The following is a 288358-nucleotide window of genomic DNA, read 5'->3' as shown; positions in this document are numbered from 1 at the left end:
ACCAGACGGGAGAAAAATGAAGAAAAGACCATTCATAGGTGTCATAGTCTTCTCAGGCTGCCTTAATAAAGTACCATAGACTGGATGGCTTAAACAATAGAAATTGATTTTCTCAAAATTTTGGAGGGTGGAAGTCTGAGATCAGGATGCCGGTATGGACAGGGTCTGAGCTCTCTTCCTGGTTTGCAGAGGACTGCCTTCTTATTGTGTCCTCACATGGCAGAAAGAGTGAGCTCACTGGTATTGTAAAAGGACCACTAATCCCGTCATGGGAGCCCCACCCTCATGATGTCATCTAACCTCATTACCTCTCAAAGCCTCCATCTCTGAGTACTATTGCATCAGAGGTTAGAGCTTCAACGTATAAATTTCTGTATGCATACTAAGTCACTTCAGTTGTGCCTGACTCTGTATGACCCCATGGGCTGTAGCCCACCAGACTCCTCTGTCCATGGGATTCTCCAGGCAAGAATACTGGAGTGGGTTGCCATGTGTAAATTTGTAGGGGACACAATTCAGTCCATAGACATTGGTTTTTCCTTCAGGCAAATGTCTTCCTCTCTTACCAGTGTAATGGGCATATTATGATTACAAAGGGGTAGGAAGTAAGAGCCACTGCTCTGATGTTTGTTCTTTAACATTTGTCTTTTCAGGGGTCCCTTTGGCAGTTTCATAGTCAGGTTTCAGGAGAGACCATTCTCCCATACTGAGAAAAAAGACCCTAAGGAGACTATATGCAGCATTGAGTGAGTTTTGGCAGGGGGTGGGTGGGAACCAGATGTCCCAGGTGGTATTGAGCATGTGTCTAGACACCTGGAAACCTAAGGGAGGTGACTGCTGTTCCCATCTGAAGGTCCCGTCATTAAGTGGCCTTTATATATTTTATAGCTTTCCCAATTAGCTTGTTTTAAATCTCCGAAGTTTGAACCTTGTAGGTTCAGCTGCTGAAAACAAAGATGCTATAGAGGCTGTCGCCCCATTTTTCTTTGGATGGTCTGTCTCTGTGCCCCAACCTCACTCCCACTGGTCCTCAGGAGAATCTAGTTACTAGATCTTTCTTTTGGGGACCAAGTCCCCTGGTCTCTGGTAGGACCTCACGCTGCGTGCTCTAGGGTTCCAAGTGGAGGTTCTGATGCCCAGCCCAGCCATCTCTCAGGTGCTAAGCTTGCACCACAAGTCTGAATGGGGGTGTCCAAGCCTCAGTGCTCCTAGTAGGCTGAGGACTCCTGCTGCTTGGCCTGTGACAGCTTCTGACCAGCCTGGACCTAAACTTTTCCCTTGACTGAACTCTAGTCTCAGCTTCTGATTGGTGATGCCCTCTCCCGGTTTCCTGCTTCCCTTGAACCACTGCCGACCCTTCATGGCTTCCCTGGTGACACTTCTGCACACACACCCCTGTCCCTAGCACGTGAGCAACTGTCCTGGGTCTTCCTGGGGCTTGTTCCCTCCTTGCCCTTTGAGGGTGCCCCTGACCATACCTGCCAAGTGGCTTGTCAAGAGGCTGGTGACACCTCCAGGGAGGGCAGCCTGGGGGCTGGGGGGAGGGGACTTCAGCAAAGCTGATGGGTCTGGATTGCTCTGCTGTGACCTAGAAACAGGGTTTTACAGAATTGCCCCGTACTGCGTGCTCTCTAAACCCCTGGAAGTTTGGCAGTGGGAGGATGGATTCCTGCCCAGCTTAGTAACAAAAACCAGCACTTCTCATTTTGACTGCTCAGAGTTGACAAAGTGGCACCAAAGCGACTGGATCAGGCTGGCCCATGTCAGGAGGTACTCTGGGGCAAGAACAAGGACTTCACGTCTGCTCTCTTATTTAGCTCTCACAACCACCCCTGGGGGATGTAGTTTCTCTGAAAACACAAGACTCAGAGAAGTTAGGTGCCACGGCCACACAGCACATCTGTGACAGGGTATGATTTTAAACCATAGCCACCGAGGCCAAGACTCACAAGGCACTAGGCTGGAATGAGCGCCTTCTGTTGCTCCACACACAGAGCAGCCTCAGGACGGGGTGGGGAACTGATATTTCCAAAGATATTTAGTCTTTTCTTCTTTGAAAAAGCACATCACTGTGCAAGCCTTCAAATATGACTGTGCTTCACAACTTGGTAGACAGACCTGGGTAAATGCAGAGTGTGCAGGACAAAGGGCTGCAGCGGGAGTGCCCTGGTGGCCTAATAAAGCAGCTGGGAGGTGCTGGTCTCACCCTGCCCCATGCCCGGAGCTGCCCCAAGCTCCTCTCCAGAGGGCAAGACTGCCCTGACGCTTGTCGGGGCTGTGCCTACGCACAGCTCTGGGTAAACCTTTGCCTTCACACAAGTGACCGTGTGTCCCAAGGGATACATTTATGCTAAATAGCACCTTCTGAGATCCTCCTCACTCCCGAAGGGGTGATACCCAGTTTCAGAGAATCCGGAGGAGGGCCTCCTGGCCAGGCCCTTACTGGGACAGAGTAGAAATCTCCACTCAGCCGCTACTGGACCCAACTTGCCCTCCCTCCCTCGACTGCCCCAAAGCTCTTTTCTGCAGAGGGCCCCACATCCCAAGCCCTCTGACCACTGGCAGCCACATCTAACCAGCCACCACTCCCAGCTTCCTAGTCACCCCCACACTGGGAGTCGGGCCAGGCTCGCAGGCAGCGTCTGGCCTGACGAGGTGGTGGCCGGGGGTGGTGGCTCTGGCTGATTGAAGTCCCCATTTCCCTCCTACAAAGGCAGCATAATTAATCAGGCAGTAATGAATTCAGGTACCCCCGGCTTGTCACCTCAAGAGATAGGCTCCCTGAGAGTGCCGGAATTCACAAGAGGCAGTCAGGTCACCATTATGATTTTTTAGTATTAAATGTTAAGAGGAAGATGTATCGGAATTTGACCAAAATTTTGTCTGTTTACTTTCGAGAACCCCTCGCCCATTTTCTTTCTTCCTGTTATTTATTTATAGTTTACTTTTGGCCATTCTGGGTCTTTGTTGCTGTGTGTAGGCTTTCTCTAGTTGCGGTGAGTGGGAGCTACTCTTCTTCATTGCAGTACACGGACTTCTCATTGTGGGGGCTTCTCCATGTTGTGGAGCATGGACTCTAAGCTCAAGGGCTTCAGAAGTTGTGGTGCACTGGATTCGTTGGCCCACAATATGTGGGATCTTAGTTCCCAGACCAGGGATCAAACCTGTGTCCTCAGCATTGGAAGGCAGATTCTTAACCACTGGACCATCCAGGAAGCCCCCTGTCTCATTTTCTTTCTCTCTTCCTTTGGCTCACGGGGCTGGGGTACTTGGGGTGGGTGGTCCTTTGGCTGACTCTGATCCTCCACCCTTTTTCAGTTCAAGGATGAGTGTCCCCTTGTGTCCCTGTTATTCAGCATCCTCTCATGTGAGGCCTTGGGAAAGGGGAGGTGGGTGTTCCCCTCACCGAGAACTCAGGCTCCCCAGTGCTCTGCCACCAGGGCTCTGGAGATGGACCAGGTGGGCAGAGGTGTTGGGAGGGCTGTGGGATGCTGTGGCTGGGGCCTGATTGCACTGACCTGTACTCTTCAGCTTCCAGGAGCAGCCAGCCCAGGAGCACAGTGGGGCTATCAGCAAAGCAGGGATGCTGATCCAAGTTCAAATCCCAGTCTTCCCAGGGCCACACTGGGCGGTTTGGAGAAAACTGCAGAACTTGGAGTTGGCATCCATCAACGCAGTGGGATGAAACAAAGTGGCAATCATGGGCTGCCTTGCATATGGCTCAGACACAGTGGACCCTCAGCTGGTGAGGGCTTCTGCAGGTGGGGTCCATGGAGCCCAGGCTTTGGGCTGAGGCAGGCCCAGGACTAGCCCATTAGAGGCTGCTCAGCTCCACATGGAAACCCCAGCTGGCTGTGGGGCCCGAGGTGTAGTGTGTGCCAGAGTCCCCTGACTTTAAGTGGCTTCTGGTCAGTGCCAGCGCATGTCACTACCAGCTTCAGGACCAGTGGTCCCCCAATGCCATGAGAATACTGTGAAAGCTCCCCAGAAGAGGTGCTGTTTGATCCCCTTTAAAGGAACACATCAGAGCCCTACAGGGTGGCCCAAAGCTGCTGTGTCCCCATAGAGAGTGGATGAGTAGCTTGAAATTCCCTGTGTCCCAAGCACCTGGTGTGCGCTCAATCAGGAAAGCAAGGGATAAGGCAAAAAGACAAGCTGCTCAATTTTTAAAAATGGGCAAAGAATATGAATAGGTAGTTCACAAAACAGGTGTGGAAAACGGCTCGGAAATTGATTTCAAAAAAAGAATGTTCAACCCTGCCAAACCTTAAGGGAAATGCAATTTAAATGAGGTAGTGTTTTTATATATACTGGAATATTACTCTGCCAGAAAAAAATGAATGAAATAGGGCTTCCCTGGTGGCTCAGTGGTAAAGAATCTGTCTGCCAATGCAGGAGACATGGGTTTGATCCCTAATCTGGGAAGATCAAACATGCCAAGAAGCAACCAAGCCCCATGAGCCACAGCTATTGAATCTGTGCTCTGGATTGAATCTGTGGCTCTAGGAGCCACAACTACTGAACCCGTGTGCCTCAACTACTAAAGCCCACGCACCCTAGAGCCCGCACTCAGCAACAGGAGAAGCCACTGCCATGAGAAGCCCGCGCACCACCACTACAGAAAAGCCCTCTTAGCAACGGAGATCTGGCACAGCCAGAAGTGAATAAATAGAATTATTTTTTAAATAAAATGAAGTAACGCTTTCTGCAGCAACATGGGTGGATTATCATAGTAGGTAACGTAAACTAGACAGAGAAAGACAAATATCATAATATGTGGAATCTAAAGAAATGATATGAACTTATTTACAAAACAGGAACAGCCTCACAGACTTGGAAAACAAGCTTGTGGTTACCAAAGGGGTAAGATGGGGTGGGGGAGGGAGGAATAAATGAGGAATTTGGGATTAACATACTACTATATATAAAATAGATAATCAACCAGGACCTACTGTCTAGAACAGGGAACTATACTGAATATTCTGTACTAACCTATATGAAAGAATACTGAAATCTGAATAAGAATGAATATATGTATAAATGAATCACTTTGCTGGGCACCTGAAACTAACACAACATTGTAAATCAGCTGTTGTTGTTTAGTCACTCGCTTGTGTCCGACTCTCCTTTGGCCCCAGGGACTGTAGCCCGCCAGGCTCCTCTGTCCATGGAGTTTTCCAGGCAAGAATACTGGGGTGGTTGCCATTCCCTTCTCCAGGGAATCTTCCCAACCCAGGGATCGAACCTCAGTCTCCTGCATTGCAGGCAGATCCTTTACCGCTGAGCCACCGGGGAAGTTCAAACAACTGCACTCTAACAAAAAATTAAATTTGAAAAATGAGGTAGCATTTCTCACTCATCAAATGGATAAAAAAAAATTTACAAGTCTGATAGTATCATGTACTAGTGAGAATGTCAGGATAGTGCTCTCAGATCTACCTATTGGTGCAACTGTTTTGGAGGGCCTAGTCGTGTCCTTTAGAACTAGGAATGTGTCTACCCTGGAACCCAGCAATTTCCCTTCTGCTTTACCTGCCCCCAAGAAACATGTATATGTACACAGAGAGAAATGATCACACCAGTCTTTGTAATAGTAGAAACCCAAATGCCCATCAGTATTGGAATGCCTAAATAGATTAAGGCATCTTCACAGTGTGGAGTTTTACATAGCAATTTAAAAAAATTGAGTTGAACCTATATGTATGCAAATAGATCTCTAAGATGTATTATTGAGTTAAAAAAAACATCTGCAGAACAATATATGTATTTTTCATGTAAAAAAACCCTTCATCAATAACAACAAATACTGCATAGTTTTAATGGAGTCCTAGTGTTTTGCCAAAGCACAGAACAAAAATCAGAAAGAATATGTACAGACTCAGTGGCTACCTTTTAGAAGGTTGAGGGGTAGCCATGGATTATAAGAGTTTGGCAAGGGTAGAATGGCTTGAGTTTTCTTTACAGTGCTATAGGTTTTGGGGAGACAAATGGGTTACTGTACCTTATGTAGAATATAGATTGATTTTGAAAAGAGTATGCTAGGGGAAACAGACTGCATCTAGCGACAGTTGGCAGAATACAACATGAAAAGCTGAGAGAATGGCTAAGAAGGAATGGGGGTGAGCGTACTGTGTGCAAAAGCCCTCTGGGGCTTGCCGAGGGGAGGAAAGGGAAGAGCAGAGTGAGAAAGTCAGGGAGCCTGGACACGCAGAAGGAACCCCCAGGGAGGGAAGGTGAAGAGCCAGGCTTCTGATTGCTTTGTCCTTGACTGGAGAGGGAGCATGACACAGAGATGCACTTCCTGATGCTGAAGTTTCCAGCTGTGACAGCTAAGGTTCCTCCCCACACTCCTCCCATCCTCCTTTCAAGCTGGAAATCTGTTTCTCTTGCTGGCTTAGAGAGGAACTCCTGATTAGTTTTGCAGAAGGACCCTGAATTACAACTCAGTACTCTGGAACTTCCCTGGTGGTCCAATGGTTAGGAATCTTCCTGCCAGGGCAGAGAGCATGAGTTTGATACCTGGTCTGGGAAGAGTCCACATGCCACGGAGCAGCTAAGCCCATGTGCCACAACTGCTGAGGCCTGCATGCCTACACACTGTGCTCCGCAACAGGAGAAGACCCTGCAATGAGAAACCCCCACTCGCTGCAGGTAGAGAAAGTCCATGCGCAGCAACAAAGACCCAGTGCAACCAAAACTAAATAAAATATTTTAAAAGTCATTACTCCTGGGACTTCGCTGGTGGTCCAGTGGTTATGAATGTGCCTTGCAATGCAGGGGACACAGGTTCGATCCCTGCCCAGGGAACTAAGATCCCACATGCTGTGTAGCAACTAAGCCCCCACACTGGAGCCTATGAGTCACAACTAGAGAGCCCGCATGCCTGCAGCTACTGAGCCCACCCACCACAACTAAAGAGTCCATACGCTGCAAGGAAAGATCCTGTATGATGCAAGAAGATCTCATGTGCTGCGACTAAGACTGATGCAGCCAAATAAAAGTAAATAAATTTAAAAATCAGTACTGCTGCTGACCCCTCTGAGAACATCATCCGCAGGAATGGACGCTGACCCTGGACATACCTTTGCTGTAAAGGGCCGCCCAACATGTCTAGAAACCTGCTTCTGCCCATGTCTGTGGATGGGGAAGCTGCTTCTCCTGGGTCATGCTCGGGGTCCTTAGGTTTACACTGTGGGGGTGGTGTGGGAGTCTCAATTTCAGCCAACTAGGCAACCTTCTGCCCTGGGCTCAGCATCCTGGCACAGAGCTAGGCCAGAAAAATGTGCAAAAAAGAGTAAAACTTATCTCCAAAGCTCTATAGTATGGGGGCTTTGGAGTCCAATCTGAATTCATATGCCAGCTCATTTCCACGGCTGGTATGTGTAACTTTGTGCAACCTCAGATACACCAGCAGCCTTTCTGGAAACTAAATAAATAAAATGTTATCAAGCTCTCAGCTCCATGAATGTCGCCCAGAGGTGGTTGAAAATAATGATGCTAACATACATCTCCTGTCTCTCCAAGACCTTTATCAGAACAGCAGACCTTGATGTACTGTGAATGTGGTTTCTGATGTATTGGGTTGGTCAAAAAGTTCATGCGGGTTTTTGCGTAAAATCTTACAGAAATGCCTCAATGAACTTTTTGGCCAAACCAATACTTAGAATAATTTATTCTAGTGTGATGTTCAAGAAAACTCTTCTTTTAACTCAGTAACTCTTTCCCATCCTGCATTTCTTAAAATTGGAGACTTATAGTTTCAGAAATCTTTATAAAGGAGTGAGACCTAAGAAGAGAGATCCCAGTGAACCTGGATTGGGAAGGGCCAGTAAAGAAATTGCTTCCGCCATCCAGAGGCGAGGCGTTGGGAGAAATGGCCCCCCCTCTGCCATGTTGGCTGGTCCTCGTGGGACCCCAGTCAGCTAGTGAGGCATCCATCATTCCCATCAACAAAGCCAGGACCAGGGAGAGGTGAGCGAGGCACCTGTCTGGGGGCAAAATTTAAGGCGGTGTCAAAACTGGACTTCCCAGGTTTCACTAGTGGTAAAGAACCCACCTTCCAATATAGGAGACATAGGAGACGCAGGTTCAATCCCTTGGTTGGGAAGATCCCCTGGAGGAGGAAATGACAGCTCACTCCAGTATTCTTGCCTGGAGAATCCCATGGACAGAGAGCCTGCAGGCTACAGTCCATAGGGTCACAAAGAGTCAGACACCACTGAAGCAACTTAGCATGCACAACATGCCAAAGCACTCAGTAATCAAGATAAATAATATTTTAATGCAATATATGTTTAATAAGAATTAATGCAAAAAAAAATCTGTGATGAACAAAATGTCACCACTTTACACCCTGGCTTCCAGTCTCATCTTACTGACCCCATAAGCTGCTGTCAAGCTCTTTACCTTCTTCTTGCTGGGCTGTCTCAGGCATGGCTTGGTCTGCCTAGATCTAGGGGAAGGGGGCTGGGGAGTGGACTCTGTAACTTGTCTTCTGTCAGCATGGGGAGGAGCAAGGAAACCTTTCTGGACAATTATCTTTTGAGTGTGTGTGTGTGATTTTTTTTTTTAAAGCACAACACACACTGGCTTTTTTAAAAATAAAAATTATTTGGTTGTGCTGGGTCTTAGTTGCAGCATGTGAGATCTAGTTCCCTGACCAGGGATCGAATCGTGCCCCCTGCATTGGGAATGCAGTGTCTTAGCCACTGGACCACCAGGGAAGTTCCTATATGATATTTTTTTAATATTTATTTTTTGGTGACCCTGTAGAGGAAATAGATTTAAACAAAATAAAACCTAAAAAGAAGGGATAGGAACATGTGAATTTACAGTAGAGAAAGCAGATTTGAAAACAGTTTTCAGAAAGACTTCTACTGTCTGTCATCTGATTTTTCAGAAAATAGCCAAGGATTTGCAAAAGCAATTTTTCAGTTTTAAGTGCCTTTATTTCCCCTCAACGATGCTGCTGCAGTAAATACAGGTTCAAGTGCACATCCCATTTGCCCCTCTAGAATCTGAGCATTCTGTATACCTGGCTTGAAAGCTCAGCTGGTTTGCCCTCAGACACCACCCATTTCAATCCTCGGCTCATCCCTCCATCCCTGACTGAGGGGGCTGGATGCCCAGCCAGTACGGAAACTTCCACCCAGGAAGAGACAGGACAGCTACAATGTAGAAGATGTTGGCTTGGTGAGACAATCCCTTAGTTGGTTAAACACCCTCCCAAAAGAAATGTGCTGTGTGCTAAGTCGCTCAGTCGTGTCTGACTCTTTGCAACCCCTCTGACCGTGGGATTCTCCAGGCAAGAATAGTGGAGTGGATTGCTGTGCCCTCCTCCAAGGAATCTTCCCAACCCAGGGAATGAGGTTGGGGTCAGGGGTGGGGGGGTGGTGGTGGGGGGTGGGAGTCGGGGGGAACAAACGCCTTTTTCTTTAAGTTGGAAATCATGTAACCATTTTTGTTGTGATGCAGTATTCAAATCAAACTAGATTAATAATAATGTAATCATATGCATTTATTCTGCCATTCTACATATTTAAAAAGAAACTAATTTGAGAATATTTAGAAATAAGGACTTCCCTGGTGGCTCAGTGGTAAAGAGTCTGCCTGCAATGCAAGAGATGCAGGTTTGATCCATGGGTCAGGAAGATCGCCTCGAGAAGGAAATGGAAACCCACTCCAGTATTCTTGCCTAGAGAATCCCATGGACAGGGGAGCCTGGTAGGATATAATCCACGGGGTCTCAAAAGAGTCGGACACGACTGAGCAACTAAACAAGCTGTTGGAGGCAATTATTTGTGGTGTGTGTTCTTCACTCACTGCTGAGGGGGCTGCAGTTCTATCAGGAAGGATGTCGGGGGACTCGTTTGGGGGAGCTGGAGGAAATCTAGGGAGAGGAAGACCCCACTTCTGACAGAGACAGCCATGGAGGCAGGCAATTGAGTTTTATTTTAAGTTTTCAGGCAAATACTGCTTTTGAAAAAACTGGATTCTATAATTTTTTATATTAATGATATACTTTAAATTATTACTAAAAATGCCATCCAAGGGAATGGGAAAATGGAATCCGTTTTGTCCTTCCCTTTATCTGTGGACTTCATTTTAAAATCACTTTATTTTCAGCACCTTGGTTTTGTTGTCTTTGCCAGAAAGTAACTTTTCTGTTCAACAGTATATTAATGCAGAATAGAAATAAAGATGCTTTAAAAAAAATTCTTTCAAGCACAAAAGGAGATGGTTTTCAACAGATAATTTTACATATTTACATATTTTACCTTAAGCATTTTGTAGTCTCTGCCTACTGGTGAATGGATCAGATTTTTGCACTCTTCAAAATGAACCAGTTTGGCTTCTAAGCCTTTGCGAAGGACGGAAATGAATTCTAACTTTTTTTTTCACTTCATTTTCGCATCTTCACATTTCCTTATTTCACATGGTTTAAAATAAAATGCCTCCAGCATTATTTTTCCTTTCTCAAGAGCAAAGTGAATGTGACTTTTCGGAGGGGTCACAGGATGCCCTGGAGGCCTGTGGGTGTTGTTGGACCGCTGCCTGCTTTCAGCTTGACTGAAGGGCTTGTCAGAGTTTTCATCTCCTAAGAAACGCGCCGCCGGCGATGGCCAGAAGCAGGGGAAGGCAGCAGTATGAGTCCCACGCTGGTTTCTTTCCCACTGACATCAAATCCTGAGGTTTTAAAATTAATCCCACACAAAGACAGTCCTTCATTGTGGTGCCTGTTTGAAATTAGATGAGCAATAATGACCTTTCTAAGATGTCTCGTTGTTAAGATAGCCCCCTGTTGAAACTGAAAGGCTGCTGAGGGGGCCCCCCGACCAGAATGGGTGAGATGCCTCAGCAGTCAGCCGGGTCAAGGTGACCCCCTGGCCTGGCCGGGGGTGCTGCCGGGCGGCAGGAAGTGGCCGCTAGCCCAGATGGCCAGGCTGCCTCCGGCCCCTACAACCTGGAGCCTCCGATGCTCCCCAGGTCTGAGCTCCTGACTGGCCCCCGCTGAGAACGGCTCCCTCCAGGTCAAACAGATTCCTTGAGTTCTAACCAGTATTTTTTGTTAAAGGGACCTGGAGATATAAAGGCACTCAACCTGAACATTAGCAAAGAATGCAGTCATCTTCCAAGAAGGAGCAGCACAGAATGGGGACTGGTCCTCTGCAGAACCCCTGCTGTACCCCCACTTAATCTCACTTCTCTTGCGCAGTGGCTTTTCTTCCCCACATCATGTGGCTTCCACAGTAAACCGCCTTCCCCGGGATCCGGGTGCAGCCAAGTGAGCAAGCCCGGTTCAGGCGGCTAACTGTGCCGTCCGAATCCAGGGCAGCGAGGCCGCCTCTCCGCTGGGCCCTGGGCACCCATCTACCGTCTCTGTGGTACCTACGGGCTCTTCACGCGGTGGCCACTAAGAAAACTTCTCAGGGAGAACAGGTTTGAATGGTGACATCCCCGCGCATCAACAGAAACAGAGGAGCATTTAGAGCTTATGTGGTTTGAATGTGACCTTCTTACCAGACTAGACCGGAATAACAATTTAGTTATTTTCGATAACTGCTATGCTTCTAAATAATTAGATATTGTAATCATTTCCATCAGTGACTCCGTTCGGAGCCCTGTTTCAGTTAACACAGTCATGGTGCCACTGTGGCCTGCGTGAAGGGCTCGGTCTTTGGGAATAGAAAGTGTGTGTTAAGCATCCTGTTATTTTTACTGCCCACCGAAAGCTCGGCTATGTTTTTCCCATTGTTCCTATTTGGAGAAGGCTTCTATGCTATTGAATTTTGAGATTCCTACTGTCCTCTGCAAAGGTTGCATCTCATTTGAGTTGCTTCTTTTAACCCTTGGCAGTGGTTTTGAAGAGAAGAGACATAGGGAGACAGTCTGAGTATTTTGTAAACAACCAAAGCTGATTTATCAAAAGAGCACTTCTTTTTTTTTCTAGCATCATGGTCTCTGTCAAACTTCTTTCTGTATTCCGAGTGCTGGAGAATGTGCATTCGGAAAGTTAGAACGACAGCCTCCTTCTCTGTTTTAATATATTTCACCTCTCTGAGGCAGACGGATCAGAAGCTCACAAGGAAAACCGATGCCCTTTCCCGCAGCGAAATTAACCAGAATCACGTGGAAAACAATCCAAGCCTTGTAGGGAAGGGGAGCCATTAAAATGTGCCCTGAGCGATGGGCTGCACCCAATCTCGCAGCCTGGCTCGCTCGGCGGCAGCAGACAGGAGGCTGCTCCCCGGGATGGAGGGAGCCTTGTTGTAGCGCCACAATTAAAATCAGCTCCTCTGCCAAAAAATAAAAGGGAGGAGAGAAGGAGAACATCAAAGACAGATTGAAATGTGTAGTTAGTAATAAGAGTGGTCTCCTCTTGAACCAAAGCCTGCAGCGATTCACGGCCCCCTTGTTAATGAGAAATTTTGACCTCTGGTTTGTAAGTTAAACTTGTAATCCCAGCTAATGAAGTAAATCACTTCCAACTTGAGTCTGTTGTTCCCCCGTCTGCTTTGCACACTGGGTCTGAGAGTGAAGAGCCAGGTACACACACACACACACACACACACACACACACACACACTGATAGAGGGGAAATATAATTATTCGGTGACTGCAGAGTTTCTTGCTTGTGGAGGACGTGCTCACAGTGATGCCGCAGGCATGGACTGTGGACCTATCCGTTATTTTATGGTGCCCTGTGTGTCGATAAGAGAGAGAGCCTCTTAGACTCTGGGTTGAGCAGCAGGATTGAATGACACTGCAGGGAGGTAAGCTGGGGACCCTACACACCGCATTTCTTCATTTTTTAAGCAAATGGAAATACATCTTACTCAGTTCCAGGCCAGCGACCGAGCAGACAGTCTAGTCCTCTGCATAGGGAAGAAGTCGATTGAGATTTACTGAAGAGATGTTGCTGAATGAAGGAAAGACTGGTTGGGTGGTGTGGAGCTTGGAGGGTAGAAAGCATAGCTCAGGAATGTGTGTCCAGGAAAAGCAGGGCTGAGGAGTCTGTGAGCTGCCTGACTTCCGGCTGCGCTGAGGCTCGGTGGGGAGAAGAGCCATTGTGTTCAACTGGATACAGCTGGGATGCTGAGGGGCTTTCTCCTTCGAGTGACAGATTGTAGCGAAGACAAACAGGCAAAAAAATTACCCTGTTCTAATTGCGTGAGGGCAAACATAGGTATTAGGCTGTTGTATCATCTCAAAAGGATTTCATTTAGAGAACTGTTGACATTCTGATGGAGGGCCCTATTTTTTTATTCAATTCCATGATGCATCATGTTCTATTCCTCCCAATGAGTCTAGAGTCTTTAAAAATTTCCAGATCTTAAAATGTCCCTACCTAAAAATTATCAGTGATCTTAGTTTCTGATTTGGGCAACAATATTGTTAATTTTTGGCCAGGAGACAACTCAGCCACACAGTCTGGTGCCATCCTTGGGGCATGAGCTGTCAGAGGTGAAACTTCTGGTCTTTGGGAGATGTTAGCCTCCCCCCAGAGTTCAGGCCACTACCCTCTAATCAAGGCCGACTTTACCGCTGGCAGGGGTTGGGGGGAGGTGGCAGCGCCCAGAACCTGCTGGCACCACGAATCAGGGGGAGCCCCTGAGGGGCAGGGGTGGCTCTGCCCACCTTCTCTGTAGGCAGGATCTGTGTAACAGAATCCCACAATGGAAAATGGCTCTTGTTTGGCAAATTTGGGGAGGCAGGCCAGTTTTTCATCATCTCCCATATTAGACGTCCTTGTCCCTCTCCTATCCCTTGGTATGTGTTGGCCTAAAAGGTTTCTGAAAACTTCAAGCTCTCTAGGCATAAGGAAGGAGTTGGGAGTTGGGATGTTTTTAAAGCACTGATTGCTGTTATTTCCATTGAAGGGCATTCAGACCTAGTCTCCTCTGGTTTTTCATTACACAAAGCAAAGCATTTGGGCATTTGTCCTGTTTGTATGACCCTGCAGAGAGCTCTGGGGTGAGTCCCCAGGCAGGAAAAGTCACTGACCGGGTGTCTGAAATCTGAGGACGTCTGGGGCCCGAGGCTGGGCATTTAGATCTGCTATAAACAACAGTGCGTTTTACGTCAAGTGATTTGAATAATCTCATCTTTCCTCTAAATTTGAGCATGTATAAAATATTAATTTTGTCAACAAGTGGAGAAAATGCCACAGTGAATTTGTTCTCTGATGGGGTACCTGGTATGTAGAGGAGCCAGTCGAGAAGGGGCCATGATGAACATAATCATGGTTTATTAGCTGCACGGGCTTTTCCCTTTGTTTCTTTTCATTTAATTCAAAGTGAAACAACTCAGCATGCAAAACTAAAATTAGCTGGAAAAAAAGGTGTAAGTGAATAAACAGGCAGATCCATTAGAGTCGATGGGTTATCGGATCCCTTGCCACTCCTCAGACAGCGGCCTATTAAAAGTGGTAATGTTCGCTGCTGGCAGTGCCCCTGGCAAAGAAAGAAGGCCAAGGCAGGCCTATTTCACATGCATCAGACACAGGAATTAAATAGACCAATGTTCCCTAAAAGACTGAAGTACATCTCTTTCTGACGTTCATCTCAGGCAAAAATTCATTGATCTCAGTATGTCCCTTGGCAATTATAAAATATTAAATCCAAGTCACACTTTTCTAGTTGGCTTAATTTTTTCTCTTTTCACAGCTTTCTATTTGATCAATTTTAACAAGTTAGGAATAGCATCTAATAATAAAAAGTGCAGAGTTTAAAAGTTTGTTCTTTTGACATTCTTTCCTTTCTTTATTTTGTTTTGGGTTGGCATTAACTTTGTGTTATATAAATGACTTGAATGCTGTTTTAGCAAACAGAAAAAATATGAGTGAGCCAGAAGGTTCTTTATTGAGAATGATATTCATTAGTCAGTATCCAATGATAACGGTAGCCTGATTTAAGGCTTTTTTTTTTTAAGCACATGCCCAAATAACCTTCTATTGTTTTGTGGTCATTAACGCTCCCCTCTTCCAAAATTACCATGTGGTTTTAGCTGGGAGTATCTGGTAGGGCTAGAGGTTTGACTGTGTTCCCACTGAGACTTACAAAAGATGTAAATTCCTTTCCCCATTTTTATGCATCTGTAATTTTTTAGTGTTTGATGTTTGTTAATTCAGAATATAACATAAATGCTAGCACAGACACACATGAGAAAAATGCAGAAATTTGGGAGCCCATTTTCATTAGACTATCAGTATGGGAATTATTGAAGGGAAAAACATTGCATAATAGTAGCTTTACTCTCCAATTCTCCTTGCCATAAACTATGAGAACATTCTCTCCAAATTTATAATTTATAATGTATAGAATCATTTGATGTGAAATAATAAATTCTTCTGAAATGAAATCTACTATGATCTTCCTACATTTAAGTTTTCATGTGGGGGAAGTTATTCATCAGTTGCCCACCATATACCAATTACTTTATGAAAAGCTTTATTTAAATAATTTGATTCTTACCACAAACTCATGAGGTCATGGTATTGTCTCCATTTTTCAGATAGGTGCAAGGGCCCCACAATCATGCAGCAACTTCCCTCTCGGGGCAGCCAGGCCAGTCCCTTGGGGCTTTTGACAGAAGGATCAGAAAGAAAAAGAGAGGGAGAGAAGGTGAGGCTAGAGAGTGAGAGGCCTGGGGGATAGTGTTGAGGAGTGTAGAAAAGATGGGGCCACCACAGTACTCCAGGGAGAAAGCAGGAGAGAAGAGACAGGTTCCAAAGCAGTGCTGTAATCTGTTATCTCCTTCAGACTCTTAGAGAAGTGTGAGGGTTGAACTTGGCTTATTTTGAAATTACGTTTAAGTTTGTCAATGGTGTTTCATCTGAGACTCTTCGCTGAGACTGGACCACATGGGTGATGGCTTTATAATTACTAGGGTTTTTTCAAATGGCCAATTACAAACAGTGTTTCAAAGAGAATCCAAAATAGAACCGGAGCATGAGGACAAGAGGCTCTAAGTTTGGTGGCTTCTGGGCTCCGAATAGGCTCAACCTGGGTCTCTAAAGGGGCCCTGGATGCAGAATTTTCTGCACTCTTTTTGTGGCCGCCATTGTCATTCCCCCCCTGTACCTGTTTCCCTTCCTGCCCACGCCTCCTCTCTCTCACTGTGCAAGGATGGTGTATCACATTTTTTCTCTCTGAGACAGCAAGAAGTGACCTCTCAAGGAGATGATTAGTGCCATAGGATTCAAATTGCACCACAAGCCATTTTTTATCATGGTCCAACCAACACAGGGCCCGCTGTGAGATCCCATGCCCAGGGCCAACAGTGAGTGCGGTCGTGGTGGGCTCACCCATCTCTGCATCTCCCGCAGTGGTGTCCCCTGTCTGAGTCACCAGCCCCCTTTAAGATCTGCTTCCTCCTCTGCATACAGAGACCTCTTTCTATCACTCCAGCACCTAGAACATGGCTTGACACAGAACAGGTAATCAGGAAAGATCCGCTGAGCAGAAGGATGGATGGCTGGATTGGTGGTGAATGGATGGATGAACAGACTGGAGGATGGTTGAGAGTATCTCATAAACTCATGTCAGGAACTGAATAAGCTACCCTTCCCAGGAGCATGATCATTTTTTGAAAGACCTAGTGTCAACTAAAATAATCAATAAGCAATCTATGATAGGAATAGAAAAGAGTTTTATGTGAGTCAAACTGACTATATAGTCTAGAAGCCAGCCTCTCAGATAACTCTGAGGGACTTCTCCGGAGAAGCATGGTTTTCAGCACAGCTTTATATCTCATCAGAACAAAGAACATTAAACAAGTCAGGGATACATTCCTTCAAGGTGTCCAAAAAACAGATCAGCAGCACACAGCTCGTCAGTATGACCTCGGAACCTGGGGAGGGAGTCTTATCATGGAAAGAGGACCAGCACTGGTGTCCCAGGAAGGAAGGGTTTTCATCTTTATTTTTAATATGGATATTCTTTACTTCCGGTCAATGCACCCTTTCCTTAATTCTGAAAGCAGATGTATAATGTATGTTTGATAGGCCATAAACAGGCTGTTTTAGTTAGCATACAGTGCAAGTTAATTCATATATAAGCAAGAATGACTTCCCCATACCTCAGTACGTGAAAATTTCTTTTATCACTAGGTAGGATGCTGCACACACAAAGAAATGTTACCCCAAACTGGGGTTCCCCAAATTGTGCTTCTCTAACCACGTGTTATATGACTTACCTGAGCAGACTGTTACCTGAGTCCTGGCTTACCTGAGTCCCTGGGCGCTGCTCAAGACCTACTTCATCAGAATTGTGTGTTTTGAACAGGTGTACTCCAGTGGGCTTTCCCAGGTTTTGTGAGTGGTAAAGAACCTGCCTGCCAATGCAGGAGACATAAGAGAGCGACTTCAACCCCTGGGTCGGGAAGATCCCCTGGAGGACAGCATGGCAACCCACTCCAGTATTCTTGCCTGGAGAAGCCTATGGACAGAGGAGCCTGGCGGGCTGCAGCCCATGGGGTCGCAAAGAGTGGGACGTGACTGAGTGACTTGGCATGCATCCACGTGCATTCTGGCATTTGAGCACTTCTGCTATTCTAAAGGTAAGATTTCAGCAGTCCGGGTGCTGATCTGAAAAAGGTGGAATGGAAACTCTTTCCTGGTGTCAGCAGCTAGACCCTCCTTTCTGCACCACCTACTGTTTATTAGCTGGGCCCAGGCAGCCTGAGGATCCAGCCCACCCTCCTGAACACAAGGGGTCCTGCCGGCCACAAGGCAGAGACTATGTTCCCATGATCCTCATCCCATCTCTGTCAGCAGCAGGCATCTTCCTCACTTCCTGGAATCAGGGTGGACCTCTGCAGCTTTGCCCTGCCCCCATACTGCCCACATTAAGCTCCTTGGGTCCCAGGGACCTTGTGTAGTGAGGGGTCCCAGGCCCTTTGGGTCAGTGGTTTGCTACAAGCTTGTCCAGTCAGTTCTCCTAAAGGAGGGAGCCTAGACCTTCCTTCTGGGATTCAGGGAGGAGTTCCTGAGATAGAGCCATTGTTGGGGTCAGCTAATAAAGCTGCTGCTTCTTGGCTGGAGCCTTAGTCATCTCATCTGTTAACTGGGGGTAAGAAGAACAACCTCCATGCTTGATTGCTTCAGATGTCTTGTGAAGGTGAGAAGCCTTGGCAAGTCTTAGTGTAAGCAAAAGCTGTGTGCATATGTGCCCATTTGAGCCAAGAGTCCTGAAGTGCATCTGGGGTGATTTCTTTCCTCCATGGTAGAGCTGGGGCAGGGCTGTCCTCCCTGGCTGTGAACTTCAGCATGCCTTGTGGGGTGGAGGGTGGGGTGGGAAGGACAAGGGCCCCTTGAAGGTCTGTGTGCAGTGAGACTTTACAGAGACTTGGAGGGTCTCAGCCCCTCCTCCAACCCCCTTTTCCAGATTAAATGTTTGCATCCTTGTTGTATTAGGAATTTGATCTCCTTTATGAGCATTGCACCCAAGTACCTCTAAAATGCTTCCCTGGTGGCTCAGACAATAAAGAATCCGCCTGCAATGCAGAAGACCCGGGTTCAATCCCTGGGTCTGGAAGATCCCCTGGAGAAGGGAACAGCTACCCACTCTGGTATTCTTGCCTGGAGAATTCCATGGACAGAGGAGCCTTGTTGGCTACAGTCCACAGGGTCATAAAGAGTCAGACACGATTGAGCAACGAACACTTTCACTTTTCACCTGTAAAATACAGCTGTGGCTAGTATCTATGAATTGACTGGTTTTGGTGTGCATGCATACCTCCGTGTATTGTGTGTGTGCATGTAATGTATATTCGAGACAGGCAAAACAGTTTACATATTCCCAACCCATGTTAACATGATGTTCTTTCCTGAACATAACATGTTTCTGAAAATTCCCAAATCTTTCACTCTGAAACTCAACAATATTGTTATTAACATGGTTCTGTTTAAAGAACACTTGGCTGAACTTGGTTGCCTTTTAACGACACGCTCATTTGAAAAGGTCAGGGTATTGTGTTGCCGGAGCTGTGACCTAAGCATAACCCTTTGCTGCTACCTGGGTTTCTGATCAGTGGTGTTAGCATTCGGAAACGCTCTTTCCCTTCAAGTTTCAGCAGCTAAATAAGTTGCAGCCCCTTCAGCTATACTCATAAAAATTTGCTTCCAGACAACATGGTCTGTTTATTGTGTAATAATCGAAATGGCACTAAATTGCAGTGATTGCCGAACACTTAGGAATTGTGTTAACCTCTTAAGTGCTAAGCGGTTTGCTGCCCGTCTCCCCGCTCAGATGTACAGCCCCAACGTGTTTCTCTCCCTCTGCTTCCCTCAGTCAGAACCATGGGGGAGGCCGGTGTCCTCGACCCCAAGTCCTGCCTTGGGAGCAGGCTGGAGCCTGCTGGCACCATGCTCACCAGAAGACAGTCCCGCCCGGCCGGTGGCAGAGACAGTGACCTGTCCCTCCCCAGGGTCCCTAGAGGCTGGATCAGCCAGTCTTGGCCCACAGAGTCCCACTTCTGTCCCCTGGCTTCAGCCGTGTTGTATTTCATGACAGCAGCTTTATAGCTTAGTTTGAGGATCGATTCTCCCAAGAGCAAAGAGAATAACTGGCCTTTCTGCCAGAGCCGCCACCTTTGAGAAGCAGCTCCGGTCTGGGTGAGTCCCTGGCTGCCCCGCAGGAGGCTGGATGGCCATGGCCTTGGCGTCCCTGGGCCTTGACCGCCCGCCACCAGCCCTGTCCACACTGCTCCTGCGAGCGGCGGGCCCGGGAAGGAAGAGTTAACCAGAAATGGAGCGGCGCAGCTCCGGGGCAGGCAGCCTCGCTGCAGAACCGAGCAGCGTTCGTGCAAAGGCAAGTCATTTCCCGAAACACTGCAGACACACGGCCTCGGGCAGCCTAAAACCTTTGGAGACCAAAATGGCTCGCAGGGGTTGGAAGTAATAAGGTGTTTTTCCCTTCTTTCTCCTTCACTGAAATTCTGCGAGGTTGCTCTGCCTTGCTGGGGAACAATGGTGCTGTTTTTCTGTTTTCTGTGGGTATTAAGATCCATTATGCCGTGACATTTTTAAGATTGGTTATCCTGTAGTTTGGTGTTAAATTGAAGTTGTTTGTTTTGAATTTAATTCTTTCATTTTTCAAATGGAAAAAGGCGACTCGGCGGGGCGGTGGTGCTGGCTCGCTGAAGTGTGCCCGTACTTGTTCTAGGCCAGAGATCTCTGCCGTCCCCGGACCTTGGCAGAATTAGCCCCTAAAGAACATGACCTATTTCTCTATCGGAAAGTCTAAGAATTCTGGGAGACGACTTTCAAAACTAGGAACCAGGGGTCGTTTCCATTGTATGTCGAGAAACAGGATACTAGCTGGTTTTTAGCAGAATGTTATACATCCAATCTGTTATGCCTAATGCAGCCTGCATATAATTATTACCACTCTCTGTTTACGACAGCAGCAAAATCAGCTTCCATCCACCAAATGACCCGGCAGCAGCGGGCCAGCCGCCTCTGAAATGACATCTGTTAACTCTTTGTCAAATGCCCTCTCATTGTCCCTTTCTCCCAAGCAGCGCTGTGGTTAATTATGACCTGAGCATATGACACAGCCTTTCGAGTGGAGAGAACCACTTAGGGGCAAGGAGAAATCTAGCCCCAAGAAATTCTCTTCTCTCACTCCCCTTAAAAAAAAAAAAAAAAAGCCATAGTAAATTGTTTTAAAATAAACATTCATTTATTGACCAGAATATGTTGTTGGAACATATTTTGATTGAGGCCCATGATAATAGGGTTACTATATAGCATTGTGTCAAGAGGCCCAGCCCTTCGCGGGAAAAATAATCACATCAAATTCTTGTCAAGTCCTAAGAAAGTTTCCATCAGAGGAACCTGGGCGGCCTTGATGCCTGTGAGCAGGGAGCACATTTGTGCTGCTGTCATCAACTTTGTTAATGGTAAAAGGTGGTTTCCTTCCAATTAAGATTGGTCACTGGAACTGGGAAAGACCAATCTGATAAACCCGCATTTCAGCCCAGCCGCAATAAGGAAGTCAAGGGCGTGAAAGTGTTAGCTGCTCCGTCCTATTCAGCTCTTTGTGATTCCATGGAATGTAGCCCCCACAAGGCTCCTCTGTCTTTGGAATTCTCCAGGCAAGAATACTGGAGTGGGTTGCCGTTCCCTGCTCCAGGGGATCTTCCCGACCCAGGGATCGAACCGGATCTCCTGAACAGCAGGCAAATTCTTTACTGTCTGAGCCACCAATGAGGAAGTAAAGTGCCGTTTATATCCGGCTGCCCGGAGTTCACAAGGGGCTGGTTTTTGTCCTTGGAGTCTGAGTGGGGTGGCTGGTTTCTGGTACTAGACCTGATGTTGCATCTGGGGGCCTCCTTGCCTCTAGCCCCCCAGGTGGTGAGCTCAAAGCTGCTCATCATGGACTTTCACTTTGGATCCATCCATGAGCACAGGGCTGAATGTGTGCTGATCTAGCCTCTGGGTCTGTGCTCTCTGCCGGCTTTTGGCCCTGGATTCTTGCTAAGTGTCTCCCACTGTAGTACCCCACTAGCTTCTTTGTGTGAAGATCATCAAAGGATTGGCCAGGAATTAGGCTAAGTCACCCCTACAGGGCCACAGGGCTCAAGCCTGCCCTGGACACCAGTCCTTGAGAAATCCAGAATGATCTCCCTCACCTTGCCCATCTAGGAGGGGCACCTGGGGTCCCGCCATGTTCAGGAAGTTCTCCTAGACCCTTCCCTCTTGAAGAAGGCTCCTGATAGCGGCCTCCGGGCTGCATGGCTGGACCCCTGTCTTCAGATTGAGAGGTGTAGTTGGTGGCCAGGAGATTTCAAAACTTTCCATCTGAGACCTGTGTTTGGCAGAGGGGACCCTGATGAGACAGCCTGGTCAGAGACACGAACAAGGACTGTTCTCCAATCTGTGGACAGTAAATGGAAACCCATTCCATGCTGATGTTCTCAAATACTGGTTTCATTTTCTCTGCTGCTTCTGATGGAATGCATTTGAGTATAATTCAAAAAAATTCATTAGCTGTTCAAATCCCTTCTTTCCAGCCACGTCCTCTCAGATGCCACCCACATGGGTTCTGAGGGCAACTCCTGGCCCTTCCTCGCTAAAGGGTGGGCCCAACTCTTGGAAACCACAAGTGTGAAAAGGGTCCCAGGTGTGAGCTTGTGTGAACGTTCCCGTGCTGCCTCAGACATCAGTTTCTTTATATACAGGTGTCTAAATGTGCCTTCGCTTGGAACCCAAGGCCAGACCAAGTAGACGGCAAGTTTTGGAGTAGAGGGAGGAACTCCAGAGGCGGCCGACTTGGGGAAGGAGGAGCAGCGTTTCTGCATGGATTCATTCATTCACTAAGACCCTGACACAGAAGCCACCCAAAGGGCCTAGACTGTGAGCCAAAGTCAGACGCGTAGGCTCTGTCCTCCCATGCTGTGTCTCCTGCCCCAGTCAGGAGTAAACATCTGTGTGCGAGAGGTCCTGTCTCTTCATTTGTGGCAACGGGTTCCTCCAAATAATTACATTCAAAATAAGTTCTGTGATGGGAGCAAAATTTGAAGACAGTATTGAAATGAGTGCCCTGGCGTTGTTCCCTGCTGGCTTCCTGCCAGCAAGGTGGGGCTGCAAGACCAGTTTCTGAAACCATGGCCCACAACACTCAGCCAGGTGTTGGGACAGATTTCATGTGTTACTGCTCTTTTTTTTAAAAAAATGGAAATATCATTGATTTACAATGTTGTGTTAGTTTCAGGCGTACAGCAGTGATTCAATTATACGTGTATATATTTATGTATTCTTCACTTAAAAATTAACAAATATTTACTTAATTATTTATTTTGGCTGTACTGGGCATTCTTTGCTGCACACGAACTTTCTCTAGTTGCGGTGCCGGGGGCTACTTTCAAGTCGCGGTGCACGGGCTTCTCATTTCAGTGGCTTTTTCGTTGCGGGGCATGGGCTCTAGGGCTTGAGGGCTGTAGAGCACGGGCCCAGTGTTGTGGCCCACAGGCTTACTTGCCCTGTGCTACATGGGATCTTTCTCGCCCGGGCAGCCAACTGGTGACCCCTGCTCTGCACAGTCGGTTCTTCACCACTGGACAACCAGGGAAGCCCTATAGAGTCTTTTTTAGATTCTTTCCCATTACCAGATATTGAGTGTAGTTTCCTGTGCTATAAGTTATCTATTATATATATAAATGTATAAATTTTAATCCCAAACTCCTAATTTAACCTTCCCCACTTTCACCTTTGGTAACCATAAGTTTTTATGTAAGTTCACCTGGATCACGTTTTTAGATTCTGTATATATCACATGTGTTCTTCTGCCACATCATAGAGCCCTGACCCGGGCCATCCTGCAGACAGTGTCTCCCCTGAGCAATCTGATAAATTACCTCATGTCACCCCTGCTTGACTTTTGAGACCTTGTTTCTGGGGAAGGGAGTAGAAGAAAGTGATTCGAGGTCAAACCTCTCATGCCTAGCCCCTGTGCGCGCTCTGTCCCACAGGGTACAGGCCATAGCGGCTTCCTTGCAAGCCTGCTTTCCCACAACACTCCTCTTCTACTCGCTCGGGACACAGTAGGGTGCAGACTCGCTCAGGGGGACCCTGAAAGGTGGGTCTGGGTCAGTCCCGAGGCCGCAACACTTCCCTGCCACATCCACAGCTTTGGGCCTGAGACTCAGGACCTGAAGTTTCCTTTGAGAGTCTGTCCTGGGGATGCACATGTGGATTAAATTAGAGCAATATGTTTTTCTAACAGCATCTTGGCTGAAAAGCCAAGCAGATAAATGGAAACAAACACAGCTTTATGTGAATGAAAAGGGGCTGAGGAGGCAGCCACTTCTGCCTGAAGCGCCACAGCCAGCAGGGTTGCCCTCCTGGGGTCTCCCCCTCCTCCCGCCTCCTCCTCCCGCCCTGACCCTGGAAGCACTCACCAGAGGGCTCCTCAATGCCCCTCACCCAGCCTCTGCGCTGGCCGAAGTGGCTTCCTGCCCATCTCCACACCCGCTTTGTGCCGCCCACTCTTGTCCACAGTCATCACCTATGCTGTGCTTTCTGCGCAGGTATGTGTGTGTGTGTGTGTTCGGTCACTTCAGTCATGTCCGCCTCTGTGTGACCCCACGGACTGCAGCCCGCCAGGCTCCTCCGTCCATGGAATTCTCCAGGCAAGAATACTGGAGTGGGTTACCATGCCTTCCTCCAGGGGATCTTCCCAGCCCAGGGATCGAACCCCTGTCTCCTGCATTGCAGGTAGGTTCTTTACCTACTAAGCCACCTGGGAAGCCCTCTCTGTGAAGAATTTTCCCTCAAGTCCACGTGGCACCGGTGTGAAGAGTTCGCACCCCAGAGTCACCTCAGGTAGGTAACTTACCTGTTTCATTTCGGTTTCCTCATTGTCTCCCCTGCAGAGTTTGGGGAGGACTGAGGGAAAGATTCACACGAAGCCCTTAGCGCAGCACCTGGGCCACAGCCACTGATGATTAGCTGTGATGCGTTGATCATCATCATCATTATGATTACTGTTACTACCTCCTCTCCAAACTCCACCTGGCCCCGGGGCACCATTCTGTCTCCGCCACCTCCATTGAAGGGGTTACCTCCTCCTTGTGGAGTTCCTTCTGCACCTCTGACAGACGGTTTCATGCTGGGCTGAAGGCAGGGGACCTGCAGGGCAGGGACTTTGTCAGCGTAGCAGCGCAGGCAAAGATGGTGGGTATTTGGGTAACATTTGTTGGCAGATTGGTTTGCGACTACGGGTTTTGCTGCTGGGTTGAATGAAAAGGAAGAGTGGGCCAGGCTCTCCCAAGAAGGCAGCCCGTATGCATCACTCGTGGGCCCACTTACACATCTTTCTTATGGAGTTGGTCCTGAGGCTCCTAGGGAACCAGGTGGTAACTTCCTAGCCATTGAATACTAGTCAGAAACTGGTCGGGCTTCCCTGGTGGCTCAGTGATAAAGAACCCGCTGCCAATGCAGGAGACACGGGTTCGATCCCTGGGTCAGGAAGATCCCCTAGAGAAGGAAATGTCAACCCTCTCCAGTATTCGTGCCTGGGAAATCTCATGGATGGAGGAGCCTAGCGGGCTGCAGTCCATAGGGTTGCAAAATGTCGGACATGGCTGAGCACACACACACATGTAGGAGCTGATTAGTCCCTGGGTGACTCAAGAGTTCAGGAGCAGTGTTTTGTAGTATTTGAAGCCACTCTATTTTGTAAACACTTTCAAGGCCTTTCACTAAAGGAGCCCCTTCCTGGTATGATAGAGCATTAGTGGAATCCCTCCTTCCCCTCTCTCCCCTGTGCCCACAGGCTGCTTCCCCACCAGAAATCCTTCCTCATCAGACAGCCCCACTCAGCTGACATTCCCCTCTAGTGATGGTGGTTTAGTCCCTAAGTCGTGTCCGACTCTTGTAATCCCGTGATCTGTAGCCTACCACGCTCCTCTGTCCATGGGATTCTCTAGGCAAGAATACTGGAGTGGGTTACCATTTCCTTCTCCAGGAGATCTTCCTGACTCAGGGATCAAACCGGGGTCTCCTGCATTGCAGGCAGATTCTTTACCCACTGAGCCACCAGGGAAGCCCGCATACCCCCTAGTAGACCGTAATCTTCAATAGGGAAGGGAAGGGGTTGTTTTCCAGTTTGTACACCTGCCTCCAATGCCGAGGCACCTGTAGAAGTTACAGGTGAGGCAACTGCTCTGCAAATCTTGAGTGCCTGAAATTACTACCTAGGAATGCCCAAACCTCCTCTCCTTGTGACCTTCACAGCTCTGAATCTGCACTTCTCTCCCAGACATACCACGTTCTCCTGGAACGCAGGGACTGCATCCAGCTCTTCCTTGTCATCCTCACAATGCTGAGAACATGGTAGGTGTTGCATAAATAGATGCTGTAAATGAATGAGTGGAAGGAGACAGAGAGTGTGAGATAACAGAAAATATGTTTTGGTTTCTGCCTTTGGTTCCTGTCATGAGGTTCATGAAGCCCTGGTAATTTTTTGGGTGGTAGGAGTGTCTTTGGTTCTAATGAAGTGACTCTGGGCAGGGCGGGGGGTGGGAGGCGGCGCTCCTGGATGACAACTGGCCACCAGAGAGACCAAGCCATGATTAGAAGCTTGGAATTTTCAGCACCGCCCCTGATTCTCTTGAAAAGGAAGAAAATGAAGTTAATGATAGATCATGTCTGCCTGATGAAGCCACCACAAAAATCCCAAAAGTACAGGGTTTAGAGAACTTCCAGGTTGGTGAACACATCCACATACCAGGAGGGTGAAGCACCCTAACTCTACGGACACAGAAGCTCCTGGACTTGGGACCCTCCCGGATCTTGTCCCGTGTGTCTCTATATCTGGCTGCTCATCGTATTTATCATATCCTTTTATAGCCTGGTAAATGTAAGTAACCACTTTCCTGAGTTTTGTGAGCTGCTCTAGCAAATTAATTGAGCCCAAAGAGAGGGTTGTGGGTTATTGGAGCTGAAGCTCCAATACTCTGGCCACCTGATTCAAAGAGCCGACTCACTGAAAAAGACCCCAGTGCTGGGAGAGATTGAAGGCAAAAGGAGAAGGGGGTGGCAGAGGATGAGATAGCATCTGACATGAATGGACTCAATGGATTTGAATTTGAGCAAACTCTGGGAGATAGTGAAGCCTGGAGTGCTGCAGTCCATGGGGTCACAAATTTGGACATGAATTAGCGACTGAACAACAGTAACAACAAAGAGAAGGCCGTGGGAGCTTCTGACTTATAGCTCATCCATCAGAAGCACAGGTGGCAACCCGGACTTGTAACTGGCATCTGAAGGCAGGGTGGGGGGTGGGGCAGCCTTGTGAGACTGCCCTTAACCATGGGATCTGACAATATCTTCAGGTGGATTGTGGCAGAATTGAGTTAAATGGTAGGACATCCAGCTGATGTAACAGACTTGCCTGCTGTGGGAACCCCGCCCCCCCCCCAACACAACACACACACATCTGGTAACCAGAAGCATGAGAAGTGTTCCATGTGAAAGTAAAGGAGAAAGACGCAGGAGGAAGGACCAAGTTTTCTTCTTAATAGAGAGAGATTGCTAAGACAATGACAATGAAGGTTTATTTCACTGTTAGGATATTGTCACAAGAAGCTGGTTGTGAGTGGGCTATGTGAAGCTCCTCTGGGCAGTAACCTTTACCAAGGGTGGTCCCGTAGGGAATCAATGCCCTCTCTCTTTCCAATCTTGAGCTGGAGAATCCCTGGGGGCTGAACCCCCACTAAAAGCCAGAGGCAAAGGAACCCATTAATGTGGACCACCTGGGCCAGCCCCGAGGGTGGAGAGCTGGGTAAAGAGGATGTGGAAGGGCAAAAGGAGCAGGCTTGGCTCTCCGGGGAAGGGGAAGTGGGTCTCATTTCTCAGCAGTGTTCTCCAATAGGTACAAAAAAGGGCCTTCATCTGCTTTGCCCATTCTGTTGCTTGGGCAAACAGATTCTGTTGCTTTTTATATTCCCCACAGAAGACAGACAAAGACTCAGGTAGGGTCCTGCTCAGAGACAAACCGTGGTCATCCCCACACCCCACCTCCCTACACCCCAGCCTCAGAAAGGGGGATCAGAAGTCACATGTTTAAAATCACAACCAGGCTCCATCCCCAAACTAGTTTGGGATTATCAAGGTCAGAGTGCATGGGAAGGAAAAAAAGCAGATTTCTCTTTGAGTTAAAAGTTTTCAAAATACAAGCTACTCTTCTATGCATGTCATTTTTGGAGACAAAGGGCAGTTGGAAAATTAGGAAGTAGCTTTTTATTTTTCCTTTTTCTTCTTTTTTTTTCTTATTTGATGCTAGTGTCTTAAGAATCTGAATTTATATTAAAAATGTGAAAGTGCCAAACCTCAAAGCAAGTCCGTGGAGCCAAAATAAGTGGAATGGGAGTGGAGAAGAAACACGGAGGCGAGGTTGTGATGTGGCATGGTGCAGGAGGCCCTGTGGGCCTGCTCATCTGGAATTCTGCAGCGCGGGTTGTGTGGGATCACAACGCTTTCCGGCGCTTGTTCATATCTTATTGCCACGGGTGAGACGGGAGGCCAGCAGCAGCATCCCACACATTCAAAAGACCTGCATTGCTGGTGGACGGCTTGCACCAGGTCTCTGTTGAGAAGTCCCAGTCTGAAGGAATGCTTTATCGCCCAGCAGGTCCCCCTTTTATCTCCATAAAGTGGGGATCCCCCCTCTCAGGGTCCTGCTAAGCACCTCCCTCTCTGGGACAGATTTTGTAGCTTGCTTTTCCACCATCTCTCTCCCTCTCTCTATATAAATGTATATCGTGGTGATGTGTCCAGATCTAGGTTATTCATTTTAATTACGGAATATATTCCATCATATGACTATACTACATTTTTTCATTGGAATATAATTGCTTTATAATGTGTTAGTTTCTGCTGTACAATAACATGAATCAGCCATAAATGTATGTATATACATGTATGTATGTATATACATACATACATACATACACATACATAAATAAAATGTATGTACTACATTTTATTTATCCATTGCTCAATTAATGAAAGTTTAGGATAGTCCCAGTTTGGAGCTAATAGACAATGCTGCAGGTAACACATTTTAGAATTTCCTTGTGCACCCAGCCTTGGGCACTCTGGGGAACGTAGCTAAAAGCAGAACTTGGCAGCAGATGGGTTAGTGCATCTTCAACTTGCTGAGTTCTTGCCCAATTCACCTCCAAATTCTGCTGTGAAGGTACAGTCCCACAGGGAACACAGAACTGGTCACATTTCCAACATCCGTGCCAACAGCTGATATCATCAGATGACTGTTACATTTTGCCATTCTTATTTATGTTGCCCTATTTAAGAGTAAGCTTGAATATCTTTTCACATATTTATGGACTTTCTTCTTTTCTCACCTATGATTTGCCTGATGATATTCTGACTTGTTTCTATTAGATTATTCATATTTTTCTTATTTATAACAGCTTGCGAAATACTCTGGATATAATTTTTGTTGTTGTTGTTATAGGGGTTGTAAATATCTCCTCCAAGCTTGTGGACTGTGGGTTTTCTTTTGACTGGACTGTGGCTTTTTTTGTTTATTTTGGTTTGGTTTTTAACATTGCTAGTGGTGTCTTTTGATGTGCAGAACTTTAAAATTTTAATGTGGTAAAAGTCTCTCCTTCTTTTGTGGTTTGTAATTTTTCTATTTTATTCAAAAAATCCTTCTCTAACCTCAATAACATAAAAATATTTTCCTATACTTTTTCTTAATTCAAATGGATTGAAGCATAATTTACACACAATAAAATGCACCCATTTGAAGTGTAGTACCTGCCACATTTTGACAAATATATACAACCATGTAACCCTGCCCCCCAAAGAAAATATAGAATGTTTACCCCATATGTGCCCAGACAAACTCCCTTCGTACTCTCCAACCCTAGGCAGTGACTCGTCAACTTTCTGTCACTATAAATGAGCTTAACTTTTCCAGATTTCATATCAATAAAATATATGGCACATAGATAGACTTCTGGCTTCTTTTTGTGCAGCATCATGGTTTTGACTTTCATCCATGCTGTCACATGTACATCCTTTTCATTGCTGAGTAGCATTCCATTGTGTGGATATAATGCAATTTATTTTTCCAGTAAATCTGTTATACATTTATTTCCAATAGGGCTATTATGAATAAAGCTGCTATGAACATTTGTGTGCCAATATTTGTTATGCATATACATTTTACTGTTTCTTAGGTAAATATCTAGGTGCTGAATCACTGATTCACATATAAGTATATGTTTAACATTATGAAAACTGCTAGACTGTTTGCAAACAAACTGAACCATTTTACACTTCTTAAATATGAGAGAGTTCTAGTTGCTCCACCAAAACTTGGTGTTGTCAGTCTTTTTAATTTTAACCCATTTTAGTGGGTATTTAGTGGTCTCTTATTGTGGTCTTAACTGATATTTCCCTAATGATGAATAATATTGAACATTTGTCCATATGTTTCTTGGCGTGTGAAATGTCTATTCATATCTCTTTCCCATTTTCATTTTGGGTTGTTTGTCTTATTGAATCATTTGTAGATGTTATGAAGTCCTTTGTAAGGCATGTGTTACGAACATTCACTCTCCACTTATGTCTTGAATTTTTATTTTGACAGTGTCTTTCAGAAAGCAGAAGGTTTTTTTCATTTTGATAAAATCCAGTTGGTCAGAACTGTCTTTTGTGAAAAGAAAATCTGTCTTATTCAACAAGTCTTTGCTTACCCCAAGCTCACAAAGATTTTCTCCTATGTTTCCTACTGTATATTTTATAATTTTATATTTTACATTTAGGTCTATTAATCTATTTCAAGTTAATTTTTATATATGTTGTGAGATAAGGGTTGAGCTGACTTTTTTCCCTACACATGTCCAATTGTTCTGGCACCATTTGCTGTAAAGACTGTCATTTTCCCAATCAAATAACCTTAGAACTTGTGTCCAAAATCAAGAAACTAAAAAAAAAAAAAAAAATCAAGTAACCCTTTAAGTGTGGGTCTATTTCTGGACCTCTGTTCTGATCTGTTTTTCAGAATCTATATCCAGTTATCTATATGTCTATTCTGACACCAACTGTTCTTTTTTAAAAACATTATTTATTTGTTTATTTTTGGCTGTGCTGGGTCTTTGTTGCTACACAGGCTTTTATCTAGTTGGGGCAAGTGGGGGGCTACTCTCAGTTTGGTGCTTGGGCTTCTCATTGCAGTGGCTTCTCCTGTTTGTGGTACGTGGACTCTCGGGGCGTGAGCTCAGTAGTTGTGGCTCTGGGCCTGGTTGCTCCACAGCATGTGGGATCCTCCCAGATGAGGGATTGAACCCGTGTCTCTTGCACTGGCAGTCAGATTCTTCACCACTGCGTCACCAAGGAAACCCCATGCTGTCTCGGTTACTATTAGTTTTACCAAAAGTCTTGAAGTCAGTTAGCACAAATCCTCCAAATTTTCTCTTCTTTTTTTCAAAATTGTTTTGGATGTTCTAGACCTTTACATTTCCATTATAAATTTTAGAGTAAGCTTGTCCCATTCAACCCAAACATAAAAGCCCACTGACATTTTTAATTGGGATTGTTTTGAATCTGTAGATCCACTTGGAAAGAATTGACATTTTAAACTATATTGAGTCTTAAATCAATCAATGTGGAATATTTCTCCACTTATTTAGGTCTTCTTTAATTTATCTCAAAAATGTTTTGTAGGTTTAAATATAAAAGTCTTGAAAATCTATTGTTAAATTTGTTGTTCTTTAGGCTTCCCAGTGATTCAGTGGGTAAAGAATCCACCTGCAATGCAGGAGACACAGGAGATATGGGTTCGATTCCTGGGTTGGGAAGATCCTCTGGAGAAGGGCATCGCAACCTACTCCAGTAATCTTGGCTGGAGAATCCCACAGTCAAAGCATCTCAAAGAGTCGGACACAACTGAGTGACTAAACACATAGACACACACACATACAGTCACTAAATTGTGTCTGACTCTTTGCAGCTTCATGAACTGTAGCCCACCAGGCTCCTCTGTCCATGGGACTTCCCAGGCAAGAATACTGGAGTGGGTTGCCATTTCCTTCTGCAGGGGATCTTCCTGACTCAGGGATCAAACCTGAGTCCCTTGTAATGGCAAGTGGATTCTTTACCACTGAGTCACCAGAGAAGCCCCCATTGTTAAAATTAGTCCTATATAATTTCATGGTTTTAGGTGCTATTGTAAATTTTTAAAAACTTAACTTTTCAATTGTTTGTTGCTAATATGCAAAAAAGCTGGCTCTTTAATACTGAACTGAACTCTGAGGCTTTACTAAATTCACTTATTATTTCTAGTAGGCTTTTGAACATTTCTTAGGATTTTTGTGTATGATATTATGTCATCTTTGAAGAAAAAAATTATTCCTAAACAAGATGTCTGTGTTAAAATTTTCTTACCTTATTGCATTGACTAGGATACATTCAATACATTGTTAAATAGAAGTGGGGTGAGAGTGGAAATCTTGTTATTCCTGACCTCAGAGTAAAAACTTTCAGTGTGATGTTAGGTGTAGCCCAATAAAGAGATGCCCTTTATTGGGCTCAAGATGTTCCCTTTCTAGTCCTTGTTTGCTGAGCTTTTTCTTTTTCATAAATAAATGATGAATTTTGTCAAAAGCTTCTTTTTGCATCTATTGAGATGGTCATATGAATTTTTCTCCTTTATTCCATTAATAAAATGAGTTGCATTGATTTTTGAAATGTTAAACCAATCTAACATTCCTCAGGAAAACCACATTTGGTCATCTATTGTTGGAATTAATTTGCTTGTATTTTGTTGAAGACTTATACACCAGTGTTAATGAAGTATATCAGCCTGGAGCATTCTTTTCTTGTAATATATGTGTTTGGTTTCATTCATTTCAGTTCAGTTCAATCACTCAGTCATGTCCAACTCTTCGTGGTCCCATGGACCACAGCACGCCAGGCCTCCCTGTCCATCACCAACTCCCAGAGCCTACTCAAACTCATCTCCATTGAGTCGGTGATGCCATCCAACCATCTCATCCTCTGCAGTCCTCTTCTCATTCCACCTTCAATCTTTCCCAGTATCAGGCTCTTTTCAAATGAGTCAGCTCTTCACATCAGGTGGCCAAAGTATTGGAGTTTCAGCTTCAACATCAGTCCTTCCAATGAACACCCAGGACTGATCTCCTTAGGATGGACTGGTTGGATCTCCTTGCAGTCCCAGGGACTCAAGAGTCTTCTCCAACACCGCAGTTCAAAAGCATCAATTCTTCGGTGCTCAACTTTCTTTATACTCCAACTCTCACATCCATAAATGACCGCTAGAAAAGCCATAGCTTTGACTAGACGGACCTTTGTTGGTAAAGTAATGTCTCTGCTTTTTAATATGCTGTCTAGGTTGGTCATAACTTTCCTTCCAAGGAGTAAGCGTCTTTTAATTTCATGGCTGCATTATCAGGTTAATATTGACTTCATAAAATGAGTTGGAAAGTGGTTCTTTTCTTCTGCATTTTCTGAAAAAAATTTATGTATCCTTATGAATGATTTCTTAAGTGTTTCACAGAAATCATCAGTGAAGCCACCTAGGCCCAGTAATTTTGTCCATTTTAAAAGTTGTTCTGTTGATAATCATATCAGACTACAACTCCATGGACTGAAGCACACCAGGTTTCTCTGTTCTTCACTATCTCCTAAAATCTGCTCAAATTCATGTCTACTTAGTAGGTGATGCTATCAATCAATCTCATCCTCTGCTGCCTCCTTGCCTTCAGTCTTTCCCAGTGTCAGGGTCTTTTCCAATGAGTTGGCTTTTGCATAAGATAGCCAAAGTATTGGAGCTTCAGCTTTAGCATCAGCCCTTCCAATGAATATTCAAAGTTGATTTCCTTTAGGATTGACTGGTTTGATTTCCTTGCAGTCCAAGGGACTCTCAAGAGTCTTCTCCAGCACCAGAATTCACAAGCATCAGTTCTTTAGCGCTCAGCCTTCTTTATGCTTCAGCTCTCACATAACTATTGGAAAAACCATGAACATGAAAGTCTCTCAGTCATGTCTGGCTCTTTGCGAGTCCATGGACTGGAGCCTGTCAGGCTCTTCTGTCCATGGAATTCTCCAGGCCAGAATACTGAATTGCATAGCCATTCTTTTCTCCAGGGGATCTTCCCAATTCAGGGATTGAAACCAGGCCTCCCACATTGCAGGCAGATTTTTTACCACCCGAGCCACCATGGAAGCCCAAGAATACTGGAGTGGGTAGCCTATCCCTTCTCCAGTGGATCTTCCCAACCCAGGAATGGAACCGGGGTCTTCTGAATTGCAGGCAGATTATTTACCAGCTGAGCTACCAGGGAAACCCCCATAGTTTTGACTCTATGGACCTTTGTCAGCAAAGTGACATCTCTGCTTTTTAGTATGCTATATAGATTTAGAGGACTATTTAGAATCTCTGTCTCTTACTGAGTCAGTTTTGTTTCTTTGTATCTTTCAAGGAGCTTGTCCAGTTATCTGCCTCATCAAATTTACTGACATAAAGAAGTTTGTAATATTCCTCATTATTCTTGTAATGTTTGTATATTCTTTAGTATGACTTTTCTTTTACATATGGTGTTGGTAATTATCTTCACTTTTTTTGTGATCAGTTTAACCAGAAGTTTTTAGGTCTTACTGATGTTTTAAAAACTCATGTTTTAATGTCATTGATTTTTCTCTATTGTTTTTCATCTTCAATTTGTTTATGTTTTATCTTATTTAGATTATTTCCTATATTCTGTTTTCTTTTGGTTTGATTTGGTCTTCTTTTTCTAGTTTCTTAATATGATATCATAGATCATTAACTGTAGACTTTTATTTTCTAAATACATGCATTGATAGACCTTAGTTTTCAGCTAAGCACTATTTAACTACACTCAAATCCACATTAGCTGTGTACCAATAATTTAGTTTGCTTCATGTAATTAACTAATTTCTTCTTCTGTTTTGTTCAGTTGCTAAGTTGTATGTGACTCTTTGCGACCCCATGAACAGCATGCCAGGCTTCCCTGTTCTTCACTGTCTCCCTGAGGTTGCTCAAACTCACGTCCATTGACTCAGTGATGTCATCCAACCATCTCATCCTCTGTCGTCCCCTTCTCTTGCCCTCAATCTTTCCCAGCATCAGGGACTTTTCAAATGAGTCAGCTCTTCCCATCAGGTGGCCAAAGTATTGGAGCTTCAGTTTCAGCACCAGTCCTGCCAATGAATATTCAGGGTTGATTTCCTCTACGATTGACTGGTTTTATCTCCTTGCTGTCCAAGGCTCCAATACCATAATTCAAAAGCATCAATTTTTTGACACTCAGCTTTCTTTATGGTCCAACTCTCACATCTACACATGACTACTGAAAAAGTCATAGCTTGACTATATGGACCTTTGTAGGCAAAGTGATATCTCTACTTTTGAATACGCTGTCTAGGTTTGTCATAGCTATTAAAAGGAGCAAGCGTCTTTTAATTTTGTGATTGCAGTCACCGTCTGTGTTGATTTTGGAGCCCAAGAAAGTGAAATCTGACCCTGTTTCCACATTTTCCCTGTCTGTTTGCCATGAAGTGATAGGACCAAATGCCATGATCTTCGGTTTTTAAATGTTAGTTTTCAGCCAGCTTTTTCACTCTCATCTTCATCAAGAGGCTCTTTAGTTCCTCTTCACTTTCTGCCATTAGGGTGGTGTCATCTGCATATCTGAGGTTGCTGAGATTTCTCCCAGCAATCTTGATTCCAGCTTGGGATTCATCCAGCCTAGCATTTCACATGATGTACTCAGCATATAAATTAAATAAGCAGGGTGATTTCTTCTTTACTCACTGAGTATTTAAAACTATATTATTTAATTTACAAATATTCAGGTATTTAATAAATATCTTATTGTTACTGATTTTCATTTTATTATTTCAATCCTTTTCAATTTATTGAGGCTTGTGTTATGTAACAGCCAATAGTCTGTTATGGTGACTGATTAAAGTACACTTGAAATGAATGTGTATTCTTCCCTTATTAAGTGTAGTGTTCTATAAATGTTAGTTATAGCAAGATGGTTGATAATGTTCAATTTTCTATACTGCTTGATATTGTTCTACAGATCACTGAAACCATTCATTTTAAAAAGTTTTTTCTTTCTGCTTAAGTTTATTTCTATGCTTTCAAATTCTGTCTTCATGTTTGCTGGTTTTTATCTTCTTCAGTGTCTATTCTGATATTAATCCCATCCAGTGAAATTTTCATTTTAGATGTTAATTTTTCATCTCTAGAAGTTCAATTTGGCTTTTCTCTTTATACATTCCATTAGTTGCACTATAGTCCTTTAAAATCCTTTAATTTAAAAAATAGCTGATTAAATTTTTGCCTGATAATATTATCATCTCTATTATTTCTGGTATATTGTATTGCCTCATTTTTTTGTGGTTATAGGTCACATTTTCATATACCTAATATGTTTTATTGGATGCTAGACATTGTTTAGTCACTGGATTTTGTTGTCTTCCTTTCAAGAAAGTGAACTTTTATTTTGACAACCAACCAAGTTACCTGTGGATCATTTGAAGCATTTTTTTTTTTTTTTAACATTTGTTATGTTGGGTCTAGAGTTGTCTTTCTGCTAGGCCTAGTTTGGCTCTAATACTGCACTGTGTTCCTTCTAGGGTATTTACTGAATGGCCTCTGTGTTCAATGAATTCTCTCCACTCTGCCTGTTAGAATTCTAACATCTTCCAGCTCTGCGTGAGCTCTGGGAATTTTCCCACTTATTGCTTCTTGATAACTGTTCTTTTCAGGCAGTTGCCCCTTATCCAGCCTCTTTGAGTCTCGTGTTATACATACAGTTTAATTGCAACTAAAGAATCAAGGGAATGCCTATACATATTTCTAGAGATTTTACTGTACACAGCTCCTTTTTCTCTATTATGTCCTGAAAATTCCAGTCTCCTCCACTTCTCTGAACTCGGTCTCTGTATTCTCAATTGAGTAGGAATGCCTTGCTCTGTTTGAATAATTCCTTCCCCTGTGGCACAGTCCAGAAGGTGCCTCTAAGCAGAAAGCCAAAGTGATGATCAGAGCCCATTTCATCTGTTTCCTTTTTCTCAGACGTCACAGTCCTGCACTGCCTGTTGTTTGGTGTTAGAAAATAGGTGATTTGGGGGATTCCCAAGTTGCTCAGTGGTAAAGAATCCGCCTGTTGACGTGGGTCAGGAAGATCCCTGGGTCGGGAAGATTCCCTGGAGAAGGAAATGGCAACCCACTCGAGTTTCTTGCTGGGAATTCCCATGGACAGAAGAACCTGGCAGGCTCAGTCCGTGGGATCACAAAGAGTCAGATGTGGCTTAGTGATGAAACAGCAGCAGCATATGAACTGTATCTCAATAAAACTGGATGAGGAAAAAATAGAAAAAAAGGTTGCTTTGGTGGGAGGCATGAGTCAAGTGCTCGGGCCTGTTGGGCTGGGAAGATCCAGAGGAATCGGCTGGAGAGGGAGGTGGGATGGGAGACCAGGATGGGGAATTCGTGTAACTTTATGGCTGATTCATATCAATGTATGACAAAACCCACTGAAAAATAAAAATTAAAAAAAAAAATAAATAAATAAAATTTAAAAAAAAAAAAAACAACAAAAAAAAGAAAATGGTGGATTTGTATATTTTGTCCAATTTTCTAATTGTTTGTGGTATGTGAGGACCAGATGCAGAAATTTACCTATGTTATTTCTTTTAAGTGTTTACATCTTGCTTTTCATATTTAGGATTTTATTTTCATATATACTGTGAAATGGTAGGGGGAGATGATTTTATTTTTTTCTTTGTGTAGTCAGTAGTCCCAACAATACTTACTGAGTAATTCCTTTGTCCACTCATTTTACACTTGATCTTAGCCAAAAGGCCGAGAAGTGATGTCCACTCATTTTAAAGTCACCTCTCTCATATGTCAAGCTTCTATATTTGCATTCATCACTTCATTCTATTTTGTTTCTTTGGTTCTTGCTGTATTCTTTTTCAAATTGTTTTGGTCAAGCTAGGGCCTATGTCTTCCCATATAAATTTTAGAAGAAGTTTGACTTCATCTATAAAAAATCTTGCTGAGAATTTGACAGAAGTTGCCTTAAACCTGTAGATCATTTTAGGGAGACTTCACATCTTTACTATGTTGTGTCTTCCAGTTAATGAACATAGTATGTCTCTTCAGGTATTTATGTCTTTGATTTTTTTCATCAGCATTTTGTAACTTTCATCAAATAGACCTTTTACATTTCTTATTGGATTTACACCTAAGTATTTAATTTTATTTGGTACAATTTTAAATGCTATTGCATTCTTTATTGTAGTTTAACTTGTTCATGTGAGTATATAGAAATGCAACTGATTTTTGTGTGTTGATAGTGTCTCCTGCAACTGTACTGAACTCATTTATAAGCTCTAGGATGTGTTTTTGTTTTTGCTGTTTTTCTGTAAATTTCTGGTGATTTTACTCATCAACAACATGTCATATGCAAATAAGAGAATGTTTTATTTGTTCCATCCCAATCTGTATGCTTTTAATTTCTTTCTCTGGACTTCTCTGGTGACTCAGACGGTAAAGAATCTGCTTGTGATGCACGAGACCTGGGTTCGATCCCTAGGTCAGGAAGATCCCCTGGAGAAAGGAATGGCTACCCACTCCAGTGTTCTTGCCTGGAGAATTCCATGGAGAGAGGTGGGCTTTTAATTTTTTTTTTTTTTTTTTGTATGCTTTTAATTTCTTTTTCTAGATTCTTGAGATGGGAGCGTAGATTTATTTGAGACTTTTACTTTTTTTCTAATGTAAGCATTTAATTGTATAAATTTCCTTCTCATCACTTCTTTAGCTGCATCTCACAAATTTTGATATGTTATATCTTCATTGTTTTCATTTTCACAAAGTAATATATTTTAAAAATTTCTTTTGAGGTTTCTTCTGTGATCCATGAACTGATTAAAAATGAGTTGTTTAGTTTCAAAGCATCCTGAGATTTTCTTGTTGTCTTTCTCCTGTTGATTTCTAGTTTGATTCCCTTATGGTCAGAGAACATACTTTGTATGCTTTCAGTTCTTTTACATCTGTTAAGATTTGTTTTATAACCCAGGATATGGTCTATGTTGGCTGAGCCCACGTGCTCCAGAAAAATCCCATGGGCCACAAGTAAGACCCGACACAGCCAAAATTAATTGATTAATTAATTTTTTAAAAAAGACCTACTCTCTTAGCAATTTTAAAATATATAATACAATATTATTAATTGTAGTCACAATACTTTATATTACCTCTCCCAGGACTTATTTTTTTATAACTAGAACTTTATTTCTTTTGACTGCCTTCACCCATTTTCTCCACCCCCAACTTCCTGCCTCTGGCAACAACCAGTCTATTCTCTGTATCTGTAAGTTTAGTTTGCTTTTGTTTGTTTACAGTGGTTTTGGTTTTTAGATTCCACATATAAGTGAAACAGTATTTGTCTTTCTCTGACTTATTTCACTTAGCATAGTGCCCTCAAGTTTCATCCACATGGAATATTTCATTTTTTTTTATTAGTTGGAGGCTAATTACTTTACAATATTGTAGTGGTTTTTGTCATACTTTGACATGAAGATTTCATTCTTTTTATGGTTGAATAATATCCCATTGTATAAATATGCCAAATGTTCTGTATCCATTATCCATCAATGAACACTTATGTTGTTTCCATGTCTTGGCTAGTATATGAACGTGGGTGCAGTGAACATTTTTGGGACATATTTGAGTTAGCGCTTTCATTTTATGCAGATAAATATCCAGAGGTAGAATTGTTGGTTCATATGGTAGTTCTATTTTTAGTGTTTTGAGGAGCCTCCATACTGTTTCCCATAGTGGCTGTACCACTTTACATCCATCCACCCACACACAACGGTTCCCTTTCTCCACATCCTTGTCAGTATTTATTATCTCTCATCTTTTTGATAATAGTCATTCTAACAGATATGAGGTGATATCTCATTATGGTTTTGATTTGCATTTCCCTGGTGATTAGTAATGTTAAGTACCTGTTGGCCATCTGTATGTCTTCTTTGGAAAAGCATCTGTTTAGATCCTCTGCTCATTTAAAAATTTTAAATGTATATTGAATTTGCTATATATTTTGCATGTTAACCCTTTATCAGATATATGATTTGCAAGTATTTGCTCCTGTTTTGTAGGCTGCCTTTTCGTTTTGTTGATGTTTTCTTTTGCCATGCAGAAGCTTTTTAGTTTGATATAGTCCCACTTGTTTATTTTTGCATTTGTTGCCTTTGTTTTTGGTGTCAAATCTAAAAATTCATTGCCAATTTTTAAAAAAATTAATGTTTGCATGATGTCTTTTCCATCCTTTTATTTTTAACCTCTCTCTGTTGTTATGTTTGAAGTGAGTTTTTCCTAGGCAGCATATCCTTGGGTTGTGCTTTTTTACATGCTCTGTCAATCTCTGTCTTTTAATTTGTGAATTTAGAGCATTCGTTTTTAAAGCACTTATTGATATGTTAGAGTTTAAGTCTGCCATTTTATTATTTGTTTTCTGTTTGTTGTCTCTGAGTCTCATTGCTCTGTTTTTTTCTTACCTTCCCGTGGGCTATTTGAACATTTTTAGAGCTTCGTTTTGAACTCTTTATGATATGTTTGAGTATATCGCTTTGTATAGTTTTCTAAGCATTGCTCTAGGTATTACCATATACATATATAGCATCACAGTCTATTGGTGTCAGTATTTGACCTCTTCAAGTGAAGGGTAGAAGCCATACTTCTATTTAGATCCTTTTACCATCTCCACATTTTAAACATAATGGACTTGAGTTTCTTCTCTATATACCAGTTGGTGTTATAACATTTTCTTCAACCACAAAATATGATCAAAGAGATTCATGAGGTGAAGGATAGTCTATTGTATTGACTTCTATTTTTTACCCATTCTATTGTTTTTGTTTCTTTTCTCAATGACTCAGTCTTCTACTTTTATCATTTTCTTTCTGTTTGAAGAGATTCCTGTAAGGATGGATCTGCAAGCAAAAAATTATCTTAGTTTTCCTTTATCTGAGAAAGACTTTCTTTTCTCTTATTCCTGAAAGAATAGTTTCACTGGTTAGAAGATTCATAGTTAATGTTTCTTCAGCATGTGAAAAATGCTGTGCCACTTCCTCTGACCTCCATGGTTCCAGATGAGAAATTCATTGTTATTTAAATTGATCTTTCTTTACAGGTAATGTGTTGTTCCTCTCTGACTGTTTTTATGATTTGTTTTCATCATTTTTAGTTTTCAGAGGTTTGATGAAGCTATATTTTGGTGTAGATTTCTTCTAGAATTTCTTCTCATATTTTTCAGTTCCATATTCTTTTCTCTCCTTCTTGAACTTGAATCATATGAATGTTACATCTTTTGTTATTGTCTCACAGAATTCTGAAGCTCTGTAAATTTTTAATCTGCTTTCTATTTAGATTGAGTAAATTCTATTGATCTGTCTTCAGGTTCATCATTTCTATCCTCTGTCATCTCCATTTTACTATTGAATCCATCTAGCGAGTTTTTTTCCCCAGTTGTATTTTTTAGTTTTATAATATCCATTTGGTTGTCTTTTATTACAGTTATTTTTTGCTAAGATTTTTAATTTTGAAATTGATTCCTAGAGAATTTGTGTTTGTTGAAGAATTTTTATGGCATGGCTTTAAAATTGTCAGGTGGTTCTGACATCTAATTCATCTAGTTATTGGAGTCAGTTTTCTCACTTAAGCTGTTCTTTGGAATAATGAGTGATTTTTCAGCTGTATCCTAGATACTTTTGTGTTTATGTTATGATGCTGTTGACTTCTGTATGCAGGTCAAGAAGCAACAGTTAAAACGACATGGAACACCAGACTGGTTTCAAATAGGGAAAGGAGTACATCAAGGCTGTATATTGTCACCCTGCTTGTTTAACTTAAATGCAGTGTGTGTGTACGTGTGCTTAGTTGCTTAGCTGTGTCTGACTCTTTGCAACCCCATGGACTGTAACCCACCAGGCTCCTCTATCTATGGGGATTTTCCAGGCAAGAATACTGGAGTGGGTTGCCATACCCTCCTCCAGGGGATCTTCCCAACCCAGGGATCAAACCCAGGTCTCCTGCATTGCAGGCAGATTCTTTACCATCCGAGCCAACCAGAGAAGCCCTATATGCAGAGTATATCATGTGAAATACCGGCTGGATGAAGCACAAACTGGAATCCAGATTGCTAGGAGAAATATCAATAACCTCAGACATACAGATGACACCACCCTTATGGCAGAAAGCTAAGAGGAACAAAAGATCCTCTTGATAAAAGTGAAAGGGGAGAGTGAAAAAACTGGGTTAAAACTCAGCATTCAAAAAACCAAGATAATGGCATCCTGCCCTATCACTTTATGGCAAATAGATGGGGAAACAATGGCAACAGTGACAGACTTTATTTTGGGGGACTCCAAAATCACTACAGATGGTGACTGCAGCCATGAAATTAAAAGACATTTGCACCTTGGAAGAAAAGCTATGACCAACCTAGACAGCATTTTAAAAAAGCAGAGACATTACTTTGCCAGCAAATGTCCGTCTAGTCAAAGCTATGGTTTTTCCAGTAGTCGTGTATGGATGTGAGAGTTAGACCATAAAGAAAGCCGAGTGCTGAAGAAGTGATGCTTTTGAACTATGGAGAAGACTCTTGAGAGTTCCTTGGACTGCAAGGAGATCCTAAACCAGTCAATCCTAAACCAGTCAATCCTAAAGGAAATCAGTCCTGAATATTCATTAGAAGGACTGATGCTGAAGCTGAAGCTCCAATACTTTGGCCACCTGATAGGAAGAACTGACTCACTGGAAAAGACTCTGATGCTGGGAAAGATTGAAAGCAGGAAGAGAAGGGGATGACAGACGATGAGATGATTAGATGGCATCACCGACTCGATGGACATGAGTTTGAGTAAGCTCCGGGAGTTGGTGATGGATAGGGAGGCCTGGTGTACTGCAGTCCATGGAGTTGCAAAGAGTCAGACACGACTGAGTGACTGAACTGAACTGAACTCTTGACTTATTTAAATCTGTTTTAGCATATGGGTGCTGGTACATACATCATATGTAGATGTAGATGTATACCAGAACCTACATGTATTAGTTACAGTGATGGTTTGCTTATAGAATCCTTTCAGTGTGCTTCTGGTCTTCTAGCTTCATTCTTCTAGTACTGCTGGTATTACTGCTCAGTTTCTATTGATGTCATCTGTTTGTGCCATTCCCAAGGCTGCCTGGTATTGCTGCAACATCTTCTTCAGCTGGAGGGTTAGGGATGGGGGACAAAAGCTGCTGGGCCTGGATCTTTTTATGCCTCTAGCTGTTTCTGCCCCTGCAGGTTGACCAATTCACCAACCTCTAGTCTGGTTGTTCAATTGTTGCAGGTAGACCAGATCACCTGCCAGTGCCTCCATCAGAGAGCAGGCACTGGGGCTCCCTATGTCTGTTTGGGCCTTTTCTTTGTCCTTTGCCCAGAAAGAGCAGACCTTCCTTGTCTTTAAAAAAAAAAAAAAAAAAAATTTATCAGTGGTTCTGAGTTGTAGGAATCTTTGACACCTACTCCTTGGTATATGTGAGATAAAAAAGAAAACTGGGGAAATTCACTGTGTTGTTGTTCCTCAAGTCCTGAAGCCCCTAAAAGACTTTAAGAGTCTTTTAATCGTTGTCTGTTAAATAATTTCCAAGATGTTTAGTTATCATTAGAGGGCAGTGTTTTAACACCTTTTCTTTACTCCACTGGTGAGGGAGGTCTTCCGGCCCTAGGTTTGTGGGGATGATTGAATATACAACTGCTGAGATGGGCAAATGAGATCCCCAGGTTTTTAATAGTCACATATAGTCATAGCCTGAGGGAGGACACCACGTGCCATGTAGGGTCACATGGGGGTTGCACTTGGGAACAGAGTGAACAAACAGAGGCTTTAGGAGGCAGGCCACATAGTATCAAGAAGATGGGGTGCCCCCTGATTCCCACAGGAGAATGTGGTTAACTTGTTTGAATAATCCCATGGACTGATAGAGTACTGAAACCTGATCCTCAGGATACAAAGGGACCTGGGTCCCTTTGATAAAGAGGTTATTTGGCTAAGGGATCTTATCTGTGGGAGCAGAGTGAGGAGGGAACTTGCAGTGATGCCATTTGAGGGCCTCCTGATTTTACCAGATGTCAAGACAGCACACCGTATTGAGTCTTCCTACATCAAAGCAGAAAAAAAGTATCATCTTTTGCCAGAACTGGTACTCGAGTATTATTTTTAAAATTCTTAAGAATTGAAGTTTTATCAAATTGTTGTATTCTGATCCAGGTTTGTTTTGATATTAAATCTGCTTTTCTCCAGACCTTCTATTAAAATTGTGGGCATCTTCTTGGGCCATCAGCATGAATCCTGAGCACACCGAATACAGCTTGCAATGATTTGGGAAGTGTTATTTGGATCTTCCCTTCTGGTCCAGTGATCAAGACTCTGTTCTCCCAAAGTAGAGGGCCCAGGTTCAATCCCTGGTCAGGGAACTAGAGCCCACATGCTGCAACTAGGAGTTTGCATGCTACGACTAAAGATCCCATGTGCCACAACTGACAGTCCTGTGTGCCAGCACAGCCAAATAAATAAGTAAATAAATAAATAAATAAATAAATATATATATTTTAAGTGCTATTTTAGTTATGCTTTTAATTGAAAAGTAGCATAAACATATTACAAATAGTTTGGGAAATATGGAAAAGGAAAAAACCTCTACAATCATATCGATTATCATTTTAGTGTAATTTCTACAGTCTTTTTTTCACCCAAAATTTAAAATGGTAAATATAGACTGCGTAGAGTTTGTTCGTCTGCTTTTTATGCCTGGTGTTTTATCAGAGTTCTTTTATCTCTTTTTCTTTCCTTAACAATTCAAGAAAACATTTATTAGGTGGGGCTGAACAAGGGAGGAAGTTGAGGTCATCCAAGGTACACTTGTATCCTGAGAGTTGAGCAGGACATCTGCAGAGGAGAGTGTTTCAGTGCACGATGAGGGTGTCAGAACCCATGCTGGATGAGGAGAACATCTCTGCAAGGATGTGACCTAGCACAGGTGTCAGAGCTGAAGGCATCTGAGGATTTGGGAAGAGGGCAATGACTGGACACTTGAAGCCTCTGGGAGCTGTGTTTCTCATAGTTGGAAAAGGGAGAATACTAGATTGGAATTATTGGTAAGCACTCATAATTTTCTATGTATATATAAGTATCGAAAGTGAAAGTGTTAGCCATTCAGTAGTGTCCGCCTCTTTGCAACCCCATGGCGTGTAGCCTGCCAGGCTTCTCTGTTCACGGAATTCTCCAGGCAAGAATACTGGAGTGGGTAGCCATTCCCGTCGCCAGTGGATCTTCCTGACCCAGGGATCGAACCCAGGTCTCCTGCATTGCAGGTGGATTCTTTACCGTCTGAGCCACCAGGGAAGCCCATGGAAGTATATAAATATGTAAAAAAGCATGAGATGTACACACACACTTACATTCCCTGGCATTGTCCACTGAGAATGTCTGGGAGAAATGATACCCCAGTAGCAAAGAGTATGCTTAGCCCTATATCTTGGTTTCTAAATACTAGACTCCATTGTAAAGAACTAGAGTTCCTTGCAGGAAGGGCACTCTAGGATCAGAGCAGGAAAAATACAAGATGACCTTGTTATGCCAGGAAGCAAGGAGGTATTAAAAATAATGAGGACATGTCAAAAGAATATGAAAGCATAAAGAATTTCCTACTGGACAAATTGGGGGTAATTGAAGCAACAAAGTAAATAAGGTAACAGATTATAACCCAGTGAACAGAAGTGGATGACTATGAAGTCACTGACATAAGCAGATAAACAAATAGATGGAAAATTCCACAAAGAACCCAGTATTACATAATTTCAAAGTACTATTCATTACAAAGAGGAAAGGAGTAACTTTAAGGAGGAGAAACCTGGTAGACACCACCTTAATCTGATGATCAAAGCGATCATCTTCAGTAATGGGACAAATAGAAATCATGTACAACGTGGTAGACTGCAATGAGCAAAACAAGAATACCCATCTGGGATAGTCTGGTCAAAAATGCATAACCTGAATCTTTTTTTTTTTTTAAATTAAGGTAAAATTCAAGTAACATAAACATCACCATTTTAAAGCAAATGATCTGTGAAATTTAGTTCATTCGCAATGTTATGGAACTGCCACCTCCATCTAGTTCAAAAGTATGTTCATTAGTCAAAAAAAAAAAAACAAAAACACAAAAAAACACCCTACTCATTAAGCAGTAACTACCTATTACTACCTACCCCCAGCCCCTGGAAACCACTAACCTGCTTTCTGCCTCTATGGATTTACCTATTCTAGATATTGCATATAAATTGACTCATATAATATGTGACCTTTTGTGTCTGCCTTCTTTCACCTTAGATAATACTTTTGAAATTCATCCATGTAGCATATATCAACACCTTTTCATGGCTGAATAGTATTCCATTGTATAGATATACCACCCTTTTATAAAAATTAACTTTTATTGAAGTATGGGCTTCCCTGATAGCTAAGTTGGTAAAGAATCTGCCTGTAATGCAGGAGACCCTGGTTTGATTCCTGGGTCAGGAAGATCCCTTGGAGATAGGATAGGCTATCCACTCCAGTATTCTTGGGTTTCCCTGTGGCTCAGCTGGTAAGGAATCCACCTGCAACGCAGAAGACCTGGGTTTGATCCCTGTGTTGGGAAGATCTCCTGGAGAAGGGAAAGGCTACCCACTCTAGTATTCTGGTCTGGAGAACTCCATGGCCTTTATAGTCCATGGGACTGCAAAGAGTCGACACAACTGAGCCACTTTCACTTCACTTTATTAGAGTATAGTTGATTTACAATGTTGTGTTAGTTTCTGCTTTACAGATAAGTAAATCTGTTATACATACACATACCCAATCTTTTAAGAATTCCTTTCGCATATAGATCATTACAGAATATTGAGTAGAATTCCCTGTGCTATACAGTAGGTTGTTATTAGTTATCTATTTTATATATAGTAGTATGTATAGGTTAATCCCAATCTCCCAATTTATCCTTCTCCCTTTTCCCCGTTGGTAACCATAAGGGTTTTTTTCTGTTTTGTAAATAGGTTCATTTACACCATTCTTCTTCACTTTCACTTTCACCTTCTGTTTCACACCACGTTTTTAAGATTCCACATATATATACCAGGGCTTTTCAAGTGATGGTAGTGGTAAAGAACCCACCTGCCAATGAAGGAGGTGTAAAGAGATATGGGCTCAATCCCTGGGTCAGGAAGATCCCCTGAAGGAAGACATGGCAACCCACTCCAGTATTCTTGCCTGGAGAATCCCTTGGACAGAGGAGCCTGGCAGGTTACAGTCCATAGGATCACAAAGAGTCAGACATGAGTGAAGCCCCTTAGCACTGCACACATATATACCATCTTTTGTTTGTCTATTCAACCACTGCTGACCATTTGGGTTGTTTCTACCTGTCAGCTATTGTGAATGGTGCTGTGCAAGTATTTATTTGACCATCTGTTTGTAATTCTTTTGAGGATGTACCTAAGAGTAGAATTGCTGGATCATATATTCTGCTCTTGTCATGAGAAAATATCAGTGAGCCAAAATTGAGGGACATTCTGTAAAATAACTGGCTTGTAATCAACAAAACTGTTAAGAACATGAAAGTTAGGAAAAGATAGGGGAAATTTCCCAGATGGAGGAACTAAAAACACACGGCCATGGCTGCTAAATGCAACACATGATTCTGGACTGGTTACCTTGCTATTAAGAAAGCTGTCAGAAGAGGTGGTGACCCGGTGGGTCAGAGGAGTAGATGTTGATAATGTATCAGTGTACTTGCCTGATATTTGAGACTGTTTGGTGGCTATATGAGAGAATGTCTCTGTTTGTGAAAAACACACATCAGTGTTTGGGGGTGATGGAACATCATATCAATTAGTTACTATGAAATGGCTCATCAAAAAAATAAAAATAATAATTGTTTTACGTGGTGCTTGCAACTTCTCTGTGGACTTGGGATTGTCTTCAAACAATTTAAAATATCTGATACATTTTCCTTCAAGATTGTCCATACTTGTTTCCAATTTTCTCCTGGTCTGTCTAGAATATTCTCCATTTAGATTCTTGCCTCCTCATTCCATTTGATGGGGTGAGTATTGAAGTCATTGATGAACTCCATGCTCCTGAATCCAGCAGCAAGCCCCAGGCTGGACCTCATACCTGCCTTACCCAGTGGCATCTGGCAGGTTGATCTCATCTTCCTCATTCAGCCTCCTGGTCTTCTCCCGCTTTGCCAGCTGCTCCTTCTCAGACTCCTCTGCTAATCCCTTCTTATCTCTCCTAATGTTTAGACCTTGGGTGCCAAGGCTCAGTCCTGGGGCCTCTTCCCTATCCTTTCTCCCCTTACTCCCTTGGAGACCTCATCCAGTCTTTATCTACTACCTCTCCACTGATGATCCTCCAACTTCTGCCTGCAGCTTGTCCTCCTCCCGAGTTCCCCACTTGTGTACCTGACCATCTGCCTGCTCACCATCTCCACTCATATGTCTAACAGGCATCTCAACTCAGCATGTCCGAACCTGAGCGCCCAACCTTCTGTATTTTACTCCCCCCCCTCCCCCAATAGTCTTCCTCATCTCAGTAAAATGCAACTCCATCCTTGCTTTGCTCAGGGCAAAAACTTGAAATCGCCCTAGACAGTTTAGTGTCTTTTATATCTTATATCAAACAGACAGCAAATCACCTTGACTCTTCTTTTCAAAGTGTATTCCAAAATCTTACCACCTCCACTGCTTCTACCCTGCTCCAGGCCACCTTCACCACTCCTCCAGACCGTTACTGTAGCATCTAACTGGTCTCTCTTCCTCTCCCTTTGCCCGCTTCAGTCCATGTCATTCCTCTAATGACCATTCTGCAGTGAAAGCTCATCCCAGTCTCTTAAAAGTCCAACTCCTAGTAATGGCCCACAGGCTACCTTAGATTAGGATGCTCTAGAGGCTGATGCTGAGACAAGAGCTTGAGTACAAGAGGTTCATTTGGGAGGTTCCCAGGAACAGAGAGAGAGAGAGAAATGGGAAAATGAGACAGGAAAAGGAAGGATGCCAATACAAGGTGTGTTAATAAGTGAGTTATCGCTGTTGGCACCAGAGCTCCATGCTTCTGGGGACCTCTGGGAGGCTGCCTAGGGCATGCCTCACAAGTGTTAAGGCATTTGGGTATTTATTCACCACCTCCACATTGTCTGAGAGCTACTTCCAAGGATAATAATTCCCTGACATGCCTTGCTGTATTCCTGTGGCCAGAAATGGCCCTCAGACAGAGAGCTGCAGAGGCAGCAGGATGCCAGAGGGTCTGCATGCATCAGTGGGCAGTGCTGAGGGGATACAGGTGGGGCACTGGCAGCACTTTCTTCAAAGGCCCTGCCTGATCTGACTTCTGTCCTATACCAAGTACCCCTGTGACCTCACCTCCTATCACTCCCTTACTTACTCCAGCCACACAATCTTCCTTCTGGCTGTGTCTCAAACACATCATGCATGATTTTACCTACCACAGGACCTTTGCACTTGCAGCCGCCATGCCAAAGTGCTCTTCCACCAGATATCTGCATGTCTCCCACCTTACCTTCTTTAGGGGTTTTATCTAAATATTATCAGCTCAGCAAGACTTCCTGGGAAAACAGATGGCACCCTCCAGTTAGAACAAGCTGGAGAGAGTTTAATAAAATACTATTACAAAAAGTGGACAGGGTTTGGGGAAACCAGAAATGGTGGTGAGTCACCCTGGGACGAATAAAGGCATCCATAGTTACCATCCCTAGGCTTGAAAGGGCAAGAAAAGGAAGATGTTCTTGGAGCTGGGTGGGCTGCATGAAAAGACTCCTAATAGGGGGTGAGACCTTTGGATGAGGGATGCTGACCTCAGTTGTATTCTCCCCTCCAGTCTCCTGAAGGTGTTTTTCATCAGCCATGACCAAAAGAAAGGCAGAGGGTAAGAGAACCATGCTGTTCACAGACGTTAGCCCTCCAGGAGCAGGGCGGGAATAAAGGGACAAATGGTAGATGTCCAGTACATTGGCTGAAATAGCAATACACACATAACTGCCTATCCCTTTCTCTGCTTAATATTTTCCCCTTAACTTAGCACCATCTAACCTATGATATGTTTTGCTTATTTATTTATTTATTTTTATTGTGCATCTCCCTCTACTGGAGCATAAACTACACAAGGTCAGGGATTTGCCTTCTTCTTTCACTGTTGTATGTCAGCAGCTCCTGCACCGGGCTTCCCAAGTGGTGCTGGTGGTAAAGAACCTGCCTGCAATACAGGAGACACAAGAGATGCAGATTTGGCCCCTGGATTGGGAAGATCCCCTGGAGGAGGGCATGGCAACCCACTCTAGTATTCTTGCCTGGAGAATTCCATGGACAGAGGAGGCTGGCGGGCTAGTCCATAGGGTTGCACAGAGTTGGACATGACTAAAGCAACTTAGCACACACATTCACAGCACCTACACTAGTGCTAGGCATATCGTTGAAAGAAAGTGAAAATGTTAGTCGCTCAGTCATGTCTGACTCTTTGTGACCCCATGGACTAAGCCCTGGAGGCTCCTCTGTCCATGGGATTCCCTAGGCAAGAATACTGGAGTGGGTAGTCATTCCCTTCTGCAGGGGGTTCTTCCTGATCCAGGGATCAAACCTGGGTCTCCTGCTTTGCAGTCAGATTCTTTACCATCTGAGCCACCAGGGAAGCCCATAGGCATATAGTTGGTGCTCAATAAAAAGTTTTTGATTGGTTAAGGTTGCTACTTAGCTCTGGCAGACAGAGTAATGCCCCCAAATATGTCCACATCCTAAACCTAGGAATCTGTGAATGTATTAGGTGTTGTGGCAAAGAACAAGTAAGGTTGCAAATAGAATTAAGGTTAATCAGTTGGTCTTGAAATAGTGAGATTATCCTGGATTATCTGGGTGAAAGTGAAAGTCACTCAGTTGTGTCTGGCACTTTGCTACCCCATGGACTATACCGTCCGTGGAATTCTCCAGGCCAGAATACTGGAGTGGGTAGCCATTCCCTTCTCCAGGGGATCTTTCCAACCCAGGGATTGAACCCAGGTCTCGCACATTGCAGGCAGATTCTTTACCAGCTGAGCCATAAAGGAAGCCCATATTATCTGGGTGGGCTCAATGTAATCATGAGTCCATAAGAGTCAGAGTCAGAGATATTTAAAGATATTACACTGCTGGCTTTGAAGATGGAGGGGGCCATGAGCCAAAGAATGTGGGCAGCCTCTAGAAACTGGAAAAGTCAAGGAAAACATATTCTCCTCTAGAGCCACCAGTCAGCTCCACGGACACCTTGATTTTAGCCTGGCAAACCCATGTCAAAATTCCGATCTCTAGAACTGCATCATGATAAATTTATGTTTTAAAACACTAAGTTTGTGGTAATATGTCACAGCAGCAATATGAAGCTAACACAATAGTTGCTGCTTTCAGTGGCAGGAACATGGACTCCGGGGCTGCTCCTCTGGCCCTCGATAGCTGTGGGATCTCACACCTTTCCTTTTCTCTATAAATGAGACTTGATGGGTCCTTCATCCCAGGTGTGGTTGAAGGATTTGGTGAGTTAATGCATGAAACACTCATGGCTCAGAGCCTGGCCTCCAGAAGCCCCTCTGCTTGAACCCAGGCCCTACAAGGGCCTGGCAGCCTGGAGACAATAAGTATTTACAGGATAAATACATTTCATCAAATGATGTTCTATAATAGATGTCATCTTCTCTCTGTTTTTAGGACACAGTCCCCCATTTAAACATACTTTTTATTGGAGTTTAGTTGCTTTACAAAGTTGTGTTCGTTTCTGCCATATAGCAAAGTGAATCAGCCACACATACACATATGTCGCCTCCTTTGGGGATTTCTTCCCCATTTACATGACCATAGAGCATTGAGTAGAGTGCTCTGTGCTATGTGGTAGGTTCTTATTAGTTATCTATTTTGTACATAGCATCAAGAGTGTATATATGCCAGTCCCAATCTCCCAATTCATCCCACCACCCCTCTTTCCCCCTTGGTATCCATACATTTGTTCTCTATATCTGTGTCTCTATTTCTGCTTTGTAAATAAGATCGTCTATGGCCATACTACTCTGAATGTGCCCTGTCTTGTCTGATCTCTGGACCCCTATTTTCATTTTTACTATTGTAAATAAAATTTGAGAATCTTCGTGCACAGCTTCCCCCCCCCCCCCCCGAAATTTTAGCTTTCTACTTCTTCCAAACAAGAGTTCTAGTTGGCTGCAAGGCTGGTGCTCATCCCACCAAGCGGGTGACTGCCTTCAGCGCAGAGTGGGCAGGTGGCCACCCCCTGGGGACAGTGAGCCCCCACGTGGTCAGCCCAGCTGGAGATGGCAGGTGGGGAGGGGAGAGAAGGCAGACAAGAGGCTGTGTCTGAAGGCACTTTGACAAATTCCATTCCTGGACTGGGCTGCCACTGGGCTCCTCCACTGGGGCATGGGAAGTATGGGAGGCCAAGGGACTGGAGAGCCCCGAGAGTGAGAGATGGTGCCACAGTCATCTGCACCAAGGGAGCCTCTCCATGGTGCAAGAGAAGAGTCAGGGGCCCATTCAGCAGCTCTAGGCGGTGCCGACCAGGGTGAGCGCATCGAAGCCACCCTCCCTCCTGGTCCTCGTCCAGGACTGAGCTCTGAAGGCTGCACACCCACTGCCTGTGAGGAGGTGGGAGTTCCCCCAGATGTCTGGGGTGGTGAGAGAGCCTGAGCTCTGAGAGCAGGGGACAGAGGGAGGGACGTGCCAGCCTTCTGCAATGCCAGACCACTTTCCACCTGCCACCTCTGTGCGGCTGACAATGCCCCCCCAAAACCCTCAGAACCTGCGTCTGCAACCCAGAGAGGAGGAAAGGGTTGTGAAGTGAAGCCAGCAGGAGAACAAAGGAGGCTTTGCTGCAGAGGGAGGTACCTTTAACTGAGGCCTCTAGGGCCTGGGGAAGTGACTCACAGGGCCCCCGGGAGGGACACACCCACGGGGGCTCTGTGAGCCTGAGAATGCAGCCCAGCTGCCCTCGGGCTGGGAAAGGGGGTGTCCGTCTTCTACTTTTGTTGGGTGGGGCCTCCCCCAGCGCTCCCCCTACTGCCCTCCCTCAGGATCTGGTATGCATCCAGCCTAGGGGCTTTGGGGGTGGCCCCGTGCTCATTGGACACTGCCAGGCCCGACTGTCGCCACTGCTTCGGCTTCTGCTACCTTGGCTGCAGGCATGGGCCCCTCTGCCCAAGCTTCACTCCCATTGGCCCAGCAGGAACCTGGGCTCCCCACCTCTCGCCAGGGCCACAGTGCTACCCTGACGGAGCGAGGCCATCAGTGCCACCGCAGTGTTGGTGTCTGACTCTGTCCCAGGCTCTCTGGATCCCTGCGATGAGAACTTGGACAGCCCTGGCAGCGCACTCCGGCTCCTCGGGCAGTTGCACAACCTCCACCGCCGCCCCCCGCCCCCCAATTATGCTCCTTATATTGTGTGGCAACCGGGCGAGAATTCCAGGGCCTTGTGCGTACTCGTACAAATCTGCTTGGTGCTGTTTGGCTGCGGGGAGAGGCGTGTCCCGTGAGCCCCGGGAAATGGGGGTGTGTTCGCGTCCAGGGGGGCGTGGCCCGCTTCCGGAGTGGGAGCAGCCGCCCCGCCCTGCTGGTGCAGACTGTTCGGCCCAGACCGCAGCTTCCGCGGGAGCCCTGGCCGGAGTCCAGGACACAGAGGAGGAAGCTCTGGTGACATTCTAGACATGGGCTTCGGGCAGCAAGCTTGGCTCCGAGCCGCTCAAGCCCGTGGCAGGTGGCGCACCTCCCACCCCGTCCAGCCAGCGTTGTGGGGACCCGTGTTCTCCCGGGGGCTGGGCGGGCATCCTTCCAGGCGCTTGGCTTGGGCGTCCTAGCGCTTCCCGGGCTCCGCCCCTGCTCTTTTAAGAATTTGTCGTGGTTTGTGATGGCTATGTGAGGAGGTCCTGGGAGTCAGGGCCGGGGTGACCCAGCTGTTGTCATCTTAGAGCCATGACTCTGGGTCAAGGAGGATGATTGTCCGGCTTGCTGTCAGGCCCAGAGACGGCTGTCAGGACTGGCTGTTGAGTGTAATGGAAACAAAGACGAAAATCCAAATGCAACTGACCTCCAGCCCTCTCCTTTGTGTTCCTCTTGGGGGGTGTGCTGGCTTCAGTCCCTGGATGTCTCATTAGAATTTCAAGGACGCCTCGTTCACTATGGAGGTAGCAGTTATTGGGGCTGGAGAGGTGGTTGACTCTCAAACCAAGGAATTTGGAGGTAATCTATGTTTGATGTTGTGACCAACTTGAAAACTGTCATATGGAAAGTTCTCTTCCAGATAAGCTTACAGAGCCTCTAACAATTCTTGTGGATAAATAGACGTCTTCTCTTAGCCTTGTGGGCTGTCTTGTCCTCCAGGCACCTGCAGTGACTGGTACATGCTGACCTTCAGTCAATGGCACTCATCGGGTGACCAGGAAGATAAAGATCTTTGCAGTGAGGACCTATTTGCTGACTGAAGTCCAAAGCTGCTGCAGCCACCTTAGTCCACTGTTCAAGTCAAAGTTACATGATCCCAAAATAGAACAAATACTGTCCCAGGACAACCTTCCACTGGGGGTGGGAGGGAGAGATTGGAAACACAGAGGGCTTCTTCCCTGTGAATAAACAACTACTTATAGGTAGCAGTGCCTGGATACATATCCCAGAAGTGGCTCCCACTCTCCCTGAGACTCTGAGGTTTGAAGAGCTCCCTGTGGATCACTCAGGTGCCTTGTTTTTCCAACTCTGGGGCTTGGGAGCAGAGAGCTGTCATCTGGCGTTCCCAAACAAGTTCAGCCAGGGAGCAGGGGGTACGGTTGGGGGGTTTTCCCAGGGGCTGGGCTTTCCTTGCGTTAAAAGCTCTCAGAGCGGTGCCCCTGGACTTACAGAGGACGTGTGGCAGGGACGGGGGCAGGGGCTGTGAGATCCTATTCTGACCCTTGAACCTCACTGGGGTTGGGTTCCTTCTGGGTCAATCTTCAGCTCCTGAAAGAATTTCACTGCTAGCCTGACTCCTGGCAGGAAGCTGACCCTAGCTGCCACCCATTCCTTTTTCTTTACCTCGGTCCACAAAGGGCTGCCCCGTGAGCCTCTGTCTCCAGGTGGGGCAAGGTTTCTCTCTATATGGAGTTGCCCACTTTGGGTGGAGAGAGGGTGAACAGAAAGGGGGCCAGCCAGGTCCTTATCACATCTGAGACAAGATCAGCATTATGTGGCTGTCTTAAGTTTGTGGCTGAAAACATCTGCCCACCCACCTTGAAGTCAACCGAAGTCAAACTACGGTTTGATGACCATCAGTCTGTGACATCACAGTTCTTACAACATCCCTTGTCAACCCAGATGTCAGGCTCAAGCCCAGCACTGGTACTCTCTGACCAACAGCTGGCCCTCGAGCTTGGTCTAGAACTGCCCAGTGGCTTAAGTCAAGTGCTCTGCCTCAAACTGAAGATTCTCTGGCAGCACCTGCATCTGTATGTCCCACCTTGTCATCCCCTTAGGGGAAACTCCGATCTTATGGGTCCTACAGTGTCCTCCAGGGCCAATGCGGCTGACCTCTTGTGTCTGGGGAGTCAGGAGGATAGGTAGGGCCCAGTGGGATGGGGCCATCTTAATAGACAGCATTCTCCAGAGATCACAGGACTGCCTCCTGGATGGGGAGCAGGATAGCCCCCAATTCTGTGCTCTAATTTAGGTTCAGCTAAATTGGTCTTCCCTTGGTCAGAAGCCATTTCTCACATCCTTGCTTCTCTACCCGTTTGTCAGCTGATTTGGTTTGATTTGGTTTATATATGTGTGTGCATGCCTGCTCAGTCGTGTCCAACTCTTTGCGACCCCATGGACTGCAGTCTGCCAGGCTCCTCTGTCCATGGGATTTTCCAGGCAAGAATACTGGAGTGGGTTGCCCTTTCCTCCTCCAGGGGATCTTCCCAACCCAGTGATCTAATCTGAGTCTCCTCCATTGGCAAGCGGATTCTTTACCACTGAGCCACCTGGGAAGCCCCTGGTTTACATATGCTTGCTAAGTCACTTCAGTTGTGTCCGACTCTCTGCAACCCTATGGACTATTGCCCGTCAAGCTCCTCTGTCTATGGGATTTTCCAGGCAAGAACACTGGGGTGGGTTGCCATTTCCTTCCCCCAGGGGATCTTCCCATCGAACCTGTGTCTCCTACATTGGCAGGTGGATTCTTTACCACTGGCTACCTGGGAAGCCCCTGGTTGACATATACTCATGAGCAAAATGAATACAGTGTAAAAGGGCCCAACCCTCCACAGCAACTCTTTACCTAGACCAGGAAGGCTCAGTATGTGAGATTAGGGCTACTCAAGGTCCTTATTCAGTGGTCAAGCCAAGTCCCAAGTGTGGGGGTAGTGGCTCCAGAGTAATCCATGCCAGAGTACCTTTTTGTAGCTGCCTCGGTGGATCAGAAACAAAGCGCTAGAACTGGGTGTATAGTTTATAAAATATTCTTTATTTATTCTGTGGAACACAGTCAAGTGGGAGCTTTGAAAAAAAAAAAAAAACTTAAAGATAATAGTGCTGTGACCTGGTTTTGAGCCCTGTTGATCAGGACAGTGGCCAACATCTCCTGCTGTGGCTTTGACAAATTCTCTCCTGCACAGGCAGAGAGGTCTGGTGGGAAATAGGGAAGTGTTGGCACAGTCAGCTGTCCAGTTGCTTATAATCAAGAATAATTTATGAAGAGCAGAAGTAACATTTATACTGCTGGCCTGTGATCAAGAGACTACTTACAATATAGTGTATCCATTCCAGGAAGTATACAAATGTTTTTACTTATTGTTTATGGGGATTATCTTAGAATTTTAGCATTACTTTGGGAACACAGTATTTCTCTACAAATTTAGAAATTCCCTAGATTATATAAAATCAAACTTCCTGGTTTGACTTAATTAGTAAGGAAATAATTAAGAGTAACATCCAGTAAGGTAGTTACTCATTTTATGTTTTTTTTTCTTTTTTAGCACAATGGTTTAATCAAAGATTGTTTGCTTGAAAATGTTAGGGGATCTCCATCAACGGGCAACTATGCTGGCTATCATACCAGAAAAATCCATAAACGCACACGCCACTGAGCTGTTTTCACCAGACTTCCTTTTTAATAAACACAACACTTTCTCCTCCTCTCAGATGTGAACCTCAGAAGCCAAAATGCCCATGTGCCAACTGTAGGCATGTTGCTGAGCAAAAGGCTGGCAAGTCTGTCCAGCAAATTCACTGTACGGTGGGATGGCAACAGCTTTGTGGCCTCCGAGCAGCGGCTGCGCATGCCCTCCAGGCAGGGCGAGGTTGGTGGCCCCTACCAGCAGGGGAAAAGGCCCTTGCTCAGTTAGAACAGCAGGACTTGGAGGGAAAATACAATCAGGCTCATTAAAAGTGGACGTCTTGTGAAGACGTTCCAACTCCTCCCTGTCCCTCCCCCCCAACCCCGATCTAGGGGGACCTGCAGTCCCCCCTGCTGTCGCCAGCTGCATGTCCCCAGGCTGACCTGGGCCAGGGACTGCCACCACCTCCTACCGCTCTGTGATGCTCTCAAGAGGACGTCAACCCTCAACCAACCAGAGGGAAAAATCACAAACACTGAAAACCGGGCTCAAAAGCTCCCCCGGACGCCTTTGGTCTGCCTTCCCCCAGTTTGCACCTGGTTAGGGGCTGTGAATCAGAATTCAGAAACTCTGCTGCCCAGAGGGGACAGGTACAGCCCTGAGGAAACACCCCAAAGCAATAAATAACGCCAGCTCGGGACCCTTGTCCCTGCCCCTCCCCCAACTACCACCGCCAGTTTTTCCTCCCTGGAACCCAAGGAATCTCATCGCCAAACCTCCCTGCTGGGCACAGAATGCTGGAATCTGGCTGCCCGCTTCGGCACAGGACGGAGCCTCAGTCTTTCGCTTTATAGCATCATTTATGGCATGAACTAGAAACATAATGTGTTTGCACAAACACACGACAATTGTACATTAGCATCTTTACAATATTAAAGGAGTCATATACAAGTCTACGGGCATCATACAAGGGGCGGGGCTGGCCGGGACGCCCCACCCGCCCAGTTCTCTGCAGTCTCTCCACCCCCTGGGGAAGAGTCATCTGGGGAGGGGAGGGGAAGTGTGACAAGACAGGGGGTATCCACCTTTGGGCCTGTCGTCTGGGAGGCAGCAGGTCTGCGAGGACTCCAGTGGGCAGTCCTCATTGGAATCTGGGGCCAAGAACCCAAGGTCTGACTGTCTGGGCCTTACTGGCGGACTAGTGTAACCACAGTTTAATTAAAAATTCGGTATGCAGGTGAGTGTGGGAAAATCAGAGTGGGGGACGGCTTCCTGAGCTGGGGACCCAGAGGATGCTGCTGACAGATGGGCTCCTTCACCGTGGGGCCCGTTCCTGAGGTAAGGATGCAGTGTGGCCCCGGTGCTGAGCCCGATGGGGAGTGACTTCTCTCGGAGCCCGTGTGGGCGCACACAGAAGGGAACCAAAGCCCCCGGGCATGAGTAGGTCAAGTGACACTCAAGTGTGGCCTGTGCCCCAAGTGGCAGCAAAGACAGGGTCTCGAAAGGTCCCAGAGTGGTCCCTCCCCCACGCCCGTACCACCCTCCTCCCAGTGGGCCCACCCCGTGGGGGCCGTGTTTCAGCCCTGATGGCACTGCCTTGGCTGCCCTCTGTCCCTAGAGCAGGGACCAGGGGTCTCCAAGCCCCGTTCTGCAGGAACCCAGGCAGAGGGTCCCGCAGCTCTGCCACCGCCCCCCAGGCGGACGTGCTGCCGCGTCCCACTGATCTGAGCACCAGATGAAGAAGCAGGGGTCCTTGCAGGCCACTCTGACTTGTGCACTGACAGTTACTTCCGTCTTAAATACTGTAGAAAAATAAGCCATCTCTGACGCAAGGAGACCCACTGGAGTCTGCCGCGTGGAGAAAGACGAACCGCTCCTCTGGAGTGGACCGGGGCGGCCTCTGCTGACCCCGCCTCGGCACGTGCAGAGCCTCCAGGGTGCTGTACCAGGCTGGGAGCCAAGGGGCGCAGACGACTGGCAGCGGAGTTCCCACCTCGGCATCTTTGGGTCACATCCACGGTCCTCTGGTGGGCATGCCTCTAGCATCCCACGTTCTGCTGTCATGACGCCCCGGGCCTTGGGGCTCCCCAGGCGGGCTCTGGACCCTCCGGCCCCACCCTCAGTCTCATGCCCACCGCTAAGCAGGCGTAGGCAGAACTCCCCAGCGCTGTTCCCAGGTCCCTGGGGGTGTCCCCAGGGCCAAGGGGCCTCAGGTAGACAGAGGCAGGGCCTAGTCCAGGGGCTCCTGCTTTATTCGGACAGCAGTGGGGGTGGGCTGTGGTCGCCGCTCCTCACGGCAAAGCACATACTCGCTGAACTGGGAGGAGTCCACGCCCCCCCCGCAGGACGCGGCCACGCTGAAACCCCTCTGGAAGAGCCTCTCCAGGACCTGCCGGGGAAGAAACGGGGGTCAGCAAAGCCCAGTCGCAAGAGTCTGCTGGGCAGGTGGGCACTTGCCAGGGTGAGTTATGTTCTCCTGTTAAGATCTCGCTGACAGGGGTCTGGGCACAACCACCAGCGGGGCAGCCACAGAAGGGCCAGGGCCCCTTAAGAGATGAAACCTGGATGGGTGCCATGCCGCTACCCTCGGGGGTCCACAACCTTGACTGGGCCCCTCTCTCCCAGACACATAGTCCTGGGTCCCCCTCCCTCACTGAGGCCCCAGCAACAGAGACCCCGCCCCTGGCCTCGGGGCAGCCACCTGCTTCCCTGAGCTGGGAATCCCAGATGGTTTGAGGCCTGGGGCCTGATCAGCTCAAGGGAGCTCACGATGGAGAGGAGTTCTCTCCCGTCTCTGCAGGTCTCCGTGTCCACGTGGGTCTATGCCTCTGTGAGAGGGAGGCCCATTCACTGTGTCTGACACTTGGGTCCTGCAGCTAACTAGCAAGTTCTGAAGGACAGCCTACAGTTTTCCCTACCAAGTGCACTCTGCCCCAACCAAGCCTGAAGCAGGAGTCTGCTCTTGGGTCTGGAAGAACAGGTGGAAAATAGGCCCCAACTCCATCTGGGGCTTCCAGTCTCTTGACCCATGAGGGGAAAACCAGTCTAGAAACGCTCTGGGAAGCTGTGCCATGGGTGCTGGTGGCCCCAGGTCAGCATGATGAGGAAGGGAGGGGGCTCCAAACCGCCCCCACTCTCAGCCTCTGACCTGCTGCTCCTACTGCCTGGGTTTAATTTGAATCCAAAGTCAGACTCTGGGTGTCAAATGAAGCACACTTTGTTGAAAATACTCTAGGCCATTTTTATAGAACATCCTTTTGGAAAAAAAAAAAAGCACAGATCAATTTTTTTAAGTCCATCCCCCAGGCGCCATCATTTAATTATGAGCGGGACATAAATTATGCATCGACACATTGTTGCCTTTTCTGTAAGATGGCACGGGAGGCCCGCGCCATCCCAGGGACCTGCCCCCCCCCCACTCCCCCCAATCTTCCTCTGACGCCCGCCCCAGGGCTTCGGGGAGACAGGCGGGGAAGAGGCAGCGGCGGGCCAGCCCTCACCTGCACCGAGTTGAGCCGGCAGTAGCCGTTGAGCGGGAAGCGGATGACGTGCGTGGGGTCCTGGTTCCAACCAGCGTTGACCGAGTTGCACATGACGTCCCCGGTCTCGGGGAAGACCTCCTCGATGAGGGCCTTCTCGCCGCTGAGCGCGATCCGCTCGCCCAGGTCCGGCGTGACGCGCACCACCAGGCAGTCGCAAGCCCGGCTGCGGCGCCGCTGCTCCTGCTCCTGCTGCCAGCGCTCCAGCTCGCGCACCATGGGCTGCAGCTGGTAGTAGCGCGCCTCCTCGTACAGTAGGCTGAAGTCCTGCAGGCATGCGCATACGGTGGGGTGGGTGGGGGTCCGCCCTTCTTGCTCCAGAGCTCCGCCCACCCCCGCCCGCTCAAAGTCCAGGGGAACTGTGCCCCCACCCCCACTCCCGGCACAATGTGGTCTGGGATGGCTGTCCCCACTGTACAGATGGGGAAAGTGAGGCTTCGGTGACAGGGTGCCCCGCCCAAAACGTCTGGCCTCGGTCCAAGGGCAGTGACTGGTGTGCACCTGACCCAGATCCCAGTAAGCCCTCCCATGGGGCCCCTGCCACGGGAGCTGCTTCATGGGAAGCAGAGAGAAGTTTCTAGAAAGACCTGGAGGCTTGACTAGAGGAGCCTGAGGCTGTGTGGATGGTTGGGGACCTGCTGCCTTCTCTGGGCACAGGACAGCCCCGTCCTCCCTCCCTGGAGATGCTCACTGTCCTGCAGGGAGGCGACATGGACCTGCTTGGGTTGGATTTTCAGCAGCAGCATCATCTACAAGAACTTTTCTGAGCCTCAGTTTCCTCGTCTATAAAATGGATGTTATTACGCAGCTCAAAGAGTGGGTGAAGCTTAAAGGACAGCAAGGTTGGTCCCTGCCTTCGCCAGCAGTGTGAGGAGGTATCTGGGGGGCGCCTACCTCTCACCAGCTCAACCCCAGGCTGGCAGACTCCCCCCCACCCCCCGACCTCCCCTCAAGGCCCTGACATTGGTCCCCTGCCCCATCAAACACATGTCCACCCACACCCACCCCAGCCCTGAGTAGCTGATGACCCATGACCAGACCACTCAGCTCAAGTCCCGCTGGTGAGCCTGAAGACTCCTGGGGGCAGGCAAGGACGTCCAATCCCAAAAGCTGAGCCCACACCACTGGCCCTAACTCCTTCCGCCTGCTGACTGACCCTAGCCTTCGGAGTCACCCCAAGCCTGCCATCAGTCAAGAACCTATCCTGTTGAGAACCACAAGAGTTCATCACAGCTTCATGCCAGGCTCCTATTCTCATCCACTAGAGATTTTAAATGATACCTGCAAACCAGCAACCGCCACATCCTTCCTCAAATCCCAGAATACCTCCCCCAGATGCCCCACCAGTTCTTCCACACAGGTGTGGGGTGCTTCAGCCTGTTCTACCCTGGGCCTCCACACATCCACTCAGGACTCAAGCTGCAGGTCAGGGGAACCCTCAGGAGCCCCCTGACCCCCACCACCCACACCGTGGCTTTTTCTTCTTTTTCCCAAACGTGGATCTAAATCTACCACTTTGTTCTACCTTCACTGCCTCCACCTTCCTGCTCCCTCCACATCCTTCACACAACAGATCTGAGGGTCCTGCCCCTACACACCCTCCCTCTGCATTCAGGGTAAAAGGCAGAGAGTGCGAGGACCGGACACAATCTGTAGCCTCTTCCTGCTCTTCCCCTCCCGGTTCATACAGCCCCAGGCTGCCACTATCTAGCTCCTTACCCTCGCCCCTCCTCACCCCCAAGGCCCTCACACCCTTCTGCCTCGGTTCCTCCATTATCACCCCGAGAAACACCCTTCCCTCCAAACCCACCCAGGCCAGATTCCCCGCGGTTCCCTCTCACAGTACTTCCTACTTCCCTGCCCCTGTGGAATTTAAGTGGTTTTCTGTTCAACATCTATCATCCCATAAACTATAACCACTGTGAGGACAGGACCTATGTCTGCCTTGTCAGTTGCTGGCACCCAGAAACTGAATTAAATGAAGGATAAAACAGCCCTAGGACTATTGGGTCCTCTGGGTGCCGGACGGAAGGAGGGACATTTGCTGGTTGGAGCTGGGGTAGCCCCAGCCTGGATTTCCTGCCTCTGGGATACCTGAGCCACTGAGGAGCCCAACCCTGGAGGCAGGACTCTCAGAACTAAGTCGGCTACTGCAGACAGGCTCATTCCAGGATGGGCAGGGGGGGACTTTTATTTAAAGTTCTGTTTGGTTTGGATCAGGGTGTTCCCTCTGCCAAGTGCCAATAAGGACCAGCTTTGGGAACCTCTAACTCCTGTAACTCTAGCACATGACGGTCCTTCAGCATACAACTGGGGTAAGCGCTTGCTGTCGCTGCTTAATTGTTGTTACACCCTGATAAATAAGCTAAAAATGTGAGAAAACAAAATTAGTTTAGAAAAACTGATTTAGCCCTCGGCTTCATCGTTTAAGTTTTTATGGTTGCCATGACAACCGCGGGTCCGCTTCTTAAGTCACAGCGTCCCCTGTGTAATGCCACCGCACAGGCTGTGCCGGGGAGCCGCTGGCTGCGGACTTACCTTGAAGTCATCAGGAAGCAGCAGTTTGGACGTCCGCAGGAAGCTCAGGACGTAGCGGAAAATCTCCCCATCCCGGTCGATGAAATAGTGTTGCTTCAAACTGTCCAGGACAATGGGCTCGGTGCCATTGAAGAGGCGGCTTATTCTGGGAGAGATGGAAAGTGGGATGCGGGATGGAAGGGCTGGTCTGCTGCCCTGCCCCCCACTCCTTAGAGCCCACCCTGCCGGATGGGTGAGCGGCACTACGTGAGTGATTCTGGGACTACACCAGGCCTGAAAAGGACGTGTGCACACACCAGCGGCAGCCAGCACACGCAAATGCCCCACCTACACTCACAAGCCATGGCCAGAGAGAGTCACACCCAGCTCCACACCCCTGCCCGCTGACACAGGTGACAGGCCTGGAAAACTACAAGGACACACAGACGCCTCGTCGCATGCACACGAACCCTTGCCAGACAGACCCGCCCAGAAAACCCCCACCAACCATCAGATACCCCAGCCCGCAGCCACACGCCTGGTGAACACGTGTAAACCAGCCAAGACACTCCTGGGTCACACGCCTCACCCAACCTGCATGAACAAGCATTGGACACAACACACCCAGCAACAGACACAGGGTCACACGGTCTCCTCCCTCGAAGCTCACGGACCATAGGCAGAACCAGACACATCCTGGCGAGGGAGATATCAACAACACGGGTCCACCAGAGGGACAGCTACGGACGCTCAACAAACTTACAAACGAACCACCCAAGGCTTCAGCTCAGGGAACCCTAGGGGATAACAGAGGCGGACCACAGGGACAGCACGTGTGGGTGCGGTCACAGGGCACAGACACCCACCGTCCAGTGTGTGCACACATACCAGTGTGGATGCACACAGAACACACACATGCACACAAGTGTGCACACCTGCTACAGCGTGTGCACACCAGTGAGGGGGGTACTGGGAGGGAGGCAGCTCCCAGCACCCCATCCTCTGAAGGGTGGTGGTTCTGACAGAAGCATAGGACCTGAAGGACGCTCTTGGGGAGCCCCATGCCTGGCCCCCTCCACTTCCGAGCGGAGGAACCAGGCCTCCCCACTGCCCAGGGCGGCAGGCTCTGGTCTGGCTCACGTCCCCTGCAGACCCCAAACCCCAGTGGGGAGGGTTAGAATCCCCTGAAGAGGGGTCAAGAGTTTGCCTCGGGAATAGGAGGGAGGTCGGCAGGGTCTCCCCAGGGACGCGACCTCGGCAGGCAGGCCACACACACGTCCCCAGCTGGACTCAGCACAGCCTGGGAGAAGGGTGGCCAGGCCTTCCAGCTTAGTCTGTACAAGTCGAGGCTCAGCCCCCTCACTACCTGCAGCGGCAAGGACCTCCAGGAAGGTTCCCGTCTCCCTCGGCAGCCCATCCCATCCTCCACTCCAAGTCACTGCTCTCAGGCTCTGTCCCACCGCCGCCACTGTGCGCCAGGGCAACGAGCTGGGTAGAAGCTGAGGGGTCACAGCACTCACAGCCTCTCTAGAGGCCTCCCACCAACACTGTCTGCTCTGCTGGCCTGGCACATTCATCGGCCAGGAGGGTGAGTGACTAACCCATTTTCATTCTGGGGACATGGCCCAGTAGGGCCGTATGCAAGTCAAGACTGCCTCATAGATGAGTGTGAGCGGGTCAGAACCCATGGGGAGGTGGGGAGCAGCCTGAGTCTGTGAAACCAGTGCTGTGGTCACCCAGATACAACTCATCTCAGAGTTCCGAAAGCCACAGAGCCCTCTTGACCTGCCCAGGCCTGGTGACAGCAACACTGGGGAACACTGCCCTGCTGGCAAGCTCTGTGGGCTCCCTGCCTATTCTAAGCATTAAACACCCCCAGACCTAACCTCAGCAGAGCATGGGCAGCCAGATAGCAGAATGAAGGCCACCCAGCATGCCTGGAGACAGACGGGATGGAGTGAGGCTGTCAGGCACCATGGGCAGTCATCAGTAGACTGCAGAGGGCCCCCACGTGGCACCGGCAGGAAGACGAAAAGAGCCACGCCTGCAGGTCAGCCTCCCCACGGAACTTTCTCCAGCCTTCCTGGTTGAGCTCAAGCATTCTGTGCAGCAAGCAACATTTCCAGGACCTCAGTGTTGCAAACCCCTCAGACCATCCTGGTGGTCTAGGGGACTCCCAGTCCACCACATTCCAGGGCTGCCTGGGTTCTAGGTCGTCTTAAGGGTCCTAGGCTAGAAGGCTCTCAGTCTGTCTTATCTTGGGACTGGCTGGTTCTAGGTCTTTCCATGGTTCAGCGTCTCTTCCCAGCCTAAGGCCTCTCACACCCTCAGGGTCTGAAGTTATCAAAGAGGTGTGTGGCTTGAGGGGAGGTTAGGACAGTCACCTCAAAGGCACCCACTGACACTTGTGAGGTCTTAAAGAGTCTGTTCCTACCCTGGGCCACCCTCCTAGGGAGGCTGTAAGTTTGGGATACTGACTTCAGAAGGTGTACAAGGAATAAGCTGGCCAGTTCTGACCCCAGCTGATAGGGGTCACCTTCTTATTCTTCTTTTGTTTTTTTTACGTTTTGGCTCTATTTCCTGGATGTTCCAGGGGTTTTATTACTTCCTCGGTTCCTGGATATCTTCATTGGTGGCCTCCCACAGTCAGGATGGACGCCAGCATGGGGCTCTGATGCCGGAGCTAAGTGATGTCCAGTAAGCATGGAGGCAGACTCAGGAGTCCACTCCCAGTCCCAAGCAGCTGGGCTGGGTGGGTTCCGGGCAAGGACTGATGGCCATCCTGGGCTGACCAGCACCCATGGGGGCTCCCTGCTATGCAGCCGCCCTGACCAACCAAGAACGAGAGACCAGGCCTAGGTCTGTGGGCACAGGGTCCGAAGGGGTGAAGGCACAAGCCCCCTTATCTCACAGCATTCCCCAGGGTGAGACTTGATGTCCAGAACGAACTCCCTCCCCTGGTGACCTTAACACAATCCTCTATTTCCAGGTGACTTATACCTCAGTGACTCTGGGTGAGCCATTGAGCATTCTTTCCAGAATTAGTGAAAAACTGTTTTGTTTTGTTTAAATTTTAATATTCACTCAAAGAAGGAAGAGAGAGATCTGAAGGGCCCCGGCCAATGCACAGCTGCCCAATGCACATGTCAGGCCTGGCTTGACCCACTGTCCTGACTGTCCTACAAGTCATACCACATCCATGGCCTCTAGGCCAGAGCTTCCGTCTCAGGAGCAGCTCTCCTGCGAGCCTGGCCAGGCAGAGCCATCCAGGCAGAGCAGCAGATTTATCCTGAGGTCCAGCCCCGGGGGAAGAATGCAGACCACCACTCCCTCTGGGCCATCCTGGTGGCCTGAGGGTCCCACAGGTCATGGGGCCACTGAGGCAGCCTGGCCAGGGGGCCTGCCCCAAAGCAGGATGTGGGGCGGGGTGGTGGGGTGAGGAGGAGGGCTGGGAGGGGAGGACCACCCCCGCCCGCCAAGCTCCAGGCAGCAGCCGGGAGGCAGAATGAGGAGGCTGGTCCTCCCAGGCCTGGGCCGTGATTATTCCAGAAAGGCAAGTGTCTGATTTCAAGAAACACTCTTCAGAGAGGTGGTGGGCAAGGGTTTTATGCATGTCACTCACAAATGTTGTCAGCTGATTAAGGGATGATCTATCTCAAACAACGCGTGGATGCCGCAGAAGGCAAAATTGAAATGAAATAAGCAGAATCCATCTCCCATCCTAGACAGGGCCCTGCCGGTGAGTGCCAGGCCAACACAGCTGACGTGGCCTTTTGGCTGCTGCCCCCCATGGTCCCCAGGTTCACAAGTGCCCCAGGCCTAGCCTCTGTCTGCAGAGGGAGAGAGCTCCAACCACACCTGCACCCCACACCCCAAATTCTGAACCAGACGCTGCATCGGCCTCCAGCCGTCCTGCCTCCAGGGCGCCTCCCTGGCCTCCAGTGTGCTCTGTGCAGCCACCTCCACACGCTATGAATCCTTCCTCCATAAGCAACCACACAAGCGACAAGGCGGCTAGATCAGAAAGCTTCCCAGAGACATCCCTCGGCGTCTGGGGGATTAATTAACTCCTCTTTTTATTTTAAATGTCTAAAACAGAGGTGATGCCCACAGGCGTGGCCCTCCTGCTGCCATTCCTTGGCAGTACCACCTTGCGGGACCCGGAGCAGGCGGTCCCGGGTTCAGCCAGCAGCACACAGCATCACCTCCCGGAGCTGCTCAGAGACCCATCCCACCTCTGGTCAGCCCTGCTGTTACATGCCAACGGGGAAACCTAGGAGAGAAATGCCCAACAGGCAAGAGCAGGGCAGTCAGCAGTGCCCGGAGCTTCCCACAGGCTCCGGAGTCAGGGGCACCAGGGAGCTGGTCAGAGGGTAAAGCTCCCTGGCCAGAGATTCGTCTGCTGATGGCGGTATGTGGCTCATGCTTGTCCATAGCTGTGGATATATCCCGACACCCTGGAATTCTTAGCCAGTCACTGCCACCCACCCCCTCCCAACTCCAAAGGAGCCTGCTGCTAGCCCTAAGGGTCCAGCAGTGGTCACTCAAACAAAGATGACAAATCGCAGCCGCCCCCCGCCCCTATCCTTGCACTTATGCACTATCCCAGTCATTAAGACTTGGAAAGAGGATGAACTCCTTCTCCCCCAAATGACCCCAAGAAGTACGCAGCATGGCTTACAACCAGTCTCCTGCAAAGGCCAGGCGTGAGTCGCACACAAGAGGAACCTGAAGGAACATGAGGTTCTCCAGCCAGCTGCTGGCCAGCTTCGGGTGGGGCTGGCTCTGAAAAGTGGCCTCTGCCAGTGGGTCAGGAGCTCCACCAGTGCCACCAGCTCAGGGTCACAAGTCCCTGTGCTGAGCAGCCGTGGGCAGGCGGGTCTGAGGGCAGGGGGACCCTGGGGAGCCCTGCGTGTCGGCTGGCAGCAGGATTCACCTACGGCCAACCAACCGCACGCCCCAGTGCCGAGGGGGGCTCGGCTCTTACCTGGAGTCTGGGTACTTGGTGAGTGTGGCCAGGCTGCTGGTGTACATGTGGCCGCCCACGTCGATGTGCACAGGCGCATTGGACTTCGTGAGCTGGGCTGGCAGCGGGATCCCCTGGGCGGCCAGGGGAGACACAGGCGACCGGGTAAGAGACAACCGAGACATGCTTCCTCCCTCCTGGAGATGGAAATAAGGCACACGACAAGGGTTTCTCCACGACAGAGCTAGGCACTCCCTTGATTGCCAATGTGATCACAGATCTAATCAGATCACTTCTGCTTGTGCCTGATCACATATTCGCCTGACAAATTATGGCCACCACTGTAATTAAGTGTATTTGCATCATTTTCTTCAAAGTACCAGAGGGGGAAAAAAAAAGAAAGATGCTTATTAGCAATAAGAAATCAAGAAAAAAAAATTTTTTTCAAGGTGTCAGCCTCCAGGGGCATAAAACAAACTGCAAAATTCTAATTAAAGGTCGCAGGCTTATGTGTTAGATGTGAAATATCCCCTGACAAACGAATCACCAATTTGTGAATTGGGATTCAGGGGTTTTTGCAAGTTTGTCTCAGTAACGAGACACCTCTAAATTAGTGACTTCCTCAGCACCTAAGGCGTTGAGTTTTATACATGTAGTAAATTTCACATCAAATTAAGAGCATTTTTGTTTCGAGAAAATACATAATCATACAGCCAGTCAACAGCCATCTCTTGAGCACCATGGCTGTGGCTGCGGGGAAGGGCAGCCAGTGAGCAGGTGCTCAGGAAGAGGGCATAAAGGGGGCGACCAGCCCCTGACCCAGCCCACCCTGCCAGCTCTCACCGCCGTGCCGGTGCTGCCGTGGGCGTGAAGCGAGGACCCGCTCGGCCGCTCCTTGCGGTGAGGCATCTAGGCTTCCATCGCTGCCCAGAACATCTGTGGGGAGCACCGACACGACCAAACATGACTTACTCCTCAGTGGTCATGGGTGCCGCGTCTCCCAGTCAAAGATGCTTATAATCATCCTCTCTGAACATGCTTCCAAAGACCCCATGCCCTACCACACAGACGGCAACTAGCCTGTCCCCACACCCCAAGGCAAGCCTCTGGGCCATAGGAGATTACTTATACACACAGGCACACACACACATTCACTCACACACGTGTTCTCAGGGCAGCTCCATGTCTGCTAATTCAGCTAATGACAGTACTGAAACATATGCTCACCATTATTGCCCCCAAAATGTTTCAGAACAAATCCGATTTGCTTGGTATTTTGGTTTCGAGCCACGTTACCAAGCGTGTCTCCTCTTGCTTCAGAGAGCACCCTTGGAACCACAGTTCAGAGAGGATCCCCCACCCTCCAGAGGCTGGGGAGCCCCACCACCTCTTTAAATACAGTCTCTGAAGTGTTAACATGCAGTCTGAGACTGGCTGGACCCAGAGAAGCCTCTTCCAGCAGAAGCCAGGGAAGAGCAAGAGTCACCAAGGAAGCCACCGCTCCCCGTGGGGCTCCTTAGAGAGGAAAACTTGTCTTTGTTTGCCCAGCCTGCACCTCTGCAGCTTCTCCCCAGGCCCCCAGAAAGGTCTTGTCTGTGTCTAATATATTCCAGATCCTCTCGGGTTCAAGCCCCAAGGCATTACAGAGATGGCCAGAAGGAGACAGCAGCTCAGCTAATGAACCCTCCTGCCTCTCCCCATAGTCACTCAGCGACTCTGCTCTGTGCCCCGGCCACCTGAAATAAGATTGTCCCACAGTCTCCAGAAGCTGCCTGAAGACACTCTGCAGACCCTTCGCAGGAGGGCTGCAGAAGAGAGGTTTTAAGCAGAACTTCCACTGACCTGGGGCTGGGGAAGGTGGACACGGGGAATATCATCCCCTCCCTCCCCCACTGGCTTCCCCACACCTAAAGCTCTACTTATCTCTTGCAGGTTTAACCCCATCCTCCCTCAAGGATTGACTTTGTGCCTTGAAATTCAACATCCAGTTTTCATACATAGACCAAGGTCGAATGAGAATCAAAGCCTGCACATTTCAGTCAGGTCACTCTCCTAGGATTTGTTCTGCCCTCCTGTCCCCGCAAGTTCTCTGACAGGAAACGGGGGTGGGGGTTGCCATTAGCAGACAGTGATGTTTAATTTACAGCCGTCCAGTGTCCGCTGCTTTTGGCATTCCTGAGTTCCCTCAAGTTTCAAAAAAGAAAACCAGGTCACTTATCTCAAGTTCTGAGAAACCAAAACACATCTCAGGAGTGGGTTCTCCTGCCCTGGGAGGCTCTGCTGGGGGGAGGAGTCAGAAGGAAAGCCTCACTGAGGATAAACTGTGCTGGAAGGAATCCCAATGGAAATGCTATCAAAGCGGCCGGCACAACGTTCGCCCTACTACCAGGACACTGCTCGGGAGTGACATTTAACACCAAGTACCCATCAAAAAGCTGCTCCATCCTGTTCTCGCCCGGCCTCTTCTCCATCGCAAGCACAACCTGATGTTCACGGCAAACCAGACACTCACCATTGGAAGCCCCAGGCTGTACGCCTTGACGCGAACCTCCACTGCTCCCTCCGACAAACGCATCTGTGCTGGACAAGGACCCTTTCCCCGACACCACTGCTGAGGTCAGAAGCACAAAGTGGGTGCAGGAAGAGACACAAGTTCATTCCGCCAGCACCCGCATCAAACCCACGACCCAGCCAGCCCCAGCGCGCCACGGCCCTCCCGAGGTCGGCCAAGACCGCCTGTTGCAGGGGCCTCGGCGGTGCCGGGCTCCAATGGCCCGGCCGGTTTCCAAACTGGCGGGGTATGGACCCGCTTCTCCGAGCTGAGGCGGGAGCCCCGGGTCCCACGCCCGCCCGCTGCCAAGCCCCGCCCGCCAGAGCAGAGGGAAGCGAGCAGAATGCCACGCTCATTTACACACAAAATGATTTTGTGCCCCATTGTGCTCGCAGTTGTTCAGCTCTCTGGGGGTGATTAAACTGGCTGAGCTGCGGCAGCTTGAGACGATTTCACTAAATCGCTTCTTCGTGAAGTCGCTTCTTTGCTAAGCTGTTATTTTAACCATAAAAGGTAAACAGAAGGCGCCTGCAGAACTCCCTTCAGCTCTGCGCCCAGGGCGCCAGCCCCGGGGCCAGAGAGCCGGGGGCCTGCCGAGTTGTCCAGGAGGTGGGCCAGAAGGGAGGCAGGCGGGCCACCTGGCGCGCGCCTGCCCCGCCGCGGAGCCCGCCGGCCGGTGTGAACTTCGGGGCGGCCGGAGCCGGCTGGGCCCAGGCCGGCGGCGCCGCGGGGCTGGGGTGGCCGCGGAACCCAAACCGCCTGGCAGGACCGGGAGGGTGTGCAGCAGGGGCGGGGCGGAAGACGAAGTTAAATCAAGAGGCAGACACTTAGAGACCACAGATGGGAAGCTCGCCTAATTAAGGACGTAAAAGCGCTTTTGTTCTCAAAGTTTATTGTTGCCGGGATTTAAAAAAAAAATTAATTGAAACTAATGCTGTTATTCACTCGTGCAGTTAAATTCCTCCATGCACATTTGAGACACGGAGTGAAAACTTGAAGCTTATCTTTTTGCAGTCGGGGGTGGGGGGCAACAGGAGGACGGAAACGCGCTCCAGTTACGAGGGAGGGGGGAGGCATTTGCGAGTATGAGCGGTGCCCGCGTCCAGGTCAGGGGCTACCGCCGGGCAGCCGGAATCCCGAAGCGGCGATCGCGTCTACGCGCGGCCCGCCTGGGGGCTCCAGACCCCCGCGCGCTTGGAACGACCACCAACGCGCCAGCCCCTCCCGCTCCGTCTCGGACTCGCGGGTGGGCGTCAGAGGACGCACGTCCGTCCCGTTGGAGACTTTTCCTCGCTCTGATTTGGACACCAAGCCGGGCCCAGTCAGCCCGAAGCCCCGGCTGCGTGAGCCGGGATCTGACCCCGGAAACTCGCCAGCCCTGCAGGGCGCTCGGCCCTGCACCGAGGCCCGAGTGCCGGGACCTGAGGAAACCCCCACCCCACGCCACCCCACCCCGCGCGGCAGGAAGCTCGCTGACCGCCAGCGAGGGGAGGGTCTACCCGGGGCGAGGGCCGGCCCACGTGGGCAATCCCCCCCTCCCGCGCCAGGCCTTTGTGCTGGGTGCCCCCTCGCCGTCAGCCCCCGCCGCCCTGCACCCGGACAAAGCAGCCGCCCCCGCCCAGGTCCGAATCCCGGCCGGGCGACTTTCCGGGTATCGCAATCACTTCGGGGACAGGGGTGCGCGTCGCTGAGCGGTGGCCGCCCGCGCGGTGCTTACCTCGGAGCCGGAGCGGCGGATCGGGCTCGGGCGCAGCCCCCGCCCCCCGCAGCCGCCGGTCTTGGGAGCCGGGCTCAGCCTCGCAGCCTGTGCTCGCTGCGCGGGTCGCTCCGGTCTCGTCCTGGAGTTACTTTCTCTCTCGCCCCCAACCCTCCCCCCACCCACCCCTCCCGCCCCGGCCCCCGCTTCGCGCGGCCCCTCGCGGCGCGGCGCGCCGGGGCCTCCCCTCCCCGCCCTCCCCTCGCCTCCTCCCCTTCTCGCGGCCGCCGCCGCCGCCTCCTCTTCGCGCCGCTCTCCGGCTGCCCTCCCGCCGCTCCCACCTCGTTTCCTCCCTCCTCTCTTCTCCAGCGGCCTTCTCCGATTGCTGGCGAGAAAACCAGCCCCCCACCGTAGCCCGTAGCCCGCGCCCCGTCTCGGCCGAGCCCGGACGCAAAGGGCAGCGATCCGGCTCAAAATTAACCCAGCGCGGCGAGCGCGAGCGGGAGCGCGCGGCGACTCCTGGCTCGGGGCTCGGCTGTGCCGCGGGGCAGAGGATTAGAGTCGCAATTAGCTCCGCGCGCCCGCGCCTGCCGCGCTCGGCGACAAAAATGCGCCGTTTCCCTTCCTTTAGCCGGGCGAGCACCACCCGCCTCCCCCGGAGCCCGCGCCTTCCCGCCGGGGCCTCCGCCAGGACCCTCCCGGGAGCGGTGCGCCCAGGCCCCCGCGCCCTCCGCCGCCCAGCCCCCCGCCCCCCGCCGGCCAGCCACGCGGCGCCCAGGCCTCCTCCGGGCTCGGGAGGGGGCGGGGGAGAAGCTGATTTTAATCATTGTCATTTCATCTGATGTAATATTTCCCCGGGCGCTTTCAGCTGGGCATAAATTTTCGGCTCCCAAATAAGTAACACAGGGCACGTTTCTCACATTTCTTGACTCCTCGGTTACAAAGAGGAGAGCAGCCGCCGCCGCGGCGCCCGGGGGTAGGGGCGGGACTTGGGAAGAAAGTAGGCTGCGAGTCGGCCGGGGCAGGAGAGGAGCGGGGGGCCAGGGCCACCCCTCCCCCTCCCCGGCCGTCCTCCCTGGGTCCCGGCCCCGACTGCCCCTCTACCGGGGCGCCGCGCCGCGCGTGACGTCTGCGGACGCGCGGTCGGCCACCGCCGGGGAGGGGAGCACGGGGGGCGCCCGGCCGGCCGCCCGCGGCCAGACGCGCCATTTCCTTTCCGCGCGCGGCGCGATGGAGACGTCCACCGCCAAGACTCCTCGCGGCACCGAGGCCTGCGCTCCTGGCGTCCCCTCGGTCCCCGGGTCGGCTGCCCCTTCCTCCTTCTCTCCTACCTTCTCCTCCTCCCCTTCCTCTTTCTCCTGTTTCCCTTGCGCCCCGTCCGTTCCCTCCCCCCGCCACCCCCCTCCTCCTCCTGGACCATTTCCCGGCTCCTAGGAAACGGAGCTCGGAGCCTCCGGTGCAGTGCGCCCCGCCTGCACTGCGCCCCCGTCCGGCTCTCCCGGGACGCCCGGGCCAGAGCCAGGCTCGAGCTGGAGGACCGGTGCGCTCCGGCCCGGAGCGGCGCTGGGGCCCCAACCCCGAGCTCCAGCCGGATCTGGACGCCCTCTAGCGGCCTCATTCACTGGGGGCGCTCGGGGCGTCTCGGAACCCGGGCGGGGAAGGTGGTGGGAGGAGGACCCGGCCGGGGCCTGCTTGCGTTGACCAGGGGACCTCGCGCGTGGAAAGAGCCCCTGTAACTTCTCCACGCGGGAATATGCAGAAACTTCCCTCCAAGGGAAGGTTTTATTTATTTATTTTAGAGCTCGAACTACAAGAGAAGGGGGAAATTTTCTCATTAAAGTTACATCCCTGCAGTTAGTTCAATTACTTGATATATGCAGAAGATGTTGTAAATTTATAGATTTAAATAGCTTACAAAGATGCCGCAGGCCCCATCAGTTAATTTCCTTAATTTATGGATTTTTAGCTGCTCCTAGAACAGAAAGGGGCCGTGGAAGTAGGTCAGGGATCTGTGCAGCGGCTGCAGCACGGCCCAGGGGCTGCCCACCCTGCTCCCCACGCCCTGGCGCCCCCCAGACTTTTGGCTCCCAGCTCGGGCCTGACAGTACCACTCTCAGCTCTCTACATCCGGGCCAGGCCCTGCAGGTCTGCTTTGCTGCCTGGTGACTGCCCCAGTCTCTCCAGGGCTGCTTGAGGCTAAGGAGCAGCAAAGCCCCCATCTACACCCTTCCCTACCGGCACTGAGGGATGGACCCAAATAAGAAGTGAAGCAAGTATCCAAATACTTGGATCTCCATGGTCCTCACTTCAATGCTGGCTGGGATCACAAATGGAGAAGGGCATGTGTAGATAAAACAAACCTTTTCAGCCTTTGAGTGCTTAGGGGGAAGGAGGAGGCATGAGGAAGAATGCTTCAGACTCCCTTTTCAGGAGCACCTGGGTGCAGGCTCAGTCATACCCCACTCATCGCAACCCTGTGGACTGTAGCCCGTCAGGCTCCTCTGTCCATGGGACTTTCCAGGCAAGAATACTGGAGTGGGCTGCCATTTCCTCCTCCAAGGGATGTTCCCCACCCAGGGGTCGAACCCCAGCCTCCTGTATCTCCTGCGTTGCTGGAGGATTCTTTACGGCTCAGCCATCCCAGAAGGCCCGTTGAGGAACACAGACCCTCTGAAAAACCTGCTTGTCATGGGGCTGTCCCTGTGGCTCCCATCACCCCTCACCACTCTCCCCTCACCCCCAGGTGCCTGCTAGAGCTTCTTTGTTTTGTGTTCAATATGGATGAATATATACATATAAATTAATACTTAGAAGATGGGTATAAACTAAACTGTTTTAGGAAGCCACATGGCGGTGTGATTAGTATTGGTATTCATGATTTAACATTTCTTTTCCCACTAGATGAAGTTTCTAAGATTTGCAAGGTACATGTCAAGGACGGGTGTATAAATGGATTTTTATTTATTCACAACTCCAAGACTAATTGCTTCTCTTTGCCTCAAGGCCACGAGATTGGTTTTAATATGACACTTCAAAAGTATTCATGGAACTACAGAGATAGTAAGTGTCATTGTTTAAGAGACAAATCTCACTGTGGTACTGGTGACCCTGCAAAGAGGAGGTTCCATTTCATTTTAAATTCCTCGATGTTTTTTTAAGAGTTTCACTTTATACCAACTATATTAAAAAGGCACAATTTAATCGAAATAAGAACTGACCATTTTGGAAGACCTTTCTTTCCTTAATATTGCTGGGAACTTTGTTTTCATATTCCTGAATCCTTTTATTAAAGAGCTGAACTTTATACGTGTCATTAAGAAGAGTAAGTTTGGGCCATAATTTATTCTCAAGTGTTTTAAAAGTTCCCGGCTAAATGTCAACCATCTTATACATTGAGAGACTTGGACATGGGCTGTGATAGGCATTTAATGATCTGTGGTGTATAATGTAATGGTGAGGGTTTTGTTTTTTTAATTGAAGATGTATAATTAGAACTGAAAACATACTGAAACATCTTGTGAAATGCATCTCATTTCATTTACTATAGTCCAAGAAATTGGATGTGAGTGATTGGATGAAATTGGATGTGAGTCTGATCAGAATGGAACTTGCTTTATCAGTAGATTTGACTAGCCCTTGACCCCTTATGGTTTACATATTTTAAAAAGTGGGTTCAAACCTGAGCTTGCTTTGAGGTTGCTATCCATGAGTTCACACGAAGCTGATGCAGGTCGGGCCCCGTATCTAGGTGCTGTGGATAAGACAGTCTCTGGACATTTCAAAGTGGTTTCCAGTGTAAGTTTGTATTCTGTTGCTGCTGTTTGCAGACTATGTTTTAAGATGAACACCTAAATAAGAAAACGAGGTCCCAGAGTCTGCTGAACGCAACCTTTTCAGAAAATCCGTGACCAGATAGCAGAGGAACAGACTGTATGTAACACAGCTGCTGCTGTCTGAAAGGGGTGACTCTGGGGTGGCGGGTATGGGGAGAAGCTGGAGTGTTGAGGCAAGGCTGCCTGCTTCCCCACCCCAGGCTCCCTGGGGTGAAAGCCAGACCCCCGTAGGTCTGTGCCCACCTCCAGGTTAGAATGGAGCCAGCCTGTCCCAGAGATCCCAGCCTGACATCTACTTGACCTCTGCCTCCACACCAGGAATCCCCCAGTCTTCTGTCTAGGACCCCAGTGAATCTGGAGAATAAAGGGGGTAGTGAAATGATGGGGGGGGAGTTAGTGATGCCCCCTGCAAATGGAGCTCCTGACTGTCAGCCAGTTGACCTGGTCCCTGGAGAGTTGCAGTCCAAACGTGACTGAGAGATGGGAGGTAATAAAACAAGACCACCCAGCTCTCAGGGGGTTCTGCCCAGCCCCCAACACCATGCTCTGAGGGGCTGCTGCTGCTGATGGAGCGAAAGTAGAGCCTATCTGCAGTGGTTATAGACCATCCCCTCCTTCTTGCCTTCTGCCTGCAGCCCGGGTATGCTGCTCAAAGCCAAGCACCTGCCCTCTCCAGGAGCCAGCATCAGGGTGACAGTGAGACAAGACCAGGAATCCTACAGCTTGTGGATGACCTCTGGGGAATCAAAACCCCCCGTTGATCAATATTTGGCGTCTGAACCTTCTTCCAAGAGAAGTTTCACCGTGTTTACCAGATTCTCAGAGTCTCTGTGAATTTGTGTACAAGTAACAAAACCCTCTTGGAAGAAAAGTTATGACAAACCTAGACAGCAAATTAAAAAGCAGAGACATCACTTAGCCGACAAAGGTCCATCTAGTCAAAGCTATGGTTTTTCCAGTAGTTCATGTACTGGTGTGACAATTGGACCATAAAGAAGGCTGAGTGATGAAAAATTGATGCTTTCCAACTGTGGTGCTGGAGAAGACTCTTGAGAGTCCCTTAGACTGCAAGGAGGTCAATCAGTCCTAAAGGAAATCAACCCTGAATATTCATTGGAAGGACTGATGCCGAAGCTGAAGCTCCAGTACTTTGGCCACATGATGTGAAGAGCCAACTCACTGGAAAAGACCCTGATGCTGGGAAAGATTGAGGGCAGGAGGAAAAGGGGGTGACAGAGGATGAGATGGTTGGATGGCATCACTGACTCAGTGAACATGAGTTTAAGCAAACTCTAGGAGATGGTGAAGGACAGGGAAGCATGGCATGCTGCAGTCCATGAGATTGCGAAGAGCTGGACATGACTTAGTGGCTGAACAACAAAACCCTCACAATGGTGATAAGGAAAGTAGATTTTTTTTTGTGTAATGGCCAGTGGAGGCAGAGTGGCCCTGGAGTCCATTTGGAGGCTCAGCAGAGTGTCCAAGGACCCAGGCTCCCTGCTCTGCACACTTTCCCCTGCCATCCTCCGCACACTCTCCTGTTCTTATGCCATGTCCTCCCTGGTTTCAGAATAATGTAGTTCAATAATGTAGACCCTGAGCACAGTCAGGATCTGCCTGGGGAAAGGAGGCAAGGATGGGTTTTGTGTTGGGGACCCCAAAGGTGAAGAGCTGTTGACCAGAACCCTGAACCCAGAACCCTGTAGTTCAAAGCTTCCTGCACAGAGAACAGGGAAGTGCTCCTGAAACCATTTGGTGGCGTTTCAGGGGCTCCAAAGAGCTCTAGTACGATAGTCCTTTATGTCACATCCTGGGAACTTACTGAGCTACAGTTTTATAATCAAAGGAAAAGTGGGGAGGGAGAGAAGAATTTCTTTCCCTTTGAGTAGATATCATGCCTCCATCATTAGCCCCTCCTCCAAGTTGAGCAGAGGAGTTTTCTTGTCCCTGTATGCACAAGGTAAAAAAAAGTGAAGTCACTCAGTCGTGTCCGACTCTTTGCGATCCCTTGGACTGTAGCCTACCAGGCTCCTCTGTCCAAGGAATTTTCCAGCAAGAGTACTGGAGTGGGTTGCCATTTCCTTCTCCAGGGAATCTTCCCAACCCAGGGATCGAACCCTGGTCTCCCGCATTGCAGGCAGACGCTTTACCATCTGAGTCACCAGGGAAGCCTGGTGTACAAGTTAGGTCCACAAATTATCCCTTTTCATGTGTGCAGAGAGCATGTACTAGGGATCATTAACTTACTGAGTTCACTGGGCAGGATGTGGGTCTCATGCCAACATTGTTGTATTGTTTGGGGGGCACGTCTCATGCTTCTGTTGCCTGGTTTTGTTAAGCAAGCCTGGTTGGTTTTGTGGTTAAGTAAACCTGCTCTCCTGAGTAATCATTAACTTACAGGGGTCTCCAATATTTTTTCTGCTTAAAATCCCCTAATAGGATTGACTAATCTATTAAATATTAATCACCTATTTTGTCCCTTTACCCTGTCCCTATCAATCCAGTGGCCCTCACAGCTTTCTCTGACACATCCCATTGGCCAATTTGCAAGCCAGTTCCAGGGAAAGCATGAACCAATCAGGCTTAGTCCTGGCCTGCAGGGTCCTGGGGGTGCTGCATGGGGAGGAAGGTCGACTCTGAGCACAGTCAGGATCTGCCTGGGGAAAGGAGGCAAGGATGGGTTTTGTGTTGGGGACCCCAAAGGTGAAGAGCTGTTGACCAGAACCCTGAGCTGGAAGGAAGGGACAAGTGTTAGTCTCTCAGTTGTGTCTGACTCTTTATAACCCCATGGACTGTAACCCGCCAGACTCCTTTGTCCATGGAATTCTCCAGGCAAGAATACTGGAGTTGGTAGCCTTTCCCTTGCCTAGGCATCGAACCCAGGTTGCCAACATTACAGGCAAATTCTTTTACCATCCGAGCCGCCAGGGCAGACCCACCTGGAAGGAAGGCAGAGCCCCAAAGGGCATCTGCAGAGAGGCTGCCACACAGATGATGCTCCAGATCCTTCTAGAGTCCCAGGAGACAGCTGACCTGCCAAAATATGACTGCCCCAGGCAACCAAGCCAGGCCACTGGCCCCAGGCCCTCTGCCCTCCTCACCTCTGGCTTCGTCTCAGGTCTCTTTCTCTGGAGCTACATCAGTGAAGTCACGAGGTCCTCCCAGCAACCCCTCAAGGTTTGAAGACGAAGCTGTTCCTGTCAACAGCACCTGGTGTCCATCAGGGCCCTTGACATGTGTGGCTGTCCCCGTGACACACACAGAAAAGAATTCCAGAAATACGAGGCTATTGCAGGCGCTGGGGGCTGGCGAGGCCCTCTCTAGGGTCCTGCAGGCCTCAGTCAGCATCAGGCTGGCCTGGACGCCTGGGGAACACCAAGTCCTGCCCCTAAAGGACTCTCTGTGGCGCCACACGGGCTCCAGGCGACCACCGGAGTGGCCCTGGGTCACAGGACCCCGGGGCCCTGCCCAGAAATTGACACGGGCCTCAGGGAAAAGTACAGTTGAGACAGGGACACAGCCTTTGATCAGTCAGCAACCTGCCCAGGGCTCCTTCCTCCAGCCAAAGCTCGGTACACCGACCCGTCTTCCTTGTCCCAGGCAATTCATTCTCCCGGGGCCTATTCTGTAGCAGCAGTCCCCAACCTTTTTGGCACCAGGAACTGGTTTCGTGGAAGATCATTTTACCCTGGACGGGGAGCAGGGGGGATGGTTTCAGGATGATTCAAGCATGTTCCGTTAATTGTGTACTTTAGTTCTATTATTACTACATCAGCTCTGCCTGGATCATCTAGCATCAGATCCCGAGGTTGGGGACTCCTGCTGCAGGGAGACAGTCTGTATATGGCAGGAACTTGGACTTCTGAGTGCAACTGGGTGACCTTCGGTCTCATCTCATGAAGTCCTGTAGCCGCCCCTGTAACGTGAGAACAGTAATGGTGCAGAGCTGCTGCCCTTGTTGGGAGATTTCAGCGTGACAGCTGACACAGAGAACTGGGCTCAGCCCAGTGTAAGCACCCTTGGAAGGATCGTGGTTGCTTGCTCTTCCAACTGACCTTTCAGAACGTCTGGTGGGGCTGTAGTTATACCCCCGGCTCTTACTCTGAGCGCTGTTGGCCCAACACCTACCTACAGGAGACGCACGATCCGGGGAAGGTGAGGGAGAGGGAGGCCCCTTGACTGCAAGATTTAGGGGTTAAAACCTCGTGATTGTATAATTAAGATAAGCATGTATGCATTAAAGGGGAGAATGTAAAGGTTGCCTAACATTTCAAGATAAAACTTCAGAGAAATTTCATGCTTGCTTTGGGCCATGCCCTCGGGGTAGGGATAGGAAGTGTCCTTAGGCTTCTCGGAGCTCAGGGCGCTTGGGGGTGGATGGAATCCCAGGTTGGGACCCAAGGGGCAAAGAGGAGCCCCGGAGGGCATCGAGGGTCTGCTGATAAATTCTCCCCATTTTTCAAACTGTGAAACTCTTTAGTGTCTTTTTAAAAGTATTTTTAAAATTTGAAGAAAGACTACATGATCATTGTAAAACAAAACAAAATCAGAAACCATACACATAGTGAAATGTACAAAGGAGAAACAAAAATTGGTTTCTTCTTCCCAGGGAGCAATGAGTCAGTGATCTGGTATTTGTTCAGCCAGTGGCCTTCCTCTTCTTGTTCACACAGTGCAGATACACACACACGCGCACACAGTCAAAGACACATGAGCGCGACCGTGGACATGTACAGTTGCACAGACACGTGCGCATGGAAGTGGCAGACACAAAGGGAGATGCGGCGCGCATATATGTGCACACACGCATGCACACGCGTGCACACACGCATGCACACACACAGTGTTGCACAAGTGCACAGGATCAGAGACACGTGTGCACGTGCTTCTGAGCACCTAGGCACACGTGCACACGGGTACGTGGTGTTTAAGCTGTGGCATCAAGCTCTTCATGCTAGCCTGCAGTCTGTCTTCCCCCTACTGTGCATTTCAGAATACAGAAAACCACCTCACAAATATCTACATACCCACCACCCAGACATGACAAATAGTCACAGCTCCAATATTTGCTTCGGATCCCTTTTTAAAAATCAAATGAAAAGATACAGCCCAGTTTAAACCCCTCCCTTCTTCTCCCCACCCCATAATTGCACCCGCAAAGTTGCTACATCCCTGAGCACATTTTTATACTTTTTGCAACGCATGAATGTATTCATAAACAATGATGACATTTGTGTGTGTGTTGAACTTTCCCGCGGGTGCCCCCTCTTGCACTATGTTTTGGCCACTTACCTCTTCTCACATTCCTGGTAGGCGCCCTCCCTTCTCACTCCTTTGATCTGCGGGGGCGGGGGGGGGGTGTTGGGGGACTCTGCCTCCTGCCCTGATCCCTCCCTCAGCCAGGCATCTGTGTGTTATGTGCCAGGGGTCCCCAAAGACCTTTCCTGGTGGAACTGGGTCTTTGATGCTTTTGCTGAAAACTGTGGTTTCTGGCCACTATGGTGTCAGAGGGAAGGAACGGCCCCACCTCCCACCCCATCTCCCACTCCCACCTCCGCTCCCAGCAGGCTGCTTTTGGAAGAGCTGTATGGGTGGGTGTGGTCCCCTCCTCCCCTGCTCCCTCCCTCCCTCTCCCTTCTTTCTGCCCTCTCCCTCCCCCATCCCTCATTCCCTTCCTTTCTGCCTCCTCTCCACCTTTCCCCCATCCTCCTCCTTCTTTAGTCCCCCTCCCTTCTCCTCCCTCCGTCTCTCTCTCCACCTCTAGGCGATGCAAGCCTCTGGCTGGAAAGCTGGAAGGTCACCCAAGGAAGTGCAAAAAGAAAAGGCATCTTGCTGTATCTCAAAATATTATCTCCCGACAAATTGTTACAGCTCTATTTTTGCATTTAGGTCTCTTATCCTCTTAGAATTAACTTTTGTTTGTGGTTTGAGGTCAGGATCTAAGAAAGAATTTGTTTTTCAAAATGACTAGCCAGTCTTCCTGGTGAATCAAGTAGTAAAAATTTTATGTTAGGATTTTGACTGGGACTTGGGAGAATGAAGGTCTAATTTTTACTTTCTTACAGAGGAATGTGGGATTACAGGTAAATTGTAAAAAGAAGAAAAAAATTGTTATTTTAGTAATTAGAGTTCCAAATTACGCCCCCCTCCAACACACACACCCACCACCACCACTGCCACCATACCCACCCTTACAGTCTCATATTCCTCTTCCTAGAGAACCTCAGTGTGGTACATGATAGACTAAATAATTGATACTGGTTTTTCCCTGCCTTGCAGTGGCTTTCGACGTCTCTACCCTTGCCAGGGCATCATGCTTGGCAGAATGTACTCCTCCAACCCCCCGTCCTGGGTTTCACTGAAGGGAAGTTAGCAGATGCTTCTTAGGGAGCAGAGGCTTGAAGTGTGTGGACTTGCCTCCTGATGGAGCTTCTGCCATTGCAGGAGGAAGAAAATGCCCCAGGCTGCTGCCGACCTTCCAGGCTGAGCCCCAGAATGAAACACGTGGGTGGGGCTGCACTGGAAACCACCAACTCATGAGCAATAAATGCTTATTGTTGTATGCCCCTGAAATTGTGTTTCTTTGTCACACAGCAAAAGCTGACTGATACAAACTATGTCTGTGTGTGTGTGTGTGTGTGTGTGTGTACGCACACAATCCCAATCCAATTGGAGTGGGAATGTATATATTATATATATATGTGATACCTTTCATTCTATGATTTAGAATTATGTAATATATATTTATTGTAGATATATATGCAGTATAAATAATATATAAAGTAATACATATTTATGTGTATTTGTCTGTTTATTTATTACACATCTTGGCCCACCCTTAACATTGGCAGGGTTCAGAACAAGAGGATAAGAGGAGATCTACATAGTTTATGTCTCAATACTTGAGAGTGAAGGTCACTCAGTCGTGTCTGACTCTTTGCAATCCCATGGACTATACAGTCCATGAACTATACAGTCCATGAACTTCTCCAGGCCAGAATACTGGAGTGGATACCCTTTCCCTTTTCCAGGGGAATCTTCCCAACCCAGCGATCAAATCCAGGCATCCCGCATTGCAGGATTCTTTACCAGCTGAGCCACCAGGGAAGCCCAAGAATGCTGGAGTGGGTAGCCTATCCCTTCTCCCGCGGATCTTCCTGACCCAGGAATCGAACTGGGGCTTTCTGCATTGCAGGCAGATTTTTTACCAACTGAGCTATAAAAGAAACTCACAGTTGTTACATCAAAATACATTACATCCTCCAGTCTCAACAAATACACCTTTATAGTGATCTAGAAGCTGGGATTCTGTTTGGAATTCTCAGATTTCTTGGCGTGGTATGCTGGAATGTGGGGATGGGGGGTGAAGAGAACTGGTCCAGGCCAACCCTGTCCTCTCACTGCCCCTGTCTCCACCCCCCACAGTGGGGGGCTTCATGTACACTGTATTCATACCCACCCTGCATATCCAAGCTGTCCACAAGGCCCACAGATGACTGCCACTTGCTCACCTCTCAGACCTTGGGGTGCACACATTTGTGGGTGCTGTTCACGCTCAGGACAGTGGACCTGAGGAAGAGGCCCTCTCGGGTCCTGGAGTGAGCTGAGGGCTGTTGGGGCAGGAAATTCCAGGGTTCCAGTTGCATCAGTACATACAGACCTTCTTCCCTGTTGACTATCCCATCTTTCTCTTGCACAGTTAATCTCTTCCTTTCAAAGGATGCTTTCCATTAGACTTCACACACATTCATTATCACCCATTAAGAAAAAGGGAACAAAACTGAACTGTTCCGGCATCCTCTCCCAGCCTCTTCCCTGCCTGGCTCCGCCTTCCTAGCTGATGGAATGGGAAGAGTGGTCTTCACTTCCTGTCCCCTTCTCACCTTCCAGTCCCTCCCCAGTCAATTCCAGTCACCTTCTGGCATTGATTTATTTCTTTTTATTGGAGTGTACTTGATTTACCATGCTGTGTTAATTTCAGGTGTACAACAAAGAGAATCAGTTATATGTATACATATATCCACTCTTTTGGGCTTCCCTGGTAGCTCAACTGGTAAAGAATCCACCTACAATGCCAGAGACCCCAGTTTGATTCCGGGGTTGGGAAGATCCCCTGGAGAAAGGATAGACTACCCACTCCATTATTCTTGGGCTTTCCTGATGGCTCAGATGGTAAAGAATCTGCCTGCAATGTGGGAGACCAGGGTTCCATCCCTGGGTTTGGAAAATCCCCTGGAGGAGGGCATGACTACCCACTCCTGTATTCTTGCCTAGAGAATCCCCATGGACAGAGGAGCCTGGTGGGTCATAAAGAGTCAGTCATGACTGAGAACCTAACGCTTTCACTTTTACTTTTTTTCATTATGTGTATGCCAATCCTAAATCTTCCAATTTATTCTTCTCTCCTGCTTTCCCTCTTGGTAACCATACATTTGTTTTCTACATCTGTGACTCTATTTCTGTTTTGTAAATAAGTTTATTTGTACTATTTTTTTAAGATTCCACATATAAGTGATGTCACATGATATTTGTCTTTCTCTGTCTGATTTCAATTAGTATGATCATCTCTAGGTTCATCCATGTCGCTGCAAATGGTGTTATTTCATTCTTTTTTTATTGAGTAGTATTCCACTGTATGTTTGTACCACATCTTTATCCATTCCTCTGTGGAAGGACATTTAGGTTGCTTCCATGTCTTGGCTATCGTAAACAGTGCTGCAGTGAAATTTGGGCTGCGTGTATCCTTTTGGATTCTGCTTTTCTCTGAATGTAGGCCCAGGAGTGGGATCCTTCAGGCCTTTAATCCTTTAAGGCCACCACAGAGCTCTTTGTCAGGTCTCCCAGGACCTGCATCACCTCCATTTTTCAGTCCTCATGTCACTCTATCTCTCAGCAGCCTTTGGCTTGGCCAGCCACTTCTCTCCTGCTGATCTAGGCTTTCAACAGCTCCCAGCTCTCTTCCTCTGTGAACTCTGAAGTTAGGTGAGGTCCTCAAAATGTGTGCCAAGCCTGAATCTGTCAGGGGAAAATAAGTCAGACCAAATAAGAAATAAGAATACCAAAGAATACAAAAAGAAAGAAAGAAAGAAAGAAAGAAAAAACCAAAGAAGTGGCAAAAGAAAGAGTCACTGGGGCCAGAAGCAGGACAAGAGATGGAATCCTAGGGGACCAGGGTAAATGGGGGGCAGGATCCAGGGCCTGGAGGTGATTCCTGGGTGTGGGAGGAAGGCAGCCACACTGTCTCCCCATTCCCTCTTCCACCCCAGCTCCAACCCCGGCCTTTTCTTTTCATCCCTCTCCCCCAACACAGAAGCTGTGGCTCTGGTCACAAGATCGTGTTCCTGTGTCCCCTGCATGTTCCCCATGCTTCACTCTCTCCTTTGGGGTGAACCCTATTACAATAAAATTTAAAGAAAAACAAAAACAGAAAACAAAAACTCCACACACCCCTTCATGTGTGTGCCACATGGAGCACACGACACCCCTTCCCTGCCCGGGCAGTTGTGGAGGCTGGTTTTGAGTTGGAGCTTCTATCAACCCAGTTCCCAAGTGACCTTGGTGAGCAGAGTCCCTGCTGACTCACACTGGCCCTACAAAGTGAGGGAGAAATCAAGGTTAGTCTTTTTTGGCCTTTGATTTTGTTAGGGAATGTTCGTTTCTGCAGCATAACCATCCCTGGACTGGCTGTTGCATTGACATCCACAGAGCAAATTTTGCTTGTGTTTCTTTCCCCTCTTACTCAGCCCACTGCTTTTCAGCTTTGTTTACTGGCTCATCCACCCTATCTGGCCACTTCCCAGGCCTCCTTCTCCTCTCCTCTTACACTTTCTCCCTCTCTAATCTCACTCACAGCAGTTCTGCCTGACAATGACTCAGGCGTTTATACCTCCTTCCCCCTGCAGGTCCTGTTGCCCACCTGACGCCTCCCCAGGGATGTCTCAGAGGTTCCTCAGGCTCAACATATCCTGTCTCAGACTCATCTCCCTTGAACCTGGCCTCCTCCCACTGTCCCCATCTCACCCTGCCACTTATATGTGCAAGATAGAACCTGGGAGTCATCCAGGAATTTCCTTCTCCATGACCCTCTTCTCCATTTTTTCTTTCTTTTGTAACTAGTAGACCATGTCAGCTTAAAAAAACAAATTTTTTAATGAATTTATTTTTATTTTTGGATGTGTTGGGTTTTCGATGCTGTGCTCAGGCTTTCTCTAGTTGCGGTGATCGGGCGCTACGTTCCAGCTGTGGTGCCCGGACTCCTCATTGCCTCAGCCTCTCTTCTGGAGCATGGGCACTGGGTGCGAGCTCTGTAGTTGCAGCACATGGGTTTAGTTGCCCCATGGCATGTGGAACCTTCCCAGACCAGGGACCAAACCAGTATACCCTGCATTGCAAGGCCGATTCTTAACCACTGGCCCACCAGGGAAGCCCTCTTCTCCACTTCTTATCTCCAGCCATCTCCAGGGTCTGTCAAACTACTCTTCATACCCACCTACGTTCCTTCCCTCTGCACCCCCCACCACTCTGGTCCAGCCACCTTCTCATCTCATCTGGATCTCTCATCTGGATGCTCGCAGGACCATCCTTCTGGTCTCAGAGCGTCAATCTCACCCTCACAATTTATTTTCCTCATGGTAACCAGAAGGATCTTTTCAAAAAGATCCTGCAACTAACTTTTGGCTTAAACCTTGCCAAGTTCCCCTCACACCACCTCACTCTGATGATTTCTTGCTTCCCTCTTTTACTTAGAAGGACACTGTCCCCACCCAGATAATTCAGGAAAACCTCCCCATCTCAAAATCATTAATCACACCTTCAAAGTCCCTTTGGCTTAGTAAAGGGAACATATTTAGGTTTTGGGAATTAGGACAAGGATGTCTTTGTGGGGAATGGTTGTTATTCGGCCAATCACATATGGGTAAACTCATGTTGACCTGCTGATTTTTTAAAATTAATTTTTATTGGAATATAGTCGATTTACAGTGTTGTTAATTTCTGCTCTACGGCAAAGTGGGTCAGGTATCCATTTACATATACCCTTCTTTGTCGAATTTCCTTCCCACTTAAGTCACCACCGAGCCTTGGGTAGAGTTCCCTGTGCTATAGAGCAGGTTCTCATTAGTTACCTACCTTATACATAGTATCAGTAATGTATATATGTCAATCTCAATCTCCCGGTTCATCCCACTCCCCCTTCCACCTTGGGATCCTTACATTTGTTCTTTACATCTTTACATCAAATCTTTACAGATCTTTACATCTGTGTCTTTTCCTGCTTTGCAGATAAGATCATCCATACCATTTTTCTAGATTTGCACTTATATGCATTAATATACCATATTTATTTTTCTCTTTCTAACTTAACTCACCTGTACAATAGTCTCTAGGTTCATTTATGTCTCTACAAATAGCATAATTTTGTACCTTTTTATGGCTGAGAAATGTTCCATTGTGGGGCGTCCCTGGTGGCTCAGCAGTAAAGAATCTGCCTGCAATGCAGGAGACATGGGAGACGCTGATTTGATCCTTGGGTCAGGAAATCCCCTGGAGGAGGGCCTGGCAACCCATGCCAGTATGCTTGCCTGGAGAATCCCTTGGACAGAGGAACCTGGCAGGCTACAGTCCATGGGGTCACAAAGAGTCAGACACGACTGGAGCGACTGAACACACACACACAATATTCCTTTGTATATGTGTACCACATCTTCATCCAGTCCTCTGTTGATGGACATTTGATCTATTGTATTTACTCCTGATAAAATGAATCACTGCTCCTTTCAGGATGAAAGAGATCCAATGTGGTCAACTTGGATTTCTAGTGTCTTCAAGAAAGGACACGGTGTCTAGGACTTAGCTTTGGGCTCTGTTGCCGAAAGAGTGAACATTAGCAGCAGCAGCAGCTGGAGCAGTCCTTCTGAGTGAGAGCCCATCCTCTTGACCTCTTCAGAGCTCCATCTCTGCCCCTGGTGCCAGGAGGGGAGAGGCCAGGAGCCGGTTAATGTCACTTGGCCAAGTCATTCTGTTGACTTGGTTTTGGTTGTCTAGTGCCTCCTCCTTGAAGGATGCTCTCCACTGATACAGAAAGTGTCACATTTTCTGCCAGATCCCATCCACGCAACAGCCCCAGACAGCCTAACTTCTGTCTAGTCATTCTCCTTCTCGTCCCCCAGCCACTTTTTATTTTTTTTTAATATTTGTGGTGAGGTACACTGTCTATACCAGGGCCCACAGTATGCCAGGAACTGCTTTTCAAACGATTTATAATCTTCCGTATGACATGGCTTTGTGGCAGAACCTGAAGAGTCTGCATCACAATTCTCTCCATGGGGCTTGCCAAAAACTGTACACGGTCTATTTCCCAGGGCTGACACCTCCAACACCACTTTAACTGTGCTTGTACCGGCTCTTCCATTGCTTTATCAGACTGGCAGATTTAAGGAGATACAGGAAGTGATCTGACCGTTGCATCTTAAGATCACGTGTGGACCCTCACCCTTCCATTTACTGACACCAAGAGGGACCCTCTCGTTGGTACAGCCCGAGTCTGCACTTCTTGTGTCAGAGCCTGGACCTGCTGCAAAGTCCTTTCCATCTCTGGGTTGAATCAAAGCTGGCAGCTTTTCAGGTCTCCCAGTACATGGTTTGGAGTAGTGCTACATGTGGACAGCGCCTTCAGAACCCAAGGAATCCCACCAAGCATTATGCTTCCTTCTCTGAGGTGGAAGGTGCAAGATGTCACTATTTGTCCTTCACTTAAAAAAAAATTATTTATTTGGCTGTGCTAGGTCTCAGTTGCGGCACTCGGGATCTTTGATCCTCATTGCAGCATGTGAACTCTTAGTTGTGGCATGAAGTGAAAGTGAAACCAAGTCCCTCAGTCATGTCCCACTCTTTGTGATCCCATGGACTATACAGTCCATGGAATTCTCCAGGCCAGAATACAGGCGTAGATAGCAGTTCCCTTCTCCAGGGGATCTTCCCAACCCAGGGATCCAACCCAGGTCTCCCGAATTGCAGGCAGATTCTTTACCTACTGAGCCACCAGTGAAGCCCAAGAATACTGGAGTGGGTAGATTATCCCTTCTCCAGGGGATCGTCCTGATCCAGGAATCAAACCTCCTGCATTGCAGGCGAATTCTTTACCTGCTGAGCTACCAGGGAAGCCCAGGCAAACTCTTACTTGCAGTATGTGGGATCTAGTTCCTTGACCAGGAATCGAACTCAGGCCCCCTGCATTGAGAGCACAGAGTCTTAGCCACTGGACCACCAGGGAAGTCCTATTTGTCCTTTGGTTTTGTTGCCCCAGCATGTTGCAGATCACTACAGCTCCTGAAAGCTGTACTGGTATGACAGGTCCCTGAAACTTCACTGGGCTTACCCTCTCATCCTTTGGAGTGAGTGGATCCACAACATACTAGCTACTTCTTGTTCATTCATTCTGATGAGCACGAGGTTATTGATACAGCAGATCAATGCAATCAATATTTTGCAAGGTAAGAGACCAATTCAGATCTTTGGGGCCTATAATTGGACAGGGGTCTGAAGAGTGAATATAGTTCTGGGGTGAGACGGTGAAGGTGTACTGCTAGCCATTCCAAATGAACACAAACTATTTTTTAAAGATTTATTTTGGTTGCACCAGGTCTTAGCTGTAGCATGTGGGATCTAGTTCCCTGTCCAGAGATAGAACCCGGGCCTCCTGCATTGGGAGCATGGAGTCTTAGCCTCTGGACCAGTAGAGAAGTCCCTGCAAACTGTTTGTGATCTTTTCTGTTAAGGATGGAACATAATACGTTTACCAAATCAATGGCCCAGTACTACGGACTGAGGCCGTGATAATTTGCACTGGCGAGACTATCACATTTGTCACAGCAGCTGTGATTCTGACTAGATCTTGACTGGATTTGCACTGTCATCCTCCGAGATCTGTCTTGTTTTTGCAGGGGTCAAACTGGTCAGTTCAACGGAACTGTAGTGAGGACCATTACCCTTTGATCCTTGAGCTTTTAAAAGGGAACTCCAAGCTAGCTGGAATAGCTCAGTTAGGAGAGCATTAGATTGATAAAAGGGAACTCCAATACCGGTACCACCCTCCCCCTCCCCCACTTGGGATGAGATATTGTGTGCTTTTCAAAATATTTTTTAAAGTTTTTATTTATTTGTTCTTGGCTGTGCTGGGTCCTTGTTCCTGCATGCAGGCTACTCTCTAGTTGAGGCGGGGGCGGGGTGGGGGGCTTCCCCTTGCAGTGGCTTCTCTGGCTGCAGAGCATGGGTTGTGGGGCACACGTCCTTCAGGAGTTGTGTGCAGGGGCTCAGTTGCCCCACGGCATCTGGGATCTTAGTTCCCGGACCAGGAATTGAACCCACATACCCTGCCTTGTAAGGTAGATTCTTAACCACTGGACCAGCAGGGAGGTCCTAGAGATAGTGTTGTTGTTTTTTTTTAATTTACTGTCTTGGAAGGGAAACGAAGACAGTTTCAGAGGCTTCCTCTTTGCCTACCCCACCACAAAAGCTCTCACCCTGCAGGCCAAGGAATCAAAATGGGGGTTGTGACAATTACTGCCTCTAATTACACTTTGGGGAGTGGGGAAGTGACCACTGCATGAATCTGTGGGCCCACTGGATCCACTGTAAGCCAGGCCTGGCCCAGTATTCCATCCATCACCTGGGCTGTACGGCCCCACTCTAATGGAGGGCCACCACGATACACCAGAGCTCATTGTATCCTTATGAAGTCGGACTCTGTCTTATGTCCTAGATTTATTCAGGCAGCCTCTTTCTGTGGGACACATTTGGAGGAGTACTGAGGTATGATCACTTGATACACTTGCTCCGTGTTACCGGCTCATCCCGCAGGCTCGGTGTCTCCTTTAGTCAGTGGGTCCCTGATCTGAAAATTGACCTCCAGAAACTCGATGAGGAATCCTGACATTTTTGTTTCACTGGGAGGATTGCCCTTGGCCTCCTGACTGTCCATTCTTGATTTCTTTGATTGTACAGCTCGAGTAGGACGTTTGTTGGCGGCCCATCTATTTTGCCTCCAGGGAATACCTTGTTCTCGAGGACTTGCTATAGGCCTGGTCCCCTGGGGCCACTCTGACCTGACCACTCATTATAATGATTGCATCTACCTCTCTGTGGATGGGTCAGTATCACCACCAGACCTCGATTGTTTGGGGCTCCCTTGCCCTCACTGCTGTTAGTGATCCTTGTGCCATGAGAACTGATCCCACCAGCGGCCGGGCCCACAGAGGCAAGCCGTCATCCACCGTCTCAGTGATGCTGGGCTCCTCGTAAGCATACATTCCCTCTGCAAGGGGAAGCGGAGTGTCCACCAGGCCCTCCAGACAAGTGTACTCCCCCACTGGGTTTTCCCCGCCTTAGGGCTTTAGCACATCCACTCCAGCCCACCCACTTCGCAGCCCACCCACTTTAATTCCCCCTTCTACCACCTAACACAAAAATCCTGGCTTCCTAAACATACAGGCCCTGCCATTTTCTCTTCTTCTTCTTTTAACTTTTTAAAGAATATTTATTTATTTATTTGGCTGCACTGGGTCTTAGTTGTGGCATGTGAACTCTTAATTGTGGCATGTGGGATCTAAGTTCCCTGACCAGGGACTGAACCCAGGTCCCCTGCATTGGGAGCTCGGAGTCTTAGCCACTGGCCCACCAGGGAAGTATCTTTCTGTGCTTCTAGCAGCATCTCTGCGCCACCTCCATGGTCCTTGCTAGGGAATCTCGAATCCCAGGAAAGTGCTGTCGCATCGATAAGATTTCCCATCAGTCCAGCCTTCTGTGTCTCTCCCACCATCTGACTTTGGATGCTACACCTTCAAAATCCAGTCTCACCAGTGCTCTCCTGGTTCCTGCCAGTGCCCGTGGGCCATAGTTCCTTTCCTTCCTTATCAAGTCCAGCACCGCCTTGGCCCGGTCATCATGTGACTTGACCCCCAATTACAGGTCTAGTGACCTGAAGGGGAGATAGAGGCAGATCCTGGAGGGGCTTCATAAAGTCACACAAAGCAGAGACCTCTGCATTTTTCCTCAAGGAATAGGGAAGTATTAACCCTTAATAGGGGCTTCCCAGGTGGTGCTACTGGTAAAGAACCTGCCTGCCAATGCAGGAGACATAAGAGACAAGACTTTGATCCCTGGGTCGGGAAGACCCCCTGGAGGAGGGTTTGGCAACCCACTCCAGTATTCTTGCTTGGAGAATCCCAAGGACAGAGTAGCCCAGTGGGCTACCGTCCATGGGGTTGCAAAGAGTTGGACATGACTCAAGTGATTTAGCAGCAGCAGTGGCAGCCCTTAATAGGAAAGAATGGGTTACTTCTGCAAGGCTCAAAGGGTTCAAGACAAATGAGGGATTTCAGATTTAGGGTGCATCAACTCAGACATCACATCTGAAAAGTCAAGGGGCCATCCTCTCCCCATCAGAGCATGGTCTTGACACAGAGCTAAGTTCAGTTCAGGTCAGTTGCTCAATCGTGTCCAACTCTTTGCGACCCCATGAATCACAGTGCACCAGGCCTCCCTGTCCATCACCAACTCCTGGAGTTTACTCAAACTCATGTCCATCGAGTCGATGATGCCATCCAGCCATCTCATCCTCTGTTGTCCCCTTCTCCTCCTGCTCCCATTCCCTCCCAGCATCAGGTCTTTTCCAATGAGTCAACTCTTTGCATGAGGTGGCCAAAGTACTGGAGTTTCAGCTTCAGCATCCGTCCTTCCAATGTACATCCAGGACTGATCTCCTCTAGGATGGACTGGTTGGATCTCCTTGCAGTCCAACGGACTCTCAAGAGTCTTCTCCAACACCACAGTTCAAAATCATCCATTCTTCGGCGCTCAGCTTTCTTCACAGTCCAACTCTCACATCCATACATGACCACTGGAAAAACCATAGCCTTGACTAGATGGACCTTTGTTGGCAAAGTAATGTCTCTGCTTTTTTTTTTTTTTTTTTTTTTGTCTCTGCTTTTTAATATGCTGTATAGATTGGTCATAACTTTCCTTCCAAAGAGTAAGCATCTTTTAATTTCATGGCTGCAATCACCATCTGCAGTGATTTGGGAGCCCCAAAAAATAAAGCCTGGCCCTGTTTCCACTGTTTCCCCATCTATTTCCCAGGAAGTGATGGGACCAGATGCCATGATCTTAGTTTTCTGAATGTTGAGCTTTAAGCCAGCTTTTTCACTCTCCTCTTTTACTTTCATCAAGAGGCTCTGTAGTTCTTTACTTTCTGCCATAAGGGTGGTGTCATCTGCATATCTGAGGTTATTGATATTTCTCCCAGCAATCTTGATTCCAGCTTGTGCTTCTCCCAGCCCAGAGTTTCTCATGATGTAGTCTGCATATAAGTTAAATAAGCAGGGTGAGAATATACAGCCTTGACGTACTCCTTTTCCTATTTGGAACATGTTGTTCCATGTCCAGTTCTAACTGTTGCTTCCTGACCTGAGCTAAGTTAGGTTGAATTTAATCTTCTTTGCAACCTGGTTGCTCTGAGATCCTCCTCTGTCCGCTCTCCCACCACAGGACTTGAGGACCTCCTTTCACACTTAGCTCTTAATTACTCTCAGCTTTTGGTTATTTTTTTTTTTTTTAAGTGCTAGTCAGGTTGAGCCATAGCCACCTAATTCCACTTATTTTGCTATTTCTCAGATATCCATCCAAATAGCTGCCCTCAGCATGGCATTTCACAGGTAAACTATCTCAATTCATCGAAGGTGAACGTTCTAACAATTGCATTGTCACCTTGTTGTAATCCACCTGCTACTGTTGCCAGGCAGGAGATGGGTGAATCTGCTCCCAAATCCCACCCCAGCACCTGCTTTCTCAGACTCCTCAGCCCTCGCTGCTGTAGGAGGGGTTCCCCAGCAAGTGGAACTCATTAGCACGCAAGAGGTTGAGAAAGGAGAGTTCCCAGGATCCAGAAGTTGGGCTCCGATGCTGTGTTAGTTTCCCGTTGCTGTTATAACAAATTGCCAGAAACAGAGAGGCTTAGAGTGGCGCAAGTTTATTACCTTACAGTTCCGGAGTTCAGAAGTTGAGAATGGGTCTGCAGGGCTGTGTTCCTTCTGTAAGCTGCAGGAAGGAGGTGTTTCCTTGCCTTTTCCAGTGTCTGGAGGCTTTCTGCCTTCCTTGGTTCATGGCGTCTTCCTTCCATCATTCTGACCTCGGCTTCCATTGTTTCCCCTTCCTCCCTGACTCTGACCCTTCTGCTTCCTTTAAATTCTTCTTTAATTAAAAAAAACTATTTCTTTACTTACTTATTTGACTGCAGTGGGTCTTAGTTGTGGCATGTGGGATCTTTAGTTGTGGCCTCTGAAGTCTTAGTGGCAGAATGTGGAATCTAGTTTCCAGATGAAGGATCGAACCCAGACTTCCTGCATTGGGAACTCGGAATCTTAGCCCCTGGACCACCAGGAATGCCCCTGCTGCCCTTTATAAGGGCACTTGTGATTACACTGTGCCCACCAGGATGAGCCAGGATCACCACCCCACCTCTCGATCCTTCATAATAGTGAAGAAAATTCTTTGGCCCTGTAAACTAGCATATTCACAAGTTCTGAGGGTTAAGATGTGGACATCTTTGCGGGCTGTTGTTCAGACCAGGTAGGTGGAGCTTTGAGGCTGGATGGCCCTTCAGAATTGTTGAATGAGGCCCAGAATTGTGCTGGGCCTTTCTATTTCCGTGTCGATTAGACGCTGGCTGTGCTATGACCTTAAGCAAGCACCTGTCTTTAGCCTATGTGTGTGCCTGCTAAGTCCCTTCGGTCATGTCCGACTCTTTTTGACCCCTGGGACTATAGCCCGCCAGGCTCCTCTGTCCATGGGGTTCTCCAGGCAAGAGCACTGGAGTGGGTTGCCATTTCCTCCTCCAGGGGAATCTTCCTGACTCAGGAATCAAACCCATTTCTCTTGTGTCTCCTGCAGTGGCAGGCGGGGGATCTTCACCACTAGCACCACCTGGGAAGCCCCTGTCTTTAGTCTAGACGATCCCATAAGAGCATTGTCTGCCAGCAGCGCTGCTGACACTGGAGGCTCTGCCCTCCCGAAGGGCATCTGGGTGGCTCACCATGGCACCCACCACCGTCCCTTTTCCTCCTTCTCTCATTGGCCATGCAATCTTTTACCCCTGGACACTTGCACATGCTCTTTTCCTTTCTCTCCCTCTTGTCCTGATCTGGGTGCAATCACCACTTCCTCCAGGAAGTCTTCCCTGACTTCTCTACCCAGGTCGTCTGCACTGCAGGCCTCCGGAGCTGAGGAAGCTGCACCTGCAGTGTTAATACTTCGCTAGCATCAGACTCCCCAGGTAGAGCGACCTCTGTGAGTTAAGGGTGGGGTTTGGTTTTGTTCACTACCGTGTCCCCTTCACTGAGCACCGTGTACCTCCCACAAGTGCTCAGAAGGCATTTGTTGAATAAGTGAATGAGGGGGAACTACTGCTTTCTTAATCAGGTGGATCCATCAAAGTTGGCAGCAAGAGTGGATAGCACTTGTCTGTTTCTCTACTGATGACTATTTAAGGTGTTTCCAGTGTTTTAATAGATAGTTCACATCATGCGGCAGTGAGTGACCATTTCCTGCATATTCTTGTCTTCCTGCCTGGAGCTTCTGCAGGACAGATTTCTAGAGATGGAACTGCAGGGCCCATGAGAGCATCCCTGGGACGGGGACTGGGTCCAGTCCCTCACTGGGCAGCGGGCTCCCTGGCAAGTCCTCTGCCTGAGTTTCTACCGCGGGCACAGGAGGAGCAGGGGAAGTGGAGGCATGGTGGGACAGGGATGCAGGAAACAGCCCCCAGGGGAGCAGAGGTAAGCATGCTAGAGAGTCTTGGTGGCACTCCGGGTCCCAGGCTTGGGCCCCTGCAGCCCTGCTGTGTGTGTGTGTGTGTGTGTGTGTCCGTCCCCATCGTCCTGGACCTCTCATCAGGTCCTCCTTCAACTGAAATTGCTGCCATCACATTTCTTATACTTGTTACCACAAGGTCCCAGCTGTTGTAAGCTCCAGTCATGTCACTGTTGTCTGAATATATGACTTTTATATTTTACATGCCTTCCTTGGGAACTGAGGGGTGTGCATGTTTGTGTGTGAGAGAGAGACACAAATAGAGACTCAGAGGGATCTGTGAAACCTTTTATAATTTATATTTATTTTTGGCTGTGCTGGGTCTTGGTTGTTGCACGGGCTTTTCTCTAGTTGTGACAAGCAGGGGGCTACTCTAGCTGTGGTGTGCTGGCTTCTCATTGCGGAGGCTTTCCTTGTTGCAGAGCACGGGTTCCAGGGCACGCGGGCTTCAGCAGTTGCAGCGTGAGGGCTCAGTAGTTGCTGCTCCCGGGCTCTAGGGCACCAGCTTAGTTGCTCTGTCACGTGGGGTCTTCCTGGATTGGGGATCAAACCAGTGTCTCCTGCATTGGTAGGCAGATTCCTTACCACTGAGCCACCACAGAAGCCCTGTGATAAACTTTTGTATATATCCCAGAGGCCTCTGAAAAGACGATGCATTCTCTGGGGGAGTGGTGCAAAGTGACATTTATGCTGTAAGCTTATCAGCGTTTCCTGAGGTTTGTGACAGGGGCTGGAGGCAGGCTGTTCTGGGAGTCTTTTGTGCACCTGCCCCGCTGGCTCAGACAGTGAAGAATCCACCCGCAGTGCGGGAGCCCTGGGTTCGATCCCTGTGGTGGGAAGATCCCCTTGAGGAGGACATGGCAACCCACTCCAGTATTCTTGCCTGGAGAATCCCCATGAACAGAGGAGCCTGGCGGGCTACAGTCCATGGGGTGGCAAAGAGTCGGACACGGCTGAGCGACCGCGTGCACACGTGCACGCACCCACCCTCCCCATCGTGTTCCTATAAGGGCAGCAGAAACTCTCTGACCCGACTGAGTGACTGAGGATCGATCCTCGTGGGGGATCCACAGCCCCAGTGTCATCCCACGTGCTGGGTCCTGGTTCTTAGCAGGAGCATACGGGAGCCGCCACCATGTGTCCCCAGCCTAGCATGGTGCCTGGCACATGTGACGGCTCGGGAAACCTGGAGTGGATGAGTGCCCATGGCCTCTCCCCTTGTGGATCCTTCTTTTACTTTTTTTTCTTTTTGGCCTCACTATGAGGCACGTGGGATCCTAGTTCCCTGACCAGGGATTGAACCTGAGCCCCCTGCAGTGGAAGCACAAAGTCTTAACCACTGGGCCACCAGGTAAGTTCTTTTCTTAAAAAAAAAAAAGAAAGAAAAAGAAAAACTTAATTATTATTTTATTTTTTGGCCATGCCCTGCAGAAAGTGGGATCTTAGTTCCCCAATCAGGGATCAAAATTGCAACCCCTGCATTGGAAGCTCAGAATCTTAATTACAGGGCCGCCAGGGAAGTCCCTCATGCATGTTTTTTTTTTTTAAACGCAACTTTTTTGACATAGAAAAGCTATTGCATCTCCAGGTCTCAAAGTCCTTCTGTGGCTTCCCGTTGTTTCTAGCACAAAGTCCAACCTCCTTATCACCACGAAGAGGTACTGCCCTCCCCACCCCACACACAGGAGGCAAGCGCCCTGCGGGAACTCAAGCCCACTCTGCCTGGGGATGGGGGTGGGGGTGGGAATTCCTTGGAGGGGTGGCCTTGGAGGCAGCCCTATGGGATGACACCCCTCTCAGCCCTTGGGCTCCAGAGGCCGGTCACTCCCCGCCCCAGGTCAGGGCCCTCAGCCCCACCCTGGGCCCTGCGACCTCACAGACCCCATTAGGCTGGCAACCCTGGCCGCAAACCCACAGAGAGCCTGAGCCCTGAAAAGTGATGGCGAACCTGGTCCTTGTGCCACTCATTCTCCTCTGACCCAGGCCTCCCCCAGGGTGGGTGCGGGGCTGGGGGCCAAGGGCACCTGCTTGGTGGGAGTTGCGGGTGGTGTCTCCAAGTGAAATGCAAAGTGGAGATGAATGACTCCTGAGTTGTGGGCACTGGGTGTGTGAGGCCTGGGTTGAGCCGGGCAGGGCCTGGGGGCTTGGACCCCCAGCCAGTCCCCCCACCCCTTCAAGGTGCAGGGCTGCAGGTTCTTCACCTTCACCCAGGTGCCCAGGATTTCCCAGAAACAGTTGCCTCGGCTTCATGCCTGAAACCTCAAACACAAATAATTTTCAATTTGCCTGGGAGTTTCAATCGCACAATCCAATGTTAAATAATAGATTAGATGCCTCAGGGAGAGAAACAGGATTTAAGCAGAAGAAATAAATAAAAGGAAAAGTAAAATTCAGCACATGGGCTTGGAGAATAAGAATCCAGCTTTCCTTCCTGACCTGGTCCGTCCTGCCTGGCTGGGTCATCTTTCCCGAGTTGGCCCAAACTGCCCTTCGCCCACCTGGGTCTCCCCACCAGCAGGTCCCAGCCCCACTCCCAGGCTTTGTACCCCAAAGAGAGGCCCGACTCTCAGCCCAGGTGACACCACGTGGCCCGCAGTCAGGCTGACCCACACATAGCGGTTCCAGACAGGCAGACACAGACTGTCCCAGGTGACAGCAATGACGTGATGGGGTTGGGTGCAGACACAGGTGTGGGATGAGGGTGTCCTTGGACCAAGAGGAGGCTGAAGAAGGTCTGTCTATGAGACATAACTTGCTACAAGCTCTGTGCTCCCCGCCGCCCACTCCCCTCCGCAGCCAGTTACAGTTGGTCCTTGTCATCACAAGAAATCACACCATCTCCAAGGTCACAGATTCCCAGTACCCACCTTACTTCCTCTACAGACCCTCCCACCTTCCCCCTGCCATCAGCCCTTCCTGCCCTCACAGTCCTCCTTGTCGAGCCCAGATTCCTTGGGCCACTGCATCTCTCTTCCTTCCCTTCTGTCCACCCCATGGGCCCAGCAGTAGTCTAGTTCTAACCTTTTTCTGCAGAAGCATGAGAGCACGCTGGGGGATACCAGGGCCAGAATGCCAGGGTCTGCATCTTGGAACATCCTCCTCATAGCTGTGTGAGCTTGGGCAAATTACGTAACCTGTCTGTATGTCAGTTTCCTCTTCTGTAAAAACTGGGAGGATAAATGACTATACCTACCTTTCAGGGTTGTGGTGACGATTACATAAGGCAATATATATGAAATGCTTAGAGCCGTCTCCAGTATAGCAGTAAAGCCAGAATTCTTAACATTGCTTCAGGGGCCAGGGAGGGAATGAAGCGGAATCCTGGTGGTCCAGTGGTTAAGATTCTATGCTTCCACTGCAGGGGACATGGAGTCGACATGGAGTCAATCCCTAGTTGAGGAATTAAGATCCCACAAGGAAAAAAAGATGAAGGCGTTCGACAAGAAGAGAAGTGCACGGATTCAGGATACACTTAGGGAACAGAGAGAATGATCTCCGGGGCCGATCGGGGATGGAAGGCTGATGAGAGGCCTGGGGAGGAAAGCTGGGAGAGGTGGGAGGTGCCCTGAGACAGCCGGCAGGGGTGCGGTCTGAGGTCTGAGGTCAGGGCTGGAGGTGTCGGTTTGGGAGTCCACCGGACAGCGGAGTGTGGCTGGCGAACTGGTCCAGCGAGCATGTAGATCGAGGGGTGTCTGTCGAATTCAGAACATGGGATAGTTGGAGACTCAGAAACAAGCCATTTCTGTGGGTGGGGGGACTGGCAGGCAGACCACAGTGGGTTCAAGAGCAAAAGGCTCGAGGGGGCGTGAGGTGGCGGGACAAGTTTTGCAGAGAAGGAGCAGGCAGAAATGGGACCAGGGCTGGAGGGCTTCTTTGGTTTGGGGGCAAAGGCTTCTTTGGTTTTGAAGATGGGGCCCTGCTGAAGCCTAATGAACCAGCAGAGAGAGGGTGATGTCTTTGAGGAGGAGACAAGGGGCTGGGCTCCAAGAGTGATTGGAGGGTGGACCCTGGCAGGGCAGTGGGAGGGGGGCAACTGGGCTCAATGCACTTGGAGCATCAATTTGACAGGAGATGTGAGGACATATCTACTCCTCCCCTTTCCTTTCACTGCAGTAAGAAGCACACTGTCAGTTCTGCATATCTGTGTGTGTGTGTGTGTGCGCGCGCGCGTGCACATGTGTGTGCCCATATAGGCACGTGCATGTGTGTGCGCGCCCACGTGAACATGTGTGTGTGGTGTGGCTGAGGTCGCAGAAGGCTCGGGTCACCCTCACGGACAGTGGAGGACGAATGCTTGCAGGCCGTTGGTGGCCCTGAGAGGTTTGTGATGCCGAACGTACAGAGAGCCCAGCGAGTCCTCTCCTCTTGCTGCTGAGGGGGCAGGCTGCAGGGTTGGCTGCTTTGGGGTTTACCAGGGGCAGGAGACAGAAGGAACAATGGCCAAGGTGGGTCAGGGTGTGCCCCCAGTCTAAGCTTGCCAAAGAGGGGAGTGAAGCCAGCAGGACTGAAGGCAGCACCCCAGCTGACCCCTGACCCCTCTGTCCGTGTGGACCCGTCTGCGCTCTCCAGGGCTTCCTGAAAGCTTACCGCCCCATTAGACCCATGAGGGGCGCTGGGGATGTTTGGGGTCCTCTGGAGCTGGTGGGTTTGAGACTGACCTCCACGGTCTGCCTGGAGAGAGAGCTGGGGAAGCGGGGTCCCCGTGACCCCAAGGCTGGGAGGGGCAGCGGGCAGAAGACCAACACCGTCTGCTCTGCATCTGGGGCATGCTCTGGCCCGCAAGAGCTGCACACAACCGGGGCTTTGCTGCCACCTCGTGGACTGGCCGGGGATGCGCAGGCCGCGGCTCAGGAGTGAGGATTTAGCGCCCTCTGGTGGCCAAGTGCTGCCTCTGCCTGAGAAGGCGTGCGCCCTGCCGCGCCCCCTTCCCCGCCCGCTCCCTGAACTGCACGGATGCAGAGCGGGGCGGGGCGGTGAGCGTGCACAAAAGCGGGGGCGCCCAGTCCTCTGGGTGGGGTTCCAGCACAGGTGCGGTTGCTGTGCAGCTCTGGGCGGGACTCCCGGCGCCTCAGTCTTTTCATCTATAAGGTAGAGGCGTGGTCAGGGCTGCCAGGAGGGATGTAGCAAGCAGCGCGTGGGAGTGGCCAGCATCGCACCTGCCCATCAAGAGCGCTTGACTGATGCTGGCACATCCTCTGACCCCACAGTTTGGAATTACTCACTGTGACCTCTGACCCCGGACCCTTGTTCTGTGCTCTCAAGAGCAGCCCTCCAGCCTACTCTCTCCCCACCCCACGCCCCCCCTCTTTCGGAGGCCGACCCAGAGGTGAGGGAGGGGACCGAACTTCCCACGTGGTGCCAGCTCCTGCAGACCCCTGGGCACTGTCTGCTGTCAGATCACAGCTGAGGCTCCTGTGCAAAGGGCCCTTCTGCGCAGCGTGAGAAGTCAGGGAGCAGCACCGGCGTCACCGTCAGGCCCGACCATCCGAAGGAACCAAAGCTCAGGGCTCATAGGCCCTCTCCCTCGCCTGGGCCCCTGTAGACCCTGGAGGCCGCCCTCTCCAGCAAGAGGAGCCAAGGTTGACACACACCGCCAGCTTCATCCAGGGTCATTGCATCCACCAGCATGGGGGCCCAGAGATGGGGCAGGATGATTTCAGCCCTGCTCAGCCCCAGACCGTCCACCCCAGGTCCTGGAGGCCACCCTGGTCCATTCCTGGGGCCCTGTGCTAGGTGCTTAGTCGCTCAGCGGTGTCTGACTCTGCAACCCCAGGGGCTATAGCCCACTAGGCACCTCTGTCCATGGGGATTCTCCAGGCAAGGATACTGGAGTGGGTTGCCATGCCCTCCTCCAGAGCATCTTCCCAACCCAGGGATTGAACCCAGGTCTCCTGCATTGCAGGCTGATTCTTTACTGTCTGAGCCACCAGGGGTCCTGGGGCCATGGGTCAACACTAATCATCCTGTCCCAGCTCTGGTCCCCCAGCACTGGACGAGGTGGGGGACATACCAGGAGGAAATTCCCTTGGTTAGCTATGGGTGCTCCCCAGAGAGGAGAGGGCTGAGAGGATGGTGGGAGAGAGAGGAGACCACTTCCCGCCCTCAGGTCTTTCCTGGGGCTCCCATCCCCCACCAAGGGGACTCAACCTGAGGATGAAATTGATAAGCCCTGCCTGGAAGGGGAGAGGATGCTGGACAACTGTCCCTCCATCCACTGCCTGCCCACCACTATCTGGATGGCCAGAGCCCATGGTGACAGCAGACGGGAGGGTTTTGTCACGTCTGAGAGCCAGAGGTGCCACCTGGCTTGACCTGGCATCTCATCTCCCCAGGGATTGTGGGGCTCACAGGCCTCATGGGGACCCTAGGTTTGGGGGACATCTATTCTCTTTAGCCAGCTTCCCAGGTGGCACTAGTAAAGAACCAGCTTGCCAGTGCAGGAGATAGAAGAGATGTGGGTGCAATCCTTGGGTCAGGAAGATCCCCTGGAGGAGGGCACGACAACCCACTCCAGTATTCTCTCTTGCCTGGAGAATTCCACAGACAGAGGAGACTGGGGGGCTACAGCCATGCGGTCGCGAAGAGTCAGACATGACTGAAGTGACTTAGCATGCATGCATGCTCTTTAACACTCAGAGAGCTGGGCTCGCATCTGGGGAGGTCTTAGCCACTGTCAGGACAAAGGCCTGGTAGGGGCTTCACTGTGGGCTGCCCCAGAAAGGGCCCATTTGGAGGACCAAGCCCGCAAAGGGCACTGGGGGATCAGTGGTTATTTTTCTAACTTGGTGGACCTGCATGACCCCTGGGGGACAGCCTGTGGCCCCTTCTTTTGTCCCTGACCCAAATAGCCCCCTTCAGACTATAGCCCACAAAGTGGTGAACAAAGGAGGACTGTCCACAGTAGCCGCAACCGCTCAATGCATATACAGGCTCACACACGTGTACACACACTCTCACCCCAGACACAGACGCCCCTAAGACAGATCCCTGCCACACCACTCACAAATATACACATTCACAGACTTGCATGCTACCCTCCTCCCCCAGAAACACACACACACACTTTCCTGTGTCAGCAGTTAAGTCCACTGTCTCCAAGCCCTAGGGCTAGATGAGGCTGGGCTTGGGGGCTGGAGCTGGGTTCAAGACCGCCTCAGTGGATCCAGGGTGAGGTCTCAGGGCTGGGCTTCTGGAGCTCGTGCTGGGGGCCATCAAATGGTGATCACGATCATCGCCTGGACTGTGCCCCCTGCCACTGCCGCCAGAAGGAAAGACCCTCTTTGATGACGGTTTGTGTGTGTGCGCGCATGCTCAGTCACTTGGGTCGTGTCCGACTCTTCAGTCATGTCCATGGGCTGTAGTCCTCCAGGCTCCTCTGTCCATGGGGATTCTCCAGGCAAGAATACTGGAATGAGTTTCCATGCCCTCCTCCAGGGGAGTTTCTCAACCCAGGGATGGAACCCCGGTCTCCTGCATCTCCTGCATTGGCAGGCAGGTTCTTTACCACTAGCGCACCTGGGGACATCTGCCCAACCCAGGGCTGGCTGTCTCTGTGAGGTGACACAAGGTATCTTTTCCTACTTTCCAACACACACACACACACACACACACACACGCTCACACCATGGAAGGATGGCTCCTAAGGCAATCCTGACTGTCTCCAAGCAGCAGCACTGGGTGAAGGCGCCCTGCAGGCTGCCGCAGCCTGGCTTCTGGGTCTCTTTGTTGAGCAGACCAGTGACATTGCCATGTGCATATGTACTAAGTCGCTTCAGTCGTGTCTGACTCTGTGCGACCCCATGGACTACAGCCTGTCAGGCTCCTCTGTCCATGGGATTCTCCAGGCAAGAATACTGGAGCCACATTTGCCAAATGTGTCCTTGACCAGAGACACTGTTTCTACATGGTGAATTCTGCCTCACTTTGTGGGCGCCGCAGCCCAGAGGAGGCAGTTTCTGGGTCATGGTGAGCCAGGCCCTCCCTGCCTCCTCTCACACTGACCTGGCCCTGGCCTGGGTGTGGGTCAGCCTCTCAGCCTCTTCCTGCCTTCCACACCTTCGAGTCCCCCGGACCCTGACCCCGGCCTCCTCCCTGCCCCTGTGAATTCCTTCTGTCCTATGGCCCAGGTCGCTATCAGCTGCAACCCAAGGGGAGGCCTTGTGCTACTCGGCATTCTTGGATGCCTGTGGCCTGGAGCAGGCAGGGGGCAGCCTCAACCCCCTTGTTCTACCACTTTTAAACTTTCTAGAGCCCCAAAAGAAAGATGGAGTAGCTCATGCCAGTGTGAGCCTGGCTGGGATCCAGTAGCTTGTTTCACCCTGAGGACCAACAGCATCCTGTCAGGGTTTGGGAGCTTCCCCCTTAGTACGTGGGAACAGACAGAGCAATCTCCCAGAAGGGGTCTGCAGACAGGCCACAGAAAGACCCAGGAGGGCATGCGGCAGACTGCTGGGGGACAGGCTGACAGAAAGATGAGACCAAAGTGGCAGACAGACAGACAGGGCCCTAGAAACTGCTAGGTGGTTCAGACGGTAAAGCATCTGCCAGGCAGCACTTCCCATTAAAACAAGACCCCAAAACTGCCACGGTCATGCCCACACTCAGAGCTCCAACACTTTCTCTGAGACCTTTCATGAGTCACCCTGGTTTTTGACAATTTCAGAACCATTTCTGCATGTGACAGTGTAAGTTTTTGAAGGAGGTGGTTCCTCTGCCGCTTCTCCCCTCCCTCCGCCAGTGCTGGTTCAAATAGAAGCAGGCAACCCTGGCGGCTTTGAGGGGTTTCTTTCAGGCGAATGAAGTCAGGGATCAAGGCCAGTGTTAGGGGGTCTGCAGATGACATCATTGGGCCAAAGCCCTGCTTATCCCAAGGTTCAGAAAGCCAGAGAAGGACTTCCCTGGTGGTCCAGTGGTTAATTATCAGCCGGCCAACGCAGGGAACATGGACTCAATCCACAGTCTAGGAGGATTCCACGTGCCTCAGGGCACACGTGCCCTGAACCTGTGTCCTCTAGAACCCGAGCTCCACAAAAAGAGAAGTCACTGCAATGAGAAACCCTCCTACTGCAACTAGAGAAAGCTCGTGTGCAGTACAACGACCCAACACAGCCAATAAATAAATAAATAAATAAAACAGAAAAGAAAGCCAGGGATGGCATCATTCTCACCTGGAAATGCCACACCCCCTGAGACCCATGTGCAGCGTAGTATTGATCGCAGGGGCCACCCCAAAGGACAGCTGCTCTAGAGAGCTTGTCAGTGCTCTGGCAGTCCCCAGAAAGCCCCCACAAAGTGTACTGATAGGAGGACCTCCACGGGGACAGGTCTGCCTTCTTTCAGGATGAAGTGTGCCGGTACTGAGATCTCAGGACCTCGTTGGTGGCGTCCTGGCCTTGGGAGCCTGGGTGGAGACGCAACTGTGGGCCGAGCCGGCTCTGCCGGGGCCTCTGCTTCTTTTGCGCAAGCCCTGGGCGGGGCCTGCAGGCGCCTGGCTCCCACCATCCTCCCGAGGGAGAAAGAGGCCCAGAAACCCCAGGGAAGGGTCCCTGTCCTCCAGCACCAACACATAAAGTATAGACGCCCCTGTTCTGGAAACCATGTGCTTTATTTCAAACCTCATTCCAAGGGAAACTCCCCCCTGGGTCGTAGAAAAGCTGCAAACCGTGCGGTTTGGTTCAAGGCAATGCTAAGGGAAATCCCTTACGGCTGGGGCCCTCGTCCGCTGGGCCTCAGACTTCCCTGGTCATCCCTGGTCATCCTGACTCTTGGCGGAGCTGGGTGTGGGCAGCCGGGACTCTGGAGTGTCCAGCTCACCGCCCCCACCCCCAGCATCTTCCTTATTTGAGGAGTATGGAAGGGGGTTATGGGACAAGGGCCAGGGTCTGGCCCAAGGCCGGGGCCTCTGTCCCCCCCGAAGGGCCCGCGCCACTCTCAGAGCCTCCTCAGAGCCCTGTTGCTCTGGGTACATCTCAGCTCCCAGGTGAGGACCCAGGGGGGAGTGGGATGCCCCTGCGCACCGGTGCGTGGGGGGGGGGGGGGGGGGGCTGGCCCCGCCCCTCAGTACAGGTCTGCAAAGGGCTTGGAATAGTTGAACATCAGGTAGTCCATGTAGTAGAAGTCGTAGGCGCGCTGCCGCTGCAGGGTGGAAAGCTGGGCGAAGTACTGGTGGGTGATGCGGGCTGTCGTCCGCGCCTCCTCCGAGTGCCGGTCCTTGAACCTGGGGAAGGTCAGGTTCCGCGGCGCGTGGATGAGGCTCAGGAAGAAGTTGGCATCGTCCTCCATGCTCTCAAACTTGCCCACAAAGTCATAATCGATGAGGCAGGGGCTGCAGAGCCGGCTGACATGGTCCCAGTGGATGTCCATGCCCACCGGCCGGTGCACGTCCAGCAGGTACTGCACGAACTCGGGGAAGCGCACGCCGGAGCCCGTCCGCAGGGCCTCCCGGGAGGCGTTGGCCCGGTAGCGGGCCAGGATGGCCTTGCCGAAGACGGGGTGATAGTAGCTGTTGGGGTGCTCGAACTTGTCGCGGAAGGCGGAGACCAGCCTCTCGAAGGGCTCGCGCACGAAGAGCATCTTGGTGTAGGTGCTGAGGCGGTGGAGGATGCCGTGGCGGTCGAAGGTGTCCAACCGCTTGAGGGCGCCGCCGTAGTGCACGGTGTTGTGCTGGATGTCGGCGGTGGCCGAGGCCAGCCCGGCCAGCACCATGAGCACGCGCTTCCAGTTGGAGCAGCCTGCCTTGGGCACCTCGCAATAGAGCACGCGGTGGCGGTCCTCCACGAAGATGCGGGACACGTGGCGGGGCGTCACCGCCCTGCGGCTGCTGCTCGCGCGGTACTTGGCGCACGCCTCCCGCATCACCCGCTTGCGCTCCCGCTGGGTCTCGCGCAGGCTGGCCCAGCGGCCGTCCAGGGCCCCCGGGGCCGGCCGGACCCACGTGCCGGCCGAGCTGTTGGCGCGGAGGGCCGCCGCCGCCGGCATTTTCTTGATGAGCAGCCGTCGGCGGCGCTGCCGGGGTCGCAGACGGGCCCCCACGTTTAGCTGACCTTGAGGGTCCTGGGGCGCCCGCAGGCTCAGGCCCCGCGGGGCGCGGCTGGACAAGTCTTGGGTGACCCTCTCCGTGGCTGCCTTAAAGGGACCATCCTGGGCACTGCCTGGCGGGAGGTCCTGGGGCAAGAAGGGAGGTGGTTAGCAGCGCGGACAGATCGGCTGGGCCCCAAGGCTCCCAGGGGGCCAGGCACTCGCCAAGGCCGGGGTCCCTGCCTCCTCCGTGGGCTGAGGTTTTTCTCAGATGAGGGCGAAGGGGACAGCCTGGCCCTGCAGGATGCGAGCCCATTGGTCTGAGCCCGCATACAGACCCCAGAGCCCCCTCTCCCCTCAAGGGCTGTGGGGTGTGTGTGGGATCGGGGGTGGGGAATGGGGGTGTTATTTCGGCCACTAGATGGCGCAGGTCTCCCAGGAACAACCTCCTGGCGAGGAGGCGAAGCGGGGGATGCTGGTGGCCTGAAGGAACCAGGCTCAGATTTAACGCTTCTATTAGCACAGGCGGGAGCCGCCATCCACGGGAAAGGGAAATTCATGGGTCCAAGGTCCCCGGCTTTGTTCCCAAGGCTCCTGGGAAAGGCAGGACACATTTTTCTTTCCAAGAATGGATTTAATGTGAGCTCTGAATTTCTTCCCTGGCCTCCCCAGCCCTCCCCAAGCTGCCCATGGTGAGATTTATCAAACTCTCAGAACTCACGTTGCGCAGCTGCTGTGGTCTGATGCTGAACTTTATTCCTAAAAAGCAAACAGAGAGGATAGTATTGGCAATGGAAGTACCACGTGGACTCCTGTAAGCAGTGGGACCTGCCTATAGGTTCCTGACTGTGGGTGCCTGGGCTGGAGGGCACTTGGTGTGAGCTCTGTGAAAAAACAGTTCAGGGGGCCAGGAGGCAAGACAAGGCAGGGTGCAAGTGCCCCTCCACTTCCCTGACCCGCGTGGAGAGTGGGGTGCAGCAAAGACTTGGTCCCACCAGCTCCCACATGATGTTAACTTCTGAGCATCCTACATCCTAGTGTGACCTGGAGAGTCCAGAAGGTGCCCCGCCCACATACCTGCTCAATGGAGCAGCTGGGAACCTCACAGGCTGCCCCCACCTCACACTGTCATTAAGACACACGGAAAGGCTCTTCAGGAAGATCTGTCCATCTTCTCTCTATGAATATGGCACACTTGTGTCTGTACTTGGCACACAGGTCTGGGAGTGGAACACACTCATTCCCCTTGGACTGGGGCCTCCCCACTGGCTTTGGAAAGTTTCTTCACCTCAGCATCTGCTTTGCAATTTGGGCCACTAGTTGGTCCTGGAACTCTAGGGTGAGCTGATCTCATTCTGCCCACCCTGGTTTCCTCCAAAGGGCTGAGGAGAGCACCACACAGTGACTGATTGCCCAGCAAGCCCTTGCTGGGGACTAGGGGGAGATGGAGAGATCAGCGCATCACTGGCCACACCCTGGATCATCCCCTCTGCCCCCACCAAGGAGGTGCTTTGTCTGCACTGGGGCTGGGATCACTCAGGACGAGTAAGCTCTGGAGAGGCAAATCTTTGGCCAAGAAGAGAGGATTTGGCCCATTTGAAGGGAGGTCCTGGGAGGGTGAGAGAATTTCCTTCAAGGAGGCAGTGCTATTTAGGAGCCTTGGCCTCTTTCCCCATCCCTACCAGGCGACGGAGGCATTGGGCTCTTCCTGCCCTTGTGCCATGTGAGTGGACGTGGCTCCTCTGAGGTTTTGCCACAAGCCACAGTCACAATCAGAGCCAACGATCCTTTAAACAAGCGGAGCGCTCTGACTCCCAGCTGGCACAATGGGGCACTGCGTCCACCACACCTGGCTGAGTTCTGGCTGCTGCTGAGGGGGGGGAGAGGAGGGGTTGTCCTGGAGACACTCCCCCTGCTGCTTCTGTGTAGTCTGCAGAGGTCCAGTGCCTGGAGTCCAGCTGGCTGGGGGACATCCAGGCTCTCCGTCCCTGACTCAGGGACTCTGCTGATTCCTGGTGAGGTCCAGTTTTACAGGTTCAGCCCCTGCTATGACCCTGGCCTTATACTGCTCAGTCTGAGGATGGGCCCACAATTCTTCATTCATCAGCAAGTGAGGGTGGGAGGATGTGAGGTCACCTCTGGGTTGGGAAACCTAAATTCCCTGAGCCTTCCAGGACCTTTCCCAAGACCCCAAAGAGGTGCAAGTGAAGGCACAGCTTGTCACACTGCATCTTTCTTCTGCCGCAGCACTCTTCTTTGACCTCTTTGTCCAGGGGCTGACCCTTCCCTGGGAGAAGGGTAGAGGGTCTACACCTTTCTGGGCATCCCGCAGCTTATGAGCATTGTGTGTGCATGTGTGCATGGGTCAGCTCTGAAACAGGCCTTCCATGGAGAGGGGAAAGCTCCATGTAGAACTGACTGCACCCCTCAGGAGGGTGGGGTGTGAGCAGTGGGTGTTTGACCTTTAGGCAGAAGCTTCTAGAATTAAGCCCCTCACCAGGGTCCCCCTGTCAGCCCACAGTCTCCTCCCCTTAGCTAGCCACCGCCCACCCCCGCTGCACTTTCTCATCTCTTTATGCGGCCTGTCCCCAGCATGAGCTCCCTAAGCTCATTTCCAGCTGATACGTGCGGGTTTCCTCCTGCAGCCGATGATCACAGATCCCTCCACCAGAAAGGCCCCTCTGCACACTCAGCTTTGCTCCACACTGCCGGGTTTCCTTAATTATTTTCTTCTGGTGACGGCAGCTGGCTCTGTGAAATCACCTCTCCTCCTCTGAGTCTCAGATACGGGAATTTACTCTGCTTGTCAATCCTGTCAGCTTGTCAAGGTGTGATGGTGCTTATTTATATTCCTTTTCTGGAGCAAATGAGTCATGCCAGATTTGGCCCAGAGTAGGGCTGAGGAGCCACTTACAGAAGGCATCTTGCCAGCAGGCAAAGTGAGACAAGGATGTGCTTACAGAGGTCACAGCCTCTGCAGCCGTGACCTCCCACTGGCAGCATTCCCTCTGCCTGGAGAGTGGTGGATTGTGAGACCTGACCCATTTTTACCTGTGCAGACTTCACAAGAGGGCCCTGAGCCCAAGGGCTTTCCAAGGCTGGTCAGGCCAGAGTTCTGAGCGCAGGCTGGTGATAAAGTCCTTGCTGACAGAGCCCAGGGCTGGGTGAGCCTCTTGACCTCTTGGGCACTTTTCCCCAACAAAGCCAACCTAGCCACAATTTCCCCCTTTGAATAAAAGGATTATCTTGTGGAAAACCCAATAACGGATTTTATATGGAGCTTGAGTTTGCCACAAGCTGAATGGTCATGACCCTTAAACTTATGGCAGCTTGTTTGTAAAGACTGTGAGCCCATCCCATTTGGCCACTTTGGAATAAAGAAACTTAACAATGGAATGTAACAGAAATGGCCCCAGTGGCTAGAGGCTAAGTGTCCCTACTCTCTCCATCAAGGAAGTAGCTTTATATGCACTGCTCAGATAAAGGTTGAAGCAAAGACCATCTGCAGCTCTGAGAAGTGACAGCCGGGAGATGTCTTGGGCATCTTGAGGCTTGGGGAGGGGTGGGGCGGTGCTCTGCGCATTCCCCAGAGGACTGTATTTCAGGACCCTGGACAGCTCTGGGGAGCAAGCCAGGGAAATGCCTCTACTGCACAACCAGAAAATTATTGCCACCAGGGGCCCTGGAACCCATGCCATGGGGAATCTGGAGTGGGGTTTGACCTCACTCTAAGAACACTTACCCCTGCCAAGCCTCCAAATAGGTGTACAACGTAGATAAAAGCCACGGCCCCGCCCTCTCTTCCATCCAATGTCACCAGGCTGCCTCTCATCTCCTGACCCCACCCTCACTCTGAGACAGGAACCCCCAGGGCCAGTCATGTATGTGCTTTCTTTTCAGCGTCTGAGTTTCCCATCCTCTTCCTTCAGCATAATATTAACAACTTTTAAGGGAGCCCTATCCCCGCATACAGTAAGAAATAAACCACCACTTTCTCTCTCTGGACAGAGGACGCTCGCAGAGTGGTTGAAACACATGCAGTACGATAAGAGTGAGCATCGGTGAGAATAAACAAGGCGTGAGTTATTGAGGCTGCCAACTGCGCTCCACACTGTGAGCTCTTCATTGGCTGAAGGTTTTCTTCTGAGCGTCTGGCTGAAAAAGCTTTCTGGTTACCTGCCAAGAGGAGGCAGAGGCTGATGTGACAGTGTGTGAGGCCAGTTTCCTATAATTAGGCCAGGCAGCCTGGACCTGAGGCAGAGCTGGGGAAGGGAGGTTTCGAGCATGTGGGGTGTTGGGGGGAGGGTCCCTTGCCCACCACTCTTCTCTGAATCACAAGAGGGAGACCTGCTGGGTTGCATTCAGAAGACTCAATCCTGGATGCCCAGGACCCACTGGGGGTAGGGGTTGGAAATCAGTCTTTCAGTCAGGTTGTGTAGACAGGCGACACTGATGTGGGTCCAAACAGGACCCAAGCACTTAGAAAGGGCTGCCTCATGAGCCCCAGACCCCTTAGCCCCAGGCGGGTCATTTGAGGAGAGTGATTGCTATTCTGGCTGCTCAAATTCTAGCTCTGGGCCCTGATGGGCAGTGGGGAGAGGGTCCTGCCACTCTAAAAACACTAAAACCTTGGGGAAGTCATGGCCATCCCAAAGGAGTCAGACCCACAAAGTGGAGGCAGAGATGGGAGGGAACTGGAGAGGCCACAGGGCACGAGTGGAAGTTCAAAGACCCTGCCCTGTTGGGAGTTTCAGACTTGTGGTCCTTGGATTCCCCCAGAGGTTTCTGCATTGAGCTGGGGTTCCTTGGCTACTTTCCCACAGCCTGGCTCTTCTGATGGCTGAGCCTGCATGGTGGACATCCCCATGCCCGCATGCTGCCCATCAGGCCAGAAAACTCTAGGGGTTTCAGGCTGGAGGGAGCCAGAAGGGACATTGAAGGCAAACCCCCCACTGCAGTTTGATTCCCTCATGTGTAAGACACAGCCTCTAGGCATCGGTCCCACCCGAGGTTCCCTGGCAGCTGCCTCTGGGGCATGAGTGCTGTCACCTGCTCTGCTGTTTCCACATCCCACATAGAAAGAAGTAGACACCCACCATGTGTGCCAGGAGAAAGGCCTCCCTGCCCTGGGGCAGCTGCATAGCCGGCCAGTGTGCAGGACCTCACACAAGCAGTGATGAGCTACAAGGTGTGAAACTGGGATGCTGGGAGGAGAAAAACACAGCCAGAGCACGTGTATTGCCTTCCCACTGGGGTCAGAGAAGAAACCCCGAGGGAGATGCCAGGCTCTACTCCACAGGAAATCTGGAAGGTTTCTGAATCAGGGTCCTCCAGAGAAACAACCAATAAGATATATATATATGTATATAAAATTTGTATATCATATAGCAGACTCAGCAGTTGCTGCACGCAGGTCCTAGAGCACACGGACTCGAGTAATTGCAGTGTGTGGGCTCAGGAGTTACACTGCAGGCACTTAGTCACTCCATGGCATGTGGGATCTTCCCAGGCCAGGGATCAAATCTGTATCCCCTGTATTGGCAAGCAGACCCCTGGACCACTAGGGAAGTCCACTCAAGTCCATTGATCTAAAGGTAATCACATCTAAAAAATTCCCTCCCAGTAACATCTAGACTGGTGTCTGACCAACTATCTGGGCACCATAGCCTAGTCAAGTTGACAAATAAACTTGATCCTCACAGGAGGTATATTAATTTCCTAGGGCTGCTCTAACAGAGTATCACAAGGCTAGCTGGTTTAAAAATAACAAAAATTTATTCTCTCACAGTTCTGGATGCCAGATGTCTGAAATGAAGGTGTCAGCAGGGCCCTGCTTCCTCTGAATGCTCAAGGGGAGCATCCTTCCTTGCCTTGTCTAGCTATCTGGCTGCCCCAGACGTTCCTTGGCTGTGGCAATTTACATCCAATCTCTGCCTCCATCTTTTAAAGTCTTTATTGAATTTGTTACAATATTGCTTCTGTGTTGTGGTCTTTTGACCAGGAGGCATGTTGGATCTTATCTCTCCAACCAGGGATTGAACTCACATCCTCTGCATTGGAAGGCAAAGTCTTGACCACGGTACCGCCAGGGATGGTAACTGTCTCCATCTTCACATGATTATTTTATGTACCTGTCTACTTGTCTCTTCTCCCTTGGTCATCCTGAATTTTTTGGTTGTTCAGTCATCATGTCCAACTCTGCGAGGCCTCCCTGTCCCTCAGCATCTCCCAGTTTGCCTGAGTTCATGTCCATTGAATCAGTGATGCCATCCAACCATCTCATCCTCTGTTGCCCTCTTCTCCTTTTGCCTTCAGTTTTTCCCAGCATCAGGGTCTTTTCCAACAAGTCAGCTGTTTGCATCAGGTGACCAAAGTACTGGACATTCTGAATTAGAGCCCACCCTAAGGACGTCACCTTGATGATGTCAGCAAAGACCCTATATATAATATGGTCACCTTCACAGGTGCTAGAGGTTGAGACTTCAACCTATTTGGCAGGAAGTGGGGCACAATTCAAATCCATAAAGCGGGAGGGGGGCGTGACTTCAGGGGTCTTTAAGAGCACTGGGCCAGAACAGCCTAGAGGAGGTGAGGAAACACTTTTGCTGCAGGATTGGGTGGTCCAATCAGTGACAAAGGATTGTGTTAGTTCTCTGTGTTCTTGGGACAAGGACTGTGTCAACATCTGGCACCAGGCCTGGCACACAGCAGGAGCTCAGTAAGTGCTTGTGGAAAAGCTGATGTTGCTTGAACTGAGAGCTGGCCCTGGAGTGGGGGATGGGTTTTGGGCTTCTCCAGGGTTCTGGCTGGAGTCCACCAACCCCCAGCTGGGCTTCTCCAGCTCAGCCCGGCAGCCTGGGGAGGGTCTGTGCGTCTGGCGGCAGCTGCCAGCCAAGTGGCTGGATGTAGACACGTGCTGTCCTGGCCAAGGGTCTGTCCACCCACCCAGGTTATGCAGGGTTTGGGGGTCTGGGTGGTCAGAGCAAGGACACACTCAGCTGGCTGCCTCCCACTGCCACCTGGGGGGCCCCTGGTCTGCCTCTGGGCCCCCGTGGTGGCTATTCCTCCTCTGACTTTTCATACCAGCTCAGGCTCTGCCCTTTTGAGGGGCAAGCCCTCCCAAACCCCCACTGGCCTCTGCCTGCCTACTTGCGAGCTGCTCTGTTCCTCTGGGCCGGTTGTTAATATATGCAGATTTGATGCAAAACGGAAGTTTAAACACTCTCAGCAATTAGAGGGCAGCTTGGACTCAGGGCACAGCATTCAGATGGAAGAAGCCTCACCAAAGGCCTTAAATTCTCACTTGTGTTCACTGGAACATTCAACTCATTAAAATTCTCTGCTAGGGCCTCAGCGCACAGCCCTGCCTCTTCTGCCACCCCCAGGGCCCAGAGCATGAAAATGGGGCTCCAGGAGGCAGGGGGCCCCAGACAAAGGTGCCGGCTGCTACTGAAACCTAAAGACAGATGGCTCTGGGGTCAGAGCCTGAACCTTGGGGAAAGGTAGGGGTCAGGCCAAACATGCTCCCAGACAAGACACTGGCCCTGCAGGAAGCCTCTGGGTGAGGGAGCTTCTTCAAGTTGTTCTGAGACAACCAAACTCACAGTGGGGTCCCACAGTGACCCCTGACCCTTGGCCCAGACTTGAGCAAGGGTTTCCTCTCCCTTAACCGAGAGACTGCACCCTGAGTCACAGCTTTTAACAAGGGGTCAGTATATTGGGCTTCCCTGTGGCTCAGCTGGTAGAGAATCCACCTGCGATGCGGGAGACCTGGGTTCAATCCCTGGGTTGAGAAGTTCCCCAGGAGAAGGGAAAGGCTACCCACTCCAGTATTCTGGCCTGGAGAATTCCATGGACTACAGTCCATGGGGTTGCAAGAGTTGGACATGATTGAGTGACTTTCCCTTCAGTATATTTAAAGGGCTTCCCAGGTGGCTCAGTGGTAAAGAAACCTCCTGCCAATGCAGGAGACATTGATTTGATCCCTGGAGGAGGAAATGGCAACCCACTCCAGTATTCTTGCCTGGAAAAGCCCACGGACAGAGGAGCCTGGCGGGCTGCACTCCATAGGGTCGCAGAGTCGGACATGACTGAGCATGCACACACGAGTCAGTGTATGTAAAAAGAGGGAAAAAAGAAAATGAGAACACTGCTTGTGACCTTAACCTCCCTGAGCTTTAGAGTCCTCATCTGGAAAACGGGATGAAAATACCCATCCTGGGGGGTCTGCAAATGTGAAAATGAAGTGATGCATGGTGCTGGGCACAGAGAGAGCTCAGAGGACGGAGGCCCCCAGCTCGTGTTTTCCCATCACCCAGGCACCTTGGCAGCGCCTGGGTTTCCCTGAGTCCAGATCCTGCACCAGCGCAGGGACTCTGGGACCTGCCTGCGGGGGAAGGAAGCGGAAATCTTCACGTCCTGGGCAGACGGGCACCTGACAGCTCTGACTGCTCCTTGTCTCGTTGGGTGATTCCATCCCTTTGCCCCTGTGATGAGGATCCACGATTCAGCTGAGTCGTTCCCTGCCAGCTCAGCCTTGGCTGTGAATTCCCTTGGAGCTGTCAGTGTGGCACATCGGAGCTGCCTGTCCGTCAACCAGCCAGCCCGTTAGCTGGTCTGCAAAGCCCACAGCTGTGCCGCCGCTCCACTCCCACACATCTGCGCATCACTTGACTGGGGGAAGGGGTGTCCCTGAGCATCCTCTGTGTGCCTGCCTGTTCTCAGGGGAGGGGTCCTCGGTTCCCACTCTGAGGCTCTCCTCTGTCAGAGCCTGGGGTGACTCCATCGTGTCTGGGGCGTGCGTGTGGCCCCAGCGCACATGCCACTGCACCGCCAAGTGTGCACGTTGCATAGAGCAGGACTTGGTAGGTCTTGTGCTGTGTTACACGAGTGCACCAGTGGCCTGCGCTGGGTGGGGAGGGTGTGTTCACACCCATGCACAGTTTCTCAGAGCACGTGGCACATGCTTTAGAGCAAGTCCTACTTTTTTCTTCCTTTTACGTATTCAACACCCATGGGCCTGGAAGGGTAAGCAAGAGTGAGTGAATGCTGCTGCAGATGAGAAAGAACCCAGTTCATGACACTCGCCAGCGAAGCCACAGCGGCCCCTGGCGGCCCCCGTCTCTGCCTCCCCGGTAGTATGAGACCTGGTGGCAGAACGCAGTCACACAGGCGGCCACCATCTGTCCATCTGCTCCTCACTGAGCACTCATGTGCCAGGCAGTGTCTTAGGCACCGGTGACAGTGTCTTGACTGTTAGACAGTCATGGCTCTGCCCTCATGGAGTCTAGTGAGGAGGTGAGGCGCTGGACAGCAGCTTTCCATGTGTGATGGGGCAATTTAGGATGTGGCAGGCAGCACGTGGTGGGGGATGCCAGCAATCCCAGGGCATCAGGTGAGGTCTCCCTCAGGTAGTGACAATTAATTGGCACCTGGGCTTCTTCAATGGCCCAGGGGGTAAAGAATCTGCCTGCAGTGCAGGAGACACAGGGAATGCGGGTTCGATCCCTGGGTCGGGAAGATCCCCCTGAAGTAGGAAATGGCAACCCACTCCAGTATTCTTTCCTGGAGAATTCCATGGACAGAGGAGCCTGGTGGGCTACAGTCCATGGGGTTGCAAAGAATTGGATGTGACTGAATGACTAAGTTCAAAAGTGGGTAATGAGGGCATCCCTGGCAGACTTTGGTGACCTTGCACCATGACATCAGGGTTCATGGGAGGGTGTCAAGAAATGGCAGGTCCAAAGCTGCAGAAGCCTTATGGTCCTGGCAAAGGCAAAGGTCCTTCTTTTCTCTCCTAAGGCCTGAGGGGAAGCCTAGAAGGGGTTTAAGCTGGGAGTTATCATGAATTTAAGGGTCATTCTGAGGTGAAGAGTTGAAGACAGGGCAGAAAGTCTGGTCAGCGAATGTTCCATTGTCTGGGTGGAGATGTCTGAGGCCTGGACCCAGGTGAGGATGGCAGAATGTGGAGGAAAAGGGCTCTTACCCACTGCTGGTCCAGTGGGTAAGATCTCACCCTCAAATGCAAGGGGTGCAGATTCGATTCCTGGCTGGGGAGCTAAGATCCCATATACCTCATCCAAACCCCCCCAAGCCCCCAAAAAACATAAAACAGAAGCAGCATTGTAACATTCAATAAAGATGGCCCTTTAAAAAAAATTTTAAAGAAAGTGGAGAAAGATGTGAAGACTATTTCAGGAGGAACAGTCAGCAGTGGGCGTGCTGGTTAAGGTTTAATGGCTGGCTCTGGGGGTGGTGGAGTAGGGGTGGGGAGGAGCCTAATTGGTAGCGTTTGCTGATTTCCGTGGTGTAAACACCCCTACCATGGCAGATTCCAAGCTACAGGTGTGAATGTGGAGTTGGGACCTCATGGGCTGGTACCAGCTGGCTCCCTGCATCAGCAGGACCCAGGGACTGACCGGGGGCAGAGTCAGGGATGCTGGCTTCTGACTCAAGCAGTGGGTGGATGCTGATGCCCCTTCCCCCGAAGGGAGGCAGATTCTCGCTGAGTCTGAGATGCCGATGGGTCTCCCAAGGGCAGACGTCCTGATCAGCAGGATTGCCAATGCACAGCCATTTGGGGTGCCCTGCTAAGGACCAGCGCAGCCAACCCTGAGCCCCTGGGCAGCCCTTTGTAGGAACCTGACTCCCCCAGGGGGCCTGAGGTGCCTCCCTCACCGAGTGGCCCCTGCAGGAGGTGGGGGGACCACGTCAAGGAAGCATCAGCTAGATGGATTTACAGCTGAATGAGAGGGGAAAAGGGAGGACAGGGTTAGCAGGTGTATGAGTGGGGGCGCACTTGTGGCTCTCGGGGTGTCAGTGTGGGACCAGCACTTTCCGAGGACAGAGAGCAGGGCTGAGGCAGCCAGTTACCTAAAGCCCTGGCAGCGAGCCTGGCCTGAGTCCTGCCTTTGTCCTGAGCCTGCGGGGAGCCGCGGCTTCAGCTCTGAGTGGCCGTGGCCAGGTTAAATGCATGGATGTAACGTTCTTTCTGCTTGGCTGTCAGGGCCCCTGGTGACTGCTCTCCAGCCAGCTCTGCAGGAAAGGGCCTAATTTGGTTTAAATATTGGTGAGTTTCCATCGGGGGTGACCAGAAAATAAAAATGAGGGAGTCATTCTGGAGCCCGAGGCTGCAGTAGCGCCACCGAGGGGCTGCCTGTTTGCGGGAAGAATGCCAACCACACCGACTGGCCCAGGCCTGTGACAGACGCTTCTTCACTGGAGCCAAGTCAGGTCATCAGAGGCCGCCGACGGGGCAGCCTCATTACCGCGGTGGCCCGACCGCAAGATAATGATCGGTCTGGCTCTGGCCGGCTTTCTGGATGTGACGATCCGGCCGCCGCGTCAATTACTGAGCTGGTCTGTGACTGTCAGAGCCGTCACAGCTGTTGCCTGCGATACCCTGAAAAGCCACAAAGCAAATCCTCCTAGCTGATGCTTCCTTGAAGTGTCGCCCGCCCCCAACTGCTGCAGGGGCTGCTCGGTGAGGGAGGCACCCCAGGCCTCCTGGGGAAGTCGGGTTCCTACAAAGGGCTGCCCAGGGGCTCAGGGATGGAAGCACTGGTCCTCAGCAGGGCACCCCAGATGGCCGTGCGTGGCCACTGATCATGCCCAGAGGGGTCCCTGGCCTTGATCCCAGCACCACCCAGGCCCATCCTGTCTCCAGGGCCTCCTCCAGCCCAACTGAGACCCTAAAGGGGCATTTCAGAGGTCATCCTCTGTGTCCCCGAGCAGAGTGGAATTCCTGGTGACTCACAGACGGCAAGGGCAGGCAGGGGGCCCTGGCAGTCAACCCAGGTGTCCTCTGCCTTCGGCCTGGAGAGAGGCAGTTCACAGCTAACCCAAACGCCAAGGCAGGTCCTTGGAAGTGGAGTCGGTCCAGTCAAGGATTGGGCCACCAGCAGCTCAGGAGGTCTCTGACCCGAGAATTTGGTCAGCTCTTCTTCCCCGGTGGCTCAGATGGTAAAGAATCCACTTGCAATGCAGGAGACCCAGGTTTGATCCCTGGGTTGGGAAGATCTCCTAGAGAAGGGAATGGATACCCACTCCAGTATCCTTGCCTAGAGAATCCCATGGACAGCGGAGCCTGGTGGGCTACAGCCCATGGGGTTGCAATGAGTCGGATATGACTGAGTGACTAACACTTTCACTTTTAGGGATTCCCTGGTGGCTCAGATAGTAAAGTATCTGCCTGTAATGCAGGAGACCCAGATTCGATTCCTGGGCTGGGAAGAACCCCTGGAGAATAAAATGGCAACCCACTCCAGTATCCTTGCCTAGAGAATCCCATGGACAGCGGTGCCTGGTGGGCTATAGCCCATGGGGTTGCAATGAGTCGGATATGACTGAGTGACTAACACTTGGCTCAGATAGTAAAGTATCTGCCTGTAATGCAGGAGACCCAGGTTCGATTCGTGGGCTGGGAAGAACCCCTGGAGAATAAAATGGCAACCCACTCCAGTATTCTTGCCTGGAGAATCCCATGGACAGAGGAGACTGGTGGGCTACAGTCCAAGGGGTTGCAGAGTCGGACATGACTGAGTGACTATCACTTTTCGAAGAGGTAAGGCATTAATCCTGACCTTGGCAATGCCTGGCTGTGGAGACGCCCCTTCCCTGGACACCTGGCTAAAACCTACTTCCTCTCCCTTCTGGCTGGCCAGCCCTTGGTTCCTCCCATCTCAGCACCCAGAGGTTCAACCAGCAATGGACCACACTGGGCTAACAAGGGGCTGATCACAGCAGCCCCAGGCCATCCTGGGGAGCACAGACATCTGATCCTCCTAGCATTTGGGGGATGTCACCTTAACTCTGAGAGGCGCCCTTTGTAGGTAACTCAGGTCTGTGTTTGCCTGGGTGGGGCGGGGGCTGCTGGATTCCTGGCAGGCACTGTCTGAGGTCCTTGAACATTCCCTTCAAGGCTCAGTTCTCTTAGCCTTGGCCTGCGAATCAGCAGCAAAGCCCTGGAAATTAGACCTGCCCACTTTGCAAAGAGAACACGGTTCCCCTGTAATAGCTGCTCGAAGGGTGGCGAGGGTCACTGTGAACAGAGAGCTGAAGAAGATGTTCTGAGCTGTTTCTCTGCTTCCTTTGAAGTCCAACCAGCAGCTGCTCTCGGGACGACGAGCACAGATCACAGGCACAGACTCAGCCCCTCCTGGCTGTGTGCATTTCTTTCCGAATTAAGACTCCTGTCTGGATTGCCGGGCACGTGTTTTGGGCACCACTCTGCGGTCGAGAATGTGCAATTCCACAAAACAAAAGCAGCCCAACTCAGGCCTCCGTCCTTCCACATCTGTGTGCGGCAGCGAAGAGGCCCACCCGTGTTAGCGTGTCTGCAGCCATCCTCTCTAGAATGAATGATTTCGCTGGCTGGGTGAGAACGGCTCAGCCCACTGAGGCTTTTTCTGCAGGATTAAACGTCATTCCTTCTAATGACTTGATTTATGTCTGGAGGTTTACAGCTCCAAACAAAATATTGTGATGATGGCAATAAATCACACCAGGGATGCTTACAACGGTGACGAGCATGTTTTCTGTTTGTTAGGGAGGTGATTACAGAACGAGGGGCTGCCGTGTAACAGCACATGTGGGGCAGGGAGTGCCCGGAACACACAGGGCATCAGGCAGAGGGGCGCCTGGATAGGCGGGTATCAGGCTTTGAAAGCCCAAGGCTTGTGTGGGAATCTGTGGTTGAAGTTGGCATGGATTTCGGAAGAGCTGGAAACACAGGGAGGCACCACCATGCTGGGAAATGGGGGAGGTTCATGGTTGGTGGACAGCCTGAGAATATCATCTCCAGCTTTCAGCCACTGTCTGCCCTGCTGCACCCAGACTGAGACCAAGAGCCAGCTGAGGTCGGGGCCCAGGAATCCATGCGTGCTTCTGGAGGCTACAGTGTTCCTCTGCGCACCAAGCAGCATCCGGAACACACTGGGGCCATTTTCCAGTCTGCAGCCCTGTCTTGGGTAAAAAGAGGACCTGGCTGGGCCAGGCTACGATCACTTTGCAGGGCAGGGCTCCTGGGTAGAATGAGGGCTGATTCCACTGCAGACAGGTGCCTGGCTGGCATCCCTCACTCATGATCTGCAGACAGGGGATCTCCACACACCCCCTCCCAACACACAATCTGGAGACCTGACCCTGCAGAACAGAGCTCAGAGAGACCGAAGTCAACCTCAAGGTTTAGAGAGGACCCCAGCCTGGGCTCAGGAAGAATTTCACAGCCCTGATTCCCCAGCTCCCATCCTCAGCTGAAGTCTTCTGTCAGAGACGCCATCCCCCATGCCCCTAGTGTCTGGGAATGGGGGCAGGGCAGAGGCTGGAGATGGCACACAGGAGGGGGAACACTGGGGCAGCCACAGAGCAACCTGGACCATTTCCAGCAGCCCAGCTGAAGCTCCCTTCTGGCCAGAAATCAGTGACAGCACAAGCCTTTACGTTGGTAAAATGAATCCTGTCCCTGGCGTCAAACTGGGGGAAAGGTGATAGGAGGAGGCTGGACTAGGGTCAAGTTTCGGGGAGAGGTCTGCTCATCCCTCAGGCTTCCCTGGTGGTTCAGTGATAAAGAATCCACCTGCCAATGCAAGAGATGTAGATTCTATCCCTAGGTCAGGAAGATATCCTGGAAAAGGAAACGGCAACCCACTAATGGTATTCTTGCCTGGGAAATCCCATAGACAGAGAAGCCTGGTGGGCTACAATCCATGGGGTTGCAAAAGAATCAGACATGACTTAGCAACTAAACAACAACTGCTCCTCATTGCAAGGGAACACAGCAGCTCTTCTGGTCTATGCTCTCTCTTTCCAAGCAAAGGGATTGTTCTCAGAAGAGCCCAATGGCCTACAGAGCCACATCAAAGGCTGTGTGCCACTGGAGGTCATGACAAGAGGCGACTCAGGGATGCTGAGCACTGGGGGAAAGTGATGTATGACCGGGTATTGGCTCCAGCCGCTGCTCATGGCACATTTAACTGGGAGGTGTGGGTGGGGAAATCAGGGCGGGGGGAGGCTCATGTGGTACACACAGAATGTCTTCCATGTCAGATGTGATGCAGCATAGGTGACGGACAGGAGATGGCATGTGCGTGGTGCAGAGGATAGTGGTGGGATGAGCAGAGGATGGCGTGTGGGTGGTGGTGGTGGATGGTGGGGAGATGGTTGGTGGATGGGGGACATGGATGGAGCGTGGATAGTGGGTGAATGGGTTGAGGTCCAGGGAAGGGATTTTTTTTTTAAAGAATTTATTAACTGGAGTATAGTTGATCCCCTGGAGAAGGGACTGGCTACCCACTTCAGTATTCTTGCCTGGAGAATTCCATGGACAGAGGAGCCCTATGGGCTACAATCCACTGGGTCGCAAAGAGCTGGACATGACTGAGTGACGAACACACACACAGCTGATTTACAATGTTGTCCTAGTTTCAGGTGTATAGCAAAGTGAGTCAGCTATACACTACGTGTACTTGACGTTGAACCTCCAATGCTTTGGCCACATGATGCGAAGAGACAGTTTATTGGAAAAGACCCTGATGCTGGGAAAGGTTGAAGGCAAAAGGAGAAGGGGCGGCAGAGAATGAGATGGTTGGATGGCCAGGCTGACTCAGTGGACATGAGTCTGAACAAGCTCTGGGAGATAGGGAAGGACAGGGTGTGCTGCAGTCCATGGGTCACAAGGAGTCAGACACGATTTAGCATCTGAACAACAGATACACATATCCACTTGTTTTTAGATTCTTTTCCCATACAGGTCATTACGGAGTGTTGAGCAGAGTTCCCTGTGCCGCACAGGAGGTCCTCATTACTTACCTATTGGATGTATAGCAGGGGGTACATGTCGCTCAGGGATAGGACTTGAGACAGAGGTTGGGCGAGGACTGGACAGGCGGGAAGCTGGAGAGGGGACGGAGGGATGAGGAAGCTACACAGACACATGCAGGCTCCAGCCCAGTCCCACTGGCCAACGACGCAGCCTGTGGCTGTGCCCTCCCTGTCGGCAAAACGGACAGAAAGCCCAGCCCCTGACCAGTTTTGGCTTTCCTGATGCTCAGGAGGTGGCCAGGGTACAGCGGCAGTGGCAACCCAGGACCCCCTCTGACCCCCTTGGGCCCTGAGTGTACATCCTGGATGCTTCAAAAGATGGCACGACCCTTTCCACCAAACGCTGAGAGCAATCTCCAGGATGTCGGGAGACAAAGCTCCTGTCCATCTTTGATGAAAACAAAAGCAAAAAAAAAAAAAAAAAAAGTGTTGTCTGTTTTATAAAGTGTGGCAAATTTTGATAATGAAAGCTTCAGAACATAGAAAACCGAAACCTTTCTAATTCCGGGCAAACTAAGGGATAATGGTAACGTATTTCAACTTCAGAAGCAAGAAATAACCTTTTATCACCTAATTTAACAATGTTACTGGGAAAATATGTTAAGAGAATGTGAAAATGCTATTTAAATGATAAAATATGCTGTCTTGGATGGCAAGGATTCTAATTGCCATGTTCAGAGTCCAAACACACTTCCATGCCAGCTCCGACAGACACCGCTAATGACATGGTGTCCCTAACGATGCACGGCAGAGGGGGTCAGCGTCTCTCCTGGGATCCACCAAAATCCGACAGCTGTCTGGGCTCCGCGGCGCTCATCAAGAGCCCTGCCTTGTGAAGTATGAACCGGTTTGGTATTAATATTAATCGGCCAACACATTAATATTAATCAGTTAATATATACTTCCCATGACAACAAGAGATAAAGGAATCTTATTATGTGGGGGATCAGGGAACACGGAATTTCTAAGTGGATTTCTTTGGGATGCACGGCGTGAAGGAGCCTAAGCCTCTTAGGCATGTCGTCTCCACAGAGAAAGGAACTGGGGCGCGCATGTGGAAATACATGAGCAGGAAGCACCCGGGGTGGGATGAATCCTCTCCGGGGCAGGGAGACGTCTCCTCCAGTTGGCGAGCAGGTTGGTGGGAACATGGTTGGGGGGAGGTGTGGGTGGCTCCCACATCCCTTCTTCTCCGAGGAAGAACTGTTCTTGGGGAGAGCAGCCTGCATAGCCCACGAGGAGAGAATACAGTGACAGCCCTCGACCCCCAGTCCTCCTGGTCCTGATGAAAGGGGACCGGCGTGCTTCTGGAATGACTTACCTGGGACCTGGCAGGTGCTGAGGACACAAGGGTGTCTCATGCACTTCTGCAGGGGAGGTTGTGCTGTTTTGCTTGAGGGCATGAGTCTCAGGTTACCTGTGTTGCTGGCATCCACGCTGCAGGCCCTGTCTGTGGCAGAGCCAGGGGCCAGGCCAGACCTGTCCGACTCCATGCCTTTGTTCTAATCATGAGGCAACACTGCCTGCCAGTGTCTGGGGACAGTGGGCTGGCCAAGCAGGGGCTCACAGCAGGTCTCACAGAGTCATCACTACTGACCTCACATGGATAGGATGAGTACTCACGTTGCCCACTCTGGGGTTCCTGGGAAGACCAGGCTGTTGGGTGGTGGCAGAGCCCTCTCTCACCAAGGACCACCTTCCTGCACACTCGCCTGCAGACAGCTTCCAGAGGCAAAGGCACATCTGAGCATAATTAACATTTTAAGCACTAATTATTTTCCTTGGGTGTCTAAGTCTGAGGATCCTTCAATCTCAGTTTAATTGGAGAAAAATGGTCATCAGTTATTGAACAGCAGGAGGGCGGCTCCAAGCTTCCCCAACACCGAGCCAAGCTGAGAATCATCCAAACATATGAGTCCCTGTGGGCGGGCCACAGGCGAGGGTGCGGTGGGCGGGCCTCGGGCACCCTGCCCTGCCCTCCCAGACATCTGCCAGGAAGGCTTTGGGGCCGAGTCAATCACTCGCCTTTTTGTCTTTTCCATTTTGCTCCACTTTCTGCAACAGCATCTGTTGCAAGAAAACCAACTGCAAGAGGAAATGGGATTCATTATTAAAAGGAGAGCTTATAACGTTCCCTTCACTCCCCCCTTGCACTTGATGATAATCTGAGCTCATAATGAAATCCTCAGGCCCTCCCTGGCGAGGCTGGGAGGGCTGGGGGGTCAGCAGAGGATGCCCTGGCCTGCAGCTGAGTGACACAGTGACACTGGCCCGAACAGACACTGGCTGTTCAGTCCAGTGCCCACAGCTGCCTCTCCCCTGCCCTGGGGGTGGGCACCTGGTGTCCAGGGTCTCATGGGAGAACCATGAGGTTTTCGCGTCCACACTTGTGGAAAACTGAAAGGAATGTTTTATTTTGCTTTGCCTATTTTTTCCCCCTTTGATTCTCTCTGAGCAACCAATTAAAAGACTCATTAGTTCAGGAGCCCTGACAGGGAGCTGAGAAGGTGGCCCCCAGAAGCCTGGCAGCTGGTGAATCGGGAGTGAAAGCACTCTTTTAGCAGAACCTCTGTAGACGGGATGGCCTGGCCCAAGGCTGTGTGGGAGGTGGGGGGCGGGTGTGGGACATAGTGGGGTGCTAAATCTGTGGCTTCTCGGGGGACAGGCCCCCAGGTTCAAGTAGCCCTGGGGGAAAATGCACAAGAGGAGAAAATGCACTCTAAGGAGAAAGGGTCTGACTCAGTGCATGCCCTTGCTGGGTACCAGAGCCCCGGGTGAGGGCATCTAACTGTGTGTGCAGCTGGGAGAGCTGAGTTCAGCTGTGGCCATCCGTGGTCATGTGACAGGCCCCTGACCAAGAGCACATACTCCTACCCGCCCCCCACTCCACTGGGTAACCTCCCCTAGCCACGCCCTGTGACCCCACTCAGTAACGACCCCACGCTGACACCTTCCGGCTCAGAATACCCTTCTCCAGCCCCATGGCACTCTCAGCTTCCACATCACTGGCCTCTCCTCCTTGGGAAGGGATCTGACACAGAGCAGCCTGATGCACTGATACAGGGTCTGGGTCTTTCCTGGCCTGACCCTGCTGGCCTGCCTCTGGGTGCCATGGCCCCTCAATCACGTCAGCTGCCTGGGATCACCCTTGACCCAGGCTCCGGCTTCACCGAGGCCCTCGGGCCTGCAGGACTCAGGCGATACAGCCTGTGGACAGACAAACGGCAGGAGCCGTCCGGAGATCTGAGCGCCTGATATGGCCCCTCCCCATCCGAGGTGGGGGCCTGCCGCATGTGCCCACTCTCTGCAGGGGGCCCCTGCCTCCCTTCCCTGGAGCTCTGATCCTAGAGGGGTGGGTCTCCCATCTCAGCAACTTCCCCACAGCACCCAGAGACCACTCTGGGGGCCACCCAGGGAAGACCTTGCTCTGCTCCCACACTGACCCTGCTGTTCTGGTCGTGAAGATATTTGGCGATTCCAGGTACCCTTGTAGAAGCTCTGGAGCCTTACAGAAGCCCACTAGGTTGGTGTCATTTTGACCCAACTGGACTCACAAAGAGACGGAGATGCACACACACGAAGCCACCCAAGGATGCACAGCTGGTCAGTGGCTGAGCCAGGATTTGAACCGAGTGGTCCTGGGCCCCCGGGTCAGCTCTCCTCCCCACCACTGCTTTCTCATGCAGTCGTTCCTGCCTGCAGTCAGGGTCCTGCTGAGTGCGGGACACAGGTTGCCTCGCTCCCTCTCCTCAGCACCTGGCCTCTCACCTGCACCCCACAGGGCCTCTCTCGGGGTCGACCCTGGGGCAGGGGAATTTTCCTTGCTAACCCCTCTCCAGCTTCAGCCCTGGCCTCATTCAAAACAGCGTCTGGAACATCTCTGATGCCTGCAGGCATCTGTGTGCACCTGTGGGACGTGAGCTTCCCAACCTGACGCCTTTCCTTAGACGCCCCTTGGCTCTCTGCCTGCCGTCCTGGCTGCCTCCACCTGTGCTGTGGCCCCTCTTTTCCTGCAGCACCAGCTTCCTGATGAATGAAGGTGGCCTGGCCTCGAAGGTCTGAGCTGTGAGAGTCCCCACCGAGCCAGGGAGCAGCACAGTTCACTGGCCTGCAGACTCAGTTTCTCCATCTCTATAAGGGGAAATCAGTGGCTTTGTGCGCACAGACAACTGTGTCTCCCAGAGGAAAGGGTGATGTGAACAATCTGGTGAGGGAGTGTGCAGACCGCTCCCCACCCACCCCCCAGCTGTGTTCTGATGGTAGGAGCCCCTGGGTGCCCAGGTCTGGATCACAGCCTCCATCTTCCCCTCCCCAGCGGGGAGCACTGCCCAGGCTGCAAGCAGAAGCGAACCCCTGGGAAGGAAGGCTTTGGTGAAGGGAACCTGGGCTGCTGGAGGGGACAGTGCCGTAAGCTGCTCAGAGGTGCTGGCACCGGAATGCAGTGGGCACCGTGTGACTCTGGGAGCAAGCCCTCCTGCTGGAAGCTGTGGCTCCATCTTCTGCCTTGGCAGGTTCCAGACCTGCTCCAGTATTTCATCTCCTGTCATGGAAAATGGCTTGATAATGGTTACTGCAGGGAGGGTGGCAGGAGCTCATCCATGGGAGATGAAAAGTAGAGTGCCCAAGCCTACGAAGTACCTGGGGCAAATTTAGATATGAATGCTCAGTATCACAGGCTTCCCAGGTGGTGCTAGTGGTAAAGAACCCATTTGCCAATGCAGGAGATGTAAGAGACGCAGGTTTGATCTCTGGGTTGGGAAGATCCCCTAGAGGAGGCCATGGCAACCCACTCTAGTATTCTTGCCTGGAGAATCCCCTGAACAGAGGAGCCTGGTGGGCTACAGTCCATAGTGTTGCAGAGTTGGACATGACTGAAGTGACTTAGCACGCACACTCAGTATCACACCGAGGGATGGCCCGGCTCTCACAGCCCTTCCAGGTCAAAAGAAGAACTGTTTTGGGTGAGGTGGGGGTAGATCCAGCCTCAGGCCTGAGGGCAGCCTTCCCCCTGGTTCCTGATGAGAGGTGGGCGCAGCACAGGGCAGTTCTGTCCCTTACTCATCTCCTCCTGCTGCCCATTCTGAGAGAAACGGGAATCTCCAGCCCCCGGACTACACTCAGAGCTTGTTAGGAGTGTAAAGTGTGCAACCGCACCCAGGGGGTGGCTGCAGGGGGAGTCAAGACCAGCCTTCAAGCTGCTTCTACTGGCCTCCACCAAAAAGCCATGCCCCACATGTGCAGGCGAAGACAAGTTCAAAGCTCAGAAGACGTCTTTAGAATTGCTTTTGTCGTGAAACATTTCATTTACTCAAAAGAAAATGTGTAGCATATAATGTACATGGTATAAAGAAAAAGAACACAAACATCCAGGCATTCACCACCCAGCTTAAGAAACACAGCTTTATTAAATAGCATCTCTATCACCCAGATTTCCTTGGCCCCTCTCCAACATCCCCATCCTGCCCGGCCAGGATGCCCACTACACTGAATTTTGTGTTTATCATTCCCTTGCCTTTTGGAGGTCATTTTTCTTTTGCACGTGCTTATACTCCTAAGCGACTTGTTTATTTTGCAAGGTAGCTTGGAACTGGCCATGGTGGGGGCAGTTACTCCATAGACATTGGACAATGTGACAATGCCACACATCAGGGCTTGGTTGGTTTGTTCCCTACCCCCAAAGCCCATTTACCAGTGTGTGCCTGGCTGTAGGCCACCTCCAGGAGGGAGACATCACCTTCTGGAAGAGGCTTCTGTCAGCTGAGGTCAAATCTCTGAATTAAGTGTGCAGCTGTGAGCCATTAGCAGTCCACACTCACGGTGGCAGGTGACGAGTGGGGAAAGCAGAGTTGGGCGGGACAGCCACAGCATCAACTGCAAAGAGTTATAGCAAGATCCAGATGAGATGTGACCTCACAAATCTGTCCCCCTCGTTTTTTATTCTGTGGCTCACAGTATTTACAGGCCACTCCCTGGAGTCAAGCACATGCTTACCAGAGCTCTTCCCAACCTGAAATTATTTATGACTTGGCATTCAGGGAGGAAAAGCAATTTTCTCGAAATGTCTGATGTCATGATATATAGTCCATTTGACACGCATGTGGCCCAAGCCCATTGCTCTCCGGGTCTGCCCCTCAATTACTATTACCCTGAATTAGTAAGGAAAATTAATATTGCTTGGCAGGATACTAACTCAAATAGCATCCAAACAAAATGCCTAGAGAATCTTCTAGAAAAATACATACCTTGGAAGAAATTACCAAATGCACCGGTTACTTGGCCAGACCATCGTTTCCCAGGGCTCTTTGGTTAAGTGATGCTGGAGTGAGGTCTGGGGACACACTCTTTTACTGTAAACACTAAGAACCATGTGCATACATGCTAAGTCGTGTTAATCATGTCTGACTCTGTGCAACCCCACGGACCGTAGTCCTCCAGGCTCCTCTGTCCATGGGATTCTCCAGGCAAGAATACTGGAGTGGGTTGCCATGCCCTCCTCCAGGGGATCTTCCTGACCCAGGGATCGAACCCGTGTCTCTTGTTTCCTGCATTGGCAGGTGGTTTCTTTACCACTAGCACCACCTGCATGAATGGAGAAACAAATTGTGGCATATCCATACAATGGAATTTTACTGTCTGTAAAAAGAAACAAACTACACCATGGATGACGCTCACAGATGTCACGCTGAACAAAGGAAGTCTTTCTGTGCATACTGCAGGATCTCAGATGAAATTCTACAATAGGCAAAACTAATCTCTAGTGTCAGGAAAAGATGGGTGGTTACCCGAGGGATGGGGTGGAGGGAGTTGAGTGAGCAGGCATATAAAAGAATGTTCTGGAGGTGAAGGAAATGCTGTATATCTTGATTGGGAAGATGGTATACATTTGTCGGAGCTAACTTACACAGTGTTTTCCTGTGTATAAATTATACTCCAATTAAACTGATAAAAAATTGTGTGAACACGTTTTAGAACTCTAAAGTGTCGTGTTAAAAAACACTGCTATTTCCTCTTTACAGATATCATGTTCATATCTCAGAAACCAAATGGCAATTCCTGGAAGGAAAAGGCTTTTATAAAACTGAAAAAAAGAAGTGAATTCAATGACATTAGCAGGGACTTCCCTGGTAGTCCAGCGGCTAAGACTCCACGCTCCCAAAGCACAGGGCCCAGGTTTGCTCCCACAGACTGCAACTAAAGATCCCACGTGCTACAACTAAGACCGAGGGCAGCCAAATAAACAAACAAAAGTAAGTACTCAAGTGTCTTTAAAAAAAAAATTAGCCACAGTCACTTGTCAGTGATCCTTGAGTAAGCAAACCAATTTGGAAAAAAACTGCTCTCATAAAGGAAGCCTTTAGGCACATACAAGAGGGAGGAGCCAGGAGAGTGGGGGCCGGGAATGTAAGGAGGCTGGGATCAGATAAGACTTGGGGGATGACTGGGTGCAGTGGCCACCATGGAAGCCCAGTGACACAGCTCACAGCCCAGTTACCCTCCAGAGATTGCTCTCGGCTGGGCTGCAGAAAGTCACCTCACCCAAGGTCGCATCTTCCCTGGGGCTGTCTGCATCCAGTGACTGGCTGATGCAGACTGTGAAAGTTGCAGCCCCTTGCATGAATTCCGGGCCATCCCAGCTCCAAAGCTCCATGTGGGGCTGGCTGACTACATCACAGCCTGACTTCTCCCTCTGCCCACTCTTGCTTCCCTCCCTTCCTCCACAGGTGTTGATCCAAGAGAACACCCTCCCCACATACGTCCTGCACTTCCTCAGAGTCTGCCCTGCAGGAATCTGACCGTTGGTGCCAGAGATCTCAGAAAGTAGATGCTAAGGTGAGGGGCAATGGAGTTGGTTGGCTCTTGCCTCTGTGGCAGGGTATCGACAGACTCTCACCTCTGCAGTAAGAGGACCAGTCCTAGGACCTCACAGTAGGAGGAGCAGAGCTGCGGAGAAGGTTAATTCTCAGCAATGTCAAGCACCCGATGCAGAAGGAATGGGAATGGAAGAAATGGGATGGGGATATCTAGATGGGTGAATATAAAGAGGAAAGGGACTATATTCCTGAGAGAGGTGAAGGACCCAGAAATATACATAGAACTTCATTCTGAGGGTGTTAGGCGAGGAAGCAGAACATCGGGGTGAATAAGGAGGAACACTTTATAGGGGAGCACTCTCCTGGGATACAGGACTGAGGAGGATGGCAACAACCCCAGATGCTGCTGCTAACACACTGCTGGGACGGCTCTTAGAAACACAGGGAAGGCTATGGTCCAAACAAATGAATCAGACGAGATAAAACTGCTGTGGCAGACGGTGCAGCAAGAGATCAAGAGGCTCACAAAGGTGATCATGCCGGGGTGATGAATGAAAGGCTGGAGAACTCACCACATGACTGTGCTTTGTAGGAGGACCCGGAGGGTGCTCCCCTGTCTAAAGCAATAAAGAATGCACTGGTGAGAGGGACACCAGTATCAATGAGAAGCTCAGTAGAGGCTCTCCTATGTAGGACAGGACTGAATAAAGAGCCGTCATTAGAGATCAGGAGTCCCTGTTATCAAGGGGAGATGATAGGCTTGTGAAATAATATCACAAAACCCACATGGCAGTGCTCAGCCATCGTAAACAAATTCTAATGAGCAGCAATGTCAGGGCATCAACCAAGAGGAGCTGACCTGCAGAAAGCTATGAAGGTTAATAGAACATGGCATCACAAGGGCAAGAAAGATGGGCAGCCATCAAGGGTATTGATGGACAACCAGGAGACTGAGGGTAGCTGTTTCAATAAAATGGCATGATCTCTGGACCAGTTTTCAGATCCAGAACTCAATGACTGAAGAGAGATTGAGTCCCCAAGAGGAAGAATGTTATATCATCATGGCAACTGTGCATAGCAGTCCTTCCTCAAAGTGACTGGCAACCATTTATTTGGATAAGTGCACGCAGGGATTGGGGGAAACAACACCTAAATATGTCTATATTTTTGTCTGAGTTGACATTTGTATCTAGGGACTTGGCTCTTGGGAAACTGACCTGTCACGTAGCCTTCCTGGTCGAGTGAGAGAATATAGGGACCAGGTAATAAATTTGTCAGCAAATGTCCATATATTCAAAGCCATGGTTTTTCCAGTAGTCATGCATGGATGTGAGAGTTGGACCATATAGAAGGCTGAGCAATGAAGAATTGATGCATTTAAACTGTGGTGCTGGAGAAGACTCTTGAGAGTCCCTTGGACTGCAAGGAGACTGAACCAGTCAATCTTAAAGGAAATCAACCTTGAATATTCATTGAAAAGACTGATGCTAAGGCTGAAGCTCCAGTACTTTGGCCATCTGATGGGAAGAGCCAACTCACTGGAAAAGGCCCTGATGCTGGGAAAGATTGAGGGCAAGAGGAGAAGGGGATGAAAGAGGATGAGATGGCTGGATGGCATCATTAACTCAATGGACATGAGTTTGAGAAACTCCAGGAGATAGTGAAGGACAGGGAAGCCTGGAGTGCTGCCATTCATGGGATTAAAAAAAAAAAAGTCAGACATGACTGAACAACTAAACAACAACAATAAATGGCCCATATCTGCCTCAAGTCAGGTTCACAGACTCCCCCACTCCAATGGTCATTTTCCCAACCTCTGAATTTACAACTGAAATGAACACATGTGATAGTTGGCAGAGCCCCTATGTCCTGACCCATGGGATAAGAGCTACCATAGTAAGGAATGCCTAGGAAGCCTCTGGAATTTACTGTACCCCCTGAGCCAAGATATTAAGTCAAAAGTAATATTTAATTTTCCATTTTGCCATTCCTGGGGAAATGGCAGAGATTAGTGCTAACTTTAAAGACCTAAAAGATGCAGGAGTAGTCAAATCATCAAACTGCCATGTAATTCACTAGTCTAGTCCCTACAAATGACAAATGGATACTGGAAGATGACAGTAGATTGCTGCAGACTCTCAAGCTGTAGCCCCAATTGTAACCACTGTGTCAGGTGTGGTACCTTTGCTAGATTTACGTGGTCTCAGGTACATGGTATATGACCATGGTTTGACAAATAGATTCTTTTCCATCCCTGTCAAAAAAGAGTATCAGAAACAGTTCACATTGACTTGGAATGGACAACAGTAGATGTTTAGTTTGCTCCAAAACTACTTTAACTCTCCTGTCCTCTGTCATAATATAGTCCCAATAAACTTCCTGCACATAAATCTCTGTCTCAGAGTCTGCTTTCCCAAGGAAGCAAGCATGCAAAAGCCTGAAATAGAAATACAGCTTTGCAATCAGAAGCCAAGCCCTGGTTCAGGGCCTGGCAAGGCTGAGGCCCTGGCAGAAGCCCTGAGCAGAGTTGATTCAGACAGGATCATGTCCATAGCTGCAGGGACTAGTAACGTGACTAAAGCAAAAGGCCAGATTCTTTCTGGAATCTAAGCTGCACTAAGAGGCATAGCAACTAGCAATCAGGTGATTGAAACCAGGCTGAGACCAGGCACTAAGACATACCTGAAATGGGAACCTGTGGCAGCAACTCAACCAACTGGAAGAAGGGAGGTTGTTTTCAGGACCACGGACAGCTCCCAATAGCTTCCCCCGGCGCCCCCCACCCCCGCCAAAACAAGACAAAAGAAAACAAAACTCCAGGTTTTGACCCAGGTTGTGTTCTGATCTCCCATTCCAGGAGTCCTTGGAAATGCACAGTGTGCATCAAAAGACATCACTGTGGATAACCAGGTGAAGTCCTGGCCATTAGCACGATCAAGTGAAAAAGGACTTCAACCGAGTCTCAACATCATGAACTTTTCAGAAAGCTCAGAAGCCAAGATGTACACATGATACCAGTGCTGGGGGCTGATACAAAAATAAAGCATTTATCTCTAGAAGGGTTCAATGTCCAATGGGGAAGACAGGCAGGTGAACATGTAATGGCCTTTAGGGGTCCTTGAACCTCCGGAGATGGTAAGCTGGTAAACAGTATGTTTGTGTGTGTGTGTTGTGTGGGGTGTGTGTGTGTGTGGGGGGGGTAGGTGAGAGAGACAGAGAGAACGGGAGAAGAGAGGAAAGGAGAGGAAGAGGAAAGCCCCCAAATGTTAGGATCCACTCTTCCAGTTGAAACTCCATGTTGTGCTTTAATCTCGAGAGTCTAAAAGTATGTCTTAGGCTGCCGGCCTTGGCCTGTTTCACAGTGACTCTCCCCTCCCTGGAAAGAGTGCTTCCACTAATTTTCTGAACCGACCTCATCCAGCAATGTCTCTGACCCAGACTCACTTTCAAACGGCCACACAGCCCACAGGCCACAGGGAAACCCCAAGTCTTCTTGTCTGATAGGTGCTCAGATGTTGAACTTTAGTGTGGCACTTGGTTTTCATGACACAGCTCTGCAGACATACCCACAGCCTTGGGGGTCACTGGGGCTGTCCCCTCGCCTTCAGGGGCTGGGAATTTCTGCTAAGGAACCCCTCAACCCATAGTGAGGCACTCTTGTAGGGAAGCTGCGTGAGGTCTGCTTGATGACCTGGTTTGACTTTCTCTACTTAGGACTAGCTGCACAGGTCCAGCACAGCCTCATATTTGCATTTAATTCCAGGACAAACTGTAGGCATTTATTACAAATTGATTTAGGAAATATTTTGAAGCACAGATTTCTTTTAAAAATTAGTATGGAAGGATTGATAAGGAGTGTGAGAAGGTCCCCATTCTTACTCCTGCTTCTTTCTGAGAGTTAACCTCCTCTAACTAGGCTGCACCTGACCCAAGCCTTGAGTGTGTGGCACCACTTGCCTGGATTTTAGGCTTGTCTGGTTCTCTATGTGTGTGTGTTAGTCACTCAGTCGTGTCTGATACTTTGAGACTCTAGGGACTCTAGTAGCCCTCCAGGCTCCTCTGTCCATGGGATTCCACAAGCAAGAATACTGGAGTGCATAGCCATTGCTTTCTCCAGGGGATCTTCCCAACCCAGGGATTGAACCTTCGTCTCCTGTACTGTGGGCAGATTCTTTACCATCTGAGCCACCAGGGAATGTTTATCAGCCCAAACCCCATAAGATCCCTTGATCTTCTCTTTCTGAGAGATGCCCAGAGGCTGGATGTCAGAGAAGAGAGCTGTCATTTTCAAACTATTACCTGAACATTCAGGGAGACAAATGTGTTTTGGTTAAAAAAAAAAAAAAAAAAAAAACATAATGCCTGTGAATTCTTGGGAACAGTGTTTTTGGGGCTGGTGGAATAAGCCTTGAATTCCATTTAAGACACAAGCAGACACACAATTTCACGCCCATGCATTCATAAATGTAAGTACTCCTCGAGTGTCATGCTGTGATTTGCAGCAAAAAGTAAATGAATGACTTAATTCCTATTTATTAACTAGCCCTGAGCACACAGGATAAAACAACAGTGTTATCTGGGATGAATAAGTCCAGACACTGTGTGAAGTGTCTGAGGATAATCAGAGCCTCAGGGGAGGAAGACAACTGGTCACCCAGTTCTGAGGAAGGGGAGGAAGGAAGGAGGGAAGGTTTTCTGCTTCTGTGACTTCTGGGGGAACGGGTAAAGCTGGGGTGAGGGCAACCTTTCTCTGCGTGTTATCATTCTGTCTCGTGGGAGTGGGAGAAGCGTCAGCTTGGGCTGGTAACAGCCATGGCTGAGAGTGGGTTGAGGAACAGATTAGATGTTTGGAACACCTAAAAGGAGAGTCACCTAAAAGGAGACTCCTTCTAAAATCTCTATGAACTTACATTTCACTTTCTCCCTTTCTCTCTGCAGGTGGAAATGGAAAGAGGAAGGTCAAGACATGCCCTGTGACTTTAAGCAATAAATGAATTTCTGAAGGGGGCAGGCCTGGGTAGGGAGCTGTGTCTTGAATTTGGACACAGCCCACAGCAGGGAGTTCAGCTGGAAGGGCGGGAAGGCAAGATTCTCACAGCCTTAATTAATCCTGGCAATTTCCTCTCCTCCCACTGTCCCCACCTCTGGCCTGACAAGTATGTGTGCCCTTGTTAAAGAACTTGAGCCCCATCTTTCCCGATGTCCAAGAGAACTAATATTGACATCAGAATAAAAGCACACGGGTCTGTATTGGCTTTCTGACTCATTGGGTATCCATGACTCCCTGCATCTGACAGAACTGAAGTTTTGCAGTAATATGGGAAAGTGTTTCGTAAATTCCACTCGGCTACAGCCTCCCTGGGTTGTGGCATTTTGCCAAAAACCCAGGGATGGAGACCTCAGAATGGCCACAGAGTCTTTACAAAGGTTGGCACAGGTCCTCCTGCCTCTGCAATCGCGCCATCTCCCCAATTAATTTTAATGACTCAGGGAAGGGCAGAGATCAAATGCTGCCCACATTTTCCAAACACACATTTTCAAGGCCATTTGAAGTGGCCAGTCCGTGACCCCCATCCTCTCACACTGACAGAGGGTGGCCAGGGAGGATGGGAGACAGAGTCCCCAGATCAGCCCTGGGATCTTATGAGCAGGCTGAGATTATGATATATTTATCTAGCAGAATGTTCTCTAGCTACATGTCATATCCTCATCAAGAATGGGAAAAGGGTAATTGGATTTAAATGTCAAGATGTTCCCAGTGTAGGGTGGAAGGCACATATCTATTTTCTCAGCTACGCTGTTTTTTTTTTGGTCTTATGATAATGAAAACTGCAACCACTTGTTGCTGAGGATGGCAGGAGAAAATTCTCCAGGATTCAGAACTAAATGCTGAGTCACAGCCCAGGGGCCAGGTGGGTGACTATCATATGCAGGAGTCATGCAACAGGTGGTCAGGGAGAGAGGGGAGAACCCAGCACCAGGCACAGGGACAGGGTGGGCAGAGGACAAGCTGGAGAAGACCTCGGGGGAGCTCCAGCGGAAGTAATGGCTGCAACACCCATTCTGGGAGGAGGGTGTGACAAGCCCAGACACTCCCTGAGGATGACTCCTCCTAGGAGTTCTGTTTTGTGGCCTTTTCCTTGATTTTGTGAAGCTGACAGTAAGGTCCTGACAGCAAGGGGAAGTGAACTGTCTCAGCTCTAATCCAGGCCACCCTTATCCCCGGTCACCAGGCAGTTGATTTCTCCTGCAGGGGACAGTTCTGAATATATGTCCCACTGGCTCTGCACTTGGATGGAGAAGGACAGTGACACACCACACATTCTTTCCTGTATCTTGGGGACAGGGCTGTGGGCTGTATCCTACAAGGCCACACACCTCCAACTTCTGTGATGGAGGGAGGTGGGGGAGCGGGGTAGTGTGTCCACTGGTGCCAGACCATCTCTTCAGGAACAGGAGGGGAGTCTGGCCAGGACACTTCCCCAGCCCCAGGACCTGAGACCTCTGCAGGGTCCCAGGCCCCCAAACTGCCCCCCCCCACACACACTATCTGCCAAGTAGGTGGTCGGCCGGGTTATCCTGGCAGGCACGGACTCTGCATCTAGCCTGAGCTGAGGCAGGGCTCCCTAGGTGCCTCACAGGGGTCCTCGGGGATATCGATTCAGTTGTGTCTGACTCTTTGCAACCCTATGGACTGGAGCCCACCAGGCTCCTCTGTCTGGGACTCTTCAGGCAAGAATACTGGAGTGGGTTGCCATGCCCTCCTCCAGGGGATCTTCCCGACCCAGGGATGTAGCCCCTGTGTCCTGTACTGGCAGGTGGATTCTTTACCTACTGAGTCACCCAGGAAGTGCCCTCCGGAGATGCAGTGCCTGGCTAAAGAAACAGCCAGGTGAGAGGGGAACTGGGTTAGCCCAGGGCGAGGTGGGGAGCCTTTTAATGTGCCAGCAGGAAGCACCACCCACCCCTTCTCTGGGAGGGCCCCTTGCGATCCTGCCTGCATCCAGGGTTGAGCCCTGGGTTAGACTAACGCCTCCTCCCCAGACGACATCCAGGCTCCTAGTTGACAAAGAGAGGCAGTCTCCCCAGGAGTTGGGAGTGGAGTTCTGGAGGGCTCCCGGGGGTGGCAGGCAGGACCCCAGGGCAGTACTGAGTCTGGCTGAATCAGTTCCTGGCCAGCGCTTCACTGCCGGTTCCCCCAGAAGCACCTGGACTTTGAAGTTCTCTCTAATCCTCCCTCCAGCCTCCTTTCCTGCCCTTCCGGGCCCAATTCTCAGTTCAGTAAGCAGGACTGATAGGAATACGAATGGGAGCAAGTCATTCAGCCTGAGAGCAGAGTTTGAACCGCTGCTAGGAACTTGAGGGCTTCCCTGCTGGCTCAGTGGTAAAGAATCTGCCTGCCATCGCAGAGACATGGGTTCGATCCCTGAGTCGAGAAGACCCCCTGGAGAAGGACATGGCAACCCACTGCAGTATTCTTGCTTGAACAGTCCCATGGACAGAGGAGCCTGGGGTGCTATGATCCATGGGGCCACAAAGAGGCGGACACCACTGAGTGACTAAACAACAACAATAGAACTCCGAGGCGCATGGGCTTAGGAAGAGATTCCAGAGACTGCCTCCACCCAGAGGGCCTCCAGGGCCATCTCCAGGCTGAGAGTCCATGCAGGGGAGCAAGGCTAGAGGTCCTTCCAGAAGAAGGCTGGGGCTCGGGTGTCTGTCTGGTCACCATAAGTTCTTGACTTGGTTCCTCAACAGGGAACTGTCCTCCTTGTCAGTGGTGGGATGACACCTTTGAAAAATGCCCCCGGTGGCTCAGACGGTGAAGAATCCGCCTGTAATGCAGGAGAGACCCGGGCTTGATCCCTGGGTCAGAAGATCCCCTGGAGAAGGGAATAGCTACCCACTCCAGTATTCTTGCCTGGAGAATCCCACGGACAGAGGAGCCTGGCAGGCTACAGTCCATGGGGTTGCAAAGAGTCGGACATGGCTGAGTGGCTAACACACAAGGACGTGGAGGAGATATTTGATTCCATTCACAGATGTGAGTGATCCTACTGGTGGAAGGCAGAGTCTGATTTTCTGTGGCCGATGTAGAGAGAAGTGTGTGTGTGTACGTGTGTGTGTGAGAGAGAGAGAGAAAGGGAGAAAAGACAGACTAGGGCAGACCCCCCCAGCTGTCTGTGGGCTGGGAACCAGGAGACGGGTCAGCTGGAGGTTGGCACTGCCCCCTCTCCCATCCGCGTTCTCACGCTGCCAGGGGCGTATTCGGTGTCTTTCCCCATCAATCTGTGCGTTCTCTTCTCCAACCCACTCCCGCTTACTCCACGTGTGAAGTGTCTGAAGCCTTGTCTGGAGGTGCCTCCCTCACCCCCTGCTGAGAAGCAAGGTGGCTTCTGTGGGAGGATGAGGGGGTGGGGGAGGGAACCTGAAGTTGACCCCGCCTCTCCTCTCTTCCATCTCTCCCCAGCCAGGCTGTGTCCAAGGATTGTCTTTGTTTCTGCCAATAGCTGGGATTTTTCTAACAGAAAGCCAGGTCTGACACTGCTCCCTGCCAGCAAGCACATGCCTTTGAAGGTTGCCTCCTCCCAGCCCGGGGCCACGGGCTTCTCCACCTGAAATTGACTATAGCCTCTAGCTTCTCTTGACTGAGGCACAGAGGACCCTGGGACAGAGACCCTGTTCACCCTCTGCTCAACTTGATGCAGGGAGCGGGGATGTTTGCTTTGGGGACCAACTGGGGGTGGGGGATTGATGGTCCCCACTGGGGCCTCACCCCCAACTGTCCGTGCACAATCTTTACTCTCCCGTCCCCTGGGTAGGAAAGGTACTCGGGGTAAGTCAGAGCTCCCAGAGAGGTGTGCTAGGCCTGATGGGAGGGGCAGCTCCGGGGGCAGGAAGCTGGGTCCCCACTCCCAGTGGGCTCTGGAGCTGCCTCTCCTGCCTGGCACAGGTGCCCTCCCACCTCCTCTCTGCACTGAGCTCCTGTAACGAGTGACACAGGAAGTGCATACCCCTTGGAGGTAGAAGCCTGGGATCTGGCCTGGCCAGCCACCACCTCCTCCCCTTCCTCCCCACCCAACCCGAAGGCTGCAGCACCCCAAGACATGTCATGGGGTCACACCCCAGCAGACACACCCCAATGCTGTCTGCTCATAGAGGAAGGAGCCTGAACTTGGAGAACCCAGAGACAGTCAACTGAAGTCTCTGCAGCAGGCGTGGATGTGCAGGGAGGCCCCCAGATCTGTGCTGCTAGATGTCAGGAGCGCCACACACAGGAAGCCGCCACTCTGAGGTCACATGTTCTCTGGGAGCTGAAACTAGAACCAGGACTGATCTATCAAGCATACGCCATCTCGTGCAGAGAGGGTTGAGGATGGCATACAAGATACGAGAGCATAAATTAAGAGGGACTGACAAAGGAAAAACAAGTGAGGGGCTATAAATGGATCCTGAAGCAAAGCTGAAAGTTGCATTTCACAATGACATATTCACTTGGGGAAAAGCTGTGATATCATAAAGAATATGACTGGTCTTTGTGCTCAGGTTATTAGGAGAGAGCTTATAAAAACCCTTGGAATTTCCTGAGTGGTAGGGGTCTTTGTTATGCTAACAAGGGGACTCTTGCTGGCCCTCCTGAGAGCTTCAGGATGGGAGCTGGTCACCAGAAGAAGGGTCAACTGTCTGCTTAGAGGACAGGAACTTTTCAGCCCCTGATGGAAGAGGGGTGGGGCCCTGGAGACTGAGTTTCACCCTTTGGTCAATGATTAATTGATCCTGCCTCCATTCAGAAACCTCAATAAAAACATTGGACACTGAGGATGAGGGGAACTCCTGGTTAAACACAATGATGTGCCAGGAGGGTGAGATGCCCTGACTCCACGGGGAAGGACATGGAAGCTCTGGGTCCAGGACCTTCCCGTATGTGCTCTATGAGCACCCTTTATAATGAAACTGCAACTGTAAATATCCCACTTCCCTGGGTGCCGTGAGGCGTTCTAACTAGTTATCAAACTTGAGGGGATCATAGGACCTCTGAATTTGAGCAGGGTGGGTAGCCCGGGGACCCCACTTGTGGCTGGAGCCTGCACGAAGCTCAGCTGTGTGGAGGACTGTGGCCTCCCCTTGTGAGGTCTGATGCCAACTCTTGAATGTTACAACCATACTGTAGTACCCACCCCACTCCTAGTTGCAGGAGAAACAGAACATGGGCATGAGCTTCCTAACTGCCAATGTGGAATCAGGATTCTTGTCAACCTCATCCTTAGATTAAGGGCAGTCAGGAGCTTCAGGGAGCTGTTTTCCAGACCCTCCAAAGAAAGAGACAGCATCACAGGGAACACATTCAGCTCTTGGCTGGGCTCACAGCCCAAAGCTCAGCGAGGTGGCAGACCTGGCCGGGCTCCAGGGTGTGGATGAAAGGCCCCCACAGCTGCATCCCAATCTCTGCCACGTGATCAAGGTGCTGAAACGTCTCTCCTGTTTCCCCCGAGGCTATGAGAGGCTTCAGGGGGAAACGGGGTCTGAGGCAGCCAGCAAGGAAAACAGAAAAACCTCACACCTCTCCTCTGCCCAGGGTCTTCTTGGGCAAACCAGAGAACTGGGCCACACTCGGCCACACAGGGCCCCGGGCTCCAGGGGAAGAACTTGAACTTGTCTCCAATCATTGTGTGCAGACATCCAGACACATAAAGACACATCCCATGAGCTGAAGGTCATGAGCCGAGTCCCCCTGAAACTGAGTTCCCCTGCAAGTTTAGGATTAACCTCTCTATCCAAAACTTTCTTTTTCCTGTCCTGTGCCTGTTTCCCTTAGGATTAAGGTGCAGCAAAGAAAAGGGGGATCGAAACTGAGCAAGACCCTGCAGGGCCCTCCTGGGTACAGAGGCCTTTCTGTGTCCCCTGTTTATGGTTCATAGAAAAAGGCTTCAGTCTCCACGGGCTTCCCTGAGTTTCAAAGAGCAGATTCAAGCAGTTACTATTTAGGGAAATGAGGGAAGGCAGAAACAAAGGAAGAACAGTCAAGAGACAACAGTTCAGCAACAAAACGGAGTCCTAGTTCCTCCTCAAAGGATATGTGGTTGTTCTGCAGGAGCTGAGACTCCCACCCAGGTGGAGGGTGGTGACAACGTGCTGAGGACAGTTGTGTAGACCCCAGACTGGCTGGAGCCAGAGGTTGATGATTGGGATTCCTGAAACACTACTAACCAATCAGAAGAAAGTCATTCCCCCTGCAGCCCTCACCCCAAATGTTACCTTTAAAAACCTTATGGCCTGGAGCTTCCCTGAAAGTCCAGGGTTAAGACTGGGAGCTCCCAAAGCAGGGGGCATGAATTCAATCCCTAGTCGGGGAACTAAGAACCCACATGCCACGTGTTGCAGCCCCCCAAATAAATAAACAAAAGCATGCTAAGTCACTCCAGTCCTGTCTGACTCTTTGTGACCCCCATGGACTGTAGCCCACCAGTCCCCTCTGTCCATGGAATTTCCCAGGCAAGAATACCGGATTGGGTTGAAATTTCCTCCTCCAGGGAATCTTCCCAACCTAGGGATCGAACCAGCGCCTCTTTAAGTCTCTTGCGTTGGCAGATGAGTTCTTTACCACTAGTACCACCTGGGAAGCCCAAATAAACAAATAAATAAAGTTTAAAAAAAACCCAAAAACACCTTATCATGCTCCAGCCAGCCAGGAGGATGGGTTTGAGACAAGCCTGTGTCTCATATCTCGGCTGGTGCTCACTCAATTAAGAAACACTCTGTGCGCCAAACTCTGATGGCTCGGTTTGTTTGGCTTCACTGTGTGTCAGATACACAAACCTGGGTTTGACAGCAAATGCCAGACCCTGGGAGGGGCGGCGGCAACAATGCTTTCGAATGAAGAAGAGGACAGGACAGCATAGCCCCAGGCTGAGCTTCATCCCCATATTATCTCACTTGATTCTCCTAATGACCTTGTGAGGAAGGTCTTTACTAGTGACTAGTTTTACGCTCAATTTACAAATAGGGAGACTAGTTGAAGGAAATGGCAACCCACTCCAGTATTCTTGCCTGGAGAATCCCATGGATGGAGGAGCCTGGTGGGCTACCTTAGTCCATGGGGTCGCCGCAAAGAGTCGGACACGACGGAGTGACTTCACTTTTCACTTTCAGTCTCAGAGAAGTGAAGTCTCCCTGCTTCATCCTTGCCCCATCCCAGCTGTTCCTCCACACAGCGCCAGACTGATCCTTTACAATGTGAATCAGAACATGTTATTTCCTTGTGAAAGCGTCTCAATCACATCCCACCTGTGGCCAGCCACTCCCGAGCTGGTACCCAAGGACAGCCTTGCCTGGTAACTTGCCCTGTGATCCCCTCTCCCTGCATGTGGGAGAGGAGCCCCTAATCCACAACACGCAGGAGCTAGCTAATGTGATGCATGCCGTTCTGAGGATAAATTATAGAGACACTGAGATGCCCCATCTGGTCTGCCCTGTCCTGCTTCCTTGCTCTGAAAGAAGCCAGCTCCCAGGTTGTGAGTCATCCTATGGAGACGCCCATGCAGCAAGGAACTGAAGCAGTTCTTGGGCCCGGGAGGAACGACTCCTCCCCAGAGCCATTTGGTTGAGCTTAGAAACAGATCTGAGTGAGTGAGTGAAGTCTCTCAGTCGTGTCCGACTCTTTGCGACCCCGTGGACTGTAGCCTACCAAGCTCCTTCATCCATGGAATCTTCCAGGCAAGAGTATTGCCCTCAGTCAAACCTTCAGATGAGCCTGCTGCCCTGGCTGCACCTTGACTGTGGCCCATTTCCCTCTGAGCTCCCACTGGATTTCCCTCCAAGTTCCATCGGTGACTGAGGCCTGGAGCTCTTGGGATGCCCAAAAGGCAGGGCATTCTGGTACAAAACAAGGGTGGACCCATCTCATCTGCGTCTCACTACTGCTAGACGCCAGCAGAGCAGTTCCCTGCGTTTTGTCAGCACCTGGTCAGATGCTCTTCCTGCCTGTTCCCAGCCCCTCCCACAGGACAAGACCTGGTCCACAGAGGGTGGGTTGAAAGTTGGACTAGAGCAGTCGGCACCATGGGTGTGAGCTTGCCTCCATCCTGAGGCCCACAGCTCCCTCAAGGGGTAAGCCTGCCTTAGGATGCATTCTTAGCCTGGGAAGCCCCAGCCCCTCTGGGCCCCAGCTCACAGTCTCCCAGGAGCTGGAAGGGGTGGGGCCTACCTCCCTCACTCCTCTGCTCCAGGCTTCCTCATAACTCTCTTCCCTGGGTTGTGAGTTTCTTGAGGACAGGTCGGTTCAGTTCGGTTCAGTCGCTCAGTCATGTCTGACTCTTTGTGACCCCATGGACTGCAACACATCAGGCTTCCCTGATTATCACCAACTCCTGGAGCTTGCTCAAACTCATGTCCATCGAGCTGATGATGCCATCCAACCATTTCATCATCTGTCGTCCCCTTCTTCTGCCTTCAAACTTCCCAGCATCAGGGTCTTTTCCAAAGAGTCAGTTCTTCACATCAGGTGGCCAAAGTATTGGAGCTTGAGCTTGAGCTTCAGCATCAGTCCTTCCAATGAACATTCCTGACTGATTTCCTTTAGGATGGACTGGTTTGATCTCCTTGCAGTCCAAGGCACTCTCAAGAGTCTTTTCCAACACCACAGCTCAAAAGCATCAATTGATACCTTTGAGGACAGGTGCACACCTTGATGCAGCCAGCCCCAGCAAGGCCAGAGGACAGACCTGGATGAACCAAACCCAAGTATCGGGACATGCTGGAATCTCTCACCTGAGACTGCTGAAGCCCCTGGGACACGGTTACATGAAGTCCAGTGTAAACATGCCCTTTCTTCACCTGGTACCTGGTACTACTTCTCCATACCCCCCCCCCCTTCTTTGGATCTAGCAGCTACCCTGAAGCACATCCATCATTGAGGGCTGTGCTGTGAAGTCCCGGGAAAAGCCAGGGGAAGAAGCAGATGCTACCCGGGCAGCTGAGGGGTACCACTACCCCTGGATAGGAGCCACCCCAGAGCAGCAGCTGCATACGACCAGATGGAGGACACAGACACCACCCCTCGCCCAGGCTGGAGTGGGGAGAGGATTCCGAACCAGATGGGACTGCTTATTATCCTGAATTTGTCCAAGAAACCATGGGTTGGGCAGAATATACCTGAAAGAGTAGCTAAGAAATCAGACACAAAGTGGACAGGAGTGGGTGGTCTAGAACTAAATAACTGAAATCTATTCTGGAAATAAAGTTCTGCCAGAATTTTTGTGGACTGCCACAAAGGTGGAGCTATGAACCTGCCATGCGGCTCAGGATGGCTGGAGCCCCCAGGCGCTGCTCATGGCAGGCCCACACTGGTGCCCACAGTCCTGCCCTTGACCCTCTGGGGACCACCCATCCATGACCCACCACAGGTGGTAGAGCCTGGCTAGGTTTGGGGCAGGGGGACCAGGGCAGCAGGAACCTGGAAGGGAAGCAAGAGGGAGGCACAGAGGTTTTTGCAAACAGCACTTAGAAGCTGGCCTGGAATGCAGCCACCAGTCCGCTACAGCAGGAGACGTCCCCAGGGAGCAGATTCACTTGGCACCTGGTCACAGTAATTACTGCTGAACTTTAAAACCTAACGCAGCAAAACCGCAAATATTTAACATGTGGTCCTCCTCCCGGGGGGCATGCAGGAAACAGGAGCAAATGGCCAGCTTCACAACATGAACTCAGAGTCTGCTCGCACAACCGATTAATAAAGAAGCCAGCCGAGACAAGGGACCCCCAGCAAACAGCAGCCAGTCCCCCACTCCCAGTGCTACTCCTCGGGCTGGGAGCAGGAGCCTGGCTGGCCGCAGACTCTCGGCTCCCCTGAGGGTCACATGTCACACACGTGCACAGACACTCGTGTGCATGGATGCACCTGCCCACAGGTTTGCAGCCCCCTCCCCCTGCCCTGTCCTCGGGGGTCCCAGAGCCAGCACTCCTGCGGTGATGCTGAGAGCAGCTGCGAGAGCCTCCTGGGTTAGCACGAGAATGTGGTCCAGGCCTGTCTTTCCATCCTGAGCTCTGCAGATGGAGGACCTCCAGGAGGGGATGACCACAGTGCCGGGGCTCCCTGCTGGCAGGGACCCAGGTTCAGCCTTGGAGCCAGAACACACGTGATTGTGAAGACAGCCGTGTGTCCGGCTCCATGACCTGGGCACACCTGGGGAGCCGGACACACAGCTGTTGGCTCCCGTGTGATTCCGGACAAAGCGCGGCATCCCATCAGGCGCATGTACTGGGAGGGGGGCCCTTCGGGTCGGAAGCAATGGGGGAGTGCGGCCAGGCCCGCGGGGGCTGTGGGGAGGGAGCAGCGCTAAGGCTGGGCACACGGGAAGCCCCAACATCACCTTTTCCTCTGGTTCCCTTGGCTCACAATCCTCAGCCCACGGCTCTCTTGCCCCTTGCCAGGAAAGCCCCTCCTTCGTGGCGTGGTGGTCGTGATGAAGATGCAAACCCACAGCCACCTTTGCTAAGTGTGGGGCTGGGCAGTTTGTGAGGGGCAAAGAGTTGGTGGGTCTCTCCGCTCCCAGGAAAGGGACCCAGCTCCATCCTATTTCCCACCTAGCAGGGAGGTCCAGGGCCCAAGACCTTGGGTCGCCCCTAGGCTGATGTGTCACATTTAAGTGGCCCAATGCCCAGGGTGGCCAGGCCTGTGTGGCCCGGCTCTGTCCCCTGCCCTACCCAGGGCCCCACCTTGCACTTCCAGGGCACAGCATGGCTATCTCAAGAGAGCAATGGCCCGAAGACCCTCTGCCCAGGTGCACGAAGGTCTCAGGGCAGAGCCAGGTCAATTCCAGTCCCCCGCTGACCACCCTCTTCCTGGTCCAGCGTGCCCACACCCCCATGAGTAAGGACGCTCCTGCCCCATCCTGGCTGCTCCTCTCTGGGCTAGTGGGGGCAGGCGAGAGCCCCGAGGGGCCCCATTCCAAGCATCCCAAGTGGCAAGTCCAGCTGAGCCCAGGCCCCAACCCAGTCCACCTGACCCGAGCCTCCCCAAAGGGTTGACCATGACCAGACGAGGGGACACAAGGGGACACTGGGCCCCGGGGTGAAGGGCCACTTGTGGCTGGATGCCCCAGCCTGGGTCTCCCCACCCTCCCTCCCATCTGATCCCGTCCCTGCCTTTCTAAGACCTCCCAGAGTCCAAGGTGAGGACCAGGTGGGAGGTGGGGGGTAGGGGGGAAGAAAGAGCCACAGGAGAAACCCGACCTCCCACTTGGGTGGCATTCGGAACAAAGGAGGGAGGGAAGGAGGGAGGAGTCAGCCCCCTCCTGTGCCAGGAGAGGGGAGCATTCAGAGCAGGGCATGCGCTGCCTCCAAGACCGCCCCCGGGGACCAGCGGGGAGCCCGGGCTGGCGCAGTGACCAAGGAATGTGGCTGCTGGTTTTTAATTTTCACCTTTCACAAATTTCATTACCGAAAATTTCAGGTTTGAAGGGAAGGGTTAGGACTTCAGGCTCAGCTCTCAGAATGAGGGTCTGGAGGAACCTGACAGCGGCCAGAGGATGTGTTCTGGGACGGGATGGCCCTGCGGTGCCTCTGGGACTATGGGGGGGCGGTCAGCCTGGAGCCAAAGGGAGATGCCCTTCCAAGCGCGGGACCCCCCAGCCCTGATCAAGGCTCTGTGACATGCAGAGCCACAGACCCGGAGACCCAGGTGTGACCCCTCCACCACTCAGCTCCCAATGCATCCACACAGTATGATACACTTGCACATGCACGCTCATGGCCCTTGTGACTTCTGCCCCCACCCTCAGCATGTCACATGCACAGACGGCTCCCCAGAGCGGGGACACTCCCTACCCACCCCCTCACTCTATCACCTGCTGGGTCCCTCTGCCAGGGAAGTGCCTTGGAGCAGCTCCAGCCTGGCCCCTAGCTGGGATCAGCCCAGCTGTGGCCTCTCTCTCTCTGGGCCCCCTGTAACAGCTCCAGGAGGAGGAGCTGGTGGGGATGGCCCAGGCCGCTCTCTGGCCCCCGCCCCAAAGCAGCCTCTGTGCAACCTGGTCCTTCCTGCTTTGTCATGCCTGCCTTAGACAGCAGGCCCTCAGCAGACCCTCTGCCGCCCTGAGAGCTCCAAGGAGGAGAGAGGGGGGAAGGAGACTGGCACAGGGGTGGGGGAAGGGCAGGCTGGGCCATCCCTGGCAGACAGGGCTCACCCAGCTGCACCGCAGGTCTGGGCCTGCTTCTGCACGCAGTGGGGGAGGGGCGTCCTCCAGGCTGCAGACGCACACGTTAAGGTGTCTTCAATTATTCATGGGCACTTGGAAGAGCTGCCTGCCTGCTTCTAGCAAGCTGGCGGCTTCACACAGAGAGCTGCTCGTGGCCCCTCTGTCTGGACCACAGAGGGGCCCTGGGTGATTCCACCCAGGAAAGGAGGATCACTTGGGAGGGCCAAGACCCCACAGGCTGTACCTGACTCCGCGGGGCAAGGGGGAGAGGGGCCGGCCCAGCACCTCTCCCTTCTTCTCAGAGGCTGCAAGGGGTTAGGAGCCCCACACCAGGGCGTAGATACCACTTGTGGGTCAGGGTTCATCAGGAAGGGGGCAGGCGACAGAGCAGAAGATGGCCAGGGCCTGCCCAGGGAGTCTGGGGTCGGGTTTGGGTTTCACGGGGAGGAGCCTCAGGGCCTGGGTGGGTGGTAACCAGTGGACCCTGGTCAAGGGCACGTGGCTGGAGGCCATGGTCGTGGAAAGCCTGAAACCAGAGCAGCTGCCCTCACCCAGGGCCTGCAGAGTGGCTGCCGTGAGCCCCCTCGAAGGGCTGGGGCACGGAGGGTACCCTTTAGGCTGTACCCGTTTCTGCCTGGGACAGGAGACCTGCACCAGGGAGAGCACACACCCTGCTCCTCCCACCCAACCTCCCCGTTCCCGTCCCACCGACACCCGCCGCACCCCCTCCCTACCCTCAGTCCCTGTAGTTGGGACAGAGTGATGCACATGTCAAGCGGGACCTGTGATCCAGCTGCACCAACACACTTAGTCCATCCTAGCCACAGGCATTGGCTCAGGAAGGTTCAGGTGACGACAAAGCCAGGGTGACGGTGGAGGCCTGGAGATGCCGTGGCCGCCCCTTGGGGAGAGACTGCCTGGGAGGAAAGCCCTTAAAGGGAAACGCAGGTGAAGAAGGGGGAAGCTGGGCACTTTTGACTAGGCTAGCACCTGAATACAGCCCTACCTCATGCCGTCCTTTCAACTGAGCAGTTCCCGTCAGCCCAGGACCCTTCTCCCTACAGATTCCCCTCCGCTCCCTAGCACCTGCCTCCCCCAGCAGCAAAGGGGCAATGGGTAAGCACAGAGTTCCAGCCACCACTTCTTCCAGGCACCAGCTAAGGGGGCAGTGACCGTGAGATGGCCCAGAGAAGCGCGCCCTTCAGGCACCCTCTTCCAGAGAAGGACTCAGGGGACCTCAGGGGGCCGCAGCCTCTGGCATGAACAGCAGCACCCTGAAGATGTACACAGGGCTGACATATGCACACACACTCACAGACACAGGCTTCTGTACACCAGTGCGTGCAAACACACACTCAGATATGCACGCAGACACACTCACACATACAGATACACACATTCTCAAAGATGTTCACAGTCCTACACACACCCCAAAGGCCAGGCACTTACTCTCCAGGCTGCTCACATGCACAGATCTGTTCACACACACAGGCACACGTGTGCTCATGAGCCCAGGGCATGCTCACATTCCCACCAAGCCACACGATCAGTGGGACCGCATGTTGGGAGTGGAAACGAGACCTGCGTGAGTGCCCTCAGCCTGCGGGGGAGGTGGGCAGAGTCTGACACCACCTCCTGGTCTCCAGCAGGTCTCAGAGCAGAGCCGTGGATCTGGGGAAGGGTGAACACCAGGTGAAAAATGATTAGCTGTCACTCGGCACTTGACTGATGCTGCTTGCTCTTGGCAAAGGGCTGACACGTTATTGATCCACTTAGTGTACTCATACCAGCGGCCCACAGCCCGAGCCAGGGCCAGCCAAAGAACGCGAGGAGCAGGGGAGACAAGGGCTGTGTGGGCGTGAGGGGCGGGGTGCCGGGCCAGTGGTTTACACTGGGTGGGAAATGGTTGTTTCTCTCCAGGAGCCTCATCTCGGCAGTCATGCCTCTTCAGGTTTGCATCCCAGTTGTGAATATCCAGCCCAGGTTGGAGGCGGGAAGGGGTGGACCCCCAGAGATCAGAGGGAAACTTCATGACAAGACTACAGGAACCACTGAATTTGAGGAAATATCAGCATTTGCACCTTGTTCCTAAAGAAGTTGGAAATCAAGCTTCCTCTGTTTCCTGAATTTAGTCCACGGGAAGGACTATAACTTCAGTTGATCAACTACCCTTTACTGCTCTCCCTCTGACTTCCTTCTTATAGTACATTTACTTGTCCATCCCTCCATCAGTCTGTCTGTCCATCCATCCATTTATCCACCCATCAACCTACCAACCCACCCATCCAACCAACAGTTGATATGTCCATCTGTCTATCTAGTTGCTTGTTCACCCACCCACCACCTGTCCAACTATCCATAAGTGCTTCCTTCTTTCCTTCCCTTCATCTGTCCATCTACCCATCCTTCTGTCCATTCAACAGACAGCTTATTAAGCACCTAGCTTGTGCTAAGATCAGCTCCCACTGTGGTGATGAGAGGTGAGAAGGTGGGTGGAGGTGGACTGAGGCCTGAGGTGGAGGTGACCGAGTCCACCTGGAGGTGGACTGAGGGCTGAGAACAGACCTGGGCCCCATCCTGAGGGTGCCCAGTCTCTGCAGACAGAGGACACAGTGGACAGAGGTGAGACTAGACGACCGTGAGCTGGCTCACGGCACCCTCTGCTGGTGGAAAGGCAAATGTACACCTCGAAAGCCAACATGGGCTCCAGGGACCTTGGAATTGGGCTTCAGCGTGGGTCACAGGGCTCCCAGAAAGGGTCCCAGGGGATTGCCAGTCTTCTGGTTGGGCCCTATCACCTCCCACAAGGTTTTCACTTGTATATATGTGGACTTTGGGTTCCTGTTGCTACCCACCCGCCACATCTGGGACAAATGGATTTGAGCCTGGGGATGGCCATAAGCACAGGCCGAGGACAGACAGACCATGTCTGGTCAGGCCAGCTTCCGCCACCCTGGCTTGGGCTGGGTCCAAGCTCTATTACTGCCTGTGTCCAGGCTGAGCCAGAATACAGCAACAACGGGCAGGGCCATCCGTGTTGTGGGCTCCCCCATCCCTGGCCCAGCTCTCGGGCGAGGCTGACCCTGCAGGGGGAGAGGAATCGAGGGGTGGCCTTTAGGATGGGAAGGTGGGCTCCTGCCCCTGGAAGCTCATGCACCGCACACCTCTGCCTGCCCAGCTCCCTGCCTGCTGCACCCTCACTGCTTTGGAGTGAAGGAGTCACCCAGCTCTCATCACGACGTGTGCTATAGTCACCGTGGGAGCCCCAGAAGGCTAAACGGGGGGAAGGGGCGGCCACCCTGCAGCAGGCAAACGCCAGGTGTGGCAGCAGAGCTTCAGCTGTGCACGACTCTGGCTGGTGAAGAGCAGCTGATGGGATGGAGTGTGGTGTGTGCGTGCGTGTGTACGTGTTATGTGATCTGTGATATGGTCTGTGTGCATGCACATGTGGATGTGTGTGGACCGCACAGGGCCCACGCAGCTCCTCCGTGGCTCTCCCGAGGCACGGGGAACCTTGGGTCCTTTCCCTCCTCTGCCAGGGTGGTCCTCTGCCAGGAAGGTCTGTCTGGGAGTCCTCACCGCTCAGAGAGGTAACTCCCAGCCTCTGCAGAAGACAGCCACTAAGATAGACAGCAAGGCTGCCCCACGTCCCAAATGCTACCCGTGGATTAATCAGTGCTGAAGCTCCCAAGGCAGGGAAGCTGGAGCCCAAGCGTCTCCGTGTGGCCACCCGCCCCGTCATCCAGTGGCTGACACCCTGAGTGTCCAGGGGCACTGTCACCATGGCCGGCAGCCTCCCTGGCTGGTTTGCAGGAGACAGTCATAAGCCACGTGAAGCCTGGCTTGCTGTGAATGGTTCTGGCCCCACTGCACAAGTTTCTTTATTTCTTGTAACCAAAGTAAATTGCTCCAGGGACTTTGCTGGTGGCCCAGTGGTTAAGAATCTGCCTTGCAATACAGGGGACAAGTGTTCAATCTCTGGATGGGAAACGTAAGATCTCAGATACCACAGGAAAACTAAGCCCAAGTGCCACAATTAGACAGTCCGTGCGCCACGATGAAAGATCCTGCATGAGGCCACGAAGATCCCGCATGCGGAACTAAGAACAGTCAAATAGACGATAAATAAATAATGTGAAAATAATAAAGTAAATTGCTCCAGCCCCATTCTGCTGAGGGAAGGCTCAGGCCCAGCCATTTTTGGCCCCCTCTCTTCCTTTGAGGGTTTTGAGAAGCCCCCAGGCTTAGACAGTCTGGGGTATCCAGGAAGCCCCTCTGTCTTTTGGTTCTGCTTGACCACTGCAGGTAGGTAAAGGAAAAACCCTCAGACTCTGTCCAGTCTCCCCAGATGTTCCTACAGTCCATCTCCCCAGATGTCCGTACAGATCCTGAATGCTGCAACTAAAGCGTAAATAAAGAAAAAAATTTTAACTAAAAATACAAGACACCACCCCTCCATCCCTTTTCCCGAGAACAGTTCCTCCATGAGCTCAGGCTTTCTGAAACAAACACCAGAAGTCGGGGGGTGTCTCCTGAGATATAGACACACTGCCCCCAAAGGACATACACAGACCTTGGAAGGAAAAATTCAAACCAGGACTAAACACAGAGGACTCTCACCAGGGATTATCTAGCAACTCAGCACCGCCTCTTCCTGCCTGCCCTGCAGGTCGCCTTCCCTCACAGACACAGCTCCCCACTGCCCCCACCCCACCCCAGGCCTGGGTCTCCCTGCTGGTCTGTCCTTACGCCCTGGGGACCGTCCTCACTCTGATTCAGCTTTTCCAGTCTTAGGCCCCTGCCTCCCGACCCATGCCCACTCGACAGAAGGTATTTTGCCTTCTATCAAAGAAGTGTAAACGGCTTTAAAAAAACATTTTAGCAGCTTCAGCAACAGTTTGGAAAACATGTATTATTTTGGAGGTGTCAGACGCCTGCCCTGTCTCTGGCTGTAGAGTGTCACACCTGTGACATCACCAGGGGAAGAAGGGGCTGGCAGGCAAGGCGGTTCCAGGCCGTGGGAACCGAGCCTCATGGTTCAGAGACCCCCTCATGTGGAGCAAGACCTGGAAACCTTCCTTCTCTCGAGTAGCAACAGGGATTCCAGGGTTCAAAGGGCGGCTCCGCAGTCCCACTCGCAGCCTCAGTCCTACGCCACCCCCAAACCTCAGGTGTCTGTGTTCGGGAAACCACTGACCAAAACTGCCCACCCTGGCCAGGTACCGCAGTAACCATTTGCATGAGTCATTTTACAACAGGAGGTCCTGGTAAGGAACATGGAACTAACAAGCCGCCACCAACCAGAAGAATTTGGGAAACGTCAGAAGACACCAGTGCATATGTCCTACCAACCTCCAAGAATCCTTCTCGCTGGCATCCATCTTGGCTGAGCAATGCATGTGCCACCAGGAAGGACCCTGAGTCAGAATGATTGGCCAGAAACAACCCGGAAACTAACCCCATCACCATGAAATGCAGGACGTTGAGCCACGCGGCAGAGCAGTCCTCCCGGGGCCCCTTACCCTCCTGGTCTCCGCCCCGGATGCCCCTTCCCAAGTCTCTTGCTTTGTCAACACCTGAGTCTCTTGTCTAACACTTCATTTCTGAATGTTAGACGAGAGCCCACTCTTGGGCCCTGGAAGGGGTCCCCCTTCCTGCAACAGCTGTAGCCCCTCCCCCCAATCAAACAGGGCCTGAGAGCTGAGTCTACGCTGCTTCTGGGCCTCCCCACCCCCGATCCCTGCAGGCCTGGAGGCTTCTGGGTGGACACAGTGGGTTGAACACACACATTCATCTCATCATCCTCCCAAGATTCTAGAGGAATGACAGCCAAGGAATGAAACAGATAGAGGCCCCATGGGAGCAGAGACCTGCAAGGGGACAGCAGCAGATGACAGATTCCGACACGCATTTGGAACCTGGAGGGTAGGATGGAGGGTTATAACAGATTCTTCAGGGTGACAGAGAGGCATAGTCAAGCTTATGGAAGTGCATGTGGAGGGTTGATCAGCTTCCCAGAACCTGGAGAGGCTCAGGGCTCAGGGCAGCTCAGCTGCCAGGGCTGGTGTGTGGGCTTGAAAGCCCAGGAGCCAGGCAGACTGTCCCTTAAGCACCACCTGCATCCCGACCCTATCGAGTAGGAGATGGAAAATTTCCGCCCTGATGAAACTGCAAAGGGTCTGAGGGCTCCGGATTGGGAGGGGAGCAGGGCAGCTCGGAAATAAGAGGACTGATGGGCACATACCAGGGGTCTCCCCCTCAGATTGGAGACTGCAAATCTGTTACCGGTTAAGTTGTGTCCTCCCCAAATTCATAGGTTGAAGCCCTGACCCTCAGGACTGCAGAATGTGACTGAAGATAGGGTCTTAAAAGAGGCAGTGAAGTTAACAGGAGGTCATGTGGGTGGGTTCTAATCCAATGTGATTGGTGTCCTCCATAAGAAGAAATCAGACATAAAGAAACATCCCTGATCAGGGAACTAGATCCCACACGCTGCAACTAAGAGTTTGCATGCTGCAACTAAGGGTTCACACGCCCCCACTAAAAGATTCCCTCTGCCTCAGTGAAGACCCAGCATAGCCAGGTCTTATAAATAAATAAATAATAATGTTTTTTTAAAAGACACATAGAGAAGACAGCTATCTGGAAGCCAAGGAGACAGGCCTCAGAAGAAAGCAACGCTACCAACACCTTGGTCTTGGACTTCTAGCCACCAGGACTATGACTGCACACACTTCTGCTGCTCAAGCCCCTTAGTCTGTGGTGGACCTGGCGTATAACACACACTTCCTTGGAAGACTCCAGTTAGATGGCCGACTCCTCCCCACATCTCATGAAGTAAAGCCCTGTCCCCAACCTTACATCAAATAATCAGGTGTTTGGCGACTTGCTCTCAACTATGAACTGACATCTAAGGGTCATCAAGCATTTGAGAACAGCGTCCAACATGACAGAGACCAAAAGAAGCAAACAGGTAAAGATGACCCCAGAGGAAACAGAAATAATTCACAAACTAGCCAGAAAACTGCAAATACCTTAAACATAAATCAGTAGGGAGCTGGTTAAATAAACCAATGGTACATCTTCACAATGAATATCTTAAGGCCGTTAAAAAGGGTGAAAAGAATCTTTACATGTCTATATGGAAAAAGGTCCATCATGTAGCATTGCATGAGTGCATGCTAAGTCGATCCAGTCGTGTCCAACTCTTTGGATCACTATGTACTGTAGTCCACCAGGATCCTTTGTCCATGGGGATTCTCTAGGCAAGAATACTGGAGTGGGTTGCCATGCCTTCCTCCAGGGCATCTTCCCGACCCAGAGATGGAACCCGAGTCTCTTATGTCTCTGCATTGGCAAGCAGGTTCATTACCCCTAGCAACACCTGGGAAGCCCCCATGTAGCATCAGGTGAAAGAAAACAGATTACAGTGTGAAGAATGTGATTGTGTTTATGCAAATTACATGTATATAAGCAGAGCCTGGCAGAGGGTGGTAGGCAGGCTTGCAGTGTATATGTGGTGAGAATATCTTCTAAACAGACTCACATATGTGCTGATAAAAAAAAAATCTCTATGGCTCTCTTGACCTCCAGGCTTGTCCGGAGGTCAAGACCCACAGAGGCATTCTTGTTTGATCTAGAGGGCTTGAAACTCATATACCTGCCTAAAGAGGCCAGCACGAAGCCAGGCACACAGCAGACACTCAGGACTGCTTACTGAATAAACGGATGGATGGGAGGATGGGTGGCTGGTTGGACATGATCACAGGATCTTGCAGGCAGCTAGATGACAAGCAAGGTCAGCAAATCCAGCAAAGAGGTGACGACGTCTTGGGCGCTGAGCTATCTGCCTGCTGAAGACCTGCACGCCACCAGAGCTCCTGTCACCTCCCGCCTGAGCAGACAGCGATGCCCGGAAAAGGGGTTGAAACTGTTGAGTTGCCAAGGCAACCAGAAGCATGCTGGGATGCAGAGCTGACAGTCCCAGCAAGTCTTATCTTCCATTTTCTAAATCACAGCCCTGTCGGCACTACCTTAAGGTCCGTCTCTATCAGTTCCCAAGTCAGTCCTCTGGGTCTGCCTTCCCTCCCTGCCCCCAGTTCCAGGAGAAGCTGCAAGACTGAGGCCAAAACCTCTTGAGTTCCCCAACCCTGGGAATGGGAGTCCCAGCTCTCGAAGGAGCTCAGATCATGCAGGAGACAAGTCAGGAGATGGGCCAGCCAGACGGTGAATTGGGAACGGTGGGCCACTCATAGCACACCCATGACTTGGACCAAACAGCAGTCCCAGGAGAGCCAGGAAAGGGAGGGCCAAGGGTGTAGAGTGAGCTAGTGACTTGTTTGAAGGCAGAGCTGGAGTTCTTTACTGGCGGGAGCAGAGGGGCAGCTCAGATGGCAACAGGGCAAACACGAAAACAGCAGAGCAAGCATCCCGGACAAGCCCTCTAGAGGGAAGTGGATAGGTGGGAGAAGGTGGCAGCCAGTGGCCTTGGTGCGGGGGTCAGGGGCCTGTGGAGGATGGGACTGATCGGCTCTGCAGGGAGGGTGCAGTGGGAACTTGTGTTGGAGCAAGTGCTGTGTGTCAGCAGGCGGTGCCCTCCCCCAAAGGGCAAGGCTTCTCCATAAAGCTGCAGCCAAAGTCTCAAGGCTTCAGGCAGCATGAGCAGGCCCGGTGTCAGGATCTCACACCAGGCAGGATGGGGAAGGAGGGGCTGAAGGACGGGGCAGGGGGAGAGCAAAGGGCGGGCCATATCTAGCTGGGTCAGGCCCGAGGAGGAGAGTGAGAGGACGAAAGGGCTGTCAGGATTCTGGAAGGACCCAAGCCTGGGCTCTATCATCTGATGACAAAGAGACGTTTGCCTGTGACCCCTGATGAGGCCTGGAAGCAGAGAGGTCTGTCCCTCTCTCTAAGGCTCGCTGGGCCACTGGCGTGCATGCTAAGTCATTGCAGTCGTGTCTGACTCTCTGTGACCCTATGGACTGTAGCCCGCCAGGCTCCTCTCTCCATGGGATTCTCCAGGCAAGAGTACTGGAGTGGCTTGCCATGCCCTTCTCCAGGGGATCTTCCCGAACCAGGGATTGAACCCGTCTCACATCTGCACTGGCAGGCAGCTTCTTTACCACTAGCGCCACCTGGGAAGCCCTTGCTGGGCCATTCAAGTCTTTTAAACCGGCATGTCTCAACCCCCAAGTGCATTCAAGTCACCTAGGAAACTTATCAACATGCAGATTCTAATTCAGTAGATCTGGCAGCGGGCCCAAGAGTCTGCATCTTTAGGAAGCTCCCAGCATCTTTAGGAAGCTCCCAAGCTTTGTGGATGTTGCCGGTCCACAGCCACACTTTCAGTCACATGATTCCAGTTAAGAACGCTTGCTGTCAGCCATGCAGAGTCCTGGGCCCCATCTAGACCTACAGAATCCGAATCTGCATTTTGACAGGTTGTCCAAGTGACCTGCAGTTATGTTGAGGTCTGAGAAACACTATTCTGAATCCAGTGGCTTTCAAAATTGTTTGCATAGTGGAGTTGCCTGGGGAGCTTGGAAAGCTGCTGCTGCCCGGGTCCCTTTCCCCCAGGAGATTTGGATTTGACTGGTCTTGGATGGGAAGGCTGGGGGTTGATGGGGGCAGCTTGGACATCTGATTTTTAACACTTCTGCAGAGTTTCCCAGGTAGTGCTAGTGGTAAGGAACCTTCCTGCCAATGCAGGAGACATGAGACTCGAATTTGATCCCTGGGTCAGGAAAATCGCCAGAGGAGGGCATGGCAACCCACTCCAGTGTTCTTGCCTGGAGAAGCCCATGGACAGAGGAGCCTGGCAGGCTGCAGTCCATGGAGTCGCAAAGAGTCGGACACGACTGACTGAGCACATAGCTGACTCTAACACGCAGCCCAGGCTGAGAACCTTTATTCTAAGTTGCAGCTGCCCCTTCAGGTGCCAGGTATGGAAGCTGGCATGGAGGCTGCTCTCACCCAGCCTTGCACTCCTCAGCCAGGCTCTGTCTAGAATCTACGGCTCAAAACACCTGGCAGATTCAAAACCCCAGTCCCAGCCTCTCCAGCAATAACAACTAGAAATGCTCGGGTTTTGCCTGGTAGCTACATGCCTCAAAGAATGGAGACCCTGGGAAGGGGAAGAGGGTGGGGAGGCAACTGCCTCACCAGCACAACTGCCTACACCCTGGTGGCCTTTGAGACGGTGCCCCAAAGGGCTGAGGTGGGAGCCTGCTGCTTCTTTACTTCTGCCATGGTACCTGCCAGGGGGACCAATCCCCGATCTTCTGCTTCGAGAGAAGATGCTGGAAAATGTGGCACTTTTCATAAAGCCCTGTGGACTGCGAGAAGCCACGAGTGGCAAGTGGAACCTCGTTTCAACCACCCGCTGAACTCCACTGGTTCCTGAAGTGGCAGTGAGCATGGCCCAGGCTCCAGACCCCCTGCGTGTATCAGGGATGAAGGGGTCTGTGTCAGGTGATGCTGGGCTACCTGTGGCAGGTAGGGGGAGTGAGTACCAGAAACCCCAGTGCTGGGCACAAGGCCTCCTTGTTGGATCCTGGCTGCAGTCCATGGGGTGAGGGCCACAGGGGTTGGCCAGTCTCCCTCTATATAATCCTTTCTTCCTCTTTTTAGAAATATCTGTATGTTTATTTATCTGGCTGCCCTGGGTCTTAGCTGTGGCCTGAGGGATCTCCAGTCTTTGCTGCAGTGTGTGGGACCTTCAGTTGCAGCATGTGGGATCTAGTTCCCTGGCCAGGGATTCAACCTGGGCTCTCAGCATTGGGAGCATGGAGCCTGAGCCACTGAACCGCTCAGCAAGTCCCTACATCGCTTCCGAAGGAGTCACAAATGAGGCCTGGAGGCTATGGGTTTTTACAGTACATGCCTATAAAACAGACGTGAGGATGGACAGATGGTGGAGAGAGATGGATGTACAGACAGGCAGGGTAGAAAGGCAGAGGGTAACGAACAGGAACCAAAGAAGGTCCTAGTATCCTAGCAGGGTTGGGGGGAGTTCTGAGACTAGGGCAAGGAGCCCCTTTTCCAGACCTTGGCTCAGGGCTGCCCCAACTCAGGATGAGGTTATCTCTACTCTTAGGCTCTTATGGGACAGTCTGATGCTGAAAAGTAAGACCTAAAATTAAGGCTCAATGCCATGTGCTGCCTGGTGAAACTGGGAGGGCCTCCAGTGGCCCAAGGCAACCCCGCTCCCCACTCTGTTCCTGCAGAGAAGGTCCTCTAGCCAAAAAAAAACCACCCACCTATCAAGGGGACCAGTTTCTGCTTACCCCTGGTAGCAGGTTTCCGTGTCCTGCCAGCCCGTGGAATTATCCAAACAAGCCAGCGACATCCTCCCGTGAGAACTAGGGGCCACCTCACCCTCTCGATACTACTAGCCTGCCTCCCATGGCCCCTTCTCATTCTTTCTCCCTGTGACCGGAGGCGTGTGGCACGTGGGGTCCTCCTCCCCCAGGCTGTGACTAGTCCATGGCTGTTGAGCTCATTTGTCTAGTGTTGAGGGTTCACCATCCCCATAACCATAGGCTGGGAATCCCCTTTTACTAAAGAGGTGAACAGGTGCTCAGCTCTAGGAGTGGGGCTACCCTGAGAGGGGCCAAAGCCAGGGCAGAGACTCAGAAGATATGCGTTATACTTCCAGGATGGAGCTGCATTGAAAAGTAAAGTCCAAAGTTTATTACCATCTCTATTTTGCTTTGTAACAAGATAAAGATCTCAGAACTTTCAAATCCAATTACTGGTCCCCATGCAAGCTTCCATGTCATTGCGGTTCCTAAACCTCTGCAAGATGAGTGTTTATTTTTACTATTATATTTTATTCTTTGGCTGCGCTGCGTCTTTGTTGCTGCACACAAGCTTTCTCTGGTTGCAGAAAGGGCGGGAGGCTGCTCTCTAGTTGCAATGTTCAGGCTTCTCATCGTGGTGGCTTCTCTTGTGGAGAACAGGCTCTAGGTGTTCGGGCTTCAGTAGTTGTGGCTTGTGGGCTAAAGAGTGTGGACCCAGTAATTGTGGTACATGGGCATGTGGGATCTTCCTGGACCAGGGACCGAAGGTGGCAGGCGGATTCTTAACCACTGGACCACCAGGGAAGTCCAGGTTTTTATTATCTTTTAAAGTAAATATTTATATTCAACTACATCACACACATGCTCAGTTGCTGAGTCATGTCTGACTCTCATGACCCCAGAGACTGTAGCCCCCCAGGCTCTTCTGTCCATTGGATTCTCCAGGCAAGAATACTGGAGTGAGTTGCCATTTCTTACTCCAGGGGATATTCCTGACTCAGGGATCAAACATGCATCTCCTGCATCGCAGGCAGGTTCTTTACCACTGAGCCACCAGGGAAGGATCAACAAATAGATCAGTGGAAAAGAATTAAGACACCAGAAACAAATCCTTACACTTAAAGCCAATTTATTTTGACCAAAGCAGCAAGGCAATTCAACGGGGGTAGGGAGGGGCAAGATAGCTTTCAATAAGCAGTGCTAGGACAACTGGATATCCACCTGCAAAAGATCGCTGTGTGTTAGTCGCTGAGTCTTATCTGACTCTTTGCGACCCTATGGGCTGTCAGACTCCTCTGTCCCTGGGATTTTCCAGGCAAGAATACTGGAATGGGTTGCCAGTTCCTTATCTAGGGGATCTTCCCGACTCAGGGATGGAACCCGCATCTCTTGCATCTCCCACATTGCAGGCAGGTTCTTTACCATCTGAGTCATCAGTGGGGTAAAAGACCATAACATCACGTAAAACACAAAAATTACCTCAAGATGTATCACAGACATAGACAGAAGAGCTGAAACCAGGAAACTTTAAAAGGAAAGCATAGGTGGAAAATCTTTATGATTTTAAGCTAGGCAAAGATTTCTTACATACAACGCCAAAAGAATGATCCATAAAAGAAAAAAAGAGAGAGAGAGAGAAAAGTACTTCTTCAAATTTAAAAACTTTTTGTACTTCAAAAGACACCATTAAGAAAATGAAAACACAAACCACAGATGGGAGAAATTATTTGCAAATCTAATAAGTACTTGTATCTACAAAACAAAATAACAACTCCATAAAAGACAAATAACTCAATTTAAAAGATGGGCAAAAGATCTGAATAGATATTTCACCAAAGAATATATTCAAATGACTGATAGGCACATGAGAATATGCTCAATAGCATTAGTCATTAGAGAAGGCAAATTAAACTTACAATGAGATACCCTTACACTCACTAGAATGCCTATAATGAAAAAGACAGATAATAACAAGTGTTGATGAGAATGTGGAGAAATTAGAAGCCTCATACATTATTGGCAGGAATGTAAACAGTGTAGCCATTTTGGCAACAGTTTCTTTGAAAATTCAACATAAAGCTACTAAACAATCTAGCAATTCTACTCCTGAGTATCTACCCAAGAGAAAGGAAAACATATGTTCACAGGAAGACTTGCATGTGAATGTTGATAGTGACATTATTCATAACAGATAAAAAGTATAAACATTCCAGGTGTCTATCGACTGGTGAGTGGATAAACCAAGAATCCATGGAACAGAATACTACTGAACAATAAAGAGGGATAACTACTTGATGCAGGCTACGTGATGACAAGTGATCACAAACATGATGCTAAGTGAAACAAGCCAGATGTAAAAGACTGCATATTGTATGATTACATTTATGAGCAAATCTATAAAGACAGAAAGTAGATTAGTAGTTGCCTGAGGCAACGGGGAGTGACTGCAAATGGCCTGAAAGATCTGGGGAGTGGGTGGTGGCAATGAAAATACCCTAAAATTGGATTGTGGCGATTACAGAGCTCTGTAAATTTAGTAAAAAATCACTGAAGTGTGCACTTAAAACAGGTGAATTTTACGGCATGTAAATCATACCTGAATAAAGCTGTTTTGTGCAAAAGGCTCTAGCCTCAGGCCTGGTGGCAGGTGTCCCCTTGTGCTTGCTGCTTCACTAATCCTTCTCACTTTCTGGTCCTGGGATTTCACTTTCCTTCTGGAGTTTTAAGGAAGTTGTAGGTTCTGTTTTACCCAGGGTAGGTGGGTGCATCAGCTCTGACAGCTGCACTACCGATCTTTACTTTCTTGGAATTCTGGCATTTTCTGCTCCCTGAGGAGGGCTGTGTGTTCATCTCAGGGAAGCAAAAGGAAGAAACAAAAAACTGGCTTGCGGGAGGGATGGTCCAGCCTGGGTGTGAGCTCCACCTGACTTCTGCTGTCAGATCTGGTTCCCTCATCCCCGCTCGAGGACACAGGACAGGTCAGGTGGGGATCACGCCACAACAGTGCCCTTCCTTCCTCTTTCTCTGATGAGCAGGGAGCCCCAGTGTGGTCTCAGCCTCAGACCCTAATCTGGGGCCCTAAAGTGGAAGGAAGAGGCAGATATAGACATCACAGGACTCCTGGGACCAGTCTGGTTTGGAAAGAGGTGGGTGGACACAAGGAATTCCCCATCACCCTACCTTCTGGGGCTTACCAGGTGTCTCAGTGGAAAAGAATCCCCCTACCAGGAGTTTCAAGAGACTCGAGTTTGATCCCTGGGTCGGGCAGATGCCCTGGAGTAGGAAATGGCAACCCACTCCAGCAGTCTTTCCTGGAAAATTCCACGGACTGAGAAGCCTTGTGGGCTACAGTCCATGGGGCTTTCAAAGGGTTGGACATGACTGAGCATGCGCATACCCACTACTTACTGTTGAGCTCCATGAACACAGGGACCTCACAGTCCTATTCCCTGCAGATTCCCAGCGTCTGGCCACGTTGGGACTCAATAAATATTTCTAACATAAATGAACAAAAGTGGAAAAGCACCTCCTGCAGTAAGAACTCACCTCCTTCTGACCGGTGGCCTTCCTGCCCTCACTGACTGACATCCCATCCCCGGGCAGGCACAGGCCGGCACACATTTTGCAAGCCCTGTATATTGTACGTGCCTGATGAGCAGACTCGATTGAGCCCAGAAAATCCTTTAATTACTGCCGCTACTTCTGGCTGGGTTCTGGGAAGGAACTAATTCGAGCAGCAATCACTCAACCTGAAATATTATGAATGTAATTTCATTATTTGGTCTGCTCCGGTCGCAGGCAGGGGGTTACAATAACTGGTTTGCCGAGTTCCTGCTGGAATGGTAATTAATTTCTCACCCACTTCTGTGGTGACAACCTGCAGACAACTCCTGCCCTGGTGCCCCAGTCACTTGCCCCAGCCTGGGCCCTGGTCGTGTGTGTCCCACGCTGCTTGTGGCAGGTGTGACTGTCAGTGTGCACAACGAGCAGTCAGCCCCAAACTTCCATGGGAAATGTCCCCTATGTGAGCTGCGAGCCCAAGGCACACACACATACCTCTCGGCTGTGCACATATACACTTCTGCACAGGGTCGTGAACAGAGTCAGACACGCACACCCATGCACAGAGGTCTCCGTCCTTCACCAGAAGGTCTATGAACAAACCAGAATATGTCTGCAATGCACAGGAAAGAAGTGCGCCTCACTCATCAGCATGGCAGTATCTGCAGGCACCCAGGCTGGCCCTCCAACACTGTGCGTCTCAGCTCTGAGCGGCGGTCAGTTGTCGTTCAGTTGCTAAGTCGTGTCCAACTCTTTGTGATCCCATAACTGCAGCACACTAGGCTTCCCTGTCCTTCACTACCTCCCGGAGTTTGCTCAAATTCATGTCCATTGAATCAGCGATGCCATCCAACCATCATCCTCTGCCGCCCCCTTCTCTTCTTGCCCTCAGTCTTTCCCAGCATCAGGGTTTTTTCCAATGAGTCGGGTCTTTGCATCCAAAGTATTGGAGCTTCAGCTTCAGCATTAGTCCTTCCAATGAATACTCAGGGTTGATTTCCTTTAAGATTGACTGGTTTGATCTGTGTCTTTGAGACCCAAACACCCAGGTTCTAGTTTAGGTACTATTAGTTCCTTGTTGTGTGAAAGTGAAAGCGAAGTCGTGTCCGACTCTGAGACCCCATTGACTGTAGCCCACCAAGCTCCTTTGTCCATGGGATTTTCCTGGAAAGAATACTGGAGTGGGTTGCCATTTCCTTTTCCAGAGGATCTTCTTGACCCAGGGATCAAACCCGGGTCTCCTGCATTGCAGGCAGACACTTTACCGTCTGAGACACCAGGGAAGTCTCCTCGTTGTGAAAACTTGTGCAACTGACTCTGCCTCTCTGGGCCTCAGTTTCCCTCACTGTTGTGAGGCTTCAGAGTAAGAATATTTATAAAGCAGGTCAGGTGCAGTGCCTGGCACACAGCAGGCGCCCAGCACCCATACCAACACACTGCTCACAGCACACTCCCAGGTGCCACCTCCCTGGATGCTACCGGGACTCTCAGGGGCCACTCACAGCCCCAAGGCCGCTGCCCCCGACGTGGCGCCACTCCCTGACCCCTGACTCCCTGACACTTCTGCAGATCAATTGTCTCTGGGCGTCCCACCTCAGGTGCCATGCCTGAATGGTGAAGAGTGATCTGGTGGGGTACCTGCCCCCTAAGCTGGGCAGGGGCCCCTTGGACTCCGGGGGGCCACCACTGATCAGCAGACACCTGGAAAAGTTCTGTCTGGGACTGGCTTGAAGGGAATCTTGCCAAGGCTGAAAAGAGTTAATGAGATCCTTGTCCGCCAAGGAGACCTACCACCTCTCTGCCCTGGGGGTGACGGTGGGGGTGGGTAGCACAAGGAAGGTGGGAGGGGGCAGGTCTCAGCCCCAAGGAGGTTGGGGCGGGGGACAATCCCTCTCCTTCCAGCCCATCTGACCAACAGGAGGTGCCAAGTGTGACCAACTAACTCTGAAAACACTTTCTAAGATGTGAGCAGCCACTCATAAATCAGAAGAAATGACATAACTATATGTTACAGATGTCTTGCTTCCTTGAAAGAATAAAAAGGAAGATCTGGCTACCCTGGGCCCACATCCCACACAGAACTCTTGGCTGGAGCTGAGCAGCGGCCCTGCCCAAAGAGCCAGGAGCCATCTGCCCCCCTTCTCCAACCCCACTCCCGTGGTCTCCCTGGCAGCTCTGTGCGGGTACATTTTCTGATGAGCCTGGTAACCCCATACTAATTTTTACTGACATCCCCCCTCATCTCTTCCTCTTCCTTATCTCCCTCTGTCCCAGGCATGCCCAGACCCTGAGGGCAAGGGGTGGAAAGCACTTATAGATGCTTTAGCCTTTGGGGAGTTGGGGTAGGGATCCCAGACTCTTCCCAGGCTGCCTTTTCTTCCCGGTACCTATGCACATTGAGACATATGAGCAAAATGCCGTGAGGGGTTCACAGATGACCCCCTGGGTCCAACCCAGGTTGGGAACTGCCTGGACTGAGAGTCACTGGACAGGGACTGGACCCTTGACCTGTTTTAAAGAAAGAAAAATAGCGCTAAGTTGTGTCTGACTCCTGTGACCCTATGGACTGTAGCCCGCCAGGCTCCTCTGTCCACAGGATTCTCCAGGCAAGAATACTGGAGTGGGTAGCCATCTCCTTCTCCAGGGGATCTTCCTGACCCAGGAATCGAACCCAGGTCTCCAGCATTGCAGGCAGATTCTTTACCAACTGAGCTACGTGGGACCTGCTTTGGGGCACCCAAGCTGGGGTGAGCGGGGAGCTTGGATGGGGCCAGCCTACTCTGTAGGTGGTCAGTCTTCAGAACTTTTGAGGAGGGCTGGGAAACACTGTGGCCAGGCTGTAGGGCTCGGGGAGAGGCAGCCCCCAGTTTCCTGCCTGCACCCCAGACCAGGAGCATTGGAAGATCCCCCAGGGCGCCTCACCTCTCTGTTGGGAGCCAATCAGCTGTGCAGGGGCATCGGAGCAGCAGCCGTTGAGGGCAATGGAACCCATTTAAGTTCGGTTGTGTTCCCCCATATAAATAGAAAATTTGAAATGGGAGAATTGTCCACCAAGTTTTACCATGATCCCAGTTAAAACTGTCAGTTTCCCTGGTGGATCAGATGGTAAAGAATCCACTTGTAATGTGGGAGACCCAAGTTTGATCCCTGGGTCGGGAAGACCCCCTGGTGAAGGGAATGGCAACCCACTCCAGTATTCTTGCCTGGGAAATCCCATGGACAGAGGAACCTGGCAGGCTACAGTCCATGGGGCCTCAAAGAGGCGGACACGACTGAGTAAATTTTCAAGTTAAAACTGTAGAGCCACAAATACTGAGGGATAAGCTTTATAATGGAAACATCAGAAGATACATAACAATGAGCTTCTGACTCAGATGAGATCTGCCTGAGTCCCCAGCTTCCTGCAAAGATTTTGGGAAGGACACCCATAGTGACCCTAAAGCCACATGAAAAATGGCACCATAAACGGAAAGGCAGTTTATGTATACAGTCACCTGGCAGGCAGTTGGGGTTCAGGAGAGAGCCCCCACAGAGCCTGGCCCGAGGTACTCAGGTTTCAGCCCACACACAGAGCATCCCTGATGGGCCCACTGCACCATGGACCCACAGAGGCTTCCAGAATTGTCCTCCAGCACTTCTGTTGTCATAACTACCACCGTGACCTTTTCCGGGTTGAAAAAAACAAAGAAACACAAGAGCCACCCGGTGTCATGGAGAAAGGCGACGATCATAGCAACAGCCCTTGTCCTTGGATCAGGTTCCGGCACAGAACCACCTCTGTGCTGCCCACGTTAGCAACCCAGGGCTTCTGGAAGGTCAGTGGGGCCTGGATAAGCATGTGCAAGGACCTGACCGGACCCTTCCCCATGCTGGCAGCAAAAGTCGCTGTGTCCTGAGCCCCTCTTCCCACACCCCCTCCCACTGCCCTGAGACTGCAGACCAAGTGGGGCTGAGCAGGGAAACAAGCCAGGCACAAGGCCTCCCCCGGAGCCCTCTGCCTCGGGGACTGCGGTCTTGCCCTGCCCCGCTGCTCTTCCCGGCAGAGCTCTTGGGCTGAGCTGGCGGGGGGTGGTGGTGGGGGTTGGCTCTGATGGCAAGTCAGGTGACCCCACTGCCACTGAAGATGCCTGGCTGGTGAATGGACACAGAGTGGGGGACGTGTGGGGTGCATGCCCCACTGCTGCCTGCCCAGGTGAGCTCACCGCGGCGACCCAGACCAAGTGTACTTCTGGGGCATCTCACACACAGATCTGGAGTCCCCCTCCTCCTCCCTGGGTCCCTCCTATTCATTCTGGGTGGGGCAGATGGGAAAGGGGTCAACCTGCACCTGAGCCCCGCTCTGGGCCCACGGAATAGTGACTCACACTGCCAGGGAATAGAGCCTGATTCACCTCCCAGGTGGGGGCCTGGGGGCCGCGGAACAATCAGCTGCTGTGGAGACACAACCTGAAACCCGGGCTTCCGGGGGTGGCTTGAGCCTCGGAACCTCCAGTCCAGCTCAGGTCACTCAGCCCCGTTCAGCTCCACCTGGACTGGGACACAAAGGGAGACCCAGTTTCCCAGCTGCACTGTAATTTCAGAAGGGGTCTTTGTGTGGGCTGTGTTAACCAAGAAGTCAGAGAAGCCCTGGGGTTTGGGCAGGGAGTCAGGCTGCCAAAGAAATCTGCTGCGTGTCGGCAAGAAATGCCCTTTGAGAAGATGGCAGAAAGACATCAGAAAATGTAACTGCTGACCATGCCATTAACGAGCGGCAACGGGCAAGGAGTGCAAAGTAAGCCTAGGAAGGCCTTTGTAAGCAGGCAAAGCTGCGTTTGAATCTGGGTTCTGCCACTCTAGCTGTGGCACTTTGGGCAACTGACCTTACCTCTCTGAATCTAAGTTCAGGACAACGATGCCTGCATCTCACTGGGTGAAGAGAGATAAAGCAAAGGCACCCGAGATAGTGCCTGGCGCCAATAAATGATAACTATTACTAGGTTTCAGGCACAATGAAGCTTAATTACATTGTCTCATTTAAAAAATTATCATCGTACATGAATGTAGAGCTCTGTGGTTTTCAAAGCCATCTTTGTCCATTACTTCATTAGAGGCTCACAGTGATCCTGTATTCTATTTTTAGCATTTTACTTTAGTTCCTTTAAAACATAAGTCTTGCTCTTATTGGATACGATTGTCCCAATTTTCTGTTCTGCTCTCCTTCTTAATTTCCCCACCCCGAGGAACCTTTAGCATAACAATGCTGGGACCATTTTCTATTAATATCAATTTTCAGATTACAGTGATAAGATGTCTGTTTCCTAATTTAATTAGGTGATTCCTGTATTTAGTTCCTACACACTCATTATTTTTCATTTAGCGTATTCTAAATGCACCAAAGAAAAAGTGAGGCTCTGGCTGGTAGACCTCCAGGGTGTCTTCTGCAGTGGTGAGGGAGGAACCCAGGAAACGGGGCCACATCAGAGAGGCAGATGCCAGGGGTTTGGGGGCTGGGGCGGTGTCTCAGGAGAGGGGATGTGCCGGGGCAGAGAAAGTCCTACTGCAGAGGGGGTCATGGTGGGCACCCCTGAGGGAGGGCTAGGGTCTTTCACAAAGCTCCCCCCAAAAATAGACTTCAAAGAAGTCTCCAAAACCGGCACCCCCAGGGCCCACCAGATCCTCTGGGCTTCTGTGCCAACACTTGAAGGCCGTGTGATCTTCTTTAAAAAAAAAAAAAAATTTATTTGGCTGTGTTGGGTCTTAGTTTCAGCATGAGGGATCTTGGTTGCATCACGCAAGATCTTTTTTTACAGAGCACGAACTCTATAGTTGCCTCCTCCGTGCTCTAGAGCACTCGGGCTCAGTAGCTGTGGCTCGGCCTCAGTGGCTCCATGGCATGTGAGATCAGTTCCCTGACCTGGGGCTGAACCGTGTCCCCTGCATTGCAAGGCAGAGTCTTAACCACTGGACCACCAGCAAAGTCCCTTGAGGGCTAGGTGTTCGGACACGTCCCCCTCCCTTCTCTGGCTCTCACTGTCTGATTGCTATGGAGGTCCCATGTCTGCCCCTCCATCAGTACTATTCTCTGCACAACTCCAGGGGGCGCCCTTCACACCGTAGTTTAAATCAACTCTACCCTGGAATCAGCAGAGTACAGTGTGAGTGGCGCCCCCAAAGTGTGCAGGCCCTGCCTCAATGCTCCCACTCCATCGAGGCGGGGCTCAGCCATCATACCATGGGCTCGGGTCACCCCTGGTCCCCAACCCTCCAACTATCCACACTGACCCCACCAGTTTTCTTCCCTCTGCCAGCACAGTGATAGCTGGGCTGACCTTGCTCATCGCCCGACCTGTGGCACCAGAAGGAACCTCCACTAAAGCCACTCGAGTTGAGAAAAGGGGGACAGGAAGCCCCAGGAAGGAGCTTGGAAGGAGTACTGCTACAAGCATCCTGGTCCACAGTCCTGACTTTGAGAACCCAGTGCATTCTCTGCAACGGGGCAGGCCCTCCAGAGAACTGAAAACTCAGTTACCCAGCATTAATTTTTCTTTTGGTTTTGCGTGTGTGCGTGCTAAGTCACTTCAATTGCATCTGACTCTGTGCAACCTTATGGACTGTAGCCTGCCAGGCTCCTCTGTCCATGGGATTCTCCAGGCAACATTTCATTTTCTCCCGCAGGAGGTCTTCCCAACCCAGGGATTGAACCCACGTCTCTGACGTCTCCTACATTGGCAGGCAGGTTCTTTACCACTAGTGCCACCTGCGAAGTCCTTCTTTTCGGTTTTACCTAGAAATAATTTCTCTTCGCGGTGGTCACAGAAAGGCGAGGCAAGGTATGGCGGGTGAGGCAGCCTTGGTGAATCCCGGGCAGCATTTGGTGAAGAGAGTTTGAACACACATGCTTGCAGGTGCGTTGTTTAGAAACACTGGATTCTGAGAGTCCCAGCCGTGCTGATTTTGCAATGATATATTGCCAGCTACTTAACAGGATGGATCACTGCAATTACATGTCACTTCTGATATTCACAGTCACAACAAGGAGGTGCCAGCTTTGCAAGGGTTGTAGGAAATATATATGATGTTCCGCAATGCCGTTAGGAAAGGGTTTTAGGAGACAGACTCAAGAGGATTCCAATAAAACCCACCTGCCTGGGCAAACCAGACGGTGCCATGGAAACTGGAGGGGCTGGTTCCCCTGGCCGGGGAGAGTGTGTGGGCATAGGCACCCAGGCTCCAGAGGCTGCCCATCCTCCGGCAGTGGAGAGGGGGCAGGACGGCCACACACTTCTGGTTATTCCATCACCCTCACATGGGTGAGCTGTTGAGAGCGACTCAGCAGTTACTCCTATGGCCTTTGGCCTGGTGGCATCTCAGGGTTCAAAGGGTCACATCTGAACAAAGGCAGTCGCTGTAAGAACAGGACAAACCCTCTGAGATTGTTCTGTAGCCTTCCATGGGCAGTAACCATGGAACCAACAGTGAGAGCCACACTTTCCCTGGCCAATAGAGTCCTGCTCCAGGGAACCAAAGGAGAAGTTGTGTCAATTTCTGAGTCAATTCTGGCTCTGTCAGTTTCTATGAGATATAGGGCACCATACTTAGCATCTGTCAATCCTAAAGGAAATCAACCCTGAATACTCATTGGGAAGACTGATGCTGAAGCTGAAGCTCCAATACTTTGGCCTCCTGATGTGAAGAGCTGACTCCTTGGAAAAGACCCTGATGCTGGGAAAGACTGAGGGTAGGAGGAGAAGGGGGCGATAGAGGATGAGATGGTTGGATGGCATCACTGACTCAGTGGACATGAATTTGAGCAAGCTCAGGGAGCTAGTGAAAGAGACAGAAGACTGGTGTGCTGAAGTTCATAGGGTTGCAAAAAGTTGGACATGAGTGAGCGACTGAACAACACTTAACGTGAACTGTGGAGAGACACCCCCGGCTCTGAGTCTCGCCCAAGTCCACTCCACTGCTGATGCTGGAGCTCAGCATCTTGTTACCTCTTGTGCCCTGGAGAAGGCAATCAAGCAAGCCACAGCTCCCCTCCTCCAGGAAGCCCTCCTGACTCCTCCGGTCAGGACTCTGCCCTCGGGTGTGTGACAGCGAAGGAGTGAGTGTGTGACCTGTGTGAAAGGAGATGCAGTGGAGGAGGAGTGGGGCAGGGCGGGAGCGTCTCTCGCCTGTTCCTGTGAGTCTGCAACCCTGGGTGGAGGAGACACAGGGCGACTCCACACACCCTGCCTAGCACCTCAGAGGATATCTGCCCAAAACAGAACACGTGGTCTCTACTCCCTTCCCCCAACCACTCCCTGTCTGGAGTGTCTCCCTTGATGGGTGGCACCCCAACTCCCCTCTACCAATGCCAGAAACCCTGAGCCAGGGTCACCTTGAAACCCTGACACTGCCCTCCTCAGCCTCCCATCCACGTGGTTGCCAACTCTGCCCCGACCCTATGATGCCCCTGAACCACCCTCTCCTGTCCCTGCCTGCCTGCCCCAGGCCTCACCCTCTCTTCTGTCCCCACTCCACCCCTCCCAGCCACTCTCCGTGTGCCTGAGGTCTCTTCCTCTGCTTCTGTCCACAGCTTCAGGACATGCATCACCGGAGTGGGCTCTCTGACGGCTGCTGCACCCTCAGACTCCCCAGGGCTCCCCAACTGAGCCTGCAGCAAAGGCTTGCACCCCTGTAACACTCCAAAGGCTCACGGGAACCGGGGTCTGCCTGAGTCTTCAGTTGTGAGTCTGGGTCTTTAGGTCTCACGCCAGCCCCTGATGGAGCTCTTCCCACGCATATTTTCTCATGTGTCCTTGATTCACACTCTGCTCTGGGCCGAGACAGGTCGGACCAAGTGAGCATCGCTGGTGTTGAGAAGGCAGGAGGTGCTGCGGGCAACAGCTGGCTCCCTACGGATGCATCCCGGCAGGGCTCGTAACCTCTCTTACCTTAGGGGTCTTGTCTGTCAAATGGTGTAATGGTATTTAACTCAAGGTGTTCCAAAGGTATTAAATGGGCACTAAATACTTGTCAAATGTGTGTCTTGGTGCTGGGCACACAGTGGGCAACTGGGAGCATTAGCCCCCATCAATGTTGTCTGTGTCCACTCTGTAAGTCTTGGGACCTCATTTATTGTAAGAATTACATGCACTCCAAGCCGAAGCTCCAATCCTTCGGCCATCTGATACAAAGAGCCAACTCATTGGAAAAGACTCTGATACTGGGAAAGACTGAAGGCAAAAGGAGAAGCGGGCAGCAGAGGATGAGATGGTTGGATGGTTGGATCACTGACTCAACGGACGTGAATTTGAGCAAACTCCAAACCATAGTAAAGGATAAGGAAACCTGGTGTGCTGCAGTCCACGGGGTGGCAAAGAGTCATACAGGACTTAGTGACTGAACACACACACAAACATGTAAAGGGGGACTTCCCTGGGGGTCCAGTGGTTAAGACTCCACACTCCCAGGGGGCATGGGTTCGATCCCTGACCAGGTCAGGGAACTAAGATCCTGCATGCTGGGTGGCACAGCCAAAGAGGAAAAATAAAACCACATAAAGGGCTTTGCACAAGACCTGGCATGTGGTAAACCTTTGTTATTATCTATTATTATCCCTGGATGCCCTGGAAGTAATACCCTGGGACTGGTTATGGACTGAATCACCAGAGACTGTCTGCACTCAGGGCCCCCTGGGCCATCCCTGTGGCTGCCTTTCTCCCGGAGCATCCCAGCACTGCCCTCAGTCCCCGGCATCCCCACCCACAGTTCCACGGCTTTGGGAAAGCAAACAGCCACTTCACTAAAACGTGGGGGTGGCCTGCTTTAAAAAATATCCACTCTACAAAAACCAAGCATTAAAAAAAATAATAATCCACTCTACAAAAACCAAGCATTAAAAAAAAAAAAATCCACTCTACAAAAATCAAGCATTAAAAAAAAAAGAAAAACTATCTCTAGTGTGCTAGCAATAGAATCTGTATCATAAGGTCACATTTTTGAAAACATATCAACAAATAAGCCAATCCATGCACTGTTCACTTTGACTTCACGGGTCACTAACAATGTCTCACCTCACCCCATTAAAACAAAATCCATCCCACTTAAAAGAATGAAGAAGAAATGGTACAATTAGAACATCACAGGGGAGGGAGCTGGGGGAGAGATGAAGCCGGAGGCTGGGGTTAGCAGATGTAAGGTTTTACATGCAGAATGGATAAACAATGAGGTCCTACTGCATAGTACAGAGAACTATATTCAGGATCCTATGACAAACCGTAATAGAAAAGAATATGCAACAAAAGAAGGTATATGTGTATATAGCTGAATCATTTTGCTGTAAAGCAAGAATTAATACAACATGGCAAATCAACTATACTTCAATTTTAAAAATAAATTAAAACCATAACATTGACGTGTGCAGCCTCGATTGGATGGTCTAGACCAGGGGGGCTCCAACCTCTGGGCCACTGACCAGTTTCAGTGTGTGGCCTGTTAGGAACCAGACTGTACAGCGGGAGGTGAGCGGTGGGAGACGGAGCAAAGCTGCATCTGTATTTACAGCTGCTTCTCATCGCTGACATTACTGCCTGAGCTCCGCCTCCTGTCAGATCAGCGGGGCCTGAAGCATCGCGAAACCATCCCCCTGCCACGGTCTGTGGAAACATTGTCTTCCGTGAAACTGGTCACTGATGCCACTGCGTAGGCAAAGCGTGTGCGTGCTGAGTCGCTCAGTCGTGTCTGACTCTCTGCCATCCCATGGACTGTGGCTCCTCTATCCATGGAATTTTCCAGGAAAGAATACTGGAGTGGGGTGCCATTTCCTACTCTGGGAGATCTTCCAGATCCAGGAATCGAACCTGCGTCTCTTGAGTCTCTGGCATTAGCAGGTGAATTCTTTACCACTGAGCCACTTAGGAAGCCACAGGGTCAGTGGCTAACCAATAGCTCAAAGCTGGGCAGATGTACTCCTCCCCTCAGAAGAACACAGGACCACATATGAATTCTTGCCAAAAATGGGAAAACAAACCTACCTCTGATCAACTGCTAAATATACTTAATTTATAGGGAGTACAAGGGGCGGAAGGCTGTGTTGCGCTATACCAAACAGGCACAATCAGCAAAAACCCCAACTGTGGGAGACTTACAGGACCTGTGACCCAGCTTCCTCCAATGAATAGCAAGGGGGAAATAAAGGCAAGCGGGACATCTTAGAGACAAAGAGAGGCTTAAATGACTCGCCCACCAGTTGTAACGAGTGAGCCTTATCCAGATCCTGACAAAACAAATGGGAAATAAAGGTATTTATCACATTTGCGGGATGACTAGAAATGGGAACACTGGACGTTTGATGAGATTAAACAATTGCTGAATGTTTTAAAAAAAGAGTTCTTATCTTTTAAACTAGGAAATACATTGAAATATATATGGCTTTATGGTTATGCAGGGAAGCGGGGGGGGGGGATAAATTGGGATTGACATGTACACACTGCTATACATAAAACAGATAATTAATAAGGACCTACTGTGTATCACAGGGGACTCTACTCAATACTCTGTGATGACTTACATGGGAAAAGAATCTAAGATAGAATGGATGTAGCTATATGTATAACTCATTCACTTGCTGTCCAGTAGAAACTAACAACACTGTAAATCAACTATATGCCAATAAAAAATTTTTTTAAAAAGAAATATTTAGGGGACGTCCCTGGTGGTACAATGGGTAAGAACCGCCCCGCCAATGGAGGGGACACAGGATCCCTGGTCCAGATGATTCCACAAGCCGTGGAGCAACCAAGCCTGAGAGTCAGAACTACTGAAACCCATGGTCCTACAACACGTGCTCTGCAACAAGAGAAGCCACAGCAGGAAGAAGTCCCCACACCACAACTGGAAAAAACCTGCAAACAGCAGCAAAGACCCAGTGCAGCCAAACTAAACCAAGACATTTTTTAAAAAAGAAATATTTATGACTGAACTGATTGGCCATAGTATACATACTTTGAAAAGAGAGAAGTGCATGGGGCTGTGGATGGGGCCCTGTTGAGGCTGTTGGGTGCTTGGGACGTGGGGTTCACTGCACTATTCTACTCTACTTCTCTACGTGTCCAAAGCTCTCCATAATACAAAGTTCTGCTTTGTATTAAAACCTGTATATAAAGACAGGCCACTCATAACACACATGTGGAGAGTGCCTTCTGCAACTCCAGAGCCAGCATGTTGGGATGTGTTATTCCCAGTTCTGATTGGCTCTCTTCCACTTTGGGAAGGGGCAAGAGTAATCTCCTGGGTCAAGGTGTGAGTTTCCGGAGGCCTAAGGGCCTGGCAATATTGGAGATATAAAAACAGTAGGATAGGCAGATTCTCTGATACCAAAGAACACCTAATCTTAGAACGAAGGTAGGTTAACCTGCAGTGATTTATGTTCCAAAAGGTTTGACCTAAAATATAGCAAACATTTTGGAAAATATCGCTTGGTTTACAAAAGTTGGCAATCCCACAGGATTGCATCTAATGCACAAAGCAGGTGAGATTTGCTGACCGGTCTCTGAGAAATTCAGGTGCTTTTAAGAGCTGGTAACTGCATGGAAGAAATCTGAAGGACACGCCAACCCCAACGGACCACAAACAGCTAATGACTGTCTGCCTTTTCAAGCTTGTTTCTGCATCTTCACCCAACCACCCTCCCCCTCCCACCTTGGCCAACGCCACCAACAGCGGATCCCAGACACTCCATTCCCAGGAAAGTTTCTGCTGCTGGAAAAAACCCCAGAAGAGCCTGTGGGGAATGTCCTCCATAGATACCCCCACCGCCTTGCCCAATCTGGATGGCAGGGCAGTCTCCCACATCTACATCTCCCAGGACTGAAATTCTGACTTGTCCAGGACTCTTGGGGCCAAACCATCCATGCAGCTGGATACATACACTTTGTAAGCACTGGTTTCCAACAGATAAATGTAATCAAGGTTTATGTGCACAGAGAAGACAACAGGATGGGATTGTTTCACTTGAAAGATCAGAAGAAAATTGTAACTAATGTTGTGGAAAATTACTTTGATATTGCTTTCTTGGTACCGAATCACAATTAGGCTGCCGTGAGAAGTACAGGGGAAGAATAAATGAATAGTAACAAATCAACACAAACAGCCTGTGTCAGGAACACTTTGCTCAGGGAGAGTAACGTAAGCATTACTTAAAGTTTTATGACTGTGTTTGAGGTGATTTACGTAGAACGTACAGGTTCTACGTCCAGGTGGTCCGGCTCCATTTACAGCCAGAAGAAGGGAGCTCAAAACCCAAGCGTGCTCCTCATCTGGGTCTGCCAGGTCCTCGAAATCCCCGGCTGCAGCGGGAGGCTCGCCTCCGCTTCCTGCCATCCTGCCTGCCAGTCTACGCACCCTAGAAACCCTCACTGTCCGCTGGGTCCCCACTCCACCAGTAATCGAGGTAACCCACACGTGTGTGCACCTGGGTAGCTGTGCAAGGCCATGGCCCGGCAGGGACAGGAATCCACGACACAAGAGGCAAGGTCTCTGGGTTGTCAGCTGCTGTGGCATGGCAGGGCATGTGTCGCGGTCACCAGGCAGCGACCCCACTCAGGACTATCACACCGGTCCCCAGAAGACACCACGGATGGGCACGCGGCCCCATCCACACCACAGACACACTCGGGTCTTCTCTCCCAGGCTTGTCCCAGAGAAGGCAGACACAGAACACGAGGACCCTCTGCCCACGTGTGCCCCAAGCGCGCACACACAGCAAGACGCGCAGAGGACACACAGCGCCGTTATCCCCAAGCCGCGTCCGAGAGGCCTCTGTCGGGAGCTCGCTCCCGCTCATACAACACACAACTGCGGAGAACAACTCTGAGGGCTCTGGGCGGCGCGGCCCGTGCAGCTAGGCGCCGCTCCCACAGTCGCCGGCCACGCTGGGGCCCACGTGAGGCTGCAAAGTCTCCCCAGAGGGACCGGCTCAGTCACGGGTCTCTGCTTCCGCAGCTGGGAAGCAGCCAGACTCATCTTCGACAGCCACCTCCGTGGAGGGTCCGGCCCAAGCGTGAGTCAGCACCAGTGACTCAGCACCAGCTCCAGGGGGTCCGCCCGGCGCTGGGCTGCCTCTCGCTGACGCTTAGGGATGAGCAGAGCGACTCTCCAGCCTCTCCCGCCAGGGCCTCCAACAGCAGCTGCCAGGCCCAGCTCTGGCCTCCTGCTCCTTCCGCCTTTCCACGTGGCACCTACAGGCCCCCAGCCCAAGCTCCGTGTGGATGCAGGCTGCCCTGAGCGTGTGAGCCGAGGCGGGCCCTGGGCCCTCCCCACTCAGGGCCAGGGACCCCCTCACACTGTGTCCCACACTCCTGGGCTGTGGGCTGTAGGCAGGGATGGTGCGGGGGATCCCTCTGCCTAACCCTCCAGCCTCCACGCCCCTTTCCTTCTGTCCATGTCCGGGAGCCCAGGGGTGTCCAGCCATCAAGGACCCTCCCCTAACAAGGCCTCTGGGACCTCTGTTGTAAACACAGGTGCTTGGCCTGGCAACCTCACATGATGCCAATGATTCCTGGCCTTGGCCCTCCAGGTCAGCCGTGCTCTCTGGGGCGTGGCCAAGTCCCAGTCAGAGGGGCCTTGCCTGAGCGTCCCTCTCCACCTTCTGTCCACCCCGAGGCTTTGGTACCATCCTTCCTGCTCTCCCCTCACGGCCATCCCCACCTCTGCGAGTCCAGTGGGCTGGGAGGCAGTAGGTGGGGAGGCCAGCAGGAGGCTCTTCAGCTTTACAAATCCGGGAGGCACCGAGGCACCCCAACTTCCTCGCCCAGGCTGGAGAGGCTGAATCCGAGAGGTCCCCAGTGCTGGGCAGAGAATCAGAGTCCCATTGGGGAGGGCTGTGCTCAGGGAGAAGTCACTTGTCCTCTGATATCCCAGGCCATGTGGGAGAGGACCCGAGAGGCGGTGAGACCCTGAAATCTGAGTTTCACCAGAGGCAATGATCAGATGAGAGAGGGGCAGCCTGGCCATCCTTCCCAAGAGGAGTGCACGAGCCAGAGGCCAGAGGTCAGAGGCCAGAACCCTGTGGCTGGTGGCCTGACCGCAGATATAGTGCTCCCACACTGCAGCTGGTGACTGGAACCCCTGCCTTGGCCCCGGGGCAGCACGGAGGCCTGCACCTCGGGCGGGAGAGCCGGGTCAGGCAGGCGGCGGGGCCGAGCGCGAGGGCTCACCTGGCGCCTGGTGGGGGGCGAGCTCCGTGGGGTCCTGCAGGCTGATGAAGAGGAGGAGTCCTGCAGCTCCGAACAGCAGGATGGACGAGAACATGCAAGCCAGTCGCATCGTTCCTGCTCGCGGGGACATCCGGGGCTCGCTCCGGGGTCACCTCTTGGGTGCGGGAGGCGCGTTCTTCCCTCATTGTCCACACCGAGCGTCCATCAGGCCAGGTCTACGGAGCAGTGGGGGAGAAAGACGGCCCATCACTGAGGCCCAGGGTTCTGGCCACTGCTCGTGACCAAGCAGAGTCCCTGGACCCCTCCACCCTTACTCACATGTGTCCCTTTGACCTTCTCAAGCCCAAGGAGGTAAAGGCTGGTCACCACCTGTGGCCGAGACACCAGCTTCCTGCCAGGGTCTCCTGTATCTGGACCTTTAGAAAAGCCACGGAGAGTGATACTCCCCAGCTCCCACCCGGGGTGGGGGGGACCCTGGTGGGGACCCCTATCACCCACAGCCAGAAGACAGTGGCCACCCCCTGCACTGTTCAGGCAGAAATCTTGGTCCCTGTGGCCCACAACTGGCCCAGCAGAAACAGAAGCTCTTGGGTCTGTCTCTGCCTTGGCTCCCGTCTACAGGGTGCTGGGGACAAGGGTCTCCACAGAACCAGCAGCTTTGAGAAGGCCCAGGCCCAGAGATGTCAGGGACTGAGTGACTCACCACTGCTCCAGCCAGACCTGCCCCTGCCCCCGACAGACGGAAGGATGAGCTGGGTGGAATCAAAGCCCTGCTGGATAGTCGCACCAACAGGGGCTTAAGTTCCAGCCAGGTCATGGTCATCCCAGCTCTCAAAGCGGTCAGGAGCTGAGATGGCATGGCCAGACCCAGATCTGACAGATCCCAGGCTCAGAGGCTGTGTCCCTGCAGATGGGCACCTGCTGCTCCAGCCACTGCAGACCCAGGCCATGCCCGTGTTGCTTGCCCCCACCCTCATTCCCCTTGAAGTAGAAGAAACGCCTGCCAAATATCCCGATACCAACTAGTGATATCAGTTAGATCAGGCTATGGGTCAAGACGAGGGTACCCTGGGACTTCCCCGTGGTCCAGTGGTTAGGATTTCGATCATCCACAGCAGGGGGCATGGGTTCAGTCCCTGGTCGGGAAAACTAGGATCCCGTATGCCATGTGGCATGACTGAAAGAAAAAGATGACAGCCCCCCAAGGCCATCTGCCTAAAGGAAAGATGTAAGTTCCTGCAGTGGGGGTGGGCTGGGGGTGTGGCAGGGTGGTTTGAGCAAGCTATCACTTTTTCCCCTTATCTTCACCCGATCCTACCTACCTGGGTCCAGGGACATCATCCTCTTTCCACCTAAGGAGTCCTTTGGGAACATGCCCCTGCCTGGCACAGGGCAGTGCCCGAGGAAGGCTGAGGCCAGGTGGGCAGTCCCCAGTAACCCCTGAGACACAGCAGGGTGCGGATCAGGCCCCAGACCAGATGTGCCATTCAGCACAGGGATGGTCCCTGCTTGGAGTCTCCTTGGCTTGACATTCTGAACAGGGAACCCATCTCTGACCCGGCACCTAGGTTCTGAACCCAGCTTTTGTCCCTCTGTATCCAACCTGAAGGTGGGGCACAAGGCAGGAAGTGATAACCAGAGAAACCCCACCCTCCCTTGCCCAAACACACATGCCCAAGGACTAGACAGTTCTCAGCAAGGCTCTGAGGCTGAGACTTAAATTGCAGGTTTGGGTTTCTCCCCTCCACAGTCTCTGTAATTATTTTTTCACTCAGTTAACTTTAATTAACCTGCCCCAGGCCTCCATGCACGGGAACGCGCCTGAATGCCAGGCTCTCTGGGCTGTGTGAGCAGGAGTTTCCCACGACCTCCCAGCTTTCATGTTTCGGAGGCAGTGCTGACCGGGCGCTGTTTGCCTCTGGCATTGGCTCCAGGGTTCCAGCTGGCCCTGACCTCCCTGCAACAGCCCCTCCCACACCACCCCCCCCCCCACACCCGCTGCAGAGAAAGGCGGCTGCTTCCTGCCAAACAGGGATATCCCGCCTCCAGCTTTCAGTGGGTGAAAGTGGGCAACATGTCCCCAAAGGCTCAGACCCTGAAGCCCCTCGGGGTCTGCAGCCTCTTTCTCCATGATGGGACCATCCTGGGGACCTGGCTCATCATTCCGAAAAGACACAGGTGCAGGAGTGCAGGCCCCCGGCTCCAGGGAAGGACAAAGCCCACAGCACGCCCGATGGCCTGCAGTCTTCCAGGCCCCTCACTCAGTGATGACAGGCCCTCTGTGCGGGACCCACAGGTTGATCCTATAAGCAAGGCCATGGCTATAAGGACACCCAGTTCATGCTGGCCAAGGTGTTGACATACTGCCTGCAGACACATCAGCTTTCAGAGTGAGACACAAGGTCAGGAAACCAATCTGATCTAGGGTGAACCCCCAAATTAGGACATTTCTTAAGGTGGGGGAGAAGAAAGAAGAGAGAAGGAAGGGAAGAAAGGATTGCAAGTCGATGGCCAGCAGACACAGTGGCCTGGTAAAACAGCTAATAATGTGTTGCCCAATCTTGACCCAAAGACTATTTGATGAGAAAAAGGGACTCAAAGCCACGTGTGATCATTACTGCATTGTTTGTGTGGTGGCTGGCACTGCAGAAGTGACTACAGAAGAGCTGGTCAGTTTCCTCTTCTTTCTAATCAGTCACACGGCCACCATTCAAGCCAGTACAGATTTCCCTCCTCCTCCAGCTACGACCTGTTCTCACTTGTTTCTGAACCAGACCAAACCAAGCCCACCAACTGGAGCCAGGCTTCCAGCAGCCCATGTGCCTGGAGCCAGGCTGAAGACCACATCCCTGACCCCAAATCTGGGGAGAAGAGAATACAGCCCCAGAACCTGCACTTTCATGGTGGCAGGAGCATCAACCGTTCAAGCATCTCAGTTTAGAGACTCTCCCCTTGTGAGTCCCCAAGAGAATATAAGCACTCTCTCTACACCCAGAGCCATGTGTGGCTTCCCCTGCCCAGACTTAGCTTCTAAGCCTCAGACCCCAGCATCCACCCCTGCACTGGGCCTTTCTCCCAGGGTTGGCTCTCACTGGAGACCATTTGATTAGCTAACTCCCTGCTTCGTGCAAACAGGAATCAAAGGTTAGCCTGCCTCCTCTCCCGGGGGAATGGTTTGCGGGCTGACTGAGTCTTCAAGGCCCCAGGAGGGAAAGAACAACATCACAGAATCTGTCGGAAACTCCTTCCTTTAAAGGGAGCCAGGTGAGAGATCACCAACAGACCATCAGACACTCCAGACAGAGGGCACATCTGATCCCCTACAGTCCCCACGACAATCCTAGTCTTCAAAGTCACCTGTTATTTTCAAGGCCACAGGGAGATGCTGTCCAAAGGCTGTCTCCCTCTCCTGCAAGTTGAGCTGCTGCCTGGGGAGGGGACATCACAGTCAAGGCTGGGGGTGGGCTGCCCAGGACCCCACAAACACATTCACAAGCCCCCACTCCCAGCGGGACGGGTATAGGCTCAGCACGCCCTGCATCACACTCTGATAACAAGTGAAGAATCTTCTCCTACTTCCCTTCTAAGATCAGCAGACAAGAAGAAAATTCAAATGATGGAATGGAAGGGGGAGGGGGGAGGCAAGAAAAATAAACAGCCCATTGAGATTTCAGAAGGTCCTGCCCTCCTCACAGTTCCTAGCGCTCCCGGAGGCTTCTCTCCCTGAGGCCCCGAATGGCGTCACCAATTTTTACAGGAAGAAAGAAAAATCCAATTAATCTTGTAAACACCTCCTGGGACACAGGGCAGGGCCAAGGATTTCTCCTATTTCCTTATTTATCTGATTTAAAATTTTGTCTCTAGAAAATTCACTTCAGGGCACAAGCAAGGACTTGGGAATTCAGCCAAAACGCACGCACCTCCAGTGGCGAAGGGCCGGAAGGCAGACGGACGGACGGCTCCAAGGACACACTTGGCTGCGGATGCTCCAAGGCCTGGATATTCCCCCAAGTCACCCAGAGGACCCCCTCAGGCTGTGGAGACCCACCCCTGTGCCCCACTGGAGGCAGGAGGAGGCGTCCAGCCTCGCGCCAGTGGGTGCACCCACTGGGTGTGCGGGCCCCGGGCCTGGGAAAGTTCTCTGTCCAGTCGTTTCCTCCTCGAACCGGCAGGAGTGAACAATGACGTCCCTCCTGGCTGAGGGCTCCAAGAGAAGCTGCTCATCGGGAGAGAGGCTGCTATGGCAACTTGAGGAGAATGGAGCCAGGCATTGCCGTCACCTTGAATCCGGCACCGAGCATTCCGCTACGGCAGCAGAGGGGGCCACGCTTCCAGCTCTGCCCCCACCGAGGCCGGCGCTGGGGCTGACCCACCGGCTTCCCTCCTCAGCCTCCTGGCCTCGGTAACTCATTTGCTCTTTGCTGAAACAAAGCGCACAGCCCAGTCCCCTGAGAACACCACCTCCATCTGTTTTGTCAGAGTTCTTTCCTGTGTTCGGCTCCTGCTTACTTCTGAGATGGGGTTCTTCTCGATTTCAGCTCATTAAAATCCTGCAGCTAATTAAAACTGCTCTAACGGCAGCGGCGGTGGCAGCCGCAAACTCTGGGACGAGTCCCTCCAGTTTTTATGCACAGGCATAAAGTTGCAATGCTCTGCGAGGATGACGGATGGCTGCAAAGGGCAAAAGACTCTGAGGCGGGGCTGCAGACTCCTGCCTCACCGCTGACACAGCGGAGCGCTGACCTGGGTCCTGAAATGGGCAGGGCCCAGCCTCGGCACACCCGGGCAGGCACGTCTGCACCCCATTCCTGGGGGAAGCAATTTACTTGATAACCACTCCTTGTTACAAGGCAGGGATTCCCTCCAATCTCCCACGCTGTCTGCAGGGAGAGAGAAAGGCGACCCTGAGGCGAAGGCCAAGGTACAAATCAGGTTCAAACAGCCCCAGACCTTGTCTCCACAGCCCCACTAGGAACACCACAGCCCAGTTTCCCATCACTGCTCATACAAAGAGGATGAAGGAAGCCTGAAAACACACAGCCACAGCAGGAGAGTCCTGAGAGCCTGGCCAAGATGTCACGGGCTGCAGTGTCATCTTCGCTATTAGGAATAAGCCACACTATGGGTATGATCTCCGTCCAGAACTTATATTTTTAGGGTACTTTATTACAGTGGAACAGGGCATGGAAAAATAAACCTACAGGTAAAAAAACTAACTCCCTCCTCACCAGCTTGCAAGCAGTATCCTCAATCTTGTGAGCCCTGGTATCTCAGTTACAGCCCTTCCTCCACTATGTGGACAGCATTCTCATGCCGGTTTTGGACTCTTTGCTCATCTTTGTATTCCCAGCACTTAGCACAGTGCCTGGCACAGGTGATCAATAACCTTTGCCACATGTTGAATGAGTGTGAGTTAATAGAGGTGATTGGACCATCTGGAGAGAGGCACTCCATGAACCTGGAATTTTAAAAAGGTCATTTCTGTTTCACGGAGCTGAGGGTCTGTTTTGATCAGGTCTGAGCTGGAATCAGGTTCGACGAGTAGTCTAATCCTGTGACTGAAGAACAGACAAGGAACTGAGCTCCACCAGGGAACCCGATGGAAACTGACAGCTCCCAAACACCCCAGGCACACTCACCACCAGGATGCCACTTTTGGATCTTCATGTTTGTAGGGCAGATTTCAAAACATGGGGCTTGAAGACTAATATATTTGTAGAGGTAAGTGATGACTCTATTTCTATATGTTTGAGTATATTAGAACACACAACACAAACAAATATATGTCATTTAGATACTGTAAAATGGATGATTCTCAAACCTTTAAAATACAGTATGATGCTAGGGACCTCCCAAACAACACTATAGTTTGCATTGGTCAGTCAGTTCAGTCACTCAGTTGTGTCCAACTCTTTGTGACCCCGTGGACTGCAGCATACCAGGCTTCTCTGTCCGTCACTAGCTCCTGGAGCTTGCTCAGACTCATGCCCACGAGTTGGTGATGTCACCCAGATATTTCATCTTCTGTTGCCCCCTTCTCCTCCTGTCTTCAATCTTTCTCAGCATCAGGGTCTTTTCTAAGGAGTCAGTTCTTTGCATCAGGTGGCCAAAGTATTGGAGTTTCACCTTCAACATCAGTCCTTCCAATGAATATTCAGGACTGATTTCCTTTATGACTGACTGGTTTGATCTCCTTGCAGTCCAAGGGACTCTCAAGAGTCTTCTCCAACACCATAGTTCAAAAGCATCAGTTCTTCGGTGCTCAGCTTTCTTTATGGTCCAATTCTCACATCCATACATGACTACTGGAAAAACCATGGCTTTGACTAGACGGACCTTTGTTGGGAAAGTAATGTCTCTGCTTTTTAATATGCTGTCTAGGTTGATCATAACTTTTCTTCCAAGGAGCAAGCATCTTTTAATTTCATGGCTGCAATCACCATCTGCAGTGATTTTGGAGCCCAAGAAAATAAAGTTTCTCACTGTTTCCATTATTTCCCCATCTATCTGCCATGAAGTGATGGGACCAGAAACCATGATCTTATTTTTCTGAATGTTGAGCTTTAGGCCAGCTTTTTCACTCTCCTCTTTCACTTTCATCAAGAGGCTCTTTAGTTTCTCTTCACTTTCTGCCATAAGGATGGTGTTATCTGCATATCTGAGGTTATTGATATTTCTTCCAGCAATCTTGATTTCAGTATGTGCATTTTGAGTGATGTACTCTGCATATAAGTTAAATAAGTATGGGGACAATATACAGCCTTGATGGACTCCTTTCCCTATTTGGAACCAGTCCATTGTTCCATGTCCAGTTGTAACTGTTGCTTCTTGACCTGCATACAGATTTCTCAGGAGGCAGGTAAGGTGGTCTGGTATTCCCATCTCTTTCAGATTTTTCCACAGTTTGTTTTGATCCACACAGTCAAAGGCTTTGGCATAGTCAATAAAGCAGAAGTAGATGTTTTTCTGTAATTCTCTTGCTTTTTCTATGATCCAACACATGTTGGCAATTTAATCTCTGGTTCCTCTGTCTTTTCTAAAACCAACTTGAACATCTGGAAGTTCTTGGTTCACGTACTATTGAAACCTAGCTTGGAGAATTTTGAACATTACTAGAGTGTGAGATGAGTGCAACTGTGCAGTAGTTTCAACATTCTCTGGCATTGCCTTTCTTTGGGATTGGAACGAAAACTGACCTTTTCCAGTCCTATGGCCACTACTGAGGTTTCCAAATTTGCTGGCATATTGAGTGCAGCACTTTCACAGCATCATCTTTTAGGACTTGAACTAGCTCAGCTGGAATTCCATCATCTCCACTAGCTTTGTTCGTAGTCATGCTTCCTAAGGCCCACTTGACCTTGCATTCCAGGATGTCTGGCTTAGGTGAGTGTTCACACCATCATGGTTATCTGGGTCGATCTTTTTTGTATAGTTCTTCTGTGCATCTTTTTTTTTTTTTTTTACATGAGAACCTCATGAACAGTAGTTTGCATGGGTTGATCAAAAACCAGTGAAAGCAATTCATGGTAAAACATGAATGAACCTTGAGGACATTATGCTATGTGAAAGGAGCCAGTCACAGTAGGCTCACATGTATGATTCCATGTAGAAAAACTCAGAGACAGGAAGTAGAATAGCGGTTACCAGGGACCGCAGGGGAGGCAGGAATGGGGAATTATTACTTAATGGGGACAGATTTTCAGTTGGGGAAGATGAAAAAAGTTCTGGAGAAGTGTAGTGGTGATGACGGCACAGCAATGTGAATGTACTTAATGCCCTTGGACTTAAAAATGGTTAACATGGTTTACACTATGTATATAAATAACAACAACAATATTAATTTTACTTCAATCAAAAATCAGTGAAAGCAAACTGAGCAGAAATCACTATCTTATCATTTCACTCATCCTACAGGTGCAGTCCCAGGAGCTAAGAAGGACCAGAATTGTCAAGTTCATGCCTGTGTGAAACATGACCAGAATATAGAGGAAATGGGTTTACAAACCCAGGCAGCCCCCTCCCCCACAAGTGGCCAGTGTCATGGGATGCAAGCAAGGTTCAGAGCAGGGAGCCCAGGTTCTGGGCCTGGCTGTCCCTCCAATTTAACTGTTGACCCTTAGGGCTTGCTTTGCCTAATCTTGGAATCAAGCTGCATCCAAAATATGCACTGTAGATGAGTTTCCAAGTTCCTTGCAGCTCTAGGGTGTGACTAACACATCTTGGAGAACAGAAAGACATCTTGTGAATTTTATGTGCATGAGGCCACTTCCAGGCAGAGCAGGTGGCATCTGGCGAGGTCTCCCTCACCCACACCTGCTGACTGCCCCTTGCCACAAATCTGGGTCAATGCTGAGTCTCTATGGACCAAAGCTGCCAAACTGTTTCCCTTCAAGATAATCTTATCCTTATTGTAAAGGACAAAGGACCCTCATGCAAGTGTCAAACTGGAAAATATGTTCTCAGTTTCTTTCTGTCCACAGTCATGCTTCCCTGAGGCTTGCCTGATTGAGGCGAGTCCCTCCTGGGTCCACTCTACTTAGGTGACCACTGCTCTATGTTTGAACCCATCAAGTCCAGCTGGGACAGTGCCTCATTTAATGATAAAAATCATTTTAAGGAAGAAGTCTAAAAGTCTAAACAGGGCTAATGATTTAAGTCCCACCATATTCATGGTCACTGTTGTCATTTAGAAATCTTTAATTTTTAAAGAATGTAAAAGGGCAACAAGAGGCATCCTTGTGGTGATAGAAACGCCCTCTATTTTGACTGTATCTATGTCAACATTCTTACTGGGATACTACACTGTAGTTTTACAAGACATTATTATTGGGGGAAAAAGGATAAAGGGTACACAGTATTTTCTCTGTATTACTTCTTACAACCATATGTTAATCTATAATTATTTCAAAATAAGAGGTGTAATTTAAAAAATCAAGCACTTGAAAGTTACTGGCCTTTCAGCTCATGCATAATGGAAGCCAAATTCTAATGTTGTGCATGTAAATAATAGATAACATTTTCATGGATCAGCGCCATCCTCTGTTGTACAAGAAACACTTTAAAGGTAAGGGAATATGCCTTTAACAGGAAAATTTGATGTGTTAGCAACTACTGGTTGATCTTTGTGCATTTTTCAATTGCAAATTGCACTTTAAAAATGCAAACAATTATTAATATTGATTTGGACTAAAACAATATTGAATTTCAATATATTTCCAGCTCTTTTATGAATTACCCTGTGGATACGTGGTGATTATGATAAAAGAGTATTTGCATGCTCAATTTCTTTTCAGTGAGGAACCTTGAAGAGGGCTGATGTGATCCATGGATAATGAGCTTCACAGGGACAAGGCTGGCTCCAGAGTCCTCTGCCAGGTCCTCAAACTTAGCAGCTTGAAGGAACTTTCAGGGCCACTTCTCCCTCTGGACTTTATCCAAAACGGTATTACAGAGCACAGACTATGAACAACTGCTTTGCAAGGCCTGGAATGGGACTTAGCATCATTTTTTTTTTTTAGTTTTAAAAAATTTATTTATGTTTAATTGAAGGATAATTGCTTTACAGTATTGTGTTGGTTTCTGCCAAACATCAACATGAATCAGCCATAGGTATACTTATGTCCCCTCCTTCTTGAACCTCCCTACCTCCTCTAGGTTGTTACAGAGCCCTGGTTTGAGTTCCCTGAGTCATAGAGCAAATTTCCATTGGCTATCTATTTTATCCCAGCGGGGCCTGTCCTCAGCCTGTTGGGGCTTCCCTGGTAGCTCAGATGGTGAAGAATCTGCCTGCTAATGCAGGAGGCCCAGGTTCAGTTCCTGGGTCGGGAAGATCCCTTGGAGAAGGGATAGGCTATCCACTCCAGTATTCTTGGGCTTCCCTGGTAACTCAGATGGTAAAGAATCAGCCTGTGATGCAGGAGACCTGGGTTTGATCCCTGGGTCAGGAAGGTCCCCTGGAGTAGGAAATGGCAACCCACTCCAGTATTCTTGCCTGGAAAATTCCAGGGACAGAGGAGCCTGGCAGGCTATAGTCCATGGGGTTGCAAAGAGTCAGACGTGACTGAGAGATTAAGCACATCTATTTTACATACAGTAACATGTTTCCCTGTTACCCTCTTCATACATCCCACCATCTCCTTCCTACCCCATTTCCCGTGTCTGTAAGTCTGTTTTCTATGTCTGTGTCTCCACTGCTGCACTGCAAACAAGTTCATCAGTACCGTCTTTCTAGATTCCATATACGCTTTAGTATAAGATATTCATTCTTCTCTTTCTGGGTGTCACAGCTTTTAAGAGAAAAGGAAAAGGCATTTGTCATGCTCTGTTAATGTTCCAGGCATTATGCTGGGTACTACATAAACATTCCATTTAGCTTTCACACAATAACCTCTCGAAGTGGAAATCTTTATCCCTGTTTGTCGCAGGATTGGTTTTCTGTAAGGAGAGGCTGAGCTAGAGTTTGGGGTGCAAGATGCTATCAAGGATCAATATCTATGAAGAGAAAGGGGAGGAAGGGGAAGTGAGTAGAAGGAGAAGTCGGTCAGGGACGCAGGTCCGACAAAGCCTGGATGGGAGCTCAGGAGTGGGTGTCGCCTGTCAGAGTGCCCAGCAGCCGGCAGAAAGGGCTGTGCCTGTATGCTTCCACCTGATTCAGTAGCTGGATGCAGGGTGCCTGGGGAAGGGCATGACGTGGGATGAGGCCGTTTCCTGCAGATCCTTAGGGAGCTTACAGCTGACCCCTCTGTCCCATGGGTGGCCAGTAAGTCCTTCTTGGAAGGGGCTCGAGGAGACATATCTCCAAGTCCTCTGCTCTGTTTTACAAATGGTAAAATTAAGACCCAGAGAGACTAAACACTGTCAAGGTTACACAGTAAATAAACCACCCTCAATCTCTTTGACTCGCTTCTTCCAAACAAAAGCATAGATCAGACTGTCCTGACCTTCAGTTATGAGACAGGAGGGTTTGAAAGTCTCCTGAGGAACATGCAGAAAGTTTGACTGCGTAAGCAGATACCTTCATTTCACCTCTACTAACATCACTGCAACACACACACACGTGCCTGTGCGCGCGCACACACACACATTTACTTTTTGGCAATTATCTCATTGCTAATGGGAGGCAGGGACGTGGATTATTTGGGTTAAAAGTTCCCCTGACAGTACAGCCTGGAGAGCATCTCCCCTCCCAGCAGAGCTGTCGGATCTTGCCAAGAGCAGCAGACGATGTATGAAGCTGCGCGGCCTCCTTTTACTTTTAGAAAGCACTGAGCTGTTCACATTTTCCAGCTGCTCTGACATCCAACAGCCACAGCAGGGAAAATTACAGGGAGGAAAAAATTGCATATTTACTTCTCAAAATTGAGAGTTGGGGTATAATATGGACAGAAAGGAGTGTATGAGTAAACCCAGAATGCCCTGGCCCCTGGCAGGGTGCAGCCGCTGCCAAGTTGCAAATGGCAATCCACAGACTCCAGAGGAAGAGAGAATGGCAAGAAGGGCTGGCTTCCTTCCAGGGAATCCCTCTCCCTGTGCTGCCCCCAGAGGACTTGCCTTTGTGTTCCCAGCTGCCAAAAGTGCCTGGCACAGAGGACGTATTTGGGCAACGTGTGGTGAGTGATGAAAGGTTAGGAAGAGGAGGGAGGAAGGGAAGGAATGCTTGTACACTAGGGCCAGCTGAGTCCTTTTGAAGTTGAGGTCATGTGGAGCCTGGCAGGTGTGCCCTGGGTGTCCTGTGGGACCAGGCTGGCTTTTCTGAGCTGGCTCCAGAGCTGACCACCACATTCTTGATTTTTATTAATCCAGTATGACGGTCCCTGGATTTCTCAGAACAGGCTGGCTCCTTCCAACCTGAGGGCTCAAAGACTAAGAATATGGCAGAACAATCAAGTCTATTGGCTCTGTCCTGATTGTTGTGTGGAGAAACGGGTCTGTCTCTCAGGTTCTCAGGAAGGGGCCAAGACTGTGAGTGACCTGGAAGTTCTAATGAGTGGCTATGCATGAGGTAGGAGCCTCATGCCTTTCTTCATGAGCTTCTTTCTGCTTCACTTCTCCCTCCACTTGACTTCCCGTATTTCAAGTCTCCTCCCCCTCAATCACAGACTGCTGGAAAACTATAAAATTAGGACCAACCTCCACTCCTTTCCTTTTCCCCCTACATCCAACTGTAGACTTGGTACCCTGCACCTGTCCTATGTTTTCCAGCCTCTCGGGGTGGCTGATTCAGCACTGGGGTCATGGACAGCTCCCTATCTCCACCCCAGTCCCTGTATTGCATTTGCTGTCCTTCCCTGTTTAAAAACCATCTGAGCGCTCCCAGTTCCCCTGTGGTCCAAGTATAAATGTCTCAGCGTGTCCCACAGACCTGTGAGTATCAAGTCTCATACCTTACCATTTCCTGACAGCCCCCAGGCCAGGTAAGGCATCTGCCTTGTGTGTTTTAAAGAGGCCCCGGGCTTTCCTCCAACACACGTTAACAGTGAGAAGTTAGTGTAGAGAAAAGATCACTGGACTCCTAAGTGTCTGCTACTTAACATTAAATTTTCTCCCTGGGAGACTTTGGGCATCATCATTTTACATTTCTGAGCTTCAGTCTTCTCAACCAGGAAGTCAGTCTCCGGGAGACTGACAGCATAAGCCTCTTTGTGAAGATTCCTGCTGTGATAGATGCTGTTCTGGGGGGAAGGAAAGAGGCCCAGGGCACGTGGAGTGGGCTGCTGGGTCCCTGTCCTTTCCCTGTGGGGCAGATGGTCCCTATGGTTGACCTTGCCCCTTTCTCCAAATGGTTCTGCTGACTTTTTTGCTTATCTCGGACAACCAACAAGGCAAGGGTAGGGGGTGGGGATGGGTCTGGCTTTTCCCTCCCTGAGCCTGTAACCTCTTTTCTGAAGTCTTGAGTCATGGATGTCCTCATCTCTTGGTCTCAAGGACACAGGCAGGAAAGGGTTAAACCTTTACAACCCTGGACATGCCATGCTCGACAGGCTGGAATGGTGGGCAACACCCAGTGAACTGGGAATATCTGAAAGCAGAATGGTATCCACACAGGCCCCATGTTTTGCCCTGTACCACTCTGCACGTGAAGGGGCATTTGAGTCCTGACTCTGTACAGGTTGCTAAAAACAGGAAGACACAGGTGCAAATACATATTTTTATGATATGAGACTCAGACTGGCCAATCGATGATCTTCAGTGAAGCTTTGCTTAAAGCAGCCCATTTCCTAAAACAGGCTTTCCTGATGGCTCAGATAGTAAAGAGTCTGCCTGTAATGCAGGAGAACTGGGTTCTATCCCTGGGTTGGGAAGATCCCCTGAAGGGAGGTATGGCAACCCACTCCAGCATTCTTGCCTAGAGAGTCCCATGAACAGAGGAGCCTGGTCAGCTACAGTCCTTAGGGTCAAATAATCATATGAAATTTCAATATGAAAATTCTTTTTAAAATGACCATTGGCAGTGGATCAAATCTTCAGATTTTCCTGTTTGTAAACTTGGGATTTTTAACTTGAAATTTGCTGATTCTTCAATTGGCAAGCAATGTACATTTTAAAAATAGACTTGAGCCAATAAAAAACCCATATTCAAGTTGGATTTGGCCTGGGCTCCACTACTGCTGCCCATGCCATGAAAGGCAAAGCCTGGATTAAAGAAAAGTACCTGATCACTGGGATAAAAATGATGCCTAACAGTTCAAGGAATTTTGTGCAAGATCAGCTAAGGGGAGAAAAAGCTTATGAGTCAGTCACATTGGAGCAAAGCTGCAGCAGCCCCACTGGTCAGGAGTGGCTTCCTACAGCTCTGTAACTGGATGGCACTCAGGCAGAAACAGGGGCTTCCAGCTCAGGGCATCTGTCTCTGCCTGGAGGACAGTCACTGCGCTGGCACAGGGGAGTCATGACCCAGGATCCCCGCCGAGTAGCGGCACACACACACATTCACATTCGAATGTGCCTGTTCTGTATTGGATGGTGTCCCTCCCCCCACCCCCAATCACGGGTTGAAGTCCTAATCCCCAGTACCTCAAAATATGACCTTATTTGAAAAGAAGGTCATTGCAAAGGTAATGAATTAGAAAGAGGTCACACTGGAGGAGGGTGCACCTCTAATCTAACAGGACTGATGTTCCTTAAAAAGGGGAAATATGGACACAGACATGCACATGAAGAGATACACTGAGAGGATAAAGGCAGAGATTCACAAGCCAAGGGGATGCCAAAGACTGCAGGCAATCCCCCAGAGGCCTAGAACAGACTCCTCCTCACCATCCTCAAAGGGAACCACTTTGATCTCAGACGTCTGGACTCCAGAACTGAGACAGCATGTTTGGGTTGTTTAAGCACCCCCAACCCATGGTATTCTGTTACGGCAACCTCAACAAAGGAATATGCCCCTGTGGCAGAAGGCTCAGCCCTCACCTACAGGGCAGCATCCTCGGTGGGAGAGGGAGGAGCTGGGGTGTTGCCAGGAGACCGGCTCTCGCCTGGTTCAGCGGTTGCCATCAATTGTGTGCAGTGTCAGGCTCAGCATTTGCCATGATCCCTGTGACAACCAGCACATGTTTGGAGGTGAATAATAGAAAACCCCAGCTTGGTGGGAATCTCAAAGTTTCACGGTGTCACCAGGACTCGGGTCCTTCCTGGGGCTCTACTCCTCTACAAGCGCTGTAAGCGTCCCTGAGACACAGGTTTTATCCTCAGATGTCTCCTTCATGGTTGTATGATGGCTGAACCATGGTCCAGCTTGCAGCCATCCTCATCACAACAGGACAGAGAAAGTCCTATCCCCAACTGAACTTTGAGCTGATGACACCTCTGGGGCTGGGGGAATGCCCTCTGCTGGTGGATGCAGGCCTGGGTCTCCTGGAACCAGTGGAGGTGGAACTGCCCTCCCAGGAGGTGAGGGTGGGTTGAGTCCCTCCCAAACTCAAAGACTAGGGAACAAGAGGTGGGGGGAGGGGTGACCTGGAACTGGCCACTGAGTTCACTGCACAGGTATCTCCTCTGTTCCACACAAAAGCTGTGTGAACAACTATACCCCTATTTTAATGACGAGGGAACAGAGAGGCTGAGTAACTTACCCAAGGCCACACTGCTAGGAACTGGTGGTCAGATTTGAATTCAGGGCTAAGTTCAAAGGACATGCTCTCCACCATTCCTCCTGCTGACCCTGGAATCAACCCTGCCTGTGACCAAGGAAGGCACATTCCAGACACACACCAGCACAGACCTGTATCAGCCGGGGGCAGGGGCAGAGGAAGGGGGGTGATCGGGGCTGCTCTGCTGCTCTCAGGAGCCCTCCGGAAGCCACACCCTGCCTGCAACACTGGCCCACTGGCTCCCAAGCAGACATCTGAGACACAGTGAGAGCTTGAGGGACCACAAGAGTGAGGAAGAGGGCCCTCACTCATGCACGAATGCTTCTGTGACTACATGTGTGCCCACACATGTGTGAACAGGCAGATCTGTCTCTGTGACTCTGGCCTATGGATGGAGTGGGTGAAGGCCCATGTACGTGTGCCTGGATGAATATGTGCCTGAGTAGACACATGCGTGGATGTGTGTGCATGTGTGTGCCAATGTGTGTGGGATCCAGAACCTCTCACCTCCCTGCCCTGCGGTCACCAGCTGGGAGCAGTCCAGCTGCAGCCCAGGCCGTTCCCAGCACCTAGACAATGACCGCAGCAGCCCTCACTCCAAGCTCAGTGGTGCTCCTCCACCCCGACCGCTGCCTGGGGTCAAGCGCCCTCCCTGGCAGAGGAGAACAAGGCTCCCTTTTCTGTAGGGCCCAGAGGGAAAGCGATGAGAGGCTGGGCCTGGGGGGTGGGGGTGGGGAGCACTCAGGGGTGGCAGCCCAGCAGGACCATCTGCCATCTGTGGGGTGCCTCTCTCCCCCCACTCCGTTCTCCTTCCGCCTCAGGGTGCATCACTCTGGCGACCCCTGGGAATTGGAAGCTAATTTTCCACGATCATTAGCGATGGAAAGACCTCAGGTTCTGCCTTTAATTAAAGTCAAACGTGGGGTTGAGGAGACACGCTGCACGCAGGCGTCCTCTTCTCACTTGTAAAAGCCATATGCAAATAATTAAGCCAGGCACGGAAGCCATAATTAAAAATTTCACAAACCCCCTCATTAGCTGAGCAGCCTGCATAGAGGAGTGGAACTGAGTCCCTCCCCCATGTCGGTGGCAGCTCCAACAGATGGTTAATTGGGGCTGGGGGGGAGAGGAGGGCTGCACCTAGGTGACCGTACACCTGGCAACAAGCTGACAGGGCTGCTGACCTCCCAGACCAGCAGTGATGATCTCTCACCTCTGTCAAGGAAGCTTCCAGGACCAGGGCTCCCAAAGTGATGTGGGTGAATCCAAACATCCATCCACCTATCCCAGGGCAAAGAGGACCACAACACAGGACCCTGGTTCCCAAATCTCACAGCCGCTCTGGTTCGAGTCCTCATGTGTGCAACTAGAGACTAGAGATCATTTCAGCTGGATCTCATCGAAGTCCCTCCCCTCAATGTGTCCAAGAGGGTGGCGGGACCCTTGGATGGAGGGAGGCTCAGCAGACCACTTCTCTCTCCCAGCAACTGCATGTGCAATGGCCCTTAATCCCCCTCCGTGCACAGAGATGTCCCCAGTCCCGGGGGCCACTGTGCAGTGAGTGATCTGTCTGAAGACAGAGGCCTCAGATAGGATACCCACCCCCACCCCCGCAACATCCCAGAAGCACTCCATCAGCCCCAGTTTCAGCCAGCATCTGGAGAGCTGTGAGTGGAGTGACACGGCAACCTCGTGGTCCCAGTCATCCTCTGGCTCTCTCTCCCCCTCTGACCCCTGAACCTCAGCCCCTGTGGACATCTGGTCCACCTTGTGTCCTGAACTGACCCTGCCCAGCCGGTCACCGCAGGCATAATCTCCACGTGTTCTCTCACACTGCCAAATGAATATTCACTCGTCACGATCGCCACTGCTTGTTTTCCGCCCTGCCTCATCAATGGCGCTCCTTTGAAGGAACTGTACTTTCCAGAGGCATTGGTCAACACCTGGGAAGCTGCCCATGGAGCATGAGGACAGGATCTGTCCTCCTGACTGTGACCAGCCCTCCTCACCTGTAGACCACCGGCCGTGGCCATCAGAGTGTCTACACAGTTGGCTCTCAGAGACTGGCTCTCCTTTTGTGGATTTGGGGATCTTACGGGACCACAGGAAGTCACAGAGTCGAGATCTGAGTTCTGTCCCACTCAGGTCAATCTCAACCCAGAGGAGCCCCCATCCGAGCTTTTCACCAGGTGCCTGAACTCAGCCCTTTCCACCTTCCCGGTGGCTCAGGAAACATCATTCCTCTTTCCGTCTCTCCTCTGAGTCCTTCTGCCAAGGGCCATCAGACACACCCCTTACCCCCTCAGAATCCTGCTTCTGGAAGCTGGCCCAGTTCAGCCTTACTCTTGTTTCTCAGCTGTCCCCAACATGCTTTGATGGGCAGCTCTGCAAGTCAGCTCAGGGTCCCTTCAATTCGCCCGCCCTCCAAGTCGAGCTGCTCTGATGGTCAGAGCCCCGGCCCCACCTTCTCCTTCTGTCCCTCTGTTACTGACCAGGGTTCTTGGCTTTCCTCAATCAATAGAAACTGATAAGACCAGACAAGAAATTCACACAAGGCTTTTCTGGGGCCCCTGCTGCAGCGAGGGAGAGCAAGCTGTTTCCTTATACAGGGTGAGGGTAGGGGTGGGTTCAGGGGTCAGGCCAGAGGGGTGGCTTAGGTGGTTTGCCCACTCCTTTGGTGATGTTGTGTGCAGGGGCATGCAGAGTACTCTGCTTTTGCTCCTGGATCTTCAGAGTGGCAGTTGGGTTTTTTGGTCTTCTAGTATCTTGCTGTTCATAATTTGCCCCAGTTTCACAAGCACACAATTAGTTTTAGTCACTTATCATTTCCTTGAATTTTGTTGCTCCGGGAGATATTTGGCCAGGTGCAACCACTGTAAGGGTCCCAGATCTCAGGTCCCAGCCTGTCTCACCTCCACATCCCCCAGTTACAAATGCATCTCCCTAAGAAGCTGAAGTTGAAGCTCCAATACTTTGGCCACCTGATACAAAGAGCCTGGTGCTCATTAGAAAAGACCCTGATGCTGGAAAAGAGTGAAGGAGGGAGAAGGGGACGACAGAGGACGAGATAGTTGGATGGCATCACCAACTCAACGGACAGGAGTTGGAACACGCTCTGGGAGATGGTGAAGGACAGGGAATCGAGGCGTGCTCCAGTCCACAGGGTCACACAGCGGCGGACACAACTTAGCCACTGAACAACAACAAGAACCTGAACTTCTAGCCACCGACACAGGATGGTACACAGAAGTAATTCATTTGGATGGGGAAGGGGACCAGCCCACTAGTACAAACCATACATAAATCTTACCTTTTGACCCAGTTTGATTCTTGAAAATTCATTGTGAAACATTTCAGACAGACAAAAAATATATTAAAATAATAGAACAACCAGTATACCTACCCTCAACTTAAAGAATAATACAATTACCAATATTTGGAGCCTCTTTTGTATTCCTTCCCACTGCTTAACCCCTCCCTTCCCTCTAGAGGCAACCACATATGTAATAAATACTTAACGAGCACCTACAATGTGCTTGGCACCGTTCTAGGCAACAGGGATCTACTGGTGAATAAAACAGACAAAGATCCTGCCCTTATAGAATCACATTCCAATCAGGGCTTCCCTGGTGGCTCAGATGGTAAAGAATCTGCCTGCAATGCAGGAGACCTGGGTTCGATCTCTGGGTAGGGAAGATCGCCTGGAGAAGGAAATGGCAACCCATTCCAGTATTCTTGACTGGAAAATCCCACGGACAGGGGAGCCTGGTGGGATATAGTCCATGGGGTCTTAGAAGAGTTGGAGATGACTGAGTGACTAACACAGACAGACAGAGAGACAGACACACAGACACAGACACAGACACAGACACACACACACACACACACACACACAGAGGAAAGAGATAGTGCTACCAAAATAATAAATTAGTAAATTACAAATAATACGAGAGCGTGATAAATGCTATGGAGAAAAGTAAAATAGCAGGGTGAAGGGCATAGGAGGGTTGGAGGCTACAGGTAGTCTCAAGACCTAAGCATGTGAGTGGAGGTTTCATTGAGAGGCGGCATTTGAACCATGCAGATATCTAGGGAACAGCCTGTGCAAAGGCCCTGGGGTGGGAGCATTCCTGACACCCAGTGTGTTGGGAAAAGGGAACATAACAAAGGTGAAATGAGATAAGGTAAAAGAAGTAATAAAGAGCCAATCATGGACCACTGAGGGCCTCCCAGGTGGCACCAGTGGTAAAGAACCTGCTTGCCAGTGCAGGAGACATAAGAGACACAGGTTCAATCCCTGGGTCAGGAAGATCCCCTGGAGGAGGGTATGGCAACCCACTCCAGTATTTTTGTCTGGAGAATCCTATGGACAGAGGACCCTGGCAGGCTATGGTCCACAGAGTCGCAAAGAGTCAGACACGACTGAAGCGACTTAGCACACATGGACCACTGAAAGGATGCTGGCCTTGACTCAATGAGCTGGGGAGAGAAGAAAGACATTATCTGACTTGATTTCAGCAGGACCCCTCTGGCCATGTAGGTAGGTAGGCAAGGGCAGAAACAAGCAACAGGCAATCATAATAATCCAGGTGAGAAATTTCAGCTGCAACATGAAAATCCATGTCTGCCATTCTCAGGAGAATTGGCACTTTTGGAAGACAGCTTTATTAGGATGTTGAAAATTACATGTTTTTACTTTGATGCTCGGATATCACTGTGTGTCTCAGGTCCACTTGCTGAGCTTTTCTCATGTGAGTATTCTGGATCCTGAAAAAAACTGTAAGTTACTCTTCACCTCAAGCCAGCAAAACCTCAAAACTGCTGGTTTTCATACCCAGCAGTGCAGGAAACTCAGCTGTCTGGTATATGTGAGCAAAATGGAAATGAGATAATGAGATGTACAGTGATGACTGAGAAGGCCTGGAGTGGTCAGGTTGCTTGGATCCAAATCCCAGCTCCATCACTCATCAATTCTGTAGCCCCTGAGCAAGTGACTTAAGTTCCCCATGCCTCAGTTTTCTCATCTGCAAAATGGGGCTAATAATGGTTGCCTCCCCAAATTGTTATAAGGACTAAATGGGCAATAAAGGTGATGCTCTTAGAGAAGGGCCTGGCACACAGAGAGTGCTCATGTTAGTGGCTGCTTTGGGAAAGACAAACAGAGATCCCCAACAGTGCTTCTTACCAGGCAAATCCATCAGCCTGGACCCAAAGAAACAACTCCTTCTAGCAAAGCCTGAGTATCAGCAAGAAATGGGAGCTGTGGAAGCTTCCAACAGGGGTCTCTGAGAAATGTCTCAGGGACTAAGGCTATAGGCAGACCTACAGAAAAATGTGACGTTTCTGGAAAGGGCTTCCATGAAACTGGCCCTCGAGCACTTCATCAAGAAGGGAAAATGAGCAGCCATTCCAAGCACTACGCCTCTGCAGCCTGTGCTGGCCTTGGGCTACCTCTACTAGCATGTGTCACGACAAGCAATGGGGTTGATATTTATTCTGAAGTTCTGTGTTTGCAAAACTATTTCAATCATGTCTGCTGACTGTGCCGAAAACTTCAGAATGATCAATTTCGTAAGTTCAATGCAGTTGGTCTTTTCCCTGATGATTAAGAATATAATACGCTCAGTCGTTCAGTCTTGTCCGACTCTTTGCAACCTTCTGGACTGTAGCCCGCAAGGCTCCTCTGTCCATGGGATTTTCCAGGCAAGGATACTGGAGTGGGTTGCCACCTCCTCCTCCAGGGGATCTTCCCGACACAGGGGTAGAATCCAGGTCTCCTGCATTGACTGGCAGATTCTTTAGCACTGAGTCACTTGGAAAGCCCCCAAATACAGTAACGTTTACCTTCAGCCCATTTATTCACCAAGCGCTTTTGACAATTTCAGTTCAGACCTACAAAACCCAGTGGGCAATCCAAATTCTTTGACATGCAAATTTTCACAGAATTAAGGAAACAGCACAGCGTCCAATGTATTGGGTGGGTGTTTCTGGTTGTTGTGAGGTGTTTTATATTTTTTTTACAAAATTAATTATTTTGCTAGCAAGGTTGAAGTCTTCTTTAAAAATTGGCAAACGCTGACACTTGGCAGAGAATGATGGAGTATATTCTGAAAATATTTATGAGGCTTTCCCTTGTATCCACACACAGACACAGACACAGACACACACAGACACACACACACACACACACACACACACACACAGTCCTTTGCTTGAATTTGGCATTACAAGAACACCCCTAATGGAAGTCTAATATTATTTTCCAATTCGGCTCATTTACTTCGAAGAAATTTGACTCCAGTTCAGAGACATCATCAATTCTATTGGTAGTCCCCAAGGCTTAGAAAAACAGCATTTCCTCTCAGATTGGCTCCCGAGCCATGGATCACACACACCTAGGTGTATGTATGGTTTCCTTTATCACCCATTCATCACAACTAATAGCCAAATAATAGATCTGACCTTTTGCAAAACTTTTAGCCTGCCACCCTTGTAATGGATTTCCTCCAGGCTATGTTTTCAGCTTCTTCACTAAGGCGAGGTCTGGCTGCCCTCAATGTAGATTTTATGGGAGTTTCTAAAAGGCGAGAATCTGTATCCTTGAAGTGTGCAAGAGTTTTGTACAGGTTGGTGACAAGATCCTGATAATGCTAGTTTCTTTCATGTGAAGCAGAGAATGACGTTTTGCAGGGAAAAATTAGACCCACAGGCTTTAGAATAAATTTCATGTGATCTTGGCCCAACATTTTAAGCTATGAGGGTGGTTTGGCATGACTGCCCAGAATTTGCCAATGCCTCAAGGAAGGTGCACCTCATCTTTGCACTACAGATAAATCTACCCGTGATATAAACCTCATGCATCATTATCATTAGCTCTGCCTCAGAGAGAGCCACAGAAAGCAAAACCTGATGCTCAATTTGATTGGCAGATGGCAGTGTGACCTCCAGGGCCAGCAGGCAGAGGGTGGTGGGGTAGGCCAGGCACCCATCCACACACAGGCTCCAAGAAGCAGGAATGCAGCTGTGGGTTTGTTTTGCATAAAAAATGGTGAACACAGTGCACTGTGGTGATGGAAATGATTTTACTTTGACTTCCAGCTTGTGTAGTGTTAGGACCAATTTCAAGTCTTGGAAAGGATAGAACTGAAGATGTAACAACCTCACAGTCCCTTTTTTCTGCTGCTCTTTAGTAAAAACAAAAATCAAACTTTTCCCCAAAGCATATCATCACTGTAAAACGGAAAGTGCATATGTTTATGATGTGTAATGGGAACTACAGTACACATTGGCAACATAAACACACAATAACAGCCAACAATATACATAACACAAGTGTCAGAGAGCAAAAGCTCAGAATCTCTTTCACTCAAAATTCCAGAGTCCCACCTGCCAGGAGAATTGAGAGAAGCTTTCCTTTCTATGGCTTGATTATGAAAACCTAATTTTATACTTTGAACCAGCTCCACAAAACACCTCTCCAATGACAAAATATTCTATTTCAAGCCTTTCAAATCCTCCTCTCCCTCCCCAGATACTGATACACCTGCTGGAGCTTCATCTGCCTGTCCCTCTTCCTCCTATCCCCCTGGAGAATTACTACTGCCGACCCTCTGGGGAAGGTGGTGAAACAATACCACTTGTTTTTCCAAACCCTAATTGCTCAGAGACCTTCTTTCCCTCCCCCACAAAGCCACAGTGCCTCTTCCCATCTTGGTCAGGGCCAAGCCCCACATCCATCACGCTGGAGGGTGGAGTTCCCCAAGGCTGTGTGTTCTCTCAACCAGCAAAGGCTCTCACGAGGAAGGCAGCGGTAACCACCAAGGACCTACTGCATAGCACCAGCAACTCTGCTCAGGATTACGTAACAACCTAAATGGGAAAGACCTTTGAGAGTCCTTTGGACTGCAAGGAGATCAAACCAGTCAATTCTAAAGGAAATTGATCCTGAATATTCATTGGAAGGGCTCATGCTGAAGCAGAAGCTCCAATACTTTGGCCACCTGATGTGAAGAGCCAACTCATTGGAAAAGACCTTGATGCTGAGAAAGACTGAAGGCAAAAGGACAAGGGGGTGACAGAGGATGCGACGGTTGGATGGCATCACCAATTCAATGGACATGAATTTGAGGAAACTCTGGGAGATACTGGAGGACAGAAGATCCTGGCGTGTTGCAGTCCATGGGGTTGCAAAGAGTCAGAAATGACTTACTGACTGAACATCAACAACAAGTGGGGAAAGAATTGGAAAAAGAATAGATATATGTATATGTATAATTGAATCACTTTGCTATACACCTAAAACAATCACAACATTGTTAATCAACTATACTCCAAAATAAAATGAAAAGTTTTTTAAAAAAGAGAGGCAGAGGTTTAAGCAGTATGCCTAGTACAGAAAACCCAGGGTCCCCAAGCTCTAAGCCTCTATCCCCTGGCAACACTCAGATGCAATTTAGTTAATTCCCTTCCACATCTCAACACTCATGGCAACCTTCCCACATACAATAGCAGAGGGGGGCAGAGTCAGGGGCATGGAGGGACCTCAGAATCATCCTTTCTCAAGCCGAGACAATTAAAAACCAAGTGTCACATTTGCTCTCTGACACATGCAGGGTTATGGCCACTCTTGTTCTTCCCCTCAGGCCCTGTTGTTTTAAGATGATATGAGGTGACTCTAAAAATGGCCACTATTTCTCCGCCAACACAAAGGCATAAATCACTACATCTTTGGTGTTTTCTTCGTGGTATTGATTCTTCTGAGAATGAAGGCAGATGGTTCCGATATGGCATCATCTCATATTCCCCCAGCCTGATTTATAGATTTCCTTGTGCATTACCTGAACATAAACCAGTCTTGCATTATTTCTTGCACGCTTGTCAAATTAAGGTAAGATATTCTTGTTGACCTTTAAACCTTAAAAAAAAAAATGTTAAATATGCCTGAGACATTTTCTGGCAAGCATAAAAATGAGCTGGGTCTTCAGATGCCAATTAAGAGGATGTAATTATGAAGGGGATCGTTTTCTGTGCTTTGGGTAATGATTTAATTTTAGTTTTAACGTGCTCACTCAATGGAGGAAAAGAAAATAAGCTGGTTACGAATAGTTTCGTGAAAGAGACGAGAACAATTTGGCACCACTTGTCCCTTAATTTACCAAAATGGGAAGGCGCTGGGGGAGCTTGGCATCCCAGCCTTCCAGAAGGAAAGGAACGCTTCTTGAAAGGTGCAGAGAGAAGCAGCAGTGGCAAGAACCAAAATAGAGACAAGGCGGCCGTTTGCTGTGATGTTATCAAACAGAGCCGGCACCAGCCTTCAGGCTGTGCGAGGGTGTGAATCGGATCTAACTTTCAGCAGGGGAGGAAATTCCACTTGGGCGCTGCGTTAAGGCTTTCTCCGATGTTTCTCCCTCTGCCCTTCCCACAATCAAGCCCAGAACCAGGAAAAGAGTCTCTGGGCAACATCCACACAAGGCTGGCTGGTGTCTGCCGGGACACAGACACAATGAATGCACCATTCACTCTTCCTCTACAAACTCCACTCTTCAAGGCTAAGTGATGTTGGCTGCACCTATGTGGTCTAGCCTCGGTATGTACAAACCTAGGAGTGCACACACGCATAGCCCATGAGGCTGACTTTGGCATGTTTGAGGTCCCTTTCAGAAAAATACCCACTCAATGAACTTTAATCATTTATGAAACTAGTATGAAGGTTAAAAGACAAAAGTAGTAAAAACAACTGTGATCACAACAATTAGTTAAGGGATACACCAGATAAAAAGATGCAAAATGTGACATCAGAACCATAAAACATGGGGAATGGGGGAGGAATAATGTTAAGCTTTGCAGTGGGATCAAACTTAAGTTGTTACCAACTTAAAATAGACCATTACAGCTGTACGTTGTTATGCGTAAGCCTCATGGTACACACAAAGCAAAAACTTATAGTAAATACGTAAAAGATAAAGAGAAAGGAATATGAGCATACCTCTAAAGAAAGTCATCAAATCACAAAGAAGGCAAGAGAAGATAGGAGCAGAGAAGCACTATAAAACAGCCAGAAAACAAAGAATAAGCACATAACTATCGATGATTACTTTAAATGTATATGAACTAACTTCTCCAATTGAAAGACATAGAGAGAATTCTCTGGTGGTCCAGAGGTTAAGACTCTGTGCTTCCAATGCAGGGGGTGAGGGTTTGATCCTTGGTCGGGAACTAAGATCCCACATAACATGTGGTGTGGCCAAAAAAAAAAAAGACATAGAAAGGAGATAGATACAACAACAGACTCATCTATATGCTGCCTATAAGAGACTCACTTTGAATGTAGGAATACAAGTAGATTGAAAGTGTAGGGTGGGAAAAGATAATCCATGCAAATGGAAACCAAAAGAAAGCTTGAATAGTTATACATCACACAAAACAGACTTTAAAACAAGGACTGTAATAAGAGACAAAGAAAGGTACTACAGATAAAGGGGTCAATCAAACAAGAAGATATAACATTTGTAAACATTAATGTACCCAACATAGGAGCAGCTAAATATATAAAGCAAATATTATCGGACCTGAAGAAAGAGATAGCAAGACAATAATAGTAGAGGACTTTAATACCCTATTTTTTATCAATGAATAGATCATTCAGACAGAAAATTGATAAGGAAACATTGGCCTTAAAAGACATATTAGATAATACAGACTTTGTTAAGTATGTTTACAGAACATTTCATCCAAAAGTAACAGGTTACAAACTGTTCTCAAGTGCTTATGAAACATTTTCCAAGGTAGATTATATGTCAGCCACAAAATAAGTCTTAATAAAGTTAAGAGGATTAAAATCATATCAAGCATCTTTTCTCACCATCATGTTATGAAAATAGAAATCAATTACATGAAGTAAACTGGAAAACTCACAAATATGTGGAGATTAAACAACATGCTACTGAACAACCAAAGGGTCAAAAAAAATAAAAAATGAATTTTAAAAATACTTGAAACAGATGGAAATGGAGCATATCAAAATTTATGGGATTCCCAGAAGCGGTTGATGGCAATAAATGCCTACTCAAAAATAAAGAAAAATCTCAAATAAACAACCTAACTTCATACCTCAAGGAATTAGAGAAAGTACAAATGAAACCCAAAGTTAGTAGAAGGAAGGAAATAGAAAAGATTAGAGAAGAAATGAATGAAATATGGGACGTCCCTGGAGGTCGGGTGGTTAAGAATTCACCTTCAAATGCAGGGGACATGGGTTCAATTCCTGGTCATGAAACTAAGTTCCCACATGCCACAGGGCAACTAAGTCCATGCTCCATAACTAGAGAGAAGCCTGCATATCGCAAATACCGGGTTCATGTACTCTGGAGCCCTCAAGCTGCAATGAAAGATGCTCCATGCCACAACTAAGACCAGACGAAGACACAAAATAAACAAATATATTTTTTTAATTAATGAAACAGAGATTAAAAAAACAGTAGAAAAGATCAATGAAACTAAAAACTGGTTCTTTGGAAAGATGAACAAAATGGACAACCTTTAGCTAGATCTACCAAAAAAAAAAAAAAAAAAAAAAACAGAGATGACTCAAATAAATAAAATCAGAAATGAAAGAGAAAACAATACAACTGATACCATAGAAATACAAAAGATCAGAAGAGACTACTATAAACAATTACACATCAACACATTTGAGGACCTAGAAAAAAACTGATAAATTTCTAGAAATATACAACTTGTCAAGACTTAATCATGATGAAAGAGAAAATCTGAACAGATCTTCCCTGGTGGTTACAAATCCGCCTGCCAATTCAGGGCACATGGGTTTGATTCCTGCTCTGAGAAGATTCTACATGCAGAGGGGCAACTGAGCCTGTGGGCCACAGCTACTGAGCCAGTGCTCCAGAGCCCACGTGCCACAACTGCTGACGCCCGTTCACTCTAAAGCCCGAGCTCTGCAACAAAAGAAGCCACCACAACAAGAAACCCACACACCGCAACTAGAGAGTGGCCCCCGCTTGTCACAACTGGAGGAAGCCCATGGGCAGCAATGAAGACTCAGCACAGAAGAGACGCAGAAGTACAGAACAGACTTTTGAACTCTGTGGGAGAAGGTGAGGGTGGGATGTTTCAAAAGAACAGCATGTATATCATCTGTGGTGAAACAGATCACCAGCCCAGATGGGATGCATGAGTCAAGTGCTCGGGCCTGGTGGGCTGCGAAGACCCAGAGGAATCGGGTGGAGAGGGAGGTGGGAGGGGGGACCGGGGTGGGGAATATGTGTAACTCTATGGCTGATTCATATCAATGTATGACAAAACCCACTGAAAAAATAAAATAAAAAAAAAATAAAAAAGACTCAGCACAGCCAAAAATTAAATTTATCAGTTAATTAAAGGAAAATCTGAACAGACTAATTATTAGTAAGAACACTGAATCAGTAACCAAAAACCTCCTAACAAACAAGAGTCTAGGACAAGACAACACTCCTTCTGGTGAATTCTACCAAACATTCAAACAAGAATTAACACCAATCCTTCTGAAACTCTTCCAAAAGACAAAAGAGGAAGGAACTCTTCCAAATCCAAGGCTAACATCGCTCTGATACAAAAACCAGACAAAGATGCCACAGGAAAAGAAAACTACAGACCCATAGCTCTGGTGAACACAGATCCAAAATTCCTCAATGAAACATTACCATACCGAATTCCACAATACGTTAAAAGAATCATATATCATGATCAAATGGAATTTATTCCAAGAAAGCAAGGATGGTTTAATGCCTGCAAATCAGTGTAATAAACCACATTAAAAAATGGAAGATAAAAATAATTTGCTCATCTCAATAGACAAGTAAAAAGCATTTGACAAAATTCAACATCTATTTATTATTAAAAACTCTCAACAAAATGAGTATAGAGAGAACATACCTCAACATAATAAAGGCCATATATGAGAAGCTCACAGTTAGCATCACACTTTGTGGTGAAAATCTGAAAGTTTTTCCTCTAAGATCAGGAAAAAGGCAAGGATGCCTACTCTCACTACTTTTATTCAACATAGTATTAGAAGTCCTAGCCACAAAAAACAGGCAAAAAAAAATGAATAAATAAATAAAAGGCATGCAAATTGGGAAGGAATAAGTAAAACAGTCACTATCTACAGATGATGTATTATATATAGAAAACCTTAAAGACTCATCAAAAGCTGTCAGAACTAATAAACAGATCTAGTAAAGTTGCAGGGTACAAAATTAATACATAAAAATCTGTTGCATTTCTATATACTAAAAAGGGACTATTAGAAAGAGAAATTAGGAAAAACAATTCTATATAATTACATCAAAAATAGAATAAGTTAGTTTAACCAAACACGTGAAAGACCTGTATACTGAAAACTTATACAGGTAAACATAAGAAATTGAAAAAGACACGAATAAATGGAAAGATATTCCATGTTCAAGGACTGAAAGAATTAATATTGTTAAAATACTACCTAAAGCAATCTACAGACTGAAGGCAATCTCTATCAAAATTTCAATGACATTTTTCACAGAAATAGCAAAATAATGCTAAATAACACCATAAAAGACAACAAATAGCCAAAGCAATCCTAAGAACTGAAGTAACAATCTTAAGATACCTGGAGTAACAGGCAAATTTGGCCCTGGAGTATAAAATGAAGCAGGCCAAAGGCTAACAGAGTTTTGCCAAGAGAACTCACTGGTCAAAGCAAACACCCTCTTCCAACAACACAAGAGACAACTCAACACATGGAAATCACCAGACGGTCAATACCAAAATCAGACTGATTATATTCTTTGCAGTCAAAGATGGCGATGCTCTATACAGTCAGCAAAAACAAGACCAGGAGCTGACTGTGGCTCAGATCATGAATTCCTTATTGCAAAATTCAGACTTAAATTGAGGAAATTAGGGAAAACCACTAGACCACTCAGGTATGAGCTAAATCAAATATCTTACGATTATACAGTGGAAGTAACAAATAGATTCAAGGGATTAGATCTGATAGACAGAGTGTCTGAAGAACTATGGATGGAGGTTTGTGACATTGTACAGGAGGCAGGGATCAAGACCATCAACAAGAAAAAGAAACAGCAAAATGGTTCTCTGAGGAGGCCTTACAAATAGCTGAGAAAAGAAGAGAAGCTAAAGGCAAAGGAGAAAAGAAAAGATATATCCATTTGAATGCAGAGTTCCAAAGAATAGCAAGGAGAGATAAGAAAGCCTTCCTCAGTGATCAATGCAAAGAAATAGAGGAAAACAACAGAATGGAAAGACTAGAGATCTCTTTCAGAAAATCAGAGATACCAAGGGAACATTTCACGCAAAGATGGGCACAATAAAGGACAGAAATGGCATGGACCTAACAGAAGCAGAAGATATTAAGATGAGGTGGCAAGAATACAAAGAACTATACAAAAAAGATCTTTATGATCCAGATAAACCACGATGGTGTGATCACTCACCTAGAGCCAGACATCCTGGAATGTGAAGTCAAGTAGGCCTTAGGAAGCATCACTATGAACAAAGCTAGTGGAGGTGATGGAATTCCAGCTGAGTTATTCCAAATCCTAAAAGATGCTGCTGCTAAAGTGCTGCACTCAATGTGCCAGCAAATTTGGAAAACTCAGCAGTGGCCACAGGACTGGAAAAGGTCAGTTTTCATCCCAATCCCAAAGAAAGACAATGCCAAAGAATGTTCAAACTACCGTACAATTGCACTCATCTCACACGCTAGGAAAGTAATGCTCAAAATTCTCCAAGCCAGGCTTCAACAGTATGTGAACCGTGAACTTCCAGATGTTCAAGCTGGATTTAGAAAAGCCAGAGGAACCAGAGATCAAACTGCCAACATGTGTTGGGTCATAGAAAAAGTGAGATAATTCTAGGAAAACATCTACTTCTCCTTTATTGACTACTTCAAGCCTTTGACTGTGTGGATCACAATAAACTGTGGAAAATTCTGAAAGAGATGGGAATACCAGACCACCTGATCTGCCTCCTGAGAAATCTGTATGTAGGTGGAGAAGCAACAATTAGAACTGGACATGGAACAACAGACTGGTTCCAAATCGGGAAGGGAGTGTGTCAAGGCTTATATTCTCACCCTGCTTATTAAACATATATGCAGAGTACATCATGAGAAACACTGGGCTGGAAGAAGCACAAGCTGGAATCAAGATTGCTGGGAGAAATATCAATAACCTCAGATATGCAGATGACACCATCCTTAAAAGCGAAGAAGAACTAAAGAGCCTCTTGATGAAAGTGAAAGAAGAGAGTGAAAAAGTTGGTTTGAAACTCAACATTCATGGCTAACAAACACATGAAAAGATGCTCAATATTGCTTATTATTAGAGAAATACAAATCAAAACTACAATGAGATATCACCTCATACCAGTTAGAATGGCCCCCATCAAAAAGTCTACAAACAGCAAATGTTGGAGAGGGTATGGAGGAAAGGGAACACTCTTGCACTATTGGTGGGAATGTAAATTGATACAGCCACTATGGAAGACGGTATGGAGATCCCTTAAAAAACTAGGAATAAAACCACCATATGACCCAGCAATCTCACTCCTAGGCATATACCCTGAGGAAACCAAAATTTAAAGAGAAACATATATCACATTGTTCACTGCAGCACTATTTACAATAACTAGAACATGGAAGCAACCTAGATGTCCATTGACAGAAGTTGTGGTACATATACACAATGGAATATTACTCAGTCATAAAAAGGAATACATTTGAGTCAGTTCTAATAAGGTAGATGAACCTAGAACCTATTATACAGAGTGAAGTGAGTCAGAAAATAAAACGATAAATACTGTATTCTAACACATATATACGGAATCTAGAAAAATGGTACTAAAGAACTTATTTACAGGGCAACAATGGAGAAACAGACATAGAGAATAGATTTGTGGACATGGGGAGAGGGGAGGAGAGGGTGAGATGTACAGAAAGAGTAACATGGAAACTTACATTACCATATATAAAATAAATAGCCAATGGGAATTTGCTGTAAGTCTCTGGAAACTCAAACAGGGGCTCTGTATCAACCTAGAGGGGTGGGATGGGGAGGGAGATGGGAGGGAGGTTCAAAACAGAAGGGATATATGTACACCTATGGCTGATTCATGTTGAGGTTTGACAGAAAACAGCAAAATTCTGTAAAGCAATTATCCTTCAATTAAAAATAAATTAATTAAAAAAAACTCAACATTCAGAAAACTAAGATCACGGCATCCAGTCCCATCACTTCATGGCAATAGATGGGGAAACAATGAAAACAGTGAGACACTTTATTCTGGGGGGCTCCAAAATCACTGTAGATGGTGACTGCAGCCATGAAATTAAAAGACGTTCTTTGGAAGAAAAGCTATGACCAACCCAGAGAGCATATTAAAATGCAAAGACATTACTTTGTCAACAAAAGTCCATCTAGTCAAAGCTATGGTTTTTCCAGTTGTCATGTGTGGATGTGAGAGTTGGACTATAAAGAAAGCTGAGCACCAAAGAATTGATGCTTTTGAACTGTGGTGTTGGAGAAGACTCTTGAGAGTCCCTTGGACTGCAGGGAGATCAAACTAGTCAGTCGTAAAGGAAATCAGTCTTGAATATTCATTAGAAGGACGGATGCTGAAGCTAAAACTCCAATAGTTCAGCCACCTGATGTGAAGAACTAACTCACTGGAAAAGACCCTGATGCTGGGAAAGATTGAAGGTGGGAGGAGAAGGGGACGACAGAGGATGAGATGGTTGGATGGCATCACCAATTCGATGGATGTGAGTTTGAGCAAGCTCCGGGAGTTGGTAATGGATGGGAAGCCTGGCATGCTGTAGTCACTGGGGTTGCAAAGAGACATGATTGAGAGACTGAACTGAAGTGAATCCTAAGAAAGAACAAAGCTGGAGGCATCATGATCTCTGATTTCAAGTTATATTACAAAGCTATGGCATTTAAAACAGTATGGTGTTGGCATAGAAACAGACACATGGATCAATTGAACAGAATAGAGATACTGGAAATAAACCCATGCATACCTGGTCAATTAATTTATGACAAAAGAGCCAAGAATATATAATGTGGGGGAAAAACAGTCTTATCAATAAATGCTGTAGAGAAAACCAGACATCACACGTAAAAAAATGAAACTGAACCACTATCTTACACCAAACACAAAAATTAACTCAAAATGGATTAAAGACTATAAGAGGTAAAATCATAAAACTAGAAGAAAACATAGCTTGTAAGCTCCTCAACATAGGCTTGGCCATGATTTTTTGAATCTGACACCAAATGCCAAAGTAACAAAAACAAGTTCATAGATACAAGTAACGGACTTGGTGGTTGCCGGAGGCAGGGGGTGGGGGATAGGAGAAATAGTGAATTCTTCTGGGGGAAATTATAAACTAATAAATTATTTAAACTAAAAGAGATGGAATTTTTAAAATACCCACTTAACAATCAGCCTCGAATTAAATCTACCCCCAAAGCTCACTAAGATGATAAAAGGGTCCCACTGATAATGCCCAGCTGCCTACTGGAGCCCTGTCCCCATCCTGCCTCCATATCTTCCATGTATGCACAGCAGCTGTCTCCACCCCTCTCCTCCGAAGGCTGAAATACCCTAAACCACTTCTCTCCTTGCATCAGGCTCTGAGTTCCATGGCCTGCCCAGACACCCTCACCTTCCACTCCCTTCTTTTCTCTGCTGTGATAATGCTGCACTTTCCTGGGTAACCCTGTTCCCTCTTTCTTCGGGGCTTCCCTTGTGGTTCAGCTGGTAAAGAATCTGCCTGCAATGCAGGTTCGATCCCAGGGTTGGGAAGATCCCTTGGAGAAGGGAAAGGCTACCCCCTCCTGTATTCTGGCCTGGAGAATCCCATGGACTATACAGTTCATGGGGTCACAGAGAGTTGGACATGACTGAGTGACTTTCACTTTCTCTTTCTTCCAGGACCGATGTCCTCTGTCTTTCTTCCTCTCATGACCTTGATTACCTTAACTACAGGAAGGCCTGGGAAACACCAGGCAGACAGAACTCTCCTTATGAGGCCAGGAGGAGGGGATGCTGGGGTGCCCGCCTGTTAGAGATTGCTTCCCAGACTTGTTTATCTGCAGGCATCTGTATGTGTATGTGCATACACACACACACACACGCACATACACATACACATGCATGAGTGCTCATTCAGTGTGAAAGGAAACACATACTTCCTAGTGGTTCCTTTTCCCCCCTGGTCACATGGGGCATGAAGTGCTCAGTTCCAGACACAAGTGCTCCATCTCAAGCCGTGTGTCTCATTCACATGGCCCACATAACTGAGCACTAATGTATCTTTCCTGTCCTGCAGCCCATGGTGCTCAACCTCAGCCCTGTGACCCAGGAGAAAACAGGGTAAGACAGAGGGGTTCCGATGCCCCAGTCAGAGGGCTGAGGGTGGTCCCAGGAGAGGCCTGGTTTTCAGCAACCAGCTTCAGGGAAGCCACTTGTCTCTTCCCAAACCTGACGATGTCACTCACCGGCCTCAATCTGACCCTGTCCACCACCTCCCCAGGGCTGGGCAGGCCACTTAGAGCCATGTTCAGGCAAACAATGCTTACAGGGTGCAACTGTGTGCAAGCTCAGGCCACTCCCAGAGCGGCACAGGGTTGGGGAGCACCTCTCAGAAAGCTTGCTTCCCCAGAGGAGAAGTCCTCACGCTCCTTCCTGGGGCCTGGCAGCCAAGCCTCCCCTGGTCAAGCTGAAAGAAGCTGCAGGACAGTGCTTAAGAAAAACAATGATTTTTCTTTTCCCTTTGGCTTTGCAGATCCTCAATTGCTTTTCAGTAAGATAGTTTTGACTGGATTTCTAAAATATTTCCATTTGCCTTTTTTCACTACTTTCACACCCACCTGTGTCTTAAGGATCGATTAAACCCTGCTATGTGCTACGTGCTAAGCCACTTCAGTCATGTCCGACTCTTCAGGACCCTATGGGCTGTACCCACCCAGCTCCTCTGTCCATGGGATTCTCCAGGCAAGAATACTGGAGTGGGTTGCCATGCCTCCTCCAGGGGATCTTCCTGACCCAGGGACCAAACCTGCATTTCCTGCGGCTCCTGCATTGCAGGTGGATTCTTTACTGCTGAGCTACAGGGAAGCTCAATTAAACCCCTAGGAGTCAGCCAACTATGGCCCGCAGGTCAAAACCCACCAGCATTCTGTTTCTTTAAATAAAGTTTTATTGGGACATAGCAATACTCATTCATTTTCATATCATCTATGGCTACTTCATGTTCTGACTGCAGAGTTGAGTAGTTTCAGCAGAGACCTTTTGGCTCACAGAGCCTAAGATATTTGCTACCTGGCCTTTTAAGAAAAGGTTTGCAGACCTCTGACCTGAACTACACATATAATTCACTTATAAGTCATCAATCAAGTAAGCTTTTGAGATGTCCAATAACTTGGGTAAGCCATTCAACAGGGCTTCCTAGATGGCAGTGGTAGAAAAATTCCCTGGCCAATGGAGGAAATGCAAGAGACATGGGTAGGAAAGATGCCCTGGAGTAGGAGATGGCAACCTGCTCCAATATTCTTGCCTGGAAAATTCCAAGTACAGAGGAGCCTGGCAAAGAGCTGCAAAGAATCGGATGCAACTGAGCATGCACGCACACACCACACCACACCACACACGCACGCACACACACACAAGTCATTTAATACCATCACTCAAAGAAATGAAAATCCCAGAAGCTCAAGGTAAACCATATAGAATCCCACTTCTAAATCCATACATCTCTTAAAATGACACACATACACAGGAATATATTCTCATAGGAAAAAAAACTTCAAACAATACAATTAAAGATCGTTTTGAAAGCTCCCCAATCCTGGGATAATTGGGCACAATTCCTTCCAGACTTTTTTCTAGCTATGTATTTTTAATTATGTAAATACAGAATATACAGTTTGGGCTTTTTTGCATGCATATATTTTTTAGTCGTAAATGTACATAAGTACATACTGTTCACAGTCTGCTTTTTAACTTAACAATACGTTTTGGACATTTTCCCCAGACAGTACATACATGCTTTTTAACCATCTAGAAAATTTGAAGATTGGGTGTTGCAGATTCTAATCTCAATGCACAGAAACATCTGGAGTGGCCACTGAACTTAGCACAACCAGCTCTCCTTCTTCCCAAGAAAGAGGAGCCAGTGTCCACAGGTCACGTCAGAAAGCAGCCTTTCAGCTGATGCACTGCAGGGCCCTGGCACACAGACGCACCCCACCTATTTGAAGGCAACTCCCCACCCCTGAAAGCCCTGGTCCTCCTCTACGACTTGTGTCCCGTCGAGGAGTCTTTGCATGACCCTCAGCCCCTCCTGGCAGAGTCCCTAAGATCCATGACTCCAAAAACACCATTCAAAGGAGCTATTTGAAAGGAGAATCGCTGTGAATTTAAATGACTTTCTCAGAAGCTTGACTTTTAAAAAAGGAAGATGAATCTGGCCCTTGCAAATAAAAAACAGATTGAGAAGCTGAGCTTCGTGGAGTGACTTAAACAGGCATTCAGAGCTGGCACCCACTGGGAACAGCGCGGCAAAGGCGGGCGTCGGGAACAGGCAGAGCCTGGAACTTGGCTCATGCGCGCCTACCTCCTCCCACCTCTGAATCTCCTCTTCATTGCCCCCTGCCTTCATTATCACCCCTACCTTCACCTCTTCCCTTTGTCCCACAAACCCTCACTGAGCACTGCACCTGCTATGTGCCAGCTTGTATATACTGCCCTTGAAGAGTTCCCAGTGATTCCAAGACAGTCCCGATGCCAAGACAGTCCCAAAGCAAGGGACCAAGGCGTGTGGCTCTGGTCTGGGAAATGGGAGAGCCCTGTGCCTAGGACTGCCTCTCTCCTGAAGCTCCAGCCATGATGGTCCTGCCATGGACACACATGGGGCTAAAACCTCACACACACATGGGGCTCAACCTCAGGTTGGGTCCCTCTTCCTTCATTGATTGGAATCAAGACCAGTCTGCCAGCTCCACACAGCTTCTGTGCCCTCACATGGGGGCTGGCGGTGCTAGAAAACTTCCTGCCATGAACGCGTGTATAGACGGACATCATTCACCTGGGGAGTCTGGGGCTAAGGAAGGAGGTCAAGCTGAGTAATGAAAGAACATTCATGCCTGGAAAAGCAGTTGTTGGAAGGAAAAGGACTTCTGTGTTAAGAATGACAACAAACACCATTTGTCTAACTTCTTTCCTTCCAAACTTCCACTGAAAGGATCAAATAAATTTAGAAACGGGCAGGGTGGGAGTTTGAGCCTGTGTCCATGAAGGAAATTTGGTCAGGGCACAGGGCAGGAAAACAGACACGAACAGGAATTCCAGCCAGCCCAGTGCAGCGGGCAACCTCTGGGAGGTCAGGGTGCCTGGAAGAGTCCAAGGACCACAAAGGAGGTCCAGGAAAGCTTCAGGGGGACGCCAAGGGTCAGCCCCGTGGAGTGACCTCCACAGATGGGTACTAATACATCTCACAACATAGCTTCAGGGTCTATAAAGCAAATGATCAGGGAAAAGGAGACTTGACATTTCCCCAGTCGTAAAGGTTTTTAACACTTTTTAAATGATAAATTATGCAAACAAAATTAAGTGAGAATATTAAAGGCTTGACTAATAAAATCTGGCACTCCCTCTCACACCTTTGTGCTCAGCGAACAGAATGCAATTTTCTCTATCCCTCTCAGAATATTTAGAAATATGGGCTTATATTAGACTACAGAAAAAAATCTCAATAGAAATCATTATTTTACCATGATGCAATAAAAATAGAATCTAACAAAAAAGAGAGAGGAAAAAATGTTGGCTACAGATTGCTTTTAATAGAAAAAAGTTCAAAAAATATATTTTTCCACTAGTAGAAGAATGTTTAATTAAACTTTGGTCCACTAAAACTCTGGAATCCTATGCAACTGCTGAAAAGAATCAACTCATTCATCTAATAGAGCTCCAGAAGAAGAGAATGGGGTGCTAGTAGACAAAGCAATAAATTGAGGGAATACGACTGAGAATGTTTCAGATCAGAAGAAATGCAACTTTTTTTTGTCCTGAAAATGTACATGCAATGCTAAAAAATCTGGGTAAAAATTTTAAAAATTCACCCATCTTGGTAAAGTTCTAGAAAACCAGAAAGGAAAACCTTAAACTTTACCAGAAAGAAAAAACAGATCATCTGCCAACATTTAGACCACAGCAGACACCTTAGGGGCTTCCCAGATGGTGCTAGTGATAAAGAACCTGCTGATGCAGGAGATGTAAGAGATTCGAGTCTGATCCCCGGGTTGGGAAGATCCCCTGGGGGAGGGCATGGCAACCCATTTTGTATTCTTGCCTGGAAAATCCTATGGACACAGGAGCCTGACGGGCTATGGTCCATAGGGCTGCAAAGAGTTAAAAACCACTGAAGTGACTTGGCACAGACATCTTAGCATCAAGAGATGCTTAGAAGACAGTAGAGGAATATAATTTTTTGTAAGTGTCATAGAGAAATAAAGGTCATTCTATTCAATTATTCAAGAATAAGGGCAAAATAAAGACATTTTCAGATACCCAAAGCTGCAGGTGTGCCAGCTAAAATAAAGAATTCTTTTTTTTTTTTTTTTAAGAATTCTTAAAGGATACATTTCTTTAAGAAAAATGAACTCAGAATGAATAGGATTTAAAAAACAGGAACATGGTAAAATACGTTAGCAAATTTAACTATCAACTCTACATATTAAAAATACTATTTCTGTATTAAGGTAGCAAAAAATTCTCAACTATAACAAGGAAGATGGAAGGAGAAAGTGTTTGGTATGCAGTCCCTATGTGCAAAGATGCTTGATTGTTTTGCAGGATGACAGAGATAATAACTTTAGACTTGCTAAAAAAATTTATAGTTAAATATGTATGTTAACGTTTTGAGGGTACTCAATTAAATGATAGAAAAAAATCTATAGTTTTCAAATCAATAGAGAAAAAAAGAAAGGAAAAAGAAAATTGCATTGACTGGACAAGAAGTAAAAAGGAACATAAAAGAAGCCACAAATAAGGTGATAGAAATAAATCCAAAATATTAGTAATAACAATAAATATTAAGATTACATGTTAATTTGTTCTGTCATGTTTAACTCTTTGCGGCCCCACGGACTACTGTAACCCACCAGGCTCCTCTGTCCAAGGAATTTTTCAGGAAAGAATACTGGAGCAGGTTTTGCCATTTCCTACTCCAGGGGATCTTCCCAAACCAGGGATTGAACCCACGTCTCTTGCTTCTCCTGCACTGGCAGGCAGGTTCTTTGACCAGTGCCACCTGGAAAGCCCTTAAGAGATTAAGCCCATCTAATATTTGGCGATGCTCACTATATGCCAAACTGTGGTATAAGCATTTTACATATACTGGCTTATTTAATCCTACAAACAAGCGCATGAGCTAGGGACATTATAATCACATTTTGCAGATGGGGTAACTGAAGCTGCAGGAGGCTAAAGAATGTGTACAAGTGCCCGCTGCCGGTAGAGAGCAGAGCCAGGACACAGACTTGTATATGCAGAATTCCCAGCCCATACACTCCCTCACACACTCTGCCTTCAGAAACAATGCTTATATACACAAAGGGCCTACTGCCAGCCAAAGAAAACCATGAATTTTGATGGTACAATCCTTTTAAAAGCAACACAGAAAGGCTGGAAGTAAGTAGCTGGAAAGTGGAACGCCAGGAAGTACTAATCAAAGGAAAGATGACATGACATTTTATTTATTAAGTGAATTCAAGGCAGAAAAAAAGAATTAATAGGGGTAAAGAGAGGCACAACACAAGTATAAAAAGAACAATCTGAAAAAGAAGGTATAACAATTAGGAACTTGCAGGCATCTAACAGCAGAACCTCAAAATACATAAAACAGAAAGTGGCAATCACAGGGAAAATGACCATATCCACCATCAGAGTGGGAGATTTTTAACTGGTCTCACTCAGAAAGGGAAAGATTAACCCAACAGAAAAAATTAGCACGTGTGTAGAAAATTTCAAAAGCACAGTTGCAAAATGGACTTTATATGTGTATGTGTATATGTGCATATATGAAATATGCACATATAAACATATGTGTGTATTCCTATAGCCAGCAAATAGAGAAGATACATTATGTTCAAGAACACGTAAACATTTATAAAAACTGACTGCATACTGAATACCAGATTGCAATGTATTTTGAGGAACTAATATACTACAGATCACATTCTCTGACCACAATGTACTTATATTTATTTTTTAATAATTAAGAAGTTTATTAATGTGTTTATTTTTGGCTGAGCTGGGTCTTTGTTGCTGCATGTGGGCTTTCTCTAGTTGTAGCGAGTGGGGGCTGCTCCTCATTGGGGCGAGTGGGCTGCTCACTGTGGAGGCTTCTCATTGCGCGTGTGGCCTCAGTAGTTGTGACTCACGGGCTCTAGAGCACTAGCTCAGTCGTGTGACACACGGACTTTGATGCTCCACGGCATGTGGGATCTTCCCCGACCAGGGATCGAACGTGTGTCCCCTGCATTGGGAGGCGAATTCTTAACCACTGGACCACCAGGGAAGTCCCCGTACTTAAATTTAAAAATTAATGATAAACTACATACTTTAAGCATTCTAAGATTTATGTTTCAATATCATCTCTGAAACTATTATACATCTGACTATAGAGGGGATATAGAATTTAAATAGCAGTGTTTTTTTTTCTTTCTTATTCTCTTATAAAATAGTGGTGTACGTTACAGTCAGCATCAGTTGAAATTTCACATAAACACAGTAGTTTTTAAAAATGTATGAGATATAGTATTATCTAACTAGAAATTAATAACAAAAAATAAAGAGTTTTAAAACACTCTCCTGAATACCTCTCTTATATCAAAGAGAAAATAAAAATAACAACTTCAGACTATGAAAAATTATGATAATGACAATTTACGCACATCAAAACTTATGGAATGTAGCCAGAACAGTACTCAGAGGAAATCTTTTATCACTTTAAATGTTTTATTCTTAAAGAAAAAAGGTAATAAGTGACCTGGACATTCAACTTAAAATTAGAAAATGAACAAGATAGTAAACCTTAAAAGAGGATTAAAGATGAAAGAAGAAACTACAGATCTTTCAGAGTTCAATAGTAGGATGAAAAAATTCAATAACTGTTTCTTAGAAAAGGTCAATAAAATATATAAATCTCTGGTAAGTCTAATCAAAAAAAAAAAAAGAGAGAGAAAAACATTAATGAGAAAGAGATATAACCAGAGATGCAAAAAAAAGCCTATTAAAATATAAGAATACCAAGTGGAATTCCATGCTAATAAATTTTAAAATCTTGATTAAATGTATGATAGTCTAGGGAAGCAGAAGTTACACACTCTGATTTAAGAAGTAGAAAAGCTGAATAGAAAATAAGTGTTGAAAACAATCATTCCCACCCCCAGAGGCGTTGTCCTCAGACAGATTTCACTGGAAAATTTCAAACCTTCAAGGAACAGAAATTTTCTATGCTATTTAAAATGTTCCGGAGGATAAAGAAAGGAGAGAAACTTCCTAATTAATTTTATGAATAACACATAACCCTGGCACCAAAACCTGCCAAAGATGAAACAAAAATAAAATCGTAGACTAATCTTGCTTGTCACTCTAGATGTAAAATTCCTAAATAAAAGATCATGGCAGACACACAGCCCCCACCATCACCACCCCCAGTTCCAAATGCATGAAAGTGCTGGATAAAATATAATATCAAATAATTAAATACCTAATCGGGCTTAAAGGAGAAAAGGGAAATCTTTGGAGGCAAAAAAATGAAAAGATGTGAAAACTGGAGCGAAAAGCCATCAGCTGGTGCCCAGAGGCCCGGAATGGCAGATGGCAAACCCCAGAGGCCAGAGCTACGGTGCTAGTGTCCACAGGGGCAGGAGATCCAGCCTGGCTCTCATCCCTCAATAAGAGGCGCTGAACTGAGCTCCTGCTCTAGAGGAGATCTCGCCTCAGTGAAATGGGGGCTGGAACACTCAGCCTCTGTCTGGGGAAATACAAAAGATCTTAGAGAGAAGCAGTTTCCAGAGAGAAAGGCAATCCCAACCCTGTACTATGGCCATGAAGTCCAAATTTACACCATATGTGTGGTGCTGCAGTCCCAGCATGCAGAAGTGATGGGGAAAACGAGTCCCAACTGATGCATTCATGGAGCTCTCAGCAGAAACAATTTTGAAATGTCCTAAAGCAATGCTTTTACAACCCAGGAGCCACAAAGCTACCATTAAAAAAAAAGAAAAAAAATCACCCATCTTAAATTAGCTTGGATAATTTTTTGCTTCCCTAGAATAGCATACAGAAATTATAATCTGCTCAAGGAAATGACTCACCATGAAGGAAAATCAGCAGATAAACAAACAGAAGGACTAGCACACCATGAATACAATAAAAAGAAACCCAAAAAGATAATATGTTTTAAATTATTAAGTGAGTAAAAGAAAGACTAAAAATAATGAAAGAACAAAAACTACAAAAACAAGCATGCAGACTTAAAAGGTCTCCAGAGAACTTCTAGAAATTAAAAAAAAATGATTGAAATTAAAAACACAGTACAAGAGTTTAATAACAGATTAATTAGTAAACCAGAAGATGTAGTGGTCCAAGATATAAATCTGACATTATCACCCAAAATGCATGCATAGGAAGGACAAGACTGAGGTTACAAGCAAGCGAACAGATGAGACAGTCCCGGATAATACTAACAATCATGGCGACTCTGGCAAAAATGCCTCCCCAGGGACTGAAACAAAGTCAGATCCTTCTAGAAAACTTACAGGAATGATCTTGAGACAAACACATTAGTGTCAGTGTAGGGTCTCTGAAGCGTTCCAGGGAACTCTAATAACTAAGACTTACATAGAAACGACCATCTTCCAGGAGCTGTTTTAAGTACTTTATATGTAAAAACTCATTTATTATGGCAAGAACCTAAGAGTTTGGCAGTGAGAAAACCGATAAAGAGTTTATGCAATTCTCCTCCACTATTATGCCGTGAAGTAGTGTCAGATCCATGTAGCTCTCTGCAGAGTCCATGTTCTTAACCAACAAGCTATACTGTTCCTGTATATGAGGTAGCATTTCAAAGGCTGACATCAAGAATAAAGGAAAAGAACTATTGGAAGAGGTGATGTCTGAAAATGTTTCAGAACTTAAGAAAGTCATCAGACTGAATAAGTGTTTCAACTTCCCAGCAGGAGAAATAAAATTATCTACCTAGATATATCTGAATGAAGCTCAGGAAAATCAAAACAAAGAGAAAAATCACAAAAACAACTGGAGATAAAGACACTATCCACAAAGGACTGACAGAATAACTCCCAGCTTCTATGAGGAATAGTGGAGACCAAAAAGCAATAGATTAAGTCTTCAAAGATCTTTACAACCCAGATAACTACAATGATGTGATAACTCACCTAGAGCCAGACATCCTGGAATGTGAAGCAAGTGGGCCTTAGGAAGCATCACTACGAACAAAGCTAGTGGAGGTGATAGAATTCCAGTTGAGCTATTTCAAATACTAAAAGATGATGCTGTGAAAGTGCTGCACTTAGAATGCCAGCAAATTTGGAAAACTCAGCAGTGGTTACAGGACTGGAAAAGGTCAGTTTTCATTCCAATCCCAAAGAAAGACAATGCCAAAAAATGTTTAAACTACCGCACAGTTGTACTCATCTCACACGAAATTCTCCAAGCCAGGCTTCAACAGTATGTGAGCCGTGAACTTCCAGATGTTCACTCTGGTTTTAGAAAGGTCAGAGGGACTAAAGATCAAATTGCCAACATCTGCTGGATCATCGAAAAAGCAAGAGAGTTCCAGAAAAACATCTATTTCGGCTTTATTGTCTACGCCAAAGCCTTTGACTGTGTGAATCACAACAAACTGTGGAAAATTCTGAAAGAGATGGCAATACCAGACCACCTGACCTGCCTCTTGAGAAATCTGTATGCAGGTCAGGAGGCAACAGTTAGAACTGGACATGGAACAACAGACTGGTTCCAAATAGGAAAAGGAGTACCTCAAGGCTGTATATTGTCACCCTGCTTATTTAATTTATATGCAGAGTACATCATGAGAAATGCTGGGCTGGAAGAAGCACAAGCTGGAATCAAGTTTGCTGGGAGACACTGTTTATATAACCAGGACATGGAAGCAACCTAGATGCCCATCAGCAGACGAATGGATAAGGAAGCTGTGGTACATATACACCATGGAATATTACTCAGCCGTTAAAAAGAATTCATTTGAATCAGTTCTAATGAGATGGATGAAACTGGAGCCCATTATACAGAGTGAAGTAAGCCAGAAAGATAAAGAACATCACAGCATACTAACACATATATATGGAATTTAGAAAGATGGTAATGATAACCCTATATGCAAAAAAGAAAAAGAGACACAGAAGTACAGAACAGACTTTTGAACTCTGTGGGAGAAGGTGAGAGTGGAATGTTTCGAAAGAACAGCATGTATATTATCTATGGTGAAACAGATCACCAGCCCAGGTGGGATGCATGAGACAAGTGCTCGGGCCTGGTGCACTGGTAGGACCCAGAGGAGTCGGGTGGAGAGGGAGGTGGGAGGGGGGATCGGGATGGGGAATACGTGTAACTCTATGGCTGATTCATGTCAGTGTATGACAAAACCCACTGAAATGTTGTGAAGTAATTAGCCTCCAACTAATAAAAAAAAATAAATTAAAAAAAAAAGATTGCTGGGAGAAATATCAATAATCTCAGATATGCAGATGACACCACCCTTATGGAAGAAAGTGAAGAACTAAAGAACCTCTTGATGAAAGTGAAAGAGAGTGAAAAAGTTGGCTTAAAGTTCAACATTCAGAAAACTAAGATCATGGCATCCGGTCCCATCACTTCATGGCAAATAGATGGGGAAACAGTGGAAACAGTGGCAGATTTTATTTTGGGAGGCTCTAAAATCACTGCAGATGGTGACTGCAGCCATGAAATTAAAAGATGCTTACTCCTTGGAAGAAAAGTTATGACCAACCTGAAGTGAAGTGAAGTGAAGTGAAGTGAAGTCGCTCAGTCGTGTCCGACTCTTTGCGACCCCATGTACTATAGCCCACCAAGCTCCTCCATCCATGGAATATTCCAGGCAAGAGTACCGGAGTGGGTTGCCATTTCCTTCTCCAGGGGATCTTCCTGACCCAGGGATCAAACCCAGGTCTTTCGCACTGCAGGCAGACGCTTTACTGTCTGAGCCACAAGGGAAGCCCAGGACCAACCTAGACATATTAAAAAGCAGAGACATTACTTGGCCAACAAAGGTTTGTCTAGTCAAGGCTATGATTTTTCCTTCCAGTCAAAGCTATGGTTTTTCCAGTGATCATGTATGGATGTGAGAGTTGGACTATAAAGAAAGCTGAGCACAGAAGAGTTGATGCTTTTGAACTGTGGTGTTGGACAAGACTCTTGAGAGTCCCCTGAACTGCAAGGAGATCTAACCAGTCCATTCTAAAGGACGTCAGTCCTGGGTGTTCATTGGAAGGACTGATGTTGAAGCTGAAACTCCAATACTTTGGCCACCTGATGCGAAGAGCTGACTCATTTGAAAAGACCCTGATACTGGGAAAGACTGAAGGCAGCAGGAGACAGGGATGACAGAGGATGAGATGGCTGGATGGCATCACCAACTCAGTGGACATGAGTTTGGGTAAACTCTGGGGGTTGGTGATGAACAAGGAGACGTGGTGTGCTGCAGTCCATGAGGTCACAAAGAGTCAGACATGACTGAGCGACTGAATTGAACTGAACTGAACTGAAAGTCTTCAAAGAGCTAAAGGACTATAACTATCATCCCAGAATTGTATACCCTGATTAAACCCTAAGGGCAAGATCATATTTAAATGAACAAAGCCCCAGAGCGTCTTTGGTCTTCCACACAGGTCTTTCCTGAAAGGACTACTAAAGAGTTATGAGGTTAGAAACGGAAGCTGGGACTTTCCCGGCTGTCCAGTGTTTAAGACTTTGCCTTCCATTGCAGTGTGATCCCTGGTCAGGGAACTAAGATTCACATGCTGCATGGCCAAGAAAATCACAAAAACATAGACCAGAAGCAGTACTGTAATACATTCAATAAAGAATTTTAAAATGGTCCACATCAAAAAAATCTTTAAAAAAAGAGAGAGAGAGAGAGAAACGGACCCAGAGAGAAGGAATAGATGGAATAAGCAAAGGTGAGCAAAAAGTTGGTAAACATTTGTAAATTCAGATAATCACTAACTGTAAATAATAACAACAGTAGCAATGATTTTAAAATTGGGGAGTTTATTAACAATATAGTGCTAACTAGACAAAAGGTATGGGATGAGAAAATAATCAAAATTAAAGTGTTCTACAATCATTGTACTGCTTTGGAAAAAAGAAGAAATTTTTATTTAATTCATACTCTGTTAAGCCAAGTATTCATACTGAAAAATTGAAGGTCATCATTGAAAGAATAAAAAATAGAATATATAACTTTAAAATCAGTAAAGGAAGCAAAAAAGAAAATATGATTTATCTTTTAGACAGCAGAGAAGATTTTTTAAAAAGAAACAATGAAAAAGCAAGGAATGTAGAAAACACAAAATAAAACAGAAAAAAGAATGCAAATACACCAGTAACCACACACACACACACACACACACACACACACACACACAGATTAATCTTGCTATGAGAAACTCTTCCAAAACACGATTCAGAAATGTTAAAAATAAAGAGAAATTACAAACCTACACCATCTAAAAGATAACAAAAATTGTCATTTAGCCATGAAATTAAAAGATACTTACTCCTTGGAAGGAAAGTTATGACGAACCTAGACAGCATATTAAAAAGCAGAGACATTACATTGTCAACAAAGGTCCATCTAGTCAAAGCTATGGTTTTTCTAGTGGTCATGTATGGATGTGAGAATTAGACTATAAAGAAACGGAAGAATTGATGCTTTTGAACTATGGTGTTGGAGAAGACTCTTGAGAGTCCCTTGGACTGCAAGGATATCAACCAGTTCATCCTAAAGGAGATCAGTCCTGGGTGTTCATTGGAAGGACTGATGTTGAAGCTGAAATTCCAACACTTAGGTCACCTGATGCGAAGAGCTGACTCATTTGAAAAGACCCTGATGCTGGGAAAGATTGAAGGCAGGAGCAGAAGGGGACAACAGAGGATGAGATGGTTGGATGGCATCACCGACTCAATGGAAATGGGTTTGGGTGGACTCCAGGAGTTGGTGATAGACAGGAGGCCTGGCGTGCTGTGGTTCATGGGGTCGCAAAGAGTCAGACACGACTGAGCGACTGAACTGAACTGAACAATATTAATATAAGGTAAAATAAAATCTAAGGTAAAAAAGCTTCAATGGGGATTTTAAAAGTTCTTATATAGAGAAAACAGGAATAATTCACTAGGAAGATATAACAATCTTGAACCCATATGCACCTAATAATAATAATATAGTTTTCTTTTAAATATAGAGTATAAATTGCTAAGATTACAAAGAAAAATCAACAAATTGATAACCATAATAGGAGATTTTAATACATCTCATCCTGAAATTGATAAATTAAGCATCCAAAAACTTAAAGATACAGGAAATACAAACAATACAATCAACAAAACTGAGCTAAAGAATTGTGTGTAGATAGATAGATAGATAGATAGATAGATAAAGGAATTCTGCACCTAACAGAGGGTGTATATTATTTCAAACATAATAGAACAAGAAATGACCATATACTAAGAAACAAAGCAATTCTCAACTAAAATTAAAGAATCAATAACATGCAAACCACTATCTCTGGCTATAATGCAGCAAAATTGCAAAGCAGGAAAGAAAAATATGCCCTTGAAATGTTTAAGAGTCTAAATAATTCATGAGTCAAAGAAACACAAAGGAAATTATAAAACTTCTGGCTACTGAACAAGCAGTATAATAAAATAATTATGTACCCCCAATAAATTAAGATTAATCCAGAAATGCATTATAGAGTGGCTCAATATTAGAATATCTATTAATATAATTTATTTATTTTTCCTCCCAGTTAGGTTGCCCTCTGAGATTTGAAAACTTCCCCCAGACCTGCCAGTGAGAGGGTTTCCTGGTGTTTGGAAACTTCCTCTATTACGGCTCCCTTCCTGGGACGGCCCTCCGTCCCTAGCTCTTTTGTCTCTCTTTTTATCTTTTATATTTTGTCCTACCTCCTTTCGAAGACAATGGGCCTCTTTTCTGGGTGCCTGATGTCCTCTGCTAGTGATCAGAAGTTGTTTTGTGCAGTTTGCTCAGCGTTCAAATGTTCTTTCGATGAATTTGTGGGGGAGAGAGTGGTCTCCCCGCCCTATTCCTCTGCCATCTTAGCTCCTCCCCCAGCTATTAATATAACTTATTGCATCACTAGGTCAAAGGATAAAAATCATGTTTATCTACATAGATTAAATACATTTGCAGGGGAGGAAAGATTACAGAAAAAGATTACATATGTTGTTTCAGTCACTAAGCTGTGTCTGACTCTCTGTGACCCCATGGGCTGCAGCGTGCCAGGCTCCCCTGTCCTTCACTATCTCCCAGAGTTTGCTCAAACTCATGTCTGTTGAGTCACATATAAACACCAGAAAGATAGGATACTTTGTTTCTTTAAGTTATGACATTCTAATCCCATAGACAGCATCATGATTAACAATGAAACATTAAAGTCAGGAGTAGAACCAGGGAAGCCAGCTATTATTTAATATTGTCTTGAGAAGACTTGACAATTTAATTACAAAGGAAAATTAAATTAAAAATATATACAAATAAAAACTAAAAAGGAGCAAATCTTCATGACCTTGAGTTAGGCAAGGCATTTTTAAATACAATACCAAAGCACAGCAAAAAAAGAAAAAATTTAAAAAACTGGACTTCATAAAAGTTAAACACTTTTGTGCTAAAAATGACACTATCAAGAAACTGATAAGATAATCCAACAGAATGGGATAAAATATTTGCAAATTATATATCTGATAAGGAACTTGTATCCAGAATATATTAACACAAAGAAATCTTACAATTTGATAGTTAGAAAATTAATTTATAGACAAAGGATCTGAATAAACATTTTCTGAGCACATGCTGAGTTGCTTCAGTCCAACTCTGTGCGATCCTATGGAGTGCAGCCTGCCGGGATTCTGTCCATGGGATTCTCCAGGCAAGAATACTGGAGTGGGTTGCCATGCCCTCCTCCAGGGGATCTTCCGATCCAGGGATTGAAACTGTGTCTCTTATGTCTACCTGCATTGGCAGGCAGGTTCTTTATTACTAGCACCACCTGGGAAGTCCAGACATTTTCCAAGGATGTACAAATGACCAATGATCATATAAAAAGATGCTCAAAATCATTAATCATAACAGAAATGCAGACAAAAACTACTAAATGCAAATCAAATACTACTTCACACTCACTAAGATGACTAAAATCTAAAGGACAGACAATAACAAATATGCAAGAAAGTGGAAAAATGAGAATACCCATACATAGCTGGTGGGAACATGAAATGGTACAGCCATTTTGGAAAGCAGTCTGGCAGTTTCTCAAAAGGTTAAGCATACAGTTACCTAAGGACCCAGGATTTCCACTCCTCTGCATATGCTCCAAAGAGATGAAAACACACACAATCACACACACACACACAAATTTGTCCCATAATGTGTACACAGCAACTTCATTAATCGTAGCCAAAAGGTAAAACAACCCCAATTCCATCAACTAATAAAAGGATAAAATAATATATGCAGTACATACATCACAATGGAACATTATTCAGCCATAAAAAGAATGAAGTGCCACAATATGAATGAACCTTTAAGTCATTATGTTAAATGAAAAAAAGAAAAAACCACATATTATACGACTCAATTTCTATGTCCAGAATAGGCAAACTTATAGAGATAGAGAAACCTATATGCAGGCCAGGAAGCAACAGTTAGAACTGGACATGGAACAACAGATTGGTTCCAAATATGAAAAAGAGTACATCAAGGCTGTATATTGTCACCTGCTTATTTAACTTATATGCAGAGTGACTCTCTGTGACCCCATGGGCTGCAGCTGAGGAACGCTGAGGAACGCTGAGCTGGAAGAAGCACAAGCTGGAATTAAGATTGCCGGGAGAAATATCAATAACCTCAGATATGCAGATGACACCACCCTTATGGCAGAAAGTGAAGAGGAACTAAAAAGCCTCTTGATGAAAGTGAAAGAGGAGAGTGAAAAAGTTGGCTTAAAGCTCAACACTCAGAAAACTAAGATCATGGCATCTGGTCCCATCACTTCATTGCAAATAGATGGGGAGACAGTGGAAACAGTGTCAGACTTTATTTTTCTGGGCTCCAAAATCACTGCAGATGTAAAAGACGCTTACACCTTGGAAGGAAAGTTATGACGAACCTAGACAGCATATTAAAAAGCAGAGACATTACTTTGTCAACAAAGGTCCGTCTAGTCAAGGCTATGGTTTTTCCAGTGGTCATGTATGGATGTGAGAGTTGGACTATAAAGAAAGCTGAGCACAGAATTGATGCTTTTGAACAGTGGTGTTGGAGAAGGCTCTTGAGAGTCCCTTGGACCACAAGGAGATCCAACCAGTCCATCCTAAAGGAGATCAGTCCTGGGTGTTCATTGGAAGGACTGACGTTGAAGCTGAAACTCCAATACTTAGGCCACCTGATGCGAAGAGCTGACTCATTTGAAAAGACCCTGATGCTGGGAAAGATTGAAGGCAGGAGGCAAAGGGGACGACAGAGGATGAGATGGTTGGATGGCATCACCGGCTTGATGGAGATGGGTTTGGGTGTACCCTGGGAGTTGGTGATAGACAGGAGGCCTGGCGTGCTGTGGTTCATGGGGTCACAAAGAGTCAGACACGACTGAGCGGCTGAACTGAACTGTACTGATAGAGAGAGAAAGTAGATTAGTGATTGCATAGGACTGGGGAGGTATAAATAAGGAGTGACTCCTCATATATACAGAGTTTCTTTTGGGGGTGATGAAAATGTTACTGATGGTTGTACAACGATGTGGACATCCTGAAAATGATTAAATTGTACACTTTAAATGGGTGAATAGTATGGTATGTAATTATAGATCAATAAAGTTGTGTGGGGGGGATGGAGAGAGAGCAAGACAGGGAAGGAGACAGAGAACCTCCAGATTTCAATCGCCGTATCGGCACCTGCTCTTCTGTCTTCTCAGCCTTCTCTACGCTCTGCCAGAGGTTAAGTGTCTCTGCTCTGAGGATCAACGCCTCCACTTTCAGCAACTTCAATGCTCTCTTACATTCTCAGGAACTTCACATCAGCAGCTCTCCCCTCTCCGACCTGCATCTTATTGGATCATTCCTATCGACATAATAATATCCTGTTATTTCTCCCAAAGAAATACCAAACAACAAAAAACCTCTTCTCTTTCCCCTTCCCATTTCTTTGCTCTCTTTCACAGCAAAACCTGAGTGCCATGTTCACAATCTCATCTCTTGCCATTGTCTCATAGACCCACTTAAATCAGAATGTTGTTTCCCCCACTTCACTAAAGCCACTCTTGCCAAGGCACATAGTGGATCCACCAGTCAATCCTTGATCCTCATCTTACCTGACCTGCCGCCAACATCTGACACAGGTATCACATGCTCCTCCATGAAGTACCTTCTTTACTTGACTTCTAGGACATGATGAAGGTGAAAGAGGACAGTGAAAAAGCTGTGTTAAAACTCAACATTCAAAAAACTAAGATCATGGCATCTGGTCCCATCACTTCATGGCAAATAGATGGGGAGACAATGGAAACAGTGATAGACTTTTAATTTCCCTGGGCTTCAAAATCACAGCAGATGGTGACTGCAGCCATGAAATTAAAAGATGTTTGCTCCTTGGAAGAAAAGATATGACCAATCTAGACAGCATATTAAAAAGCAGACACATTACTTGGCCAACAAAGGTCCATCTAGTCCAAGCTATGGTTTTTCCAGTGGTCATGTATGGATGTGAGAGTTGGACCATAAAGAAAACCGAGTGCCAAAGAATTGATGCTTTTGAACTAGAGAAGACTACTGAGGGTCCCTTGGACTGCAGGGAGATCAAACCAGTCAATCGTAAAGGAAATCAGTCCTAAATATTCATTGGAAGGACTGATGCTGAAGCTGAAGACCCAATACTTTGGCCACTTGATGTGAAGAGTCGACTCATTAGGAAAGACCCTGAGGCTGGGAAAGATTGAAGGCAGGAGGAGAAGGGGGTGACAGAGGATGAGATGGTTGGATGGCATCATCGACTCAAAGGACATGAGTTTGAGTAAGCTCTGAGAGGTGGTGAAGGACAGTGAAGCCTGGCGTGCTGCAGTCCATGGGATAGCAAAGAGCTGGACAGAACTGAGCAACTGAACCACAACAAGGATACAGCACTCTCCTGCATTCTTCCTACATCACCAGTCACTTCTTGGTCTCTTCGGTTTGTCCCTCCTTGTTTCCCTGACTTCTTCATATTTGAATATTCCTGGTCTCAGTCTTTGGTCTTCTTTTCTTTTCGATCTGCACTCACTCCTTTGCTGACCTCAGTCGGTCTTCTGACTTCAAAAGGCACATGCTGATGACTGCCAAATTTATGTGGCAAGCTCCCACCACTCTCTGTAACTCCAGACTCATAACTAACCAAATATTCAACATTTGCAGTGGGATGTGTGTTGGACATCTCAAATACCGTATGTCCTTAACCGAATCCCCTCCAACACCAGTTCTTCCCTCTACCTTTCCCATCTCAACTGTGGGTAACTCCATCTTTCAAGTTGCTCAGACAAAAACTTTTCCTCACACCCCGTCTATTAATAATCCTTAAGGAAATCCTGTAAGCTGTCTTCAAAATCTCTGGAATCCGACCCATTCTCTCCATGTCAGGCTACTATCTTGGCCCAGACCACCACCTCTCACTGCAACAGCCTGCCAGCTCTCTTTGCCCTTCATCTTGCAGCAAGAAAAGAATGATCCTCTCAATGCATAACTTGATCATGGCTCACTCCCCTGTTCAAAATTCCACAATTGCTCCCACCTCACATGGAGTAAAGTCGGATTCCTTTATCCTGCCCTGTGCAACCCAAATCATTGACCGTCTTCCCCATCCACCCTCCCTCCCGTGGCCTCATTTCCAGCTGCCCGCCCCTCCGTCTCTCCACCTCTTTGCTGTTCCTCACTCCTGCCTAAAGACCTTTCACTAAGTGCCCCTCTTCTTAGAAAATCTTTGCCTGGATCAGGATTACTCAGTCTCAGCACCAACAACACTTGGGGCCAGACAACTCTTTGTTATGGGGGCTGCTCTGTGCCTTGCAGGATGTGAAACAGTATCCCTCGCCTGTACCCACTAGATACCAATAGCACCTCCCAAGATGCTGCCAAATTCCCCAGGGGGAGCACAATCGCCCCAGGTTAGGAACCACTGTCCTGGATCACCTGCCTGGCCTATGTCCTCCTTTCCCCCAAATCTCACCTTTGAGGCCTACTCTGACCCACCCATTCCCTCCTCCCCCACCCCCAGCTCCAATCCACTTTACGCTGCCTGACTCTTCAAAGCAACTCGCATCATGGCTTCATGGGGGACTGGGATCTCCCTCTCTTTTGTTTCCTGATGGGTTCCCAGTGCCTGACATACAATTGGTTTCAATATATATTTGCTGAGTAATTGAGTAATTGTTGAGTAATTGTTCAATTCAATTTGTTGAGTAAATGAATCAGAAGACTCAATATGGTAAAACATAATAAATAAAGTAAAAGGTCAATTTATCTGCAACCTTCTCCTAAATTTATCTATAAGTGAAACACAGTCCAAATACAAATTTCTATTGGATAGTATTTGAAATTTGACTCAATATTTCTAAGAGTGTCCCAAAATGAATAAAAATGTGATACCACACAAGCACAAGAGGAGACTTGCCCTCTAAGGTATTACAAATGCATTTCTAAGCTACAATCATTAAAATAGTGGATTCTGGTTCTAGAATAAACAGACAAAAACAGAAGAGTCCCAAAACAGCCCAGTAAACACAAGAATTAACCAAATGATGAAGCTGGCATTTTAAAAAAGCAAGCAAAGAGTGAGTGCTCAATAAATAATGCTGAGATGGTTGGTTGGCCATTTTGCACCTGCAGTATATGCATGTGATGTGGAAATAAATATAGAAGTAGTAATACACACCAGGGAAATAGCTCAAAGAGTCCTAGGGAGTTGCCTCTGGGGAGCAGGGCTGGGAGAGGTGGGAGGGATGAAGCAGGAGACTGCTGGATATATTATACACCTTTTATTCTTATGCTTTTAAAATGACACATACATATTACCTTGATGTAAATACAAGTTATTTCAAAAAAACAATAGGCATGCCCCTCTTTAACTTGTCAAATTGACAAAGATTTTAAAAAATAAAGATTTGCTGGTATGAAAAAAGGCACACTCATGCACCACTGAGTCTTTCTGTAAGGTGATCTGTCAGGAAGTATTAAAAGTCTTAAAAGTGGGCATACCCTTTGAGCCAACAATTCCACTTCTAGAAATTTATCCTGAAATGACACAAAGGAATACTAGCAAGAACATTCACATCAATGTTCTTTAAAACTGAAAGACAAAAATGAAAACCTCCCAATATGTCCAGCTGGGAATGGTTTATATAAATTATGATAAATTCATAGGAAGGAACCCCGTGCGGGTGTCAAAAGCAGGATGAAAAGAGATCCATTACCAGGGAAAGCCATTCATGATGTATAAAGTGATTAAACAGGTTATATGCAGTGGGCATAAAAATTGTTGCATTTTTTAGAAAATGAGTATGACTTATGAGTTTATGTACATAAAGTGATTTAAATAGAAGATTCTCCCACTCTGTGACGATGGATGGGAACCCCAGATACAGAGGGTAGTTTGGGCAATGAGACTTTTCTTCTTTTTTGCTCTTCAGGCATTTCTTCAGGGAATTGCTAAGATTTGTGAAGGAGAAGGCAGAAAGGTTCAGGTGAGGTCCCTCAGATATGGGGTGGAGGGATCTGCCCAGGTCTCTCTGCTACCCATTCATCCACCAAACCCTACGCTGAGTGGTCCAATTGACCAGGCTGGACTTGCCAGGATCCAGCTGCTCTTGGGGTCCAGCCACCAGCTTGATGATTGCAGCCCCAGCAGTGATGACCCCCTTCCAGCAGATTGTGGATGGGAGATGTTCCAGGACAGAAGCCACATCTGGGCAGGTCACAGCTGCCTGCAGCCCAACAATTCTTCAGCATGGCCTGCAGTCTTGGTAGTTAGTCCCTTTCCAAGGCTGTGGCCCTTACTCTCCAGGGGGAGAATTGATCACCCTGTCAATGAAGCTCTGGGCTCCAAATTCCTCCAGCCCAGAAGCCAAATGCAGCTCGTGGGCATATTGTTTGGGCATGTAAGACTGTGATTTTTAAATTCTGAATTAAGTCTCCAGATCTTTGAAAGGGAAAGATTTCATGTAAAAAGCTACCCATTGTTAAATATTCAAATATCTGTCTACCCTGAACCAGTCACCGCGATGGCAGCTGGATCTGAGCTCCCCTCCACTCTTCCGAAGAGACAAGTGTCCCCAGGCACCTCAAACTGCACCACCTCCTTTCCAGGAGGCCCGGCTGCACTGGGGGGGCTGAATTTTCCACCCAGCTGGAAAATTCCATGTCTGGGCTACGTCATGCTCTCTCCCCACTTTACCAGGCCCTCTTTCCTCTTACCATTGGTTGTGGGAACCACTGCCCACATCCCAGGGCCCTCAGCCCCTGCTCTGATCTCTCCTTTGGGACACTGGGAGTTTTGTTGCAGAAAATCTCTCCAAGTTTGCCCCCTATCCAAAGCAGCTCAGATCCGGGGGAGTCCTTTGACCCTGCTGCTGCTCAAACCCTCCTCAGGCAGACCTGAACTAAGGTCAAGGCCTGGTCCCTGCCTCACCCCAGCCCTGGGCTTAAGAAGGGAACACAGCAGTAAGAAGGATGCTGATCCTTCGGGACTCTGATGCCAGCAGAACAGACTCGCCAGGCAGACAGTTGGTTTAGGAAAACCAAAATCCCCAAGAGCTTAGTTTCCTGGAAACTCTGAGGTTTATTGGGAAGGGCTCTTGGTAGAGGCCCCTGTGAGGAAATGAGGAGGGCAGAAGAGGGCAGATGGAGAAACAGACCTCAATGCCTCACAACTCAGGCCTGAACCGGCCCCAAAGGGCGTTCTGGAGTGGGAATGGATGGACACAGCCAGTCATCGGATGCAGATGGGGTGTAACCTTGGGTGATTTTTAAAAAATATTTATTTATTTGGCTGTGCCAGGTCTTAGTTGAGGCGCTAGATCATTAGTTGTGGCATGCGGAATCCGGTTGCTTGACCAGGGAGTGAACCTAGGCCCCCTGCATTGAGAGCGTGAAGTCTTAGCCACTGGACCACCAGGGAAGTCTTGTGAGGGCAATTTTTGGTGAGGAGGGATGCTGCTGGGAGCATCAGCTGCAGCTATTCCCAGCATCCCCCACAGTAGCGTCTGGCAGAGCATCACTTGGGAATGGTCAGGGAAGCGTCCTGGAGGGGAACTGCCAGCCTGAGTGCTAGAGGCAGCCTCTCTGGAAGGGGCGGGAGTTGGGGGGCTGGGGGCTGCTCTGACAGAGACTTCTCTCTCTCAGGCAAGGCCTTCCATGGCGAGCTAGAGACACAAGAAGAGAGTGCACTGAAAATTCAGTCACATCCCGGCATTTATTTGAAACACAACATTAATTCTGACTGTCATTAGAGTCTATTTCAATTTTGTAATAACATAAAAAGTTAAGAGTCTAATTTATGCATACAAATCTTGTTAGCATCCAATTTCCACATAATGTAACATATTCCTTAAAAAGCTGACAAAGCAGGAGAAATTAAAAACGAGGGGGAAAAAAAGACATCCATGGGCGCTCGCTGTCACAAAGCCAAAGGTGAGGGGGAGAGCAGAATGGCTCCAGAAAGGGCTGGAAGAATTGGAACAGGAACCGGTGGGCCATGGAGGGGCAGCTGTGCTGCCTGAAGGATCTGGGGTCATCACATCCCAGGCTGCCCCCCAGATGCTGTGGAGGGGGCGGGGGACTCATCTTCACTACCTGCACGGCCCCCCATCCCAGCAAGCCTCCCTACCCTTCCAGTTCCACAGACAGCTCCCTAGCACTTTCCTCAGCAAATTCACTCTCCTGAGAGCCCGTAACTCCTCTTAATTACATGTCTGCAGTGTTTGCATTAGATAGCTGTCACCCTGTAATTTACCCATACATGGATTTTAATTGTACATTAATCTTTCCTACACGCCACTCCTTTGCTGAATCTGTAACAGCAGCACTTTGGGCCATTTTGTTTATTCCTTAACCAAAAATAGCTGATGAATGTAATTGCAGACTGTCCCTCTTCTTATTTTCCAGGATTACCTGCTGTGTGCTGGGGAGAGACTCCTGTCACCTGCAGGCTGCCTTTACACACAATATTGGACTGTTTCGCGGCTGACATAAATCTCAGAGGAAAGGTCAGCAGCAACAAGGAATCTTCCAATCACCTGCCACACGCTCTCTGAGAGCCTCAGCTCACAGTCTTTCTCTCAAGCTCCGACTCAATGGGTGCTGAGAGCGCTCGCTTGGCTTAGGGACATTCTCTCAAGAAAGGATGACAAGAGAGGGCAACGTGTCAACCTAAGGAATCCGAGGCTCGGAGGTTCCAAGGTCACTCGGAGAACCAGGTCAAAGAACCATAACTTACAAAGCCCTGGATTGCTGCCAGAGCCCCAGGAAGCTACATTTAGCGTAGATTCTCCCAGCAGCAGGAGGAAGGTTAACTCCCTTTCCAATGGGATCTGAATGGAATTTGTTACAGGAACACTGTGATTGAAATATCAACAATTGGTTTTTCATGACAACTCTACAGTAGATTGCAATTGTGATGGTTTTGTGTGTGTGTGTGTGCATATGTGTGTGTGTGTGGCAGGGTGGGGGGTGCTGTTGTATTTTCCAGCTGGCCGAGGTGGCAGGAAGAGAGCCCCATACAATATTTATGAAATCCAGATGAAGCCCTACACTGGCAGTGAGCTGATATCATAACACAGATTTCAAAACTGCCTTGACATTTGCCCAAGATCAAATCTCTCCTTTTGAAGCCCCATGAGGCTCTGTGCCAACAGTGTATGCCCACTTGCCCCCTCCAGCAACCTTCTCCATTTAAGCCCTGTAATTAACACTAGATGGGAGGAATCGAGGGATTGGAGGGGTACAGACTAGACTGATAATCAATGAAAGTCCGGTTTTCCTTTGGGAAAACAGACGCTGTGGTTTTCAGTAATGAAAGACAGGAGTTTTGATAAATTTTATTGTTAACCACTTCTCGACATGCAAAACAAAACACCAAACTGTGATGATCTTCTTACTGAAGAGGCTGTGACAGCATATTTGCGTGAAGAGAGATGGGCAGAGAGGATCCATCACACATCAGTCCAGGAAACAAAAACGAAAGCGTGAAATGTATTTTCCTCAGGGCCACAGATCTCGTTTGGTGGCTAAGTGGTAAAGAATTCACCTGCCAATGAAGGAGACTCAGGTTCGATCCCTTGGTTGGGAAGATCCCCTGGAGAAGGGAATGGCAACCCACAGCAGTACTCTTGCCTGGGAAATCCCATGGACCGAGGAGCCTGGAAGGCTACAGTCCATGGGGTCACAAAGAGTTGGACGCAACTGAGTGATTAGAACAACAAACAACAACACAGATCTCATTTAATTGCAACCTTTGATTTGTTTCTGGAGACCCCCTTAGGAAGAATGTCACCAGCCTTCCCAGGACCTGGGTAATATAAGTCATTTCCAAAGTGGTTCCTCAGGGCATCCTCCACCCAAAGGGCTGCCTCTTCTATCACCACCCAGTACCTGTGGCTTTTACAGACAAGGTTCCCCATGTACCAGGACCCGGGAGTGGTGAAATACTGCATGAAATGCTGCATGGGAAACACTGCATGAAATATTGTATGAGATTCAGGCCTAAAGTCCTCAGAGATTGTTTACGAGTAAAAGGGGAGGGCGATTTAGTCGGGTTTTGATAAACACTTCATATAGCACATCCTAAGAGAAGCAGAATCCTTGTCAAGCATGCATCTTTATGAGCTGTCCGCCTATAAACCTTGCACGAAAGGTCCATGCTTAATGTTGGTTTGGCAGTAAATTGGCGCGATGCATGGGTCTGCTGCATCAAATTAGCATCAACCCATAAAACGTTACTGAACGATTCCTCAAATCTGCCAAGTCTTCAAATCAATTTGGAGAAAGCGTCAAAGGTTTTTTTTTTTTTTAACTTTGATAAACTTTTCATATTAGTTATCACAGAAGAGCATAAACCTTTCTAATCTGTCTTTTCACAAAAAAAAGGTGTTGTTTTTCCCAAACTGCTTTTAGCTCTTCCATCTTTGCATACCCGCCTCCACATTGCATAAACAATATGTGTCATGGATTCTTTGTTGCCCTATTTTAAAGCGATTGGTATTTAGCTCACACTGTCCCTGCCCCACAATCCTAGAGAAAATTTCTTCTGGCACCAGGATAAAGTTCTCACCCCTGGCCTTTGACATGCAGTCCCACGTCTCCTCCAGGAAGCCTTCTATAATTCTCCAGTGAGCTCTGATCATTGCTCTATGAGGGTCATGTCAATTAGACCAGAGTTTCCTGGGAGCTCAATACACTTCTTTCCCTGAGGACATCACGTTTTGGACCCTCAGGGGTGGGGCTCACAGTGGGTGATCCTTGAGGAGTCATCTCCCCCTCCCCACCTCTGAGGGTCAGTCCATGTCCCCCCCTTCTATAGAGCCCCTTCTGGCAGATTCTCTGGCTAGAATCCCTTGCCCTCACTCCCCAGCCCCAGAGACCTCGACCCCCCAGTCACCTCCCCATGGGTTGCATCAGAGTTGTATGTGAATCTCTCTCTGGAGGCAATGGATGGGTCCCCAAACCAAACAAGAACAGAACCTGGATTTGAACCTGGGTCTGACTCAGAGCTCTCATCCCCCACTGGCCGTGCTGCTCTCCAAATAAAATGATGTCACACTTGAGGAGAAAAGGACCAAGCCACCCCCAAAGAAAGGAGGCTTTATCATGGTACCCATTGAAATGTGATGGGGCAGGAGCAGATGAGGTGATAACAGACATGGCGCTTTCACCTCTACTTCACCAGAGGGCATGTCCTCTGCACCCTTTTCGTGTCATCTGTGAGAAGCTGGTGTTGAAAAGCTGAGGAGGCAGCTTAGAGGGGGGATGGAGTCTTGCTTTCTACAGAGGAACCCAATGACAGATAAGCCCATCAGGGACGAGGAGCCCAGAGCTGCTTCTAAACAGCCAGTGCCTGGAGCCCTGGGGGTGAGCACGGCTGCTGGAGGGTGTCTTTGAGAGCAGCGGTCACCAACTTTTCTGGCACCAGGGGCCGATTTTCTGGAAGACAATTTTTCCATGGACTGGATGATGGGGGAGGGTGGGAATGGTTCAGGAGTTAATGTGGGTAATGGGGAGACATGGGGAGCAGCAGATGAAGCTTCCCTTGCCCTCCACTCACCTCCTGTGGGAGGCCTGGCTCCTAAAAGGCCACGGACCAATACAGGTTGGGTACCCCAGAGTTAAGAGGATTGGAGCACCAGGATGGGACACCCTCCAGGGTTGGAGAACTCACCTTCCAGAGCCCTCCCCATAGCAGCCCAGGCTTCCAACAAGCCCTGTCCAGTCATCTGGGGCGGGAGAGGACAGAAGCTAATGGGCCACGCTCTGTTGCCCGGCCCTTCATTCAGGGGGTGTTCACGGGTCCCACTCTGCACCAGGACTGTCCTAGGCACTGAGACACAGCTGTGCACACACCACGCTGGGTGGTCTCAATGCTCCTGGGATTTCTGAAGGGAAAGAAAGACAAGCCCCAGAGAGTGTGACAGACCCTGGGAATTCATCCAGTGATTCTGGGCCAGGTGCCCAGGTCCCCAGCTTCATCCAGAGAAACACCTGTCTACCTGTTGCCTAACAATGTGGCAGATTTACACCTGCTTGGCAGAGGGAATCACCAGCACCCTAGATATTTAAGACACTTCATGTTTTAGAGGTGGAAATGAATTTTCAAATTTGTTCCAGAATGTTTTCAACTTCAATGCATCTCTGGCCAAAAAAAAAAAAAATGTATTAGTCGTCTGGGGAATTAAATGAAAACCACAGTGTGATACCTCTACGTACTCATAGAAGAGCTAAAAATGAAAGAAACTGACAACAGAAAGTGTGGGAAAGGAAGTGGAACGGCTGCTACTCTCATATACGCCTGGTATGCGTCGGGGGAATTAGTACAACCACTGTAGAAAACTGTTGGCCATCACCTACGGAATGAACATGGGCATATTCTGAGACTCAGCAATTCTCTTCCAGGTACATGCTTATTAAAATGTGTACCTACGCCCAAGACATACACACAAGAAGGTCCACACCATAAGCCCCAAACTCTGAACAACCCGAATGTCAATCAACAGGAAAACCAATAAAGAAACTGGGATGCCTTCACACAATGGGATCCTATACAGTAACAAGAACAAACAAACCGGGCTCTCCTGGGGTCCAGGGGTTAGGATTCCACCTTTCAATGCAGGGACACAGGCTTGATCCCTGGTCAGGGAACTAAGATCCAACATGCCACAGGGCAACTAAGCCCAAGTGCCATAACTAGAGAGTCCACGCATTACAGAGAAGAGCCCGTGCTCCACGACAAAGACCCAGAGTGGCCAGAAAGAAAAGGAAAATAGAAAAGAACAAGCTACAACTATTTACAGCAATGTGGGGAACTCTCACAAACATAATGGTAAGCCAGACACAAAGGTACGCAGACTTACGACTCCACTTCTGTCAAGTTTAAAAACAAAGAAAACCAACCCACGCCGCTAGGAGTAAGAAGAGTAGTCACCCGTGCTGGAGGGGAAGCGTCTGGAAGGGGTCACAGGGATGCTGCCATGTTCTGATCCCCACGCTGGTGCAGGGCACACAGGCCTGTTTTGTTTGCAGATATTCATTGCATCATATACCACAATCTGTGCGCATTTCAGGGTGCGTACTGTATTTAGAAGAAAAAGTTTTCAAAAGGGATCCCACCTACACTGCCGGTGGGAATGTAAATTGGTGCTGCCATTATGGAAAACAGTATGGAGGTTCGTCAAAAAACTAAAAATAGAGTTGCCATACGATCCAGCAGTCCCACTCCCAGGCATATATCCGGAGAACACTCTAATTCAAAGAGATACACGCACCCCCACGTTCACAGCAAAACTATTCACAATAGCTAAGACATGGAAATAACATAACATCCGTCAACAGATGAATAGATAAGAAGATGTGGTACATACATACAATGGAATATTACTCAGCCACAAAAAAGAACGAAATAATGCCATTTGCAGCAACATGGATGGACCTGGAGATCATCGTACTAAGCAAAGTAAATCACAAAGAGAAAGACAAATACCGTATGATATCACTGCCATGTGGAATCTAAAACATGATGCAAATGAACTTATCTACAAAACAGAAACAGACTCAAAGATACAGAGACCAGACTAATGGCTGCCAAGAGGGGTTTGGGGGAGGGAAGGACTGGGAGTGTGGGGTCAACAGATGCAAACTATTATATGTAAGATAGATATACAACAAGATACTACTGCACAGCACAGGAAACTATATTCAATATTCTGGGATAAACTGTATTGGAAAATAATATGAAAAAGAACATATATTAATATTTACATGTATAACTGAATCACTGCTCTACTGACGAAATTGACACAACATTGGAAATCAACGAAACTTCAATAAATTCTTTTTTTAGAAGATTTCAAGTGTCCTGAATGCAGGACAAGGAAGAGGCATCCATAGGAGACTGCTGAGAAAGGGGACACCAGTCAGTAGGGCCACATGCGACCCTAAGCCTTTGTCACATCAAGACAAGGCCCTTGATCACCAGGTTTCCTTGCTCCTGAGATAGGGAAGGACTGAACCTTGGCTCAAAGACCAAGCACAGGAGTTTATGAAGATGACGAAGTAACAGCAGTTGCCGTTTACTGTGGGCGGGTTCTCTGATAGGCACAACAGCTCTAGGAGGTATATTCTATTGTCATCTCCATTTCACAGGTGAGGAAACAGAGTCCCCAGTCCACAGAGCGACCACGTGGTGAGGCTGGGCCTTGAACCCAGGCAGTCTGATTCCAGGTGCTGGCTTCAGTCACAACCCCAAGCCAGCAGCAACGGGGTGGGGTGGGGGGAGTGAGGGGGTGGAGCTGGTTGCCATGGCTGTCCATTGACACTTTAATTCATGGCAGAGGGAATTGAGAAGCATTAAATAATAGGCATAGATTGTGTTTTCCCAGGGATGAATGGTCATGAAATTAAATTTGCAGATGTGCCAACCCTCAGGAGGTGAAATGACATCAGTGGAGACAGAGGCCCAGAATCTAAGCAGGAGATGGCAAGATGGACCAGCCTGAAGCAACACGGTTCACCACGCACACTGAGGCAGTGTTGCTGTTCCGCTGTTGAGTCGTGTCTGACTCTTCGTGACCCCATGAACTCAGCAGGCCAGGCTTCCCTGTTCTTCATCATCTCCCAGAGTTTGCTTAAACTCACGTCCGTTGAGTCGATGACGCCATCCAACTATCCCGTCCTCTGTCACTCCATTCTCCTCCTGTCTTCAATCTTTCTCAGCATCTCCAGGCCGACATGACTCGGGAGTGACTGCTGAGTGGGATGTCGAGGTGGCCGTGTCCACGGACAGCAGGTGGCCCCTGCACTGTAACAGCAGCAGGCTCAGTCCCCAAACACAGTGACAGGAGAGGGGCACCCGGCTGAGAGCACCATACGGCAGCGGGTTACCACGTCCCATGTGCCCACCACCCCCAGTCCTGCGCCAGGCTCCACCAAAGAGATCCAAGTAAGACATGGGAGACTGAGGGAGCCATTGAGAAAAGTTCCTTGGAAGGAAGGCTCAAATTGGACCTAGATGTATATGAGGGAGGGCTTCCCAGGTGGCACTAGAGGTAAAGAACTCGCTTGCCAGTGCAAGAGACATAAGAGACGCAGGTTCAATCCCTGGGTCAAGAAGATCCCCTGGAAGAGGGCATGGCAACCTACTCTAGTATTCTTACCTGGAGAATCCCATGGGCAGAGGAGCCTGGTGGGCTATAGTCCTTTGGGTCACAAAGAGTCAGACACGACTGAAGTGATTTAGCACGAATGCATGTATATAAGAGAAAGGATAAAAAAGAATATTCCTGGTGAACGAGGCAGGAGGAATCCCCAAAAGGCTGGCTGCATCACCCACTGTTTCCACTTGCATAGACAAATGGCTAACATCATGAACTGGGTTCAACCAGTATAGACAGACTGCGTTGTACCTTGGGCTTAACCACCCCAGCTCTGGGAGACAGAGCCTGACGGTCAGGGCCTTGTGGGAGGGGAAGCTGGGCTGAGCTGAGCTCGGCCACAGGGAAGCCCCTAAAGCCAGAGAGAGTTTTACAGTTCGTACAAAGAGTCCACAGAAAGTGGGGCAGGCATGGACTAAATGGAAGATTCCAGGGCTCATGCCCTTGACTCAACCAGTGTAGGCAGACTGCCTGCACCATGCACTGGCTCAGCTGGTGTAGACAGAGTATCTGCAGCACACAAGGGTTCCACCAGTGTAGACAGACTGCAGGGTTAGGCTCACTCTGCCCGCCATCACTGACCACCTTCTCCATGCCAAGCTCGTCTCAGCCAAGACACCAGGGAGACCAGGATTTACACCAAGCCCTGCTGCGTTCGCTCGGCTTCCCCCAGACCTGGCAGGAGGTGTGGCACGGGGCAGGACCACCGTCAGTGTTTGCCGGGGTCCTGGATGCTCCCTGCGGGGCAGGAGAAGCAGAGTCCCCACGTTTCAGGGCTGGAGGAGGGTCCCGGTGCCCACAGGCTGGGACAGATGGGACTTGTCCAGGGAGATGAGTCAGCCCCCCAAGAAGAGGCAGCCTCGGAAGTGGGGACGACCAGTCTGCCAAGTATGAGTCAACATCAGCCTGGGCTAGGGTCTGCTGGTGGGCACGCTCTCCTGGGTCGCCTTTCCACTTATGAGACTGATAAGCACAAGGGCATGACCTGTGGTCCGCGGTGGCAAGGCAAGGGGGGGTGGTGTGTGGCAGCCAGAATAGAAAGGAAGGCTGATCTGATGAGGCCGCACCCCAGGCAAAGAGCCCAAGGGCTGGAGGAATCAGACCCAGAGAGGCCTGGGGCCCGTGGAGTAGACCTGTGTCTCCGAGCATCCTCTCCTGGGCTCTCACTGCCCCCATCCCGGAGTCCGGCCCACCAGGGAGGAGCTGGCTCAGGGCCAGGCAGAGTGAGGACAAGGTGACTGCGACCCGGGCTGCTGCCTGCAGCTCAGCACGGCCGCTCGGCTCAGGGCCCGAAGCCAGCAGCGTGGGAACAACGGGAAGCGGGGTGACTCACAGACCTGCTCCCCCCTCCCGCGTTCTGGAAGACAGAGCCAGGGGGGACCCAGCTGAGGTCTGCAAGGAAGCCAGGGGCCTGAGCTGAGCTCAGTCAGCCACGGGGAGCTCACTGACATTGGAGGGGGTTTAGGAGCTTGAGGCCATGGGCAGAGCCCCTCGCAGAGGGTGGGGGCAGGCAAGGAAAGGAGAGAGAACCGAGAGAGGGCCCAGGAGAGGAGCTCTTTCTGGGGCAGGTGCCCACCAGCTACCGGCCAGACTCAAGAGGGTGGCAGCTTCAGGACCTACCAAGGATGAAACCTCTGGCCAGCAGGGGGCCATGAAGGGGGGTGTCCGATCAGCTGTCCTCATGAGAGCACTGACCCCGCGTGGTCACCTGTTGTGCACCCACCACGAGCCAGGCCTAAGTGATGAACACCTGGGGGAAGGCAGCAGAAGACCCAAGGGCTCAGGGGCTGACTTGGGGCGGGGGAGGTGAGACAGGTGGGCTGGGGCTCAGAGGCAGGGCCACACAAGTGGCAGCCTGACCTGCCAGCCCTGGGGGATCGAACCCAACGAGAGTGGAGGAGCGCTTGGAACATTTTGGTCCAGGGGTCCTGCCTCAGGGTGCTGATATCTTCCAGTCTTGGTCCTGACCCTCTCACGTCCCCTCATCTTCTCTGCTCTGCACTGAACCAGGCCCCAGTAGATTCAGGTCCACCGTCCCTCTGGAGGACCACAGCTGTCTCCAGCCAGGATTACTGCGGCCCCCTCCTCACTGGGTTCCCTGCTCTGCAGCAGTCCCAGGTCCCTCCCTGGCCTTGGAGGCTCTTTACAGTCAGAACTCTGCCTGTGTCTCCAGCCCCATCTCTCCCTCTTTCACCCTGCTGGCCACGTGGGCCCTCCCACAGCTCCTGGTCAGGGCTCCATCTCTCTCACTCATTCACTTTCTGAACTGGAAAGCTCCCTCCATGCTTAGTTCCAGTTCTTCTTTCAGAGCTCAGTGGGAGAGTCACCTCCTCCAGGAAGTCCTCCAGGGCCCTCAGTCTAGGTCAGATTACTCTATCGTAAATCTCTGTCTCGCAACCACACAGACATTTCCTCTACACATTCATCAGGGCCTAGAATCACACATGCGTTGGTGACCTGTTTAGTAATGGGGCTGTCTGGCACAGCATGAATCGGTGCGTGATGAGCAGATCGTGACGGAGTTTCTGTCCCACCAGATGACAAAACCTGCGAGAGGAGGGACCACTCTTGGTTTGGCCTTCCCCAGAGCCTGGTCCAACAACAGACACCAAATACACGCTTATGTTTGGTCACTGAATGGAGGGCGACAAGGAGTCTGATGCTGGGAGCATTCTTTAGCTTTAGGTTTCAATGTTAACAGTTCTAATTTAGGTCAAATAAATGTCACTGACCAGGCCCAGCTCTGGCCTTGGGTTGGCAGGGACAGGGTGTCTTGCTCTCAGTCACCAATAGCAAGAAGTACCGATTTCCCAGAAATGTGTGACCTTCAAGGTGGGGAGTGGAAATGCTGGGACCCAGGCCCCCCTGCCTGCAGACACTCTCTTAACTTTCCCAAAGGTGGCTTTCACGATGGAATTTTGCTTCTTGCTGTCAACCCACCCGGATGCACGCAGGCTGCTTCATCCTGCTAGTGGCTGAGGATGCATCTGTGGCCAGCAGGTGCAGGCTAGAGCACCAGATCACAAATGACAGGTAGTTCTGTACAGGGTAAAAGTCACAACTTTTTCCCACGGCCAATTTGTAAGTCTCATCTTCTGCCGCCGTGATGTACTGACCGCGGGGTCACACATCCTCCAGCCGGAAGGAAATGAGACGGCGTCTCCGGTGTCCTCTGCTACCTGAGCTAATGCGGCTCTGTCCTCTGGCTGCCTGAACTCAAGGGTTTCCTCTGCCTTTGGGCAGCCTTTTCCCAGGAGGGAGGGAGCACAGCTGCTCTGGCGACAGACGAGCTTTGGCGGTGGCTCCAAAGACAGTATCAGGGAGCCTACAGTCACCACACTGTTAGCACGCTGCCGCCTGCCCCCAGCAGACATCCCCAGGCTCCCAGATAACTCTGGCCACACACACGCCCAGACAGTCGTTCTTGATTGCTTTTTTATGTCTCGTCCCGTGTCACAGTCACATTGATCTCCTTGGGCCAGCACTACATAAATCTCCTGTTTATAACTCATTACCTTCTGATTAACTGAAAGGCTGGGTACTTGTTTCACAGCGTTAACTGACTCTAATTGTCATAGTTATTCATGAAAGAGCTACCACAATCCTTTGTCCACTTTCTTGCCCATATGCTCCCTCCAAGTTCTGTGTTTCTCCCATGTGGTTGCCACACATGGGTAAACCAGGGAGGTGTGGCAGGTATGGCTAAGACAGCTGTCTGAGACTCTAGGCCAGGCAGCAGGCAAGAGATTGGGCACCACACCTTCCCCCATCATCCCCCCAAAGACCCCAGTGCCTATTGCATGTGCCTTCAACCAGATGCATCAGCTAGCAATGAATAAAACTCCCATCTCTTCGATCGGCACAACCACAAATAGCCTATCCAGCCACCACTGACACCAACCAGAGTGATGAGCAGAGAAGTAGCCTGCACGGCATTTCCAATCAGGAGAATCTGATGTTCCTCCTTCAGAAGGTAAAATTCTGAGATGAGCCCACCAGGCATATTTCCCCAACAACCATATGGAAAAAAAAAAAAAAAAAAAAGAAAGTAGTTACTGAACTTTCTCAGACTTATTAGCTTTCATAAACAGAGATTTGAATAAATGTTTAAAAAATGAAATTCCCTTGATACTCTGTAATCAGTAAATGTTCATTATGGAAACACAGCAAATATGCATGAAATTTCCCAAGTGATATTCTGGCTACAAGATTAAAAAGGCATCTCCAACTGCAGGCTGAGTTACAGAGCATACTCCTCTGGTCACCGTTCAGGACAACTCTGCGAAGCCCAAGAGGTCAGACAAGGCTGTTTCTTTCCTAGAGGAAGCAGGGAAAATCAGAAGATGCTCCCTTTTGCCTGCTCAGGCAATTTGGAAGTGAGCCCTTCCCCCCACTGATTGATTGATGTCTCTCTATAAATAATTAATCCTTGACCTTGCTTTAAGAAAGCCTTGACTTTTTAATTTGGGGTCTTTTTAAAAATCAATACTGGGGGAACATAATTCACTCTCGTAGAGTCTGATTCCAGGTAAATAAATAAATATGCTGTGCCTTCCCTCTGTCCCAGGGTGAATGGGCCAGGCAGTGGATGGGGTCAGGCTTTGCGGGGGCTTTTTTTCTATTCAACTGCTACTGGAGTATCGATCATCCTATGAGGCTCAATTCTCTTCAGAGTCTGAATGTTACTCCTCCTTTGGGTCACTTCACAGAGGCAAGTCTGACCAAGTCTTTGGAATGTGCTTCATGCTGGCCAAGGGCGCCCCACAACATGTCCTGCCATATGCAGTGGGCTGTCTGGATTAAAACAGTGCCTCCTCCAGGGACCAGAATGTCACCCTTCCTGGCAGCCTGTCTGCCTTGCTTTTGGGACAGGAGCAGAGGGTGGCTAGGAGAGTCTATGGCAGCTGGGAAATTTTAAAGAGGGCTCTGCCACTCTTACCTGGAGGCTGCACTGTTCTAGGGCTGGACTTAAGGAAAGTTCTCCACCCCATGGGCAAGGGTCAAGGTGAACTCAGATCTGAGAGATCAGCGGAAGGAAGGGGTCTTGGTAGTGCAGCTTGTAAGCAGCCCAGGGATGGGAAAGGGGCTTGTCTGCCCCTAACCCCTCCTGCAACCACCACTCCTCCCACACTGGTCCCTTCACGCACCGGCCTCTCCTTCAGGCTCTGCTGCCAGGCCAGATTGCGGCCAAGCAGAAACAGGGGGCACAGCCCGCTTCACTTAGCAGAGCCAATCACGGCCCAGGCTCCAGCTGGGAGGGGGCCCAAGGACCAGGGTCCACCACACTATCGGAGACCGCTAAGGGACAAGGAATCCCAGGGTTGGCCCCTACTTTTCAGCTAGGACAGACAGCCGGGCAGCGAGTGCCCACAGCCCAGGGCGCTGCGTACTTGCTGCCAGCTCCAGGTCGGGGTCGCAGGGCCTGGAGCCCTAAATGTACCGCCAAAGTTAGGGGAAGAGACAGGGGTCACCTGCGACACAAGCACCAGCACTGGCACAACTAAATCCCGCGAACGCGCCTTGGCCGGGCGGGGACGGCCTCGGGCGAGGCCAGAGCCGGTCGCAGAACTAGAAGCCAGCAGCTGGAGCTGCAGCCGCCGCCGGAGCTCGGCTGGGTCCCGCGGCAAAGCGCATCCTTTCACCGCCCACTCCCGGGCTCCTGCACTACTGCACTCCTGGACACGCGCACGCACACACCTTCCCAGGATCACTGACGCACACACACTCTCCCTGAGTACAAAACAGGCTGGTGCCCCGGAGAGTCGCGGGGTGAGAATGCGCGCAAATGGAACGCGGGGGCTCCTTCCGCCGTAGCGTAGGAAGCCAAGAAGGTAGCCTCTAACTCCTCCCTCGGGCCTCCCCGTCACAACCTGTCCCCGAGTGCCTGTCCCCAGCGCGCGGGAAAGCTCGGGGCGCCCCCGGGCTCCCGCACGGCTCTCTCCGGGGCCGACGCTGCCTCCCCGCGCCCAGCATCCAGGGCGAAGAAGAGGAGCGGAGGATCCGCAGGGACCGAGTTGAGCCCGCGGGGTGACAGTTCACAGACGCGCGGCGACAAGCAAAATCCAAGGAGCAAAAGTCTAATTAAAGTTCCCGCTACTGCAGCCAATCCCCAAAGTGCGGCCAGACTGGAACCCCGCGCGCTCTATCTCCGCCCGCGGCTTGGAACTCTTACCGCGTCGTTTCTCCGGGCTTCTCGGGGCTGGGGCGCAGTGCAGTCCCGGGGAACCCTTCGGGGCGCCGCTCCCCGCGGGAGCCGATACAGGGCGGTGACGGGGTGGGGCACTTACCTGGCGCAGCCGGCGATTTCGGGGCCGCGGGAGTCTCCAGCCCCGGCGCGGTCCTCCGCTGCGAATCCTCCGTTCCGGGGCGCCCGGGCTGCAGGACCTCCGCCCCGGCTCGGGCCCGGCGTCTCCTCCTGCTCCGAGCGAAGCCCCGTGCGGTCGGCGAGGCGACAGGCGCGGGGCCGGCCACCGGAGCGCGCAGAAGAAGGAGAGGGCACGGCGGCGTGTTCCTCCTCTGTCCCCGGCTCCGGTCCGCCCCCCTCCCGCCTCCCGCCGCCGTCGTCTCCTCTCCTCACAGCGCCGCTGGATCCGGTTCTCGCGCCAGGAAGGCTCCCAGCGAAGTGCGAGCGGAGCCTCCGGCGAGGCTGGAAATAGCGCCGCGCCCGCCCGGCGCCCCGCCCCCGGCCTGGGCCCCGCCCCGCGGTGGTGGCGGCCGCGGCGGTGGCCGGGTCGGGAGGGGATCACACCTCTATCGCCTCTTCCCTCCCGGGAGCTCACGGGCGCCGCGCCCACGCGCGCTCTCCGACTCCCGCGGCCCCACGGGCGGCGAAGCTGGGAGGGAAACGCCGCTGGGCGCGGTCCGGCGGCCCCGGGGGTGGGGGTGGGGGTGGCGATGCCCCGGGCGGCGCCGGTCTCCCAGCTTCCCCCTGAGCCGGACCCTGGGCGGCCACTTGGCTCCAGACCGCGGCCGGAGCGCTGCCTCTGCCTCGCTGGGTCGCACGCCGGCGCGGACCCGGGAAGAGGACAAGGCGTCACCAGAGCGGGCCGTGACCGCAGCTGGGCAGGAGGGCGCGCCTAGGACCCGACGTTGCGGGGGCGCCGGGCCGGCAGAACGCAGAGGATAGGTCCGGGGATAGTGAGAGGTTTCTGGGCTACAACCTCGGTGGGTTTCAGTCGAGGTCTTGAGCAGCCTCGAGCGCTGTGTTCGCATGGATCCCCAAATTCCTGGGGCTCTGGATTCAGCTGAAAGTGCCCCCAGGCTTTCCCCTGAAGGCTATCTCCTTGAAGTCCCTGTTGTGTCAGGGCGTAGGGGTCAGCCTGGGTCCACCAACGCCTCTGCCTACACACCCTACAATAACAAGTGGACATGTCACATAGCCATAGCCACACAACCCCGGCGCAGAGCAGGGAGGCAGAGGGAGTCGGTGGGGCCTCTGATTCTTGTCCTTGTTCTTTAGGAGAAACGGCAGCCCCCACCTGCAGGGGGCAAGCAGGTGCCAGGAAGGAAAGCAGGCTGGCTTTCACAGAAACTGTATGAAACTGTAAATCAGTCACCTCTTCATCTTGAAGGGATGCCCAGTATTTTCAGAAACCTTTAGGAAAATAAAGTGAAGGATGTTCACCCTCCTCTCATGTTATCTGCTGATAGGCTACCTTGATCTCCCCTAGTTCCTGCAACAACAAAGCAGGCATTATTATTCCCGTTTTATAGAGGAGGAAACTGAGGTACAAGTTTGGCCCCAATGTCAGGGAGAGCAAGGCCGTTCAGTTGCTCAGTCAGGTCTGACTCTTTGCAACCCCATGGACTACAGCACACCAGGCCTGCCTGTCCATCACCAACTCCTGTAGCTTGCTCAAACTCATGTCCATCAGGGTCTTTTCCAATGAGTCAATTCTTCGCATCAGATGGCCAAAGTATTGGAGCTTCAGCTTCAGCATCAGTCCTTCCAATGAATAGTCAGGACTGATTTCCTTTAGGATTGACTGGTTTGATCTCTTTACAGTCCAAGGAGAGCAGGACAGCAGTGTCTTTATCCATCCCATGAGCAAAAGCTGTCGGAACAGAGCAGGAGGAAAGATGGCAAGGAGCGGGGCTGTGGTTGTTGGTGAAGTGAGCAGAAAGCTACTTGCCCGAGGAGGAGCCCAGAGTGCACTGCCCCATCCCAGCCCCTGTGCCCTTCCTGCCTACACCTCCAGTCGCCTCTCACTGCCTGGGGTCCTGGCTGTGCAGCTGGGCTGGTTGCTGAAGAAGCTGGTGGTCAAGGGAGCCTCTTCAGTACCATGCACACTCACTCAGACACACATACACACACACACAGGGCAGTGGGGAAAGGATGCAGAGAGGAGTTTCTGTCCCCTGACCCCAGCCCTGCAGCCAGGAAGAGGCTCTGGACCACAAGTGTTTCTACTGGATGAGTCTACACAAGCTCTGCCTCCACAGGACATGTCTACACAGAGCTTTCCCTGGGCCAGGCCAGGCGTGAGTGTGGCTGGTCAGGCTGTCGCAGCTGCCCTGTGCATCTCTGCACAGTGATCCAACTGGGAAGGACGGTTTTTCCGTTAGCTTTTCCCACTGTACTTATTAGCACTTATTTGCATCTAATATTCAGGCAGACCCGCCAAGAATCAACAATGCTGCATTCCTTTGATATACGCTACACGTTCAGTTTTGCACTCAGACTTCTTTCTGGTTTCTAGAGGCCCTCAGGAAAACCCCCAAAGAGGGTCTGCCATCCCTGGCACCAATGTACACTGAATTATCCTCCTCGGGATTTGCCTCGGACTGCATGCCCTTTTTTGAAAGTCAGGCTCGGCCTCTGCAGCAAGGAAGGTGGAGAGATGCTGCAAAGCCGGCATGGAGCCCCTGTGCGCGCTTACGGTTCTTGATATGTGTGTCTCCACTGAAAGATCAGTGGCAAACTGGTCCCTTTGCATCTCAACTAAGGGAAAAGGACATATGCACTAGATAGTCTCCTGAGTTTACATCCCAGGCCCCAGGAGAGCAAAGGCTCGGGAACTCCTCTGTTGCCACCAAAGGTGTGGGTGCAGGAGGGGGCCTGTGCAGGTTTGGCTGAGTGCAGCGGGCAAATCACCTCTTCCCTGCTGGGCCCCAGACCATTCCCTGGAGCAGCAGAGATCCTTGCGGCCTTGGGACTGGGAGCTGAAGGCAGCACAGTGGGGGATGCACTTTGTGTTTGATGCAGGGCATGCAAGCCCACTGGTAGGACTGAATCCTTAGTCCTAAACCCTCCATTCTGTTGCAATGAGAAGCAACAGGGCACCGTTCTTGGGAGGCAGAGGGAAGCCATCTGGAATGGCAGGTCTGGGAGTACCCGTCTCCATTATCCTGTGGTAGAAAGATGAAAATGATGGGATGGACCGGGGGGCCTGTCTCAGCTCTCCAATGGCTGGCTGGGTGGCCTTGAGTGCATCTCCTTGCCCTTCCCTGAAGCTCTGATACTTTTGGCCACCTGCTGCAAAGAGCCGACTCATTGGGAAAGACTGAGAAAGATGAGAGGGAGGAGAAGGGGGCGACAGATGATGAGAAGGTTGGATGGCATCACCGACTCAGATGAGTGTGAGCAAACTCGTGGAGATAGTGAAGGACAGGGTAGCCTAGGGCACTGCAGTCCATGGGGTCTCAACGAGTCAGACATGACTTATCGACTGAACAGCAACAACCCTTCCCAGTCTGTTTCTTCATTAGCAAAATGAACAATAGACGCCACCCTGCTATAGAGCAGCAGGGTTACACAGATGAGGTGAAGGGTGGGAAAGCATTTTGGAAAATGGAATCCATGGCTGGCCTGCTCTGAATCATACTCAGAGCAGCTACCTTAGGGCTTCGGTGTCCAGCATCTGGCTCTAATGGTGGTGGTGGTGGTGGTTTGTTGCCAAGTCACTTTTGCAACCCCATGGACTATAGTCCACCAGATTCCTCTGTCCATGGGATTTCCCCAGGCAAGAATACTAGAGTAGGTTGCTATTTTCTTCTCCAGGGGATCTTCCCGGCCCGGGGATGGATCCTGTGTCTCCCGCGTTGGCAGATGGATTCTTTACCACTGAGCCACCAGGGAAGCTCTACGCTGGCCTCTAAAATATCTGACCCCAGCGTTTCCCAAAGTCGGCTCAACACACCTCGGACATGCTGATTTGAGCACCATTTAGATGAGAGGCTCTTTCTTGGGGACCTCGCTGCTTCCCAGCGACTCTGAGATGGTGGCCAAGCCTCCTCCCAACCTCACTGCCCCATTTGAACAGTGAGGGGGGTGCAGCTCAGGCTCTTGAGGCCCCTCCAGGCCCAAGCTGTGATTCCACAGTTCCTAAACTTTCCTCACCTGGAAGGGAGACCCAGAGATTCCTTTGGCTACCCGGGATCTTGTCAGATGAATGCCCCTTCCCTGCCCTTTTCCTCCACTTCCCATGACCTTTCTCCTTTTCTGTCCCCTCTTTGGTTTCTGAGGAGCTGGAAGAAATGGGTTGTTCTGTTTCCTTCTATGTTGAATGGCCTGAAATTCCCTGAATGTCAGAGTGCCTGTGTGAAAGTGGGCTGCATTAGCAATGTTGTTGGGGTTCCAGGCACCCACACATCCCAGATACCTGCTATAATTTCTCAAAACTCACCATCATAAGAACGGTTTCTTTATAAGTTTTTTTTTTTTTTTTTTTGGCTGCCCCAAGTCTTAGGTGCCTGACGTGGGATCTTAGTTGCAAGTTGCAGGACCTAATTCCCTGCCCAGGGATCGGACCCAGACTCCTCTGCATTGGGAGCTTGGAGATTTAACAGCTGGACCACCAGGGAAGTAACATACAGTTCTTTTTTAAAGAGCAAGTTTCTGGGTCAGACTAATGTGACACCAGTGTTTGTCGCTAACACAATGAGAGTGGGGGAACAGAAAAGGTGTGCTGAGCAAGACACAGCAGAAACTGACTGTGGTTAACTTAAGTAACAAAGGAGGGCTTCTTGAAAGGACATTGAGGGTCTCAGAGCAGCGGCAGAGCCTAGCATCTGGGAAGGAGGAGGGCAGCTACCAGGGCAGAGGGTTAAAGGACCCTTGGGGTCTCCAGGGAGGGATACCTGGCTTTCCATCTAATATCCACGCATCCGCAGATAGATTTTTATTGACTCCAGAGTCCAAGAAGGAGCCAGATCCAAGTCCACGTCCAGCCCATCCGTGCAAACTGGGCTCAGAGCCAGCCTGGTTTCTCTCTTGAGGTCTTGCCAATTTCAAGTTCATTCTGGTGCTTCTTAATTAAAAAAAAAAAAAACAACACTATGGAGCTAGTCTCCTGCTGGTCACTCCTTGAGTTCCCATGAATCTTTAAGCCCCACCATCCTCTGATGATCTGCGTATGGTGGAGAGGGGACATGGTTGAAGAGGGTGCTTACCTGCAGGAGAGGATCCAATAGACCTTGAATATAAATGGTGGAGATTTTTCTTCATACTTTGGGGTGAAAAGTGTAAAATTCTAGACTATTTATGTGTCATAACTCGTAAATGCGATTTAATCTGGACCAAACAAATTCAGCCTTCACATCATGTGGGCTGAGTTGAAGTTTACTTGTTTGGTGTCAAAGTCAATGGGAATGGGGTGGTAGGGGGCACGTCTCCCCTACCTTGGAAGATAAACGGGCCTTGACTTTTCTTGCCTCTGCAGTGTTTCTGCGCATCTATCTGTATCCAGATACAAATGAGCTCATTATGAGAAGTTCTCCCTACTCAATCAAGGTCACTTGGCTGACCTTCTTTTTGGGGGCTATGTGCTGTTAGTCATTAACTGAGGTGACTATTAAAATGAGGAATTACTGCATGACATAAATAAATGGCACTTCTTTTTAAACACTCACTGACTGGGAGAGCTTGCTGATTCTCTTGGACTCCTGGCTTCGCCCAGACCGGCATGACTCAACTTCCTTTCTTGTGCGTACCGGTGGCTCCCCGGAGTGGAGTGGCTGTAGGTTACTCAGCTCATGCAGGGCTCTGTGGGATCTGAGAGAAGCAGTGGGGTCTCTGAGGGCAGAATTTCATCTCTAGCATCATCAACCTGTGTGCTCTTACCACAAAAGCCATGGATCACTTCATCTCTTTTCATTATGTGGTAAGGAAGTGGGGCTTAAGTATTATCTGAGTTCCTGAGATAGCTAAAGGCATTTTTTTTTAAAAGGATGCAAACTTGAATGCTATTCTAAATTTAATGCTTAGTATTAAGAACTGGGTTTGGAGATTTTTGAAAAGAAAGGATCGCTTTGAACTGAACAAAATATTTCCACGGGAACACTCTAGAAATATTTATCAGATGCCACTGGGAGCATGCTGTTGGGAAAGGAGGTACACCCTGAGACTTCCCTGATTTGGGGGGAGGGGGATTATCATAAGATGAGCTTAGAAATGTGACACAAAGAGGACACTCAAGTGGTGATTTCTTAGCCAGACTAAAAAAACTACCTTCTAGAAGAGCCATAGGTCTGAGCCCGCAGGGCTGGAAGGCAAGCTGGTCACTAAGCTCTGTTACAACGTGTACTTGTCTGAGGACAGGCACTCCCAGAATCTCCCAGATGCAGTGTGTTCGTCTCCAGGTTTTCTCAGGCCCTTCTGGCAAAGGCCACGTGTGCCTGAAACCATGTGGGTGGCCACAGCGGAGATGGAAGAACAGCAGCAGGTCCTGCCCTTCTTCTCCAGGCAGTCCTGAGCAAGTGGCATTTTTGAGTGTACCAGGAGTCCACACAGCACCTGGCAGAATGCATCTCTCCACCGGGACTGGAAACAAAAGCCTGGTGAATAATGCATCCGAGGAAACAGATCAGAAGTCCATCAATCAGGCAGCACACCCTGCCCCCTCCCAGAGTGACCTCCGGGGCAGCAGATCAGAAATGCCTGTTCCTACACCAGCACCCAAACCTGCAGTCTTTGCCATCCACTCCTCTGTACGAAGATGCTGCCACAGGAAACAGCTAAGTTAACGTTGGTGGGAATCACCTGAACCTTTCTCCTGCAGGTGAAGGAGAAACAGAAAAGCCTGAGAAAGTTTGATTCCTGAGCCCCTCCAAAGGTTTTTCAAGCCTGGCATGTCATGGAGAGCCAGCCAGCCACCCAGGAAACTCCCCTCCCAGCCTTGTGAAGCCATCCCCCAGAGCAGAGAGCATGCCAAGGTCACCAAGCTTTGGCAGCAGATGACCTGCTGAAGGTTTATGGGGGAAAGGATGTCTTTAGCCTCCCAGGACTCCTGGGTGCAGAGGTGTTCTGCAGTGGAACCCTTTTGTGTACCTCATGAAATTAAACCCTGTCACTGACGATAGAAGGCAGTTGTGGCAGAAACTGAGAAAAGCAACTGCCATTTCATCGCCAAGTTCTCCCAGAGCCGAGGAGACTCCATCCTGCAGGCAGAGCCCGAGATGCTCTGGAGTTCAGAGCGCTGCCCAGTGGCGTCCTGTCAGTAGCTATGGAAACAGTGAGCTGGATGCCTCCCTATCGGCTTTTGTGCCAGAGACATCTTGCTGTCAGTAGTGTTTCAAGTTGGCTTTAGAAAAACAAGACAACCCAAATATTCTCTTTTGACACCACGCAAAGGGCCCTGTGGCATGGAGGCAGTCCTGCAGGTCCCAGCATGGTGCCTGTCACACTCTGTCCCTCATCCCTGTCCTCAGACAGAGCTTCCTGGCTGCCTCTTCTTAACAGTGATGTCTTAAGATCAAATAAGTCCACATTTTGTGCTTGTTCCAGCCTTGGTGTCTTGGTCCCAAGATTTAGGGCAGAGGGGTGGGGGCAGGTGGGACATAACCCTGGTTAGAGGTGTGCTGAGATGATGCACCAGCTGGAGGCAAGCCCAAGGGTGAAGCCCAGCCCCTACTATGATTTCTAGCCTACTGCCTTTAGGCACAGACTGCCCAGCCCCACCTTCTTTGGGAACTGCTAGGGGCAGGATGGGGGAGGCAAAGAGAAGAGCAACTCACAGTCAAGCAAGAAGGCAGATGAATGGACTGGAATTCAAGGCAGATCATGATGGAGCCATGAGACAGATGGTTGAGTCATCTTTCCGGGGCATCAGGGAAGGACTAAGTGGAGGAGGTGGCATTTGACCTGATCTAATCTCATCTGGCCTGTTCTTACTCATAAGACTTACAGCCACAGAGAATCAGGGGGACTATAATTCAGTGTATATTAATATTTTGTTAAACATGAAGAATACCAGAACAAATAGAGACAGCTAATGGCAAGTTGCTCTATAATATGGGGAGCTCAACCTGGTCCTCTGTGATAACCTAGAGGGGTGGGATGGGGTGGGAGATGTGAGGGAGAATCAGGAGGGAGGGAACATATGTATACCTATGGCTGATTCATGTTGATGCATGGCAGAAAGCAACACAATATTGTAAACCAATTATCCTCCAATTAAAAATAAATAAAAAAGAATACCCTGGCATCGACAGATAAAGGACTCTCACTTCCATGCCCAGAAAAAGGGTAGACTCTACAATTAGAAGGTAGGATTGCTGAATTCTGGAAAACATGGGTAACACTTAGAAATGACAATGTCTAGGGGAAACAATCAGAGCCTTTTGAGGGAGTAAAGAGGGTATAGACAAGGCAAGACAAGCATTTTATTTGTGCAGAATAAAAGATGTCTGTCTCATCAAAGGCGATTAAAAAATATGAAGCCTGCATCATTCCATTTTCTAAAATCATAAGCAGGTTGTACCACATGAGAGATGTCTGAAACAGGGAAGGCCACTGAGGCACAGTTTAGTCTCTGTCTTGGGTTATGGTCCCCCAAAGGCAGACCCAAGACAAGTATTTGGGTTCAGGAAATTTATTTGAGTGTGACCTCAGGAAGCCCAAGGCAGGCCAACAACCTTTGATGGCACCAGGGAAGGCTCTAGAGAGAGAAGAGAGATACAGGAGCTTAAGGTTGAAAACATCCCCTGGATTGAACTCAGATGGGCTGAGGAGATCAATAGGGTTTGCTACAATGTCATTATCAGCACAAGACACTCTACACAAATTACTGTTTACATAGCTTTTCTCCTCTGGTTCGGTCGTGATAAAGCATGCCTTGGTGGTGTTAAAGTGCCAATATTAAAAGTTCTCCCTGTGGTATTTTTGAGAAGATGGCAGCAGTATAATTTTGAACCCCCTAATGAAAACAGCCAGGGCTTCCCAGGTGGCTCAGTGGTAAAGAATCCGCCTGCCAATGCAGGAGACGCAGGTTTGATCCGTCCATTGGGATGATCCCCTGGAGGAGAAAATGGCAACCCACTCCAGTATTCTTGCCTGAGAAATCCCATGGACAAAGGAGCCTGGTGGGCCACCCAGTCCAGGAGTGGCAAATGAGTCTGACGCAACTTAGCAACTAAACAGCAACAGTGAAAACAGACAGACCAACTAGATAGTTAGACTGAAAACCAGTGGGAAAGTTTCTCAATAAAACCAGGGGGCAATGGGACTTCCCTGGAGGTCCAGCGGTTAGGACTCTGCTCCCACTGCCATGAGTGTGGGGTTCCATCCTTTCCGGGGAAACTAAAGAGCCTGCAAGTCATGCAGCATGGATAAACAAACAAAAACTAACTAACTAAAAACCTAGTGAGCAATGTATCCCCACAAACATTAGAATAAGTAGCAAAAGGAAGAAAGAGGGTGCTTGTCATGCCTGAGAGCAGGAGAATCTCCACCTGAAACACCCAGCAGGTATTCACTGGGAAGCATAGGGTTCCAGTTTTAGAACAGTAGCTGAAGCTGGGAGGGGTTCTGTCCCCTCCAACATCAGGTAAAGTGCAAAAGGCATGAGATAAGATAATTTAAAGAGGATGGAGCATCCTGAAATTGGCCAGCCAGGTCTTCCTTCCAGGAGGAGACACTGCTGAAAGAGGAATCAGAATTGAATAGAGCAGGGACAAAAGAGGGGCAGGAAACAGAAGATCCAGATAAAAGTGGAGACATGTTTATAAGAGCAAATAATGCTGGAAATCAAACCGCAGGATCTTTTAACTGCATGAAATGAAAGAGGGAGCTTTGTGAAGTTAGAAAAGCTATCTTGAACTAAAGTTCTTCCTAAATGCTAAGAAAAATTAATTTCATCTTTATAGAAATGAGCACAAGAGAAGAAACAAGGTCATACTCTACACAAAGTTTAAAAAAAAGAGAGAATAAGGAATAGAATATCATCCCTTCAGACAATTGAAAGCATACAGAAAGACATACCTACAAAACAAATAGGAAACTATAACCTACTATTTCCAAAAATAAAAGCTGTAAGAAATTAAGGAAATGGTATAACAAACAACATAAATCAGAAATTTAAAAAACTCAGAAATGAAATGACAAACTCAGAAAGAAATTTGACTTAAAAAACATTTCAGAAATTAAGACTAAACTAGAAAGCACACTGGAGTAAATAAACATGACAGATATTGCACTAGAAGAAATAAGAGATTGGGAAAATGGAAAATATTAAAAATCTAAAAGAAATGAACATGATACAAAGGAGTCAAGGGAAAGTGACAAATATTGAAGCTAGATAAAGATGACTTAATGTACAGAGAATAGAAGTCCCTGAAGAAAAAAAAAAGTAGAGATCAGAAGAAATAATAAAAGAGATAATTCATGGAAAACTTTCAGGGAAAAGTAAGGGTTGCCATATGACGCAGCAATCCCACTACTGGGCATATACTCTGAGAAAACCATAATTCAAAAAGACACATGTACCCCAATGTTCACTGCAACACAATTTACATTAGCCGGGACATGGAAGCAACTTAGATGTCCAATGACAGATGGATAGATAAAGAAGATGAGGTACATATGTATGGTGGAATATTACTCAGACATGAAAAAGAACCAAACTGGGTCATTTGTAGAGATGTGGACGGACTAGAGCTTATCACAGAATGAAGTAAGTCAGAAGGAGATAAGCAAATATCGTATATTGATGCATACATGTGGAATCTAAAAAAAAAATGGTATAGATGAACTTATTTGCAGGGCAGGAATAGAGATGCAGACATAAGAGAATGGGCATGTAGACACAGGCTTTGGGGAAGGGGAGGGCAGGGTGAACTGAGAGATGAGGATCGACAATATACACTATCATGTGTAAAATAAATAGCTAGCGGGAAACTGCTGTATATCTCAGGGGGCTCATCTTGGTGCTCTGAGATGACCCAGATGGGTGGGATGGGGGTGGGGGTGGGAGGGAGACCCAAGAGGGAAGGGATATCTGTATATATATAGATGATTCACTTAGTTGTAAAGCAGAAACCAATACAAAATTGTAAAGTAACTATATTCCAATTTAAAAAAAGGAAATAAGAAAGGGTTGAAACTACACATTGAAAGCTCATACCACGCTCTTCAGAATATCAACCCAGAATGACCAATGTCAGGGTATCATTTTTAGTAAAATAATGAAGCTTTGAAGAAAAATAAAATTCCTTTGAGTAAGCAAAAATAGCAAATGACTTGTAAGGGGCAGAAAATTGGCTTATTGTCAACTTTTTGACTGTAACACGTGTCACGAGAAAATAGAGGACTTCACTGAAGACATTCAAGAAAATAAATTGTGAACCAAGGATCTAGGGAAACTGACTTTCAAGTATGAAGGGTACAAACTCTTACCAGGGTGCAAAAATTCAGGGACTATTGGCCCCTTCCTGGGGAACCTACCAGAGAACCATCCGGACTAGAGTAACATCAACATGAAGAGGTGAACATTAGCACTGACTATTTGATTGTTTATGGAATTAACTAGACAAGGATTAAAAATGAAAGTGTATAGTATATGTAATGGCTATACATTATGATAATATAGACATATAACAGCTATTTATTGGGCTTCCCAGGTGGCATAGTGGTAAAAAAAAAAAATGCACCTGCGAATGAAGGAGACACAGGAGACACGGATCGATCCCTGGGTTGGGAGGATCTCCTGGAGGAGGAAATGGCAACTTATTCCAGCGTTCTTGCCTGAAAAATCCCATGGAGAGAAGCCTAGTGGGCTATAGTCCATGGGGTCACAAGGAGTCACACACAGCTGAGAGCACACACACGCAGCTATTTATTAATGGGAGGAATAAGAGAATGGGGAAAGAATATGGAAACAACTTTTAAAATATTTTAAATTTGTAATAATTTTATTGTACTTAGGCTTAATAGAAGTCAAATAAGATCTTGTTATATCTGTTACAAATTTGTCAGCAAAAATATAACTCGGTATGATAAAATTCTTTTATGCTTAATTGAGACATAGTTAATTTACAGTGTTGTTTTAGTTTCAAGTGTAGAGCAAAGTGATTCAGTTACATGTATAATATATGTAGAAATATATATATATTCTTTTTCAGATTGTTCTCTATTATAGGTTATTACAAGATATTGAATAGAGTTCCCTATGCTATACAGTAGGTCCTCGTTGTTTTAATGTAGTAGTGTGTCTATCTTAATCCCAAACTCGTAATTTATCCCTCCTCCCCCAGATTTCCTCTTGGTAACTGTAAGATTGATTTCTATGTCCATGAGTCTATTTCTGTTTCATAAATAAGTTCATTTGTATCATTTTTAAAATTCCACATGTAAATGATATCATGTGGTATTTGTCTTTCTCTGTCTGACTACGTCACTTAATATGATAATTTTTAGGTCCATCTAGGTTGCTGCAAATGTCATTATTCCATTCTTTTTTTATGACTGAGTAATATTCCATTGTCCATATACACCACGTCTTCTTTCCCCAGGCATCTACTGATAGACATTTAGGTTGCTTCTATGTGTTGGCTAATGCAAACAGTGCTCCTGTGAAGATTAGGGTGCATGTATCTTTTCAAATTAGAGTTTTCTCCAGATATATGCCCAGGAGTGAGATTACAGGATCATATGGTCACTCTATTTTTAGCATTTTTTAAGGAATCCCTATACTGCTTTCCATAGTGGCTGCACCAATTTACATTCCCACCAACGGTGTAGGCAGGTTCCTTTTTCTCCACACCCTCTCTAGCATTCATCCTTTGTAGACTTTTTAATGATGGCCACTCTGACTGGTGTGAGGTGATGCTTCATTGTATCATGAATAATTTTTAATAATGGTGTTGAGGTAGTATTAGTGTTTTGCACTGAGACTTTTGTGCATGTCATATGAGACAAAGCAAATAAGTAATAGTTGGATGTTCTAAGTCTGTCATCTCCTGTGCTCTTGAGAATTATGATTCTTGGGTGAGAAAGGAATTCAGGTATAAGAAAAAAGAGTTTGACTAAATACTCAAGAATTCTCAAATTAAATTGGAAGAATCAGTACATGCTTGTGAGGCAATATAATCTTTTTTTAAATTAATAGAAATAGTTTTTAAGAACTGTTTTAGTCACAGAAAAATTGACTAGAAGGTACATAGAGTTCCCCTCTACCTGCTCCCATTGCAGAATACAGCCTGCCTTGCCATCAGTCTTCAGTGTCAGCGTGGTGTCTTTATAACAATCAACCAACATTGACCAACCGCAACCAAAGTCCACTGTTTACATTGGGGTTCAGTCTTTGTATGGTATGTTCTGTGGATTTTGACAAATGTACAGTGATGTGTATCCACCATTATATCAATAGTATCATACAGAATATTTTCACTACCCTAAAAATCAGAATCATATAGATGTAGACTTTTCAAATTGGCTTCCCTCATTTAGCAATATGTGTTTAAGTTTCTTTCATGCCTCTTTGTGACTTGATAGCTCATTCTTTTTATTTCTTTGTATACTTTGGATAACAATCCTCTATCAGATTTTACAATATTTTCTCCCAGCCTATGATTTATCTTTCATTTTCTTGACATTTTATGTTTTTATTAAAAAGATAGATAGATAGAATTCTATATCTAGAGATAACATGGAGACTTGCAGTATTAAAAGATCATGTCAAAAGGACACGGAAACCATCTGTAAGAGGCTCCCAGGGGCCAAATATGGAACCATTTGAGCTTCAATATAGATTATAATTGTAATGAATTGAAATCCATCAAATGTATTTAAACCTTTAATGCATAAAGCTACTTAAAACATAGTCACCTTCAGAAGAGAAAGAACAAATTTATTCTCTCAAAAACTGATAAATAAAGGGCAAGAATCAAATATTTATCCTGCCTTTAATATGTAAACTATACCACTGCGTAGCCAAATAGTGCATGAGTGGAAGCACTCAAGTTAATATATGAAAGAGAAAGGATAGAATTAGTAACACCACCATTTTAAAGCCCCAGTGAATGAGCAGAGCTAGGTATTGTGCAGCAACAGCTGTTAGCCACACAGAAGGAGAGGCAAACTGACATTATGTGTCTCCTGATGAAATAACACAACACCACCTATGGTCTCACCAAAAGAACTGAACTGACTCTGGTCCAACCTCTGGATTCAGCTGCCAATTTGCAGGAAATACAGAGAAACACCTTGAACTCCACCAAGAGTATCAATCAGCAGAATCCAGGCAGTGGGCAACTGTGGGTCAAAAGGCCAGATTCTTCAACAGATAAATTGTAAAGAACAGAAAGGGATGGAGGAGGAAACCCTGTCAATTAAAAGAGACTCAAAAGAGAGATGGGATTTTGAAAGACGGCAAGACTACAGCGCCCGTGTAGGAAGGCACTTGGGTGATAAAACTGTCAAGAAAGACAAGAGACCAGATTCCTATCAGAGTACGGAGGGGGGTCACTTCTATAGAGAGGACGGTAGCTGAGATTGAAAGCCGGGCCATGACGGGCATCTGTGAACATTCCGGTGAAGTTCTATTTCTTGATCTGGGTGGTGGTTGTTATAATAAATCTTCGAGGTATACGTTTGTTGGGCTTATTTTCCTGTTTTATTTTACAATGAAAATGCTTCTTATAAAAAGTCCTCCTCATCCCCAGTTTCATCCTCAAGGCTGTGACTGTGACTGGTTTCCTAATATGATGTCTTAAGGCTTTGGCTCCAGAGTAAGGATGCTGGGTGTCCAATTAGAAGGACCCGACAACCCATCAGAATATAAACTCCGGAAGGCCAGAGAGCATGCCTGTCATGTTCACTGCCATAGTCCCAGCTGCACCTGACATGTAGAAGGTGCTCAATAAATATGCATTGAATTAATATATGACAGAAGCTGGACTCAGAGGTTTCACTTTGTTGGGATGAAATATCTAATGTAATCGGCCATAGAAGAGATAACTGTGACCCCACCACGAAAAGGCCTGTCTCTTCTTGTTTCTGAGTCAGTCGTATCCACATCTCTGAGGTCAGGTTCTGGCACACCATTGGATACCACCCACCCTGGTCACTCAGGTGGTAAAGACTCCACCAGCAATGCAGGAGACTCGGGTTCCATCCCTGAGTTGGAAAGATCCCTTGGAATTGGGACTGGCAACCCACTCCAGTATTCTTGCCTGGAGAATCCCATGGACAGATGAACTTGGTGGGTTACAGTCCATGGGGTTGCAGAGTCAGACACAACTGAGAGACTGAACGACAATGATGATGACCTGGGCAGAGATGGTACCACTCATGATGGCATCTCCCATACTTGGCTTTGGAAAAGATGAGCAGGTGGTTTGTGGGGCAGAAGGGAGTTTCCTCTCACCTGGAGTATGTTTGCAGTTCTCTTCCCAGAGCACAAATACTATCTGCCCTTCTGCACACACCTCCGCCCTCCTCCCAGCTTTCCAAGAGATGAGTTCTAGAAATCCCAGGGACTCTGATTCCCTACAGTCAGATCTCTGGGTCACCTATTCCAGAGAGTCACTGGCTGAGACATCCCAGTGCAGGGAGCTGATGATTCCTTCCACGTCATCATCAGGCTCAAAGTGAATAAGACAAGCCTGGACCTCCCCTCACAGAGCTTATCACTTGGCTAGCAGACATTAAGACCTCGAAATTTCCAGGAGAGGATATAGGTTCCCTTGCCTAATAAAAAGCAGAAGAAAAATAGATTAAATCATATTTCTCTCAGGTAACCCTCTTCTCCACCAGTTAAGTACAGTAAACCTATTTTAAGAGCATCACTCAGGAGGCATAAACTTTATTTCACTGCATCGTATAATCCCCTGTAATAGAAAACCAGTAATGAGGATGCCAGCGGCAGGTGCAAGAGGCGGTTTTACATCAATAGAAAATTCAATTCTAATTAATCTCTTCACAGTCAACATAATTGAGTCTTCACGGGGACCACCTAGACTCACCCCACCCCACTCCCACTGTTCCCTTCCACGGGTCTGTCTCGCCCACTGCTGTGCTGGAATTTGCCTGGAAACAAAGGCAGAAACAAGGCTGATACCATCTCCGGTGATGTGGGTTTGCAGAGCAGTCTCTTTATTTCCATCACCGAGTTATTACTGACATCCAAGGCTCCAAGCAGTCTCAGAGGTCTTCCCCGGGTATGTAAATAGCATCCTGCTTTGTTATTTATTTCTTAGCTCTCTTCTTCCCTCCCCTGCCCCCAGGGTTGTTTTCCCGTTCTTTTTTTTTTTTTTCCCAAAGACATCACAAGGGTCACATCTCTCTCTGCTATCACAGTGCTCTCCACTTTTGCAGCACAAGAAAGAATTATGAGCGGGTGAGTGCCTGTGTCCTACGCGCGGGTGTATGTCTTGTTGGCCTCCCCATCCTCCCTGGTTGAGGCCATAATTTGTGCATGGGTGACAGCCAGTTTAAAAGCCATTCCTGTGAAGCCATAAGAAAATGCACAGGATTCATAAACTCCCGATATTGCCTCATCTGATCTATCTCCTTCATTGCTTTCTTCTCCCGATGTTAAACTGTGATCGGCCTTGGCATGGAACGAAGTTGCATCAGCCTCATGTTTCAGACCAGCTCTGTTAATTAAAATGCTCCCTCTATGCCCATTTCCAATAGGCTCTCCTCCCAGGAAATGTGAGCGCACAGAAAAAGCCCAGATCAGACTTGGATTGGATCTTCACGCCCACTGTGAGCAACAAGCCAAGCAGAGATGGGTGGGGGCACTGCTCGAAAGCTACGGTCTGGCACGGAAAGAGGATGCTGCAACTTCAGAGCCCTCCTTCTTTTAAAAAAAGATTTATTTCTTTGGATGCATTGGCATGTGGAATCTTCCTTGCGGCTGCAGGCTTCTCTCTAGTTGAGCTTCTCTCTAGTTGCGGCATGCAGGCTCCAGGGCATGCGAGCTCAATAGTGCCATGCAGGCACACTTAATTGCCATGTGGCATGTGGGATCTTAGTTCCCCACCCAGGAATCAAACCTGCGTGCCCTGCACTAGAAGGGGTATTCTTAATCATTGGACTACCAGGGAAGTCCCTCAGAGCCTGAAGAACCCCTGAAGCAGGGTTCATGATCCCTGAAATCAGAACAGGCAGCTTGCCAGGGTGAGTGATCTCCAACCTTATTTGGAGTCTGGGGTTTGCTTCGGATGCCTTGGAAAACTCTGTACCCTCTGTTGCTAAAGGTAGATCTGTGTTTCTGCCTCACCCGAGTGAAGTGTTGGCCCTGCCAGATGAGGTTGTGAACATCATCGGGTGTGGGTGGAGTGGTCCTGCCCACCCAGGAGCCCATCACCTTCATCACCACCTGATACGCATTTGCCAGTGGCCAAAGTCCCCAGCCAGGAATCCAGGGCTGGGCTTGGACAGAACATCAGGGTCCATCTCCTGCTCCCCATCATCCTTGTACCTTGGGGTCCCAGAAGCTAGGGACATGCTCATGCCAATAAAGACAGTGAGGGCAGCAAAAAGCCCAGAGGACCAGAGCAAGGCTTGGGAATGGGGTCCAGACAGACTTCTCAGCACTAGGCTTCAGGCTCTGTGGTGGTACAGTTTGAGGTCAAAGGACCCGAGGGCTCTCTGTCAAGACTCCCCCTGTATTGATTTCCCTCGAGGACTTTGAGGTGCCCTTCTTTCCCTAGATAAACACCCATTTTTAAACACACACTCACTTCCCCAACTCCTCACAGGGCCAGCCTCCATTCACCTGCTTCCCTCCCTGTCCCCCAGGGGTCATCTCTCCTCCCTTACCTGCTTGCTGCCCACCTGTTCCTTATTGCCCTGTTGCTGTGGGCGCTGAGCTGGCTTCTTCCCTCTAGTCTCCAGGTCTGAGATCATCCTCTGGCTGCCTCCTGCTCTTCTTCTGCTCTGATGGCTGGATAGAGAAGATAGGAAAGAGGTCTGAATGACCACCCTGGGGATGCTGGGAGGAGTGGGGAGGTGTGGCCCCACAGAGAGTCACCGTCTCCCAGGCCTGCTCCCCATTCTCATATCACACCCTTGAGGTCCAGCCATCCCCATTAACCTAGAAATGCTCACTGAAGCCCCAGGCTGTTATGGGGCTGAACTAATCAAGGTCAGATAATGGAGGAGGTGGGTGGGGAAGCCTTGACCATGGGGGGAAAGTTACCACCACTTTCTGATGTTTCAGATATTACACTGAAGGCTGAGGTCAAAACCCTTTGAGACCTGAAATCTTGAGTTTCTATGGATTGCTATTTAGGTGACAATCAACAACAAAAACAAAGCCCACAAAATCCTGTCTCCCCGTGGAAGTATAACTGAGGTTGATACTTCTGGAGGGTGAGACAGGGAGGGCACAGAGCCTGCCTTTAGGGAGGGCCATCAGCTTGGTCCTGCCACACTCGAACCTCTTCAGGAGAAAGCGCAAACCTCCCCATGCTGCACAGGGCCCCAGGGCTTTAGGACCTAATGATAATCTCAGCGGAAGACTAGATGTTCTTTACAGGGGGCTCCAGCTGACACTCCTACACGGCCCCTACCCTTACCGCCCCTCCACTGATGACTCATGAGGTCTTAACTGGTCACCATTTCTGAGCCTCACATCCCTATGGTCCTTCCTCCGCTAGGCTTCTAAAATACAACCTGGTCATGCAAGTCTGATGTCCCCCACTTGTCAAGTCAAATCCACAATCTCTACCCTGGGAATTTAAGACCAAGTTCTCCTTGCTTTGCACCTTACTCTAGATATGTCACTGCTTTCCTCCTGCCTGAGATGATTGGATGGCATCACTGACTCGATAGACATGAGTTTGAGCAAGCTCCGGGAGCTGGTGATGGACAGGGAAGCCTGGCATGCTGAAGTCCATGGGGTTGCAAACAGTCAGACACCACTGAGTGACTGAACCTGAACTGATGTTCTTATTCATACTGTTCTGCTGGATTGCCTGCCCTGCCACCCACTGCCACCTTGCGCCCTCTTGTGCCTGCTACTGCCTCTTATTCAATATTGTTCTGAGAGTCTTAGCCTGTGCAATAAGTCAAGAAAAAATATAGATATGTATAACAATGCAAAAAAGAAGGTAACTACTTGAAGATTCTGTGCTTTTCAAAAAAAAATGAAAAACTGTAAGAACATCAACAACAAAAAAAGAACTGAGATCCATAGTTTCCCTATATACAAATAGTAACTTGTTAAATATAGTGAAAAAGTCCCATTTACCATGGCAACAAAATATATGAAATATCCAGGGATAAACCAAAAAAAATGCAATAACTATACCAGAAAAATCTATAAAACTGTTCTGTAAGATATAAAATAAGAGCTTAATAAATGAAGAGCCATGTTATGGCATGGGAAGACTTTGTAATAAAAATATTTCAGTTTTCCCTAAATTAATCTATAAATGTAACTTCAATAAAAAATCCCAGCAGGATTTAAGGAGAAGAACATGATAAAATTCAATTGGAAGAATTCCAAATGAGCAGAAAGACCTAAGACCTGTTTTTTAAAGAGAAACAATGAAGGAAAACTTGGCTTATTCACTATTGAAACAGAATATGAAGGGATGCGCCTTAAAAATAGAAATAGACAAAACAACAGGACAAAGAAGGGGATCCCCCAAAAGGATCCTCACATATGCAGACATTTGGGATTACTAAGAATAAAAGCAGATACTTAATGAATACTTCCCTTGTGCTGGGCCCTGTTCTAGGTACTTTACACGTGTTGATTCATTTAATCCTGACAACGGCTCTGTCAGGTTGGTTCCTGTTACTATCCCAAGTTACAGATGAGGAAACCAAAACAAAAGAGGTTGAATACCTTGCCCAAGGGCACGCACCATTACATGGTCAGAGTGACAGACGAAGTTGGTATAAAAAGCACAGTCTATAAATACATGTCAATGGGATAAAAGGAAGAAATGGAGTTAGATTCCTACCTCAAACCAGGTACAAAATTGGATTCCAGATATGGGAAAGATTTCAATGTAAGAAGAATCAAGGGTACTAGATGCTCATAGCATCACTAGTCACAGTCTCCAAAAGGTGGAGACAACCCAAATGTTCACCAGCTGATGAATGATGAACAAAATGTGGCATGACCATGCCGTGGTATATTATTCATCCATGGAAAGGAACGAAGGATTAATACATGCCACAATGTTAAGGAAACCTTGAAAACATTACCCTGAGTGAAAGAAGCCAGGCACAAAAGGCTACATGTTGAGTGATTTCATTTAAATGGAACATCCGGAACAGGCAAGTCTGCACAGGGAACTCTACTCAATACTCCTTAATGACCTCTGGTGCTTGTGCTCAGTCATGTCTGACTCTCTGCATCCACACGGACAGTAGCCCCCAGGCTCTTGTGTCCATGGAATTTCCCAGGCAAGAATACTGGAGCCAATTGCCATTTCCTACTCCAGGGGATCTTCCTGACACAGGGACTGAACCCTTGTCTCTTACGTCTCCTGCACTGGCAGGCAGATTCTTTACCACCAGTGCCACCTGGGAAGCTTGTAATGACCTTTATGGGAAAAGAATCTAAAAAAGAGTGGGTATATATATGCACACGTATAACTGATTCATTTTTGCTGTACAACAGAAACCAATACAACATTGTAGATCAACAATACTCCAATAAAAATTAATTAAAACACACATAAAGATAAATCAGAATAGGTAAATCTACAGAGATAGAAAGCAGTGGATTCCAGGGGCTGAGAGTAAGTTAGGGGAGGTTTGGGAGTGACTACTCGACGAGTATGTGTTTTTCTTTTAGGATGATGAAAATGTCTTGTAACTAGATGGAGGTGGTTTCCCAACATTGTGAATATACTAAGTGCCATTGAACTGTAGACTTTAAAATGATTAATGGTTAATTTTGTCTCAGGTGAATTTTACCTTAAAATAGCACAAGGACACACAGTAGAAGAGTGAGTTTAACACCTTGCGGTGGAGCGTTACTATACTGGCTGCCCCTGAATCACATCTTCCTCTGTCCCTTTGCAGTGTGGTTTTGGTGTTCCTTCCATCAAGTGTTACTCACTCAGTCGTGTCCGACTCTTTGCGACCCTATGGACTGTAGCCCGCCAGACTCCTCTGTCCATGGGATTCTCCAGGCAGGAATATTGGAGAGGGTTGCCATTTCCTTCTCCAGGGGATCTTCCCAATCCAGGGATCAAATCCAGGTCTCCTGCATTGCAGGCAGATTCTTTATGGTTTAAGCCACCAGGGAAGCCCTCTTTCATCAGGAGGTGGACCTATCTCCCTACCTCTTGAAGCTTAGGCTGGCCTCGTAACTTTCAATATAATGTGGGGAGGTGACACTGAGACAAGTCTGGATCCTCTGCTGTAAGAGATGTTACAGTTTCCACTTTACCCTCTCATGCCAAGAAGAAGGCCAGGCTAGCTTCTTAGAGCAAGAGACGGCGTGTGTTGGAGAAATGAAATCACACTAGCCAAAAGCCAAAACCAACTGCAGCTTTAGCCATGTGAGTGATCTCAGGTGATATCAGCAGAAAAACCACCCAACTGCCATCCGGAGAACCATAAGGAAATGGTTAATGTTTTAAACCCCTATGCTTTGGACTGGAGTGTTGAGCAGCAATAGATAACTGATACATTTGGATGAAGGAAGGCTTTGTTCTTTTATATAGAGGTGAAAGAAAAGATAGTGACGAAATAAAAAATTCACAATTTTAGGCAAGACAGGAAAAATTTAAACATAAAGCCTTTCCTCTGCCCTTTAGCCTCCTCCCTCCTTTCCAGTGTACTTTGTGCACATGCATTATGTGTTAACCAGACCTCCCCCACAGCAGAAATACCTGCCCTGCTCAATCTTCAAGACCAGTGTTTCTTCTTCTGGCACCAGTCAAGTAATTCCTTAGAAGATAACATTCCTTGTCAATCCTATAAGGGGTCGTGATGACCCACCACTCATCTTGTATGTGCAGGCATCTTTGGTGAACTTTATGTACAGTGCCAATATATCATTTCCCTTAAAGATAGAGATTGTGCAGAACAGACTAGTCAGAGGATCTGGAGAGATACTGGGTCATACCTAATGAAAGTCCTTAGCTGAAATATTTAATTATGACCTTATTAATGCTACTAGCTATATATTTGCCTACCACTAATTATACAACATTTCTTGCATTACCAAATAGTGTGACTGAGCTTCAGATAAAATTAATGATGACTAGGTGACTTGATTGGTCAAAAACATATTGTTGGAACTTCCCTGGTGGTCCAGTGGTTAAGAATTTGCCTCGCAATGCAGGGGATGTGCACTCAATCCCTGGTTGAGGAACTAAGATCCCACATGCTACGGAGCAGCTAGGCCTGTGAGTCACAACTACTGAGCCCACACAGACAGCACAACTAGAGAGTCTGTCCTGCAGCGAAAGATCCCATGTGATACAATGAAGATCTGATGCAGTCAAGTTAAAACACGGTTTAAAAATGTATTGTATTTTGATCAGTGGTTCTAGGGCGTTCCCTGGTGGCTTAATGGTTAGGATTCCAGGCTTTCAACTGCCATGGCCCGGGATTCAATCCCTGGTCAGGGAACTGAGATCCCGCAAGCTGCATGGCGTGGCCAAAAAGCAAAACAAACAGATATATGTATTTCTATAAGATCAATGATTATAACAGTACAATTTTACATATGGGAAGGAGCAACAAGAGGGAGCCATTTCCAGGACCCTAACAGACTAGTAAGGCAGGTGGTCCAGAGGCCTTTGGTTACTGTTAACAGGGCCTAGTCCAGGAATAGCACATTGAGTGCTCCATCAACAAAATCCTCACCTGACCTAAGAATGAGCATTACTACATGCTCCACGGGACAAATTGGCCACACAACACCTCCCAAACTTTGGTTGTAATTAAAACCAAAAAGGGACTGTAACATAAAGAATGTTGCCCACCAGCCAATTCCACACGAATCAAGTCATCAGCCACTGCAGTCGCTGACCTAAAATACACCCAGAAAGGAATTCAGAATAAAGATCAGGATGAGACACTGGGAACCTCTGGAAAACGGATGGAAATGGCCCTGGGATATTTTCAGGAGAAGATTGTGTGAACCTAATTTCTGGCATCTTTCCATACTTAGAAAAGCACTACAACCATTAACTAAGGTGTCTGTTCTGCATTTCTAGTAGCAACCTTCTATGAAGATGTGTGCTTGATGGCATGTACTCCTTTGTCAAAATCACATATATACTGGCCTCCCCCTTGGCCTCTTTGAAACATTTCTCAGAACTCTCTGAGAGACTGTCTCCCAGGTTATAATCCTCAGACTGGCATGAGTACAGTTTTTCATTTTTTTCTTAGATTGACTATTTATTAATTTTTTGTGGACAATAGAAATAGGACAAATTTACGGGGTAGAAAATGTAAAACTTCCATACAGCAAAGTCCAGACAAAACACCGCTAAAAACTGGTGCTTATCCTGAGGGTATATCAAAGTCACCTGGGGAATTTCTCAATGTGCACATGTCAGTCACATTCCAAGGAAACAGCACAGACTCTCCAGGGTTTAGACTGCATACATGTGGCCTTAGGTCATGGTTAGAGCAAGGACCCGGTAGATAGGCAATGGCTTGAATCCTACTGGCTGGTTGTGTGCCCTTGGACAAGATGTATATCCACCTATAAAATTGGTACAATAATAGCACGTGCCTCGTAGGGTTATTGCTGTATGGGTTACAAGTTCACATGTGTGAATCAATTAGAACAGCGCCTGTCACACGTGTTAGTGTTAGTCACTCAGTTGTGTCTGATTCTTTGAGACCCCATGGACTATAGCCCACCAGGCTCTTCTGTTCATGAAATTCTCCAGGCGAGAATACTGGAATGGGTTTCTCCAAGGGAGCTTATGGACCCAGGGATCAAACCCAGGTTTTCCCCACTGTGGGCAGATTACCTTCTGAGCCACCTGGGAAGCCCTGCCTATCATATGGAAAATACTTAATAAATGTAGTTAGCATGTAAATACTGAAAAAATTTCCAAGTGATTCCCATGTACCCACTCACCAAACCAGAAAACAAAATTTGACTGGAGTATGTGTATATGGGCAGAGATTTGCAACATATTATGATGGGCAAAGGGCTTCCCTGGTGGCTCAGATGGTAAAGAGTCTGCCTGCAATGCAGGAGACCTGGGTTCAATCCCTGGGTTGGGAAGATTCCTTGGAGGAGAACATGGCAACCCACTTCAGTATTCTTGCTTGGAGAATCGCTATGGACAGAGGAGCCCGGCGGGCTACAGTCCCGGGGGTCGCAAAGAGTCAGACACGGCTGAGCAACTAAGCACACAGCATGATGGGCCAAAGGTCATTATCCTCAACCTACAGAGAGCTCTGAATAATCAGTAAGAGAAACATGTAAAAACAAATACAGTCAGTGCCAAAAGAAATATAAATACGTGACGAACATTAAAAGACATTCAACTTTAACGGTCATCAGAAACCTACATGAACACAATATGTTTCTGGACTTTCATATTTGCAAAATGAAAAAGGATAATTACCAATCTCGATGAGCATGGGGGAAAACAGGAACTTCTATACTCTGTTAGGTAGATTCTGAATTGTTACCATCTTTCTGAGACCAACATATCAGGAATGGATGCACAATTGTAATGTGATCCATTTCTTGGTTTATCATAAGGAAATCATCAAATGGAGATTCATAAAATAAATATACAAAGCTATTTTCAGAGCAAAGTAGGACCTAGGACCTACTTTTGTAGATGGGCTACCCTGTTGGTTCAGATGGCAAAGAATCTGCCTGCAGAAGACCCGGGTTCGATCCCTGGGTTGGGAAGATCCCATGGAGAAGGAAATGGCTACCCACTCCAGCATTCTAACCTGGGGAATTTCATGGACAGAGAAGCCTGGCGGGCTACTGTCCATGGGGTCACAAAGAGTTGGACATAGCTGAGAGTCTAACACTTTCAGTTTTGTAGATACATACACAGAGGCTGTCACTAACCACTGTCCTGGCTGTTGGGTAGGGGGTTGATGGTGGGTTTAATATTAGAAAGCCCAGCAGGGACTGCAGATCCTAGGGAATTCATATCAGCCTCATTATACCCAAAGCTGACGATTTCATCTCCATCTGTCTGATTACTGAATTTTATTTTTCAGTTGGTTCGAAACCTGATAGGAAGAGAAAGGTATTGTTTATTGCTCACCTCAAATGCCAGCAAACCCTTCATCTTCTCTCATTTTTTCACAATAGGCCTGATTTGATGAGCCATTAAGCCTATCATTTAGCAACCAAAACTTGGTTGCCCTTTCTTTCCTCAAGGGCAGGAAGGGTTTAATATGCAAACCTTCCTGCAGGAGAGATGAAATATTTGCATTCTGTCTTTCCAATGCAGCAAAAAGAGAAAAAAGATCAAAGAACTTGGCTTCTGTAATAAAGCAGGCTGAGCATGCAGAGTCTGCTACCACATATATGTAAAATTTATTATAAATAACTGAGAAAAAAGACTGGAGGGATGTGTATCCAAGTGGAGGTGGGCCAGGAGAGCTGAACAAGTTAATTGGATAGATGAAATCAAGGATGTTTCCTGTTTTCTTAAATTCAGTGATTTTTCTGTAATTATCATATATTTCTCTTGAAATAAAGAAGCAGTCTTTCAGAACTTTCCTTGTGGTCCAGTGGCTGACTGTGCTCCCAATGAAGGGAGCTTGGGCTCCATCCTTGATCAGGAAACTAGATCCCACATCCCACAACCAAGACTTGGAGCAGTCAAATAAATTTAAAAATATTTAAAGAAACAACCTTTTTATGCTATTGTATTTTTGACTACCTTTCAGAGATGTCTCCCCAATGCAAAACCATCTCTAATCCCAGCCCTTTATTTTACAGTGTTGGTAGGTATCTAGCAGCTGTTTTGAGCAATGTACTTACATGCTCTCAACTCTCAACCCTGCCTGCATTATGGATGGAGGGCTGAAGCAAGGGTGGATAGTGTGGACAGGGAATGTTCCCTGCCATCCAAGTAAACCATGTTGCCCATCATTTCAGTTCTACAAGGGTCAAAACATTAGTCACTACAGCTGCTGTGCCTCATAGTACATCCTGAGGGGGTTCAGGATGAGGAAAAACAGGGTACAGTCCCTACATAGTTAAGATGTTGTTGTGTTGTTCAGCTGCTAAGTCATGTCCAACTCTTTGCAACCCCATGAACTGCAGCACATCAGGTTTCCTTGTCCTTCACTACCTCCAGGAGTTTGCCCAAATTCATGGTCACTGAGATCAGGCTTCCTTGTCCTTCACTCCCTCCAGGAGTTTGCCCAAATTCATGGTCACTGAGTTGGTGATGCTATCTAACCATCTCCTCCTCTGCTGCCCTCTTCTTTTACCTTCAGTCTTTTCCAGCATCAGGATCTTTTCCAATAAGTCAGTTCTTTGCATCAGGTGGCCAAAGTATTGGAGCTTCAGCTTCAGCATCAGTCCTTCCAATGAATATTCAGGATTGATTTCCTTTAGGATGGAATGGTTTGATCCCCTTGCAGTTCAAGGGACTCTCAAGAGTCTTCTCTAGCACTACTATTCAAAAGCATCAATTCTTGGGCTCTCAGCCTTCTTTATGGTCCAACTCTCACATCTGTACATGACTAATGGAAAAACCATAGCCTTGACTCACGGACCTTTGTCAGCAAAATGATGTCTTAGCTTTTAAATGCGCTGTCTAGGTTTGTCTTAGATTTTCTTCCAAGGAGCAAACGTCTTTTAATTTCATGGCTACAGTCACCATTTGCAGTGATTTTGGAGCCCAAGAATATGAAATCTGTTTCTGCTTCTACTTTTCCCTTCTATTTGCCATGAAGTGATGGGACCAGATGCCGTGATCTTAGATTTTTGAATATTAAGATGTACATCTAAGGAATAATTTCAATGAGCCCAGGCTCTTGCATTTTCCAATAAATAGAAAATCATTAACCTGAGATGCTTGTTTTCTGCGCTTTCCAGAAATCTTTTGATGTTTGATTACTTTCTTTTTCCCAGCCAAAAAACTCCTATACATCCTGGCTCCTCCCTTACCTCTTGAAAGCAGTTCCTCAGAGCTCTCTGAGAAGCTGTCTCTGGGGCTGTAGTCCTCAGTAAGTTCCCCAAATAAAGCATTAGTCACAATTTTTACATTATGCATTTTTGTTCAGCTGACAGCAGTTACCAAGTGGGGCGAGTCGAGATCTTCTGACCAGGAATTTGAAATCAGGCTGAGAAAGTCAGCCCTTCCGGGTGGCTAAACCTGTAACCTACACAACCAGGCATGCTGGCAGCCATGTTGTTATCCATTCCAGGCTCTGCGTGGTGGACCTTCATGAGGTACCTATTCAGAGGTTCTACAGCCTTTAAAAACCCATATTTTTCAAGCTTATTTATTAAGGAGTAGTTGCTTTACAACGTTGTGTTTATGCCGTACAATGAAGTGAATCAGCAGTATGTATGCTTATATCCCTTCCCTCTTGGATTCCCACCCCCTGGCCCACACACCTAGGTCATCACAGATCACAGAGCACCAAACTGAGATCCCTGCGCTTTACTGCAGGTTCCCACTAGCTATCTTACACATGGTGAAGGTGAAAGTCACTCAAAGAGTCACTCAAAGTTGGACTCAAAGAGTCCAACTCTTTGCAAACCCATGGACATGGAATTCTTCAGGTCAGAACACTGGAGTGGGTAGCCTTTCCCTTCTCCAGGGGATCTTCCCATCCCAGGGATCAAACCCAGGTCTCCCACATCACAGGCGGATTCTTTGCCAGCTGAGCTATAAGGGCAGCCCAAGAATACTGGAGTGGGCAGCCTCCTCCTTCTCCAGCAGATCTTCCCGACTGAGGAATTGAACCAGGGTCTCCTGCATTGCAGGCGGATTCTTTACCAACTGAGCTATAGTGTATATATTGTCAATCCCAATCTCCCAACTCATCTTCCCCTTCCCTCCCTCTGTGTCTGCACGTCCATTTTCTGCATCTGCCTATCTATAAAAATGAATAAATAAAATAAGCTGTGTGTTAGTCACTCAGTCATGTCTGACTGTTTGTGATCCTATGGACTGTAGCTCACCAGGCTCCTCTGTCCGTGGAATTCTCCAGGCAAAAATACTGGAGTGAGTAGCCATTTCCTCCTCCAGGGGATCTTCCCTACCCAGGGATCAAGCCCTCTTCTCCTTCATTGTGGGCAGATTCTTTATCACCTGAGTCACCAGGGAAGAATAGTTTGTAAAACAGTAAAATTTATTCATTTATTAATTTTGTTGCTATGTTATTTAATATATTTTATTGATTTTTAGTTCTATTAAATCTCACCCCTTGAGTCCATCTTTTAATAGTCTGTGTGACAAACTAGGAGCATCACATAAAACCAACTGTGAGCAAAATATGATGTCATCTCGATTAAAGAAAAGTAAACAAACAGGTTTTTCTATTTCTATACCAACCAAACTATTCTAGTTGGATGGTGTAATCAGCAGAGTATTAACAGACATTGAGCTTGGTACCAGAAGTGGAGTTACAAGAAGACAGTCCTTGAAAGGCAATGAGCTGGCTGAGGCAGGATGGGAGAGAGGAAGACCACAGTGAGGAATCCCATCCAACACTGAGAAACCTCTCAAGTGAGGCAAATGCTGGAGAAGCAATTTCGATGCTTGTTGGCTCTGGTTCCCAAGATTAAGGGCTACAGAGGACCCTTCACAGCTAGATGGCTTAAGTTTTCACAGGAGACGTATTTCCAGGAGGAAAAAAAATGTCTGGCCAACAGGGACTTGGGATTCTTAGTCCCTCGAGAAATTCACAGTTCTGAACTCAGGCTCTAGCTGGGGGTAAGCCATCAAGGTGGTCAGCCCCTGCGGGAATCTTCCCCAAGGCTCCTCCCTGGAAGGTCCCCACAGAACACTGGCCTGGGAATCCCCCTCATGACCAGCAGACCCTGGGGTGGCTGATGGCCAGGGAAGCAAGTCACTGAAGAAGTGTGGAACACAAGAATCCACAGATTCCTTCTGGGCAGGAAGAAATGGTGTCTGTTGTGGAATGGCAAGACATCTCTGTTCAGAAGGTTCTTAACATATTCCAATCCTATAAATGAAACTCACCGCAGTTCATAGGATGTGTTTTTACTTGGCCTAGGGGTGGTACCACACACAGATGGAGTCGTCAAGTGACCTGCCCCCTGTAAAAAGAAGATGAGCTCTGGAGAAGAGGAGCCTCATGACTGCCTGGGGTGGGGGTCGGGGGACAGGGGTAGGTGGGTTTTAGGCCCCCTGCCTTTGGGAGGAAGTCCTCTGATCTAGGATGGGGACAGATGGCCAGGGAGGAGAGGCTGTTCTGTTAGCTTTACATTCCTAGATCCAGGCCTCTCAACACTGGCTGCCCTCCTGGCCTTGGGTTTCATGGGTAACTACTGCATCCTTCAAAATATATGTCCCCTTATGGGCTTCCTTGGTGGCCCAGGTGATAAAGAATCTGCCTGCAATGCGGGAGACCCAGGTTCAACCCCTGGGCTGGGAAGATCCCCTGGAGAAGAGAATGGCAACCCACTCTAGTGTTCTTGCCTGGAGAATTCCAAGGACAGAGGAGCCTGGTGGGCTACAGTGCGTGGGGTCACAAAGAGTCGGTCATGACTGAGTGACTAACACTTTTACTTTGCTTTCACATGCTCAAGTTAGCTTTAGTTGTGTTTTGTTACTTGCAACTGATAGCCTTGAATTTTTCAAATTAATTTGTTTTTTACTAAAAAGACCATAACTGAACATGCTAAAAAATTCATGTAGGTCAAAGGGTAGTCAATTAAAAAAGTAGGTCTCCCTTCCACTCCAGACCCCTGTCCTTTTTTCTGGAGGCAATAAACATTAACAATTTACAGAAAGAGTTTCTATAAACCCTTTCAGGAACTGTTCATGCATATAGAAGCACTTGTATATAGTTCTTTAAACAAATAAGAGTTTAATGTATAAACTCTTCTGAACTTTGATTTTTGTTCTTTTATTTTTTAACTTAATGATATCTTGTAGATCATTTCATACACTCATTTTTTAAAAAAAATTTTACTCATTAGTTTTTAATTTAAAAATCACCTAAATTATTAAGTAGTGTGATGATAGTTAACCCCTTATGAAAAGTATTAAATTAGTTTCCTTCTGTATGCATGCATGCATGCTAAGTCGCTTAGTCGTGAAACCCTATGAACTGTGGCCCACCAGGCTCCTCTGTCCATGGGATTCCCAAGGCAAGAACACTGGAGTGGGTTGCCCTGCCTTCCTCCAGGGAATCGTCCTGAAACATGGATTGAGCCCACGTCTCTTATGTCTCCTGCATTGGCAAGCAGGTTCTTTACCAGTAGCGCCACCTGGGAAGCCTCTTCCTTCTGTATACTATGCACCAAAATTAATTCCAAGTGGATTAAAGATCTAATTATAACAATTGGAACTCTAAAAAGCAACAGAAGGAAACGTGGGTGGGTGATCTTCACACGGTAGATCTTCCCCCCCCCCCCCCTTTCCTATGGTGGATCTTGAGTAGGAAAAAGTCCTCCCAGGTCTGATGTGGAAACTATAAAATCCAAGGCCCAAAGACTCAAGTGAGCCTGTGGGCTCTCCCTAGACTCTTTTTCTCCTATAAGGAAAGAGTGTCTTGGAAAGGGCTCCCCAAAAGCAGACCCCACGATGAACACCCACGTGGTTTACTAAGGAGTTGGCTTTCCTACTGCAGCTGTCAGTCACTGATTAACGTCTGCCCGAGGGGTACCACCTCCCTGCGCCGCTGGGCAGAGCAGCTCCTGTAACCCAGGGAGGTCCTGAGAAGTTGCAAGCGCAGCTCATAGAATCAGGGCACACATGTCCCGGTGTAGGGATCCAAGAAGCTGAAGGAGAAGCATCGGCCGTGTCCACTGCAGAGGGGGGCTTTCACAGAGATGGAAGCTGGGGGAGGCGTTCAGGGGTCAATTCAATGCTGGGGTCAATTCAATGCTGCGGTCAGCTGGAGGCCAAGGTGTGAAGTTACAACTCTGAGGTTGTGGTGAAAATCCCAAGAGGATGGGAGCCCGGGGCCCTCATACCCACAACCAGCTGGCCCCAAGTTAAAGGCATCTTTGGGGCAGGAGGTTTATGCTGTGGGTTTCCCTCTAAGGATGTGAGAAGTGCAGGAGTAGACAGAGAGGGAAGCCGACCACAGTGGAGTTACAGCCAAGGCCCAGGCCAGTCCCACGAGAGCTCTAGAGCTGGGGCAGCCCTTCCAAGTTGCCTCCTAATTGAGGCACAGACCAGGCACTGACATCATTGGAGGCAGGATCACCCTGGGGAGGCATAACCTTGGGAGAGGTGCTAACTGGCTGCCAGGGTCATTCCTATTGAAAGACACAGTGAAATTCCCAGCAGCCGAGGGGCGGCAGCCCCAGTCCTGGAGGGTGGCCTGGGTGGCATCCCATGGAGTCCTCTCCACCTGAAGATGGGGAAATCTCCTCTCCTGGAGACTCCCAGCTGCTGTGACACTCCAAGGAGCCGGGCTGAGGACGAGACCAGGGAGCCGCAGATCCGAGGCCATCAGGATGGACTCATCCTCAGGGAGATCCCCTTGGTGGAGCCCTGGTGGGTGTGGGAAGTGGGTGGGGGATCTTGTGTTCCCTGGCAGAGTTGCCACTGGCAGAGATCTCAGAGATGTTCTCAAAAACCTGATGAGAGGGAACTCTAAGGGTCAAGGGTGAAACACTGGCATGGGGGCTGCTCCAGCTTGGCATCCATTCCCCCCAAGCTTTGCTGTAGGAAGGGGCATGGTCTGATGGAGTGGTCAGCGGGCCAGAGCAAGGCGGACTTCAGTGAATTCCCTGCCCCTCTCTAGGCAGAGAGGCCGTGGGCAGCTAAAGCTGAAAGGGGCTCCCATGGGCTTCCTAGGTGGCGCTAGTGGTAAAGAACCCACCTGCCAAGGCAGGAGATGAAGAGACTCAGGTTCGATCCCTGGATCGGGAAGATTCCCTGGAGGAGGGCAGGCAACCCACTCCATTATACTTGCCTGGAGAATCCCACGGACAGAGGAGCCTGGCTGGCTACAGTCCATGGGGCCACAAGGATTCGGACATGAATGAAATGACTGAGCGTGAAGGGCTCCCACAGAGGGTGGCGGTGTTGCAGGGTCTGATGTGGCCGGGAGCCTACTACTTTGCTTTCCAGCTGCTGGATCAGAAACACCAAGCGAAGTGCCAGGAATGACTGGGCCTGGCCTGACTTTGAAAGAAAGGCTGCCTCGAGGCTGGGAGGTTTGTTTTGGGCCCCACCCTCCCATCCCAGTCACCTCAACTGCTGTTGCTTTTAAACAGATTATCCTGAGAAGGAGAAGCGGAAGAGGGGTGTGGGCAGCAAGGTAGCCAAGGGCCATGGGCAGGAGCTGGACAAACGATATCGCCTTCGCAGATGAGGTTACAGCCAAGGGCAGTTCCTGGGAGCCCAGAGAAGTGGTGATGGAAAAAGGCAGGCCAGGACAGGGCAGGGTGTGGTCACCCAGGGAGGGTGTGGACCCCTGCACAGCTCGGGTCCAGCCGAGGGTGGGGTGGGCCCTGAGGACAGCCTGGACTGCTGCCATTCCCCGTGCCGCCCAGTGCTGGGCGGGAGTCGGGGTCTCAGGAGGATTTGGCTTTGGGTCTGGTTGCCAGGATACAGCACAGCCCTGCCTAAGCATCCCTGGAAAGCTTGTTTCCCTGAAACACCCCCGACCAGGGCCGGAGCAGAAGGGCCGAGCCTCATTACTGGCTGAACAGACGGTTCTCAGCAAATTGTCCTCAGCAGACAGGGACGTGTGGGCAGCTCAGTCCCACGGGGAGGTCTGGGGAAGTTCCAGGCACTTGGCGCTGAGAGGAGAGGGGTTCGTGCGCCCCCACACCGGGGGCAGCCAGGCTCTTAGCTGGAGGGGCTGTCAGCCAGCTCAACCCCGGTGCCCCCTGTTTGGTCTCCCAGGACTGTTGCCAGGACTCTGTACCCCCGCCCTGACTGGATGCCCCACTCCTTGGCAGCCCCCCTGCTCCAGAGCTTGTGAGGGGCCAGGCACCAGGAGCCAAACATTATGGATTATGCCCCAAACCAGTTAGGACAACTAACAACTCAGGCCAGAGCTTGCTCACACTGGTATTGATCGAGGCCCTGCAGTGGTGCGGAGGCTAGCGAGAACCAGGCTCACTTGTGCAAGATTTTCTGCCTCGCAGACACTGAAGGTTTTCATAGGCACAGTACATCTCAGGACAGTGTTTTTCACGCCTCCCCCCCGCCACCCCCGCCCCACCGCCCTGCACTTGGCAGGAATGCAGAAGTGGCACCTCAGGCAGTAAGGGCTGGTACATGTGGGGTGCAAGCCCAGGTCCCAAGCCAAACAGGGTTCCCTGGACTTAGGAGCTGGGGCAGGGGGCTTTCTGAGAAATGGAAGGAAACAGCCTCATTGCAACCAGCTCAGGATAGCATTAGTGACACTGCTCAGAGTATGCCCAACGGAAGACAGGGAGGCCAAAACACCGGCCCATATGCCCCAGGTTTCTGATGACGGCTGCAAGACAGACTTGTTCCGGAGAGAATGTTCAAGGTGTGGATGAGACAGTACTTCGGCATTTCATCCTCGGTGGCTCCCAGCCCTCATTTGGAATATGGTTCCTGGTGACTGGGTTTTCTGGAAGCAGGCCCTGGTGAGGAGGGGGTGGGTGCGGGGTTGGTAGGGCAAAGATTCTTCCTAAAGAGAAGACTGTTTCCTGTGTCCTTCAGGGCCTCGTTTAGGGAAGTCTGGACAACTGGAGCAGGCTGTGTCTGCTCAGCTGGGGGTGGGAGAGGTGGGGAGGTAGGGCAGACAGATCCTAAAGGAGCCAAAAGCCCTGAGATGTGGCTTCTAGAGGATGGGTCCCAGGAACATGATGCTCACGGAGGTGGGTGAACATCTGGGGGAATGCAGGCCCGTCAAGCCCAAGAAAGGGCTCTAGCAGTCCAGGGCGTGCTGGCCTCTGTCCCCTTCTATGGTCCTGGACCTCATGGTCTGGAATCCAAAGGGCTGGAGGGGAGGTTGATGTGGCCAGGCCAGTTGTCACTGAGGTGGCCTCTATGAGCACTCTATCTGGGATGCTCCAGCACTAGAAGTTTGTCCTTGTCCTGGAAGCTGGACGTGTCCCTTGCATCCTCCACTGCTCTCTTCATGCAGCCCCCCAGAGCAGAGTGGAGAGGACCATTTAAGTATGGGTCATGTGAGTGTACTCTTGCCTGGAAAACCCCATGGATAGAGGAACCTGGTAGGTTGCAGTCCATGGGGTCGCTCAGAGTGGGACACAATTTAGCGTCCTCACTTTCACTTCTCACTTTCCTGCATTGGAGAAGGAAATGGCAACCCGCTCCAGTGTTCTTGCCTGGAGAGTCCCAGGGACAGGGGAGCCTGGTGGGCTGCCGTCCTTGGGGTCACACAGACACGACTGAAGTGACTCGGCAGCAGCAGCAGCAGCCTGGTCCTCAGGAGCCCTACTAGCTCCCCCTGCAGGAGAAGCGGGACCTGCAGCTTCACCGGTGGGCCAGCCCCCTGGGAGGGCCAGAGGGCCGCCAGCCAGGCAGCACCTCTCTGAACCTCTGTATAGACCGTGTCCTCGGGGAGCCCAGGGGTCCTGGCCATCATACAAAGAGGGACTGGACTCGAGGTGCCCATCCAGGGCTGCCAGGGAGATGGAGAAAAATGCAGAAGTGCCACCTTGCATGAGCTTAGAACTTTGCTTCAGGGAGACAGAGGAAGTTTCTTCAAACTGGGGTCCTGGGCCCAACGTGCGAAGGAGGCCCTCTCTACAGGAGCAGCAGAGGGATCCAGAATCCTGACTCAGCTGTTCTGGGTGAGTGAGGCACCAGCCCTTACACTCAAACACTTGACCACGGGCTTCCCACCAGAAGCCTACAGAGTGAGCTATTTGGGATCACCAGAACTGAAATCTGCGCATCAGTACATTCATTATTCATCTCAGTGTTCTGCTAAGGTACACGGTGGCCAGACCACATGGCACATCTCCCCGCACACAGGCTGTGTGCCTTGTCGGCTGTCAGGAAAGAGCTTTGTTACCATCACATCCACAGACCACTGTGAGTCGGCCACAACCCACAGCTGCTGTTTTTCTTCACTTATCAAGGTGCGGGGTGGATATCATGTGCCGTGGAGGGAAAAATTGCTACTTGAAACCTGTGCTCTCTTCCGGGAAGAAGGAGCCTAGTGAGGGAAAAGTGATCATCCCAGGGCCTCCACTGTTCTTCTCAGAGGGTCTGCTCTTTGTTCTGCCCAAGTGACCCTCGGGTGTGTGTGTGTGTGTGTGTGTGTGTGTGTGTGTGTGTGTGTGTGTACACTTATGCCATGGTGAGCCAGGAGCCAGCTGTAGGAAGAAGAGCTGGGAATCCTGGGAACAGCCACCCCTGGGATGGAGGCGAGAGTCAGGGACCAGAAGCCAGGAGCCCAGGCCTGAGATGGACACAGGGTGTGTCTAACGAGCAGCGCCTCCTCCCAGGTCCACAAGCTTGCAGGTCTCAGCTTGCCTTCTTAGTTGATTTGGAGAGGGTGGGGTAGGTGGGCCGTGATGACTGAATCCCAGCGTCATAATCGAGAGCAGAGGATAAGAGTTCAGCAGAAGCGGCAGCTGGAGCCAGAAGCAACATGAGAATATAATTCACCCCCACTCTCAGGCTCAGCTTTGCAGAGAAATCTCAGGAGAATTCTTAGACTTCCTATCGCATGTGAAATATTATTTAGATCATAAGGGGCATCTGGGTTTATGTTTGTTAGGCTTTAATATTGTTTTGGTTAATTTTTTCATGTTGCTATTAAAGCAATGCAGGCACGTAGTTCAAAAAGCCAAATATGACCAGAAGATTTATATAAGGAAAAATACTTCCTTATCTCCCAATCTTGTTCCCAGAGTCAACACTTTTACCTTCTGGACCTGCTCCCTCAGATATTCACCTTTATGTTTCCAGTCCTCATTCACAACCACAGCCTCCTCTTCATTCAGTGGCTTCTGTTGTTCTGCTTTGATCTCCTGCCCCGGGAATGAGCTCCTGCTTTCCTACTTCTCCTCCACTATCCCCTATCACACTTCTGGTTACAGTTACGGGCAGTGTTTACGTTATTACGAGCATGCAGATGTTGCCTATTCTCTTTTTTAATTTTTCAAAATGTACCTGGCTATGCCAGGTCTTAGTTGTGTCACATGGTACCTTTTAGTTGTGTCATGTGAACTCTTAGTTGTGGCAAGTAGGACCTAGTTCCCTGGCCAGAGATAGAACCTGGGTCCCCCGAGCTGGGAGCTCGGAGTCTTAGCCACTGGACTGCTAGAGAAGTCCCTTGTCTATTGTTGAGTCAAGAGTATATCATCAACTCATCTCCCTTCTTATCCAACCTTGTTTTTTTTCCCCTCTAGAGCTGTTAATTGCTTCTTTTTATTTGCCTGGTTATCAGCATATATATCATTAATTTTTTTCCTGTGGTTTGAAATCTCTGCCACAGTCTATTATAATAATTTTTGATACATAAAAAGTGAAAGTGAAAGTCACTCAGTCGTGTCCGACTCTTTGTGACCCCATGGACTGTGGTCCACCAGGCTCCTCTGTCAGTGGAACTCTCCAGGCCAGAATACTGTTCCCTTCTCCAGGGGATCTTCCCAACCCAGGACTGAACCCAGGTCTCCTGCATTGCAGGCAGATTCTTCTGAGCCACCAAGGAATCCCTGGTGATAGTAGAGTTTCCCTGGTGGGAAATAGTATTTTGATAGTAGCATTTTGATACATGCTATTATCACAATTCCTGAAGGACACACCAGGACATTGCATGAACATACAGAAGGCCCAAGGAATATCCTAAATTTCTGAGAGAAATACACTAATAGTCAACATTTGTTAGCTGTCACAACCTACCAGCATAAGGCAGTTTACTGTTTAAATGTTATTGTGAACTACATTTCTTCAACTGATGTCACATTTTTGCAAAGTTGGGTTTTCAGCATTTACTGTGATAATATGCAAGTACCGGATAACTATCAATGTGAAGCAGAAAATTAGGGTGGAAGTGTATAACCAAATTCAAAAGTTTGATCAGCTATGCAGTGTTCAACAGGTACACACACCTCATTAGGAAGTAATTGTGATTATTAAAGAATGAAAGTCAAATATTTTCATTTCAATTTATGTGTACTGATTTTTCAAAAGGCTACTAGGTTGTTAAGACATGAATATTGATCAAGTTGTTCAGATCTAACTGTTTAATAGGTAGGACAGTTAGGTATTTCTTTTAAACTAGGAGTATCAAGAAAAAATTACCAAGACAAGGACACCATTAACCAAAAAACATCTGGGAACCTCTGCTCTAACACATTCTGTCTCACTCCTGAGGATGAGTTTCATGAAATTTTCTCCTTCTTTTTCCAATCTGCTGTAAAGCAGCTTTCACTCTTTTCCCAATCAAACCTAGATTCCTTAAAACCTAGAATAGAACTACCATATGACCCAACAAGGGCTTCCCAGGTGGCACTAGTGGTGAAGAACTTGCCTGCCAATGCAAGAGAGGTAAGAGATGCAGGTTTGATCCCTGGGTCGGGAAGATCCCTTGGAGGACAGCATGGCAATCCACTCCAGTATTCTTGCCTGGAGAATCTCATGGACAGAGGAATCTGGTGGACTACAGTCCATAGGGTTGCACACTCATGCATTCATGACCCAACAATCCCATTACTGGGTATAAACCCTGAGAAAACCATAGTTGAAAGAGATGCATGTATCCCAGTGTTCATTGTTGCAGCACTTTTTATTATAGCTAGGACATAGAAGCAACCTAGATGTCCATCAACAGATGAATGAAGAAGGCAATGGCAACCCACTCCAGTACTCTTGCCTGGAAAATCCCATGGACGAAGGAGCCTGGTAGGCTGCAGTCCATGGGGTCGCTAAGAGTTGGACACGACTGAGCGACTTCACTTTCACTTTTCACTTTCATGTCTTGGAGAAGGAAATGGCAACCCACTCCAGTGTTCTTGCCTGGATAATCTCAGGGACAGGGGAGCCTGGTGGGCTGCCGTCTATGGGGTCACACAGAGTCAGACACGACTGAAGCGACTTAGCAGCAGCAGCAGCAGCTTGTATGTGACCAGTTGGTTCTCTCTTATTGCTTTCAAAAATTCTCTCTTTATCTTTGGTTTCAGCAATTTGTATATAAATTGGTATAGCTCTCTTTGGGTTTATCCTACGTGGAGTTAGTTAAACTTTCTGGATGTTTGTATGATGTCTTTCATCACATTTGAGACATTTTCACCATTATTTATTCAAATATTTTATTACCTCTCTCTCTCTTCTTCTGTAATTCTTATGATGCATATATTCTTATATTGATGGTATTCCATAGGTTCCTCAGTCTGTTCATTTTCCTTCATTCTTTTTTCTTTCTGCTCCTCAGAGTGAATAATTTCAATTGTCTTATCTTCAAGTTTGCTGATCCTTTCTTCTGCCTATTCAAATCTTCTGTTGAACCCCTCCTGTGAGATTTTATTTCAGAATTACTGTATTTTCAGCTTGAAATTTTCTATTTGATTCCATTTATAGCCTCTCTTTATTGAAATTCTTATTTTTAAGACATGATTTTCCATATTTCCTTTAGTTCTTTGTTCATGGCTTCCTTTAGTTCATTGAATATATTAAAGACAGTTGACTTCATGTCTTTGACTAATAATTCCTATGTTTGGTCTTCTTCAGGGATAGTTTCTATCAAACTCTTTTTTATCCTGTGAATAGGCATCACTTCCCTGCTTATTTTGTTAATTTTGATGTAGCTGTTGATAACCAGACATTCTGAATATTATATTGTGGTAATTCTGGTATTCAGATTCTCCCACTCTTCAGGAATTGCTGATTTTGCATATTGAGGGCTGGGGCCATCTAATTTTTAAATTTTTTTTCTAAACTATTTATGCAAAGTGTATATTCTTTACTGTGTGTGATCACTGAAATTTCTATTCCATAGTCTCTGTGATTATTCAGTGACTCGACAAAGATTCTCTTAAATGTCTGAGAGAAGGAGTGCCGGATTCTTTAAATTCCCTCATGGTGGGGAGGCTGCTTTAGTTCATGGGGCTTCAGACAATGACTGGCCTCTGTGCCAGCCCCTCAGTGATTGAAAACAGTGTTCAGCAATCAAAATACATGACTTTGTTTTTGGAGGAAAAGGTTCTGATTGCCCACTCTGACACCAGCAAGTCATAATAGGGGCTGCCATCCCCATAACTGCCCGCCAAGGAGCTGGTGGCTGGAGAATGGTCAGTACTCTGTAAAATGTGAGAATTTATCAAAATTGAGGATTTCCAGATGTATAAGCTGAACTTAGAAAAGGCAGAGGAAACAAAGATCAAATTGCCAACAGCAGTTGGGTCATAGAAAAAGCGAGAGAATTTCAGAAAAACATATGCTTCTGCTTCACTGACTATACTAAAGCCTTTGACTGTTTGGATCACAACAAACTGTTGAAAATTCTTAAAGAGATGGGAATACCAGACCACCTGACCTGCCTCCTGAGAAACCTGTATGCAGGTCAAGAAGCAACAGTTAGAACTGGACATGGAACAACAGACTGGCTCCAAATTGGGAAAGGAGTACATCAAGACTATATATTGTCACCCTGCTTATTTAACTTATATGTAGAGTACATCAGGTGAAATGTCAGTTGGATGCAGCACAAGCTGGAATCAAGATTGCCGGGAGAAATAGCAGAAATATGCAGATGATACCAACCGAATGATAGAAAGTGAAGAGGAACTAAAGAGGAACATCAAGAGGAACACCTCTTGATGAAGGTGAAAGAGGAGAGTGAAAAAGTTGGCTTAAAGCTCAACATTCAGAAAACTAAGATCATGGCATCTGGTCCCATCACTTCATAGAAATAGATGAGGAAACAATGGAAACAGTAATAGACTTTATTTTAGGGGGCTCCAAAATCACTGCAGACAGTGATCGCAGCCATGAAATTAAGACATTTGCTTCTTGGAAATAAATCTATGACAAACCTAAACAGCATATTAAAAAGCAGAGACATTCTTTGCTGACAAAGGTACATCTAGTCAAAGTTATGGTTTTTCCAGTACTCATGTGCAGATGTGAGAGTTGGACCATAAAGAAGGCTGAGTGCTGACGAATTGGTGCTTTAGAACTATGGTGCTGGAGAAAACTGTTGAGTTGAGAATCCTTGGACTGTAGCGAGATCAAACCAGTAAATCCAAAAGGCAACCAGCCCTAAGTATTCATTGGAAGGACTGATGCTGAAGCTGAAGCTCTAATACTTTGGCTACTGGATGTGAAGAGCCGACTCTTTGGAAAAGACCCTGATGCTGGGAAAGATTGACAGCAGGAGGAGAAGGGGGCGACAAAGGATGAGATGTTTGGATGTCATCTCTGACTCAATGGACATGAGTTTGAATAAACTCCAGGCGATAGTGAAGGTCAAGGGAGCCTGCTGTGCTACGGTCCATGTGGTTGCAAAGAGTCAGACACAACTGAGCAAGTGAACAATAACAACCACCACCAAAATTTCCCAGACTCTTCATCAAGCTCTCCCCTGGAAACTGCATGTTCAATCAGATTTCAGAGTTCCAAAATGATTGCTTCAGACCACTCCAACTGACTCAACAGTTGTTTGGATGGAGGAACAGATTCCTGTAGCTTTCTACCCTACCATCTTCAATAACACTACCCACCCCTCCCTGCTTTTAATCACCTTAACCTCCCAGCCCCAGCTTCTAGAACTCACCCCTCCACTATTATGCCTGGGCATTCTATGGCTAATGGGCTCATGCTCACCAATGCCCTGCTCCAGCGTACCTCCAGTGATATTACTTGCTCTGCTCAATCAGAATGCACTCCTCCCTCTACTTTCTGCCCTCCAAAGTTTATTGTAAAGCAATTTTAAAAGATATGAACCAACTCTTCCCTCGTTTGTCTTTGTCCTTGTTGGTTCATATCTTTTAAAATTGCTTTACTTTCATGGTGGCAGAGTTAGGACGGGGAAGAGAAGATGCCTGAGGTCAAGCCATTGTTTTATGTTTGTTTTTTTTAAAAAAATATTTATTCATTTAGGTGGCTGCATCAGGTCTCAGCTGTGGCACATGGGCCCTTTCATTGCAGTGCACAGGCCTCTCTCTAGTTGTGGCAAGTGGGTTCCAGA

General features: G+C 48.9%; 2 protein-coding genes across 4 annotated transcripts; both read right to left on the bottom strand.

The window, feature by feature from the left end:
• Positions 1 to 56629: 56629 nt before the first annotated feature.
• On the bottom strand, positions 56630 to 72165 carry KCTD15 (potassium channel tetramerization domain containing 15). Of its 3 annotated transcripts, none has more exons than XM_065925770.1 (7): positions 72026 to 72165; positions 70270 to 70368; positions 68601 to 68693; positions 67779 to 67954; positions 62813 to 62957; positions 60236 to 60541; positions 56630 to 59124 (listed from the first exon to the last, which is right to left on the bottom strand). In XM_065925770.1, the coding sequence occupies exons 3-7, from the start codon at positions 68664 to 68666 to the stop codon at positions 58966 to 58968; spliced, it is 852 nt and encodes a 283-aa protein (XP_065781842.1). In that variant the 5' UTR covers positions 68667 to 68693; positions 70270 to 70368; positions 72026 to 72165; the 3' UTR covers positions 56630 to 58965. The 3 variants fall into 3 exon arrangements, with proteins under 3 accessions (XP_065781842.1, XP_065781841.1, XP_065781843.1); XM_065925769.1 differs by having other exon boundaries at positions 70270 to 70365; XM_065925771.1 differs by lacking the exon at positions 72026 to 72165 and adding an exon at positions 70673 to 71719 and having other exon boundaries at positions 70270 to 70365.
• A 33186-nt stretch (positions 72166 to 105351) lies between these two features.
• CHST8 (carbohydrate sulfotransferase 8) lies at positions 105352 to 247572 on the bottom strand. Its single transcript, XM_065920564.1, has 4 exons — positions 247254 to 247572; positions 177573 to 177787; positions 107435 to 107472; positions 105352 to 106860 (listed from the first exon to the last, which is right to left on the bottom strand). The coding sequence occupies exons 2-4, from the start codon at positions 177700 to 177702 to the stop codon at positions 105754 to 105756; spliced, it is 1275 nt and encodes a 424-aa protein (XP_065776636.1). The 5' UTR covers positions 177703 to 177787; positions 247254 to 247572; the 3' UTR covers positions 105352 to 105753.
• Between the last annotated feature and the right edge of the window lie 40786 nt (positions 247573 to 288358).

The sequence above is a fragment of the Muntiacus reevesi genome, chromosome 2 (genome assembly GCF_963930625.1).
Source record: "Muntiacus reevesi chromosome 2, mMunRee1.1, whole genome shotgun sequence".
In the NCBI taxonomy this organism is placed as follows: domain Eukaryota; kingdom Metazoa; phylum Chordata; class Mammalia; order Artiodactyla; family Cervidae; genus Muntiacus; species Muntiacus reevesi.
Note: the sequence above shows the minus strand (reverse complement) of the source record. Positions and strands in the feature narration are given on the sequence as shown.

Coding starts and splice junctions, on each gene's coding strand:
- KCTD15 (XM_065925770.1), bottom strand. CDS start 68,666: ATGCCTCACCGCAAGGAGCGGCCGAGCGGGTCCTCGCTTCACGCCCAC. Junction 67,955..68,600: donor ACGGCAGCACCGGCACGGCG/GTGAGAGCTGGC, acceptor TTCCATCTCCAG/GAGGGAGGAAGCATGTCTCG. Junction 62,958..67,778: donor ACCAAGTACCCAGACTCCAG/GTAAGAGCCGAG, acceptor CATCTCTCCCAG/AATAAGCCGCCTCTTCAATG.
- CHST8 (XM_065920564.1), bottom strand. CDS start 177,702: ATGTCCCCGCGAGCAGGAACGATGCGACTGGCTTGCATGTTCTCGTCC. Junction 107,473..177,572: donor CGCCCCCCACCAGGCGCCAG/GTGAGCCCTCGC, acceptor TTTGCTTTTTAG/GAATAAAGTTCAGCATCAGA. Junction 106,861..107,434: donor GACCACAGCAGCTGCGCAAC/GTGAGTTCTGAG, acceptor TTCTTGCCCCAG/GACCTCCCGCCAGGCAGTGC.